Source organism: Xenopus tropicalis, chromosome 5 (assembly GCF_000004195.4).
Source record: "Xenopus tropicalis strain Nigerian chromosome 5, UCB_Xtro_10.0, whole genome shotgun sequence".
Taxonomy (NCBI): Eukaryota; Metazoa; Chordata; class Amphibia; order Anura; family Pipidae; genus Xenopus; species Xenopus tropicalis.
In genome coordinates, this window is record NC_030681.2 from 59,947,843 (window position 1) to 60,181,644 (window position 233,802).

General features: G+C 40.5%; 1 protein-coding gene across 1 annotated transcript; it reads left to right on the forward strand.

The window, feature by feature from the left end:
- Window positions 1–17,991: 17,991 nt before the first annotated feature.
- On the forward strand, window positions 17,992–204,867 carry plg (plasminogen). The gene is made up of 19 exons (XM_002938570.5): window positions 17,992–18,096; window positions 35,980–36,115; window positions 40,844–40,950; window positions 42,608–42,722; window positions 44,934–45,073; window positions 49,338–49,458; window positions 49,540–49,658; window positions 78,296–78,458; window positions 82,647–82,771; window positions 108,406–108,565; window positions 109,057–109,232; window positions 135,056–135,204; window positions 135,814–135,910; window positions 136,395–136,515; window positions 152,049–152,123; window positions 174,359–174,499; window positions 185,572–185,678; window positions 197,303–197,448; window positions 204,646–204,867. The coding sequence occupies exons 1-19, from the start codon at window positions 18,054–18,056 to the stop codon at window positions 204,805–204,807; spliced, it is 2,403 nt and encodes an 800-aa protein (XP_002938616.2). The 5' UTR covers window positions 17,992–18,053; the 3' UTR covers window positions 204,808–204,867.
- Window positions 204,868–233,802: the final 28,935 nt, after the last annotated feature.

Below are 233,802 nucleotides of genomic sequence, written 5' to 3' on the forward strand. Positions count from 1 at the left end.
TTCTGTGCGAATTTTTCGTTACCAATACGATTTTTGCGTAAAAACGCGAGTTTTTCGTATCCATTACGAAAGTTGCGTAAAAAGTTGCGCATTTTGCGTAGCGTTAAAACTTACGCGAAAAATGCGCAACTTTTCGCGTAAGTTTTAACGCTACGCAAAATGCGCAACTTTTTACGCAACTTTCGTAAAGGATAGGAAAACTCGCGTTTTTACGCAAAAATCGTATTGGATCCGAAAAATTCGTAAAGAATCCGAAAAAATCGCAAAACATACGAAAAAATCGCAAAGTACCGATCATTACGAAAAAAACGCAATCGGACTCCATTCGACCCGTTCGTGGGTAAGTAAATCAGCCCCATAGTATTGCATATTATGGTGTGTAATTATGTGCTGGGGCTTGTTGTGCTATCCACAGGGGAGGCATATGGATTTAAGGGTATGTCCTAATATGAAATAATATAATTCTTTCGCAAATGAATGAAGGGTGATATCCCTACACAAACTATTTGGATTTTTGCTGCGCTACCACCATTAATGTGGGATGGTCTTAAAAGTTCTTGTGATAACATGGGTTTGGTTTGAAATGGGTATGATTTAAAAAAGGGGAGCAGTCAAAACTGGCTTCCATTATCGTCCCTCCACCATGTAGGAAAGAAACATTTCGTCCCTTGGTACCACAGAAATTGGACAGCACTGAGTTAGAGTATCTAAAAAAATGAGAATCAGTCTGTTAAAGAATTCAACACAGAGACTGCCAGGCTCAGTCATATGGGAGTACAGACACCTAACCTTTAACCTTTCTTAAAATGTTTGCATTGTGTGATAAATCTGGTTTAAACATGGACTGTTACCTTCATGTTTACTGTTACTTATTAGCTTTGACTGGTTAACTTTCTAATTCAACCTTTGAGTCTAAAACAAAGTAAGGATAAAAATGGCCTAATGTACAAATGCCATAAAGCTTATAAAGCTGTATTTAAACTAAAACCAAAATTCCCCCTTGGTGCAAATTGTGCATGTGATGCATTATTTGTACATACACAAGCACTTTTCAAAGCACTGGGGAAATATAAAATCATTGTAGGCAGTGCACCAGCTTAAAACAAATTTAGGACCCCAGCACTGCAAGGGAGTAATTTGCTGTTCCAACTTGCCAGTGGCACTGTTCCCCCATTGCATTGCCTCTTCTTCAGTGTAAAACAACTCCAACTTGGACAACCTTTCTTCATAACCTGTATTCTAGATAGGGCATAGCACGTAAAGGGGAATGATTACTTTCCTCTCCTATCACTGTTAACCCTTTAAAATTTATGCCCAGCCAGAAAATATGATGGCAGTTTTCCTGCTCTTAAGAAGGGTTTGGTTGTGGCAAAAATTTTGAATTTGAGTTTCCAAAACGTTCAAGTGCAAAACACTGGAAGACCTGAAGTTAAAAATTCAGCATCTAAAAAGTGACAATTTCATGTACAAGCCAGTGGGAGTTTGTCATGAAAACGACACTCTCAGCTGCATGTCACTCTGGGACTTGGCTACAATAGGCTACACACAGGTTAGACTAATATCAGACACCCCAAACATACCAACACCCAGTGCCAGTATACCCAGTATAATATAGTTTAGTAAAGTATAATTTCCACAGCCTTCTGCTGAAATATCTAATTAAGGTCCTCTTTATGGGTGCTTAGCTGGTTGAAGCTCAGTGAGCAATGTTGAATTTTTGGAGCCAAATTAAAATGTTTTTCTCATAATGGAACATTTTTCCAGCATTCAAGCAGCAGCTAAATTACACCCTACTTAATTATGTAACTACTTGTAGGGACAAGAAATTACTTATGTAGAATCTACATACATGCTCACACATACATTATTGGGGCATTGGGGGGCTTTTACACATTCACAGCACTCAGTCATACTTGCACACACACACAAAACGCATTTTGCCAAATGAACACACACTCTTATGCATTGTTCTTTGTTACTTATTTTTGCCCATGGACATTTTGTCTGCTATATATCGATTTGGGTGTCTCTGCATTCCATACAGTTTGCTAAATCTATGCATACCAGGGATCAAACTGTTCAGTAGGCCCACGGAATTTATATTTAGAATGTGTTATGTTGGTACCTTATGAAATGTGGTGTATAGAATGTGGTAAATTGCAAGCTTTGAGACAATTTTTTGAAATTACATGCAAATTAGCTTAACTTAGCGGTTTGGTGCTTTGCTATACAAAGGCATATTTACCTATTTAACATTCATCAGAATGTGTATTTTCTGAAAATATGAGGTTTTATGGAGTCAGCTTATTTTCCAGGCAGTGTATTTTTTGGTAGTAGAAATATATGACATGAACTATGTATGCACTAACTTTATTTTGGGGTTTCTAAATGCCAGATACTTTGGTAATCCTATGCACAATGGGAATTTAACTGTTCAGTTGACCCTTGGTTTTCATATTTAGGATGATTTTTATAGGTATCCATTTTTGATTCTCCTGAATGAGTACTTATGAAACATATATTGTTTTGGGGGTCAATATATTTTTTTTGTGTTTTACCCCACAAAAACACCAGAAATGTGTTGAATTTTCAGTAGCTGAAGTGATCTCCAGGGCAATTTATATGCACTAACTTTATTTTGGGATCTCTAAATGCCAGATACTTTGGTGATCCTATGCACAATGGGAATTAAACTGTTCAGTTGACCCTTGGTTTTTCATATTTGTTTGAAAGTGGAAGCTTTGAGTTGATTTTTTTGAATTCTCATAATTTTTTTTTATAGAAAAACATAACTGGTTGGTACTTATAAATAGAAAGACATGGTTACCCATTTTGGATTTGTACTTTCCAAAAATATATGGTTAAACCTAATGTTCCAGGATTTTCAGCTTTGGAATCTAAAGTATGCCGTATTCTGCTGTAGTTTTTTGAAAATGTAATAATTTGCAGCAGGGAGGTTTTGATCTATAGAAGTCAAGAATCTTCATAAAGCTATACATATCTGGTATTTGTACGCTAGAGAGACATGAGGCTTTCTGAATCCGTTACATTTTTGTCCATAAAATAAAATCATTTTCTGGTATAAATCCTTATAGCACAAAAAGTTTAATTTTTTGGTATTTTGAGCTCTAAATCTTGTTCCAGAAGTGTTAATACAAAAAAACTCAACTTTAGAAAGCTCAGGTTCTCCTGAAAAAAATTGCTGAAAAAACACCCCCCCCAGTAAATGCTCCTAAAATGAGAGAACATAAAATGAACAAAAACATCTGGCACTGAGCTGAAATTCTGCTGGCACTTAAAAGGTTGAAGCACTGTTAAAAAATACATACTTACATGGCAGTAAATAGCTCCAAACAATCACAAGTTTAAAAACATTAAACCCCTCCCCACCAATTAACATCTGGCCAGTCAGCATGTAAGGAGCACTGGGAGACTGGCGCGTGTCCCTACCTTCAGATGCGCCGGTCCCCGGTCTCCTGTAGTGCAGCGAGCTCCTGCGTGCACCCTTCCTCCTGGGTCTAAGTGTGCATGTATGTGCAATGGTGTTGGCCACTCGGCACTGTGCGATGATGTCAGTGGACACGCTGATGTCGCTATTGGCACCAAATTCAGACTTAAAAAGCGCCGTTAAGCTTATTTTCCTTTCCCAAGCTGGTTCTGTGTTCCTAAGATCCTTGCTAAGCTTTGTATTGACTGATTTTCTGGTTTTGACTTCTTGCCTTACTTCCTGACTACGATTCTTCGCTGCCTGCCACTGACCCTTGCCTGTCTCTGACCTTGCTTCTGCCTGATCCCCGCTGTACCATGTTTCCAGATTTAACCTTGGCCGTAAGTAGGATCCCTGTCAGTCCCGCACAGAAAGTCTGGGGCCCCAAAAGGGCTTCAGTAAATACCGGGGTTGGCAGGGCTCTCCTGTTTTGCCCAAAAGGTTATTCCTGGCAGTTACGGGCTCCTATACACTACAGTCCGTAACACAGCATCCATTACATTATCACTAATTCTGCTAACATGTTATACAAAATACAACATAAGAGCTGATAAAGTCCTCCTTTAAATACTGCAGGGCTACTTACCGTATATACTCTGATATATAAGCTGAGGCACCTAATTTTACCTAAGAAAACTGGAAAAACTTATTGACTCGAGTATAAGCCTAGGGTGGGAAACACAACAGCTACTGCTAAGTTTCAATAATCAAATAATTAATAAAGGACACTCAGCGTGACACCCTGTGAACTCTTCATAAATATATAATGTTGGCAGCTGCAGATTAGGGAAAGGTGGATGGAGGACCCCTTGACCCTCCTGCCTTGAAGCTGCCATACTAAGGGGCCGATTCATTAAAACACGAGTTCGAATCCCGAATGGGAAAAATTCGGATTGGATACGATAATTTCTTAGGATCGCAAATATCACGAATATGCTTACGAAAAAATTGTCACAAAATTAGTCACGATAATATTGTATTGGCGATCCGAAAGTCACAAAATTTTCGTACCGAATGATCATAAAATGCATGATTTTGGAAGCCTCCCATAGGAAACAATGGCAGCTCCAACCTGGCCCAAGGAAAGTCACGATAACGAAGTTTGAATGAATCTGAACCTTTCGTACTCATTGCCACAATACGAATTTGTCACGTAATTTTTAACGTAAGTACGAAAAAGTTGCGTAAAATAACGAAAAAATCTGCGAAAATATGCAAGGTACAAAAAAGTAGTGTAAAATACTAACACTCCGATCGAACAAGCGCTCGGAGCGTTCGTGGATTGATAAATCAAGATAAGAATGCTTATATAAAGATACTTTAACATTTATTGTAAAATAATTAATTATAGTCCCACTTTTGTCCAGTTGTTCTTTTGCACCTACCGTAACTGCCTCCTTCTATTTACCCTTTAGTACCTTATTATGCAGTTCCCACTTCACTCCACATTCACTGGGCGCATCTTAGAGGTTTCTGTGATACTTCACTCCATATTTACTGGGCGCATATTCACTGGGCACATCTTAAAGGTTTGTCTGACCTGTGTGTGACCGTGCGCACTTAAGCACACACACGCACGCACATTGGGACGCGACCATGGACACGCACGGGGAGGGTGTTTGTGCGCGACGAATGTCAGTGCAGCGTGGCATATATCGACTCGAGTATAAGCCGAGGCTGAGTTTTCCAGCACATTTTTCGTGCTGAAAAACTCGGCTTATACTCGAGTATATATGATAATCTTTTGCAGCGGTCCCCAAAGTTTCTTACTTGTGAGCCACAGTCAAATGTAAAAAGACTTGGAGAGCAACAACAGCATCATAAAATTTCATGGAGGTGCCAAATAGGGGCTAAGATTGGCTATTAGGTAGCCTCTATGCACACTATCAGCTTACAGGATGCTTTATTTGGTAGTAAATTAAATAAAGTTTTTATTCAACCAAAACTTGCCATCAAGTCAGGAATTCAAAAATAACTACCTGGTGGGGGCACTGAGAGTAACATCAAAGGGGTTGGTGAGCAACATGTTCCTCACAAGCCACTGGTTGGGGATCACTGTTCTATTCTCTCAAATAATTTATTCACATATAATTCAATATAAATAGTCAATAAAAACAGGTAAACATAAAAAATCATAATTTATTCCCAAGTGGCAATAGAAGTTAAAACTATACTCTCATTAACAGCTTTTTATTTTGTATAATATGTAATATCAAATATAGAATTAAAACCCAGTGGTATCCATTTGTGTAAGTGGAAAATCCAAAAGGCTTCTCTCCTTAACAATAAGCTTAAAAGATTCCCTCCTCTCATGCCTAGCTTAAATTTTTCTATACCTATTACTGAGAATTGACTCACTTTTTAGCTTTTATTGCATTCAGCAAAATTCCTAGTTATATTACTTTTATATTTATATTTCTGGTTCTTTATTTGTCCTACATGTTTGCTGTTTCTTTCCTTCAGTATCCTCATTGTACGCCAACATACTGTTTTCTGCACTTTAAATTAGTAATTAAATAAACCACTGCCATGCTGTTACAGTTAATATAGAATTTAATTTGATAACTCTTCCCTGAAATAAAGCTTCTATAGATATCCAAATGATCACAGGTAAAACATTTCTTATTTCCACATTTGTAGGCTGTTGAGATAATGAATCCCCCAAAGAAGGGATCCCCAACTTTTTATACCCATGGGCCACATTCAAATGGAAAAAGTGTTGGGGAGCAACACAAGCATGAAAAAAGTTCCTGGGGTGCAAATAAGAGCTATGATTGGCTATTTGGTAGCCCCTATATGGACTGGCAGCCTGTAGAAGGCTCTTGTAACGATACCTGGTGGTCTAGTGGGATGGCGGGCGTTGCGGGGACGCCCGGTGTTCTCCTCTAGGCGCGCACACGACGCGCTGCCTTATGACACTCTTGTCTCGGTCGCCCGGCGTGTGAAGTAATTTTGTCACTTCCTTGCCCAACGTAGGTTCTGTTGTTCTAAACGTTCCTGGGTGTGTTTTCTGATCTGTATTTCCGTGTTTGACCTTTGCCTGATCCAATTTTCTGACGTTTGCTGCCTGACCTTTGTGCCTGAATTTGACTACGTTTCGGATCCTGAATTTGTACCTCGCTGCTAGTATGGTTTGACCATTTGCCTGTTGTGACTACGCCTCCTCCCTCTGTTTTATACGCCTTGGTTCCCTTGCCTGCCCAGAACATTTGCCCTGGTGCTCTCACATTAAGTCCTGGCGGCACCCGAGTAGCGGAGGGCTCCTCCCGAAACGAAAGGTGGCTGTTATAGGCAGAAGAGTGAGCTCAGACCAGGGACCTTGGCTTTTGTTCTGGGTTTTGGGATACCGTGCGTTACAGCTCTGTTTGGCTTTACAGAAATTCAAAAATAAGCATGTACTTTGAGGCCACTGGGAGCAACATCCAAGGGGTTGGGGAGCAACATGTTGCTCACGGACCACTGGTTGGGGATCACTGCCCCAAAGTATATGTGTCAGGCGATACGCACTGCTCACGCCAAGCTGCCCGTTCTGCACATGCGCGATTATTCACGCGCACCCGTGAGTATCTGCATGCGCGCTTTGACATGGTCACGTTAGCGTGGGCACGCTTTGTATTTTTGATTAAAAGGGTGCTGACTCTCTTCCTCCTCATCGGGTATACGACTGTCCAATAGATCTTTTGCCTGGTGCTTCCATCCCGTTTGGTCGTATTTACCCATTGTCTGAACCTGAACTTGCTGTATTAAAGGAGTACATTGATGAAAATTCGTCCATCTACATCTCCAGCTGGGGCTGGTATTTTCTTTGTTGAAAAGAAAGATCATTCCCTATGGCCTTGCATCGACTACAGACAATTAAATCTAATCACTGTGAAGAACCGCTATCCTCTTCCCCTGATTCCAGAGTTATTTCCGAACTTGCGAGAGGCAAAGATTTTTTCTAAGTTGGATTTACGTGGCGCTTACTAAGAATTCGTGAGGGTGATGAATGGAAGACTTGATCAATTTGATCTCATGTTCTTCCATGGGGGAACATGAGACCCATATGAAGAAAGTTTTCACTAGACTACAAGAGCATTCATTTGCTAAACTTGAAAAATGTGAGTTCCACAAAACTTCTGTTGAATTTCTTGGTTTCATCATTTCTACCTCTGGAATCCTCATGGACCCTAAGAAGGTGTCGGCAGTTCTGAATTAGCCTCTCCCGTATGTTCCATGATGACAATTCTGAAGTTCAACCAGATACCATTCTGCGTTCTCAGAATTTTTTATTATTACAAAGTGATTTAGTTTCTAAGATAATGGAACAGTCTTCTTCTATAACCCCTTCAGATCAGCTTCAAAATAAAGATAGTCTTCTGTTTTTCAACGATAAAATTTTGACAGAATCTCTGCGACTAGATGTTCTTCGTCTGATTCATGATCACCCATTAGCTGGTCATATGGGTGGGGCATAAGACTATTGATTTAGCCAAAAGATCATTTTATTGGCCAGGGATGGTTAAAGACTGTAATCAATATGTTATTTCTTGTGAAGTCTGTGCCCGTTTTAAGAATACACGGTCCAAGCATACACCCATTACCAGTACCTGACAGACCTTGGGGATCAGTTTCCTTGGACTTTATTGTTGAGTTACCTCATTCACATGGATTCAACACTATCTTTGTAGTCGTTGATCGACTGTCCAAGTTGGCACACTTTATTCCTCTCACCAGTATTCCATCCGCAGTAACCACTGCTGAAGTTTTTATCAAGGAGGTGGTTCGTTTACACGGAGTCCCTGATGAAATTATTTCTGACCAAGGTGTTCAATTCACTTCTCGGTTCTGGAGGACCCTTTGTCACGTCTTACAGATTAAACTTGCATTTTCCACTGCCTTTCATCCTGAATCCAATGGACAGACTGAGAGAACAAACCAGACTCTTGAACAGTATTTGCGTTGCTTATCGTCTTTTTTACAAGATAATTTGTATGAGCTTTTACCCTTAGCAGAATTTGCATATAATAATTCCGTGCACTCATCCATTAAACAGACTCCATTTTTTGCTAACTTCGGATTCCATCCACAGGTTCTTCCTAATTTCCCGAAAGAAGTTTCAGTACCAGCAGTTCAAGATAGACTTTCTTTTATTGCTAATAACTCTCAAAAAATTCAAACTGCAATGAGACAGGCTCAAAGAAACTTCAAATTTTTTGCTGATTGCAAACGCAGAAAGGATCCAGAGTTTAAGTTGGGGGATTCTGTATGTTTATCTACCTGTCATATCAAGTTACCATCTCCATCCAAGAAACTGGGTCAGAAGTTTATCAGCCCATTTTTGATTACCAAGCAGGTAAACAAGGTAGAGAGCTTCCTGTTGTCCGGCGTGCTTGGATTTACCCTTCAACGTTTTAGGTAAACAAGGTAGCCTTCAAGCTGAAATTACCCCTTCCTACAAGATGCATCCTGTGTTCCATGGTGCTTTACTAAAACCAGTAATCAAGAATAATTTTGCAGGGAGAGGTGTCAAGCCGCCTGACCCTATTTTCATTGAGGGGGTTGAGGAGTTTGAAGTGGAATCGATTTTGGACTCTAGGGAAAGAAGGGGTCAGTTACAGTATTTAGTTCAATGGAAGGGCTATCCACCAGAAGAGAATTCTTGGGAATCCGCATCTGATGTTCATGCCCCCTTGCTGGTAAAAAAACTTTCACAAGAAACATCCTGAAAAGCCAGCACCAATTCGTGCCCGGAGGTCGCACCTCGGGGGGGGGGTAATGTCAGGCGATCCGCACTGCTCGCACGAATCCGCCCGTTCTGTGCATGCACGATTATTCGCTCGCACCCGTGCGTATGCGCTGTGACACGGTCACGTCAGTGTGCGCACGCTTCGGCGCATTTTCGTGTGAAAACGGACGCATGCACATTGCATTTAAATAGACGCCGCGACCTTCAGTCCAGTGCAAGGTGATCGTTCTCGCTGAGTGACACTAAGCGGTTCCTGTTGAAACTCTGGTTTTTGATCTGTGCTTCTGTTCCTGACTTCGGCTCCCTTCTGACTTCTGATTAAATTCCCGGTTCCTGACCTTTGGCTTGTTCTCGACCATTCCTGATTGCTGCCCGTCCTGACTTTGGCCTGCTTTGTGACTACACTTTTTGCCTGCTCCTTGTAACCTGTCTGCCATCTCAGCAGAGTGCTGTGCTCCAGCTATTAGCACCTCTGCTACTCTGCATCTGAGCTCACCCTGTCTGCATCCTCAGGATCTGAGTACTCAGTGGGAGGCGTAGGGGAGTGCATCTGTCATCCATTTCCAGTGTGACAAGCATCTGGCAGAGGTAAGCCTGACAATATGCTTTTCTAGGTACATTGTCAACCCCATCCATCTTTTACTGGTCAAGTTTTTTCTTGCGTGTTTTCAACATTTTTCTATTGGAGGTTCTGAAAAATATTTTCAAGTATATTCACTATTAACGTGAATTTTGAAAAATCAGTAACTTACTGTATGCAGTAGTATACTGAGTAAGTGCACAGTAGTACACTGTGTGAATGTATCACATTCACTTCATATTAGGTTAGCATGCAAAATATACACAAAACACTGGAAGACTTTTTCTGATGCACAATTGCACGCGTCATGATGCAATATTCTCCAGTTGCACACACACAACTGTATGCTGCCTGCCCTTACCCCTATTGGTACGAAACGCGTAAGGCTTTTCTTTTTGTTTTATATATGGATTAAATAAACTTTCTTTTTTTACTACAATACGGCTGCTTTTTTCTACATTTTTCTACATTTTTATGCCTGCCTATATCGTTCCTATACGTGTTTTGCCCCTACTCCTTGCCTGAACTCAATTTGCTCCATATAGCATAATCCTCCTCATGCACGCCTGACATTTTTACTTTGAGCCAGCCATGTACTCAATCTTAGATTCTGTTCCTCATGTGGGAGGTGTAGAAGAGGCTACCCATCTTTACTGGCTCCAAATTACTCTGGCCAGTATCACTTAGCCAACGTCAAGCCTAAGGACCCTTGCTCAGCCAGTCTGTGAGCTTAATCTCAAGCTGCAGGCATACCTTCAGTTGTCTCAATAGTGCCCTTAAGTCTCCCCATATTTCTCCCGTTCAGATGATCAGAAGCCAAACAGGAAGAAAAAAACGCTGAGCTGTGTAAAGAAAGTTCCCATAATGCCTCACTCCTGCACAGACACCCAGACCCAGTGAACATCCTCTATTAGCTAGACTATTAGTGAGTTCTTAGCATTCTTTAGGGAGGGGGGATCAGGAGAGAGGAGACACAAGAGAGCTGTGTGTCTCTAGCACAGGAATTACAATTTCTCCTTTAAGGAGGGCATCAGCATATGCAAGCTCACCTTCAGGAAATCGCTGAACCAGCCTCTGCCCCTCCGCTGGGTTTTTTTGGCAGTGGCTTCATAATCATCTAGCACTTCACTGCCTGAGCCTAAGGTGTCTCTACCGGAATGTTTTCAGGAAACTGCAAAAGCTTAAGAACTATTGTTAATGGCTGCAGAGTATACTTTACTCTCTAGCGTCAGTCCTTTATATCTAAGAAAATGAAAGTGCCGCTGGTTATCTCTTTACTGACTGGAGACTCTCAATTCTGGACTCCTCACCTTTTGCTGCTTAAAGATTTTCAAGCTTTAGTTTTCTATGCTATGGAAAAATGGTGATCCCAAAGGGATCTGCTAATGCCTTTATGAGGGCTTTTCAACAAGGAAAGTGTCCTGCAAAGGACTATTTTTTACTTGCGTCCCATATTGAGACTAATTCTACATTGAAATATATGTTCTGCATTAGCTCACCGAAACAGTTAAAGGACAAGTTAGCCCGAGTTGGTATTCTGGACTCTATCTTGTTAACCTGTTAATTTAGACTGATTATTAAGAGACAAACCTTTTCATGCCATGAAAATTTCTTCTCTCAATGTCAAACCCTTTTCCTCTGTTCCTGCACACTTAGCTGAGGCTCAAAAATGTATGCAGATTGAGATTCACCGCTCTGACTCCTGAGGAAAGGTTGCATAGAAGATGTCTTCAACCTATAGCCTATACTTTGGGGAACCAGGGCATCTGTTTTGCAATTGTTCCATCAAGCCGTCTAATAAGACATCAGACTCTATGTTTATAAGTGCCACTTCTGTAGGGAGAGTTGGTCATTACTCTTACAGTGGCCGGTAGACTTGCAACTATTCTGGTGCTCGACTATTCTGACACACGACAATTCTTTACCGCGTCTTTAACGCTGAAATCAGCAGAAATGACAACAGGTGTGACGTCACTTGCTTTTTTGTGCGCTTGCAGTACCAAACGAGGTGTGTCTTATGGGTATTTAAACTTGCATAAAATGCCTGCACATCAGAATACCCTTGACAAAGGACTGTGTTCCGAAACGTTGGGGTTTTCTTAATCCACACGTGTCTGCTTTTTCTCCAACTGGTGGTATGTATATTATGCATTGTAATTGTATTTATTGTTTTGTGAATATTTACCATATAAAGAGCATTATATGTTAAACATACCATTTGCTGCCTTTTTGTGGTTAGTAGGTGTGCTTTAGCCTTGGAAATTTCAGCAAGAAGACAGTCGCCATTTTGGCTTTGTGTCTTGCCAAAATCTTGTTTCTGTGCCAGTATGGGGGGACCTGATGCTCATAGCTATGCACTAGTTACACAATTAGTTGGTGAGGAGGGAGGGGGAATGTGAGGAGTGCAGCAACATCTAAAAAGTTCTGAATTGAAAGTGAAGTAACTGTCTGCCCTGCCTCTATGCCATAGGCATTAATGGGCTTATTTATCAATTTCGAGTTTGTGAATTTGAGTTTGTTTTTCTAACTAGAATAAACTTGCATATTGAATACTCTCATTTATTAATAAGGAAAACTCATTGAAATAAAAAACTCAAACACCTCAAATTTTCGAGTTTACAAACTCGAAAACCTTGAAAAATTTAACATTAAACAAGTCAAACCCAGACATAGATAAATCACCCCTAAGAATAGAAGAAGGAGGAGAAGAAGGGTGGGACTGCTTGTGCTGCCATGACAGGACCCTAAGAAAGGGATTTATTGGTGAGCAAAAAAAATGATGCAAGGATAAGAAATTAACAAGGAAAAATGACTGCCAACCAAGAAAGACAAAGTGAAATAAAGCATGAAAATACTGTACATATATGCACTAATATAAGCATCTGAGAAAGCCGCTTTCCTGTGCCACTGTGTCTGTGGAGAAAAAACATGAAACGTGAAGAATTTTGTAAATATATCTAGAGAGGACCATGCTGATGCTTTCAATGTGAACAGAAGTCACATGATAGTGGGCCCAGGAGGTGCTGAGGTCTCTAAGTGGTATCACCTGAGGACAACTTTATCTTCATGATACACACAGAATTGGGCTTGTATCTAGGTTAGTAGCTTTAAGTTGAATTAAGCCAATGGCTCAAACAGAGCGTGCTAGACAAAGGGCAGTACCAATTAAGTCCCACGGAGGTAGTGGGTGCTTGTATGGAGGCCTAATGTGTGCCCCTGCCTGGATAAACATTTTTACTAGTGATGAGCAAATTTGTCCAGTTTCGCTTCGATGAAAAATTAGCAAAACGGCGAAAATGTTGGGTGTCAAAAAAAAAATTGTCTCCCGCAGCTATTCTTTTGTTGCACAGCTATTCTTTTTTCACCCGCGGCTATTCTTTTGTCACCCGCAGCTATTCTTTTGTTGCACAGCTATTCTTTTGTCACCCGCGGCTATTCTTTTGTCGCCCGCGGCTATTCTTTTGTCACCCGTGGCTATTCTTTTGTCGCAGGTGACAATTTTTGGATGTGCTGTGAATTTTTCTGCGGCAGATTTTCTCATCCGTTTCGCGAAACAATCCGCCGATAGCGAATCCATGCTGCGAATCCATGCCTGCCGAAACATTTCACCCATCACTAATTTTTACATCTGGCTGTAGAGCAAGTTGGTATGAAAAACAAATAGTGAGAAAGCTGATATGTGCACTTTTAAATAGGTTGACTCATAAGACTTTATACAGGCAATCCTGTAGTAAGTCCAGCAATGTTGGGAAGTGACACGTGGATGGATCACATTGACTGCCTGAAAACCAGGTAAAGCACATTTTCAAATGTTGTGGTAAGAGGCAGTGGTGACCCATTTATGTGCTTGCAGGATTGTGGCAGTTACTTTGTCAGAAAACTAGATTGCACTTTCAATATTCATGCCATTAGTGCATTTCTCCAAACTGGGGTGGCAAGAGTTTACTCACAATAAGAGGTCTAGTTGTTAGGGGCAGCCTCCATGGTGGGGCTATGGATAAATGAAGGAGGGCAGAAACCTTCGCCAAAAAGGTGCAATTTCTATGCAACAGAAGGTGTCTGGGCAGGATGGGGAGGATCAAGGGAATGGGGAGGGGAAATATGTAGACCAGGTTGAAGTCCCATGGCATGTTCATAGTGTCATGCATTACCTTAGTGCAATGAGATCTGAAGACCCAGTGTGTACTTGATACTTAATGACAGCAACTGCTAATGGAAGCAATATAGCTTGGAACAGTTTAGAAATCATACAGAAAATCAAACCATTTAAAAGTCATTATATACATCTGATTGTTGGCACATATAAATACACAATCTTTAATTTGTGCAGAAAAAGCTGCTGTTCAGAGACATCAGAGTACTCCTGAAAAAATGTGAAACATCAAAACTGGTGAACGGTCACTCCCTCGTTGATTCAATTTGGAAGTGAGAGGCAAAGAAACAGCATATAGTATAATACTGTTACATTATTGAAACGGTATTATACTATATGCTTTCTTTGCCTTTCACTTCTGACTCGAATCAGTGAGGGAGTGATTGTTCATCAGTTTTGATATTAGATGCAATATACTTTGGCTGTTTGTATGTAAACACCTGAAAGGGGGTAGATGATTAGTGTATATACCTTGGTGGATTGCCCTCATTACATCTTGCAGCACTTTCCTATCGGCTCTTTGGGCCTTATCTATATGTTTTCTTTGAATGTTATTGTCCTATATGCACTTCCTTCTTTGTTTTTAGCTTGCTGCAACTGCAGCATATTGACTGAGTGAAGTGGGGTGGTATCTATAAGGAACTGTTCTTATATTAGTTGACTGTACTTTACCCATTCACATACCCTTTATACACTTTTCTTGCATTCCCACACAATACTTTAAGTCAAATAATACTGCTTCCTATAAAATAAAATTGCGATATACCTCTTATCGCCACAATATACTAAACATTAAGTTAATGCCTCACAGCCCATGATAGTATATTCTCAAAATGCATTTCCACCGGCAACAAGTGAGAGAATAATTTAACTTATTACCTTTCTTTTTGGTATAAACATATTTAACCAGCATATCTATGGTGCTATTTTTAAATATGTAGTGCTTTTTAACTATTTCCTGTGTTCCCACTGTCAGAAGGAATCGCTCATGCCTTAAGCGGGGTAGGCAAGTTTCATGTTGAAACTTGGACATGTCCATATCTCACTGCCATCACCTCTATAAGTGACTGGACTGGCAAAGGTCCCAGACCATTGACAAGCAGATTCCTTTCCTCTTGTGCTGGAGGTTCAAGTCCAATAAGACTCCAAGAATAGGCTACCTGCCTTGGTGACCTTTCTGTCAAGTCCTGGGCTATGTTGGTGTACTGTGTGGGACCATACAGGATTGGTTAATACAGATGTTATAAGTAGCAAGCAGCAAACAGTGGAACTAGATGCTTTAGCAAATTAGTGCTTACAGATGTGTTCTCATAGATTATCTCTCAAGCCCGTCTATCCTGTAGTCATGCTAGCTGCTGGCCTTGGAGAAAAATCACTTCTCCCTCAAGTTCCCACATATATGCACTTTTATATCAGACACTTGGTTTGGACAAAACCCAGATACCTAAAGTGATCTCCTGGGTCAGGTTGCTTGGCAGTGACACCCAGTCTGTGAAGGAATTGGGAGAGGGAGGAATTGGGGGGGATTGGGGAATCTGCATCACACAGAACTTTATTTCTCTCTCAGCGGCGAGGGGGATCAAAGATGATTCCAGGCCATCAAAGATTCATAACTTAGTATAAACGTGATAGGGAAATATTGACAAAGAAGGCTCCAAAGCTAGGTTAAATGGTATTGTGAGTCTTGGCCATAATGTTGTCGTGCTGATGTGCATTGAGGTAAAGGGGATCTAGAGATCTAGTACTGTGCAGTATCTTTTGTATGTTGTTTTGGTGCTTATATTACATTTCAATTCTGCATAGGTGTTGTTCACTTGGTTTTGTCCGTAAAACTTTTTTCGCCAAGCCAAAGTATTCAAACTGTTATTCTGACTGCAGATTACACTAGGCGAAAAAAAAAAAAAAAAAGCATTGATTTTAGTGTTTTTATTGGATTTAAGCAATTCTATTTCATTCTGCATTGTACTTTGTTACTTGTTTTTGCCCATGGAAATTTTTCTGCTATGTATCAATATGGGTAAATCTATGCATATCAAACTGGCATTCATATTTAGAATGTTTTATGCTGATACATTATGAAATGTGGAGTATATAATGGAATTAAATTTTATAAAAAACATTATGTTTAGCATAGCTTTGTAGTTTGGTAGTTTGCCGTAAAAAGACATATTTAAATTCAACAGAATGTGTATTTTCTGAAAATATGAGGTTTTCTGGGGTCAACTTTTTTTCCACTATTACCACATATATTTCTACTGCCAAAAAATACACCGCCTGATTTATATGCCATGAAATATGTAAGCACTAACTTCCTTTTGGGGTCTCTAAATGCCAGATACTTTGGTAATCCTATGCACAATTACATAGTTACATAGGGTTGAAAAAAGACCAGAGTCCATCAAGTTCAACCCATCCAAGTAAACCCAGCACACACAAGCTATACTGTACTTACCAATCTATACACTCACATACATAAACTATATATACAACCACTAATACTAAAAACAAAATGATGTTTTCATCCTTTGAGTCAATGCCCTTTTTTATACAAGACAGAACTTTAATTTGCTTTAGTAGCCACAGAATGACACTGCCTTGAATTAGACAACTTGTTATCTACAAAAACCCCTAGATCCTTCTCCATTAAGGATACCCCCAACACACTACCATTCAGTAGATAGTTCGCATTTATATTATTTCTACCAAAGTGCATAACTTTGCACTTGTCAATATTGAACCTCATTTTTCAGTTTGCTGCCCAGTTTTCCAAATTTGTCCAATCGCTCTGCAAAGTGGCAGCATCCTGCATGGAACTTATAGTTTTGCACAATTTAGTGTCATCAGCAAAAATAGATACAGTACTCTCTATGCCAATTGGCATCAAACTTTCAGTGAAACCTTGGATTTCATATTTAGGATATATTTTCTTAGTACATAATGCTTTGTGGGAGATAAGGTGCTTGAAAGTGGAAGCTTTGAGACAATTTTTAGAATTTTCATGATTTTTTTTATAGAAACTGCTTAGTTCAGAAAAGTATTGCTGGTTTGGTTTGGTTTGGTATTTTTGTTTGGAAGACATGGTTACCCATTTCAGTATGTCATATTCTGCTGTAATGCTTTGAAAATGTGGTAATTTACTGCTAGGAGTTTTCGATCTAAAGAAATCTCCATAAAACTATACATATCTGATCACGTACCAGTGACATGAGGCTATTCTTATCAGTTGAATTTTTGTTCTGGGGCTGGGCTTCTGCTTCTGAAGAGGATTTTATAATGGATGAACCTGAGAAAATTGGGTAGCAAACCAAGTTAACCAAGCCTGAAATCTTAAATTAACATTTTTCTCAGATTCCACTGCCAGTTTAAAATCCTCAGGCATTTGCAGGTACAAGGACAATAATGTGTGTGCAATTTCAGTATATGCAGAATGTTTGTAATGATTTCGGGTGCCCTAATAAACTCCCCTCCACACTGTTTGCATTGATCCTTGATATTGAATTACCTCAGACTGATTTCAGTAACAATACTTACTGACAGTCAACAGCTATTGTGAGGTTCATCCTAGTTTACCTCCTCAGTCTAAATAGTGACAGCAGTTCTCTAGCTTTCTTTGGATTCAAAGAAAGGCAGCACTCTGAGTCCACTACTACTTTTCTGTGGAACTTTGGAGTGCTTAGGATTTAAAACCACCCAGCCTGCCTGCCCCACTGACATGAGGCTGAAAATTGGTCAGATATTAGGCAGGTTTGAAATTTACTTCAGGCAAGGCAAACATGCACATTTCTTGATTTTTTTTCAAGTGAATGATTTCAAATCTGATTTTTGTATCAAAGGCCATATATTGTGCCTGTAAGTTCCCTTAAAAATAAATATTTTCTTTCTTTTTTTTGCAATTTATTGTCCTTCTCTGTTGTAAGACCTGTTGCCTTATACTGTAAACAAAATCTTGCAAAACCACTATTCAAGGCTATGTTTGAACACGTTAAAACATATGGTAACAAAGGCCATTTTGACAATAATTGACTAGCAGTTGCTTAACTGATTCTCCCTGTCTACACTTAAAAGTGCATTTAGGTTCTTAGATCATTTTTACACATCTCCTAAAATGGGTAGTAGCAAAATTGTATTTCTTTTTCTGGCACAGACTGGTAAGATTTTTTCTTATGTACTTATTTTCTGCTATGTATAAAACATGAAATTGACATATTGCTATACAGTAATTGCATTTTGTTTGATTTTACTTTGTTATATGAGCAGTAATTGACAAGACCTGTGTTAAGCAGATAAATGGCTTTCCACATGACAAATGCTAGTTAACAGTGTATGCTCATGTTAACAGTGTATGCTCATTTTGTTTAAGAGTATTGCTTTACATTGAATTCATATTATATACATCTACTGTGTGCCATTTGTTTTGTAATTGTAATGATGCATGGCTATGATTCACCACTTTATTTTGTCAGTTAATAACATGCATATATATAATTACTGCATGTAATATCTTAATACACTATGTACTGTCACATGATATTATTCAGGGTTGAACTGGGGGTGCAGGGCCCACCAGTGCTACTGCCTTAGGGGCCCCTGCACCCCCCAATGGGCCCCCACTGCGGGCTTCACACCCCCCCCCAGGGGCCTCCACCATCCATGTGACCCCCCTGAGCTTGCATAAATGAAACTTACCTTTAGCATGTCGGGGGAGGGAGACCAGTGGCTTGGGGGAGCGCCCTGCGGGGATCGAGAATAAATTGCTGGGATTCTGAGCGCAAAATAATAAGTCACTGGGATTCTGAGCATTTCAAGTCTTATGGGATGACAACTTTAGTTAAATTTCAGTAGCTTTTATGGATTTATAAATGTTCTGGGCTAAGAAGATGGCAGAAAGACAACACAGTTGGGGATAAGAGGTCTTGATTGGTCTAAGTTGTTACCTGCAGTAACTCAACTAGCTGAAAAGAAGGTTATCCCATATATTGCAGTATGCTGTGTTACATGTGGGAAGGGACAATTTTGGTAAATATAAAACAATTAATTAGGTCAGTCAAAATGGGCATGTCTTTCACATGGACATGTCTTTCTGATATTGACATTGATATATTCAACATGGGACTTCAAAGTGCCATTGAAAGGGCTTTACACAGATGGGATATTACTAAACGAATGAATTTTAAAGCAGAACTAAAACTTAACTAAAGAAATGTTTTGAGCTCCTGTACCAGCCTACGGCAACCACAGCCCTGCAGCAGTGAAGATCTGTCCAATGTTGCCACTGTAGTTTACCATCTTCTTTTCTGGTGATCACTGCACATGCTCTGTACTGCTGTCAGTTACCTGAGCCACAATATACTGTATACATAAAATATAAATATCACAATTTATGGCTGATTATTAAATTATACAGATTATTAGTACCTGGCAGGTCTGAAACCAGTGAATTTGGCATGAGTTTAATAACCAGCCCTGTAGCATAAACTAGCTCCTCCTTCCTAAGCCCTCTTCTGCATGTTTTAGTACTTTCCATCCTGAAAAGCCTCCGAAGTCTCCCGGCTTCTCTTCCCTTCCACTCTCACAACCTGCTCTCTTGACCCTATGCCCTGGTGCATTTTCTTATACAATAGTGTCAAATTTGTCCCTTTCTTTCACCTGCAACAGCTAAGATGGGCATGCATTCTCTCATGCTAAACTCTCATGTAAAACTATAGGTAAAACTAGACTACTGTAACCTGCTACCAGGTGGTCTCCCTAACTCTCATCTCTTCCTACTACAGTCTGTATTACATACTGCTGTTAGAATTATGTTGGTGTTCTACACAGTGTTGAACTAATGGTGTGGTCTCTTTTTTGCTTTTAGCACACTTTTATTATTTTTCTTATTTTTTAAGAATCTGCCTTTTCATTTTGTATAGTTTTTCCCACGTAGTATAAGTAAATAATCACATAAACAGACATTGATTGGCAAGTTATCTTCTGTGTTATACTAAATCATTAAGAGGAGCATGGAAGTGTAAATGAATACATTTTGCCTTTATTTTTTTGTGTGGTCCTTTACAAATTATACATCATTCACATGAGTCCCTATCACATTTACATTTGCCAGTTTAGTCAGAAGTCGATTAACCTGCCTGTATGTTTTTTGGGGCATAGAAGGAAACCAGAGTACCCAGAGGAAATCCACTTACCGTATATACTCGAGTATAAGCCGAGTTTTTCAGCACTAAAAATGTGCTGAAAAAGTAAACCTCGGCTTATACTCGCGCTTATACTCGCATATATACGGTAAATGGCCGCTGTTGAAACACGAACATTGCGCGCGCATGCGCGACATCGTTGTACCATCATCATGTGTTCATCGCCAGCATCGGAACACGGAACGCGCACAGTAGGGGCACTGATGCGATCGGTGGCGCCATCAGCGGCGGCGGGATCGGTGGCGGCAACGGACGCTGGGACACGGCGCTTCATGGGGTATATACTATTCAGTGACTATTCAGTGACCTGTTTGCTGGTGCTATCCCAGCTGTCTGTGCCAAAACTACAAATGTGTTTCCCACAAGCTGATGGGAGCTGTAGTTCTGAAACAGCAGCAAGAAGATATAAAATATTTGAAAATGTTTCTGACTTCCTTAACAGCTCTTGAAGAATTTCTCAGATGGTAAACTTACGTACACGGGGCACTCTGTTCCCTCCTGGGAGCCCTGCTTCTCCTTGTAATACCCAGTAATGCTTCTCTTTTCTCTTGTGTGGCCTCACATAACAAAGGTATAACATTCCTCCTATATTAAAAATATAATTCCCCAAGCTTAACTCTGTGTCTATGCTCTATGACCTTTGCTCCCTACTTCCCCTTTGTGTAAAAAGTTGTAAATGGAATGTGCACAAGCCCATTGGTATACATTTAGTTCTAAATTTCACTGTTTACATAGCAAATAAAATTGTGTTCTTGAACCAACAAATGTATTTTTTTGGTTGTAATATTGGTGTGTAGGCGCCATCTCAGTGCATTGTGCCTGAGTCTGAGCTTTCAGCCAGCGCTACACATTAGAACTGCTTTCAGGTAACCTATTGTTTCTCCTACTCCCATGTAACTGGAGGAGTCCCAAGCTGGACTTGGATTTCTTACTATTGAGTGCTATTCTGATATCTACTGGGAGCTGCTATCTTGATGCTTTCACATTGTTCTGCTAATTGGCTGCTGGGAGGGGGGTGATATCACTTCAACTTGCAGTAGCTGCTGCATTTCCCTCGGCTTATACTCGAGTCAATAAGTTTTTCCAGTTTTCTTAGGTAAAATTAGGTACCTCGGCTTATATTCGGATCGGCTTATACTCGAGTATATACGGTAGACATGGGGAAAACCTATAAACTCCTTACAGATAGTGCCCTAGCCGGGATTGAACTCAGGACTCCATCGCTGCAAGGCAGAAGTGTTACTCACTTTCCTAACTAGCTGCTACAGGAACTGCCTCTCGGTGCCTTCCCTGGCCAGCAATCAGAGACACTGACATGTAGGAACCTCCTCCTTTTAGTATACCTTGCGGTGCTCATGACATTTATTAAAGGAAAACTGTACCCCCAGAATGAATAATTAACCAACAGATAGTTTGTATTATGTTAAGTGACCAGTTAAAGAATCTCACCCAACTGGAATACATATATCATTAAATTTTACATCCATTCCTTGATCCAACATTTAGTGATGGTTTGTGTGCTCCCTCAGATCACAGAGAAATATTGCAGCTTTAACTGTAACAGGAACTGTAAGAGTGTGGAAGCAATAGGCAGAACTCTGTCCATTAATTGGCTGATGTGACCTAGCATGTATGTGTGCCTTGGCTTGTTTGTGTGCACTGTGAATCCTATGATCCCAGGAGGCAGCCCTTAATTCTTAAAATGGGAATTTTTTATTTAGGAATAACACATACTACTAAAAAGTATATTTTTATGAACATGGTTTATTTAGATGAAGCAGGATTTTACATATAAGCTTGTTTATGCAATATATTTTTATAGAGACCTACACTGTTTGCAGGTATAGTTTTCCTTTCATAGCAACCATGCTGTCACTATAGGTAAAACAGACAGTCATCATTCCACATCAAAAAATTATGTGCAAAATATAAGGGATCGCACAAGTGAGGTGAAGAGGCACATTAGTGACCTGGGGGACACAACTGCTTCCTTGTCTGACAATTATACCAATATGGGGCAAATAATTTGCATTCTTACCTGACAATATCATCAATATGGTGCAAAACAATTGCACAGAGAGAATGGAGAGCAATGCACCTGAACTTTTTGGGGAAAACGGCTCAAAGACAAACTAAGCATAGACATTCTGTTCATCATTTATTGTAGAGTGAGCTCACAGAATCCCCTTTCACCCTCCTAAACCAGGGGCTCCTAAACTACAGATACTGTGATCCTGATGAAAGCATGCAAAAAGCAAAATATTACCCATAAATATGCCAAAGTCTCCATTTTCCCTGATTTTCCAATCAAGCTTCGGAAGCAGAAATTTGATGAAACAAGAAATAACTGCAGTGAAACATGCCATGCTATTTATAGCCAAACTACAAGTTCAGGAAAAAGGTCAGGCACACTTGTTCGAAAACCCAGAGACGGTCATATCGTGGCTGGAATCTAAAGCCTGGAGATCGCCACCTCACTAGATGTTGTGATTCCTGACTATCAGCAGTACCTCAATTGACTGTACTGCTGGTAACTATTAACGGGCCTACAGGTACGGGACACCTGCTCACACTTAATATGTACTTACCTGTGCCTAACAGTCCTATTAGCATAGTGGACAGAGTGTTTCTTTTTACTGTTGTTGGTGTAATTCCACAGTTGGGGTTCATAGTGGATGGTGTTGGGATTGCTTTAAAGGAAAACTATACCCCCAAACAATGAAGGTCTCTATAAAAAAATTTTGCACAAACAAGCTCATATTGTAAACCCTGCTTCATGTAAATAAAAATATACTTTTTTAGTAGTATGTGCTATTGGGTAATCCTGAATAGAAAATTGCCATTTTAAAGTACTAAAGGCCGCCCCCTGGGATCATAGGATTCACAGTGCACACAAACAAGCCAAGGCACACATACATGCTATGTGTTTTCGCACTACTTACAGTTACAGTTAGAGCTGCATTATTTCTGGTCATGTGATCTCTAAGGGAGCCCACAGCCCATCACTAAATGGTCGATCAATGGAAAGGATGTAAAAGGGCAATATTTACTGATATATATATATATATATATATATATACAGCAGGTTTATAGAAAGCACTCACGGCATCAGAATGTAAAGTAAAAAAGTTTTTTCGTTTATCTCGGACCATGTTATTTATTGTATTATGTGCCCGTGTGGCTTATACTATATAGGCAAATGTGTTACATCTTTCCGGATACGAATGAACAACCATAGATCCGTGATTCGTGCTGCTTTGACCTCTGGAGAATCTGATATTCCTTTAGCGAGACACTTTGCACAACAAAAGCACTCATTGCCTATGTTGAGGGCCATTTTAATTGATTATATCCCTCTTCCTGCACGTGGTGGGGATCGTTCTAAATTACTTCTACAAAGGGAGGCTCAGTGGATCCGAAGACTGGATACTATTGCCCCGCGTGGCCTTAATGAAATGTTCTCACTTTCATGCTTTTTATGAATTTATCTGGATGATTATTGACGTAGTGCAATTTATCACTTATATTTAATGTCCAACTATTGTTACATAGCTTGAGACATTTACTCTTCCTATTTGAGACCCCTAATATTGTTGTGATGCTGGACATGTTTAGACAAGGTTAATGTTTTTAATGTTTTTTAATCTTCCCTATATTCATTTGCACTTTTTCACTTTATCTATTTGACCCCTAGAGTGGGCATTTGTTGTTATCAATTTACTCTTATTGAATAATGTGTTTTTTATACTATATGTCATCTCTTGGGTGTGATACCCTTTAGGCTTCACTTTTTAACTATATTTATTTTTAGTCAGCTTCCTTATATATAGAGGCATTACTGAGGCTGATTATATTATTATCAGAGATATTAATTCACATTAGTGATATAGTTCACATTTTTAATGGGTCTGACTTCTATTAATGGTGATTTTTTACTTATGGGGTTATATATACACACAATGTATTTGAAACTAAAATGACTCATGTTTACACTGGGATTAATTATGCAAATTGTTTGGGAGCACTGATTGGTTGATATTTGTATTTATGGTTGCACCTCACTTCCCTTCCCCATCCTGATGACGATCCTGTGAGGATCGAAACGCGTTGATGCGATGATTGAATAAACGAAAAAACTTTTTTACTTTACATTCTGATGCCGTGAGTGCTTTCTATAAACCTGCTGTCTATTTATTTGGTCAGCACCCGGCGAGTGCCTCTGGAGCGGTGAGTGCCGATTTCTGCTTGGATTATATATATATATATATATATATATTCCAAAATGATTTTTTAGTGTGAGTGAAATGTATAACCCACTCCAGATACCTTGTGCTTCGGTTTAAACAAAAAATACTTAACTCTGGAGCGCCCTCCTCTGTCCAGACTTCCCAGATGAGGTCTTATGGGGTAAAAAAAAAATATATATATATAGCGTAATACAGTAATATGATATTAATAATCACCCCTCTAAACATGTTTGTATCTAAAACAAATCTTGTGAACACCACTACAAAATTTAATTTACTTTTCTGTGAAAACACATGAATACAATCCACCGCAAATTGTTTAAAGTTCGTGTCTATTTAAATAGGTGAATTTCCGTATTTCACACTCTTTCGTGACTTCCTTTTATCCTTAACCAATTGTGCATATACTTACAGACCAACACTATGGTCTTGGAGCTTGTAACAAATTCCCTTGTGGTAGAACTATAACTCCCAGCTTCTCTTTTTCCACTTTCTCCTGCTGCTGGCCAAATATACAACGGACATGTGTAAAATCCTAAAGCTTTATTCTAAAACATATTAAAAGTTTAAACTCACAACGCCATAAAAATTGCGCCAATCGGGAGTCCTTTTATAAACAGCGTCGTATCCTTGCTTGCTTATCAGTCTCTTTATGCGATCTGCAGTACTCGCTTGGATCCTGGCTTGCAAATCTCTCCGTTCATGTTCTCCCTTTGGCGTCTCTCTCCACCGCTGACGCATTTCGCCGACTGACTTCCTCTGAGCGATGATGTCATGTCCCTTGGTCCGTGTATTTAAGGGGTTCCACAGTTTAACGTTTTTTTAACTTTATTAGTTCAAATGTCTCTTGATTGCACCCTCCATCTGAGTCCCATTTAGTATTAGATAGTAATGCTACAAACCATGATTGAATAACATAGGTTATATAAAAGAGGAAAAAAATATAAATAAATAAATTGTAAAAACATTATAAAAAAGCTCTAAGATTGTAATCTATATTGAGACAAAAAGGGGTTAGGGCTTTCAATTTATAACTCCACCAACTCTCTCTGCGTAACGTGGTTCTTACTATATCTCCTCCTCTCCAGTCCAAATTAACCTTTTCTATGCCAAAACATTTTAATCCACTAGGGTTGTTATTGTGAACTGACTTGAAATGCTTGGAGACACTATGGGGCTGATTTACTAATCCACGAACAGTCCGAAGGCGTCCGAATGCCTTTTTTTCGTAATGATCGGTAGTTTGCGATATTTTCGTAAATTGTCGCGACTTTTTCGTAGCTGTTACGACTGTTTTGCAAAATGTCGCGACTTTTTCGCAGCGTTACGACTTGCGCAAATTGTCGTGACTTTTTCGGAGCCTTCGCGCCGAGTACGAAAGTTTCGGATTCATTCAAGCTTCAGTATCGGGACTTTTCTTGGGCCAGGTTGGAGCTGCAGAGTGCCATTGAGTCCTATGGGAGGCTTCCAAAATCATGCTAAGTCTGAAAGTTTTGCCCGCAGTTTCCGAGCGCTCAATACGAAAAAGTCACGACAAGATACGAGCAAATCGTAATGGCTACGAAAAAGTCGTGACAATTTGCGCAAGCCGTAATGGTTACAAAAAAGTCGCGACAATTTACGAAAAGTCGTAACGGCGACGAAAAAAAACGCAAAAAATACGAAAAAGATGCAAAATGTTCGTTTTCCAATCGGAATTTTTCCAATTCGGATTAGGTTTCGTGGGTTAGTAAATCAGCCCCTATGTGACTCCAAGCCTTTTTTAATGTTGTTCACATGTTCTCCCAATCTTTCCCTTATAGTACAATTAGTTTTGCCTACATACTGCAAGCCACATGGGCATTCCAGTATATAGATCACATTATTTGTTGTGCATTTTATTTATGTTTCTATTTCAAACTTCTCCTCCGTCACTCTCGATTCAAATGTTTTGACCTTAACACCATATTTGCAGGATTTGCACAAGGAGCACGGATAGTATCCCACTAGATCCCCACAAAGTTTATTCTTTTTTGGGGGGGGGGGGTAATTCTTTGTTTTACATTTATTGCCCTTTTAAATATCACTCCTGGTTCTTTTGGTAATTGGGAAAACAATTCCTTATCTTGCTGTAAAACTCCCCAATGTTTCTTTATTATTTTCTTTATTTCTTTTGATTGGGGGTTATATTGTGTAATAAAATCTATCCTATCTGTTGTTATACTCTCCTTTCCTTTATTTTTATACTCTAATACAGTGCTGTCCAACTTCTGTGGTGCCGAGGGTAGGAATTTCTCTAGCATACATAGTGGAGGGCCACTAATGGAAGCCAGTTTGACCACTCCCCTTTTAAATCACACATACTTTAAACCACACCCATGTTATCGCAAGAGCTTTTAAGACTATGCCCACATTAACGGTAGTAGTGCAGCATAAACCCAAATGGTTGGTGCTCACTGCAGGGATATCATCCATCATTCATATGTGAAAAAATTATATTATGTCATATTAAGACATACCCTTACATCTATATGCCTCCTACTCCCCTGTGCACAGCAACCCCAGCTCATACTTACACACCTTAGGGACCATTTAATGGCTATATCCAACTGCTAACAAACCCCCAGAACAAACCCCTGCCTGGTTCACCTCCCACACACAGCATAGGGCAGGCAGAGTATGGCACACACAGGTAGCATAGGGCAGGCAGAGTATGGCACACACAGGCAGTACTCTTCCTGCACTATGCTACCTGTGTGTGCCATACTCTGCATGCCCTACCCTGCCTGTGTGTGCCATACTCTACATAGTTACATAGTTACATAGGGTTGAAAAAAGACCAGTGTCCATCAAGTTCAACCCATCCAAGTAAACCCAGCACACCTAACCCACACCTACCAATCTATACACTCACATACATAAACTATAAATACAACCACTAGTACTAACTGTAGATATTAGTATCACAATAGCCTTGGATATTCTGATTGTTCAAGAACTCATCTAGGCCCCTCTTAAAGGCATTAACAGAATCTGCCATTACCACATCTCTAGGAAGGGCATTCCACAACCTCACTGCCCTCACCGTGAAAAACCACCTACGCTGCTTCAAATGGAAGCTCCGTTCCTCTAATCTAAAGGGGTGACCTCTGGTGCGTTGATTGTTTTTATGGGAAAAAAGAACATCCCCATCTGCCTATAATCCCCTCTAATGTACTTGTACAGAGTAATCATGTCCCCTCGCAAGCGCCTCTTTTCCAGAGAAAACAACCTCAACCTCGACAGTCTCACCTCATAGTTTAAATCTTCCATCCCCTTAACCAGTTTAGTTGCACGTCTCTGCACTCTCTCCAGCTCATTAATATCCTTCTTATGGACTGGAGCCCAAAACTGCACTGCATACTCAAGGTGAGGCCTTACCAGGGACCTATAAAGGGGCAAAATTATGTTCTCATCCCTTGAGTCAATGCCCTTTTTTATACAAGACAGCACTTTATTTGCTTTAGTAGCCACAGAATGACACTGCCTGGAATTAGACAACTTGTTATCAACAAAAACCCCTAGATCCTTTTCCATTAAGGATACCCCCAACACACTACCATTCAGTAGATAGTTCGCGTTTATATTATTTCTACCAAAATGCATAACTTTGCACTTATCAACATTGAACCTCATTTTCCAGTTTGCTGCCCAGTTTTCCAATTTTGTCAAATCGCTCTGCAAAGTGGCAGCATCCTGCATGGAACTTATAGTTTTGCACAATTTAGTGTCATCAGCAAAAATAGAAACAGTACTCTCTATGCCCCCCTCCAGGTCATTAATAAACAAGTTAAAAAGCAAAGGACCAAGGACTGACCCCTGCGGTACTCCACTAACCACACTGGTCCAATTAGAAAATGTTCCATTTACCACCACTCTTTGTACTCTATCCTTCAGCCAGTTCTCTATCCAATTACAAATATTATGTTCTAGGCCAATATTCCTTAATATGACCATTAACCTTCTGTGAGGTACTGTATCAAACGCTTTAGCAAAGTCCAAGTAGATGACATCAACTGCCATTCCAGCATCAAGGTTCCTGCTCACCTCCTCATAAAAGATGACTAAATTAGTCTGGCAAGATCTGTTACGCATAAAACCATGCTGGCACAAAGTAATAGTATTGAACAGTGAATAGTAGTGAACTGCAATGTATTCAAGTACCCTATCCCTTATTACCCCTTCCAAAAGTTTTCCTACTACTGATGTCAGACTAACAGGCCTATAGTTTTCAGGCTGAGAACGGGATCCCTTTTTAAATAACGGCACCACATTAGCAATTCGCCAGTCTCTCGGCACCATGCCAGACCTCAATGAATCCTGAAAAATTAAGTGAAGAGGTTTGGCAATCACAGCGCTTAGCTCATTTAATACCCTAGGATGAATCCCATCCGGTCCTGGACCTTTGTTTACCTTTACATGTTCAAGTCTCTTTTGAATTTCCTCCCGAGTGACCCATGCGTCAGTAGCTAAATTACTAGAACTGGGCATATTAAAAGGGAAGCCTTCATTAGCTGGCTCCTCAGATGTATAGACAGATGAAAAATAAGAGTTCAAAATTTCTGCTTTTTCCCTGTTCTCATCAACCAACTTACCCCCCCCCCCCCGTGATAATAAGGTTCCCACCCCTTCTTGCTTCATTTTTTTACTATTCACATAATTAAAAAATAATTTTGGATTCTTTTTACTCCTAGCTGCAATATCCCTTTCCATTTCTATTTTTGCTTGCCTGATAGCTTTTTTGCATGCTTTATTTGCTTCCTTGTACCTGATGAAAGTTTCTGCTGTCCCAGCTAACTTGAATGCCCTAAAAGCACGTCTTTTCTTACCAACCTCGACACTAACACCTTTATTCAGCCATAAAGGTTTTGCTTTGCGATGCCTCTCCTTGCTTACAAGGGGGATATACTGTTTTGTATACCTGCAAAGCAATGTTTTAAAGATGTTCCATTTTCCTTCTGTGTCTAACCCCATGAAAAGCCTTTCCCAGTTGACACATTGCAGAGATGCCCTTATACTGGCAAAGTCTGCACGTCTAAAATTGACCATGTTGTGATCACTGTTCCCCAATTGCTCACCCACACAAATGTTAGAGATGAGTTCATTATTATTAGATATCACCAGGTCCAAAATAGAGTCATTCCTAGTAGGTTCTTGAACCGCCTGAAATAAAAAGTTGTCATTCAGCATATTTACAAACCTACTAGCTTTTTCTGACTTAGCCACCCCATTACTCCAGTCAATGTCCAGATAATTAAAGTCCCCCATAATAACAACTTGACCCAGTTTTGAAGCCTCCTCCATTTGCAACAATAGCTGGGCCTCATCCCCCTCATCTATACGGGGTGGTTTATAGCATACACCAATGATCATTTTCTTTGTGACCTTCAGCCCTACTGAAATTTCTACCCAAAGAGATTCGACGTTTTCATTGGTAATGTCTTTATTACATGGCTTTAAATCTGACTTTATATAAAGACAAACCCCTCCACCCTTTTTAATCTCTCTGTCCCTCCTAAAAAGTGTATAACCATTTAAATTCACAGCCCAGTCGCATTTATCATCCCACCAGGTCTCAGTGATACCTAGTAAATCATAATTTTCAATACATGCAATAGCTTGCAGCTCCCCTAATTTACCCGACAAGCTACGCGCATTAGCCAGCATGCAGCGGAGATTACTCTGCCTGCCCTACTCCACCTGTGTGTGCCATACTCTCTGTGCCCTATGCTGCCTGTGTGTGCCATACTCTGCCTGCCCTACTCCACCTGTGTGTGCCATACTCTGCCTGCCCTACTCCACCTGTGTGTGCCATACACTCCCTGCCCTATGCTGCCTGTGTGTGCCATACTCTGCCTGCCATATGATGCCTGTGTGTGCCACAGGGAGAGGTTCGCCTCCCAGCCTTTCAGGGAGTTCTCTTCCCACATCCCCATGAATAAGTTGGCATAGCTGGGGGCGACTCGTGTCCCCATGGCGGTGCCACACGTCTGTAGGTAAAATTCATTATTAAACCAGAAATAATTATGACCCAATATAAACTCTATTCCATCTGCAATAAACTCCTTTAATGTTGGCTCTATATTCCCATCTCTCATTAAATAGTGTTTTACTGCTGTTAGCCCATGGTCGTGTTTGATTGATGTATATAAACTTTTAACATCTAAAGTTGCCAGTAACATGTTCTCCTGCCAGACTTCTTTATTATTATGTTTAAAATCTGTGTTGAGTCCTGTAAATATGAAGGTAGTTATTTCACATAGTTCTGCAACTTAATGTCTAAGAACTGAGATAAATTACTAGTCAGAGAGTTGATCCCTGATATAATTGGTCGCCCTGGGGGATTTTTTAAGTCCTTATGGATTTTTGGGATTATATAGAAGACTGGTAACCTAGGGTATTCTACCATTATAAATTCTTTCTCCTTCTTTGTTATGGCTCCTGCACCCTTTGCTCTATGTACCATTATTTCAAGTTTCCTTTTAAAAACTTGTCCTGGATCCTGATTTAATTTTTTGTATGTATCCTTATCTCCTAATAATTTCTCACATTCCTCTGTATATTTTTCTTTGTCCATTATGACAATCCCTCCCCCTTTGTCTGCTGGTTTGATTACTATATTAGAATCCCTTTCTAGGCTTCTTAGTGCTTCATTTTCAGCTTTTGTACAATTAAATTTTTTTTGTTTTCCCTGAATCAGGTTCTCTAGATCTTGCATTACTAATGTCTCATAACTTTCTATCGCTTTACCCTTTTCTTGACTTAGGATAAAGTTGGACTTTTTTCTCACTTTCCTTTCCCCAATTTTGTTCTCATAATTTCTCACACACCCATCATTCTCTCATATTTTCTCTCTCCCCCTCTTTCTATACTCCTTCGTTCCTCCACCCTATTTCTTTCATCCCTCCTTATAACCTTTCCTTCTTCCCACCTTCTTTCTTCTTTTCCTCTAAAAATCCTTTGTCCTGTATGGGTTCTACCTTTTTGATGCACATTACCTCTTTTATAGTCTTCCTTATCCCTCAAAAACTTTTTACTTTTATTTGTAATAATTTCATTTTCCACCCTAGTTAATATTTCTACCATTTGTTGTTCCATCTCTTTGTGTTCTTTTAGGTCTTTAAACTGCTCCATTTTTTTTATTAACTCCTTCTATTTTTTTTTATCAATAATTTTCAATTGTTCTGTGTGGTGGCCCACTATCAATTTAATGAGAGAGAAACTGCATTCCTCTTGGACTTGATTCCATTCTTCTTCAAATTTTATATTTGGAACTTCAAATGTTGGTTGTTTGTAGATTCTAAGACCACAAGGAATTCATTTACTCTCCAAATATCTCAGCAGTGTTTGTTTATCCCACCCATATATATATATATTCCAGTTTGGTGAGTTTCTTTAACAAGTCACAACATAATATAAACTGTTTGTTGGTTAAGTATTCATTCAGGGGGCATAGTTTTCCTTCAAGTTATGTTTTTCCTAATTTTCTTTACCTAACTACAATGCCTCTGTTACATAGTTACATAGGGTTGAAAAAAGACCAGAGTCAATCAAGTTCAACCCTTTCAAGTAAACCCAGCACACACAAACCTATACTAACCTATCTATACACTCACATACATAAACCATATATACCATATACAGTATATATAACATCAATACTAACTGTAGATTTTAGTATCACAATAGCCTTGGATATAATGCTTGTTCAAGAACTCATCCAAGCCCCTCTTAAAGACATTAACAGAATCTGCCATTACAACATCACTAGGAAGAGCATTCCACAACCTCACTGCCCTCACCGTGAAAAACCACCTACGCTACTTCAAATGAAAGCTACATTCCTCTAATCTGAGGGGGTGGCCTCTGGTGCATGATTGTTTTTATGGGAAAAAAAGAACACCCCCTATCTGTCTATAATCCCCTCTAATGTACTAGTACAGAGTAATCATGTCCCCTTGCAAGCGCCTCTTTTCCAGAGAAAACAACCCCAACCTCGACAGTCTAACCTCATAGCTTAAATCTTCCATCCCCTTTACCAGTTTAGTTGCACATCTCTGCACTCTCTCCAGCTCATTAATATCCTACTTAAAGGAGAATGCAAGTCAAAATTTAAAAAGCATACTGCCCAATAGTCCTCCTATTGTTTAGTAAAAACCCCACACTTTTGGCTCACCTAATCAAATATTTACTCAGTCACACTAACTTCACATTTTCTAGAACAGGCAGCCATCTCTGAAAAGGTATTCTCCCTTCCTTTCCCTCCTTGCTTCATACTGCACATGTGTTTCATTCCCTCCCCTCTGCCAGATCTGCTTCTGATTGGCTGGTGGGCATGTGTAGCTCAGAACAGGAGACAGGTTCAAGTTACACACATGCTCAGAGAATAAGAAGGCTGCCGCTGGCAGCCTACAGGAAGGACAGAGAGATTTCAGTGATGTCACTGTAGTCTTCACACTGCTGTAGGCCAGCCCCATATCTCAGAGAAGCAAGCAGGGATCTGGGAATTTAGATATGCAGTAAATACTTAAAAAGAATGCCTTTAGACTTACTTTTAATTTATATTAACCTTTCATTGTCCTTTAAGGACTAGAGCCCAAAACTGCACTGCATACTCAAGGTGAGGCCTTACCAGAGACTAATAAGAGGCAAAATTATGTTTTCATTGAGTCAATGCCCTTTTTTATACAGTACTTTAGACAGTACTTTATTTGCTTTAGTAGCCACAGAATGACACTGCCTGGAATTAGACAACTTGTTATCTATAAAAAAAACCCAGATCCTTAACATATTATGTATGGCTACTCTGTTACTATTTCAGCTAACCCTGAACAAAGGGATGTCATGTTTTATATTTTATGATGTCTAGATTAAATGTTCTTTCTTGGATTTGTCTTGGCAGTGCCATAAAGTGGGGCCTGTCATTTCAATTTCTCAACGATATAGTCTTCAATTTATACTACTACAGAAGATTCACCTTGACGGTAGTAAACTCCTTGCCCTTAGGAGGAGGTAGATGGCCATAGCCTACCACACCCCCTATTTAACTTAATTGAGAGAGTTGTTGATCCTAATTAAATGAACCCGCTTCTTTTCTATGCAACACCTCATTTCGGATCCTGGGGGCAGATACTTAATAGTACAAGCCCAGGTCATGGGGTCACTATTTACTAGTGTAAAGATTTACACACACCCACCATTCTTAGACCTTTTATGCTGTGATGAACAAAATAACCAGCCTGCCACTGCCCATCTCCTGCTTTTGGGTGACTTCTACACTGTTGTTAACAAATTATTTGACAGACTCCCAGCACTCACTGCCTGATAGCTCTTTCCCTTGGTATTTGGAGGCTTTTGGTCTAATTTGTGGCACTGCAGAAACCCTGGTATAGCTTTACACACATGTTATAACTAAGCACACCTGACTAACCTGTGCTGATATATACCTAGTCCTTTCTAAGATTAACCAGGGAGTGGCTGACATCCAGCACTTAACAAGAGGTATTTCAAACCACTCACCGGTCTTGGTTGGTATTTATATGGGTAGTGGCTCATCCAGTAGGGTGGGGAGAATAAGCCAATACTAGATACATTACACCAACTTGCTCACTCCCATAGGAACTATTATATCTGAATTTCTCCAAACTAACAGTCAGCTTAGTATCCAGTGACCTAGGATGTTTTGAAAGTTTATATACATGGAGAATACTTACTTGTAGCAAGTGTCTTAATGCCCTGCATAAGCTTGAAATAACCACTCTTAGTCAATCAGTGTTAAATTGCATACACGGCAAACCCCAGTGATGCCACTCACTTCTAAATTTCCCAAACTAAACTAATAACAGCCTAAACTGAGCAGGTTAACAAATCACTGCTATACCATTGGTCAATTTACTCAAATCAGTGGGGCCAATCTGGCAAATTACAGGTCCTCCTAACTGGGGACCTCTTCCATACCACAATTTGGTAATAGCCAAATCTGTACACTCCTGCGGGAATCAACATTTTACAAGTACTAAAGGATAAAGATAAATACAGAATACAAGACACTTACAGATTTAAAATCTGCCCCCCATTGTCATTTGTAATGCAGACAAAGGGGATATATTGTCATTCTTGACAAGTTCTACTACATAAGTGAAGCCAACAGACAGGTCTCAGATGGCAATACATATGTTCTTCCTAATTATCCCATATCCCTCCTCTCAGTTTAAAGATCTCCTATTTGAACTTCAATTTGGTGTTTCTAATGATGTGCTTGACCAACAGACCACAGTAACAAACATTTTTCACCATTTAAAGAAAACACACAACAACACAGGACCACCCATTGTGGGAGGGATTGTGTCTTTGGGGGAACTCTTACCTGAGTTTGTTGATTTTCATCTATAACCATTAGTCTTCCGTTTGCCCAACTTTGTTAAATATAGTGGGCATATTCTCCACATAATGAGATATGTTGTTTGGAGAGAGGCTTATAGCTGGGCTACTGTTAATGTTTAATTTTTACACTCGCATATACCCCACAAACTTGGCTTGCAAGCAATACCCTAATGAATACAGTATTTATACTTCTCCTCTTAAAAACTTCTTGTGAAGCTCTATTGAACCTCTCACCCATAAATTTTTCTGCAGTACAACTGCAGTACTATTTGCAATTACTAAAGGCAGTGTTGGACTGGCCCACCAGGATACCAGGAAAACTCCCGGTGGGCCCAGGTGTCAGTGGGCCCTCCTGCTCCTCACCATTTGGCCTGTTTCATGGTCATTCCCTGTTTCTGAATGGGAACAAATATAGGGAAGAATAGATGCTAGCTTGTATATAAAAGAGACTAGGAGAATAAAGAGAGTGAGGAAAGGAGGAAAAATAATTTGGAAAGTGGGCCTAGGGTCTAAGGTTTTCTGGTGGGCCCCTGGGGTCCCCGTCCGAAGCTGACTAAAGGTGGCCATACACGGGCCGATTTTAGCTGCCAATATTGGTCCAGATTCAGCAGCTTATCGGCCCGTTTAGGGGCAAAACGACAGGCCTGCCCGACCAACATCTGGCCTGAAATCGGGCAGATCTCGATTGGGCAGGTTAAAAAATTTAGTTGGATCGGAGACCTCATCGGCTTGCTGATGCGATCCCCAAACAAATTGCGCCTATTACCGGCGTTCTAGTTCGATCGTTTTGCCCCAGGGCCAAACAACCAAATTAGCCTGAATTCACCTGATATCGCCCACCCGTAGGTGGAGACATCAGGAAAAGATCCGCTCGCTTGGTGACCTCAGCAGGCGAGCGGATCTTAACGTGTATGGCCACCTTAAGTCCAGTACATTGATAGATACTAAATTTGCCACTTCCTATGCTGACTTTTACATGGGTTGGTAGGAGTACACACACATTTATCACAAAAAGAAAATGTTCAGTCTTTTATCATGGTAGATTTATTGCTGATCTGCTGTTTATCTGGAAGGATACACAGAATTGTATCTGATTATTGACATGTTTTGATTTATATAATACTAATTTTTTGGAAACAATATTGTAATAAAAAATATTTTTATAGTAATGTTTTAACACTTCCTGTTTTAGTACTAGGTAATCTTTTAGATGACTATATGAAAACTGAAGGAGCTTGGATGGTCAGTGAAAAAAGATCCTTATACACATCAACAAGTGAGTTGGAATGTGCAGAGAAATGTGAAACTGAAACAAAATTTACTTGCAGGTAAGCTCTAAAGTCTCTTAAAATAAGCAATTTTTCATTCATTGAGTATGACTGAATTCCTTCTTTTCAATAGATTTTTATTAAATTTCAACAAATATAGACCTTTTTCTATTAACATGGTTATGTTTACAGCATTGTTACACTTCTAATATTGTTTTAAATACTATATTTTCTTTGCTGTCCTTAATAAGACAAGAAAAAGGGCTAATAAATAAAAAAAAAAGAATAGGCAATATGAAGAAAAAAATATATTGCAATAAACTTCCACTGCTCTAAATTACAATGTGACTAATTAATTTTCCATAGTGATCTTGAATGCCAACTTGGGTTTTGTATTGAGTTTAAATTAACGCCCGGAGAGAGCGACTGGTTAAGTAGTGTGCTGTGAAATCTATATTCAATCCATGGTTGCTATATCTTAAAAAAAGGAGTTAGTCTAAAGAGATGCTAGTCAGCTTCTTGTTGCAAAATATCCAATCCATTTTTAATTTTACTATCTTGGAAAGGATAAAAGGTGATTTGCAGGACTTAACTAGTACTCACAGTGGAGGAGTATCAAAGTCATGGAGTGAAGGGAGTCAAACCTCTTGTGCTGCTATGTAATAGTTCCAACAATTTGGCAGACCTAATCCTTCCTTTTGAAAAGACTGGTATAGTATGGATTTATTAAACCAAGGAGTTCCTCCTTTCCATACAAACTGTAGTAGATGTGTTTCAAAGTTCTTAAAGAACCAGTAACACCAAATTAGCTAAACACTTAATTCCCTCCAAAATGATATAGTAGTAGGTAAGGCTTACTTCCCCTTGGATATAACTGCAGAAAATCTTAGGTGCAAAGCTGATTTCAACGCACAGTATTTCAAGCTGCTGTTGCCTTTCTGTTATGGGGCACTTTGCAAGTCAGATTTAAAAAATTAAAAAAAAAAAAGGGGAGAGTAAGCATTACCAATCATTATAGCTGTTTTGGGGCAAATTAATTATTAAAAAATGTTGGTGTTATTGTTCCTTTATGAGCTTGGCATTGAATTGGGGTAGGCAAAATAGCCTAATTTTTGTAGCCCATATTTGCCCAATCCATGATACATGGTATTTCCCCCAATCCTCCAAAAGTTTGGCTAATTTATGATCATTATGGGCATTTACTAATGATCATATTTTTTTTTTTATCTATGGTGGAAAAATTTGAGGTAAGAATTTTTGGAAAAGTGGGTTACTTGTAAGCGCAGTTTTTATGTTTGTGCAGGGAATTAAACTCCTAAACATGTGGGAAAGGATTGTGGAAGGAAAACTAAAGCTTAACTAAAGAAATAGGCTAGAAATGGTGTACATTTTGTTTTCAACTACTGTACCAACCCAAGGCAACCATAGGCCTTTAGCAGTGATGATCTGTGCTATGATATAGTGATATATATATATATATATATATATATATATATATATCATATAGTGATATGCCCCCAGTTGTTCCCTGTCTTCTTTTCTGCTGATTCACTGCACATGCTCTGTACTGCTATCATATATAGTGTATATACAGAATATAAATGTAACAGTACTGGTATAAGGCAGATTAGAAATTCATTCAGATTCACATAACATGGCAGCTCTGAAACCAGTACCATTAACATCAGAATTTAATAATTGGACCTGTAGCATGAGTTTATATGACAGACCAGCCTCATTTTCTGCTTTATAATTTGCAACAACCCCTAAGCTTAGCTTGTCAACAGCTGCTCAGACCCCACTGATCATGTACACTGTCCTGGACAGTTCTTACAGAATACAAGATGAGGATCTCCTGTGACAACTGTAAACTGTGGCATTTCTAACCATATTGATTCTTAGCGTTTAGTTGTCCTTTAATCCCAAAGTAGCATAAAACAAGTAGATTAAGATCTAGTATGAATCCACAACACAAGAGAGTTATAAGGACTATCTTGTTGAAAAGAGGTGTCAACATTTGACAATAATAAACCATGAAGCAAATAAAATTGTAACATCATCGTTGGCAATGTTAATCTGGGGCTGAGGAACCAGCAGGCTAATCAGCTGCAGGTGACGTTTCTAAGGGAGGTCATGATAACTTCACCTTCCCTTTAAACGTAAAGTGAACAAAGGCCAACATACAAGAAATAAGTGAGACACAGCAGAAACAAGTAAGTGAATTGTATTCATCAATTTATGACTATGTCTATACCTAGTAGTCAGAAGGGCCAAGTAGGCAATTTGTATGGTCCTATACCTTTGCTTATAATTTGTGGGGCTGACAAGTTGGCAATGTAAAATATTAATGTTTTTATTAAAAAACAACAACTCTTGAATACAGGTTATGAATAAGGAAAATCAGGTCAGGTAAGTGATATGTGTTCCTGATCCTCTGAAGAGAGGCTTGTCAGGAAACCTTTATGTCCAGTGAGAAGTTGTCATTCTTGATCAAGTGTTTTGGCTTTGACCGGAAGGGGTTGTTGGTCAGCCAGTACCAGACTTCAACACTTTTTGCCAGATGAGAGATATTGAGCATGGTGAGGTTGCCGTGGGATGTATGGAGGAGAGTGGGTTTGGGAATGTTGAACTTGGGGTTCTATCAGGCCTAAGTGATTTAATTCTTTCATGCCCTTGTCTAAACTTGACAGGAAATATCCTTTTGTTATTATATGTGAAGGCTAAGCGGAGTGGAAAAAGCCATTGGTATTTAAAGTGATACTGACACGAAAAAACAACTTTTTAAAATATGAATCTACATAAAAAGTTGCCTATAGGTCATGTTGATCATTTTTTGCTGATATGGCTGCTTTTGTAAGTAATTGTTACTTGAAATCCCAAAACCTGACTGTTTTGCCAGCCTGACTGTCCTTTCTCAGCCTGTCAGTTATAGGTTCTAATGCTAACAGACATCTGCTGCACAAATATGGGCGCCCCCTCATAGAGGAACATGGGGGATCAGATAGGGAATGTAAAAGCTTGGACAAATACTTTTATGGCAAAATTATAAATAGCATGCAAAGACAATGTTATGCCAGATGTAAAAAAGATTTTATTTCTGGTGTCAGTATGTCTTTAATGTTACAGTACTAAAGAGCTCAAGTGATAGGAGAACTGTGTGGATCAAGACAAATCTTATATAGAATATAAAGTTTATCAACTCACATATAAGGGAATCCAACTCACAAGCATGTGAGCTCCCAAACAAAGCAATAAATATTTATTTAAACCCGGTATGATTATGAAAACAGGTATTTTTACAGTGTGACATGCTGTCAGCATGTACATGTAATTTTTGGAAAAAATTAGCTATGGTATGCAGGTTTGCAGAGGACCTGTAGCATAAAGACAGGGGCACCACGTCTTCGGGCAAAAACACAGGGTATTTTGGCAAACTCTTCCCAACGTAAAGAACACAGTTCATCAGCAGTTTTAACAAACTTATTCAAAACATGCCCCCTTCCTGGTACTCTCACCATCCAGGGTTACTTTCACACTCTGGAACTATTCTGGCTTTTCTCAGCTCTCAATCACTTGGTCACAACTACCACTGCTTCTTGCATTGACAAGCAGTACCCCTGCTCTGTGTAGCACCGGATTTCTGATCCAGGCGCCCCGAGGCCGTCCCCATTCTGCGTCCCCTTCCCCGCTCATGCACGTTTGCAATAACCCCCCCCGAGTGAGCGCAGGCGCACATTTGGACTCATATGGAGCAGTGGGGAGAAGTCCCCATTGCTCCTTATGGCAGCAAAATTTTGGCCGCCCTAGGCCCAGGCCTTTGTGGTCTCGCCACAAATGCGGGCCTGGCTCTGTGCCCCGCTCTGAAAGACTTTCCAATCTGAGTGACCCCTAGGTGTGTGAGCACCCCTTTTTACCTGTACAGACAGCTTCTCTCTCAGCTACAATTACCTGTCTAGGAGGAAATATTAATCCTATTTGCATTAGGTATCCCTCTGCAGCCAACATTATGCACCTTTCTAAACACACTGTCACAACAGTTATTACAATTATTTACGTGGATTAGCAGCAGCATGTTATCGGTTCACAGTAAATGGACGTTAAGCTTTTAAGGCACCTTTGGTATACATTTGGTATACACTTTTGGTATATATTTATTTTGCAAATAATCTGTCAAGGAAACAATTAGGCATGGTTATCTATAACTGCAAAACCAGCTAACCATAATCACTAAAATTAATTCACTTATGCTAAAAAGCTGCTAATAATCGTCATTTAAAATCATACATCCCCATTAAAGTGAATTTGTAGGGTTCCTTAGCATATCTTTTGCTCTATTTTTCCTATTTGTTCCCATACAGATATGGGAAGTTATGGTGGTATAAGCAAGAAAGGCCAAATGGTTAGGTAAACAGAAGAGCCCACTGACACTTGGGAACACCAGGAGGTTTCCTAGTAATCTGGTACAGGCCAGCCAGTAACTATTAACTGTTGTAATGGATTTTAATGTGATGTGCTTGGAAATAATCACCCAAGATATTAGAGAGTAGTCTCTAGGTTGCTTAAGTGATGATTACAAAAACATTTTTATAGCAAGACTTTACTTGCAATATAGAATGACCAAAAATTTTTACAACCATTATGCCAGTATGGTGCATAGCAACCTGTATTAAAAATCACACTATAGAAGGTTTTATAAGGTTGTGTAGATAGACAAAAATCAGGGGAGAGCTTTTCACCTTTTCAACACAGGTACAAATAATTACTAATATTGTTTTATTTTCCTCTAAGGTCATTTGTGTATAACACAAAAAATCAAATCTGTTTTACAATGTTTGATAACCAAAGATCTTCAGCACTACACAGAAGAAATGGCGTGGCTCTATATGAAAAAAGAAGTAAGTATCAATTACTTGAGTTTAGGTTTTATTACTGAAATGATGTCCTGTTGAAGTACGTAATATGGATTGAGAACAAAAGTCTTCAACATATAAAGTCCTTGTATACGAGAATGGTATTAATTTTATGTGTCCAACTAAAGAGAGAATTAATTTGCTTGGTGTGCAACTTAATGTCACTTTTGTAATGGGCAGGATAAGGTTTGCTTCCAACCCAGAAAATCTAGAAAATGGAATGGATCCTTTTCTATGGGTTGCCAGAAGAAATTTTGCACCAATTATTCCATTGCCAATTAAAGTTAGCTCCCAACCTTACGAAGGATATTGTCTAATGCATAATAACAAGAAAAATAAACATTAAAGAATTTGGATTGATTATCTGTAAAGATTATAAATCACAAAAAAGGACTTGTCCAAAGATAGATTATCGTAGGTAGGTTGGTGAAAGGCATGACTGGATTATTATGGAATAATTGTGTAGTTTAATAACATAAAATGCTTAAGGTTGACCAAAAATAAGAATTGAAAGTAGTTTACACATATTATTCCATTACCGCTTAAATCTAAATTCAAATTTTCACATGACATACTGTATGTTACAAGTAGACTTCTGCTCAGAAACAAATGCTTGAGGTGAGGGGCATTTTGGCAGCTGGTGTTTTCTTCTAGATGGTATTGGCTGTAAAATTGTTGCATTTATCATAAGCCTACAGTCATACAGGGGCCAACCAGGTAGGCTCTTCTTCTGATCAGTCCATGGGCCAAATAGCTTGTGAAGGAGCCACACACTATGGCCACCTTACTGTTCCAAACATTCTTGAAAAGAGCATGAATGATTAGGACAACGGAAGGTGATATACATGGATATTGGTTAGGGCCACCATACATGTGGGCTTATGATTCAATGTTTTATTGGTAAGTGAGTGTATCTTAATGTTATTGGTACATAGGAGGCTATGTAAGACAGCATGAAAGTCTTTAATTTTACAAACAATGATTCATGGACCAAATGCCTTCAGTTTGAGATACCAAGTGTCTTTATCTTGAGTTAAAAAATGGCTGTCCTACTGCCTCTGTCAATTTAGCAGTGTTGTATCATATATTTGTGAGGACTGAAACAATACCAGTATTTTGCAAAATAAATCATTGGCGTTTGTACCATTTGGGAGTGCTGCTGTATTGCATCTTTTGCACTGAATACTTTCCCTATAATATCAGCTTGCACCCAACTTGACACTATAAACTTGACACTACAAAAATGCTATTTTGGGCAAGGCTCCTTGATGTGTTGGTTAGGCTTAATCCACAGAGGAGCTAGGGCAATCAAGAGGTGGCCCCACAAAATCACCTTCGAGCAGGAAGGGTGTTTAACTTGTAAGCAAGTAGCATAGGCCACAGATTTACTGTTTGAAATTTCTGTGTGTGTACATTAACCCAGCCCTTGATTTTGCCAAAAAGGTTTTAGGTTGAATTGTGGGACTCCATGACTGCACACGACAGCAAACTTATATGCACTCAATTTGTTATATGACATTATAAAAAACATAGAACTATGTTATAAATATATAAATGAAATAATTTCTATTTTTATATATTATATATAATAATATATTATATATTATATACAAGTGTAAAATTCATATGTATTTTTTTACAGTATACTTGAAAGAATGCATAACAGGAAAGGGCAAAGATTATAGAGGAACAGAGTCCAAAACTCATTCCGGGAAAACATGTCAGAACTGGACAGGATCCTTTCCACATGTACCAAAGTATGTTTCTTTTTGAAGATAATTTAATTTTATTACTTTTCATGGCAATTCTGTTATAAATATTTACGGCAGTAGCCAAAAAATGACAGCCTACACATTTTTACCAGTCCAGTGCAGAGCATTGTGTCAAGCACAAAAATAGGTGGAAACTGCCATGTTTTAAACTATGAGGTTAGGCTGTCAAGGTTGGGGATGTTTTCTCTGGAAAAAAGGCGTTTGAACTCACATTTTCATAAATCTGCCCCTTAATGTTTCATATTTATTTTTTCCAATATTAATTATATGTTCACTAATTCACTCTGTTAGGGTTATATTTATCACAGAGAGCCCGCACAGTCTAGAGTTGTTTTTGAATTTTTTTTGTAATATGATAAGGAAAGGCCATAATGGCCAAGGCTAGATTTGTTCCTAAGGGATTCTATGATTATTTCTACTTTCTCTAATGTGATTTCAGCATTTAGGGGGGGCATTTTCCTCTGAGGATATACAAGGCAAACAAGATCTTTCAACAAATTTTTTGTCTGTTTGGGTTCAGTGCATGCTGTAGACAATTACAAACACTGATAAAACTTGTAGGGCTACATTCATGAAAACACGAGTTCGAATCCCGACTGGGACAAATTCGGATTGGATACGATAATTTCTGAAGATCACAAATATCACAAAATGCCTACGAAAAAATTGTATTAGTCACGATAATATTGTATTGGCGATCCAAAATTTTCGTACCGAACGATTGTAAACAGCAGGAAAACCTTTCCGACTTTGATCTTTCTGTGCATGATTTTGGAAGCCTTCCATAGGACTCAATGGCATTCTGCAGCTCCAACCTGGCCCAAGGAAAGTCACGATAACGAAGCTTGAATGAATCCGGAACATTCGTACTCTGCGCGACAATACGATTTTGTCGCACAAATTTTGTCGCAAAGTACAAAAAAGTTGTGAAAGGTACGAAAAAGTCCCGCAAGTGACGGAAAATATTCACTGAGCATTTGAACGAACGCTCGGAACGTTCGTGGATTAGTAGATCTCCCCACTATAGACCCTTTCATCTTGAATACAGTGAATATGGATAAGCTTGGGTTTTATGAAGTTTATTAACCCAAACCCAGAACCTGATTTGACTTTATATCTAAAATATTGTTGGTGGGTCCACCAAATTAACTTTATTTAATTGTAGAGGTAATGGAGGGTTAGGGGAAAGTTTATAAGAGGTTTAGTTTTTTTTCTTGTGCAGCTGCCTGGATAGTGTATTTTTTCTTTTCTTTATTTTTTTGCATTTTAAAACTTGTATTGAAGGTTTCACAATATATACAGAGATATGGGTTTGTTTAAAAAGAAATTGTTTAACAGCATGGTTTTGTAAAATAAACTGGTATTTGGTAACAGATTTTGTGTCTTGCATCTCTTTATTAATGAGGTATTTAAGGGTAGGCTTTGTTTTATCCTTTTTTGGACTCCAGGCCTATTCTGTGTCTTGTTACTTTTCAGTATGTAAATTACTTACTTAGTTATGTGATGTGTTTAATACTTAGCCATTGTGCACTATTTTCAAGTACATAGGTGATTTAAAATTGTTGAGAGGCAGGACCAGCCCCATTTTATATCTCCAAAATGTCATTGTGGCAATTGCAAATTTAAGTAAGGTCCCAGATCAGCATGGACAATTAGCAGAGCCCACTATTAGTGTATTTCAAGAGGTTATCTGTTAATATTCACATCCAGATCCATTCATGGTTGGCCAAACACATAGGAAAGAATCTTAGCATCCGTTCTTATCATCAGGAACATGGATTTAATTTTTAATAAGCCATAGCTAATGGATTTGAAAAGGTGTAAATGGAGGTAGTAAATTAAATTTGTATTTGTATCAACTGTTATTTATATTTAATTGTATTATTATACTTTGTTTAAATTTTTTCTTAATATTTGTGCAAAAAAGGCAAACCTTTCTCTTATCCTGTTTAGCACTGTATTGTAAACTGGGCTGGAGGCAAGTAGAACACCACTGCAATATATATTAAGGCCCAATAGAACCAGTTCGGCAGACCTCTGTGCAAAATCTCAGACCCGAGCTGTCACAGACACAGGCTGCTCTTACTCTGAAAGTGTTTAAAACTAGAAATATGGTCAAATTTAAAAGTGTTTTATCAAAAATGTGTAGTGTCATTTGGTTTTAATATTTGCTTTTTTTCCTATGTTTGTCTTCAGTTTTACTCCTGAAAAGTTCCCTAATGCTGGCCTAGAGGGAAATTTTTGTAGAAATCCAGATAATGACCTCAATGGACCTTGGTGTTATACTACAGATTTCAGTGTTAGATTTGAATATTGCAACATTCCACAATGTGAAGGTAAACCATTATTATACAGTATATAATAGTTACATAGTTACATAGTTACATAGGGTTGAAAAAAGACCATTGTCCATCAAGTTCAACCCATCCGAGTAAACCCAGCACACAACCTATACTAACCAATCTATACACTCACATACATAAACTATATATATACAACCAGTAATACTAACTGTAGATATTAGTATCACAATAGCCTTGGATATTCTGCTTGTTCAAAAACTCATCCAGGCCCCTCTTAAAGGCATTAACAGAGTCTGCCATTACCACATCACTAGGAAGGGCATTCCACAGCCTCACTGCCCTCACCGTGAAAAACCACCTACGCTGCTTCAAATGGAAGCTCTGTTCCTCTAATCTATAGGGGTGACCTCTGGTGCGCTGATTGTTTTTATGGGAAAAAAGAACATCCCCCAACTGCCTATAATCCCCTCTAATGTACTTGTACAGAGTAATCATGTCCCCTCGCAAGCGATAATGTAGTATTTTACTGCAAAGACAGCAAAAAAAGGCAAAGGCTTTGATATATATTTAAATTTAATGTATTGTTACCCTTCACTGCTAAAACATTGTGTATTAGCTGCAGATGCAGAAGTACAATTATAGGCATATTTATTATAGTGGTGGTGATAGCAACCAAACAGATCTTTACTAACTTGTAGGTAATTGTTCAAATCAAAATGCTGATTGGTTGCTATGTGGCTTACACACACAATAAATATGCCCCTAAATATATGTCTATAAAGGTCATCTAGATCACTAATATACAGTATTAATTTTAGATAATTATGATAAGCAAATCTGTCACATTTAACTTCCACAAAACCACAACTTTTTTGATGTGCCTTTTTTCTTACTCAGCTAATTTTTGCTGCAGCATATTTTTTCTGCAGTTTTTTGGAAAAATTTGCCAATGGCAAATTGCGGAATTTAACAGTGAATCCATGCCTGGTGAAAAAAATTGCTTGTCACTAGAGATAATCCAAAAGTAATTGGACTATCATCACATATATCACATATTGCCACTTATCCAAGTGGCTTCTTCAGTTCAACGTGTGGTAGGGATGACTAATGAAATGTATTCAACGTGCAATTTTTTTTCCCCATTTTAGTTTTGACCCTGGTTTGCCTTCTAATGGCAATGTAAGAAATTTCCCCTGTTTCTTTTTTTTACCCAACCATCTCTATTTTCTTTTGTACATTGTTCCCTTTCCCCTTTCTTTCTTTCTTTTTCCGATGGGTCGCTAAAAAATGATAGAATGTACATTCTCTATTAATATCCACATTGTATGCCTTCTAAAAAAGTTTATAGAGATGACCGAAAAGTCAATAGAAAGTTCAGTTGCTTTATACTTATTCTACTAGAAACTGTACACATAAAAAATGCTGATTTGTAGCCATGGAGAAAGCCATTCAAGTGGAATATGCACTGTACATAATTACATGATTAATTTGAATCAAGCTCAACCCCTCCAAATGATCTTCAGCATACATGGGTGTCCACAGGAAATTTTCAGCGTACATAACTTTGTAAATAGGGGCTGTTTAAAAAAAAAAAAAAAATTAAATTAAATAAATAAAAATATTAATATTTATATCCGTGTGCTTCAGTCACTGCTCAAGCTATTGCAGAGCACTTTAAAAATAAAATTGACACCATTCGAAGTGACATTGCACAACTTAATCCCAATAACCATTCCCCTCCCTCCCTACATGCTACCCAGTCTCTTCTTGGCTCCTTCTCCCCAGTGACTGAAGAGGAAGTCTCAAAACTGTTGTCTTCCTCTCACCTTACTACCTGCCCACTTGATCCCATTCCTACCAAACTTCTACGTAATGTCAACCCCTGTCTTATCAAAGCCTTAACTCATCTATTCAATCTCTCACTCTCTACTGGAATCTTTCCCTCCCAACTGAAACATGCACTTGTAACCCCTATTCTGAAAAAACCCTCCCTCGATCCCTCCAATCCTACTAACCTCCGACCTATCTCTCTGCTCCCATTCATCTCCAAACTGCTCGAGCGCCTAGTCTACAACCGACTGACGCTATTCCTCTTTGACAATAACCTCCTGGATCCCCTACAATCTGGTTTTAGACAGCAACACTCCACCGAAACTGCTCTAACCCGACTAACAAATGACCTCCTTTCGGCTAAAGCCAAAAAACACTACTCGCTACTAATACTTCTCGATCTCTCTGCTGCTTTTGACACTGTGGATCACCCTCTTCTCCTCCAGACTCTCCACTCTCTTGGCTTTCGTGACACTGCCTTATCCTGGTTTTCATCTTATCTCTCAGATCGATCCTTCAGTGGCTCTTACAATGGTGAATTGCCTTCTCCCTTGCCTCTTTCTGTCGGGGTTCCTCAAGGCTCTGTGCTGGGCCCCTTACTATTTTCTCTCTATACCTCCTCACTTGGCAAATTAATCAATTATTTTGGCTTTCAGTACCACCTCTATGCTGATGATACTCAGATCTATCTTTCCTCTTCTTATCTCAACCCAGAGCTTCTAAATCGTGTCTCTTCCTGCCTGTCTGCTATCTCCACTTGGATGTCCCAACGTTACCTTAAATTAAACCTCTCTAAGACTGAACTGGTTCTCTTTCCCCCATCCAACGCCCACATTGTTCCCAAGGTATCTATAACGGTTAACAATTCTACCATCACCCCATCTTCCCAGGCCCGGTGCCTTGGGGTTATCCTTGATTCTGCCCTGTCCTTCACTCCTCATATCCAATCACTTATCAAATCCAAAATACGATCATTTATCACCCAAGATGCTGCCAAAATTCTTATTCACTGTCTTATAATATCTCGCCTGGACTACTGTAACTCCCTATTAATTGGCCTTCCCCTCCAAAGACTGTCCCCACTCCAGTCCATAATGAATACTGCTGCCAGGCTCATACACCTCTCCAACCGCTCCTCCTCTGCCATGCCACTCTGCCAATCCCTGCACTGGCTTCCCCTACCATCCAGGATAAAATTCAAACTAATGACTCTCACATTTAAAGCAATTCATAACTCTGCCCCACCCTACATCTCTGAACTCATCTCTAGGTACTAACCAACCCGCTTTTTACGCTCCTCTACTGACCTGCTCCTCAACTCCTCTCTCATTCCCTCCTCACACGCTCGCATTCAAGACTTTTGCCCCCCTTCTCTGGAATTCGCTCCCACAATCTATCAGACTTTCTCCCAATCTCTCTGCCTTCAAAAGAGCTCTAAAAACGCATTTATTTAGAGAAGCTTACCCTAATCTAGTTTAGCAATACCCTGTGCCACACCTCTTACAATTCTGGTCTTGCCCATTCCCACACCTTGTGTCTCAATCCTTTCTCCTTGTAGATTGTACGCTCTTTTGGGCAGGGCCCTCTTCACCTCTTGTATCGGTTATTGATTGCTTTATATGTTACTCTGTATGTCCAATGTATGAAACCCACTTATTGTACAGCGCTGCGGAATATGTTGGCGCTTTATAAATAAATGTTAATAATAATAATAATAATAATAATATGGTTCACTGTTTATAACACAATTAGAAATCATATCATTTTGGGAAAAAACACTCCATTCTTCTGCCTCAGTGCTGTTATTCATTGCAGCCCAGGTGCAATTCCCACATCAGGCCCTTAGGAATTTATCCAACTTCCCTGTACTTCTGGCACCAACACTTCATACACAAATGAGTACAATAATATAATAGAATTGATAAGAGAAAAGCTGCAGAACTTTCCACTGGTATTTAAGACTGCAGGGAATCAAATAATATAGACAATTGTTTTTGTTGCAGGAAAAATAGTTCCCATTTACAGTTCCACAGCAGACCTAATCTAAGGTTCCTATCACAGTCACACACACAATAGCAATAGCAGTATTGGGGAGCTCAACCCTCTGTTAACTTACCCAAGCGGATATCAGGTGCAAATACTGGAAGAACCTCACCTTGCATGGGGGTCAATATCCAACATCAAAAAAATCCAGTAGCACACTGAAGATGCACACACACAATAGGCAATATAATCATAAGTCAATTAACATGCCTGTATATTTTTGCACTGTGGGAGAAAACCCACGCAAACACAAGAAAAACATACAAACTCCTTGCAGACTGTGCCTGAACTAAGGACCCTAGTTCTGCAAGACTGTCTAATACAGCTGTTCTCAGAAAAAAATTTTCTGTAGTCATAACTAACTTTCTGTGGCTGCATGTGAATTATCATGACTTGACAAATGTTTCATTTTCAAAACCTGCAGAAGACTGCATGCATTGTAGTGGAGAAAATTACAGAGGTCGGATTTCAAAGACGGCTTCAGGCACTGAATGTCAAAACTGGGATTCTCAGACACCTCATTCTCATGGCTACAGTCCATCAAAGTAAATACAGCAACTTTTAACAATAGTTTACAAATTAAACCTATGTGAGATAATACTGAACTTTTTTTATCTTCTCTTTAGCATTCCAGATAAAAATCTTGAAAGAAATTATTGCCGGAATCCAGATGGAGAACCAAGGCCATGGTGTTTTACAACAAACCCAAATAAACGGTGGGAGCATTGTAACATCCCACGTTGCAGTAAGTGATTATTATATATTTGTTTTCTTATTTCATAGTTGCTAAGCAATGTTCTTACCTTTACCCAGCTTAATTATCCTAGAATAAACCCTGTACTTTTGCATTTCTAGATGCAGATTTGATACATGTGGAATATTAGCTCCATTATTTTATTGTACATAAATATTGTTACATAATAGATGTTCTGTTCTCACTACATGTTATCATGAGGTAGTATGTAGCTTGACATGCAGCTAAACCTTACCACACTCCAATAAAACAGACTGACAGTGAAGTCTATAACATTTTTCTGGATGATTATGGCAAAAGATGAAACCAAAACAAATTGAATGAAATTCAATGAGTGAATTGCAATAAACACACAGAAAACAACTGCATTGATCAAACAACATTAAAGACTGCCCTTGTGTCTTCTGGAAGGATCTAATGATGAATAAAGCTAGGAAAGTGAATGTGCCCTTTAATTTAATAATGTCCCTTCTGCTTTCTAAAGAACAAAACTACACTATGTATTCTAGATGGGCCAGCACTTGATACAGGGGAGGAATTACCCTTTGACCCAGTGAATCTATATGATTTTTAATACAGGACAAAAGCTTGTAAGCAATACCTTTTCCATCAAGGATTTGCCTGACTTACGTAGTGAAACAGTAACACCAAGAAATGAAAGTGTTCCAAGCAGTAACCCATGGTAACAAATCAAATGTTTGCTGTAATTGTTCAATCTGCAGCTGGCAATCATTGATTGGTTCTTATGGGCTACTAGCCATGTGAAAATTTGCCCAGTATTTATAAATGAATTTAGTTCCTACACAGGAAGATATACAGGGGAAGGAACAACAGTGTTCATATGGCTTGGAACAGCATTCATAAAAGAGATAAGCCAGGTTGATGCTGTCAAAGAAGAAAAGGATCCAGCAGGCATTTCAGCTGGGAAAGAAATAGAGTAAATCAATAAAGGGTAGGTCTATGAGTCATAACAGGGAAGACAGAAAGAAGCCCATGTGAGATCCAAATAAACTGGAAGGTACTGCAGTGAATACAGGACTCTGTGCTATGATGGGGTGGGCCGTCATGTATAATTATACTATAGGCATTTTTTCACATGTTTTAAGTTGAGTGACGGCTGCTGATTTGCAGCTTCTAGTTCTGTCTGTGTTGGTGGGATTGTTTTCTTCCAGTTCCAAGCTAGTAGTCCTTTAGCTACAGTTGAGTATTAAGATATCTATTTTCTGGACATGATTTTTGAGCTTTGGGAATAGAAGACCAATAAGAATGTTAATAGATCTAACTGTAAATTTCTCCACAGTAATGGTTCTAAAAGTAGTAACAATTTTGTATGCCAATTTTTTTACAGTCCCCTGTAACCAAATTTTTCCATCTTTTAATTGACCTATGAATGTATATATATCACAAAAACAGTATTATGAAGTACATATATACATCAAATAGCCTTTGATCCACACAGATAGTGTTGTATGCCCTCAAAATGTTAGGAGGGGGGGTACTCCAAATGCCACTCCAACTTTTATCCATTACAATCTCAAGGTGATTGTATTAAGAACTTCTATAGGGTAATGGATAGAGATATAACTGAAGGTGGCCATAGAGGGGCAGATTCGGCAGCTTATCTACCCATGCAAGGGGCCTCACTGATGGGCCCCCCAGATCAATATCTGGCCATAAATCAGTCAGGTGTTGATTGGGCAGATTTGATTTTCCTGTCAGATCGGGGACTGCATTGGCCCCAATACCCATTGCTATAGTTCAATTGTTTGGCCCTAGGGCCTATTGGGAGAAGATCCACTTGTTTGGTGACCTTGCATGTAATTATATTTTGCATTTACCAGTTCTTTAACATTGGATAGCTTCTGTTTTGGGCATTTTTTTCTACTTGTTGTAGTAAACATTTATCAAGTCACTACTGCTCTAGCAATGCACTCATAGGGGAGATTTATCAAAGTCTGAATTTTGGACTTTTAAAAGTACGATAATTTCTGATGTGCGTAAATTGTACGAAAATTTTGTATCGTGGTGGTATGAAAATAGCACTCTGCAGCTCCAACCTGGCCAAAGGAAAGTCATGATTAAATGAATTCCGAAACTTTCATACTCGTTGCGGCACATATGATTTTGTTGCACAAATTGTTGCAAAGCACGAAAAAGTTGTGTAATTTAACGAAAATATTGTAGAAAATATGCAAAAGTTCATAACTTTAGAAAAAATTCAAATTTTTTGTAATCGGACCTGTTGTACTTTAATGAATGGGCCCTATAGTGTTTGTTGGGGTAGCTCCCTAGCTACCAATTACACTTTAATAGACCTTTTTGAAGTTTCACAACTGTTGGAGAGCTTTTGCTCTGGGTATATATATTTTTAATTTTATTTTATTTTTCATGTCTTTGTGTCACTATTGCACTAGTAACACATTTATAGAGGTTGCTGGGGCAAGTTCCTAGCAACCACTTGCTCGTGCACTTCTCATGCTCATGCACTTTTTTGTTGTAGCTACATACAGTATATGTCTAGCTCTGACACTCCCTTTCCTTTATGAAGTGGGTCAGTGTCTTCTCCTTTGATATTTTTACTGCTTGTACTTTTATGCATTTTGTGAGTAGACATCTGTTTTATACATCATTATACATCATTAAAAGCTAGGTTAATTTTAATCTAGATAATGTTCAAGCCTACAGTTGCCTCGGTTTTTGAAAGTGTATGAGGACCTGTGGCTTCAAGGCCTTTGCTTCTCACTAGATAATGCATTTGTGGCTAAATTTCCCATTGTTTCTCACTGGGAGTCATTTATTAACTTTGGGCAAATTTGTCAATGGGCAGCAACCAATGACAACCAAATTGTTACATTTACTGTTTGTAGCTGTCTAAGAAAAGCCAAGCATTGATTAGTTATTAGGGATGCACCGAATCCAGAATTCGGTTCAGTATTCGGCCAGGCCTTTTTTGGCAGGGTTTGGTTTCGGACAAATCCACGGTCCTGGCCTAACCGAATCTGAACCCCAATTAGCATAAATTAGCATATACGAATTAGCATTAGGAAGGGTTAAATGTTAGGGGAAAAAATGTTTTTGCCACATGCGTCGATTTTTAACCCTTCCGGATCCTATGGCACGGGAATGTTAATAATGAATGCTTGGGCTGACACGTATACGGCTTCTTCTCCATTCTAGCCGCTGTTACAGTAGGCTGCACTTGGGACTGCTATGTCTCCCAATATGCTGCATTTGCGACTGTCATACCTTCTGAAATGCAGTGAGAGTATTACTGCTTCAGGGGTAGACGTGCCTTCAGCGGCATCAGCATTAATGTGCAGTTTACACTAATCTCCCATGCCTGCTATTCATGTCCCTTGCCTGCCAGCTGACCTTTATATACATTGTGGGTCCACATGTATACCCAATCACTATTCTACCTGTGATAGTGAGCTGTGGTTTTATCCGTGGACTTAACTGTTCTGAAGGTCTGTTTAAGCAGGTCGTTTTGACTATTGCATGCGTATATGTCGTTGGAAGCGCATAAGAAATAAGAACAAAAACAAAAAAACAAAAAACAGAAATATAGTGCAGATCAATGGGATAATGAATGATCTCAACACCACACGTGCTTAGTGATATACTGGTTAGAACGTGTTGACCCAACTCCGTAATGAATGAGATATAATAAGCGCTCACCAGAACAACCTGAACCCGAGCATATAGGTCCAACCCAACGGGGCAACTGATTGGAGGGGGGTCAGATACCTCAATGTATGTGGATCAAAAGAGGAGGCAAAAAATAGCGTAAAAACGTTTAATATAAATATAAAACCCTGCACAATGCAGGCTATTTACAGTGTAGCTGTAATAAAAGGCAAAGTATAAAAGTCTTGAGTAGCTCAAGGCGTTTCGTGTGCTCTCTGCACGCGTTTCGCGTGCTTTCTGCACGCAGAGAGCACGCGAAATGCTCCACACGGATTTCACACCAAGAAGCGCTGGGTTTTGAGTGTTTTTTCACTCTTAGATAACGTTTTGACTATTAGCATGGAACAACTTATTCCCCCGATGTGCCCCTGTTGCGCTCCCAACACCGCTTCGCTCTATGCCCTATATTGGGATGTGTATCCACCTACGGGCTTTGAACTGATCTGCTCTAAGTGGCTTGTTTCTTTTTTTTTAAATAATAATGTGCTGCCACCTATTCCCCTGATGCACCTCTGCCACGTGGTACTCTTTGGCTCCAAATGATGAAATTTTTACTTACTGGTACCATTGGTTACTGTGGGTTCAACACCATGGCAACGGTGGTACTTTTTGGCTCCAAATGATGACGTTTTTACTTACTGGTACCAGTGGTTACTGTAGGCTCCTGGCTTATTTAACTCTGTTTGGTAGTACGGATCAGGTAGGTTTTTTCTTTTGATTTTTGTTTTTTCTGCTGATTCCGTTCCACTCTGGCTGATATCCTGACTTGATACAATTTGTGCCTGAAATGCTACTTGTATTTTTGCTACATTTGTGTGCTCTACTTATGTTTCACTTTATATCAGCAATAAGTGTCTGGAGGATTTGTTACACTCTCTTTTCATGTTTGATCAACCATTTCATTATGCTTTTCCTTTTCTTTTCTTTTGTATACAAGTGGTTTCCATGGTTACGGACACTAGATTTTGGCACCTTTTTTGTAATGGGCTATTTAAGGGGGGTGTTTGTGCACAGTCTTTTCGTTTGTCCCTGAAGAAGAACACATTTGGATTAATAAAGATTTTTTGTTCTTTTTTAAGTCCCTGTGTGTGCAGCACTCTGTTTTTCATTTATATGTATATATACACACACACTCATACTTTACTGTACAAACTAATTCAGGGTAATGGCACAGGCACATAGGGCAGGTTTAGCACTATTGTAAATTGAAACAGCTTGACACACCAGGTACAGTAGCTTTGCACCCCAAAAATGCACCTTAGAGCATTTTAATAACCCCCAGTACTAGCAGTGTTAGCATTTATAGCTGAGGCTCACAGGGCATTTTTCCACTAGTGGTCAGGGCAGATAAAATGCCTTGTTGTCACTCTTAATAACATTAAATGAAAAGTACCTTGAGTGACTTACATAGAACAGGGAAAGTCAGACCTAAACCTGTCACTTCTCTTTGTACATCAGCCACAGAATACTTCATATTATCATAAGCTGGGACAGGCAAACAGGTGAAAGTCCATGCGTTTTTCACTCAGTACATGTCATGGCTCAACAGCTTTAGCGGGAGTCAGGAACAAGGAGGAAGCAGGAGTTCAGACAGACATGAGTAATACAAAAGTGGTATCCAAAATGGTAAGAGAGTATAAGTTGAGATTCAGGCACAAGATCAGGGCAGGCAGCAATCAGCTAAGTCAGAATCAAGTAGAATAGCAATTTAAATGCACCCAGGAACTTACTATGTAAGACCTATATTTGGGTCTTAGGCATCTATTTATTTAGAATTTTCACAAAAAGCTTGGTGTGATGATATAATGCGCCTACACAATGATGATATTATGCCGACACTGTGTCCTTTGTGACAGCCATGCATGGCACCAAAGAGGAGAGAAGCACCATCAGGCTCTCCTTACAGTACCCCCTCTCCCAGGGGGAGCCACCAGACTGCCATGACCAGGTGCATCAGAGTGCTTTACCCAGGAATATACCCAGGAATATTCCTCAGGCCCAAAACCTTTTCACTGGAAAAGATATTGTAAAAAGGCTCTGGAGAATCTTGAGTACACAATTTTTTAACCTCACATTATTGCTGCCCATAAATAATGAGCAGAGTGGGGGAAGATTGTACAGAGGAGAAATGTTTAGAAATCACAGGCTTAATAAGAGACACATAAAACACATTGGGAATGTGAGGAAGTAGGAGTAGGACAGCCAGCGGGTTGATAATTTCCAGAACAGAGAAGGGGCCAGTAAATGTTGGACCCAAATTGGGAGAAGGAATCTTAATATGGATATTCTTGGTGGATAATAAATTTGTGAATATTTGCAAATTGCAAAGAAGATTTACACTTCCTATCAGCATCTTTATTGCGTTTCCAAATTTGCGTTAGTGGAACTCCAAATTGCAGACATGTGGGCAAATGGCCATTGGCTGCTAGAACATAAGAAAGGATGAAGGCCTGGGGAAAGGCTTGGGGGTGTTGACTATAAACACATAGGAAAGGTGCCCTTCTAGTAGAGTCATGAAAAACATTTCAATGAGCGAACTCTGTTCCAGTTATCCTGACAGAGAGACACATCTCTCTGACATCTCAAAAATTGCTCAAGAGCTGGATTATCTTTTTCAGCAGCTTCACTGGACTGAGGGTGATAAGAAGGGGAAATTTGGAGAGTGATGCCAAGAGTTTTACACAAAGATTGACAAAATTTGGAAATCTATTCTCTGCTAGAAATCCATAGAGACAAAAAATGTGGAATGAGAAAGTCCATAGCAGAAGGAAATTTGCATAGAGGAATGAAATGCACCATCTTGTTGAATCAATCAATTACCACCCATATGACAGTTTTTCCTTTGGAAGGTGGCAATTCAACAACACAGTCCTGGCTAAGTGGGTCCATGGATGAGAGGGAACAGGCAGGGGTTGCAGAAGATCACAAGGTAGGGAGTTACTAGGTTTAAAAGAAGCACAGATGGTACAAGAAGCAATAAAGTTTCCGACATCTTTCTACATAGATGCCCACCATATGAGATGATTTAACAGTTCCATGGTCTTTTTTTACTCCTGGATGACAGTTTGGAACAATGGGTCTGCTGTAGAACTGAGAGATGAAGTTCAGGAGGATTATAAGCCATACCAATGGAGGAGCAAAAGATTGAGCACCTGAGAAGTAAATAGTCGAAGCAAAGAAACAATAATCCTGCAGGGGAAATAATTGGATCATTGTCCTCACAGTGACTATCCACAGGGATGAAACTTTAAGAAAGAATGTCCGCCATTTTATTCTTGAATCCTGGATAATAAGTAATAATAAATTTGAACTGTTCAAAGAAGAAGAGTGCCCACACAGCCTGCCTAGGGTTCCAGTTTTTGAGAGCCTGGATTTATTCCAGATTTTTATGGTTGGTAAAGATGGTGATAGGATGTGATGTTCCTTTAAGAAGATGTTGCCACTCTTCTAAGGCTAATTTGATAACAAGTAACTCTTGGTTCCTGATATCATAATTCTGTTCAGAAGAGGACAATTTCCTATAGAAGTTTGCACATTGATGTAACTTTCCATCTGTCACTTGTCTCTGGGACAAAATAGCTCCTGCTCCAATATCGGATGCGTCAACTTCAGTAAAGAAGGGCTGAAAAGGACCAGGATGATGCTTTGGCAGGATCCATTTCAAATCCTGAGAGATAATATAGCTAAGAAAGAAATTTTAGGAACTTCAAAAACTTATTTTTTCCTTTTGGCATAAAGAGAATTTTTCCTTAATCAAAAAGCACTTCACACATACCGGGTCTCTGTGGCTGATTAAGTCTTTCAAAAAACTAGAATATCATCTAAGTAGATGACCATGGATAGACCCAGAAGATCACTGAAAATATAATTGACAAATTATTGAAAGACAGCAGGAGCATTACAGAACCCAAAGGGAATTATCAGATCCTCATAATGTCCCTCTCTGTTGTTTAAAGCTGTCTTCCACCCATCCCCCTCACACATTCATATCAGTTTGTAGGCCCTGCAGAGGCCTAGCTCCTTTCAGTTGGTCAAATAGTTCTGAGGTGAGGTGTATGAGATAGCAGTTTTTTCAAGTTATCTTGTTGAGACCCCTGTAATTAATACAGGGGCAAAGACCCCCATTTTCTTTTCCACAAAGAAGATGAGCATTCCAAATGCGTTTCGTGTGTCTCTTATTAAGCCCGTGATTTCTAACCCTTTCTCCTACGTACAATCTTCCCCCACTCTGCTCATTATTTATTGGCAGCAATAATATGAGGTTTTTTCAAGTTATCTTGTTGAGACCCCTGTAATTAATACAGGGGCAAAGACCCCCATTTTCCTTTTCCATAAAGACGAACCCTGCCCTGTCAGGAGAAGAAGATAGTTGGATAAACCCGCATTGATAATTATCTTGCATATACTTCATTGCTTGGATTTCAGTTGGAGATATAAGGTAAGTATGCCCCATGGAGGCATGGTTCCAGGAAGAAGGTCGATGAGGTAATCATATAGACAATGAGGGGGAACAGTCTCCGCAGATTTCTTGTTAAAAACAGTATGCAGAGGGCAGTGTCTAAAGATCAACAGAGACAAAAGGAATCTGATTAATAACGGTTACAGACAGACGGTTCTTACCACAGTAGCCACCCAAATGAGAGATTTCATTGGTGGACCAGTCAATGGTAGGGTTATCCAGATGGACCCAAGGTCCTTGCAATTCCCTGTGGTTTCAGAATCAAGAAAGGCTTGGGAATCAGTTCTAGAAGCCAGATGAAACTGTACCAGAAGCAGATACAGTATCTGTATTCTTTTGGGGAGAAGGTTCAGTGCCACCCAGATAAGACTCCTTAAGGTGTTGGTTATTGGCAAAATTAGTTTTGCCACCATGGTACATGCACAGGCCAGCAGAATGCTTCTGAAGTTTCTCTTTTTTAGAGAGATGTGCATTTCTGATCTGTACTTCCTGAGGAAGTAGAAGGAAACTGAGAAGCAGAGCTCTGGAATAGAGCTCTTTGAAATTGTGGAGCCAGGATGAGCTGGAATCACTTGGCACACTCTTTATCCACTTGGCATTCCCTATTGTGGGTATCAATCTTGATATTGAGAACAATCACATCCTCCAGATGTTCTGGAGTATCTCCAGAGACTAGAGGATCTTTTAGCTTGCCAAACAACAATCAACCAATAGGCTGCCGCATATGCCTCATTGTTCCAGGAAGTCTCTGCAGGCAGTGTTTGGAATTCAATAGTATACCGCCTTGCACTACGAGTCCCTTGGTGAATCGGCGGTGCGATTTGCCGTAGTTGCCGAAGTTGCCTTGAGAGGAAACTTTAGTGACTTCAGCAAATCGCGCCGCTGTGTATGCCATCCCACGGGCGATTTACATTCTAGCGGGTGGGATGGCATTTCGGGGAGATTAGTCGCTTGCGACAAGGGACAAGGGAGATTTGTCTCGCAGCGACTAATCTCCCCGTGTGACACAGCCCTACAGTAATGGCTAATTAGCCATGCAGGATGTGGATTCAATATGTGGCAGCTATTAAAGAGGTGAGGTGGCAGCGATAGTGCTAGGTAACTAGATGAAAGCATGTCTAGTGCTTTACACAAAAGCAAGACTGAACTGCAGTGAAAATAAGGCTTTAATATGTGATTCCATATAAAAAGTGACAAAGATGAGCCAAAAATGCAGGTTGAACACAAGTTCAAATGAAAGCATAAAATTAGGAAATGGCAGAAAAACAGGCCAAAGGTCATACCCGAAAATTAGCAAACTCACAGGAGCAGGGCAGGATACTTGGAAGCCCAGACAGCATTCCCAGGATAATGTTGACTTGAAAATGCAGGTTAACAGGAATAGGACAGGATTCCTAGGATAACGTTGACTGTCTCACACCAAGGAGTTTAATTTAATGATCCAGCCAGGAGAGCAGAAAGGGGCATACTTAAAAAGCCTTTTAATTAGGAAATTACCTGCAGTTAGATCAGGTGACTAAGGCTAGAAGGCAAAAGCATGATCTGCTCAACATGGTCACTCATCACAATTAGTTGCTATCTTGCTAACTCCTGCTTCCTTTTGTGGCTCAACTTGGAGATGCTGCATCCCATGAACAGGAGACTCTGAGTTCTAGCCTGGGCAAATTCTAACACCAGCATGGAGATGACATATACCACCATAGCACATTTGGAAGCATAATGGCTGGGTTGCAGTTCAAATTGTATGAGGCACTGGTTTACAGACCCATACGGGCATGGGGATCCCTATTGAAGTGTTGAGAAACTGCTGCGGCAGAGGAACACCCAAAAAGCAATAGGCTCAAAGCGTGGCCAATGGGATGACACCAGTTGCTTCGGTGCTGCGCTCCATGTGATGGCCATAGCACCAAAGAGGAGAGGAGTGCCAGTGGGTGCTCCTTACAGTACAATACTACACACATGACCTACAATACTAGAGGCAAATCCACTATGCTACAACTGATTTTTCAATAGAAAAAATGGGCCCGATTCACTAAAGTGCGATTTAACGTGCGCTATTTATAGCGTGCGCTAAAAATTTTATCCCGTCTTAATTTTCGCGACTTTTCGCACGATTCACTATAAGCATACTCGCGCTATTTTACGCGTGGTATTTCATGCGGTATTCTTGTCGCGATAAATAGCGTGTGCGGTATTTTCCGCATGCACACTATTTTTCGCATTCGCTAATTGTCATGACATTACGCACGCGAAAATCGACAGCATAAAACTGCCAACATTTTGCCCTGGGAGAGCACAGAGTGCTAGAGAGTTGCTGTATAAATGTTTATTTGCAAAAAAAACCCCCAAAAAACAATAAAAATATAAGTAAGAAAAAAAAGAAGTGCTAGAGATAATAAAATGGGGGGGGGGGGGGGGGCATTTAAGAATATTTAGCCAAATACTTAGGGGTCCGTTTGCTAAAGTGGCTTAAATTAAGTGGGAGATTTTAGACACAGAATAAATGGCAAATATGTTATGGGCACTTTATTAAACGGGGACAAATATAATATTGCAATTATTCTGGCAACAAAACATTGGATTGGCAGTTATCACACTCGCCAGAACATACGCTATGTACTAATTAACACAAGTTTTACTATTCAGCAAAATGGGCTAAAGACAAAATTGTTGCCAGAATATTTGCAAACATTTAACCCATATAGCATATTGATGCTGTTACTGATAAATGTAAGAGTGTAGGGGAAACTACATGAAAGTATAGAATACCATATCAAGGAAGGAAAAATAAGTAGACATTGCTCAGTTCAAAAGTAGAAAAATATCAAATTTTACTACAATAATAAAATAAAGAAAAAAGGGGGGAAAAAGGGGGGGAAAAAAACTTAGGGCTTGCTGCCCTTGAGTCCTCTCATGTCCCTCTTTAGTTGTTCCACCTTTCCCCGGAGCTGGGCCAGCTCGGCCTTCATGTTGGCCAGGTCCTCCTGCACAGATGGTCCCTCGTGCGCAGGAGAACCTGGCGCCCAGCGCTTGGCCTGGGGGGAGTCCGGGGCCTGGGGGGAAACTGGGGGAGGAATCAAGGGGGGGGGGTGTCTGGGGCCTCGGGGGCATATTCCGCCTCGGGGGCCTCTTCCGGCTCTTGGGCCGATGGTCCTGGGGCCTCTGGGGCCAGTTCTTGGGCCTCTGGGGCCAGTTGTCGGGCCACTGGGGCCACTGGTCGGGCCTCGGGGGCCAGTGGATGGGCCTCGGGGGCCGCAGGGGCCGGAGGAGGTTGGGCCGCGGGGGCAGGAGGAGGTCGGGCCTCGGAGGCCGGTAGAGCCTGCTGGGCCACATGAGCCTGGAGGGCCTGGGGTTGGGCCTGGGGAGGAGGCGCCAGCTGAAGTTCTGTGAAATAGTATTGCAAGATGTTATTTTGTGTAATATATTATATATATAAAAGGTACAAGGAAGCTGCACACCATAAGGTTATGCTGATACCTGGGTGCCTGTGCAAAACATAAGTATAGAGACTGGAATGACGGCACACGCAGGATTTTCATAAAAAGGGTCATCAAGGCAAAAAGTGTTGAAGAAATCAGAGGTTTATTGAGACCATCGAGACCAACGTTTCAGCTCATATATATATATACATTCATAGACCATCATAAATAACGGGGCCCCTCACAACAACATTTTTTGGGCCCCCCTCCTCCCACGCCCCCAATGGCCCCTCCCCCTGTGAACCCTCACATCAATACAAAGGACACACAGACATTGTTAGCCAGGGCCCCCTAAAACATTTGTGGCCCTTCCCCAAATGACTCACAATATGGGCCGCTCCCTGCTGCTTCCCCCCTGCTTTAAACTTATTTATGCATATGTATTTGAAAATAGATGCGTGTATATATATATATATATATATATACAATACGAAGTGCTGGGAAGCTGCACACCATAAGGAACAATAATACCTTGGTGCCTGTGGCAAAACAAAATCTAGACAGGCATAGGGTGACGGCACACACAGGATTTTCACAAGGAGTCACAAAGATGTGAAATAATATTCAGAGGTTTATTGTGACCAACGTTTCAGTTCCTCACTGGCATTATGGTTGAACTTGATGGACGTATGTCTTTTTTCAACCCAACTTACTATGTTACTATGTTACTTTCATCATCCCTGACATTTCTTACATTTGTACCTTTAGTTCAAATTACTTGCTAAATCTTTTACTGAACGTATACTGTAAAAGCATAATAAAGTACAATTACCTTCTGCAATTTCAGCAACCAGTTCTGGACTCCTGCGCTTCAGGTCAGACCACAGACGCCGGAGCTGGCGGGGGTCCACATCAAGGGCAAACCCGGCGAGCAAACCCTCTCTTAGCTCGCCCAGGATTGCCCTCTTCCTCTCGTGGACCCCTAAGTCCCCCAGCGGCGGGTCATCATATCCTGAACGCAGGAGCACGCTGATAATATAGCGCCTCTCCCCTGGTAGCAGATCAGAAACCCCAGGCATGGTCCTCTCTGTAGTGTGGCTGCAGGCTCAATGACACAAAATGGCCCCTAGTCGCACATGTCACGAGATTACAAAATCGCCACAAAATGTCAGCAAATCGCGAGATTACAAAATCACGACAAAAAAAAAATCGCCAAAATATACATAGTAATGTATTTTGCGCAACAAAATATTCACCACTACAGTACAGTATATTATCGCAACAAAATATTCACCGCTATAGTACTGTATATTTTGGCGACAACATATTCACCGCTATAGTACTGTATATTAGTAGCGAAATTCCATACATGCCAAGACTTTAGTGAAATTGAGTAAAAAGACACATACTTGAATAAATAACACTGTAAGTCCATATTTTATTGCCAAAAACTCATTTACTGTACTTTTCTATAATTTTTCGCCTGCCTCTAGTAGGAGTTAATTTTCGCATAGCCGAATGCGATATTTAGCGCGCCTAAGTTATAGTGAATCATGCGATCGTATTCTTTTCAGCACGGAAATTAACGCAAGCGTTACACTAGCGCATGCGGTCACGCGAAAATTTACGTATGCGATATGGCGACTTATCGCATGCGTTAATGCTGTAGTGAATCGTGCACTAATTGTCGCGACTTATTTAACTCAAAAAAGCGTGCAATAATTTTTATCGCACTTTCGTGACGCTGGCCCAAAAGCTCCAATATTGCCATTGTTATTTTCGACAGTGCACCTGGTAATGGCAACTTCTACTAACGCACTAAGGGGCAGATTTAAAAAAATGTGAGATTACAGAAAAATTCACCCACTTTTTATTCATTTTAAGAAGCATATTTATCAAATAATGAACTCTAATGTTCACCCATTGATAAATACACTTCTAAAAATTCCATTGGAATAAATAGAAAGTGATTACATTTTTCTGTGGTGAGCTCTAATCTCACATTTTGATAAATCAAACTCAAACTAGCAGCACCTTAGATCTCTCATATTAACAAACTTTGCTGTCTGAATATGGCAGCTTCTCTCTATAATAATGCTCTTTTGTCAGATCTTGACACCACCTGTCACTTTTGACTAGCTAAACCCCAACCCTGGGACACTAGCTTAACTCGGCACCTCAGAAGATGTAGTAGATCAGCTGAACGCCAGTGGAGGAAGTCACAAACTGATTTTGAATTTATTTGCTTCAAGTTCATGCTGTCCTGCTGCAATCAAGCTATGTCAACAACTGTACTTCTCTTCTTTATTCTCCTTCCTTTCCTATCCTCTAAAACACAGTGACTGTTTGCAACATTTAATTCCCTACTTTCCCCCTCCACATCCTCCACCCATTACTGTAACTGCCCAAGACCATGCTCATTTCTTTAAGGCCCTCATTAGATTCTATTAGACTGAGCATACCATTTGATGACAATCTCAGATTAACCTGCAGTTCCCTTACATCCACTATACAAATGAAGTTAACAAACTTCTAGCTTTCTCAAACCCCACAGCTCTTTGGCACGGTTGACCGCCCGCTCTTTCTAGACATTCTGTACTCTTTCTTGATTTAAAAAGAAAGTAAGGTTAGGGCATATTCGACAATGGTGAATACGACAAGATTTGGCAAGTGTTTGGATGTGAGGTGTAAAAGACAGTTGAGAGTCTACTGTGAGTCTCGAGGTACTGAGGTCCAAATGACTGAATAAGTTTCCCTAGAGAAGCTGTTTAGATTTAGAACAGCAGAGGGTCTAAAACAGATACTTGAGGAACATCAATAGAGAGAAGGAGTGAGGTGGAGCTATAGATAAACAAGGCAACCTTAAAGGAATGGTCAGAAAGATAAGACTAAAACCAATAAAGAGTACAGAATGTCTAGGATGTTGGAAAAGTCACTGTGTTTTAGAGGATAGGGAGGAGAATAAAGAAGAGAAGTACAGTTATATAAATCTGTTCTAAACACTGCTGCTAGACTTATTCATCTACCTCACCATTCACCATCAGCCGCTCCCCAATGCATATCTCTTCACTGGCTCCCAATCTCCTCTAGAATTGAATTCAAATGATTTATGAAGTCCTTATCAATAAAGCCCCTCCCTATATTTTTTGCTCTGATCTCAAAATGCACTTGTAACACTTGTTTGGCTAGGATATGGCAAAACCGAGGCTAATAATTGGTATAGAGCATGTGTTACATGCGACCTTAATACAAAGGAATGGGCCTCCACTAAGTGGGAGATATAAAATGGAGCTGAGGGTGTAGTTGGACTACAACTAGATAGAGCTTGTGTGGTGCAGATAGTAATGGACGCCAGACAGACACAACAAATATTTTGACAGAGATAGTGCAGTGTTTCTGTGAGTGCTTATAGCTGTACTTACATAGACCTTTCTGATAAAGCTTACTTAGTTTTTACCTTTCTTTCTCCTTTAACAGTTATGTACTATTTACAGGGTCAGACTGGGCACCAGGAAAAACCCAGTGGGCTGTAGAGGTCAGATCCTTGTCAGCCCTCCTCCAAAAGTCCATAAATTGATTGCAATTTACATAACTGTGTAACTAGGGGGCACTTAGTAGAGAGTACAAATCATGAGAATGTGCTGCACTGTACATAACACAAACATATATAAAATATTATTTTAAAAACATTTGACCAAAAGCAAACAGTCACTTACAGTATGTGGTATACAAGCTGGGACTAATAATGCCTACTATATGGGCATACCTCCCAACTGTCCCGAACAGCTGAACCTGCAGTCACGGATTCTTACTGAAAAGTCCCTCGATTCACTTTGATCTCCTGCACAGAACACTAAAAAAGATAGAAACGTAATTAAAAAGTAGCTTTTGGCAGAGAGCCCAGAAATCTTAACAAGCTATACCTGCACTTAGATACATTGTTTCTCAGACTTAATTAAATAATTGGGCTTTTGGCAGAGAGCCCAGAAAGTTACCAAGCCACACCTGCACTGAGATAAAATTGTAACTAATAAGCTAAACAGGTCTCTGGGGGGAACTGAGACTTGCAGCTTAAAGGCCAATTTCGCCTGCTTTAGCAAAACTGTAATAACACATAAAAGAAGACCCTAAAACCCCCCAGAAATGTGTTCAAACTTTAAATAACCTGCCAAATTTTGTAAAATGGGAGTGGTATTTAGGGGGTGTGGTCGCAAAAAATGGGTGGGGTCAAAACATTTCGGCACACTACACACAGCATTTCCTTTTGCCCCTCTTTCCATTTTCCAAATGTTGGGAGGTGTGTATATGGGGTATAGGAGAGTGTTTACAAAGGAAGCTGGCCAGCCACTATTATAGTTTATAAATATATATGTATATTGTCAGATTTATTGGGATACTTTAGAAGCAGGGCTGGCAAACAGGAACAGAATGGCCAATCAGTGGGAAGATCAAAATATTTCAGCCAGCACGACAAGTAAAGTGCAAGCAGGGCTTAGCCCTTGCGTGTTTATTCAAAATGCAACGTTTCGGGGGCGTACCCCTTCGTCAGGCAATCAGTGGGAAGAGCCAGAATATAAGAGACTGATTAGGTGCTTCATTGCCCGGCATGAAATTTCTTTTCCTATGGACGATGAAGCACCTACAATACCATCCCCCATGCCTACTTGCCTATAGGGTCTGTCTACTTGCCCCCATAAGGCAAATAACACACTCTAGAGTTGTGCCGACAACTTACCCTATAGCATTTTCTAATGATTAAATCCCCTATTACCACAACTTGGCTTCACAATACTCTTTCCCCTCTCCACAGGCAGAAGAGACCTGTGGGCTGCTCTGAGGGACATTGTATGCCATATATTTATTCAGCTTATGCCATACATCTTTCAAAACAGCAAATCTGTTAGACAATCTGCGGACCAGACAAAACCTGCCTGTTTTTTTACCCCAAATGTCCTATCCCCACCTTCCACTTCACTGGCCCCTGCCAGTGTCTGGTCATTGAGAACCCTAATCTCCACTAGGGTTGCCCTTCGCCCTAAATACAATTCTACTAGATTCTGTTAATCAGATTCCAAAAGTAAAACCTATTTTTGTCTCTAACAAGGGTATATTCCCTGGAACAGCTTTTCCTAGTTTAAATACATGTGTCAAGACACACATTGAGTAGCACCATCAAGCCCACTACTACTCATCCCTAAACCATTTGCTTACTGCAACTTGGGATATGAACTGCTTCATAACACATTTTAGCAGCACCTGGATCACATGTTACACTCTCACTGTGCAGCCTCTAATTTATAGTTGTCTGAAACCAGAGAACACACAGCTGGGTAAGAATTTAACTGATTAACTATACTTCCTTAATATGGTAGGCAGAGGGAAGGTGCCCCACAACCTTTTAACTTAACCAAACACTAAACAAATATTCCATCAGACATGATAAACAGAAACATGTATTTATCTTCAAGTTTATTAAACTATCTTAGCAGAAATGTGGGAAATAAAGTGAATTTGAAATATTTATCTAAAAATACATTTATTTGCCCTCCACCTGTAACTTAAATTAACACCGCCCCCCCTAAAATTAAACATGTCAGATAGTTTCTGTCTATCATCCAGAACACAGATGACATGCCTGTACACTCTCTGTGCAGCCTTTAAATCCTATGTACTATATTATCATTTATTAAATTATTTTATATTATATATTCATATTTTTATATATACTGTTGTCCTACACTGGTAAAAGTTGTGTGTTCAAAAACACTACTATAGTTTTTATAAACAAAGCTGCTAAGTAGCCATTATTTATGTGTGGGCCGGCCCAAAACAAACGGTACTCACCAGTTTTGGCCAACTTTTGCACACTGCTTGCAGGTCCCAGGCAGGTTTGGGCTGAGCACTCACTTCTGCCCTCCCTGTCGATGACCTTTCACTGCGGAACTTCAGCCTCCAGCAGGCTATATAAATGTGAGCCTGCTTGTCCCACCCCCTTCATGATGTCAGAGATGGGGCAAGTCGACAGCCGCTTTCCCAGGTCTGGGTGCAGGTTGGGAATGGGCCTGTTTTTCAAATGGAGTATATTAAAACTGTGGGAAGATTAACTTTTGAAATGGTAGACAAGTGAACTTCTAATGCAAAAAAGAGACAGGACCAAAAATGCAAAATAAGACTTTGCCTTTAATTATTCATAAGGGGGTAGCTATTCAAACTGCATTATGGCTAAATGGCACAAGTAACAGATACACTCTGTATTCTACAGAGCTTATCTGTTTTCTGCTATGTAACCTGTACCTTTTTTCATTTTTTCAACTTAAATGGCTGCCCTCATGGCTACCCAGCATAGCTACTTTTATTTTTTGGTGTGTTTCTTTAAGTAGCAGGCATTGTAGAACTCCTGTCAGTGTACCAACTGCAGTTTTAAACTCCAGGGTTGCTATGGGATACTCCTGCGATTAAGTATCTCTTCATCAGCTCCTCATGCTGGTTGGCTGTCTTGAGGTTTCCTTGGCTCACCTATTTTTGAACTAGGAGGGACCTGAGGTAATCCAGCACTACCCTTTTAATGATTTTAGGTCGGGTCGGGGATTCTGGCTGTAACCACTTTTCATCAGTTGGATCAGGTCAAACATTTGAGAGTTTAAAGACATCTGTCTGATAAGCCTTGGCAGTAACAGGGTCAAAATCAATTACTCTTTGTGTAGTTCATCTGTAGTTCAACCTTCTTTTATTCTCAACCATTTGTTATCCTTCTTTTTAATCTCTCCTCTTGGAGGAAGCAACTTATGTAGATATTGATCAGGTTTCTCTGAGCAACTGCTGGGATCTCTGTGTCAATTTTTGGCACACTTGCCAGCAAGTGTTGCTGAGCAGCATTTGTCTGGCACTGCTTGGCATTTGCTTGCTGAAGTACAGCATTAGACAGCATCACCTGCTTCCCAATTTCATCCATGTTGCAAACATTGTTTGATTAATTGCCCCTTTAATTGGATGTCTCTGCAACACTACATTGCCTTTTATTCAATTATTTTGTGCCAGAGCACCCTCCAGTAAATGCCAGGGGGTAGATAGCTGGGACTTGCTCTCTGGAGGAAAAGTAGCCCAAGGCACAAAACACAGAAAATGAATTTAAGTTTAGGCACCTTAATTTAAAGAATAATTGCACAAAACAAAATCATTGACTCTTAATAGGTTTCTATCTAAAACAATGCAGTTTTTCTGACTAACAAGGAGCAGATGTACTGCCTGTTTTTCAAATGGAGTATATTAAAACTTTGGGAAGATTAGCTTTTGAAATGGTAGACAAGCCGATTTCTAATACAATAAAGAGACAGGACCAGAAAATGCAAAATAAGACTTTGCCTTTAATTATTCACTCAAAACACATTAAGAAGGTGCTTATCTTTACATGGCATCAAAAATAAAGAACTGTCTCTCTAGATTAAATTTTAGTCTTCCTGAGAGCCCCCTGGCCTTCTCCCAGCCTTGGACCACCACTAAGTTAGTCACAGTTCAGAGATAACTTCACATAACTGACACATTCTTCCTCAGATTTAGACAAAATCATAATATTCTGCTGGTGATTAGTAAGAACCATTTCCCACCACCACAGTCTTTCACCCCCTACCTCATCTTGTTCCATCTACCACATGTTGTTCCACTGAAAAGTAATGCTTTATGGCACCTAAAATCCCTTTACTTCTAGTCCAGTTCCACAATGTAAATATGTAAATCCCAGTATCTAAATACAGTATGTTCATACAATATGTTCTGAAGTTGGGAATGAAGGAATTTATCTTGGGGATTGGTTGAGTATCTTTCTTGCTTCGCTTCACTTTCGCTCCGTCAAAAAATTGTCGAACATGTTAAAAAATTCTGTGCGTCCAAAAAAAATGTTTTGCGCAGCATTCTTTTTGACGCGTGCAACAATTTTTTTATGTGCGTCATGGAAATTTCCCGCTGTTTCGCAAATTTTTTCAAAGATTTTTTTGCCTAATTTTTCAGCAAAGCGAAATGGGACAGATTCACTCAACACTACCCTCTACTGCTGAATATGCAATTGCTTTCTGAACCTTGGCCACTGACATTTCCTGGAAAAATTACACATTGGTGGTAGCCTTCTAGAAAGGGCTAAATGAAGACCTGCTACGAGTGCCAGGAGACCAGCGCCCACTCTTACCTGCAGGCACGCCAGTCCCAAGAGATGTATTGTGCGCCACACCTCCAGGCACATTCCAGTATGGTATGCACATGCGCTGTAGTTTTGGTGCATCGTCATGACGTCAGCGGAGGCACTGATGTCACTTTGGAGCCAAATTCAAATTTAAATAGTGCGCTCTTGTTTGTTGCCTAAGCTGGTTCTAGGTATCTAGAACTTAGCTAAGCCTTGTTTACAATTGATCCACTGGTTTTTGACCATTTACCTGGTTTTTAATGCTGAATCTGCACTGCCTGCCCTTGACCCTTTGCCTGACTGACATTGCCTCTGCCTGACCCCTTTTGTACCACGTTTCCATATCAACCTTGGAAGTGTATAGAAAGTCCATGGCCTATTTGAAAACCAGGGTTGCCTATGAGCCTAATGGTGCATATTTTACTTCTGCTCCTGCCCTCTGAGCTGTAAGGAAGATCATGCACTTTAATTTGTGTAACAGTGCACAAGAATATGTGTAATGCTGGGGTCATGGGGTGGGGGAAATTTTGTGCATGCACAAATCATTCAGAGCAAAGCCATCTTAGTGACGTTATGGGGAGGAATATGGCGGATGTGACCGAGCTGTAATTGAAGTTAGTATCAGAGGGCAAACAGGAGAGATTGTAATAATTTTCAAAAAATACTTTATCAATCGTGTACAGCCAGGGGGATATTATTACATACTGGAAACTTGGGGTACATGCTTTCCTTATACTTTAAAGGTTTTTCACAGATCTCACTCCCATTACAGTCCTTACCCACAAAGCTAAAACCTCCTGGTTGCCTAAAGCACAAAAGGCTTTCTTTGAGTTCTGAACCTGTTCTGGTCCACCCTGACACTTTTTGTTCTTTTGTCTTCAAAGTGGACACCTCCGACTCTGGGTACCATTCAATCACAGTGCTACAGTTTCCAGGCTATACACCTGTGTGCCTTTTTCTCTAGGAAACTGTCTCCTGCAGAGAGAAACTACAATATCAGCAACTGTAAACTGTCGCCAATGAAGTTGGCCTTGGAGGAGTGGTGCCATCTTTTGGAGGGTTCCGTGGAACCTATCACTATACCTACTGACCACATGAATCCTAAATACATTTCTTGTGCCAAAAGACTAAATCCACCCTTGGCTTGTTGGGTGCTTTTTTTTCTCCAAATTAAAAGTTTTTTTTATTTCCTACAGGCCTAGCTTTAAACATGTCAAAGCACAATGGTCCCTGTCTTCTGAAGAAGTTTCTGAATTCCTTCCCTAGGTTATTGGTCCTGTGTCTCAGACTTTGTCCTCCTCTGTGCCACCCCCTGAATATCCTCCGGACAAGACATTCACTCTTGCATGGGGTGAATGCCAGCCATCCTGGTTTTAAAGGGATACTGCCATGATTTTTATGGTGTACATTTTATTTCTAGATTACACTGTTTACATAGCAAATAATTCACTCTACCATTTAAAATTGTATTCTTGAACCTAGTTGTAATATTGCTGTGTAGGCAGCCATCTCAGTGCATTGTGTCTGATTCTGAGCTTTCAGAAAGAGCCAGCACTACACTATAAAACTGCTTTCATATAACCTATTTTTTCTCCTACTCCCATGAAACTGGAGGAGTCCCAAGCCGGACTTGTATTTCTTACTGTTGAGTGCTATTTTGATATCTACTTGGAACTGCTATCTTGCTACCATCCCATTGTTCTGCTAATTGGCTGCTGGGGGGGAAAGGGAGGGGGTAATATAACTCCAATTTGCAGTGCAGCAGTAAAGTGGGACTGATGTTAATCAGAGCACAGGTCACATGGCTGTGGTACCCTGGAAAATGAAGAATATGGCTAGCCCCATGTGAAATTTCTAAATTAAATATAAAAAAAGCTGTTAATAAAAAAGCTCTATTAGCTGATGCGTTTTGAAATTCCTTTTTGGCAGTATTCCTTTAAGAAGACAGGTAAACATATTGCCAGGCACTTTTGGTAGCCTTCTTTTGTCCAGGATGTCACAAAGTTTGTTGCTGCTTTTTGTGCACTACTGAAGACGCCTTGCTCCTTTCCTTGTGGTTTACCTCAGGCACTGCCAATTTTAGTGCAGCCTTGGTCTGATATTTCCATAGACTTGTTTGTTGACCTATTTCGCTATCATCTTTGTGGTAGTGAAAAGGAAGCCCCCAGCACTTCCTTCTGAGGGGGGTACTGTAAAGTGCCCTTGGTGACTGGTTCACTCACTACACCTGTAAAACCCCATATAAACCCTGCACACCAGAAAAAACTTCCTTAGGGAGATATTATAGTTAAAAAAGCATTTTATTCATCAAACGCATGATGTTAAAAAGTTTTTATACTTAAACAGTATATATCCATCAAAAAACAAGTACATACATACCTCCCCACAATTTGATAAAAAAAAAGAGAATATGAAGACAGATACTCTGGATGAGAGAATACCCCAACGTTTCGGCTCAAACACCAAGGGAGCTCTAGTGCCCATAGTAAGTTACACAGTTTTTAAACCTTGTTTGGCGCCAAAAATTACTGCATTAATGCATCCTCGGGTACCGTGACATCACTTCCGCATATGTCACTTCCGCGAACGTCACATTGGCTTCCACGATATTGCGCCCCATCTACTACACATGCGTATTTTTGCATGCACGTAATCACGCATGCCCATACGTAAAAGTTCACGCAAACCTCGCGCAAATAAGCATCTATTGTTACCTAGCAACCCGTTTTCAATGCAAATTTCTTCACAATAACACAAAAACACAATAATAATACAATACAATAATAATAATAATAATAATACAATAATAACACAAAAACACTTTCCCCACACAATATGTTCACACTTCAAAATACAATCAGCATATATAAACATTCTCTATAATGAGCCTTCATTTGATATATCACACAAAAAGTGACCATGTGTATAAAGTGCACAAGTGCTATATAAAAAATACAAATATAATAAGTTATCATCTCAAAAAAATATATGCCTATGTAGAGCCATGTGACAGTAATAGAATATCATTTAAACCAAGTTTTAGAACTGTATAATTGCATAATAAACCTAATTTGTTTCATAACAGTGTCAATACCTATATTCATATATGTCAGTGTTAAACATATTAACCCACAATAATATAGTGAAATATAACAAATATACAATACATGTAAGTGCTTGTGCATAAAATAATGGATATAGTCTCATTATTAAAACACAAAAAGTACCCATAGTACACCCCTTAAAAACCCATTCATAATCCCCCAGGACCAAGGAGAAACTGTCTATCAATTTGCTTCAAATTTTCAAAGAAGTTTTAATGATTCAGTATCATCATTCTTACTATGGGCACTAGAGCTCCCTTGACAAAGGCATTTGAGCCGAAACATTGGGGTATTCTCCCATCCAGAGTATCTGCCTTCATATTCTCTTTTTTCGATCAAATTGCGGGGTGGTATGTATGTACTTGTTTCTTGATGGATATATATTGTTAAAGTATAAAAACTTTTTAACATCATGCTTTTGATTAATAAAATGCTTTTTTAACTATAGTACCTCCCTAAGGAGGTTTTTTCTGGTGTGCAGGGTTTATATGGGGTTTTACTGGTATATATAATCCTCCTATGGGGGGATTGCTAAAACCCTAGGACCTGGATATTATATACTTTGTATACATTTTTTTTTTTTTGTGGTTAAAGGGCAAGAGTATTCTAGCCCGGAGTGCCCGCTATTACCCTAAATTCTTCACTCACTACACCTCTCAGTGTGTTGGTCCCCGGGTCCTTCTACACATGCACACGCATTGGTGCATCCTGATTATTCATGCTTCTGAGCATGCATGCTCCATTACATCATGGTATTCATTATAATGCTCAGTGGAGTGCCGTGACAAAGCTGTAGCACCAAATTTGAATCTAAAAGGCGATTTCTTCCTGCAATCTGTGACCAAGCTGGCTCTGTTTGCTATAGTTCCTGCCTAAGCCTTGTTCCTGATTCTGATCCCCTGGTTATTGACTCCTGTCTCTGATTCTACACTGCCTGCCCTGACTCCTTGCCTGCATTTTACTATGGTTCTGTTAAATCCCTATCTGTACTGCATTTTAGATCAAGCTCTGCCATGTTCAAGCTCTTCCTGTCATTCCACAGCAGTAAAGACAGGTCTCAGCAGGGCTCTCCTGCTCACAAAAGAGTGCAATCTCCAGGGTTCCTGCCACACAGATCATGACACTTTTGTTATGATTATAGGTTTTTATTTAAATTAAGACATTTTTAAAAACTGCTATGGCAGTGTTTTGTTCTGATTTTTGGAAATAGCTGTGTCTGACTTTCACCTGCAAATAATTGGTGTCTGTGTAGTCTAATATACATGTAAGGTTCGATTTGTTGGGAGAGTTTTGAGTCTTAAAAACAGTGAGGAGGGAGTAGGGTTCATTTCCACAGTTTCTGATACATGTAACCTGGATACCTAGGTCTATTGGCCTGGATGAGTAGTAACCTCTCTGTGTTCTAGTTTAATATACTCACTGGAAGCCTCTCTTTCTGTTTGGCTTCCACCTGCTGATGAAGGTGTGTGTCTGCTGAAGAGCCTGGGACAGCAAGGCCCTAAAAGTGTTGTGTCCATAGCATAAGAATGAGGAATGAAGGAGAACAGGGAATGAGGTATGTAGATAGTACACTCTAAGGGGCACATTTACTAATCCACAAATGTCCGAAAAGCATCCGAATGCGTTTTTTTCATAATGATCGGTATTTTGTGACTTTTTCGAGCGCTCAATACTAAAAAGTCGTGACAATTAGTGAAAGTCGTAATGGCTATGAAAAAGTCGCAACAATTCACGAAAGTCATAATGGCTATGAAAAAGTCGCGACAAGTCACGAAATTTGTAATGGCTATGAAAAAGTCACGACAATTCACGAAATTTGTAATGGCTATGAAAAAGTCGCGACAATTCGCGCAAGTCGTAACGGCTACGAAAAAGTCGCAAAAAATACGAAAAAGTCGCAAAATGTTCGTTTTCCAATCCAAATTTTTCCCATTCGGATTCGTGGATTAGTAAATCAGCAGGGCAGCAAACCAACGTGCAGAAACTGGCGGAACCCTCCCAAATGTTGAAATCTGCCATCATCCACCTTATCAACTACCATTACATATTTACAGCGCTGCGGAATATGTTGGCGCTTTATAAATAAATGTTAATGTAATGTAATGTAATGAGTGTAGGATAGGCAGAACAGCTATAAAAAGGAGATCTGAGCTCCAACATGGGAGTGATAGATTGAGGGGTATCTCTCCCAGGTGATACTGCCCGTTAATGTAGGGATCATAGTGGAAGGGGAATCAGATAATTCCCTGGAGGTTTCACTGGAGGTAATCCAGGTTCACTAAAAGTTGTCACAGAGGTGAAGTGGGATCCACTCTGTCCAGATTCAAAGAGAAGTTTCAGTGTATGATATGCCCTGAAGTTGTATATTGCTGAGACTACGTTACCTCAGTCGTGAGTTAACGTAGTACATGAGTACATTATTTGTTTGCTAAATAAACATTTGTTGTTGATTTAAGACCTCCTGACATCCAAAAATCATGTTTGTGCAGCTGGGAGGTATAGTTTTGGAGCACCTCTCCCTTTCTCCCATATGAAAGGTCCCACATGAAACTGAGGGTCTAATGTAACAGGTGCATTAATGCAGTAAATCATGGTAGGTGGAAAAATGAAGGCGTTGGGTGGGGCTGCTGTTTTATGTGTGCTTGGATTATTTGGGGGTAGTGCTAAGCAGCTGTGCTATAACTCTTAACTCTAGTAATTCTTTATTTAAAAAAAAACCTCAAGTGGTAAAATAGTATGCTGTGAAATGTTTAAAGGACATGTCAACCCCAAAAATAAATTAGTGTCTAATAAAAGAAAACATAATTCTAAACAACTTTCCAAAATCAATTTATTAAAAAAGAGTCTTGGCTGTAGGAAAGCTGGCTTTTTAAAATATTGTTTCAAGAGTCAGAACCAGCAATGCAGCACGGGGCAGACAAGTCTGGTTTTAGTTTACAAATAACTTTAAATGTTGTTTAATTAATATATGAATAATGCATTTATTACATTAACTATTGATTTATTAAGTTACTCAGAATTAAAAACCATTTATGGTGGAGTTCCTCATTAAGGAACATAGGGTTGATTCACTAAAGGTCGATATTTCGAGCGCTATTTATAGCATGCGCTAAAAATTTTATCGCGTCAAATTTTTTGCGTCTTGACGCACGATTCACTAAAAGTATATTTGCGTTAATTTAGATGCGACGCTGTTTGCGTTATGTAAGTTGCGAAGACTATTTTCGTGTGGTATTCGACGCAATGTGCGCTATTTGTTGCGCGTGCTACTTATCGCACGCACGCCATATTGGCAATACACATCATTACGTTCGTAAAAACTGGAGGATGCATCACTCTAGGGCCAACACATACTTGAATAAATCACACTGCAAAGTCCATATTGTGTTGCCAAAAGCTCATTAACTGTACTTTTCTATAATTACTGTCTGCTCCAAGTAGGTGTTAATTTTCGCATATAGTAATGCAATATTTAGCGCGTCTAAGTGTTTGTGAATCATGCGTTAGTATTATTTCTGCTCGCTAATTAATGCAATGCGGTAAATTAACGCATGCGGTTGCGTGCGAATTAACGCACGCGATATGCGACGTAACACATGCGATAATACTTTAGCAAATTGTGTGTTTTTTTGCATCAATTTTAATGCAAAAAAGCATGCAATATTCGTTATCGCACTTTAGTGAATCAACCCTCATGTGTCTACTGTACAGCACTGCGTACTTAAGTAGTGCTTTATAAATAAAGATATATATATATACATACATACATACATGTGTCACTAACCCTTCTAACATTTACCAAACCCCTAAACTTATGTAAAACAATTACTACATAAATGGGTTAGTAAAAGTAGGTGAATGATATCAAGACATTACAATGAATATATACTATACAACTAGAATATAGTTGCTTTAGAAGCTTTTGTACTATTAAAAAAATGAGCTGTTTTTGAGCTGTAGGGAGTATCATGCAGCCATGTACGGTGAAGGGTTTACACTGCATAGCATATAATAGCTAAGATGTTTTTAATGTTGTTCTAGTACTTAAGTGCTAATGGTAAATCTACATCATTGCCCTGTACATACTATGTGATGACAACATTATACAAAACAGATCAGATTATATTAAGAAATGTTGAATTGACAAAGGTTGTCCATGCAGAAATAATATCTATTATAATATCTACATATCTATCTATTTATTTAGACCTTGCTTGTATTCCTTTAGGAAATGCTTTGGGTTTATAAATAAATAAATAAAAACTTTTTTTTTTGCATACCACCTGCTAAGTGCTGTACTTCGTAATAGGTATTACTATTAAAGGAGAAGGAAATTCATTGTGGGATTTTACTGCCAATAGATTTGCCACATTAGTGCCACCTAGAACAGTATATCTATACTGCAGAAAGAATTACCATACCTGTGTAAACAGCTCTAGAAGCTTTCTCTGTTTGCTTAAGACAGCAGCTGCCATTTTAAATAGCTTCCTGCTTGTACCTAGCTGTTGGTAGGTCTGATCACATATTCCTAAGGGCATACCTCCCAACCGTCCCGATATTTATGGCACTTCCGGCTGTCCCGGATTCACTGTTATATGTCCCGCTTTTCAGCTTTGCCATTTAATTGATTGCTGTGCCTGCTCTGCTCCGGGGAATAAAGCCCGCCCCCTTAACTCTTCAATCTCCCCTGCTACCTCAAGCTCACAGGTTTACCTTGAAGTTTAATTGTCCTGGGAGGAGCATTTGTGACAGGCCAGAGTTAACTATGGGCATTGGCTGCATTCCTCTCCTGCTCAGTGGGTCAGGGGCTGAGGGTGCCTCTGTCTTTTATCAGGCAGAAGAGGCTGCTGCTTTTATTTGTGTGCTGGGCAGTTTCACCTTCCCACCCCTAACATATATCTCTTACTCCTGGGAATCTCTGGCTGAGCACAGCATGCATTCATAAAATATAGCAGACATTTTAAAGGGGCCCTTATAAGTCTGGGAACCTTAGGCCTTGTTAATATGGCAAGAAATTCTAGTGGTACATTAATTCTTTTTTGCGTTCAACTGATTAAGAATGGAAGGAAATAACAAATATATGTACCACTGGAATTGGCCCTGTTTATAAGTTGGAAAATGCACAGAACTGTTGGCATGTCTGAAGTTGATATGCCCTTTATCAGTTTCATTTAGTAATTTTACTGGCATGTCTGGGGTTAATATGCCCTTTATCAATTTAATGTAGTCATACTGGCACCTTTAAAGTTAATATGTCTTTTATTGTTTTTATTTAGCGATTATACTGGCACATCTGGGGCATGTAAAGTGGGTGTGGCATGTGGGGCGTGGTCACAAAGCAGGTGTGGCCAAAACATTTTTGCCGCACTACCAGCGTCATATATTTTTGTCCCTCTTTCTCTTAATGAAATGTTGGGAGGTATGCTAAGGGGGGGGGGTAGTTCTTAGCATTCTTGTGGCAGGGGGAGCAGGAGAGGGGAGAGAGGAGAGAACTGCACAGACTCTGGCCCCAGAAATGAAGGATCTTTCTGAGAGAGGAAGTCAGATACCTGAAGAACATGTTTACATAAAAGGAAACATAGAAGACTTGTGCAGCTTTTCTGTGAGTGCTTATTTACATTTACATAGACCTTTCTGATAAAGTTTACTTTTTTTTTTACTTTTAAATGTCTATTAGGAAAAATAATAATGCAGTTAATTTCCTCTAAAAAGTATTTTTCTAGAGAATCTATTTACACTTCTTTTGTTTTTTAATAAGTTTTTTCTATTCTCTGTCTAAATGAAAGCAACAAATCCACCAACATCTGCTCCAGGGGTGCAATGTTTGTCTGGGAAAGGCGAGAACTATAGTGGAAATATTGCTGTGACTGCATCAGGAAAAACATGTCAAGAATGGAGTTTGCAGGTGCCTCACAAACACATTAGAACCCCAGACAACTATCCATGCAAGTAAGTTTCTATGTTGAAAAGGTAACTGCAATTAATAATAATAATAATAATAATAATAACAATAATACAGATATGAGATCTGTTATCCTCATTGCTTATGAACTGGGGTGTAAACTCAGTATGATGCTTTTGCTATCTATATTGATTTATGCAGCTTAGTTATGTTCAGGTACAAGGGTACAAGGGTGTGGGCCGTCACTTTTGAAAAGGTGTGTCTGAATATATGCAGGAATTTCATCAACCTTACAAGTCATGTTATAGCATACAGTATATCACTTGCGGTTACATTGTGAGTTATTATGGTAGCAAATTTCTTTTTTCATATGTTTGGTAGCATTTTGATCAGCGACATAAGCATATATGGGGTCATGTGTTTCTGTATCAAAATCTTGTACTTCAGAGTTATTGTTTTTAGCATGAAAGATATAAGTGAGAACTGCGGTGGGAGTAGCAACAGCTACAAAACAATCAGTTCAGTTGCACCAGTGAAGTACTTTAAACACATGTGTTCAGAACAACTCGTGCCATGTATTCCCACAAATTATCATTTGTCTAACGCTCTTTTATCTACTATCATGTTCCCATTGGGGCAGTCCGGAGACTGTCCACACAACCAGGACATTTTCTCAGGATAATACACACATGCCGTGCTAAGGAAAACAATGATGTAGACAATTCCTGTTAAAACAAGAATTTGACAGACTCAACAGCTGGTTCACCCGCACAGGGGCCTTCTTGAGGCGCATTGCATGAATCCATTGGTTGCTGTCAGATGTCAAGACAGCTGTTCTGGTGATGGCTATCACAGTGGTGGGACCTCTGTATGGGGTTGTTCCACCTTTCTTTGGATGGAGTCTCCGTACGAGCACGATATCTCCTGGTTGATATGGATGTGTAGGTTCCTGTGAAGGAATAGGAAATGAAAGAGAAACATCACCTTAGTGACCATTCAAAACCTTTGTCAATTCAGTTACATATTGTTCCTGTATCTGATCCTAATTGCCTGGTACATTGACCAAGGGAGTCCTTGTCCACGGAGTGGGAAAAGGTCTACCCATTCAAATTTCAAATGGAGATAATTTGGTGCTAGCATGCGGAGTCATGCGTATCTCAGCTAGCACAGGGGGTAAGTATTGATCCCATTTACCTACTGAACCTGTTCACTATGACAAAAAAGGTATTGATACCCTCCAGTTGTCTTAGGCATGTATACATTGGAATGGCATATGCGGTGGTGGCAGATGCTGATATTTTACAGGACTGGATGTAATGTTGTTTTGTGTGCATATAATACACCTGTCAAGTTGCACGTTGACCATCTGTTTCAGATCTAAAACACAAAAACGTTTCAGTATTTTACTTGCTATGACTTTCCTGTTTACATGACCTACACCGTGAAACTGCATAATGAACAGTGGCACTGCATGCTTCGGGAGACCTATAATCCCTCCTTTTGACCAGAGACCATTGTCGTTGATGGTCAACATCAAGAGTGGTGGACTTTCCATCCTTTACATCATTTTGACATATAAACCAAATAGGTGTCATTGCACTGCCTCAGAAGAAAGTAAATTGAAAAAAATTCACACCCATGATCGCCGACAATTAATTTGCACATAAATGACAATGTTTTGGATTCAAATACTTGTGTTTTGAATCAGCATGACAGCTAAATATCTGAAACTTCAGGAAGGACTGTTCTGCAGATGGACTACAAGGGAACTATGTCTGCAATCAGTGATGAGAGGAGTAACAAAGGTGGAGTGCCAAGTAAGCCTGGTAATGCATGGGGGTTTTACCAAGACTGTGTTTTTTTTTCATTTGAATGAAAGGCCTCTAGAAATCAGATTTTTTTATCTTTTTGGAGTGAAATCCATGAGGCATGCAACCTATCATTTAGACCAACATGTACTCTCAACACAGTTTATAATGCAGATCCAGCAGATTTTGTATCCAGCGCAGGAAGTCTGACCCTTGGATATTTTTTCTATACTCAGTCCCAGACACCAGTAAATCAATAACTATGCAAATTAATAAACTCAAGGATAAGGTTATGAAAGTGCAAGACCTATGTGGTTATATGCCATAATTCTACAAATAATAAACCTCACCTCACTCAGTACAATCAATTATCCCTACAAATAATTTGTTTATCTAACTTTATAACATGATGGAGCCCGTGCTTTAGAAATGTATTTAGACACAAGCAATTTATAGTGTGTGGACAATCAAACAAGTTCTCATGGCACAACTGGGTGACTGCTATCTCAGGTAGACTTGCTTGCATCATATCTCTATTATATACAATATGCGTGTATTTTATGTATACATTGTGACTTTATTTAAAGATGTTGTGTAATTACAACAGAACAAGCTTCTTATTACCCTGGGATGAATACCATTTGGTCCTGAACCTTTGTTTCCCTTTACTTGTTCACATCTCCTTTGAATCTTTTCCTTAGTCACCCATTCATCAATAGTTATATTATTAAAATTGGATCTATTTAAAAGGAAACTTTTATTAGCTGGTGTCTCAGTTGTATAGATAAAAAATGGATCTCTTTTTTTCTCTGATCTTATCAACCAATTGACTTCCCTCTGATCTTACATATTTAAAGAATATTTTTTGATTATATGAACCTTCGCTGCAATACCCTTTTCCATCTCTATTTTAGCTGCTTTTTTGCATGCTTTATTGGCCTGGTAAAAGCTTTAGCTGTCTCTTCTAACCTGAATGCTTAACAGTATGTTTTTTCTTACTAACCTCAACACTGACCAGGGCCGGATTTCTACTTGGGGCGCCCCAAGGCCGCCCCCATTCGGCGCCTCCCCACCCCCGCCGCGTAAACGCGAATGCGCATGCGCCTAACTTGCGCATGCGCGAACAACCCCTATCGCTAATGCGCATGCGCAAGCGCCTAACTTAGAAATCCCATACGGAGCAGTGGGGAGATGTCCCCATTGCTCCGTATGGGAGCAAAATGTTAACATTTGCTTGCGGCGGGGCGGCATGCCGCCCCTGTGTATTTGCCGCCCTAGGCCCGGGCCTTTGTGGCCTCGCCACAAATCCGGGCCTGACACTGACACTTGTATCAGGCCATAGTTTTGCTTCGTGATGTCTTTCCTTGTCTTACAAGGGGAATATACTAACTTGCATCATTTTAAAGACATTCCATTTTCCTTTTGTGTTTATCCTTGTGAAAAGCCCTTTAATATATTGCAGAGATGCCCTTCTATTTCCAAATTTTGCATGTCTAAATTTGGTGTTTTATTTATTCCCTTACGGATTTGTCTCAAAGGAAACCATGTTATGATCACTATTCCCTAAATGCAGACACAGGCAAATACAAGAGATGGATTAATTATTCTTAGTAATTACCATATCCAAAAGATAATCTTTCATTCAGCATTTTTAGCATTTATACCTAAATCATTTCAATATATACCTGCATAAAACATGCAGTTATTTATCACTTTACAATAAAATTGTAATACTGTATGGGGGGTTTACTAACTTTAGATAATGATACCTATCCCACTACATCCATATATTTGTGAAAATTAATGTGGATTTGTTCAGTTCCACATACTGGAATTAGGTACATTTTGGAAGCAAGAGTTTTCTCCCTTAGATACTCCTAATTGTCCAGCTTGCATGAGATTTGAAGTGAGTGCTTATTTGTTTAAATGTAAACCTGCAAGTGATTCCAGAGATGCAGTATGAGCAATTGAAGCTAAAAAATTGGGGGGCACTGATGCAGTTTTTAAAGAAGGAGGCCTCACAAGGGCTGCTACCTTTTATATATAGCTTTCGTTCTACTGAATTAGCCTTATCAGAGCACTTCGATTTTGGCACACACTTCAATCTACTGCAGTCTGCTCGCCCTGTAGATTTTAGCCTTAAAATGCTGAAGTGTTTATTTTTGCCCTGAAATTGGAGCAAATTGTCATTTTTTAAGATGGTTAAGAAAACATTATATGTTACATTAGCTTAAGAGTAAATCAGAGTCTTTGCTTACCTCTTTACTTAACCTTCTTTAGTCTTTTAGGCACAAATGCAAACTTTAAGTTTTATGATAAAACTTTAGGTTTAATGCTAATGCACCTTTAATGTTCATGTTCATGAAATAAAAACATTAGCAAACTAACTGTTTACGTGTGTCCTTCCTGCTTTTTGTTTTTTTTTAGAAATTTAGAAAAGAACTATTGCAGGAATCCAGATGGTGAGTCCATGCCTTGGTGTTATACTACTGATAGTGAAACAAGATGGGAATACTGTAATATACCAAGTTGCGATGCACCAACAGTCAATGGTAAATTTAGAAATTATTATTTAATTTTTATATTCTTCTTTATTTTTAGGAGTGTAGGTAATGAATTCAGTAATTTGCTTTGCCAAAAATGTTTGTAAAAAAAAAACATAGAATCATGGAAAGGTACATTTACATTGATTTTAAGGCATTTTTTAGCCCTGCAAAAACTAATGACCACATCAGATGCACTTAAAGGACATGTAAAGCCTACATTTTTCTACAATGTATATCAGTTGGGCACGTCACCCCCACCCAAAAGGCATCATTTGTAGTTATGGGCGAAATAATTTGGCAGGCATGGATTCGCCACAAATATCCGTGTTTCGCCATTGGTATAATGTTTTGTGAAACGGGCAACAACATTCGGAGTGTAAAAATTTGTCACGTGTGTAAATAAAATGATGCGTCAAAATTTTTTTCCGCGCAAGTCATTTTTTTTAAGAGTTAAAAAGACTTTAAAAAAAATGACACATTCGCTGTCTCACAAAACTTTTAAAAGATTTGCAAACTTTTCGGCAAAGCGAAACAGGACAGATTCGGTCATCACTAATCATTTACATTGCATATATCCCCTCCACTTGCCAGCACCATCACATTTTCCTAAAGCGAATAACAACTTTCACCTAGAGCCCATTTTGCTTTGCTATTCCCAGGGGAGGAGGAGCCATATGTAATTCAGGATATGTCTTAATATGACATAATAAACTTCCTCTTACATAAGAGTAACGGATGATATCCCTCCAGTGAGCACCATTTGTTAGATTTCTTGGTGTGCTACCACCTGCCAGCCATTTTGGTCAAAGCGTAACTTGTATTGCCAGACAGTTTATGAAAATTTTGCACTGTTTCACTTGTGGGGCCTTTCCTCGGGGAGACTTTTAGTTTACCCAGAAAACAATATATCATTTTTTTCAGGACAACCTAAGCTTTCAAAATATGGTAGAGTTTTTGTGTAATTCCAATTCTGTAACAAGATATAGGCTTCTAAATAAAAAAAATTTCCATAATAAAAACACACATACCAGAAACAAAAATTATTTTATGCACGAAAATACAACTGATTTGGAAAGTCCCATGTCTCCTGCAACGTGCCAATACCAAATATATATAGTTGTATGGAAATTTCTCACTTGTATAGGTCAAAAACTCCCAGCAGTACACTACCAAATTTCCAAAGCACTGCTTTATTCCAGAAAATTGTACATTTTTAGAAAGAACAGATTCTGGGGAATCCAGAGTAGGCACAACTGTCTGTCTACTCCAAACTATCAATTCTCAATGCTTTCCTAAAGGTATTGGTTTTAAATTTGTGATATTTTTAAAAAATCGCTTCAAAGCTTCCAGTATCTTATCTCCTAGAGGTCATAAAGTAACCAAATAAAACACCCTAAATATGAATGCCAGGGGTCCACTGAACAGTTTGATGGCCAATATGTATAGGTTTACCTAAGTATGCGGCATGTAGGGGCCCCAATGTGAACATACCCCCATATGATCTATCATTTCAGCTTCTGCAAAATCAACACATTTACATCATTATATGTGGGATAAAGCTAGTAAAAGTATGCTTACCTTAGAAAGTCATATATTTTTTGAAAGTAGACATTCCCCCAAATCTAAAATTGGTACCCATGTCCTTCTACTCCAAAGTACCAAGCTACAAAGCTTTTCTAAAGTTAGCAATTTTGATGACATTTCCAAAAATTCCCTCAAAGCTTCCACCTTGCAGCATCTTATCTCCCACATTAGGTACCAAGATAAATTTGAATGCCAGGGATCCACTGAACAGTTTGATACCAAATATGTATAGGTTTACCTAAATATGTGGCATGCAGGGGCTCCAATGGGAACATACCCCCATATGATCTGTCATTTCAGCTCCTGCGAAATCAACACATTTACATCCTTTATGTGGAATAATGCTACAAAAAAGTACACTCACCCCAGAAAGCCATATGTTTTTGGAGAGTACACCTTCCCCCAAATCTATAATGGGTACACATTTCTTTTTACTCCAAAGTACCAAGCCGCAAAGCTTTACTAAGTTTGCAGATTTTTATGACATTTCAGAAAATTGCATAAAAATGTTGCAATTTGCCGCATTTATCTCTCACAAATTCTTGCAGGCAAATCACCCCAAATAGGATTTCTCGCGTGCGAACTCAGCTTTTGCATATGAAGGGGCTACTGAAGACCCCATTGACATCCCTTGTATATAAAATTAAATATAAAAAAATGTTAGGAAACCCTCAGTGATTGTAAATACTTACCTGATGCCCTGGGCTGGTGCACCTTTTAGCAGAAAACGGCACCAGCCCAGGGTACCTGCGATTGAGTAGTCCTATTCCTTCTTCTTTCTTTGCACTGCTTGCACATGTGCAGTAGAGTGAACAGTCAAATTTTAATAAAAATTTCGCTCTACTGCATCAGCCTTGGGATAATGATGAAAGAAGTTGGAAGGAAGAGGATCACTCGCTCGCAGGTACCCCAAGCTGATGCAGTTTTCTGCTAACAGAAGCTCCAAATCAGGTAGGTGATTACTATCACTGGGGGTACCTAACATTTGGCACATCCTAATGATTATATCTTTCCTTCTCCTTTATTGCAGTTTTTTTATGGAAGTCAGTGCTTCATTTGCTTTAGTAGCTAATGAACGATTCAGCCTAGAGTTACAAATCCCCAACACACTACCTGTCAGGAACACGCCACTCACAGGCGCGTCTGACACCGGGACGGGGAACAAGGGGGTAACATTCAGTCACCTTTCACACAGGTTAGAGTAGCATCAAGCACCCCCAAACACACCACCGCCCCAAATAACTATTCGCTGCACCCATCTATCATTAACAGGCGATAGAAACCTAATTACCCAAATATATCATACACAAACTTGAGGGATAGTTCTACTACTTCCACACACACACACCCCAGCAGCCATGGTTAATTTACATACACACTCTCCTGCTGACAGTCCACTAGCTAATTAGTAGTTACACAGAACTGGCCCCCCCTACTCAACACACACAGCCCAGCAGTTACAATACCTAAGCCTAAGCAGTCATACATGGTTCGTGGAGATCGTTATAGAGCCAAAGGGCAGAACTTATTAAATTTTATATTTAATATTACAAGGGTAAACAGTGCACTTTAAAAAGATGTTACAAAAAGAGACATATACATATACAAACAGCCAATAAAATAAAAGGGGATAAAAACACAGAGAAAACCCCAAGTACATTACCGAGTGATCTGTTGTGTCCTCTGAGGCAAGAGCTTGAAAAATCCTGAGCCCATCCCCCAACGTAAGTTGAGACCTCCAGAATGAGCTATCAGTACCTGGGTCTGTACCCTTTTTAACCTTCCTGCTGGGCCCCTCCCTCATTACCATATGCATGAGGGGGGAGTGCCCAGGAACTTGTCACATGACCACCCCAGGTTACAAAGTTCACGCCCCCCATCCAATGAGAAAGGTGAGGGCGCGTCACCATTTGGTAACTGGCTGTTCTGTTGACATTTTTATTTTCCAGCTATCCTTAAATACTTATAAGTATTCACCAGAATTCTCTTTTCATAGACACCAAAAACACTGGGCCTAACGCATATTATTCTGGTTTTATCAGAATATTGGATGATCCCGCGAGGGATCATCATAACACGGGAGTGTTTGGAGTCTGTTGGGAGCTCTAGCTATAAGCTAATGACTGGGCACCATGATTTTTATCTTTATTAAAAAATATTTATTCTATGGGCCTAAAGAAATATTAGCTAAGAATCTGCTAAGAAGAGACAGACCCCCACTGTAGCACAGGTATGATAATTTGGTTACCCTTGTTGATTTATTCTGGCTCTTCACACTTCGCCAGCCAGCCCGACTTCAGTGTCATTTAGGGGGTATTTGTGAATTACCCCCTACCGTGAGGGGTTTCCTTCCAATGTGGATTCCACGCAGACTTTCTAAATTGAAAATTTAACCTTTTACATGTGGAGCCTTACTGCTACAACATGACACTACCTTTTAGTGTATAACTAGCATTTATGTTATTTCTAGCAAAGTGCATAAACTTGCATTTACCAATACTGAACGTGATTTCCCGTTTAGTCAAGTCTCTCTACATAGTGTCAACATCCTGCATGGAACTTATAAGTAGTGATTAGCGTATCTGTCCCGATTTGACATGAGTAGTGACCAGGAAAAGAAATTTACGGTATGTATGATAGGAAATTTCCCTTTTTCCTGGCCTCCTCATGTCAGCATTACTACGGGATGTACCCAAGCAATAAAACACATGAGGGAGCGAACAAGAATTTAATCAACAGAAATAGACCGCAACACTGCTAAAGCAAAATTAGACTGAGAAGAATTCTTCACATTCAAACGATAGAACTTAAAGAAGGTACCTGTCACAAATCATCGATTCTGGAACATTCGCCTCCACTGCCCAGGAGGTGGCTACAGTCCTTGTCGAATGAGCCTTAAGACCTGCAGGTGCTTGCTTGCCCTAGAGGTTATAAGCTTTTTGGATAAGCATTACAATCCATCTTGCAATAGTAGACTTGGCCGGGGGTTCCCCTTCTCGAGGGCCCCCAAAAAAACGAACAATTTGCCAGTCTTTCTTGAGGACTGCGTCATTGTTAGGTAATGTTTAAGTGTTCTGACTGGGTCTAGATTCCTAAGTTTCCTCAGACACGTCAGGACTCTCCAGCAATACCGGTATTACAGTCTCCTGTGCAAGGTGAAAAGTAGAAACCACCTTTGGCAGAAAGGAATCTACTGGCTTCAGAACTACTTTATCTGGCCAGAAAACAATGTCTTGATCTTTCACAGACAAAGCATGTAGAAGGCTGGCCCTTGCTGCTGACACTATTGCCACCAAAAACAGTGTCTTTAGCGTGACCCTCCACAATGATGCCTCTTGTAAAGGCTCAAAGGGAGGTTCGCAGAGGGCTTTTAGCACCAGAGGGAGATCCCAGACTGGAGATAAAGTCCTCTTTGGAGGCCGAGAAGAAACATTTCACAATCGGATCCTCTGCCCATTTAATTCCTGTCATTGCCGACAGAGCAGCTACATGAACTTTTAGAGTTCTGCTCTGCAAGCCTTTGCTTAACCCCTCCTGCAGAAAATCCAGAATTTGCGACAAAGGAGGAGGAAAAGCACTGATCGCGGACTGCCTCTGCCACACAAGAAATCTTTCCCAGATTTTGTAATAAACATTTGAAGTGGACTGCTTTCGTGCTTTAAGCGCAGACGCTATCCCTGAGTGTGACAGACCCAAATCTAGGAGCCTCTTGCGCTCAGTCGCCATGCCATCAGAGAAAGAGACCCTGGGTCTGGATGAACCACTGGACCTTTAGACAGTAGATTCTCTGTCACTGGAAGAGTCCATGTGTCTGCTATCGCTAATTTCCTCAGCAGCGGAAAACATGGGCGACGAGGCCAATGAGGGGGCTAGCAGGTTTACTTCCGCCCTCTCCTGAATAATCTTCAAAAGAAGTAACTAACAGAAGTAGAGGGATTGGAGGAAAAACATGTCTGAAGGAGAGCGTCCGTTCCTATGGCTAATGGACTGAACCTTCTTGTATAAAAGATTGCCAACTGGGCATTCTCTAGGGTTGGCAAAAGGTCTATCTCCGGAAGACCCTATCTCTCCACCAGCATGTGAAAAACTTCTGGATGCAGTTTCCACTTGTGCTTTGACAAGACTATTTGACTGAGATAGTCCACTTGTTGATTGTGATTCCCCAGAACATGAACCGTAGTCAGATGTTCCAGATTCCCCTCTGCCCAGGACAGGATTGGTTACACCGTCTTCCATAGGGAGCAGCTTTTGGTTCCTCCCTGTCTCTTCACATACGACACTGCTGAGGAATTTTCTATTTTTAGTTTTACTGCCATACCCTTTAAGTCTGGGGCAAATGCCATCAGCGCCTGAAAGACTGCATTCAATTCTAGAATGTTCGATTGCGTGCTCTGCATCGGGAACTCCCATACCCCTTGTGCCACACTGTTCTCTAGGAGAGCTCCCCAGCCTTGGGAGGAAGCATCCGTTGACAGAATTTTCTAATTGAGTTGAGTAAGGGGAAAACTCTTGGACAAGTTCTCTGGGTCTTGCCACCACTGTCTGTCCTTGAGCTGAGGAGACAGGAAGATTAACTGATTCCAGTCTTTTGCCCATCGATCCCAATGGGCTAGAAAATAGAGTTGGGCCTCTGTCATATGGAACCTAGCCCACCTGGTCATCGGAATGGAGGCTGCTAGTAGAACCAGGAGTGACATGAACTGCCTTGCTGACAACGAACTCTGTAGACTGAAGCACTTTACTTCCTGTAAAATGCGAAGCATCTTTAGCTGTGGCAAGTTGACTACATTGTCTACTGTATTGATCTGAGCCAGTAGATTAGGGATTGAGATGGCTGTAAATGACTTTTGTCCCAGTTTATTAGCCATCCGTGAGACTGAAGAAAAGAGATGGCCACATCCCTGTGTGCCAACAAAATTTCTGGGGACTTTGCGGACAGAAGAATGTCGTCCAAGTAATGGCAGCCAAACCTTGCTTTCGTAATTCTGCTATTAATGTGACAAGGACATCGGTGAAAGTCCTGGGAGAGGTTGAGAGGCCAAACAGTAGAGCCTGAAACTGAAAATGTCTTTGACCAACTGCAAAGCTTAAAAAACACTGGTGTTGCTTTGCTATCGGGAGGTGGAGGTAAGCTTCCTTTAAATCGATTGACAAAAGGCAATCTCCTTCCTGCACAGCTGCAATGATGGTGTTGATTGACTCCATTTTGAACTTCTGCACCCGTACAAAGACATTCACTTTCTTCAAATCCAACACTGGTCTCCACCCTCTCGAGGCCTTCCAGACTAAAAAGAGAAGGGAATAAATGCCTCTTCCCCTCTCCTCAACTAGAACTGGGACAACGACTTCCTGATCCAGAAGCATCTGAACATATGTCTCCATAGCCTCCCTTTTCTCCCGGGAACGAAGGATTGGAGACACAAAAAATACGTTCTGAGTTGGCATTGACAAAAACTGCGGTATCCTCTTCTTAACACCACTAAGACCCATTGGTCTGTAATTGAGTGCTCCCAGACTGGATAAAATTTCGAAAGTCTGGCACTGACTCGAGAGTCCCCGGGAGACTGATAGTCAGGAGGACTTCTTTGCTGTCGGGGAAGTCTTGATCATGGACTGACCTCGTCTCCAAGAGGATTGTCTGGCGCTGTCTCTGAAGAAATATCTAGATCTGGAAGAGGGACCTCTTGCCCTACCTGAGCCTCGAAAAAGAAACCCCCTGAACGGTTGTGATTTCATCTTCTTTTTCACTTTTAGGAGAAAGGAGCTTGCCCCCTGTAGCTTTCAAAATGACTTCATTCAACTTTGGACCAAAAAGACGACCTCCCACATAAGGCAAATTGCAGAGGCTCACCTTGGAGGCTGTATCTGCTCCCCAGGCTCTCAACCACAGGGCCCCTCTAGCCGAAACTGACACTGCCATGGATCTGGAGCCAACACTGATATCTGCTGCATCTGTACCATCGGACACCACCATATCTAAGCTGTCAATCCACAAGGAAACAGCTTTAGTGACTGACACAAGCGCTACTGCCAGTTTACATGAGACTCCAGCCACCTGATAGACCTTGCGCAATTCAGTCTCGACTCTTCTGTCCATCGGATCCTTCAAGACAGACGAATCATCGATAGGAAGAGTTGACTTCTTGGACACATGGATAACCCTTGAAGGTGAATCCCAATTTTTGGTCTCCTGTTCCTTAAACTTTGAGAACCTTGTAGCCAAAGTATTATAGGATATTTTCTTTGCCGCCTTGCTCCACTCTGAAAAGATAAACTTAGATACCTCTGGAAAGAGAGGAAAAAAACTCCTTCAGTCTTGAAGAGGAAGGAAGAACTTTTGCCTTTTGTGACTCGATTGTGTCTTCTATTCCAAGAATGTGTTTCACCACCTTAATTAAGGAGTACACCAAAGACAAGTCAAAAGCTGTAGACTCCTCCTCCTCATCCGAAAATAAATCACAAGTTGAACCTTCCCTGAAGCTCTCGACTTCTGAAGAAGATGAAGAAGCTATATCTTCCCTGGACACTGAAGCTCCGGACCCCAAAGGCACTCAACTTGCAAAATTTCTTCCCCCGCAGAGGTGGATCGAAACAGCCAGCAAACACTAGAGGTAAAGCACTGGACTTCCTTCTTTTCCTTTGCGCCGACTCTGCCATGAAGAGGGCAAGCTTAGCTGAAGCAAGAAGCAAAAGAAAAAGAAAACATTACAACTGAGTTCCCAAGCCCCTAAAACAAAAGACAGGAAACTCCCACAACAAAGAGGGACCTATCAAGCAAGAGGGCAGCTGTAAGTTAAGGCTGTAGGACCACAGATCTAAATCCTTCTTTCTCTTGGTGTGCTACAGGGACAAAGGTATATAGGGAATTTAAACATCCCCTAGGCACCCTTCCATGAAAGCAAGCTTTTCCCAAGCTAAAACCAAACAATACCTGAACGCCGCAAGAGCAATGCAACAGCAGAACGGCACTTCAAAAATGGCACCTTTAAAGACTACCAGGAGTGGCCGTGTCAAATAATTTTTTCCGCAAATCCATAGCTGGTGATAAATTTTGCTTATTGCTACTTATAAGGGCTTGTATACATCCACAAGCATAGTTGCGGTCCAGTTTTTCTGCACTCACTTGCATGTAAAACCACTTATATTTAAAGCACTTGCACTCCTTGCATTTCCCTATAGTTTCGCTCAGTGCTTTAAAAAACCTGCAAAGTCACTGAATGAAATCTGATTGGCTGTTGTTGGCTAGATCCAGTTTATTATATGCTACTATTTATATGCACTATTTATATGCGGCTAATATTTATATGCTACTATTTATATGCACTATTTATATGTGGCTACTATTTATATGTGGCTACTATTTATATGCGGCTACTATTTATATGCTACTATTTATATGCACTATTTATATGTGGCTACTATTTAAATGCGTCTACTACTGTATTTATATGCTACTATTTATATGCACTATTTATATGTGGCTACTATTTATATGCTACTATTTATATGCGGCTACTATTTATATGCACTATTTATATGCTACTATTTATATGCGGCTACTACTGTATTTATATGCTACTATTTATATGCTACTATTTATATGCACTATTTATATGTGGCTACTATTTATATGCTACTATTTATATGCTACTATTTATATGCACTATTTATATGCGGCTACTATTTGTATGCCACTATTTATATGCACTATTTATATGTGGCTACTATTTATATGCTACTATTTATATGCACTATTTATATGTGGCTACTATTTATATGCTACTATTTATATGCACTATTTATATGCGGCTACTATTTATATGCGGCAAACTGGAGGCTGCATCACTCTAGGGCCAACACAGACTTGAATAAATAACACTGCAAAGTCCATATTTTATTGCCAAAAGCTCATTAACTGTACTTTTCTATAATTACCGCCTGCCTCAAGTAGGTGTTAATTTTCGCATAGTCTAATGCGATATTTAGCGCGTCTAAGTGTTTGTGAATCATGCGTTAGTATTCTTTTCTGTGCACGAATTAATGCATGCGTTAACATTACCGCATGTGGTTGCGCGCAAATTAACGCATGCACTAATACTGTAGTGAATCGCGAGCTAATTGTCACGTCTTTTTTAACACAAAAAAAGTGCAATAAAAATTAACGCACTTTAGTGAATCAACCCTAATGAGTGAAATCTGGCTGTTGGTGGCTTTGCCCACTTTTACTAACCTTAAACTGCAGTCCACCAATGCTAACTCTGTAAAGGGTGGGGACCCTGCCATTAATGCTGTGAGAGAGGCAGCAGTTTAAATATAAACTAATGAAATTTAATGGGTGAAATCTAATTGGCTGTTGGTTGCTCTGCCCACTTTCACATAAGAAATGTGATTGGTTGTAGGTGGCTCCACCCACTTTAGTTAACCTTGAATACATTGTCACCCAGTGCAAAGTTTTGAATGGAGTTCGGAGTGCCCTTCAAAAGACGTTTCTTTCCTTGTTTTGGTGCCCAAGCTGGTTTAGTGTATTCTGCCCTTGCTAAAGCTCATATTGCACTGATTTCTGCTGGTTTTGACTTTTGCCTTCCACTGGCCTATTGCTTGACTTTACCTGATTCAATTGGTACTGCATATTCAGATTAACTTTGGCCTTGTGTTGGATCCCTGTCAACTCCACCACAGAAAGTTCAGGGGCTCCAAAAGGGTGTCAGTGAAGACTGGGGTTGTCAGGGCTCTCCTGCTACATCTAAGAGGTTAGTTCTGGCAGTTTATGGGCTCCTCTACACTACAGTTCATGACAGATTAGCTTGGGCCAACATGGAGCCGTCTCACACTGCCGCTGCTGGCTCCTTGGAGAATGTCCTGGAAGTGCTCCTCAAGTGTCTAGAGATCCAGGAGGTTCAACAGGCTCATCTAACCCAGTCCCTTCAGCTTTTTGTCTCCTGACTGGATGCCCTCCAAAGTGCTCAAGGGGCTTCTGCTCCGCCTCCTCAATTTCCTGCCCCAGCTACTCCTCCTGCTGTGTTACAATCTTCGGAGCCCAAGATTCCTGCTCTTATTCGTTATGTGGGAGATCCTGTTGTAAATTCCTGAATCAGTGTCTCATTTAGTTTGAGCTCTCCCCTCTGAAGTTCCCCACTGAAAAGTTCAAGGTGGCATACATTATTGCTTTGCTTTATGGTAAAGCACTTGCCTGGGCGTCACCATTTAGGAACGAGATGATCCTCTAATTCACAATTCCTCTGCTTTTATCTTTGTGTTCCTTGAGATTTTTGATGCCCCAGGCCAGCATATCAATGCCTCTGCCGTCTTATAAAGATCATCCAGGGTTCTATGTCTGCTGCAGAATATGCTATTGATTTCCGTACTCTGGGGGCCGAAGTCACCTGAAACAATGATGCCCTGGTCGCAGCTTTTTGGCAAGGTCTGAATGAGAATATCAAGGATGAGTTGGCCACAAGGGATTTGCCTACACAATTTGAGGATTATTGTCCCTTGTTATCTGCATTGACACCAGGATTAAAAAAGGCAATCCCAGAAATCACAATCCTGTAGGCCCCTTGCTCCCTCTGTGCCAGTTTCAGAACCCTCATCTCTCCAGAGTTCTCAAGCCAAAGAGCCCATACAATAAGGGGCCACTCGTCTGTCCCCAGAGGAGAGGACATGTAGAAGGACCTCGGGCCTGTGCTTATATTGTGGACAGAGTGCTCACCTTCTTCAAGCCTGCCCTGTAAAGCCTCAATGTCAGGGAAACGCTCCCACCTATGTCTGAGTGGGAAGTCTCCCCTAGGCAGAATAGTTTCACTCCCAGATAAGCAAGTTACTGGAATTTTTGTACCCGCTGCCCTATCCTATTCCTCTAAGTTATTTTCCTGTCAAGCATTCCTAGAAGCTGGGGCAGCAGGGAATTTTATCAACACTTTCTTTGTCAAGAAGTGTGGCTTTGCCTCAGCTTATCTTAAAGTGCCACTCTCAGCTCAAGCGGTAGACGGTCGACCTGTATCTCCTGGACTGTTAACATTTTTGACAGTGATGTTGCAGTTACGGGTGGGGTGGTTACACACTGAGATTTCCTTCCCAATCAGCGAATGTCCTGCCACTACACTTATTCTTGGTCTTTCTTAGTTAAGAAAACATAATCGAACCACTTATTGCGTCACTGGTGGAGTTTCTCCTACCATTTTAAGTGTATACTTTAGACCTCAGACCATGTATCAACTACCGTGGTCTCAATACAATCACAGTCAAGAATTGCTATCCACTCCCCCTAATTTCAGACCTCTTTGACAGATTAAAAGGAGCCAAGGTTTTTTCCAAACTTGATCTTCAGGGTGCTTACAACCTGATTCACATCCATCAAGGGGATGAGTGGAAAACTACCTGTGATGGCCACTATGAGTATCTTGGAATGGCTGTGCAATGTCTCTGCAGTCTTCATAAATTATATTTTTTACATGTTGCAATCGTGTAATGTAGTATACCTTGATGATATCCTGGTGTTTTCCTCCTTATCTGAACACATCCCTTAAGTCAAGTCAGTTCTACAACTAAAGGGAAAATTATCTGTATGCAAAATTGGAGAAATCTAGGGTACTTTGTTTTGTCTTCCAGCTTTGAGATGGATCCTGCCAAGGTTTCTGCAGTTACTGAGTGGCCTACACCTGTAGGCAGGAAGGCCATACAATGTTTCCTTGGCTTTGCTAATTTTTGCAGAAAATTAATTAAAGGATTTTCTCAAATCGTGGATCTTATCACATTGCACACTCATAATTATGTTGCTGCATGTTCGATCCGTGCACAGAAAAAGATTCCTCGCTGTCTCCCTTGTGGTCTCCTTCATCCTTTGCCTGTTCCAAGTCAACCCTGGTCCAATATATCCATGGACTTTATTGTAGATCTACCAAAGTCAGCAGATTTTACTACGATTATGGTGGTTATTGATTGATTTTCCAAAATGGCTCCCATATGCCCTTCTTGCAAGTAGCTTCATTAAAGAGATTTTCCACCTCCATGGTTTTCCATAGAGAGAACCAATCAAGTCCTGAAACAGTTTATTTGCTGTTTTTTCTATCAAAACCATGACAACTAGTCAGGTCGTCTGGGCTGAATTTGCTCAAAATAACCTCAGGCATGAAGCTTTGGGTTTCTCCCCATTTGTTTGTGTTTTTGGATTGAATCCCCTTTTTCTACCTTCTGCTGTACTCAAAGTAGAGGTTCCTGCTGCTGAAGTTGTTTTTCATGATTTTAAGTCTATTTAGTTCAGTGCTCATCAGGCCCTGGAGAAGGCTTCTGAATACAGAAGTCTTACAGAATACAAAATTACACACGGAGGACAAGTGATATAATAAATAAATACAATAAATATATATATGTATATATATATATAAGTGCCATGTGGTATGAGACACAGTAGGAAGGAGGTCCCTGCCCCATAGAGCTTACAATCTAAGTGGCTGGGTAACATACAGGCACAAACTGGAAGGTAAGAGTGTATCAGGTATGGGCATTTGCCCTTAAGCGCAGGACTGGGCAAAATAATGTTTTAGTGTTCCAGAAGGTAACAGCTGAGCTTTTTCTTAAAGAGAGTGGGTGAGTTTTCCCTACGGAGGGATTCAGGGATAGAGTTCCAGAGGTAAGGAGCAGCGAGATAGAAAGGTTTAAGACGAGAGAGAGCAATGGGTGTGGATGGTGTAAAAAGACGGAGGCTCTGAGAGGAGCGGAGGAGACGACCAGGAACATGCAGGGAGACCAGTGAAGAAATGTAGTGAGGAGCAGAGGAGTGAAGGGCTTTGAATGTCAGCAGAAGGATTTTGTAAGCTATTCTTTGCTTAACAGGTAACCATGCAAGAGAGCTTAATTGAGGCTGAACAAGTTCCCTCTTCGGAGAGAGCAGAGGATCCTGGCAGCAGAGTTTAAAATTGATTGCAGGGGAGAGAGGTGGGAGTCTGGAAGGCTGGTTAACAGGAGATTACAGTAATCTAAGCGGGAAAGGATAAGGGCATGGATTAGTGTTTTAGCTGTCACTTGTGAAAGAAAGGGGCGTATCTTGGCAATATTGCGGAGGAAAAAACGGCAGGTTTTGGCAGTGTTATTAATATGGTTAGAGAAGGAGAGTGACTGGTCAAAGATAACCCCAAGGCAGTGTACAGAATTTACAGGGTTGATGGTCATGCCATCAATAGTAATGGTGAAAGGAGGAGGAGGGCCAGGTTTGGGCGGGAAGACCATGAGCTCTGTTTTAGCTAGGTTAAGTTTGAGCTGGTGTCGGTTCATCCAGGAGGAGATAGCCAGGAGGCAGTTACCAATCTGGGTTTGAACATCAGCAGTTTGTGCAGGGGTGTCTAAATATATCTGGATGTCATCTGCATATAAGTGATATTTAAGACCAAAAGAAGAAATAAGGTCTCCTAAAGAGAGAGTGTACAGGGAGAACAGCAAAGGACCAAGCACAGAGCCCTGAGGCACCCCCACACTAAGCGGAACCGGGGTAGAGGATTTGTTAGCAAGAGCAACAGAGAAGGAGCGGTTAGAGAGATAGCAAGAGAACCAGGATACAGCCTGATCCCGGATACCCAGAGAATAGAGAATTTGCATAAGAATAGAATGGTCGACAGTATCAAAAGCAGAGGAAAGGTCTAGGAGAATGAGGACCGAGTAGCATCCTTTGGCCTTGGCAGTCTGGAGATCATTTGCCACTCTACATAAGGCCATCTCAGTGGAGTGTGCAGGCCGAAAACCAGACTGCATAGGGTCCAGCAAATTATGGGTGCAGAGGAAGTTAGTGACATAAGAAAAGACAAGACGTTCCAGGAGTTTAGAGGCTAGGGGCAGGATAGAGACAGGACGGTAGTTAGAAAGGCAGGATGGGTCCAGCGTAGCCTTTTTAAGAATGGGTTTAACACATGCTTGTTTGAAGAGAGAGGGAAAAGTACCAGAAGCCAAAGAGGAATTGAATATGTGGGTAAGAGCTGGAGTGAGGGCAGGGACACACTGTTTTAGTAGGGATGAGGGCATAGGATCCAGTGAGCAGGTAGTAGGCCTATAATCCCCTCGAATGTACTTGTACAGAGTAATCATATCCCCTTGCATTAATTCCGTTTTCTTTTTTTATATTAAAACCTCAAAAGGGGATTGTCTTTACTCAGTCTATAATATAATTTATCACACACCCTGTAGTTATGGAATCTTGAAGTTTTTAGTATATAGTAGTGTCATTTTCAAGGGAGTAGATCAGTCAAGTCACCTTGGCAACAGGAAACATGGCATCAAGAAATTGTTACAAAGCTTAATTAATGCTTCCTGCAGCTCCATTAGATTGAGGATGGTAAGCAAAAGAAAATTGGAGGTTAACCCCTAGAGATTTGCAAAGTTAGCACCAAAATTTGGAAATTAATTGGAAATCTCTGTCAGAGAAAGTTTCTACCGGGAAGCTGTGAAGACAAACTACTATATATGTGTTGAATAAATAGTTGAAAAAGCTTAATAGCAGAAGGAAGTTTGCATAAAGGGGCAACATGAGCCATCTTGCTGAAGCGGTCTATAACTACCCAAATAACAGTGTTGCCTTGAAAGGGTGGCAATTCAATGATAAATCCATGGCTAAGTGAGTCCTGGGTTGAGAGGGAACAGGTAATGGCTGTACAAGACCAGTGGGGAGAGAATGACCAGCTTTGGAGGAGGCACAGATGTTACAGGAAGAAATAAAATCTTTAACATGGAAGGCCACCAAACCAGAAAATTTTATCTGGTCAGGAAGATCTATGGATATCAGACTTGTCAGACAACTCCTGCCAGTATGCTGCTACTATTTTATTTATCTATAGTTTATATATTACTACTAGCTTACAAACACAGCCACAACTAATAATACAACTGAACAGATAATATCTGAGTGCTTTGTATCCCACATTAAAATGAATAAACCATATATTTATGTGTAAATGTAATGAATCTAAAATGCCATGTAATGTAATGTTACAGGACTGACATCTTGAATAGTCATAGTTGTGTTATATAATCCAAACAACTTCAAGTAACATCTGATTAACATCTGATGATGTAGATGACATGTGGGTTAAAATCAGATCCAACAAAGTGGCGGCCTTTTCAGAACACATTAACTCAGTGGACAACAACATCAAGTTCACAAGGGAGGATGTCCATGAGAACAAACTTGCTTTTTTGGACTGTTTGATATCCATTCAAGAGGAGGGTATCTTGAAAACAGACGTATACAGGAAACCCACTCACACGGATCAATATCTGTTGTTCAATTCCCACCATCCGCTGGAACACAAACTGGGTGTCATTAGAACTCTACACCACAGGGCGGAAAGTGTAACAACTGATACAGAGTCCAAGGACAAGGAATGTAAACATCTCAGAGGAGCACTGAAAGCTTGTGGCTACCCAGACTGGGCCTTTGTCAAAACAAGAGCAACTAAGCCCAACAGGAACACCAAAAGGAATAACTGTCCTGAGGCAGAGAGAAGGCGCAATATAGTCATCCCATATGTAGCAGGAGTGTCGGAGAAACTCAGGAGAATATTCAACAAACACCACACCCAAAGGATCCAACACCTAAGGAAAAAACAAAGCAATGTTGTATACGCAGTCCAGTGTAGCGAGGAGTGCACAGACCTGTACATTGGTGAGACAAAGCAACTGCTCTCCAAGCGAATGGCTCAGCATAGGAGGGTGAACACTACAGGCCAGGACTCTGCTGTATTTCTACACCTAAAAGACAAGGGACACTCCTTTGAAAATAGCAACGTCCAAATTTTGGACAAAGAAGACCGCTGGTTTGAAAGAGGTGTAAAAGAGGCCATTCACGTCAAAGTGGAGAAACCATCCCTAAACAGAGGTGGGGGACTTTGACACCATCTGTCTGCTACATACAATGCTGTTCTAACATCTGTACCCCTGCAGTTTCAGAACTCTTCACACATCCATTCATGCAACTCTAACAAGTAACACCTGCTTTGAAGAGTTGCATGATACTTTGGTAATCCTTTCAAAGTAACTCCACAGCATTCACACCTCTGTGAGTTTCAGATGTCACCTTTCTGAAGAGTTACAAAGTGCCATTGTGATTGGATTAGTGGAAGAGTATATATGCTGAGGACTTCCCATACCAGTCAGTTGAACTGAAGAAGCTGCTCGGATGAGTAGTGAAACGTCTTCAATGATTACTTAACAAGTCCAGTTGCTTTAAATTTATTTATATTAGATATATCTGATTAGTAGATAAATGGAAAAAAATCCAGAAGACAGAAAAACAATTTTAATATAAAAATAAGAAACCGGACAATGGTGCTAATCATAACAACAATTTATATACAAGGAGGAGGAGGGTTGTCCCTCAAACAAAATGTCTTATATTTCCTGCAGCTTCTGCCTTATTTGATTGACCTGCTGGATGAGCCCAAACAGCAGGTCAGTGTGGTGGTCGTGCCCCCCAGTTTGGGTAGCACCATGTCGTGCACATGCTGCTGCCACTGCTTCCTCCTCTACTGGGGAACTTTTGCAGGTTCCATACAGAGACCTGCAGGAGATGGTGGTCCTGCTGTCTCCAATGTTGCTGCCTCTTCAGGTGATGCGCCGGATCTACTTGAAACCATTCAGCTGGCAATGAAAGAATTTCAGTCTGTGTAATACAGCACTTGCATTGAGGTGTGTCATGTAACTACAGGAGAACCACCATCTATAAGCATGGCAGGGATGGGGTGGGGACATCTATAAGGATGGCAGGGATGGGGTGGGCAACACCATTAAGATATTTTTTTGCAGCAGATAATCTCTGCAATTATATGACAGTCAACTGTTTCAATCCTGATGTAAAAGTATTCACCTAAACACATTTTTGCTCAAAAACAGCAAAATACATAGGAAACAAGTGACTTTATTGTAATTAAATTGTAAATCAATTTATAATTAAAAAAAAAATCTACCATCTGCCTGTATCTAATCAACTAAATCTGGGTGTCGTCTCTTCACATCACTCCTGATATGTTGAATCCTGGGGATCCCTATTATGATATTGTCATACCCCCCCTGTTGTAGGAACTTTATAAAGTATTGCAGCTGCTGCTCAGTCAGATTGCCAGGTCCTGCTATCCTGTCACTTCAAAGTTTTCCACTCCTACATTTGTAAGTGCAGGGCACTAGGTATTTATACTAGTGATGGGCATTTTTCATGCACATGTCAGGTTTGACGCTCAAGCTCCTAGTTTGATGTGCAATCTCCTAGTTTATTAGGAGCCTTAACAGAACCCAAACCAAAAGAAATTTGATGATATTTTAGCATCTGGAGGAAAATTATTAGAAAACGACAGACTCCACACCAGAAGAAATTTGACAATATATTAGCAGGAATAGCAACAACATTATAAAGAGCATTAACAGATTCAAAACCAGAAGAAATTTGATGATATGGCAGCAGCAGGAAGTTTATTAGAAACCAACAGACCCCAAACCATAAGAAATTTTATATTTTAGTATCAGCAGGAAGTTAATTACAAAATGACAGACTCTAAACCATAAGAAATTTGATGATATTACAGCAGCAGCAGCAGGAAGTTTATTAGAAAACAACAGACCCCACACCAAAAGAAATTTGAAAATATTTTAGCAGGAATAGCAACAACATTATAAGGAACAGACTTCCAAACCAGAAGAAATTTGATGATATTGCGGCAGCAGCAGGAAGTTTATTAGAAACCATCAGACCCCAAACCAAAAGAAATTTGATATTTTAGTAGCAGCGGGAAGTTTATTAGAAAACGACAGACCCCAAACCATAAGAAATTTGATGATATTTTAGCATCAGCAGGATGATTATTAGAAAACAACAGACCCCACACCAGACGAAATTTGACAATATTTTAGCAGGAGTAGCAAAAACATTATTAGGAGCCTTAACAGACCCCGAACAAGAAGAAATGGGATTATATTTTAGCAGGAGTAGCAACAACTTTATTAGGACCCTTAGCAGACCCCAAACAAGAAGAAATTTGATGATATTGTGGCAGCAGCAGAAAGATTATTAGAACAAAAGACCCCACAGCAGAAGACATTTGATAGAGCACAGAACCCTCTTCAAGTGACCCACCCTCTTCTCTCTCTGGCTAGGTACAAGAAACCCCCCCACCTTTTCCTTATACTGTGGGTCAAGTATAGTGGTCACCCAGTAATCCCTCCATTTTTTTATGCAGCAGATCACTCTGGAGGCATGTCTGCATATGGGCAGCCATGTAGAACATCTTCTTCTAAATTTCAACAGTAATAGAGACCAGTATAGATGCTGGTGAAGGTGGAAAGGCGGTAGCAGAGATTTATTGTCGGTGACTAATCTCTCTGTGGGACATTATACTAAGTAGACGCAATATCATCTTTCCACAGTACAAAAACATTATGCATATATCTCCAACCACAGTGCTGCAAAGACCCTTAACTGGGCCCAGTAGAGTTGGAACAAGGCTAAATCCAAGTATCTTCTGAACACAGTTGGACAGCCTGGAGGCTAAACAAATTAATAGTAGCATATACAGAATATGTGTGTGTGTGTGAGGACTGGGAACAATGAGATTCCTGACTCCAAAAAAAATTCCTGGAATGTTGACATGTCTGAGAAATAATACCTTGTTCAACTTGTACAGGTAATGTTTAGCAACCAAACCATTTAAAATAGATGAGTGATTCAATTTTCTTTATTCTATACCCCTTAATAAATATTGCAACTTGTGTCTGTTTTTGTAGATATTTTAGGTGTTTTAATAAAAATATAGGTTCCACAATCTAGTTACCTACTATTCATCAAAACTTATTGTAAGACAATTTACATTATATTGGGGTGACTGATTTGGTATGTTTTTTTGGCTACTAAAACTCAAAAAAAGTACCAAAAGTAGTCATTGCTCTAAGGATAATGGACTCATAAGGACTTGGAGTTTTTGTTGTCCTGTTTTTTTGTAATTCTGTGGAAGGGGAGCAAAATGATCAATATTGGGACATTTACTTTTAACACTTCTGCTGCCAACGACGTATGGCATACGTGATTGCAGAAATATGCGTTATCTACCAACCATGTATGTCATACGTTGTTTGGCAGATCAAGGTTTCTCTCTGCAGAAGCGGCATGTGCCACTTCAGCAGAGAGTTCTGAGCGATGACAGCCCCCTGGGCAATGAGCCTGAGGGGCTGTCATGTAGGTCCTGTGATGTGATCATCGCAGGATGGATCCCCAAGCAGCAGATGCAATCACATCTGCTGCTTTCTCCTGCTCTTTTCCCCCCCGCTTCCTCCCCCCTCCAGCGATGGCCACTCATTTCCTGCTGCCTGATGAGCTCTGCACACGGACCCTGTCCCTCTACCTCCAGGACAGGTAAGTAGCTTTTATTTGCCTTACTACACACACTTCCTTACAATTACATGCATTTACACACACATACAGCACACAATTTAGAACAGTTTGTTTTTGCACACTTTAGCACACTTATATTCACCCATATACAAATTTGCACACTGTCACACAACTTTTAGATGTGTACACACATGATACACAAACACACAGAAACACTTTTTTCTTACTTATTTATTTTACCCCTTTGTCTTTAGTTTTTCCCTAAAAACTGTTTATTTTGACAGTGTGATTATTGGATCAGATTTTCTGACCGCTAGTTAGACTGTTGTGTGACTTATTTTGTTGTTTCACTGATTTGCACAATTTTTGTGGTTTTATTGCATTTTGTATCCCTGTATAGGTGTTTCTGATCTGTTTTTAGCATAGCATTGCCATGTGGTACTCTGGTGTAGAAAATAACTTTAACTCAGAATGTGTACTTTCCAAAAATATATGGTTTTCTGGGGGGTCTCTGTATAGTTAGGTAGTGTTATTGCACATTGTTGTCAGGGGGCTCTGTATGAAAAAGCTGAGTTGGCAGGCGAGAAATCCATATGCGCTATTTTCATTTTGGGGTCAGTACATACCACAGACTTTGGTATATCTATGTATATTGGGCATCAAACTGTTCAGTAGACCTTAGGTGTTCCTATTTGGGGTGATTTGCCTTTGTAAGCAAGAAATTGTGTGAGATAAAAGCGGCAAATTGCAACATTTTTAGGCGATTTTCTGAAATGTCATAAAAACCCCTCATTTTAGGAAAGCTTTGCAGATTGGTACTTTGGTGTAGAAATGACTCTTTACCCATGTTGATTTTGTCAGAACATGTACTTTCCAAAAATGTATGGTTTTCTGGGGGTCTCTGTATAGTTTGGGGGTCTTATGGCACATAATTATGCTGTCAGGGGGCTCTGTGTGCAAAACCTGAGTTGGCAGGCGAGAAATCCATATGCAATATTTTCCATTTTGGGGTGAGTACATACCACAGACTTTGGTATATCTATGCATATTGGACATCAAATTGTTCAATAGGCCTTAGGTGTTCCTATTTGGCATGATTTGCCTTTGTATGTAAGAAATTTCATAAGATAAAAGTGGCAAATTGCAACATTTTTAGGCACTTTTTAAAATGTCATAGAAACCACTAACTTTAGGAAAGCTTTGCAGATTGGTATTTTGGTGTAGAAATGACTCTTTACCCATGTTGGATGTGTCAGAATGTGTACTTTCCAAAAATATATGGTTTTCTGGGGGTCTCTGTATAGTTAGGGGGTCTTACGGCACATAATACACGGTCATTGGCCTTTTTTTGCAGAAACTTAGTTGACAGCTGAGAAAATTCATATGCAATATTTTCATTTGGGTGCCTCTGTACACCACATAGCTTTGCATATTGGGCATCAAACTGTTCAGTAGACCTCTAGCATTCATATTTAGGGTGATGTGTCATTGTATGTAAGAAATGTTGTAAGATAAATGTGGCAAATTGTAAAATTTTTAGGCGTTTTCAGAGAAGTCATAGAAACCACTAATTTTAGGAAAGCTTTCCAGATTGGTACTTTGGTGTAGAAAGACGTCTTTACCCATGTTGGATTTGTAACAATGTGTACTTTCCAAAAATATATGGCTTTCTGGGGTGAGTGTACTTTGGTTTATCCCACATAAAATGATGTAAATGTGTGGATTTTGCAGGAGCTGAAATGATAGATCATATGGGGGTATGTTCACATTGGGGCCCCTACATGCCACATAATTAGAGAAACCTATACATATTGGGCATCAAATTATTCAGTGGACCCTTGGCGTTCAAATTTGGGGTGTTTTATCGTGGTACCTAATGCTATGTGGGAGATAAGATGCTGCAAAGTGGAAGCTTTGAGGGGATTTTTGGAAATGTCATCAAAATTGCCAACTTTAGAAAAGCTTTGCGGCTTGGTACTTTGGAGTATCACAAACAAGCTAAGAGGGTTGAGGAGACTGCCTCATACATATGCAAATAAGTCAAAGGGATTCTGGGAACAAATTCCTTAAGGCTCTTAGAAAAGGTTTATCCTATCGGCTAAAGCTACTTTGGAGTAGAAAGACATGGGTACCCATTTTAGATTCGAGGGAATGTGTACATAAATACTTTTTACTAGCTTTAGAATGATGTAAATGTGTTGATTTTGCTGGAGCTGAAATGACAGAAATTATAGATTGCATGGGGTATTTTCACATTGGGGCTCCTACATGCCACATACTTAGGTAAACCTATACATTGGGTCTCAAACTGTTCAGTGAACCCCTGGTGTTCAAATTTAGGGTGTTTTATTTGGTTACTTTATGACGTGTACGAGATAAGATACAATAAACTGGAAGCTTAGATGCAATTTTTAAAAAAAAATCAAAAATTTTGATTAAAACCAGTAACTTTAGGAAAGTATTGCAACTTAGTGGTTTGGGATAAACCTTCTGTTAGTGGAATTTTTGGCCTTGAAAGCTAAAGTATGCAGCTTTTTGAAGCAGTGCTTTGGAAATATTGTAGTGTACTGCTCGGAGTTTTTGACCTATACAAGTGAGAAATCAACTATATATATTTGGTATAGGCATGTTCAGAAGACATGGTACTTTCCAAACTTACGCGAAAAATGCGCAACTTTTCACGTAAGTTTTAACGCTACGCAAAATGCGCAACTTTTTACGCAACTTTCGTAATGGATACGAAAAACTCGCGTTTTTACGCAAAAATCGTATTGGATCCGAAAAATTCGTACAGAATCCGAAAAAATCGCAAAACATACGAAAAAGTCGCAAAATATTCGTTTTCAAGTCGGAACTTTTCCAATTCGGGTCGGATTCGTGGGTTAGTAAATCAGCCCCTAAAGGTCCATAAATAATAGCTGAAAGTTTGATATTTTATTTTAATAATAAAGAGGATGAAAGCCAATTCAAGTCTTAGGGGCACATTTACTAACCCACGAACGGGCCGAATGCGTCCGATTGCGTTTTTTTCGTAATGATCGGTAATTTTGCGATTTTTTTCGTCGTCTTTATGATTTTGCGTAAAAACGCGAGTTTTTCGTAGCCATTACGAAAGTTGCGCAAAGTCGCGATTTTTTCGTAGCGTTAAAACTTGCGCGAAACGTCGCGCCTTTTAAGTTTTAACGCTACGAAAAAGGCGTGACTTTGCGCGCAAGTGTTAACGCTACGAAAAAATCGTGACTTTGCCCAACTTTCGTAATGGCTACGAAAAACTCGCGTTTTTACGCAAAAATCGTAAAGACGCCGAAAAACTCGCGATTTTACGCAAAAATCGTAAAGACGCCGAAAAAATCGCAAAAAATACGCAAAAGTTGCAAAATGTTCGTTTCCAATCGGAATTTTTCCAATTCGGATTCGAAATCGTGTCTTAGTAAATCAGCCCCTTAGTAGATGTTTCTGATATTTAGAGTAAGGTAAGGTAGGCGTGTCAGTTTAAAGTGTAGAGGTTTTCTACAATTCTGGTAGCTGTCAACAAGGCCCCCTTGGACGTTACCAATAGGCATGATTATAATCTTCTCTACAATGACAACCTTTAAAACATGGAGATGAAGAGAGTTTAATGTTTTATGTACTGGAGAGACAGACATATTAGGACAAATTTTCCTTAGGCCAGACCAAACCTTAGATTATTGAACAGGAGACCAAAAGAGTGTCTTTTCACATAGCCATTGTATATGGGCATTGGGTCTCCAGAGTGCCTCCAGCAATTGAGCATATATTTAAAGGCTACAGCATGTTTTCTGAAATTAAAAACAAACAGAAAAGTGCTTTATTTGTGTGTATCAAAAGTGATCCTTTTTTGAAATTTTGAGGGATTCCTCTAGTAAAGAAAAGGTTATTTAACTCCAAGGAGTCAGAAGTTTATATCTACAGTATAAAGTTAAAGGTATGTGAGGTCCACCAATAAAATGATTGGGTTTGTAATTTATATTGTTTGAAGAAGGCCATAAGCAAGAGGAAAGATTTATGGGGAAAGTGAGAGTATTTTCAAGGTCTACCCATACAAGAAAACCTAAGGCAGCATGCCATTGAATTAATTGCAGTAGTCTTACTGGCTTAAGCAGTTAAGCAAGGCTCCAGTGGACATACGGTAGAGGGAAGTTTTGTTTACTTTTTTGTTCCAAATATATTGTAATATTTTTCAGTGGATGGAGAGTTGTCACTAGTCCTCAAAAATAATTATTTTTTTTAGATTAGTATTTTTTAAACAGAGCAGCAATCCATACTGGGTACTAATTATTGGGTTTATTTGAAATTTTTATTGGACTTATTGTAGAGTGATTTAAATAATGGAAAAACCCCATAAGGCATTACAGAATATAAATGATATACCTGCATATGTTAAGTTGCCATAGTCAACAGCGCTCCTATATTAAGTAAAATGAACATCTTAGTAGGGATGCCGAACTCCGAATCCTTTATAAAAGATTTGTCTGAATACTGAATCAAATCCTAATTTGCATATGCTCATTTGGCTACAGAAGGGTTAAAGGTAGCTGTGAAAAATGTTCAACTTCCGTGTTTATGTGACAAAAAATCACGCGATATTAAGGATTTGGTTCGGCCAGGAGTATGGATTCGACGCATCCCTACATCTAAGTATCCACAATGGTAATATTTAATAAGGTCAGATAACACTAACATCATTAGGAGGCTACATAGAGATATACTGTACTTAGGTGTGAACCAAAAGGTTTGTCCCCAAAAATAAACATTGACTAAAGCACTCATCTTTTTCAACTGTCTTCTTGCTGTCATACACTTACAGGGAGTCAACACCTAGAGACATCTGGGAGGCTTTTGACCACCTTCCATTCCTGCCCAGCGATATTGCAGTGCTTCTTGAGGTTAAAAAGTAAATATAGGAGACTCAGAATATGGGAGGTTTTTTTTTCAACGGGAAAGTTAGAAAAGAAGAAACTTTCCTGCTACTGCAGGTGTCCTGGGCAGTCGGGAGCAAAACCACCCAATTATGCCTCAATATGCCCCTCTTCTGCCAAATATTCTGCCTGTCTATTTTCCTGCTCACTTTTGGATCCACAGTTCGGATTTGTTCTGTGAAAAAGACTAAAATGAATTTGGGAAAAAAAATAAATCAAATTTTAATCGGTGACTATTTGTAGAAATGAAGAGTTTTTTATTTGGTTATTGAGCAGCATCTACCGATTTGCAGGTGAGCAATAATCTGTATATGACTCTGGGAAGTTTTTACTTATTACTTCCGGCATACACTGGTTTCTAAATGTGCCAGCCATGCAGAGCTACTTATATATTGTTAATATAACTCCAAGGGTCAACTCACAACAGAAAAACTCACCAAATTTCTATTAATTTCTATGGGCTTTTTAGAAGTGTATTTATCAGTGGGTGAAGAGTTCTAATTTCACACTTTCATAAATCTGCCCCATATTGTCACCTTTAAGTGATGCAGGGTATAAAAGTATTTAGTTCTGATCATTTTTATGTCATGCTTTCATTGAAAATGAATTGGGAACCTTAAACTCTAGTAATATTTTACTGTAATACTAGAATGGTCGATTACATTTTTTATTTTTGGTATATGGAGGCAGGATATATATTTGGTCTAATACAGATTTACAGCGTAATAACACACCCTTGATTTGATTTGCATTTCAAGCTGCTCCTACAAATCCTTCAACAATTTTGGAATGCTATGATGGAAATGGCAGCAAATATCGTGGTACTGCATACATAACTGTCTCAGGAAAAAAATGCCAACCCTGGAATTCCCAGACACCTCACAAACACACAAAAATGCCTGATAATTTCCCAAATGCGTAAGTGCAACTTTAATATGTTCTTAGATAAAAATGTAATATGAATGTTATGATTTATGGTGCTCTCTCAGGATACCTGTAAAAAAACGTATCAGATAATGGCAACAGCCCCCATTAACCATGTGTAGTGATGAGCAAATTTTTAATCATGCATGGATTTACAGTAAAATTCCTGTTTTCACCATTGGTGGGGTTTTTTTTCCTAAATTTTGCCGCAAAAAAAAAAACCGCTGTGAACAGACACAGAGAAAAAATCCCATTGATTTTAATGTATTTTGTGTGGCAAAACCATAATAAAAAACATCCATTGACTTCAATGAATTTTACGTGAAATAAGGCCCATCGACTTCAATGTGTTTTGCAAATTTTTTGCCGTTTCGCAGCAGATTTGCTCAATACTAATTCCATGTAAACTTTGCTAAATAAATGTCCCACTTACATTGTATTTGAAAAAATATTAACACAAAGTTTTTATTGTGCTTGGTTTTTAGAGGTTTGGAACAAAATTACTGCAGGAATCCAGATGAGGATAAAGGCCCATGGTGTTATACCACAGATGCCAGTGTAAGATGGGAATATTGCAGTCTGAAAAAATGCTCTGAATTACCATCCACAGAACAAAGGCCAGTCCAGACAACAAAGATTACTACAATCACCACTAGCCCAGGTAACATCTAAGTACCTTACTTTAAACAGTGTTGGGAAATTGAATGTTTTTATTTTGAACTAGTTCTGTAAACACTAGGGCATCATAAGTTTACATATATATATATATATCACAATCACACGATCTGGAAGCACTCATGGAGAGAAGAAAATATGTTTATCAACAGTTTAACAGTTCACAGCATTTCGGTTCCCTTAGAAACATCATCAGGATGTCACCAGAAGACATAACAACAAATAAATATTCAGAGGAACCAATCAGTGACAAGTGCAAAAGTGCATCTAAACAATGCTAAATCCACACACATATATAAATGCATATCACCTGTACAATATTTTTTAAATTTTTTTATTTTTATTATTTATTTATTATTCGTGAAAAGGTGACCACATTTTATTTTAATTTGAGTTGAAGTTAAATTATTTGCCCCGTCAAAGTTACATAGGATTGAAAAAAGACCATCAAGTTCAAACCTTCCAAGTAAACCCAGCACCCACAAATCTATACTGAACTATCTGTACACTTGCATAAATAAACCATATCTACTAACATCAAAACTAACTGTAGATTTTAGTATCACAATAGCCTTAGATACTATGCTTGTTCAAAAACTCATCCAAGCCCCTCTTTAAGACATTAACAGGGCATTCCACAACCTCACTGCCCTTACCGTAAAAAAACACCTAAGCTGGTTCAAATGAAAGTTGCGTTCCTCTAATCTAAAGAGGTGGCCTCTGGTGTGCAGAACATCCCCTATCTGCCTATAATCCCCTCTAATGTACTTGTACAGAGTAATCATGTTCCCTCACAAGCGCCTTTTTTCCAGAGAAAACAACTCCAACCTTGACAGTCTAACCTCATAGTTTAAATCTTTCAACTACTTTATCAGTTTAGTTGCATGTTTCTGCACCCACTCCAGCTCATTAATATCCTTCTCAAGGGCTGGAGCCCAAAACTGCACTGCATATTCAAGGTGAAGTATCACCAAAGACCTATAAATAGGCAAAACTATGTTTTCATCCCTTAACTCAAGGGCAGTGGCAGACGGGGAGATCAGTTGCCCCGCAACAAATCTTCATTGGTGCGGGCGACTAATGCAATGCCATCCCACCGGCAAGAGTGGTGGGATGGCATACGCGTTGCTATGATTTGCCGAAGTTGCCTGAAGTTTCCTCCCAATGCAACGTGTATGCCATCCCACCGACGATTTACATTCTTGGGTTGGCATTGCAGGGAGATTAGTCGCCCGCAGCAATGAAGATTTGTTGCGGGGTGACTTAACTCCCCATCTGCCACTGCCCTTATACAAGACAGCTTTTTATTTGCTTTAGTAGCCACAGAATGACACTGCCTGGAATTAGACAACTTGTCATCAACAAAAATCCCCAGATCCTTTTCAAGAAAGGATCCCCCCAACACACTGCCATTCAGTGTATTACTCACGATTATATTATTTCTACCAAAGTACCTAAGTACTTCTACCTAGTATTTCTACCTAAGTAGCAGCATCCTGCATGGAACTTGTAGTTTTGAACAATTTAGTATCGTCAGCAAAAATAGAAACAGTACTTTCTATGACCACCTCCAGGTCATTAATAAACAAGTAAAAAAGCAGAAGACCAAGGACAGACCCCTGTGGTACTCCACTAACAACACCCAATTGCAAAACGTTCCATTTACCACCACTTTCTGTAATCTATCCTTCAGCCAATTTTCTATCCAATTACAAATATTATGTTCTAGGCCAATATTCCTCAATTTTAGCAATAACTTTCTGTGAGCTACTGTATCAAATGCTTTAGAAAAGTTCAAGTAGATGACATACACTGCCATTTCAGCATCGAGATTCACCTTCTCATAAAAGGCAACCAAATTAATCTGGCAAGATCTGTTATGCGTAAACCATGTTGGCACAAACTTATAGTATTGTGATTTGCAATGTATTCAAGTACCCTATCCCTTATTGCTGCTTCCAAAAGCTTTTCTACCTCTGATGTCAGACTAACAGGCCTATAGTTCTCAGGCTGAGAATGGGATCCCTTTTTGAATAACTACATTAGCAATTTGCTAGTCCTTCGGCACCATGCTAGACTTCAATGAATCTTTAGAAATAAGTGAAGAGGTTTGGCAATCACTGACCTAAGCGCGTTTAATACCCTGGGATGAATAACATCCGGTCCTGGACCTTTGTTTACCTTCTTACACATTCAAGTTTCTTTTGAATTTCCTCCTGAGTGACCCATGCATCAGTAGTTATATTACTAGAATTTGGTCTATTAAAATGGAAGCCTTGATTAGCTGGCTCCTCAGTTGTGTAGACTAATGAAAAATAAGAGTTCAATATTTCTGCTTTTTCACTGTTCTCATCAACAAAGTGACCCCCCCTGCAAAAATAAGGGTCCCATCCCTTCTTGCTTCAGTTTTTTTTTATACTATTTACATATTTCAAAAATATATATATATATATATTTTGCTCCTTGCCCCTTTGCTTCTTTATTTTAAAATGCCTGATAGCTTTTTTTTGCATGCTTTATTGGCTTCCTTGTACCTGATGACATTTTATGCTGTCCCAGCTAACTTGAATGCTTTAAAGGAGACATTTTATATAAAGTTCATAATCAGTTATAATATTAATCTTCCCTCAAAATGTGAAATGATGCAGAAAGAAAGATGTTTTGAAAGCATTTTACCTCCTAAAACTGTCATTATATGAGAGCTGCATACACAACCTCACAAGTCAGAAGCCAGAGCAAAATGAAAGATGGGAGTGTCGCTTCAGTCTCCTACAGGAAGTGGTCACAGCACTGATTGACAGGCTTTTCTCAACAGTAGCAGGGAAAAACCCTCCCAGTTTCTTCCTTCTGTGTCTCTCTGCTTGTGCCGGGGGGGGGGGGGGCGGAGAGAGTAGCGAGCAGAGCAGGAACGGACTTCCTATGACATTGCAAAGCCACGGCCACCCTATGCATGTTCACTGCACTTTAAGTTGCTCTGTTACTGAAGTCTATCAGGGTGGCAGCCCCAGCTACATACTGAAGAGTCTAAACCAGAAGCTTGTAAAAGGGCTGGAAAGAGCACAGTTTTCAAGCAGTTATGGACATATTTGAACCCAAAGGTATTAAAATAAAAGCAATTACTTTTATTTTACATTATTTTACATGGTTTAGTGCTTTGTAAAAATATATGGTATATGTCCCCTTTAAAATCAGTTTTTTTCTTACCAACCCCAACACTAAGGCCCCAATTCACTAAAGGGCGTTAATGCGTAATGCATACTTTTTGCGTAAAAAGGGCACGATAATTAAGTACCTATTCATCAAAGTCATTTTGCATGCGCTAATATGCATATTGCATGCTCAAAAAAACGCAAAGCGTTATTTCAATCAATCAATCGCACTGCGTTAGCAAATATTAACACATAAAAAAAATACTAACGCATGATTCACAAACACATATGAAGCATTAAACACGTGAAATATCGCTTTAATCTGTGCGAATATTAACACCTACTTGGGGTAGGCGGTACTTAAAGAACATTGTGGTGTGTGAGCGTTTGGCAACACAACATGGACTTTGCAGTGGAATTTTTTCAAGAATGTGTTCGCACTAGAGTGATGCATCCTCCAGTTTTAGGGGAAATGGTAATTTTCAGCACGTTAGTTTTCAGAAAGTAATGGTTATGTGCGGAAAAGCGTGCGCTAATATCATGTGCTGCGTAATATATAGCGTGCTGCGTCATATATCTCGCACGCTGCAAAATATTGCTTGAAAAGCTGTCATCACCAGATAAATACCACCAAGAACATCGCTTCTTAATTATGACAAGTGTCCTTTTAGTGAATTGTGCGTTAACGCATGCTATAAATAGCACTCGTTTTTGCACCCTTTAGTGAATCGACCCCTAAGACTTTTATTCAACCATAAAGGTTTGGCTCTGCAATGTCTTTCTTTGCTTTCAAGGGGAATGTACTGACATGTATACTTGTTAAGAAATATTTTAAAGATATACCATTTTCCTTCTGTGCTTAATCCTGTGAAAAGCCTTTGCCAGTTGATACATTGCAGAGATGTTCTTATACTGGCAAAGTCTGCACGTATAAAATTTAGTGTTTAGTTAATCCCTAATAGAGCTGTCTTTGCAACATTATGTCAAAGGAGACGATGTTATGATCACTATTCCCTAAATGCTTATCCACACAAATGTTAAAGATGAGTTCAGTATTATTAGATATTATCAGGTCCAAAAGTTAATCATTCCTAGTAGGTTCTTGAACTGCCTGAAATAAAAAGTTGTCATTTAGCATATTTACAAAGCTCTTTAGCAGGTAAACTGTATGCCCCCTCTCTCCTCCCCCATGACCCCTTGCTAATCCCACTGACAGGTGTACATTATCTTTTCCATAAAATTTTAGCTCACCCACCCCGCCCCTCTTGCCTAGTTTAAACACTCTTCCAGCCTTGAGCCATTCCTTACTCCAGCACAGTGGACCCCCTTCCATTGAGGTGCAATCTGTCACAACTATATAGATTGTACCCAAAAGAAAAGTCAGCCCAGCGCTCTAGGAACCCAAACTCTTCCTTCCTACACCAAGACGTTAGCCATGCATTTAGCTCCCTACGCTCCGGTAGTCTTCCTGAACTTGCACATGGCACAGGCAAAACTTCAGAAGAAATTACATTGGAGGACCTTTCCATAATCTTAGAGCCTAGATCCCTGAACTCACTCTTTAAGGTCCTCCACCTACCGTAAATGTTGTCATTAGTACTAATATGTACCAAGGCAATTGGGTCATACCCAGCCCTACAGAATAATTTGTCAACCCTAGCAACCACATGCCGAACCCTGGCACCAGGAAGACAGCAAACTGTTTAGTTGTAATGATCCAGTCAACAGATTACCCTGTCAAATTTCCTAATAATTGAATCCCCTATAACCACAATTTGTTAAGGCCTAGCTTTGCTCTCCTCCCCACCACTACTAGAAAAACTGATCTCCTGGCTCTTAGAGAGATCAGCCCCATCTAGAACTGACAGTCCAGAGTTCATGCCAGAGTTCTTCCTCCCTTTTTCTTTTTCCGCATTAGATTTTTTAACTGTCACCCACCTTACTGCCTCATCATCCTGCCGGTGTTCTCTTCCCCCAAACTATCTAAACCCCGCTCAGTGAGCAAGAGACTCCTATTAAGATTGTCAATCAAGCACAGTGTTGCAAATTGTTCCTCTAGTTCCTTGAGTCAAATCTTCAATATTGCTGCCACTCATTCTTCCAGTTACAGAAAACAGTTAAGCAAAATTAGGGAAAAAGACTTAGAATAAATAACAAACTTTGTACCTTGTTTTAAGCTCCTGTAGTTTGTAAGTCCTGCCTTTATAAATTCACATACAGAGCACCCACTTAAAGAGCAGCATCCACCAGAGCAAACTCCATTGTGCAACTAATCAAACCCCACCCACCTCAAACTGAGGGCAACTACAAAGTAATGCAACTTCCGGCAAACTTGCCTTATAGCCTTATAGTTCACCAAACTTTGTAATTTAACACCAAAAACAGCAAAAACTTTGACAAATTAAATCACAACAGTGAAATAAACACCAATTACTTTAAATAAAAGTTAATAAAATATACTTATCCTTTTTTTGGTTGATTTGAAAAAAGTTGCTTTAACCAGCCATTGTTAGGTTTTTTTTGCTTGAAATTATTGTTTTATTGCCATTGAGAATAGCATATTCGCTAAAAGCACTGTACAATACCTTTTGTATGTTATTTTAGTTATTATATTACATTTTTGGTGACTTTATTGTATCTTTAGCCATTTTAGCCATTTTTCAGTTCTGCATAGGTGGTGTTGGGCAGGAGCCAGCATGAGTATTTCTTTTGATTTTGTTTGCTTATTAATAATTTAACTACCCAGCACCCAAACAAGTGTTGCACTGCAAATCACTGCATATGTGGGTGGTGCACTCAAACTTTGCCTGCAAATTGAAATTACAAGTAAGATGGCAAGCAGCTGTTCTAAGGTTACCAGAGCTTGCAAGTGAAATCCACGGACAAAAAGTTTTTTGTGTAACGCTAAAATGTTCTTAAGCCACGCCACTGTTTGACCACTCCCACTCTAACCACACCCACATACAGCCACAATTTTTTTCTTCTTTTATGCTCTGACAACATATACCAGAATAAATAGAATGCCATCTTTACACTAAATGCCCACAAAACACACAAACAACACAGAATACTTAAATGCAGTTCCAACCTCATAATGAATCCCCCAAAATGCGTAGCTGTATAAATGCAATGCTAACTTCAAATTCAATGCCCACAGACTATTTACAAGCTCAAATGTTGATTAAGAAACCAGCAGTGGATGTGATGTGAAATACATAGCAGTTTGAAGAGGCAGAGGTTAACCCTTTCACTGCCAGCTGTTTTGGTCAAAGTGGAACTTGTATTGCCACACAGTTTTTTAACATTTTGCACTGTATCACTTTAGGGGCCTTTCCTTGGGGGGACTTTTAGTTTACCCAGGAAAACAATATATCGTTTTTTTCAGAACAACCTGAGCTTTCAAAATATGGTAGAATTTTTGTGTAATTCCAATTCCGTAACAAGATATATGCTTCTATGGGCCCTTGTCGCGATAAATAGCGTGCGCGTTATTCTCCGCATGCACGCTATTTATCGCATGCGCTAATTGTCGCGACATTATGCACGCGACAATCGTCAGCATAAAAATGGTGACATTTTGCCCTGGGAGAGCACAGAGTGCTAGAGAGTTGTTGTATAAATGTTTATTTGCAAAAAAACCCCCCAAAAAACTATAAAAATATAAGTAAGAAAAAAAAAGAAGTGTTAGAGATAATAAAATGGGGGGGGGGCATTTAAGAATATTTAGCCAAATACTTAGGGGTCCATTAGCTAAAGTGGCTTAAATTAAGTTAGAGATTTTAGACACAGAATAAATGGCAAATATGTTATGGGCACTTTATTAAACGGGGACAAATATAATATTGCAATTATTCTGGCAACAAAACATTGGATTGGCAGTTATCACACTCGCCAGAAAATACGCTACGTACTAATTAACGCAAGTTTTACTATTCAGCAAAATGGGCTAAAGACAAAATTGTTGCCAGAATATTTGCAAACATTTAAACCATATAGCATATTGATGCTGTTACTGATAAATGTAAGAGTGTAGGGGAAACTACATGAAAGTATAGAATACCATATCAAGGAAGGATAAATAATGACACATTACTCAGTTCAAAAGTAGAAAAATAATTTTTTTTACTTAAAATAAAAAATGGGGGGGGGGGGGAAACTTAGGGCTTGCTGCCCTTGAGTTCCTCAAAGTCACTCCTGAGTTCAGCAACTTCCCCCCGGAGCTGGGCCAGCTCAGCCTTCAGGTTGTCCAGGTCCTCCTGCATGGATGTTGTGGGCCTTCCTCGGCAGGAGAACCTGGTGGCTGGCATCCGGGGGGCTGGGGGGGGAACCCAAGGGCCGGGGAAAGTGGGCTCAAACTGGGGGAGGAGTAAAGGGGGGGGTGTCCGGGGCCTCCATGGCCTCCTCGGCCTCGGGGGTCTCCTCTGCCTCCTCAGCCTCTGGGGCCTCGGGGGCCTTGCTGGGTCCTGGGGCCTGGCTTGGTCCTGGGGCCTTGCTGGGTCCTGGGGCCTGGCTTGGTCCTCGGGCCTTGCTGGGTCCTGGGGCCTGGCTTGGTCCTGGGGCCTCGGGGGCCTGGGCAGGTCCCGGGGCCTGTTGAGCCTGGTCTGCCTGGGGTTGTGCTGCCTCCGGAGGGAGGAGAGGCGCAATGTCGATGTTGAGTTCTGTGAGACAGTATTGCAAGATGTTAGTTAAATCTATTATACATATATATATTCATACACAGAGGGCCACCATCCTAAATAACGGGGCCCCTCACAACAACATTTTTCTGTCTATGGGGGGTACTGTGTATGAGGCAATTGGGGGTACTGTTTATGGGGGCAATTGGGGGTACTTCATATGGGGGCACTGTGTGTGGGAGCTACTGTCTATGGGGGGTACTGTGTATGAGGCAATTGGGGGCACTTTGTGTGGAGGCTACTGTCTATGGGGGGTACTGTGTATGAGGCAATTGGGGGCACTGTGTGTGGGGGCTACTGTCTATGGGGGGTACTGTGTATGTGGCAATTGGGGGCACTGTGTGTGGGGGCTACTGTCTATAGGGGGTACTGTGTATGAGGCAATTGGGGGCACTTTGTGTGGGGGCTACTGTCTATAGGGGGTACTGTGTATGAGGCAATTGGGGGCACTTTGTGTGGGGGCTACTGTCTATGGGGGGTACTGTGTATGAGGCAATTGGGGGCACTTTGTGTGGGGGCTACTGTCTATGGGGGGTACTGTGTATGAGGCAATTGGGGGCACTTTGTGTGGGGACTACTGTTTATGGGGGGTACTGTGTATGAGGCAATTGGGGGCACTTTGTGTGGGGGCTACTGTTTATGGGGGGTACTGTGTATGAGGCAATTGGGGGCACTTTGTGTGGGGACTACTGTTTATGGGGGGTACTGTTTATGGGGGCAATTGGTTCTATTTTGGCCCCTATAGTAGGTGTTTTTTTTTAAATTATTTTATTTTTATGTCCGTAATATTTGGGGGAGGGGGCACCAAAGTGAATTTCTGCTTAGGGCACCCATTTGGCCAGCAGCGGCCCTGCCTCCTCCCACGCCCCCACTGGCCCCTCCCCCTGTGAACCCTCACATCAATCCAAAGGACACACAAACATTGTTAGCCAGGGCCCCCTAAAACATTTGTGGCCCTTCCCCCAAATGAGCCGCTCCCTGCTGCTTCCCCCCTGCTTTAAACTCATGTATGCATATGTATTTGAAAATGTGTGTGTATATATAAATATATATATACACAGGTATGGGATCCCTTATCCGGAAACCCGTTATCCAGAAAGCCCCAAACTACGGAAAGCCCGTCTCCCATAGACTCCATTTGAATCAAGTAATTCATAATTTAAAAACTGATTTCCTTTTTCTCTGTAGTAATTAAACAGCAACTTCCTTTATTGTGTATTTTATAAAAAACATGCATATATATACACACATATATATATATATATATATATATAGAGAGAGAGAGAGAGAGAGAGAGAGAGAGAGAGAGAGAGAGAGAGAGAGAGAGAGAGAGGAGAGAGAGAAAATACATTTCAAGTTCAAATTACTTGCTAAATCTTTTAAGAAACGTATTTTGTGTAAAACCATATTAAAGTAGAATAACTACCTCCAGCTATGTCAGCTATCTCCTGAAAGCTCCTGCACTTCAGGTCTGACCAAATCCGCTGGAGCTGGCGGAGGTCCATTATGAGGCAAAGGTCCCTGCGCAACCCAGCTATTAGGTTGCGCAGGATAGCCCTCTTCCTCTCATGGACCCCTATTGGCCCCAGCGGCAGCCTGTCATACCCTAAGCGCAGGAGGAACGCTATAATATAGCGCCTCTCCTCATTTAGCAGCTCTGACACCCCAGGCATGATGCTCTCAGTGTGGTGACAGCAGGCTCAATGACACAAAATGGCCACAAGTCGCACATGTCACGAGATTCCAAAATCGCCACAAAATGGCCGCAAATCGCGCGTGATTACGAAGTCGCGACAAATCGCCAACATATTCCTAGTAATGTATTTTGTGCGACTAAATATTTACCGCTATATAGTACTGTATAATATCGCGACTAAATTTTTACCGCTATAGTACTATATATTAGTAGCGAAATTCCATACATGCCAAGACTTTAGTAAAATTGAGTAAAAAGACACATACTTGAATAAATAACACTGTAAGTCCATATTTTATTGCAAAAAACTAATTTACTGTACTTTTCTATAATTTTTCGCCTGCCTGTAGTAGGTGTTATTTTTCGCATAGCCGAATGCGATATTTAGCGCGCCAAAGTTATAGTGAATCATGCGATCGTATTCTTTTCAGCGCGGAAATTAGCGCATGCGGTAAAACTAGCGCGAGAAATACCGCATGTGAAAATGACGACTTATCGCATGCGGTAATGCTGTAGTGAATCGCGCGCTAATTATCGCATCTTTTTTACCGCAAAAAAGCGTGCGATAATTTTTATCGAACTTTAGTGAATCAGGCCCTAAATGTCAATAAATGAAAATAACAACACATTTTTCATAATATAAACACACATACTAGAAACAAAAATTATTTTATGCACAAATATACAACTGATTTGGAAAGTCCCGTGTCTCCTGAACGTGTCAATACCAAATATATATAGTTTTCTATAGTGAGATTTCTCACTTGTATAGGTCAAAAACTCTCAGCAGTACACTACTAAATTTCCAAAGCACTGCCTCAGAAAGCTGCATACTTTAGATTTCAAGGCCAAAAATTCCACTAACATAAGGTTACAGATTCTGGGGAATCCAGAATAGGCACAACTGTCTGTCTACTCCAAACTATAAAGTTGCAATGCTTTCCTAAATTTATTGGTTTTTATCAAAATTTGTGAAATTTTTAAAAAATAGCTTCAAAGCTTCCAGGCTTTAGTATCTTATGTCCTACAGGTCATAAAGTAACCAAATAAAACACCCTAAATATGAATGCCAGGGGTCCACTGAACAGTTTGATGCCCAATATGTATAGGTTTACCTAAGTATGTGGCATGTAGGGGCCCCAATGTGAACATACCCCCATATGATCATTCATTTCTGTCATTTCAGCTCCAGCAAAATCAACACATTTACATCATTATATGTGGGATAAAGGTAGTAAAAAGTACACTCACCCCAGAAAGTCATATATTTTTGGAAAGTACACATTCCCCCGAATCTAAAATGTGTACCCATGTCTTTCTACTCCAAAGTACCAAGCCGCAAAGCTTTTCTAAAGTTAGCAACATTTCCAAAAATCCCATCAAAGCTTCCACTTTGCAGCATCTTATCTCCTACATAGTGATAGGTACCAAGATAAAACACCCTAAATTTGAATGCCAGGGGTCCACTGAACAGTTTGATGCCTAATATGTATAGGTTTACCTAAGTATGTGGCAGGTAGGGGCCCCAATGGGAACATACCCCTGTATGATCTATCATTTCAGCTCCTGCAAAATCAACACATTTACACCCTTTATGTGGGATAATGCTACAAAAAAGTACACTCACCCCAGAAAGCCATATATTTTTGGAAAGTACACATTCCCCCGAATCTATAATGGGTACACATTTCTTTTTGCTCCAAAGTACCAAGCCGTAAAGCTTTCCTAAGTTTGCAGATTTGTATGACATTTCAGGAAATCGCATAAAAATGTTGCACTTTGCCGCATTTATCTCTCACAATTTCTTGATAAGGATCAGATAAAGGCAAATTACCCCAAATAGGAACACCTAAGATCTACTGAACAGTTTGATGTCCAATATACATAGATATACCAAAGTCTGCGGTATGTAATGAACCCAAAATGAAAATAGCGCATATGGATTTCTCGCCTGCCAACTTAGCTTTTACATACAGAGCCCCCTGTCAGCGTATTATATGCCTTAACACCCCCCCTAACTATACAGTGACCCCCATAAAACCATATAGTTTTGGAAAGTACATATTCTGACAAATCCAACATGGGTAAAGGGTCCTTTCTACACCACAGTAACAATCTGCAAAGCTTTCCAAAAGTTATTGGTTTTTATGACATTTCAGAAAATCGCCTAAAAATGTTGCAATTTGCCGCATTTATCTCACACAATTTCTTGTGTACAAAGGCAAATTATCCCAAATAGGAACACCTGAGGTCTACTGAACAGTTTGATGCCCAATATGCATAGATATACGAAAGTCTATGGTAGGTACTGACCCCAAAATTAAAATAGCGCATATGGATTTCTCGCCTGCCAACTCAGCTTTTGCACACAGAGCCCCCTGTCAGCGTATTATGTGCCATAACACTCCCCTAACTATACAGAGACACCCAGAAAACCATATATTTTTGGAAAGTACACATTCTGATGAATTCAAAATTGGTATATTTTTGTATACCAAAGTTACACACGACAAAGCTATGCTAAAAACAGATCCGGTACACTTATACAGGGATAAAAATGCAATAAAACCACAAAAATTGTGCAAATCAGTGAAACAACAAAATAAGTCACATGACAGTGTAATTAGTGCTCAGAATATCTGATCCAATAGTCACACTGTCAAAATAAACAGGTTTTATGGAAAAGAAACTAAAAACAAAGTGGTAAAAAAAAAAGTGTTTGTGTATACATGTGTGTACATATGTAAAAGTTGTGTGACAGTGTGTAAGTGTGTATATGAGTGTATATGAGTGTATATAAGTGTGCAAAATGAAAAAAAAAACAAAAAAAATGAAAACGGCTAAATTGTGTGCTGTAAGTGTGTGTAAATGTATGTAAGTGTGTATAAATGTATATAAATGTGTGTGTAAGTGTGTAACTGCAAAAAACCCCCCAAAAAAACCCACCTTACCTGTCCTGAAGCACCGATTGCTTGGCTCTGTCCTCCACACTGCAGTCCGGCAGGAACTCAGTAGGCGGCGGCGCTAGGGGGAAGGAGGAAGCAGGAATATGCAATCGCGTCTGCTGCGTCCTGCGACCGACATGACAGCCCCTCTGGCTCCTTGCCCAGGGGGCTGTCATCGCTAGATACTCTCTGCAGTGGCGGCACATGCCGCCGCTGCAGAGAGTAGCCTTTATTTGCCAATGACGTATGAGACACGCCGTTGGCAGTTAAAGCCTTTTTCTGCCACAATGTATCTCATACGTTGTTGGCAGAAAAAAAGGTAAAAGGAGAAGAAAAGTCAGTAGGGGTTACCAAAATGTTAGGCACACCCCAGTGATTTAATCACTTACTTGAAACTCCCGACCAGGGCTGATGTAAGAAAAAACTGCACAGGCCGGAGTGTATGCGACAAAGCAATCCTCTTCCTTCTTCTGTCTTCACACTTGCGCAGTTGGTTGAAAAGCCAAACTTGAAAAGCTGGAGAAGGAAGAGGATCGCTCCTCTGCACTAACAGGGGGCAGGGTTTCAGGTAAGTGATTACAGTCACTGTGGGGTGCCTAACATCGCCCCCCCCCCCCAGTGATTTAGCCTTTTTTCTGCTACAGACTGATAAACCCAGTGTCCAGTTACACATCACTTCTCAAAACCATTGTTCCTGAGCAATCGTTGCTGCCAGTATATTTTTTTGCTGAAGTACTGTATTTTTCCGGTATACAAGACGACTGGGCGTATAAGATGACCCCTAACTTTTGAAGTTAAAATATCCTCAATCTCCCCCCCCGCAGCGTCCTAAAGCTCGTCCTCCCCCAACATCATCCAGCTACCCCTAGCATCCTCCCCAACATCATCCAGCTCCCCTAGCATCCTCCCCAACATCATCCAGCTCCCCCCAACATCCTCCCCCACATACTTCAGCTCCTCCAGCATCCTCCACCACCCCTACCGCTCGCCTGCTGCGTCCGACTGCTTCATCTGGCTTTAAAGGTAATGGCTTCATCCACCACCCCTCCCGCTCGCCTGCTGCTTCCTCCGGCTGCTTAGGTTGCGCCCCGTGCGTGCTGATGTCACGGGGCGCAACCAATAAAATTAACCGCTGACCACCTTTAAAGCGTTACAGGCTCATTGGTGGTCAGCGGTTAATTTTATTGGTTGCGCCCCGTGCGTACGCATGACGTCATCACGCACGGGGCGCAACCTAAGCAGCCGGAGGAAGCAGCAGGCGAGCAGGAGGGGTGGTGGATGAAGCCATTACCTTTAAAGCTGGATGAAGCAGCCGGAGGAAACAGCCGGACGCAGCAGGGGAGCGGGAGGGGTGGTGGAGGACGATGGGGGGGCCATTCGATTCGGAGTACCCGGCGTATAAGACGACCCCCGACTTTGGCACAGATTTTTCAGGGTTAAAATGTTGTCTTGATGCTCTGCATCAATTTGTGATGCTTCCTCTGCACAGGGCTACGTATGTGTCCAAACTGAATTCCAAGAGGTCCACGGTCCCCATCCCCTGAAGAAGTCACATTTACTGACTAAACGCATATAAACACATAGGGTGGAGGTATGAGTCTACACACACCAAGGGGCAGATTTATCAAAATGTGAGTTTAGAGCTTAATACATAAAAAGTTAAACTCACCCACATTCGATTAATTTTTATGGGATTTTTAGATACATATTTATCAATGGGTGAAAATAAAAGTTCACTACTTGATAAATGCTCTTCTTAAAATCCCATAGGAATGAAAAGAACATGGGTGAGTTTTTATGTATTAAAGGAACAGTAACACCAAAAAAACAAAAGCATATAAAAGTAATTACAATAAAATGTACTGTTAAAAGTTGTGTGCTTGCCTCAGAAACACTACTATAGTTTATATAAACAAAGCTACTGTGTAGTCACGGGGACAGCCATTTAAGGGAGAAAAGGCACACAGGCCCGGATTTGTGGCGGCACAAACACAGGGGCGGCATGCCGCCCTGCCGCAGTCAAATTTTCAAATTTTTCTCCCATAGGACATCTTGACATCTCAAGTCTTTGAGAAAGGCTGCTGAAGCAGCTGAAACGTTAGATGTTTGAATAAACTCCTTTGTTCACCTAACACCTGAGAGTGCGAGACATTTTCTCTAGCTATATTATATATATATATATTTATAAACTGCAATAGTTCAGCACTCCTTAGCAAATAACTACCTGACCCAAGTGCTACCGATTCAGGCAATTTAAATAAAGTCCAAAGGTATAGCAGTGCACACCGGGAATCCTTTAAAAATTAACTTTTATTGAAGTATATAAAACTTAGTACATGTAAAGATAGGTCAACCTTTCGGGCCCCCATGTTGGGCCTTTGTCAAGACCTTAAACAATAGCAGAGCGATGGCCATCCATACGCAGCCTCAAGGTTTGATCTGTCTTTCCTATATATGACAAACCACAAGGACAGGTGATCAGGTAAATCACAAAAGATGTAGTACAGGTATTGTGATGTCTTATAGTGAGACGCTTACCTGTTTGTGGGTGTAAAAAAGTCGCATCTGGGGTCATATACCTACAAGAACTGCAATTAGGGCATTAAAAACATCCAGGTTTGTTACTTCGTAACCAAGAGTCAGACCTCTTCTGATAACATGCAATCGGGTCACTCTGCACTAGGAGGTCCCATAGATTTGTACCCCTCATATACCTGACAAGTGGGGCATTGGGCAAAACTTTCTTAAATTCATGATCGGCCTGGAGAATATTCCAATTTTTGCTGATAGTGTTTCTAATGTAGCCGGATCTAGAATTAAAAGTGGTACTGAACACAATACCCGCGTGTGCCTTGGGTGCCCTATTAGTAAGGCTACAGCATGAACAAGCCGTTGATAAGGCCTGTGATAGAACTGAGACTGGGTAACCCCTTTCTTCAAAGCGCCCCCATATCTCAAGGATTTGGGTTTCTACTATACGCTCATCAGAGTTATTCCTCAAAATTATACCGTACAAAATTGTGAAATGGGTAAGGATTTTTTAAGGGCTGGAGGATGGCTGCTGCCAAAGTGAAGAAGCACATTCTTGTCAGTGGGCTTACGGAACAGAGAGTAACCCAATTGGTTACCTGTGATCCATAGCTCAATGTCCAAAAAATGTAACCGCTCACCCTGGATCTCAGCTGTAAATTTTACAGGACTGTCAAGTGCATTAAGGTTAGTCACCATATTGTGAAATTCATCCTCCGTTCCACTCCAGAGCATCATCATATCATCTATAGTGCCGAAAAAACAAAAGATTACATTACATTACATTAACATTTATTTATAAAGCGCCAACATATTCCGCAGCGCTGTACAATAAGTGGGTTACATACATTGGACATACAGAGTAACATATAAAGCAATCCATGACCGATACAAGAGGTGAAGAGGGCCCTGCCCAAAAGAGCTTACAATCTACAAGGAGAAAGGGTTGAGACACAAGGTGTGGGAATGGGCATGACCAGAGTTGTGAGAGGTGGGGCACAGGGTATTGCTAAACTAGATTAGGGTAAGCCTCTCTAAATAAATGTGTTTTTAGAGATTTCTTGAAGGCAGAGAGATTGGTAGAAAGTCTGACAGTTTGTGGGAGCGAATTCCAGAGAAGGGGGGCAGCCCTTGCAAAGTCTTGAATGCGAGCGTGTGAGGAGGGAATGAGAGAGGAGTTGAGGAGCAGGTCAGTAGAGGAGCGTAACAAGCGGGTTGGATGGTACCTAGAGATGAGTTCAGAGATGTAGGGTGGGGCAGAGTTATGGACTGCTTTAAATGTGAGGGTCAATAGCTTGAATTTTATCCTGGATGGTAGGGGAAGCCAGTGCAGGGATTGGCAGAGCGGCATGGCAGAGGAGGAGCGGTTGGAGAGGTGTATGAGCCTGGCAGCAGTATTCATTATGGACTGGAGAGGGGACAGTCTTTGGAGGGGAAGGCCAATTAATAGGGAGTTACAGTAGTCCAGGCGAGATATTATAAGAGAGTGAATAAGAATTTTGGCAGCATCTTGGGTGATAAATGATCGGATTTTGGAGATATTTCTTAGGTGAAAGTGACATGATTTGATAAGTGATTGGATATGAGGGGTGAAGGACAGGGCAGAATCAAGGATAACCCCAAGGCACTGGGCCTGGGAAGATGGGGTGATGGTAGAATTGTTAACCGTTATAGATACCTCGGGAACAATGTGGGCGTTGGATGGGGGAAAGAGAACCAGTTCAGTTTTAGAGAGGTTTAATTTGAGGTAACGTTGGGACATCCAAGTGGATATAGCGGACAGGCAGGAAGAGATGCGAGTTAGAAGCTCTGGGTTGAGATCAGGAGAGGAAAGATAGATCTGAGTATCGTCAGCATAGAGGTGGTACTGAAAGCCAAAAGAACTGATTAGTTTGCCAAGTGAGGAGGTATAGAGAGTGTTTCTAATGTAGCCGAAAAAACAAAAGTTTATTCCCATAATTTGGCAAAATATACAGTTGTTCAAGCAATGCATAAATAAATTAGCGTATGATGGAGCCATGGCCGCACCCATCGTGGTGCCAGAAACCTGTAGCTAATTTTTTTATGCATTGCTTTGAACAACTGTATATTTTGCCAAATTATGGGAATAAACTTTTGTTTTTTCGGCTACATTAGAAACACTATCGGCAAAAATTGGAATATTCTCCAGGCCGATCATGAATTTAAGAAAGTTTTGCCCAATGCCCCACTTGTCAGCTATAGGAGGGGTACAAATCTACGGGACCTCCTAGTGCAGAGTAACCCGATTGCATGTTATCATAAGAGGTCTGACTCTTGGTTACGAAGTAACAAACCTGGATGTTTTAAATGCCCTAATTGCACTTCTTGTAGGTATATGATCCCAGGTGCGACTTTTTTACACCCACAAACGGGTAAGCGTCTCACTATAAGACATCACATTTCCTGTACTACATCTTTTGTGATTTACCTGATCACCTGTCCTTGTGGTATGGTATATGATTCAGAACATGTGTTAGGCTTTATAGCTAAGGCTTTATTTCCACTGCTATTGGTTTGATTATTGTATTGTTCTCCCTATGGCGCTTGAGTTTGTTTTCTCCTTGGTACAGGGTTCTTTCTGGGGTTTTAATATGTCACATGACTGGAATGACTTGTGTCATTGGTTGTGGGTTTGTGCTTTTAACTATTTATATCTCTGATGGTTTTTACATGTTTAAGGTCTTAACAAAGGCCCAAGATGGGGGCCAAAACGTTGACCTATCTTTCCATGTACTAAGCTTTATATACTTCAATAAAAGTAAATTTTTAAAGGATTCCCGGTGTGCACCGCTATACCTTTGGACTTATTTCCACACTCTGGAACCCTCAGGCTTCACATTAAGCCCTGCTGACTCCTCTCAGCACTCATCCATCTGGTCATAACTCCCTCTGCTTCTTACAGTAGCAGGAGGCACCCCCAGCTCCTCTGGGAGTTCCTTACACAGGCAGCCCTCCTGCCCTGTGCCCTACTCTGAAAGTGACCTTCTCTGAGTCAAGAACCAACTTCAACTCCCTCTCTGTGTAAATCACACAGCCCTTTTATTGGCTGCTCACCTGCAGCCCAATCAGGCAGCTCCCTACAGCTGGCCAAATGAAAACATTAAAGGGAGTTTGGAATGGAGGACCTAACCAATTAACTCATTAATTCATTTGGCTTTTCCTAAGCCCTAAACATAAACACAGCATTACCTGGTGCTACTTGTACCCCACCTTTAACACTGGTGAAAAACACACCAAATAATGATATTTTCCATTGCATCTCTCACAATATATATTTATAAATATATATAATAAATATAAAGATAGTATAAAAAATTAGTTATAAAGAAACACTAATGATAAGTGCCAAACTTCCCTATACAGTGGTATTTAATTTACTGAAGCAACCTGTTTGCACTGAATTATTGAACTGCCTATATAACACCCTGCATGTCTGATGTCTGAATTGTTTGAATTCAGTTGTTTTAGTTGGTTTTATTGGTCATCCCTCTGTGGCCTGACTTTTTAAACATTGGACTGAATAAAAATTAAATTTTATTTTAAGTGCGCTAAATTCTTCTATTGTGATTAAAATTAAGCTGGAATTCCTAATTCATGTGAGTCTCTAAAATTGCAGCAGAGAAGCAGTCACACTAATATTTAATGGAAATGGTGAAGATAAAACTAAGACCATAAAACTAATCTGCATGAAATCACAAAGGGCAGGGAAGGAATCGGGCAATCTAAGTGGCTGAGATCCGAAGGAAAAAGTAGGGGAGGGATAAGTTCAGTGCACCCAAGGGATCCGATGCATTGTACCAGGCAGGGGAAGGAAGGGGGGCATTCAGTGTACAGTAAAATTAGTAGAACGGATCTAAACATATATTAGTACAGTAGTTGAAATATAAGCTGCTTACAAAGCATAGGACCATTCAAGTATAGAGTCAAACTAAGCTAAGACCGAATAATGCCAGTTTTGAAAAGTTACTGTTAGTCTCCACACCCAAAAAGCATGTGTATCTATTGCTTAGCTCCCAACTATCCCTTTTTCGACAGCTCAACCCGCAGTCCCGGATTCTTACTGAAAAGTCCCTCAATTCCCTTTGATCTCCTGCACTAAAAAAAGATACAAATTTAATTAAAATTAGCTTTTGGCTAAGAGCCCAGAAATGTTAACAAGCTTCACCTGCCCTTAGATACATTGTTTCTCCCATTTAATTTAAAGGGGATATATAGCATAAATTTTTAAATTGTACTAAACCATGTAAAAAACTGTAAAATATTTTAATTTTATTATTTTAATACCTTTGGTTTCAAATATGTCCATAACAGCTTGAAAACTGTGCTCTACCCAGACCTTATGCCAGCTTCCTATTTTTAGACTCTTCAGCATGTGGTGGGGCCGAGGGCCCTGCAGAGCTACTTAAAGTGAATATGCATAGGGTAGACGGGGCTTAGCGATGTCACAGGCAGTGGTTCCTGTTCTACTTGCTTCTCTCTCTCCAAGTGCCCCCCCCCCCCCCCGGCAGCAGCACAAGCAGAGAGACACAGAAGGAGGGAGGGGTTTTATCTCTTTCTTCTCCATAGAACCCTGGTTATTGTAGTCCCTTAAAGGAGAAGGAAAGGTAAAAACTAAGTAAGCTATATCAGTCTATGTAAATACAGCCATAAGCACTCACAGAAATGCTGCAGAGTTCTCTTTCAAAAGAAACAGGATTTCTTGTCTCTTTGTTTTCCTGTACCAAATTTTGCACAGCTCTCTCCTATCCTGCTCCCCCCTCCCTCAAGAATGCTAAGAACACCCTCCCCCCTTAGGAATGTGTGATCTGAGCCAATCAGGAGAAGGCTTCCTTACCTTATAGTCTTACTAACTGCGCATGTACACCGGCCTTGGTCTTGAGTGCAGGGGCGTGGCATTATGGGAATTTTCTTTACACAGCTCAGTGTTTTTTTTTATTATGAGGCTTCTGATCATCTGAATGGGAGAAATATGGGGAGAAAACTGAAGGTATGCCTGCAGCTTGAGATTAACTCTGTATTAGCCTTTCCTTTTCCTTCAATGTTTTCAGTTTGTTAATATTGTGAAGAATATACAGGTACATGGCCCTAAGAATGCAGATGGAGATGCTTCACGAGGACAATTTCTCACAACATATCTGATGCAATAATCTAGCACAAAACAGGAAAAAAGGTTACTTCACTTAGAATATCTCATAGAGGCTATGTATAAATAACACCCAGCCTGTAGAATGCAATGACAATTACTCCAAATGCTCCAAAGTTCTCTCTGACTATGTTAGCCCTAAGCCAAATGTCAGATATAAAGATACAAATATAAAATTGCTTAAATATCCTAAAAGACTATGGGGGCCGATTCACTAAAGGTTGATAAAACGCTAATTTATAGCATGTGTTCAAAATGTTATCACTTCTTATTTTTTGCAACTTAACGCTGGATTCACTAATAGGACACTTGTCATAATTAAGAAGCGATGTTCTTTGTGTTATTTATCTCGCGATGAGCGATTTTCTTGTGTTATTTTCCGCCGCGTGCATTATTTCCCTCTGCGTGCAATATTAGTGCACTATATTACACACGTAACCATTACTTTCTGAAAATTACTGTTCTTAAAATTACCATTTCCCTGAAAACTGGAGGATACATCACTCTAGGATGATCACATTCTTGGAAAAATCCGACTGCAAACACCATGTTGTGTTGCCAAACACTCACAAATCGCAATGTTCTTTAAGTACCGCCTACCCCAAGTAGGTGTTAATATTCACACAGATTAAAGTGATATTTTGCGCGTTTAACGCTTCATATGAGTTTGTGAATCATGCGTTAGTACTAGTATAGTATTTCTATTTGCTAATTAACGCAATGCAATAGAAATAACGCTTTGCGATAGTCAGTTTTTTTGTGCATGCAATATGCGTCTTAACACATGCAAAATGACTTTGATGAATCGGTACTTATTTATCGCAGGCTTTTTAACGCAAAAAAGCATGCGATAAGCGTTATCGACCTTTAGTGAATCGGCCCCTATGGGTGCATTTGCCACATGATTAAGAGAATAAGATGAAAGCTGTTCTTTTACTGACCTAATGAAATCACAACACAAGTTATTGTATCATTCACTTCATTAACACATGAAGTGATGAACACATAATAAGCAAAGCACTACAATGTGATTTCCCCGTGTTAATACCTGTTCAAAATGGCACTTTAACTTGAAATCTATATATGGGTGGATTTTCATTAAGGCTCCCCAATAGTGTGTAACTTTGTTGCATATGATATTGGGTGTGTATATGGTAGAAGAAAAGGGGACCTATATCGGCAAAGCCCTTGGATATCGGGCGTCTGTCGGGCAGTACAGGTGCCTTGAAAACGTTTATGCAGAATCATCAGATGGGGATAGAATTCTTTTGTTTCTACCTGCATATCGATTCAGCTCTGAGCGTTAGTGGAAGGTACAAATGATCTTTTCTGCAACCAATGATTGTAACAAGAATGATCATAACTGTAATGTGAATGGCTACCATAAGAATAGCTGCAGGGAATCAGATTGGTTGGAGAGTAAACTTTATGTTGTCGAGTGGGAGGCACATCGGCACCAGCAAAGCTAAATTTCTGTTTAAAAAATAGAAATTAGGCTCTTAAAGTTACCAGTGGGGGCTTTTTGCCACCCCTGGTAACTGGCTGCTCCTTGCTTGCCTCTTGGCAGGAGCAGTCTTGGGAAAGGGGAGGAAAGCAGGAGGGAAGACAAGGAAATAGAAGGCAAATAATGGAAAAGCAGGAATCATTGAGCAATAAAGACAATGTGAGTATGGTGTTCAATATTTTATTATACATCTATCAAGTTATATGGTTATTTTTCACCTGTGATTCCTGTTGCTTCATGTGTAGCAGTGCCCATGTTGGTGGTCAAATTTTACAATGCAAATTTCTGTATTTAATGCAAATCGTCGCAAATCGTACTTGTAATTTGTACTTTAATGAATCGGCCCCTTGGTGTGCTAGTACTCAGTAACTATTATTATTATATTTAATGTGCTTGGAACTGCACAAGAAAATAATTCCATGATTGCCACAGGCTAATGGAGTTGTTGAAAGATTCATGAACAATTTAGGTAATAGAGTTAAAATTGCCCATCTGGAACAAAGCCCCCTAAAGCAATCATTATACAAATTTGTGTGCAACTACAGACACACCCCAATCAACAACTAATAATTCTCCTGCACAACTTATTTTTAATAGACCAATACATATCTTCCCGACCTTGCTGCTACAACTATTTAACCACAAAGAGATACAAGAGATAAAAAACACAACACTATGCACACTAAAGATGCCATGCTCAATACTCCTTTGCATGAAAGGATGATACTTGCTCCTTATACGCATGTGTGTGCCCCAACTTGGAGGCCCACACCATTTGGTGTGGGTGGCATAGTGCTTTTCAGGAGAGCTGCTGACATATATTTATTGTTTCCCCTAATCAGGCCCAGATTTGTAGTAAGGGCACAAAGTCCCTGGCCTAGGGCAGCTGCTGCTTTGTGAGTAGTGACAGGGGCCTAGGGATACCTGCTATATAAATTCGGGCCTGCCCCTAATTGGAGTATGGGCTAAATTAGCCCTATAATGCACTGACCACAGTGGTGTACTTGGAATATTTTATGGATGCTTTAGCCAGAATGTCCCTGCTCTTTTCACTTCATATTTTACATGAGAGGAACACCCAAGCAAGGTTTCTTGGGCAATGTAACCAGCAGGGCGTTTCCCCGCTGCTTTCAACTGGATGTGATAAAAGGCAATTAAGGGGGTTTTGACAGGTCAGTGTCACCCTAAATATGTGCCATAGCCCTAAAATATGTTTGTATTTAGGCTGACTGTGTTTTTATACAAATGGCCTGCAGATGTCACTGTTATGCTATCTTTGGGTTATGCTATGTCTACATAGTACTTTCTATATTGTTATGAGTAGTGATGAGTGAATCTGTCCCGTTTCTCTTTGGCATAAAATTCGAGAAACGTCGAACAATTTTCCAAAAAGCATTTTGTCGCCCATGCTTTTTTTGACGTGACCGTGCCCACTTTTGATGCGGCAGCTCCCAATTTGACCTGACCGCGCTCTTTTTTTAAGTGACTGCAGCCAATTCGACTTGTGCCCAAAAAAATTTCCGTGCGACAAATTTTTTCACGAGAATTTACACAGAACTTTCGCAAAACAATTGGCGAAATCCGGAAATTTGCTGCGAATCCATGCCTGGTGAAAAAAATTGCTTTTTATGAGTGTAAAGAATCAAAGTTCTTGTTACAAGTTTTAATGGCTGACTGAAGCTGTTAATAAAATACTGTCCCACTATACAGATTCCTGACACCAAAACAAAATTTGCCATAGGGATGTCTCTTCTGTCTCTGCTGCAGCCTTAACATTTTCTTCCAAACCCTGGTAAACCTCCCATGCCTTTTATTGTTTGATTTTGTATATTTGAAAATGGCATACATGCTTCTACCAAGTAAAGCAACTTGCTAATTAAAAAGTGTGCTTTCACTGCCTGGAACCGGATGGTCAGCATACTTTCTATACATTACCATTAACAGCAACACCATAAAACTGTGTTGTTGAACTATATAGCTGGTTGTTTGTTACCTGTGGGTTTGAAATGTTTAGAGACCAGATGCTAGAAAGGCACATAAAAGGCAAATAAAACTTGTTACATAGTTACATATTTAAGTTGGGTTGAAAAAAGAGCAAGGTCCATCAAGTTCCACCCTTCCAAGTGAACCCCAGTGCACAGACATAGGCGCATACCAACCTACTTTACACTCACATACAACAACTTCAATACTAATTGTAGATTTTAGTATCAAATAATCTTGGCTATTATGCTTCTTCAAGAAATCATCCAAGCCTGCCGTGGCAGAGACGTTGTGGCCAGACCTATTTGGGGGGTTGATACCTAGACTAGCTAGCAGCAGTGGCATGTGAGTTCACTCCAGGAGTAAAAGGTAGCGAGGGAAAGTTAGCAAGGACTGTTGTCCAAATGAGGGGTGCTTAGAGAGGGGTAGAGCTCCTGAGGAAGGGGTAACAATCCCTAGTGAGCAGGGAGCCCCTGAAATGGCTAATGGCACTCTATTGTTGCATCCAGATGGGACAGCGGTCCTGGAGGCTTTGGTGAGAAATGTTGGATGTGTGTGAAAAGTAGATTAAGAGGGAGAGAATCTGCAGAAGTATTGTACATTATTATCATCCTTTGTTGGCAACTAGAGCTCTGTCTTATGTCTGCCTCTCTGTGAGAAATGCCTGTTATTAAAGTGTGTTTGAGTTCACTGCAATTGTGTGAAGATGCCTGCTTCTTTCAGCAAAAGGCCCTGCACCTGCTGGTGAGAATAGTAAGTGTCTGACAGCCACGGGTAGCAACTTTACACATGGTTTAGACAAGCTATATGACACTGTTTATGTCAGTACTGTTTCTGCTGACAAGGGATACTCCATTAACCTGATGCATGACACAGGATCAGCTGTTTCTTTTCTACTAGAATATATTTACTGCAAATACTTTGCAAAGGCCCAGAATTTTTTACCTATGTGGTGGTGGGCTGATAATAGAATCCAATTTTGACCACTCCCTTTTAAACCACACCTACTTTAAGCCACACCCATGTTATCACAAGAACTTTTAAGACCATACCCACATTAATGGTAGTAGCACCAGTCCCGGATTTGTGGTGAGGCCACAAAGGCCCGGGCCTAGGGCGGCACAAATTTAGGGGCATGCCGCCCCGCCGCAATAAAATGTGTAAGTTTGGCTCCCTTACAGAGCAATGGGGACCTCTCCCCACTGCTCTGTATTGGACTTTAAATTCTTGCGCATGCGCCCCCGGGGTGGGGGCTTAGGGGAGACCAACGGGGGTGGCCTAGGGGCGCCGGAAGGAAAAATCCGGCGCTGAGTAGCACACCAGAAAACCAAATAATTGGTGCGCATTGCAGGGATATTACCATTTACTCATATGTGAAAGAATTATATTATATCATATTAAAACATACCCTTAAATCCATATGGCTCCTTGACCCTGTGGGTAGCACAGAACCCCCCGGCACATATTTAAACAACCCCCTTACAAACAAATTCTGGCATGTGTTAGTATGTGTGTTAGTATTTTAAATCCTATTGGGAACTCAAATAGAGGAAAAAAAACAGGGAAAGTGGCAGAGTATGGCACACACATGCAGAGTGGGGCAGCCAGGCACACAGACAGGGCAGGGCATACAGTTAAACAACTGATCAGTGCTAAAACGTGATCTTCAACAAACAAATGTGCTATATCCAATTAATGAATTGCAGCTTTCTGAATCATCCCATCTGTGCAGGAGTCCATAGTCTGATATAAAAGTAATAGCACTACAAGGAATTGCACATTAAATAAAAACTATATAGTATATTAAGTTAATACAGATTGTGTGTTAAAAAGTAACCAATAAAATCCACTTACTGTATAGTGACTTGTGCACTTGTATGATCTCTCCTTTACCACACACCCAATGAGTCATTGCTGACTAAAATACACAGTTGTCAGAGAATCACACAATTAGGGCATTCAGTTTATTATATAGTTTTATGGAAGCTGACTTCTTAGTGCTGTTTGCTTACTATTTCTATATTACATTATTTTTTAAACTTTTTTTTTTAACGTTCATGAAAACGTTTCAAAACGTCCAAATGACTTCTTCATTTCAACTACCTGTATTGTTAGGTAATAGACATCATAAATAATGCCACAAACAATGTCTCTTTTTTCCAGATTGTATTGTAAGCAAAGGTGAAGATTATCGTGGCATAAAGTCAACCACACTTAATGGACATATATGCCAAGCATGGAGTTCCCAATCACCACAAGAACATGCAAGTTTTACTCCAATTACTCATCCACAATCTGGATTAGAAAGCAATGTAAGATATTTATTTGCATTTAAAAGCAATTTTTTTATCTCCTTAATAGCTTATTATCTCAGAATAACAATATCATCATTTATACATTATGTCTTTAGGCCTCTGCACGCCATTGTGCACCTGTGGACTGAGCTTTGAATCAAATATGGCCTGCATTAGGCCTTGCCCCAATCAAAGAGGGTGGGCAGGGGGAGCATGTAGGCATGTGTTATTATGTGTGTTAGTATTTTATATCCTAGCGGGAACTCAAATAGAGGAAAAATACCAGGGAAAGTGTAGTAGTTTAAAACTTCTTAGACACTTTATTTTTGTAATTTATATTGTTCAAGACTTCCTTGCCGGATTCCCCTTACCTTATAACAATGTTACAGATTTAGAAAGATACTGGTATATCAGACATTTACCCATAGTGCTAGGAAAATCTAGGACAGTATACTTGTTTTCCACCCCAACCCACCCCAGCATAATTACATCCCATAGGTACTGTATTACAGAGGGATGGATAACCACTAAATACTTAAGACTACTTTGGGGAGCATGATATAAAGAATGAGACCTAATGTATACCAGCAATATTAATCACTAACTAATGTGTTTTCTTTTACATAGTACTGCAGAAATCCTGATGGAGATATTAACGGACCATGGTGCTTTGTAACGACTCCTGGTACAGTTAAGTGGGAATACTGTGACATCCCTCGCTGTGGTAATTGAATTATTCTATACTAACTTGTTTTAAAAAATGAAAAATCAAATATATCTATTACCTAATTTGCTTTAATTCTGAAGATTTGTATTGACATACAATGAAGCAGCTTTTATAACAGTATTTAGGTTGTGCTATATTAAGGTCTCATTCTTACCCAATTAATTGCCCTTTGTGTAGCATATTTAAAGTCACCAGACATTTATTTTGCAGATTAACCATGCCTTCTGATTAATGTTCAGGGTCGGAATGGGCCGAAAAAACCTGGTGGGCCCTGGCGGTCCAGACTCAGTTGTTGTTACCAGTCCCCCAGCCACCAGTGTCCTCTCCTGATGTGTTTTACTTACACGCGTTCAGGGGAGGATGTTGGGCGGGTGATGGGGGCCCCTGCATGGGGTTAGAGGGGCGCGGCCAGCAGGGCACCTTGGAGGGTACCGTCCGGACATTTCTTTGTAATGCTTTAGTGACCTTTTTGTCATTTCAGCGACAACTGGGATTGAATGTGGAAAACCAAAGAAAAAGCAAAGGAAGTGCTTTGGGAGAATTGTTGGTGGATGTGAAGCCATTCCATTTTCTTGGCCATGGCAAATAAGTCTTCGTACAAGGTACACTACATGTGTATGTAATGCAATGTCGTACTTATGTATGCAGCACTGTACAGCAGAACAATAAATTAATAGAACAAAGAGGGGCCAGAATAATAATTATACAGATAAATACAAAAAGCATTTACATTAGATATTAAGTGTTAAAGAGACAAGAGGTAGAAGGACCCTGTCTTGTAGATCTTACAATTCAAGTGTTTGGTTAACTTACATACTTTAATAGAAAGAAATTCAGTGCTGCAATTTACAGTGGTTGTCACTGCACTATAAGTGCCAGAACTGGGTCAAATGTGATATGAGTGCTCCAGGAAGTAGACATTGAGTTTATTTTTTAAGAAACTGAGGACCACAGAAGGATTCTGTGTAAAAATCAATTGTCTGTGGCTGTCCTTACTTCCTGCACTTTCCTGGACCATCCAGAACTATCCACTACTGGATATAGTGGAATCAAGCCCTGGATCCTAATCCTGCGTCCCTCCAGTGTTTCCTGCCTGCCCCAGGCATGTGTCAACATGCTCACAAACACTACAGAATTTGGTAAATCTCTGCATATTGGCTATCAAACGGTTTGGAAGAATAAAATCAGTTGGGGCCAGTGGTTCTTTAACAATAATTATTTGTCAGATTGTACTACAGTCTAACCTGTACTTGATGCCTGATGCCTGCAAAGATTCCACTTAAAGGCACAGGAGTAGAACAGACATGCAGGGACAGAGAGGGTTAAACCTCCACTATTCATACAGGATTTAGCATCTCTCAGGAATTGGATTCTTACTTTCCAATTACTGGAGCTGTCCAACTGGTGACTCGTGCCCTCTCTTATGTGGCCCCCCCATTAAAGTCTGGCTGATGTGATTACTTACCTTTGTGTAAGCTATATATGGTATTAGTACTGAGATTACCTGGCCCCTGTACTGCTTAGAACAGTAGTACACAGGGAAGTTGGCAACTGAGAAAGTAGGGCTTCCAGGACTTGCCCTATGCGCTTCATAGGCCTCTATACCAGTCACCATGTTGGGCAAAGTCTTTTTCAGATCATAGGGTGCTTCCACTGAACGAACAGCAGCGCCATTGGGTGCTCCTTAGAGTTTGAGACCACTATTTACAGAAAGAGCAAATCCGATTTTACATTATTCCAGCTATAATCCACATGATTTTAAAAAAGGGCTGCCAGCTCCCAGCTTTTGATTCTGCTTTTGTTCTCAGGCACCCTGACCATCTTCAACCTTTTGAAGATGCATCCAATATTGGCACAGGAGCTCCCAGAAACAAGTTTAGATGGGAAGTTACATCCATGTGCCTACTTTTTTAAGAAATGTTCTCCTTCAGAAAAGAATTATGACATTGGAAATTGCAATCAGACTGAAGGAGCTCTTGAAGGAGCACCCTATCCTATTACTATCTCCAATGACCATAAGAATTTGGAATATATCCAGTCACTCAAGAGATTAAGTCCTTAGCAGGCAGGTTGGGTGACCCTCTTTGTATGGTTCAATTTTATTATTACCTACCATCCTGTTAATGGTTTGCGGGCAGGTTTAGGCTGACATGCACAGCCAAATGGAATTCATATTAGTGGCAACTGACCGCTTCAGCAAGATGGCACATTTCATTCATCTATGCAAACTTCCATCAGCTGTGGAACTCACTGAACTCTTTTTTCTTCATATTTTTTGTGTCTGATAGAGGTTCTCAATTTATTTCAAAATTTTGGTGATTTTTATGTAAAGTTCTTGGCATCACTCTTCAATTTTTGTCTGTCTATTTCTTTCAGTCCAGTGGAGCTGCTAAACAGATTAACCAAGCTGTAGAGCAATTTTTGAGATGCCATGTGTCTATCTGTCAGGATGACAGATCTCCTTCCTTGGGCAGAGTTCGCTCATAAAAAAGCTTCTCATGCCTCTACTGGAAGGTCACCTTTCCTGTGTGTCTATGGTTAGAATTCCCAAGCCTTTCCCCAGGATTTCCTTCTTTCTTATGTCCCAGCTGCCGATGACCATGTTGCTCATATGCAGGAGCATTTCTTGCCATGAGGCGAACTAATTAACAGGGGGTAGTGGCATCAGCTTGGCCACCTCAGGTGGCTAGGATCCCTATGGTGGTGCTGCTCATATATATGGAATCTGGAGCAAATTTGGAGAAGAGTTCCTTGGCATGCAAAAGTTTTGCAGATCAGAAGCGTAAATCTTCTCCTCAATATTCTGTTGGGGACAGAGACTGGTTATCTACCAAGAATATCCACCTAAAGATTCCTTCCCCCAAGCTTGGTTTTAAGTTAATTGGTCCCTTCTAAATTCTGGAAGTTATCAATCCAGTGGCTGTTCGACTCCAACTTTCCCCTAATGTGCATTCCCAATATGTTTCATGTGTCTCTAATAAAGCCTACCATCTCTGTCTAGCGATGAGCAAAATTTTTTGCCAGGCATGGATTTGCTGCAAAATTCATTTCAACACTGGCAATTTTTTTGAGTGAAATGGGCTCAAAAATGTTCTTGAAACAAATTAGTTGAGTAAGGAAACTATTGCTATTGAGTAAAAAAGTTGTGACAAAAAAACACTGCAGGTTTGATCCCCTGGTTCCTGACTTGATTCTGACTACATTCTTTGCTGCCTGCCTCAGCCCCTTGATACCACAAATCTGAATTCAGCTTCTGCCTTGGTCCAGACTTCATCTCTGATAATGGTAGTTGGGCCTTGACACAAGTTGTCCCTTAATTACCATCACTATTACATCCAGAAAGGAGTTACTCTGCATGTGGCATTCAATATTAAACACCAATTTTGGAGCCAACGTGTTACGAAATTTATTTCCTGGTGGAAGCCCATCTCATTAATTGTCCAGACACTCCTGTGATCCTTGGCCTCCCATGGTTACAAGGGCATAATTCCCATATTGACTGACTTACCAGTAAGGTTCTTCATTGGGGGCTGGGCTGTAGTGAATCATGTCACCTGCCACCCCTCTTGAAGGTTTACCCTCCTGTTATTCGGCCTTCTCAGATATCTTCTCTAATAAGGCAGCTGAGACTCTACCTTAATACCTTCTCCTTCTTGGGGCAGATGGTATCCACTATCTTCATGAGGCAAAACCCATGGAAGAATACATTAAGAAATATCTAGAGAGAGGGTTTATAAGGCCTTCTACCTCTCCCACTGGTACAAGCTTCTTTTTTGTAAATAAGAAGGAAAATGTCATTAAGAAATTCTTGAAAGACAGACGGTGAATTACATAAACCAAAAGGACTTGGCCGATTTCCTAACCTATTCTTCAAATTTAAATGATCATTGTGCTCATGTCCAAAAAGTCTTATGTAGACTGAGGCATTACCAACTATATGCTAAGCAAATGTATCTTTGAAATGCCCTACGTTCATTTTCTGGGGTATTTTACTTTACAAAAAGCATTAGAGATGGATCCAGCATAGGTGGAGGCTATTCTAAATTAGGCACAACTACTTTCTTTACACGCTATTCAAAGATTTTTAGGGTTTGCTAATTATTATAGGCGATTCATCAAGATTTTTTCTACCATGCAATTATTACCCTTACCAAAAAAGGGGGATATGTTTGTATATATAACTGCTTTTGAAAACAGTGTTTGTCTGTCCTTTTCTTTTCTTTGCCTGGTGGCTCTGAATGCTAAGCAGATTGAAGTTTTGCTCAGGGGTCTGCAAACTTTATATGCAGCCCCCCCCCGCTCCCTGCTGTGAGGTCAAACTACGGCCCTCTCCTGCGTCGTCCTCCCTCTCCCTGCTCCCTGCTCCATCTGTCTTCTCTCTCCCCGTTCCATTCTTCCTCTCCCTGCTCCGTCTGTCCTCCCTCTCCCCGCTCCGTCCTCCCTCTCCCTGCTCCATCTGCCCTCCCTCTCCCAGCTCCCCCCCTCCGCTTCCCGCTGCCAGGGGTGAGGATGCAGCGGGGGCCGGGTCCAGCCCACGGGCCATAGTTTGAGGATCCCTGGTCTTGCTGAAGGAGACAAAGCAGAGTGCAGTTGAGTAAGCAGGCCAAGATAGATAACCAAACTATTAGCACAGTACAGAATCAGAATCCAGTGTGGTCAATAATAGGCAATAAGTTGGTAATAGCAATTGTAAATGAACAGGCAAGGGTGAGGAACACAAGATCAGACAGGAAGCACACACAGAATAGACCACGTTGGGCAATGGTAACAAAGTAAAGGTATTCTTATTCCATGCGCACAATGATGTCATGACGCAGCATGTCAAAACCTTTCACCCTTTGCAGTGTCCTACTGTAAAAACATGTGAACCCACTGTCAATTCCTGTTATATGTTGGAAATAACTGAGTGCATCAAACATCCAGAGCTCCAGTGCAAATATATCCAACGCTTGTGTGATTCAGTTTTTTGGTTGTTGTGGTATATGCAATTGCAAATCAAACAGAACACTCCAAACACTAATCCTAGGCAGATCTATTTACCAAGCCCAATTTTAACATGATTACTGACAAAATCCAATGGGTGCCTGGCAGTCTCCCTTATTAGGTAATAGTCAGATTTAGTCACCAATCAGTCACCAATTCCTTTATAGTGGTTTATGGGCCAGTAACAAAGAATAATTAGGCTCTATACATGGAGCCGCATATATCTTACCATCAATAGTGAATCATTTAAAATCCAACAGTTATGAGTATACTTGCTGCATGCTCAAATAGCTCCCATATAATAGCCATAATTTACATTAATTACCTTACCTTAACATTTGGTGTTCCATATGACAATGACACTATTAGCATTAGAAATGATTGCCCTGGGAGAGGGAAAATGCCCAAATTTTATCTAAGTTAGATTCAGAGGGTTAGGAATAAATTGTAAAAATTATAAAAAAAATGCCTAAAAACTAAATTAAACATTTCCCCAGGTTGTGCTTATTCAGTCAGTATATTTCCACTGCATCTCATATTACAGCAGTCTGGTATCAAAATCCTCCTCCCAACCATATATATGCATCTGATTAATACCTTTGAATGTGGTGTGGATATAGTAGCCATGATGTACACTACATAAATTTCAAAGCATTTTACCATTTTCTTTCTTAAAGAATGTTTCATGTCTTAACATGCTTTCTATCTAACCTTGCCATTGTCAATAATTTTCTAGCAAACATGTGGATATCATTTACTATTTATGATCTATATGTTGTGTTAGAACAAATGACAAACCTTTTCACCTGGGTGTTCATCAGTATGTTGGAGAGAACCAAAGCTGTACTTGGTCAATATCTTTGTTATTATTGAGATCAGTTGTGCTTGGTGTGCTATCAGTTCAGCCTTTTTAGAAAGTGATTCCTTTATAGCGTTACCAAACAGTTGACAAAGCCCTTTCATTCTGTTCATGAATTACTCTTCCTCTCTATGTGTAACACTGACTATTTCCTCTGTTTTTTCTCCTAAAAAAGTGTGATGTGCTCTCCAATTAGTTTATCATCTGAGACCTGACTCCTCAGTTGAACTACACCCATTAGTGCCATAAAGTAAAAGTGCTACATCCCATATTTTAATTTCTTTACTCATCATATTTTGCTTTATCACCTTTCTAAGTCACTAAATTTATCTTTCTTTTAAAGCATTATTATTTTTACTGAACGTTTATTAAGGGTATCACTGTGTCTTAAAATCACTAGTGACTTCCTCAAAAGAGAGAAAAATGTTTCTTTTTCTTAAACTATGTGGAATGAATTTCTGTACTCAGTACCTTTTTTACATACTTACACACATACACATTTACACAACACACATTTTAATAAAGATAGCTTCTTTTGCTTATTATTTTACACACAGCACCAAACACACACTGTCACACAACTTTTAGAAGTGTAAATATACACATACACTAACAAACAGGTTACCCTTTTGTCTGTTTATTGAACTGTTTATTTGGCAGCATGACCATTGGATAAGACATTTTGACAGTTATTTGTTTTGTTTTTTTTTACTTTGAGTTTTGTGATTTTATTGTATTTTTATTACTCCATTATTGTTCACCACATGTTTTTAACATAGTTTGGTATTTTGGACTAAAAAAACATACTGTATTGTTGTCCTCAACCATCTTCTTCCAAAGAAGTGGCCCTGCTTGACCGGTTTGGGCTCTAACTACACCGGACCTAGGACATACGTCAATCGGTATCCCTCTTCATCTGGGCCCCAGAAGGGTTTGCAGCCCCTCCAAGCCACAATATCCCGCTGGAGTAAGGAGTCCATCCGCAGAGCATACATTACCAGAGGGAAGTCACTGCCTCTCAGCATTACAGCTTGTTCCTCTAGGGGTATTGCACCCCTTGGGCCTTCTGGAACAAGGCCTAAGCCAAACAAGTCTGCAGGGCCGCTACGTGGTCCTCTATCCACTCCTTATCAAATTTCGCAAATTGAGTTTTGCAGCATATCATAGCCACAGTTGCATAAAATCGCTTCTCCCACCCTTCTCTAAACGGGACAGCTTTGGTATGTCCCCATGGTCCCTGTATCCCACAGACACCTGTAAGAGAAAAGGAGATTTTGTGATAACTCACCGTTAAATCCTTTTCTCTTAGGACGTCTCTGGGACACAGGGCTTCCTCCCCAGAAGCGATCCCTTTTGGAAAGATTTCCTACTATATCTATATATCTCTGTTCTATTGTCTGGCTCACTCAATAAGTGACTTGTGGTATAGAAGCAGGGAGGAGGGGCTTCTTCCTCTTCTTCTTATTTTAGTGTCCTGCCTCCTGCTGGTACATACTATACACCAGGGGTCCCCAACCTTTCTTACTCGTGAGGCACAGTCAAATGTAAAAAGACTTGGAGAGCAACAGAAGCATCATAAAAGTTCATGGAGGTGCCAAAAAGGGCTAAGATTGGCTATTAGGCAGCCTCTATGCACACTATCAGCTTACAGGAGGCTTTATTTGGAAGTAAATCTAGTTTTTATTCAACCAAAAACTTGCCACCAAGTCAGGAATTCAAAAATAACTAACTGGTTTGGGGGCACTGAGAGCAACATCCAAGGGGCTGGTGAGCAACATGTTGCTCGCGAGGCACTGATTGGGGAACACTGCTATACACCATGGTCCCTGTGCCCCACAGACGTCCTAAGAGAAAAGGATTTAATGGTGAGTTATCACAAAATTTCCTTTTTTACCTAAACTACTGTATCTATTTGAAACTGTACCTGTCACAGTCCCCAGAACCAGTTTAGAAGGTATTCAAAGAGAAATCTTAAGATATATCTGGAAAGCTATAAGAGATAGGATCCCTATATCAGTCTTACTTACAAGCAAATATCAAGGAGGATTAGCTGTACCAGATATTTCTAAGTATTACGATGCAGCCCACCTAAGGCAAGTTCTAACATGAATCCAACCATCACCGCCCACAAGGTGGGCACAAATAGAAGCCTCTTATACCCACCCCTACCATATTAGCAAACTTTTATTCACACAAAAGGTCAGAATTATATGTTATACCTGCCTCAATAAGATTCACTGTGACAACTTGGAATAGATGTAAACAGAAATACAAAATATGCGGACCCTCCTCTTCTCTCACCCCAATATTGGGAAACCCTGAGTTCCCACCAGATCTACTTTGGAACCATAAAAGACCTGGGCACCAATCAATATGACTAAGATCAATAACTTTATAGACCCAAGGAATCATAAGCTTTACCATTATATAAGACTTAAAGAGAAATACAAATGGACTATAGATAAGTCTATGGAATATCTGCAAGTCCAACACTTCATAATCTCCAAACTGGGCAAAACATCAGCTAATCCTCTGACCCCATACGAAAACATTCTGAGCTCCCCATTTTCCTATAGAGGCTTGATCTCTCACCTTTATAAAATGATGGGAACCTTACCTGAAGACCCCTTTCCCAAATACAGCTATATGCGATACTGGGAAGAGGTTCTTGGGGAAGAGATTACTGACTCAATTTGGTCATAAATTTGGGATAATGCTAACAGTGCTATGCTAAAATGCTAAATAGTTACTTGCAGACAGCAAAAAGAAAGTGTTTATAAAGTAATAATGAGATGGTATATGACACCAGACAGGCTATCAAAAATAGCCAATAAATAACAGTTACCCATATTGCTGGAGGGGATGCACAGCTAGGGGTACCCTGAGCTATATATTATGGCAATGCCATTTGTAAAGCTATAGAGATTTTGTTTGCTTTGAATTGAGAGTGAAAAATAAAAATATAAATTTTAGAAAAGGAGGACTGCTTCCTAAGCAGTCCATTCACTCTGTAGAGATCTCCTTCCAGCCGCAGGTGCCTAGCTCAGAAGGGTAATGTCAACCAGCTGCTTTGCCACGCTGCTTCCTTAGCAGTCCATCCACTCTGTACACAAAACCCCCCAGCTCAGAGGGAAAGCTTACCTGACCTTTCTGACATGCTGCTATCACCATAGCCATTAAGGTAATGTTGCGGCCACCTGCCTTGGGGTTAGACCACCACACTGTGGCCACCCACCTTGGGGTTAGACCACCACACTGCGGCCACCCACCTTGGGGTTAGACCACCACACTGTGGACAATCACCTTAGGGTTAGACCACCACACTGCGGCCAACCACCTTAGGGTTAGATCGCCAAACTGTAGCCATCCCCTTGGGATTAGGCCACCACACAGCACCCAACCACTTTAGGGTTAGACCACCACACTGTGACCACCCACCTTGGGGTTAGACCACCACACTGCGCCCACTCACCTTGGGGGTCAGACCACCACACTGCAACTGCCCACTTCGGGTCAGAACAACTCAGTTTTCCTGAGGTTAATTAAACACGCTCCTGCTAAAATAATTAGTGTTAGGCTTTGATATTATGGCCACTGTAGTGACAACTAGCCACAGAAAGAAATATTGTAACTGATAGCCTTGTCATGACTGGGATGGGGGCTATTAGTTTCTAGGTTGCTTGCACCTGTAGTCCTTGTTTGCCCCCCATGTAACCCAAGCTTTCTAACTAAGCACTAAAAATCTATCTAGGGTTTCAATACACAGACAAGCACTAACCTTAAAAGTTTAAAAGGATTCATGCACATTTTGTGATAACTTTAAAGGAGAAGGCTAAGTCACTTGGGGGTACCAAAATGTTAGGCATCCCCAAGTGATTTTAATCGCTTACCTTGTACCCTGGGCTGGTGCCCCTGTTAGGAGAAAATGGCACCAGGCCGGGGTACCTGTAGTGAGCACTTCCTTTTGACTTTGTTGTTAAAGTTCGACTTTTCACTCTAATGCGCATGCGCAAGCGCGCCAACGCGGAAGAAGGAAGCGCTCGCAGCTACCCCGGGCTGGTGCTGTTCTCTCTTAACAGGGGCACCAGCCCGGGGTACAAGGTAAGCGATTAAAGTCACTTGGTGGTGCCTAACATTTTGGCACACTCAAGTGACTTAGGATTTCCTCCTCCTTTAACAAGTTATCTGCTATGCATTAGCTTTGCTTTCGATGCAGTCTCTTAAGGTGTTAGCTGCCATCCTATGTTATTTTATTCTATTAAGGGTAACATCGTAATATGCAGGGTACACAAAACGCACAGATAATAAACCAATTCTTATGCATAAAATTTGCCAATATTGGCAAACAGTACTTAGCGAAAAAAAACCCCAAAAAAACGCATACATTTCAAGCTAAATAATTAAATTAGCAGTACAACAGACTGACCATATAGCACTGAGAAGGTACGAAAGGTATAATCAAAAGGAGGCTGCTAGATGTTTACCAAACTTTATAAACTGCTTTTTTGCCAATACAACCAAAAACGGAGGTCTATAGAAGTGAAGGCTAACATTGCACAGGCACTATATGATATAGTCCATGGGGTGCTAAATATCAACCTAAATTTATATAAATATAGTAAACCTTTCTCTTCCCCTGGCACACAAAGGTAAGCAGGTCTTGTATTATATAATCTCTGGGGCTGCCAAAATTCATTATATATGCACAAATATGGTAAAATTGCAATTTACCCCAAGTGCTGTGAAACTGAAACCAACTTTTTGCAGGGGCTTAATGATATTTTCACTAGTGCTGCTTTGGGACTGCTGCTGCTGTGTGAAATATATTCACACACATGCGTATATATATATATATATATATATATATATATCCATCCATCAATACAGTAAACTACCTTACTGTTCTGTTCCAAGCTACAATAAGCAGGCTCTGTATTGCATAATTTATTGCATAAAATCAAGGAAAAGCTACATTTGCCCCAAATAGAATATGAGCCAAGTCTACTGCTGTTAAAGTTGAAGCTACTGTGTGCAGGCTCTCCATGATACATTCACAGGGCCAACTGTACTGTAATCCCTCTATATACTTATATATAAACACAGAAAAACTACTTCTGCCCTAGGCACAAATTGTAACGCTTGTTTGGCTATATTTGGACAAAACCCAGGCTAGTGTTAAGGTTAGAACATGGGTTACATTGCGACTCTCTTAAACAGGATGGGCCTTCACTAGGTGGAAGAGACAAGACGGAGCAAGGGTGTATTATAACTACAACTCACTGAGCTGTGTAGTGCAAATTAGTAAAGATAGATGCCAGAAGGTTTTTGCAGTTGAACTATAGTACAGTTTATTGTCCAAGACAATTGACATGCAGGGTTAGATCAAATATTCACATACAAGCAGATATAGAGGTTAAATGATAATACCCCTTGAGGACAACAAAGGAGGGTACACACCATTTTATCCCACCTCTTGGTAGAGTCTGGGCAGGGTAAATGCACCTGTCAGCTTGATACCCCTTTGGAGATAGTCTGGATAGATACCTTATTCCTCAGGTTGATAACCCCAAGCTTGAGAGTCCTCCGTGTGTGTAGGGATCAGGGTTTATTCTAGCCTGTCTCCTATCTCTACTCCATGGCCCTACACTGAGGCAACATTGCCGGATGGAAGGGTACTTCCAGAACTAATTCTCCTTGGTGGAGCTATTAAACTGTCCTTGCTTGCTAAAGCTTACAAAATCTGCTGATCTTACTTAACCTCGTTCATGGGGCTTTTCCCCCAACTTCACCAGAGTGGATGGCTTAACTGGGGTCTAATTCTGCTCCCAAACTCAGTGGTCCTTCACATGAGAAGCAGAGGCAGCTAAAGAGGAAGCCACACCTCCTTGCTAGACACTATATGAGTCTGCAAGGAGTATGAACAGCCAGACTAAACCAATAGGGCATAGTGACATAACTGAAAACTGATACATGGAACTTTGCCCAGTAACAGTAATAAGAGGAAGTTGTAGGGTTTATATTTGCTGGAGTGGATCATATTATGATCTTTTGACCTATCTTGAGTGTTCACTGTTATTCAAGATCTTCACAGTTTGGAATAAACTTCTCAATGATCTCCAAGGTGCCATTCTGGTTCAACTGTCTGCCAACACTACTGAGATTGTAAGTTGCAGCTATCTCAAGACAACTTGATAAGTTATAGAGATCACACTTGCAATGCTTAGAATGGAGAGGTAGAACAGTCAAAAGATCTATTGATAGCTCTGGAATATAATGTGAGATGTGACACTAGGAATACAGCAACTTAAATACAGTGCAGCACCACAGCCATTGTCACGCAATGTCACACACATCTGTATATGCTAGCATAGCACATAGCAGCTATCATCAACTTTTCAGCTTTTCATCATTGGAAGTGTATAATATATGCTTGATATAGCTGTTTGCATCAGCACATGGTATTGCCTCCTGCCTGCAGTCCTGTAAAGTAAGTGACAGTGAATCCTGTTTGCATTGCCTCACAAACACATGCCCTGCAAAACCTCAGCTAAATCAGCTAAATTGATACATTTCTCTGCTGCTGAAGGACTTTAGCATTAACTCCTTCTCTACCAGCACAATGTCTCAGCACAGCACTACACATTCTGTGGAAGCTGATCCACAGCAACAATTAGAAGTCCTCTCAAATCAGGAATTAAACCCTGCACAAACCAAAGCACAAAACCAAATTGACTTGGAAAGCTCAACAAACTTTTGAGAGTGATAAAGAAGCTTTGCTTTCTAGTATTAACCACTCATGGTCTAAGACTGTTAACTGTATGTCTGCTGTTCCTCAACCTTCCTTTGATCCACTGCAACTCAAAGGCACTCTTAAACAATTAATTGCTACCTATGAGAGTTACCAGCAATTGTGTTTTAAAAATACCAACTTCTAAAGCGGCACAACAGTTCAGAGTCACAGAAAGAAGTAAAGGAATTTGATGAGTTGAATCTAAACAGAGACTGCTTAGTATCTCAAAAAAAGACAAAGGCAGAAGTGAGAATCACACATCGTTCTGTATCTGTATCTGGGAGACAATTCTCCAAATCCCTACAATCAAGATCTTCCATTCTCAGCCAACAGCTTATTAAGGCATGTGCAGACGCAGAAGCCGCTAAGGTTCAGGCAGTTTTTGCCCAAAAGAAAAGTCTACTTGAAAATATAGAGATAACAATCACAGTAAACCAGGACAGTAGCTGTCTGCTTATATACTGTAGAGCACAGATATAAGAGACTGCATTAAAATCTGCACGTTACTGGTTCAATTCCATGCAGAATGTTACCTCTGTACTCTCTCCAGCTCATTAATATACTTCTTAAAAGGGACCTGTTTCCCACACATAAAAAGCTGTATAAAAAAGTCCTTTGCAAATTAAATTCTTCCCAAATTCTTTTTTTTATTAAATCCATCCATACTTGTTAGAAATGTATTTAAAAATCTGAGCTGTCAATCGTATATTACCTGCCCCACATCTATGCCTGCCCTCGCACCCCTCCCCTTACTGATTGGCTGCACTTGGGACTGGGCGGGCGGGCGGGCAGGAGATTCAAACAGCTGTAAAAATTTCCCTCAATTTCCCTTAATTCTGCAGACATAAGAATAGCCATATAAACAAAACCACACACACAACAATCATATAATACCTTCTTTATATACATCTCAATAGGAGCATAAGAAGTAGGAGGACAACATTTACTTTTGTTTTGTAAGTTGTTGGATAAAGACCCTCTCACTGACATAAAGGGGAGACTTGATGTCTTTATTAAACAAGCCTATGATTCAGCAATGATTGATTAAAATATGGCAACATATTTGAGGGTACCTTCTCCTCAAACAAAGTTGGCCTTTGTTTCCAATTATAATGGTGCTAGTCATGCTATACCCAGGTCTATTAGGAAACATTGGCATTTAATTCAGAGGGCATATCCACAAATTCCAGAATTCCAGTCTTTTCGATTTGTTTCATATAAAATACCTTGTACATTAAGAAATAAACTGGTGAGAGTGGCTGTTCCATTACCTAAACAAGTGAGATTTACATTTTTCAGACGTCCAAAATTGGGCATGTTTAAATGTGGATCTTGTACCCAATGCAAATTTGTTTTACAAGTATCGAATATCAGAGTTAATGGGGTCAATGTTGATTTGCGTAAACACTTCACATGCAGCACAGATTTTTGTGTTTATCTCTTACAGTGCCCCTATGTCCTTTGGTATGTAGGAGAGACAACACAAAATATCCGTGACTGAATTTCCCAACATAGAGCTAATATAAATGTAAATATTCCACCCTACCTATACCAAGACATTACTCTGACTGTGAACACAGTCATGATGATGTATGATTTTTAGTTTTCGATCAAGTGATGAATCCAGCTCAGGGCGGAAATCGTGTTAACAGACTCAAATGTAGAGAGGTATATTGGATTCAAAAATTGAAAACTTTGCAACCTAATGGACTCAAAAAGAAATATGATTTGTATGTATTTCTTTGGGTTATTTTGATTTAATTTTGTTTATTTTCTACTTTGATATATGGAATTCCTGGCATGTGCTATATCTTCTATTTTTCAGCTATACTGTGTTTTTGGACCTATTGTATATTTGCTAAGAGGGTGTTCATTAAAGGAGAAGGAAAGTCATTTTGGCAATTAACTGCCAATAGATTCGCCACATTAGTGTCACCTAGAACATTATATTTATTCTGCGCAGAAAGCTTTACCATACCTGAGTAAAGAGCCCTAGAAGCTTTCTCTGTTTGTTTAAAGTGATACTGACACCAAAAAATGTATTTTACAATATAAACCTACTTCCAAACCTACCTATAGGTCATGTTGACTGTTTTTTCCTAAAAGTCCTGTTTCTCTACATAAATCCTACTGAAGATCCTGAACCCAACTGTCTGACAACCCGTTTGCTTTTAAGAGTTCCCCATCCCTCCCTCTCTCCCTCCCTCGCTCCTTGCATCACATTGTGAACTATATAGCAGGCAGGCTTGATCTTTCCATTGCCTGCCTGCTTCAAAGGGCTGCTCCCCCCCTCTGCTCTTCGCACGAAGAATTTAAATAGCAGGCCAGCTTAAGCTTTCCCGTGCCTGCCTGCTTCTAAGGGCTCTTCCTCCCCCCTCCCCATTACACACAGACAACAGAGCTGAGCTTGTCACACACCGGCTGAAAGCAGAAGGGGCGTTGCAGGTTTATGATTGGGCATATTTATTCATGTGGGAGGCATTTAAATTAAAACCCAGAAGAGGGTAACAAACATGTCTGCTCTGTGTGTCTGTAATTTGTGCTACCATAATTATGAAGCGAAAAAACTACAGATTTAGTTTATAAGGAATTTAAAGCTGATACAAATTAAAACACAACTGCAGGTGTAAAAAAAAAATAATTAATTGGCTGTCAGTATCGCTTTAAAATGGCAGATGCCATTTTAAGTAGCTTTCTGCTACAGGTCTAGCCATTATAGTTCAGATCACACATTCCTAAGGGAGGGGGAAGGGGGTTCTTAGCATTCTTGTGGGAAGGGGGAGCAGGATTGGGGAGAGAACTGCGCAGACTCTGGCCCCAGGAATGAAGGATTGTTCTGAAAGAGAAAGTCAGATACCCTAAGAACATGTTTACAAAAAGGATACAAGAAATCATGTGTTTCTTTTGATAGAGAACTCAGTGCAGCTTTTCTGAGAGTGCTTATGGCTGTATTTACATAGACCTTTTTGATAAAGCTTTCTTAGTTTTTACCTTTCCTTCTCCTTTAATGTGCCTTGTTCCATAGATTATAGTGAAATATATATTTTTGTCCTATTGGATAGGACTTGTGATAAGATCATGTGACCTATGATGTTTTATTAAAACCCAGGTGGATTAATCAGGCACTCTATACTTGGCAAAGGGAATGGATGTTTCTGAAACGTTAATGTTTCTGTCTGTTGCTACATTAAAGAGCAATGCAAGTGATGATGGGAGTGCTGTGATTCATTGATAATAATCATGTTCCATTAGCTTCTATCCTTTAGTTTTAATATGCAATTCTGTTTATTATACATGCTTAGGCATATATTAGGGATAATATTGTACCTTATTTATATACTAGTTTCTGGTGAAATTAAATATACTATCATCTTCTGGGTTGCAAAAAACTTTGTAACATGACTGCTGTTAAAGAAAATATTTTCAACTAATAAAAAATACTATTGTAGAACATATGGCATAGGTACCATAATAATCATGTTGCATTTCCCTTTTTTCTTTAGTTTTAATCTGCATTTCTGTGGTGGAACCTTGATAGATCGCCAGTGGGTTATAACAGCAGCACACTGCTTGGAACGGTAAGTCTCCTGCATGATTAATGCTATAGATCAAAAGATAGTGGATTAAAAGTGAGATCAGTGGACTTCTTTCACATAATGCAATAATGCAGATATGGCCAAAATGAGGAAATATAAGGACAGAGAGCCACACACACAAGGACTTAACAATAAAGTGAAAAAATTTATTGAAAAAAATCCAACGTTTCGAGTACTGACTGTACTCTTCTTCAGGGTCAAACCACTTTATATATATATATATATATATATATGTAGCCCACTTTAGAGAATGTGCTGCTACCTGCTGAGATCTTGTGGCGCTTACAGGGATCCTGAGCCCCGCTTACTATGGGGAACAGATGTTGCTGTACTATTTGGCGTGCCTCCACCCAGGATAGGGATAGCTTGAACTATAACTCCCCTCCTGAGAACTTGATATTATACTTCTGCTTTGGGGACTCCCAGCACTCCTGGCACCTTGCCCCCTCCCTGGGGTAGTTGCTTACCCGGCAGTGTGGATCCTCCAGATAGTAAGACAATGCACTCTGGTATTATGCCGAACCAAGTGATTTCTTTATTTGCAGAATGACTGACAGATAGGCTTTGCAGGAGTTACAGAACACGTCAGGGAACACTCTTTTCCTTAGGGGACCCTCTCTCCTGGGATACCGTCAATACTCCAGCCAGATGACCCTCTTTTGGGATTCCCTCCGGTACTTCACGCCAGAAGCCCCTCTCTAGGGCACTTCCCGGTACTCCCCCAAGCGGACACCCCCTTGAGACCTCACCCCGGAAATATCACCCGGCTATCCCCCGGATTAGGCAAATCACCTATTACTACCACTTGGTTCCCTGACTCCAGCAATCAGTGCTGGGAGATCTTAATCTCATTAAATCTCCTGTAGGGGCCAAGCTGCCCAGCTAAATAGCCTATCTACCACTCCTAGAGCGGTCTATAACCTTAAGCTCACTAACTACTCCTGGCCTGTAGCTGGCCTCTTGCCAGAGGGTCCCAGGCAGGAAGACCTGGCTGCACAAGGCTGCACAGCCTTATATACTGTGTGCACCACCCTGTGGCCATAACCCTGAACTGCAGGGATACTCCCTTTCTTAACACAAAAACAACTAGGACCACCCTTAGGTGTCCAATTCCCTAAGGCCACCCTCTAGTGCCTGTCAAAGGAGAACCCATTCTAGGGGCCCAATCTTGGAGATCCCTACATATATATATATATATATATAAAGTCCGTAGAAACAGGCACAGGTGCAGTGCAAAATATCATAGAATACAAAAGAAAGTATACCGCACTTGCAGGTCTTAAGATGAAAAAAGGTTATTTATTAAACAAGTGACTTGTTTCGGCTGTCTAAGCAGCCTTTCTCAAAGTGCAAATGTGACTCACAAACCCCCCCAAATAAACCCAACAGTGGCGCCAAATGTTTGGTGACGTCATAAAGTGGCAGTGTTAAAGTACATAAAAAGGTAAATAGTAATCAAATTATAAAACAAATAACAGAAATAACAAACAAAGTGTTGTGAAACCACAGGTAAAACAAAGTAAAGAAAAGGTAAATATATAAAAGTTAAGATCAGTGTAAGTGAAAGTGTGGGTACCCATGTAAACTGAACTGCACCTCCCACAGTCCACAATGTGTTCGGAATGTTTCAAAAATATATAGAATGGGCGCAACATTAAAGAATTAAGTGTACCTATGAAAAAATAGACAATTTAATGTCCCCTGGTTTGTGGTGCAACATTAGCAAATAAGTTGCTATAGAAGAATGACTCAGTCGGTCCACAGCATGTCAGACCGGGTGCGGTGGTTGTATTGTGAGCCTCGACATGGAAAATAACAGGCGCTATTACCTGCAGCGCCAAATCAGACGGCTGGTAACCATCTGAGTTGGCGCTGCAGGTAATAGCGCCTGATATGCCCCACTCAGGGGTGCGTAGCACTTCCACCGATCACTGCCTATTATGCGGAGCGGGCATTTGTGACAACCAGCTCATGCGATCAAGTTGGGGTTGATCACTCCAAAAGGTAGTCTTTAAGTTTAGTTTTACAAACAAATAAATTAGGTTGAGGAGACTGCCTCATACAGACAAAAGCAAACAAAAGGAATTCTGGGAGTGAATTCCAAACTCTTAAAAAAATCCCATTTACATGGGTTTATCCTATAGGCTACAGCTCACCCACTGGGTTTGAAGCTGAAGCCAGGACAATAGCTGATCTGGGAATCTGATCAGCTATTGTCCTGGCTTCAGCCTCTCTCCGGAGGTAATCAGGGCACTGTATCTAAAGCTTTGTGAAAATGCAAGTAGATTGCATCTTCTGCAACTGCACTCTCCAAGTTTCTACTTACTACTGTACATCATAAACATGCATGTAGAGTTGTTTGATATTATGTTATTCACAAAGCCATGCTAATAATGCCATTCATTCCATTAGGCACAAAAGCCTTGTTCTCATTAACTTTGCTCAAGTATATCATGCCATATCTGTGCCACTGACAATATGTTTGAACTGAGTGTTATGTACCCCTACAGAGTTAGTCCTATAACTAACTCCTCTATTGTATATACTGAAGCAAAAAAAATCATTAAGCAGATTTGATTTTACAGTTCCCTGTAACTAAAATATCTCAATTTTGTTATAGATCTACACTCTTACCCCACATAATTTTACTTTTGGTGTCACACATTATATGTAAATTTTTTGGGATTTGCTTTTGCAACTGAAGGAATCACTTCTTCATTTCTGTTTTGTTGTTTTACAATACTTGCATATTATTTATGCAAGTGTTTGTCCTCTCTGACTTTTAAAATTTTTTCTTCTTTTAAATTTTCTTCTTCTTTGAAATGTTTTCTTCCTTCCTATCTTCCTTTTAAACCACATATGGTTATAAATATGGTAATTAAACGTCATATTTAACTAGAAAGAGAAGTTTCAGAACGAACTTCGTGTTGGTTTGAAAAACATTTGAATTTACTGAATGAAACCTTATTGGTGGCTCCACCCACTTTTACTAAATTTGAGCTGCAGTCCACTAGTGACTAACTCTGTAAATTGTGTGGATCACAGTTATATAGTAAAAACCACAGTGCAAAGTTTAGGGACCCTGGTTTTAATAGTCTGAATGTCAGCAACTTAAATGAAAGTTAATGAGTGACATCTGATTGGCGGTCAGTGGCTCTGCCCACTTTTTCTAACCTGGAACTGCAATTACCCAGTGACTAACTCTGCAAAGTTTAGGGATCATAGGATTAAGAACGGCAGCAATTTAAATTTAAACCAATAAAAGTCAATAGGTGAATTGTGGTCCCACCCACTTTTTCTAAACTTGAGCCACCCAGTGACAAACAGTTGGCACCCTGGCATAAATGGTGTGAGGATTACAGCATTTTATATTTAAGCCAATGAAATTGAATGGATGAAATCTGATTGGCTGTTATTAGCCCAACCCACTTTTCCTATTTTTAAACTGCAGTTTCCCAGTGACCAACTCTGCAAAGTTTGGGACTTAGGCGTAAAAATTGTGGGACTGACAGCCAGGCCCGGATTTGTGGCGAGGCCACAAAGGTCCAGGCCTAAAGCGGCACATATTTAGGGGCGGCATGCCGCCCCGCCGCAAAAATTTTTTGACACTTCGCTCCCATACGGAGCAATGGGGACTGCTCCCCACAGCTCCGTATTGGAGTATTAATGCCTCCACATGCGCATTTGCAGCAGTGCGGGGGGGGGGGAAGAGATGTTCGCACATGCGCGATTGGGGAGATTGTTTGTCCGGGGGGGGCGCGAATGGTGGGGGGGCAGCCTCAGGGTGCCTGGATTTGAAATTCTGCGCTGCTGACAGCATTTTACATTTCAAACTGTTTTTGCAACAGAGCCGCACACACAAGCATATGCAGTCGGGGAGTTTACCCCATTTATTGTGACAAACGTAATCAACGTTTAGGGGGGGATACACCCTCCCTTCGTCAGGAAGTGTGTGCGGCTCAGTTGCAAAAAAAAAGTTCAATTGAGGATAAGGACCTGCCAGTCCTACGGAAGGCTTGCACCACTAGTGCAGTGAGTATAACATTAACAGGTGTGCGTATTTAACAAGTGTGTTAGCATTTAACATTTCACCATTGAAATGGTAAATAGGTAAATTGCGATTGGCTCTTGGTGGCTCCGCTCACTATTTCTCACTATTCAGTGACTAACTTTGCAAAGTTTAACAACATTAGGGTTAATACTTAAATAATGGCATCAGTTTAAATATAAACCAATGAAATTTAATGGGTGTAAATGGATTGGCTGTTGGTGGCTCCACCCACTTTTCCTAACCTTTACCCTTTGTCCCCCAGTGACCAGCTGTGAAAAGTTTGGGAACACTGGCATTAAATGTGTGAGAATGGCAGAAGTTAAAATTTCCCCACTGAAATCAAATCAAATCACTTTTATTGCCACATCATATTACTGGTACACTGGTACAGTACATGTGAGTGAGATTCTTGTGTGCAAGCAGGGTCGGACTGGGCCGCGGGGACACCGGGGAAAATCCCGGTGGGCCCCGGCACTAGTGGACCCCAGCGGCCCAGTCCGACCTTTGCCGGCGCTCCCTCTACTGACTGTTCCTCCCCGATGCGTTCAATTTATACGCGCTCGGGGAGGACGTCAAGCGGGGGCCCTGTGGGGGGGGTTAGGGGGGCCCCTGGGGGGGGCCCTGGGGGGGTTAGGGGACGCGGCTGGGGCACCTGCAGGGCCCCTGGGGCGGGAGCCCCGTTGGGCCCTGCACCCCCCAGTCCGACCCTGTGTGCAAGCTTCACAAGCAGCAGTGGAGTACAAATATAGAATAAATATGCACATGAGTGGGCATATATAAGAATATAAGTATGAGTGCACATAAATAGTGTCGTAGTGTTGCTGAAGTGTCTATGAAGTGTTAGTGGTCAGTGTTCAGCAGTCTGATGGCCTGATGGAAAAAGCTGTCACTCAGCCTGCTGGTTTCGGGACCAGATGCTACTATATCTCCTGCCTGACGGAAGGAGTTTGAACAGTCCGTGGCTAGGGTGACTGGAGTCTTTAATGATCCTCTCCGCTTTCCTCAGGCACTTCTTCCTATAGATGAATCTCACCTCCAATTATCCTTTCGGAACACTGCACCACTCTCTGCAGAGCTTTGCAGTTGTAGGTAGTTTTAAATCAATTAAAGAAAATTGACTGCACTGGCTGTTGCTCCATGCTTGGGACTAGCACTTTTGGGCATCCGACAAATATCACATTTTTATTCAGGGTGACCCCATGATTATGTTATTCAAGTTTGGGGAGTGTAGTTTCAAAGCTGTAGTGGCAGCAGTTTGAAAATGTTCCTGTCAAAGTCAATAGAAAAATTGGCACCACAAAAAGTGGTGGGATTGATTAGAAAAGCACAAGCAACCTGAAGTGTGGAGAATCTGGATGTTGTACCCCTAAACTGTAGGAGGAGTAGAAAATGGGGGGTGCTAAAAATACTAAAAAGAAGATTAAGAAGTGGAAATGTAAAGGACATGTCAACCCCCCAACCAAAAATTTTAGCAGAGAAAAGCCTCACAGCACTGTTTAAATAACTGCCACTCCTGTCCCTCAGAAGCAAACACTGAAGCTGCAGCGATTCCTCAGAAGTGCAATCCCACCGGGATTTCTCCAGTCCGGGCCAGTCCGACCCTGAATATCATTTAAGTAACACATGTTGCATGTAGTGGTAGCAATAAAATTGCTAATAGCATTGCAACGGAATTAACAACAAAGTACCTTGTGCTAAGACATCACACATCAATAAATGAGCTGCATCAACCCCCAATAAATTATGTGTACTGCTAAAATCAGCCTCCTTTAAAAGAGATTAGAGCTCAGCATTAGGAGATAATCATTAAATTTTCCTTTTCATAATGTCTTTATAGAGTTTAGTAAAAATTATAGAGAAGTAACATAGCCATTTACTAGCTGGCAAGATGTGCATAATGAGGGTGCTGTGTTTTAAAATGGTGAAAAACGTTTCAATTTTGTAATGTCTTCTAGGTAACATAGTAAGTTAGGTTGAAAAAAAGACATACATACATCAAGTTCAGCCTTAATGCCTATATACTGTATAACCTGCCTAACTGCTAGCTGATCCAGAGAAAGGCAAAAAATCCCATCTGATGCCTGTCTAATTTGCCCCAGAGGGGGGAAAAATTCCAGGATGGCAATCAGACCAGTCCCTGGATCAACTTGTACTAGCGATGGCCCATAACCCTGTATTGCCTCACTTCCTAAAAAGCCATCCAACCCCTGCGACTGATTTAGGGGGAGAATTCCACAACTTCACCGTTCACAGTAAAAAATCCTTTACGGATATTTAAATGGAACCTCCTTTCTTCTAATCTGAATGGCTGCCCTTGTTTCTGCAGAAATTATGAAAACAGCAGCACTCCGGTTGTTTTGAAAAATGTGAATCTTTACTCAAGTGCCAAAGGCAACATTTCGGGCTTCAATCCAGCCCTTTATCAAGCCTATTAGTACAAATACAAACAAGTGTTTAAATACCCACAGGAAGAGGAGGATCAGTCCATATTCACCTCCATTTAACCCATAATATTCTGTGAATATATTTAGTGCACACAATGAAATGCAAACTAAGTGCCTATGTATACAATATAACAAGTGCCCTGTGGAATGTATCACATATAACATATATAACAAATTAAACAGATCTTGAAATGGACAGCATCCTACTGCAGTATATTTCATCCATCAAATATCTCTCTAGCTCCAATGCCGAATTCAGGGGACAATTAACCCCATATTCACCTCCATTTAACCCATAATATTCCATGAAGATAAATGCCTGTGCATGCAATACACTAAGTGCCCTGTGACATGTATCACATATAACAAATTGAACAGATCTTGAAAAGGACAGTATCTTACTGCAGTGTATTTCATCCATCAAATATCTCTCTGGCTCCAATGCCAAATTCAGGGGACAATTAACCCCAGAACTAATATGGATCATGAGCTCCCACATCTTTAAATCTTACTGTCCTAGAGAAAAATGAAACAAAACATATAATAAGCAAAAAATTGAGACATAAAACACAAGTATTTGTTAAAAACAAGCACTTGACATCACCTTACTCATATAAATGTCATAGGGGTATATTCCCTATTGAGACTGCCAGGTGACAGGGTACCTAATGTATTAATCCAACGCATTTTCAATTTTTTAGTAATCGCTGTCTATCTGCTCCCCATCTAAGTGGATCGACATTATCTATTACTTGATATTTTAACTGTGAAATAGAATGTTTCATTTGATGAAAATGTGCAGGTATAGGTAATTGCAATTGTTTGCAATTTATATTGGATTTATTTTGCTTAATTCTATCCTTTACCTTCTGTGTAGTTTCCCCTTTGTATGCAAGGCCACAAGGACGCTTAATGAGATAAACTACATACCTGGAGTCACATGTAATTGGAATAGTTCTGCCTGTATGTGGGTGTGTAAAGAACTCACCCTTTGTAATGTTATTACAGTGTGTAAGCACATGTTAACTGATTCTACTTGTTTCTGCAGAAAGCACCTAATGTTAAATAAAGCATTATAGAGATTATTATATGACTTCCCCTATATATTTATATATAGTTATTATATCACCCCCCCAAGCACCTCTTCTCAGGTGTAAACAAGCCCAACTTGGCCAGTCCTTCTTTATAATTTACTTTTCATAAATTTTACCAGCTTAGTTGACCTTCTCTGGACCCTTTTTAACTCAATAATATCCCATCTGTGCACAGGAGACCTGTAGCCAGCTTCCTATCCATATGCAAACGACGTCACTAAGACCAACAGAGCTTAGTTTAGAAAGCAAACGATTGTGGGGCACAGTATCAAATGCTTTGGCAAAATCCAAATAGGTCACATCTGCGGCAACCACTACTAACCTCATCATAAAAATCTATTAAATTTGTCTGACATCACCTGTCCTACATAAAGCCATGCTAATTACTGCTCATAATGTCCCTTCAAGCCTTTAAATAACTTGCACACCACGGATGTCAAACTTTCTGGCTCAACCTGCGTCTTTTTACTATTAATATAGTTTAAAAACTTTTGGGGGTTAGTTTTAGCCTCAGCAACAATCAGGGCCGGATTTAACTTCTTGGCGCCCCGAGGCCGCCCCCCCACGAATGCGCATGCCCAATCGCGCGGCGCCCTCTCCCCCCCGAGTGCGCATGCGTGATCAATGCGCATGCGCAATCGCACATTTAAACTCCCATACGGAGCAGTGGGGAGAGGTCCCGACTGCTCCGTATGGGAGCCAAATTTAAAAATTCTGTTGCGGCGGGGCGGCATGCCGCCCCTAAACTTGTGCCACCCTAGGCCCGGGCCTTTGTGGCCTTTCCACAAATCCGGGCCTGGCAACAATGCGCTATCTTTGCCTTCCGAATTGCTGTTTTACAACACTTATTAGTGTTTATATTCATTAAATGTAGGTTCTGTCCCCTCTGACTTGTATTTCTTAAATGCTTTCCCCCTATTAAATTCTTTATCTCCAAATTAAGCCACATTCTTAACAATTCTACATTTACTTCTTAATGGAATAAATTGAGAACAGTAATGATTTAATATCATTTGAAATGACAACCATTTCTGTTCTGTGATTTTAGCAGAAAACATAATGCTCCAATCTATGCCCTGAAGCACTGCCCTTAAGGAGCTAAAATTTGCTTTCTAAAATTCAGGGTCTGTTGCCCCAGAGTATTTGTTTTTAGCACCAAACATCAAATGAAATAACATTATGGTCACCATTACCCAGGGGTTCAACCATATTTGCTATACATTCTGGGTCATTAGAGATCACTAGATCCAGTATATCAAGGTTTCTAGTTGGCTTCTCAACAACCTGTGACATAAAGTTGCCATGCCAAGTTTATACAATTGTTCTCATTTACTGTCCTGGCAGTACTATAGATCCAGTCAATATAAGGGTAATTAAAATCCCCCATTATTATCACTTGCCCCAGAATAGCAACCTTTTCTATTTGCAACAGTAGCTTAGCCTCTTCTTCTTCACTTACATTAGTGAGTCCGTTTTGCATGTCATCCGGCGGCCATTTTGCCGGGTGACGTCATTGAGAGCGTGCGACTGACCTCTTCAAGGATTTTTTTTTTTCAAGCTTCTGCTTTTTTAAACAAAGCTGTACAGACAGCTTTTTCCTTAAAATGAAACTGTTAGGGCATTAAACAACAATAAAATTAAACAGGAATGAAGTGTACATTGCTTAAGTATTTCAGCAAACACTGTTTATGCTTGCAAGACTCACTTATAAAATGCCTGCAGATCAGATTCAGCGGTGAAAAGGTTAAACATTCCTGCCTGCAGTCAGAAGAACATGTTCCAAGAGAGGGAGCAGAGAGCTCTTGTTTACAAAGGCAGAGTTAGTGTAGCAACTGCCTATTAGATCGGCTCATTGGAGGATTGACCGTGGGCGTGGTTAAAGAGTGCAATCGTCTGCTGTGTAGAGAAGAGATTCATCTCAAGTGAGCATGCTCATTAAAATGGCTTGGAACTGGGCATGTGCACCACGCCAGGCAGACAAGGAGATTCTGAAGGGAGGAGGGAGAGGGAGTTACACAGCTCTGCAGTGAGAGAAACTCCAAGGGACTGCTGCAGCTTCAGTGTTTGCCTCTGAGGGACAGGAGTGGCAGGTATTTAAACAGTGCTGTGAGGCTTTTCTCTGCTAAAATTTTTGGTTGGGGGTTGACATGTCCTTTAATATTTGCTTTTAATTCCTGCTTAACAAACAGACACACCCTTCTCCTTTTCTATTGCCTCTGTCCCTCTGAAACAAAGTATAGCTTCCAATATTAACTGCCTAGTCATGTGACTCATTTAATCATGTTTCAGCAATGCCAATCACATCATATTTACTCTCCAGTGCCAGCACCTCCAGCTCTCCTATTTTACCAGTTAGACTCCTTGCATTTGTGCAATTTATTACTGGCACCAGCTTGAGAATTATGCATATACAACTTATGGCCCTCCCTGGCATTATCTGTATTCCCAAGCAAGTCTCCTTCCCCTTTTTCCCTTACTATGCCCACTACCTCGTCTAACCTGTCTACCACAGAATTACTGAACCCTCTCCCCCCCCCCACCAAATGTAAAATCTTCTCCAACCCTCTAGCCATCTTCTAACCCAAAGCAGCTACACTGTCATCATTAAGGGACAGGCAATATTTTTGAGAAAATTACGTTGGAAGTTCTCTCTCAATTTATCAGCTAGTTTTTTTAAAATCGCTCTTGAGGATCACCCCCCTCCTCTAACATTGTCATTGCTACCTATGTGTACCAAGACTGCCGGGTCATCCCCAGCCCCTCCCAATAATTTCTCTACTTGTTCCACCACATGCCGAACCCTAGCACCAGGCAAGCAACATATGGTTTGGCATGTAGGATCCTTGCAACAAATTACCTTATCCATCTTTCTAATAATTGATTCCCCCTATAACTATAGCTTGTCTTCCTTCCTAGCCATACTCCCCCCACCTGTGCTGGTGCTGCCCCCCTGGGTGCTCAGAGAGTCAGCCTGCTCCATACATGCCAGTTCAGAGCTGTCCTCCCCAGCTTCTTCACCTAAAATAGCACATCTGTTGGTTTGGACAAGCTGTTGACCCTGTTAATAATACAAAAAGATATCAGCCATCATTCATACGTGAAAGAATTAAATTATGCCATATTAAGACACACCCTTAAATCCATATGCCTCCTCCTCCCTTTTAAATAGCACAGCAACCCCACACATAATTTCATACCTTAGGGACCATTTAATGGCTATTTCCAACTGCTAACAAACTCATAGAACAAACCCCTGCCAGGTTCACCACCCACAGGCAGCATAGGGCAGGCAGAGTATAGCACACACAGGCAGCATAGGGCAGCCAGAGTATGGCACACACAGGCAGCATAGGGCAGACAGAGTATGGCACACACAGGCAGCATAGGACAGGCAGAATATGGCACACACAGGCAGTACTCTGCCTGCTCTATGCTGCCTGCATGTGCCATACTCTGCCTGCCCTATGCTGCTCTTGTGTGCCATAATCTACCTGCTCTACCCTGCCTGTGTGTGCCATACTCAGCCTGCCCTGTGCTGCTGTGTGTGCCATACTGTGCCTGGCCTATGCTGCCTGTGTGTGCCATACTCTGCCTGCCCTGTGCTGCTGTGTGTGCCATACTGTGCCTGCCCTATGCTGCCTGTATGTTCCATACTCTTCCTGCCCTACGCCACCTGTGTGTGCCATACCTCAGCCTACCCTGTGTTGCTGTTGGTGCCATACTTTGCCTGCCCTTTGATGCCTGTGTGTCCCATATTCTGCCTGCCCTATGATGCCTGTGTGTGCCATACTCTGCCTGCCCTATGATGCTGTATATGCCATACTCTGCCTGGCCTATGCTGCCTATGTGTGCCATACTCTGCCTGCCCTGTGCTGCTGTGTGTGCCATACTGTGCCTGCCCTATGCTGCCTGTATGTTCCATACTCTTCCTGCCCTACGCCACCTGTGTGTGCCATACTCTGCCTGCCCTTAACTGCCTGTGTGCCATTCACACAGGCAGCATAGGGCAGGCAGTGCATACAGTGATACAATACTGGCACTGTTCCTACAGTCTGAGGTGTTTTATATGTCACATATACAGTTATACAAGTACAACATGTAGTGAAATGTACCCAAGACTATTAAAAGAAAAATATGAAAGAAAATAAGAAAAAATAAATATTAACGGCTAATAATGCATTGTAATTAAACAGTGCATACTAACATAGTGATTATATTATTTTTATATTATTATTTTACCATTGTAACAGAGCATAGCTGCCTACTATAGTAAGCAGCTAAGTGCATTGTGCTAACAATATTAAGGGGCTGATTCACTAAAGGTCGTTAAAACGAGCACTATTTATAGCATGCGTTAAAAATTGTATTGCTTCGTATTTTTTGCGACTTAATGCTCGATTCACTAAAAGGACGTGTCATAATTAAGAAGCGATGTTCTTTGTGTTATTTAACTCGCCATGAGTGATTTTCTTGTTATTTCTTGCCACATGCGTTATTTCCTGCAGCGCATGATATATTTTGCCAAGTGCGATATTAGCGCACGATATTACGCACATAACCATTACTTTCTGGAAACTACTGTTCAGACAATTACCATTTCCCTATAAACTGGAGGATGCCTCACTCTAGGGCCAACACATACTTGCAAAATATACGACTGCAATTTTCTTAAAGTACAACCTACTCCAAGTAGGTGTACTATTTCTATTCACTAATTAACGAAATGCGTTAGAAATAACGCTTTGGGATGATGTGTTTTTTTGGCCATATGATACGCAGATTAACACATACAAAATGACTTTGATGAATCGGTACTTATTTATTGCGAGCTTTTTAACTCAAAAAAAGCATGCAATAAGCGTTATCGACCTTTAGTGAATCGGTCCCTAAATGTGCGAAATTCCTACCAAAAAAATCCTACTATAACAAGCAGCTAAGACATTGTACAAACAATATTAAATGTGCAAATATTCCCTGTTAATAAGCAGCTGAAATGTGCATTGTGCTAATGTGCAAAAATGACCATCCAAATCAGAAATAAACCAGCTATATTCCAGAAAACTAGTAATGAGTGTCTTTTTTCACCAGGAATGGATTTGTTGCAAAATTCTGCATTTTGCCATTGACAAATTTTTCATGAAACTGCAGCAAAAATTTGCAGTTACGTCAAAAAAGTCATGTGTTAGATGCGTTTAGTGCCGTTTTGAGAATTTTTCAGCAGTTTCGTGAATTTTTCGGGGAAGCGCATGTGTATATTATGTGAAACAATACATATTACTAAGCAGTAAGCAACTAACATATAACATAATACATAATTTATCACTATCAAATATTGAAAACGAGGGCATATCCTGATTTAAAAACCTTATAGCCTGGGGATAAAAACTTGTCATAAAATGTCTTCCTGACTTCAGCAACTTAAACAGATTATTACAAGAATGAGTTATATCTTTAATAATTCTAATTGCTCTGACGGTAATGCAATGGTAATCTTATACATCGTTGTGCAGCACGTACCACTCTATGTAAGACATTACGATCTTGTACACAGCTATTTCCAAACCACTGCTCCAAAATAAAAAGACCTTAAAATCTCAGAAGTGCCATGTGGTGTGAGACACAGTAGGAAGGAGGATCCTGCCCCATAGAGCTTACAATCTAAGTGCTAAATGATAGAGACACTGCCTGGCCTTCTTTGGCTAAATACAAATATGTTCAGACAATGATGAGTGGAATAGTAATTTGTAGTGATGAGCGAATCTGTTCCGTTTCGCCGAAAAATTCGCAAATCTTTCAAAAGATCCGCAAACGGTTAAAAATTTGCGAAACAGCGAAAAAGTTGTGCAGCAAAAAAAATTGTCGCCCACGGCTATTCTTTTGTCGCCCGCGGCTATTCTTTTGTTGCGTGGCTATTTTTTGTCACCTGCGGCTATTGTTTTGTTGCACGGCTATTCTTTTGTCGCCCGCGGCTATTATTTTGTTGCATGGCTATTCTTTTGATGCCCGCGACTATTCTTTTTTGACGCCGGTGAAAATTTTTGGACGTGAGTCAAATTTTTCCGCTGTGAACTTTTTCATCCATTTCGCGAAACAATCCGCCCATGGCGAAACGCGGAAATTCTCAGCGAATCCATGCCTGGTGAAACATTTCGCCCATCACTAGTAGTTAGTCTACCACTAGCTCCTTAGTTTTATTGACATTCAGATAAAGACCATTCTTATTAAACAACAATGCTAGGTTCTCCACCTCCTTCATATAAGCTGATTCATTATTATTGGAAATGAAGCCCATCACCACTGTGTCATCAACAAATTTTACAATGATGTTAGAATCAGATATACAGTAGCCACACAATTGTGGGTGTAGAGAGTGTTAAGCAGGGGACTGAGTACACATCCGGAGCTCCAAAAGGCATGTCAACCCCAAAAATAATGTTTTGCATAATGAAATAAAAAATAATTCTAAGCAACTTTCCAATATGAAATAATTAAAAATTTGTAGCGCTTTAAACGTTATTTGTAAATGTAATTGCTATTGAAAGCAGCATTTGCTGAACTCCTGTTCTGTCTGCTGGCTAGTGTTACATTGTTTCAACAGTCTGAGCCACCAGGGCAGAGGATAGAAAAGGACAGGCAAGCACTGCTTCTAATAGCAATTATAAATACAAATAACTCAAAAACCATTACAAACTTGTAATAAATGTATATTGCAAAGCTGCTTAGAATTTTAGTTTCTTTTATTAGGCAAAAAATTATATTTTGAGTTGCCTTGTCCTTTAATATAAAAGTATTAGAAACACAGTTACTGACCCTCAGCACCTGTGATCTATCCATTAAAATATTAAAACTGCAGGCACGTTATTGTTAAAACCTAGCAAGCCCCTAACATAATTACATAGTTAACTTGGGTTGAAAAAGACCAAAGTTCTTTAAGTTAAACACCTTCAAATGAACCTCAGTGCACATATATGCATATTCTTATACTCTGTATTTATACACTCTATTTATACACTATTATATTATACACTATTTATACACTCTAATACTGGGATGCCCAGCCTTTTTTACTCCTGAGCCACACAGATGTAAAAAGTGTTGATGAGTGACACGTCACACTTCGCACACTTGTGAATGCTAAATAAGGGGTGTGATTGTCTATTTGGTAGCCCCCATGTGGACTGCTGGCCTGCAGGAGGCTCCACTTGGAAAACTGTTTCTTTGTGCTTCCAAAAATTGCCAAGAGGTTTAAAAATGGGCACCTTCTTTGAGGCCACTGGGAACAATGTCAAAGGGACTGGTGAGCAACATATTGCTCATAAGCCACTGGTTGGGGATCACTGCTCTAATACATAAATTATATATCTGGTTTCAAAAACTGGTATGGAGCCTAATGGAAATGTATGCCTATATACACAAATATATCTCAGTAAGTGTCTGCTGTCACATACATTCATTTATTTATATTCTGCTGTTTATATAGTGGCAACACATTTTCACAGTGTTTTTCAGAGATTATAAATTATTTACATCAATTTGTGTCCCAGTGGAGCTTTCAGTCTAAGGTCCCTATCAAAACCCTGGAAACAAATGATTGTAAAATTGCTCAGAGCGCTGTTCTAAGCTCTTCTGCAATTTATAGTAGACATTTTAAAACTGCTAAATATAGTCAGGATATAGTCAGGAATAAAACTATAACTCTAAGAAAAGTGTTATGTTGTTCTGCTTAATGCTAACTAGAGAAACTAAGGACTATAATATCTACTATATATATTATATATTATAATACTATAATATAATGTACTATAATATCTAAGGACTATAATATCAAACAAGCTATTAATTGTAGAACTATGGGTACTGTGTACACTTGAATTGTGCAACCTGAATCAACCTGACCACTTCTAGTACATTGAAGTGGACTATCCGCATCCAAAGAAATTGTCAGATGCTTGAAAAAATAACGTGCACGACAATTTTTTTGGACATGTGCTCCAAATTTTTTTGATGTGTGTCATTTTCACCATTTCGCAAATCTTTTCAAAGATTCGCAAATTTTTCGCCGAAGCAAAATGGGACAGATTCGCTCATTACTACTCTACACCATAGAAATTCAGTTTAACTAGAGAAACATCAGATAACTCTTCTAATTTCAGTGTGTGCCCTTCTTTTCAGAACACAGACCTGTCACAGTCATACCAAGCAGAATTTGACGCAAAACTTCTCATATGCTTGCATCCGGCACCCAGGCTGTCACAATCAGTACTAGGCCATGTTGCCCTAGTCAACCCAGCCAGCCTCCTTGCCGCCGCCCCCACCCCCTCTCGGGCGTGCATGCATGCCTGTCTTCGGCTGCGTTGAAGACAGGTAGGAGGGAAGTAACAGAGAAGCAGGCAGCGGGGGGACAAGGGCACGGACTAGGGGAGTAGGATAAATTAGTACATGTCTAGCGCCTTCCGACCATTGCTTGTCAGAGGCCAAGAGTCATGGTAGCTCAGAGGAATGGCTGCCTGATGTATTGGAATAAACATCACTCACACTATTGTAGGGACCCCAAAGAATTGGGCCCCTCCAGGATTAGTTCCCCTTTAGACAGGCACCATGAGGGTGGCCTTATGAGATTTGGACACCTAAAGGTGGTCCTGGGTGTTTATGTGTGAAAAGGGAGTTTCCCTGCAAGTTAACAGCCACCACTAGATGTCGCTGTGCTAAAAGTTTAAAAGGGAATGACTCCCAGTTTCAGCAGGTCTTCGTCCTGGGACTGCTTCTTGTAAAGAAGCGTATAACAGGCTTGTGTTCTAGTACAGGAGGTACTGTAACAGGTCACTCTAGGAGTGACAGGCAGGCTAGAGAGAACGGGCAGTGATAGCCCCAACAGGAGAGAGAGGGGTTAAGACCTCCCAGCACTCATGGCTGGAGTTAAGGGCCTGTAGTGTGTAGTAAGAGGAGCCAAGTCAGCACCTGGGAGTGTTCCCAGTGAAGGGGCCCTGCGCGTGGACCGGGGTGAGTTCCTAGGTGGAAGCATCCGGCGGGAGTACCGGGTGTAGCCCAAAGAGAGAGTGTGTGACTTGAGCCGTCTGTGTGACAACCTCTGAAGTGTTCTGCCTGCATCAATAAACAAGTTCATCTGGTTCACCATTTTAACCAGTGTCTTGGTGGTTCATATACTGAGGATCCTCAACTGCCTGGTAAGCAGCTACCCCAAGGGAGGGGCAAGGTACCGGGAGTTGCTGGGAGTCCGGGTCCAAGGAGGACCTCATAGAGTTTTCCCAGGGAGGAGACATATAGTTTTACCTATACCTACCCTGGGTGGAGGCACGCCATTCATTTATATTACACCTGTCCCCCATAATAAGCGGGGGCTCAGGGCTCCTGTAGCACCACACGCAGGTGATTGCGTGTTAAAAGTACAACCGTAGCCAAAATAGGGTTACATTTGGAGGCACTGCTGAGATGAGAGCAGGAATCATTAAGCAGAAAGGGCCCTAAGGGAACTGAGGCCGTGTGTGAGTGCTACACCCTTCCTTCCGTCCGTGTTAAAGTTTGGGCCACCCTGATCCACATCCAAGAGGGATTTTGGCGCGAGAGGAGTGAGGAAAGGCTCCTAGCCAATTGGGTTGCAGGGCTGTTGGCGCCAAAGGGACCGGGAAGGCACGCAAGAAGAAGCGTGAGAGAGAGGGGTGTAACCAGTGTTTGTATTGGTGCCGCCCAATTTGCGTGGAGCGACCGACTGGATCAGTGAGAAAGTGCGCCAAGAGGCCTGGGCGTGACTTAAGGAGTGACGTCGCAGCGGCCATTTTGGAGCAGTGTGAGTCAGTGTGAGAGAAAGCGTGTGCACTGTTACTGGTAGCTTTTGCCAGCAAAGATGACAGCTGCATCAGACAGCAGGGAGATCCTGTGTTGGCCAGAGGAGGATGCCCGGCCGCAAGGTGACCCAGGAGGGTTCGTCAGTCGGAGTGTGGACTGACCAGAGTGCCCAACCCGTTGGGAATCAAATATGAAGATAGGCAGGCACTCCGAATTATTTGTTGCAAAAAGTAGATAAATGCAGCCAGTAGAAAATAGTTAAATTAAAAAAGTATAAATTTTATTTTATCCATATGTAAAAGCAAATAGCCTTACGCGTTTCATACCAATAGGGTACTTAATCATAGGCTGGATACTATATATTATATACTATATATATACTATGGATATTAAACACAATACACAATATGCCCAACCCGTTGGTTGGAGGTATCCCAGCTACCCCAAGGGAGGGGCAAGGTACCGGGAGTTGCTGGGAGTCCAGGTCCAAGGAGGACCTCATAGAGTTTTCCCAGGGAGGAGACATATAGTTCTACCTATACCTACCCTGGGTGGAGGCACGCCATTCATTTATATTACACCTGTCCCCCATAATAAGCGGGGGCTCAGGGCTCCTGTAGCGCCACACGCAGGTGATTGCGTGTTAAAAGTACAACCGTAGCCAAAATAGGGTTACACTATATAAATTATTTCCCATCATTCTTTTGGCATCCACCATTACAGTGTGCAGGCAGTTCCCATTTTGTGGAAACAGCAACATCCCAAAATCAAGTGTATGCGCTAGAAAGGAGGATTTGATGCACATGTACAGGCCACACAGTTATAGACAGTGAAGAGGGAGGGGCATGTGAGTGTGTCATGAAGGAAATGCAAAAATGAATGCTAAAGTGCTGTGCCTTAGGCATAGAGGTGGGAAAGGCAATATATGATTGACAACTAAGAAATACATGTTTTTCTTAAAAAAAAAAAAAAGGGTTTGAAAAGGTCTTTATTATACAACTTTTTATGCCTGGACAACAGGTCCCCTTTAATACTTAACAGTGACATTGGTACTTAACTTCCTTAACTTAAACCTGCATTAAATTGGTCTGAATCCATTACTACTGATATTCTCAAAGAAACTTACTTTGCAGCCACTTCTCATCAAATTTTACATTCTACCACCATATGTAGTAAAAGGCACTAAGTTCACCCAGGAGCAGAAACCCATAGCAACCAATAAGATGTTTGCTTTGAAACAGGTGACCAGTAAATGCTTCCTGCTGAATGGTTGCTATGGGTTACTGCTCCCGGGCAAACTAAGGGGGCCATTTACTAACTGTCAGATTTTTTTTCCGATTTGTTTTTTTAGCACTAAAAGTTGTGTAAAAAAAAGTTGTGACTTTTCCAAGATTTACTATATGTCCAAACAGCTAAAAATCCTAATCCAACAATTTGCCAGCTAAAGGTGGCCATACACGCACCGATAATATCCTACGAAACCTCGTTTCGTACTATATTCGGTGCGTGTATGGTATGTCGGCGAGTCGACCGATATCGCAGGAAGCTGCTGATATCGGCCGACTCGCTGATCGGACCAGTTTGAAAATTTTGATCGGGCGCCATAGAAGGCGCCTGACCAAAATCTCCCTTCAACGCTGAATCGGCAGAAGGAGGTAGAAATCCTATTGTTTCTACCTCCTTACCTGCCGATTCAGCCCTGAATGGTGTGTGTGGCGGATCTGACGATGTTTCGTGCGACCGATGGTCGCACGAAACATCGTCAGATCGCCACGTGTATGGCCAGCTTAAGACTTACCAAGATCCTTCCCTGGAGGATCCATCTTTCCTTCAAAACTTTAGATGGTTTTGTTTTTTTGTGCGACAATTCAAAAAAGTTTTCATGCAACAAGTTTAAAAATACAGGATTTTCCTGACTTCTATGCAACTTTTCCACGCAGACTTTTTTAGTTCAGACTTTTTAGTAAGACTTTGGTGGAAATTAGTTTATTCGAACTTTAAAATTAAAAATGAGAAATGTTAGTTTTAGTAAATCTGCCTCGTAGTTTCTTTTATTACATAACCCCCTAAGCATTACACTAAACAATATAAAATTTTATGTCCCCAACTCCAGGTTAACCAGGTTAAATTTGTTAATAAGGCTATTTAGAAATGTAATTTCAACAACAACAAAAAAAAAAAGGCAATGCTATAATTCTTGGAGTTTAAATACGGTTATAGACTGCTATCAGCCTATCATTTCCTAGATACTAACACTTCATCTTGGTTATAAAAATAAAATTAAAAAAACAACAACTATTCTTTCACTTTCAACCCCTTTGACTTGTCTTTTTTGATCTCTTTGAAGTCTTAAAGAATGTTCAATCATCTCATATTATAAAACGAATAGCTCTAAAAAGCCCTTCCTTCCTTATGGATTACTAAACACACCTAAAATAACCTAAAAGCTTTTTTTCACATTTGAATCTTATATTAAATATTTCCTCTGTACTTCCTCAAAAAATCTCTACAACTATAATTTTGTACCCATAATTTTGAAATTAGAGAAGCTTTTTTCTCTGTTTTAATAAAACAGAACCTTGTACTAAACTAGCATACAATGTAAATCCATACTAGTGACAGAAGCCTATTGGGTTTATTATGTTAGGTTTAAAAACCCAACATCATTAATTACAATACTAATAATCTTCTTAATCTTCTTCTTCGCGCCTCCTACAGTTTTAGGGGTACAACACCCAGACTCGCCCTATTGCAGGTTGCTTGTGCTTTGCTAAGCGATAACGACCCCCGTCTTTTTGTGGCGCCGCTCTGAACACCCCAATTTGACAGGGAAGATTTTCAAACTGCTGCCACTCTTACAACTTTAAAGCTGCACCCCCCAAACTTGAATAACATAATCATGGAGTCACCTGGAATAAAACAACAACATTTGTTGAATGACCCAAAGTGGGAGGGGCCAACAACAGCCAATCAAATTTCACCCATTAGGGTTGATTCACTAAAGGTCGCTAAGCGTTATCGCATGCTTTTTTGCATTAAAATTGAAGCGAAGAAAACACGCGATTCGCTAAAGTATTGTCGCATGCATTGTTGCATATTGCGTGTGTTAAATAGCCGCACGAAAATAGTCTTCGCGACATAAATAACGCAAACAGCATCGCATCTAAATTAACGCAAGTGAATCGTGCGTTAAGTTGTGAAAAATAAGACACAATAACATTTTTAACGCATGCTATAAATAGCACTTGTTTTAACGCACTTTAGTGAATCAACCCCATTGATTTTTATGGGTAAATCGAAACTGCTGCCAATCTTACAGCTTGGAGGCTACACTCCCCAAACTTGAATCACATAGTCATGGGGTCAGTCTGAATGAAAATATGATGATTGTTGGATGCCCAAAAGTGGGTGGAGCTATGAACAGCCAATCAGATTTTACCTTTTGACTTGGTGGAAATTCAACCTGCTACCATTCTTACAGTAATATCACCAGGGTCCCCAAACTTTGCAGAGTTAGGCACCAGGTAACAGTAATTCAAGGTTAGAAAAATTGGGCGGAGCCACCAACAGCCAATCAAATTTCACCTATTGAATTTTATTAGTTTGTTGCCAGTGTTCCCAACCTGCTGCCATTCTAACACTATTAACACCAGGGTCACTAGGGGACTGAATTTTTAGGTTTTAAAAAGAGGGTAGAGACACCAACAGACAATCAGACTTAACCTATTGAATTTTTTAGCTTAAATTTAAAATACTTTCTCACACTATTTATGTCAGGGTTCCCAAACTTTGCACAGTCAGTCACTGGCTAACTATGTATTCAGGGTTAGAAAAAGAGGACGGAGCCACCAACAACCAATCCATTTCCACCAATTAAATTTCATTGGTTTATATTTAAATTGATGCCATTATTTAAGTATTAATTCCAGGGTTGTTAAGCTTTCCAAAGTTAGTCACTGGGTATTTGCTGTTCAAAGTTGGAAAAAGTGGGTGGAGACATCAACAGTCACTCACATTAAACCTATTTTCTTTCAATGGTGAAGTGTAAAATGCTGTCAGTCCCACAATTTTTATACCTGAGTCCCCAAATTTTGCAGTTCAAAAAAGTTCAAAGTATGGGTTGGGCCACTAACAGCCAATCAGATTTTATCCATTGAATTTTATAATTTTAAATGTAAAATGCTGTCATTCTCACACTATTTATGCCAGGGTGCCCACTGTTTGTCACTGGGTGACTTCAACTCAAGGTTAGAAAAAGTGGGCACACCAACCAACCACCATTCACAATTTACCTATTGACTTTTATTGGTTTAAATTTAAACTGCTGCTGTTCTTTAACTATTAATCCTAGGGTCCCTAAACTTTGCAGAGTTAGTCACTGAGTAACTGCAGTTCCAGGTTTTAAAAAGTGGGCGGGGGCACCAACAGCCAATCAGATGTCACTCATTCACTTTCAGTGGAGAAATTTAAATTGCTGCCATTCAGACACTATTAAAACCAGGGTCCCTAAACTTTGCACAGTGGTTTTTACTATATAACTGTGATCCAAGGTTAGAAAAAGTGGGCGGAGCCAACAACAGATCAGATTTCATTCAGTGACTTCACGTTTTTAAATCAACATGAAGTTTGTTATCAAACTTCCCTTTCTAGTTTTATAATTACATTTTTTTAGACTTAGGGTATGTGATCCAAATTACAGAAAGATCCCTTATCTAGCAAACCCCAGGTCCCAAGTTGTAAGTTTTGAATGAACATTGCAAATTGAACAGTGTTTGCTATACATATTATTATCCGTTTAGATCTCTTTACCCTTTTCTTTACCAGATCAAATAGACCATCTGCGTACAGAGTACATTTTGGAATCCATAAGGAAAGTGGCAATGAGGCATCTAAGCAAGTGAGACAAATTGAGAAATTTTTCAAGGAGCCTTCAAATGCAGATATTGCTTTGTTGAAACTAACAAGGTACCATTTAACTCATTTCATATTTGTCTGTGTTGCAACAACAATATGGTAATATTGGTAATGAACAATCAACAATAATGGTAATCAACTAATTGTACATGTTAAGGGCATAGTGTTTCCTTTTGTCTTTTCCAATAGCATAACCTACTACTCTACAGAGGGTGTGCATTTTTTTCAACCTTTTCAAGGAAAAAATACAGGTCTTTCAATATCCATTGTAAATACGCAAAAACGAGGGGAAAGAAAACGTGTGCTTAATCAATAAAGTTATTTCCCAGGTTTGGCATACACAAGGTGTTTTCCACCTAATTTCCTGAAATCGCAACACATAGAAAGGTTTTGTGTTTCTGCCATTAAGATGTAACTTTTATTTTAATACCATTAAAAATAGCCATCATAAACACTCAAAATATCAATTAATTTGGTTAAAAAACCACTTGACCAACACAGGTCATAGTAGAAATTATTTCATAATATGTACACTGTAACAATCGGACTAATCAGCAAGTGTATCCAATTTCCTATAGGTTTTTATGCTATCAGAATAATTAATTATTACTTTAGTAAGCGCTAATTAGTCCTAAAGAAGAAGGTGCAAATATGCGGAGAATGGGGGAAAACGAGAGAATCACCCAGGGGAGATAAAGACGTCATAAACACTCACCCACAAAATTATCCCAACCTATGAACTCGTTCTTAGTGGGAATGGAGAGAGTTAAAAACTATATACTTTATTAGTAATATTCAGATACTGGGTAGCGGTTCTCATAAGTACAACACATATGCACAGAGTATGTATAGCGCGCTCACTGTCGGTACCCTCGCTAGTTGTACTCAGCTCCCAAAGCTATGTCCACAATAAGTATTTGGTAACCGCCGCCATCATTGGCTGACATGCTCGAGTACCTCACGTTATCACATTTACAGCGTTTAGAACAAGTGCGCCCGAACCATTAGCCCCGCAGACCCAACAGCGTTCTTCATGTAAGGCCCGTACTGGCGCCCACCCGCTCATATGCAAAGCCCTGTGCATAGGCTGAGCGCTCCCTTTAATTACGGGACAGTCGCTCCTTGCCTCGCACTCCCGCCACCCAATCTGTTAAATGAACAGACCTCCCCCAGGACCTGAAGCGGCTATCGTAACCGCATACCTCTCAGACAGGAAAAGCCTGTACTTGAGGACAAACTCTCTCCGTGTCCCCCACCTCCCCTGCAACCTTCAATGCCCGCCCAACGCGTTTCGTCACGATCACGTGACTTCTTCAGGGGATATCTATGGTTCAACTACTTTGCTATTAGCTGTATATATATACTCTATGTCCGAGATCGCCATCTATTGGCCAAAATCCAGATTTATTGTCTAAATTCTACAACAGAGTTTTTATATATAATACTCTAAAATTCTATCTATATTAGCGGGGGGAAAATAGAGCAGGGGGAAAATAGAGCAGGGGAAAAAGAAAAGGAAAAGAAGAAAAAAGGAAAAAACATACATACTCGGATGGTGAATGGTCCCAATAGGGAGATCATAGTCATACAGGCTATTATCTTTTCCGTATGAAGGGGGTAAATGTAAAGCCCTCATTCAAACCTAGCGGAGCTCTTGATTTTAATCTATGAATCCACTCACATTCTTTTTTCAGCAACAGATTATTGATGTCTCCCTTCCTTGGTCCCAATTTCACCTTTTCAATGCCAAAGAAAGATATGGCAGTCACATCCGAGCGATGGAAATCCCTTATGTGTCTGGCAAGTGGAGTTTCCTTCTTATTATTGATAGTGCCAATATGCTCTAAGACCCTCTTACGCAATTCCCTAAAGGTCTTTCCCACGTATAACATGGGACAGCTACACATGCCCACATATATTACTCCCGCAGTGCGGCAGTTAATAAACTGCCTAATTTCAAATTTAATCTGGGAGCCAGGTCTCTGGAAATATTTCATTGATACCATATACTGGCATGCTTCGCATCTGTGGCACTTATATGATCCCACCGTCGGGGTAAGGAAATGTGATGGTGATTCCCGCCGCTCACTGTAATGACTATGTACCAGGATATCTCCCAAACTAGTAGATCTTCTTGCTACTAAGGATGGTAGGTGGGGTAATATTGGTCCTAAGTCTCGGTCCCCTTTCAAAACACTCCAATGTCTCTGCATAATAGATTTGATACTTTGCCACTGGTTATTATATGTGCCAACGCACCTAATATCAGATTGTTTTGTTTCCATATTTGGAGCCTTATTGACGAAAATAAGAGTTTGACGATCCGATTCAAGTGCCCTCTTATATGCCCTCTTGAGCCAGCGTTTTGGGTAACCTCTTTGGATGAATCTATTCCGTAGATCAATTGCTTTGATCTTAAAATCATCCAGATCCGAGCAATTTCTGAGTAATCTTAAATATTGTCCCACTGGTATCCCTCTTTTCAATGGTATAGGGTGAAAGCTGGAGAAGTGTAAGAGACTATTAGTGGAAGTTGGTTTGCAATAAATTGTAGTAGAGATTAATCCTTGTGAGGTTACTGCTAAACTAAGATCCAAGAAAGGTAAACATTTACTGCCAAAATCACTGGTGAAAAATAGGCCAAAATCATTCTTGTTAAACTGAGAAAGCATACTGTCAAACTCATTTTTATTTCCCTGCCAAACAATCAAAATATCGTCCATATATCTTTTCCATAACAAAATCTTATGGAGAAAGGGGTTTTCTGCAGAATTAAGGGTACATATTTCCTCCCACCAACCTAAGTACACATTCGCATAGCTGGGGGCACAAGAACTCCCCATTGCGGTTCCCGTAATCTGATGGTAGTATCTCCCATCGAAAAGGAAGTAATTATGCGTGAGAACAAAATGTAGAAGGTCAATAAGGAAATTCGTTTTCTCTCTATCATATTTGTTTGTAAGGAAATATTTACTCCCTACTAGACCCAGGTTGTGTGGGATACTTGTGTATAACGCCTCTACGTCAATACTTATCAAATGACAGGACGAATCTACTTTAACCCCTTGTAATTTTTGAATAATGTCCTTGGTATGCTTCAAGTAGGAAGGCAACTCCAGGACACATGGTGCCAAATACAGATCAATGAATTTACTCGCATTCTCTGTTAATGAACCATTTCCTGAGACAATTGGACGTCCCTTAGGTTTAACGGTTTGTTTATGAACTTTAGGCAAACAATAAAACGTCGCGATCGATGTTCATGAAACATAAAAAGAAAATCCTTCTTAGAGATAACTCCTGCATATTTGCCTTTTTCAAGCAGCAGCTTCAAACTGGCCAGGTAAGTGGTCGTGGGATCAGTGCTCAGAACTTCATAACTGTTTCGATCCATAAGTAAATCAGACACCATTGCTTTATACTCCAATTTCTCCATCAAAACCACATTTCCCCCTTTATCGGCCGGTTTAATCACTATATGTTCACAGTTTTTTAACTCCTCTAAGGCCGTGGTCAAACCTGGTGAGAGGTTGCCGGTGCCTCTTGTAATTTTTAAATTCTCAATTTCTGAGGTGACCAAATTAACAAATGCGTCTATATGTGAATAGGATGCAATGTTAGGTGTAAAATCACTTTGCTTTTTATATGGGCTCAACACCCCTCTCAGGTCGACATCATTGTCATTTTGTAATGCCTCAAGTACCCTCAATGTCGGTAAATCATCTCGAGTTAGGCCCAATTTCCGCATTTCCTTATCCTCTTTATTCTTAAAGAACTTAAACAATGCTAATTTCCTGGCAAAAAGGTTAATATCTTTTATCCACTCAAATTTATTCATGTCCTTATTCGGGACAAAATTGAGGCCTCTCTGTAAAAGTTCGATATGGTTATTGTTCAGTTTAAAAGAGGATAAGTTAACCACCTGTGTTTGTTGAGATGAGTGTATACCAGGGGCACTATGCAAGGGTGGGGATCTTAGTTTAGCAGTAACCTCACAAGGATTAATCTCTACTACAATTTATCGCAAACCAACTTCCACTAATAGTCTCTTACACTTCTCCAGCTTTCACCCTATACCATTGAAAAGAGGGATACCAGTGGGACAATATTTAAGATTACTCAGAAATTGCTCGGATCTGGATGATTTTAAGATCAAAGCAATTGATCTACGGAATAGATTCATCCAAAGAGGTTACCCAAAACGCTGGCTCAAGAGGGCATATAAGAGGGCACTTGAATCGGATCGTCAAACTCTTATTTTCGCCAATAAGGCTCCAAATATGGAAACAAAACAATCTGATATTAGGTGCGTTGGCACATATAATAACCAGTGGCAAAGTATCAAATCTATTATGCAGAGACATTGGAGTGTTTTGAAAGGGGACCAAGACTTAGGACCAATATTACCCCACCTACCATCCTTAGTAGCAAGAAGATCTACTAGTTTGGGAGATATCCTGGTACATAGTCATTACAGTGAGCGGCGGGAATCACCATCACATTTCCTTACCCCGACGGTGGGATCATATAAGTGCCACAGATGCGAAGCATGCCAGTATATGGTATCAATGAAATATTTCCAGAGACCTGGCTCCCAGATTAAATTTGAAATTAGGCAGTTTATTAACTGCCGCACTGCGGAAGTAATATATGTGGGCATGTGTAGCTGTCCCATGTTATACGTGGGAAAGACCTTTAGGGAATTGCGTAAGAGGGTCTTAGAGCATATTGGCACTATCAATAATAAGATGGAAACTCCACTTGCCAGACACATAAGGGATTTCCATCGCTCGGATGTGACTGCCATATCTTTCTTTGGCATTGAAAAGGTGAAATTGGGACCAAGGAAGGGAGACATCAATAATCTGTTGCTGAAAAAAGAATGTGAGTGGATTCAAAGATTAAAATCAAGAGCTCCGCTAGGTTTGAATGAGGGCTTTACATTTACCCCCTTCATACGGAAAAGATAATAGCCTGTATGACTATGATCTCCCTATTGGGACCATTCACCATCCGAGTATGTATGTTTTTTCCTTTTTTCCTCTTTTCCTTTTCTTTTTCCCCTGCTCTATTTTCCCCCTGCTAATATAGATAGAATTTTAGAGTATTATATATAAAAACTCCGTTGTAGAATTTAGACAATAAATCTGGATTTTGGCCAATAGATGGCGATCTCGGACATAGAGTATATATACAGCTAATAGCAAAGTAGTTGAACCATAGATATCCCCTGAAGAAGTCACGTGATCGTGACGAAACGCGTTGGGCGGGCATTGAAGGTTGCAGGGGAGGTGGGGGACACGGAGAGAGGTTGTCCTCAAGTACAGGCTTTTCCTGTCTGAGAGGTATGCGGTTACGATAGCCGCTTCAGGTCCTGGGGGAGGTCTGTTCATTTAACAGATTGGGTGGCGGGAGTGCGAGGCAAGGAGCGACTGTCCCGTAATTTAACGGAGCGCTCAGCCTATGCACAGGGCTTTGCATATGAGCGGGTGGGCGCCGGTACGGGCCTTACATGAAGAACGCTGTTGGGTCTGCGGGGCTAATGGTTCGGGCGCACTTGTTCTTAACACTGTAAATGTGATAACTTGAGGTACTCGAGCATGTCAGCCAATGATGGCGGCGGTTACCAAATACTTATTGTGGACATAGCTTTGGGAGCTGAGTACAACTAGCGAGGGTACCGACAGTGAGCGCGCTATACATACTCTGTGCATATGTGTTGTACTTATGAGAACCGCTACCCAGTATCTGAATATTACTAATAAAGTATATAGTTTTTAACTCTCTCCATTCCCACTAAGAACGAGTTAATAGGTTGGGATAATTTTGTGGGTGAGTGTTTATGACGTCTTTATCTCCCCTGGGTGATTCTCTCGTTTTCCCCCATTCTCCCCATATTTGCACCTTCTTCTTTAGGACTAATTAGCGCTTACTAAAGTAATAATTCATGATTCTGATAGCATAAAAACCTATAGGAAATTGGATACACTTGCTGATTAGTCCGATTGTTACAGTGTACATATTATGAAATCATTTCTATTATGACCTGTGTTGGTCAAGTGGTTTTTTAACCAATTTATAATTAATTGATATTTTGAGTATTTATGATGGCTATTTTTAATGGTATTAAAATAAAAGTTAAATCTTAATGGCAGAAACACAAAACCTTTCTTTCAATATCCATATTTCTTCTTCAATGTTAATACCATTGGCATTGTCCATTGTCATGGACATGCAGATTTTCTGGTTTCTGTGGATAATTTATGTGAAAGTACGATTCCAAGAACCCAGAGAGTACACTTATTTGTAGTGAAGCAGTGTAAATTTTATTGAGACATCTTTGAGCACTACATGTTTCGGCTAAACAGCCTTCCTCGGGTGCAGGATGAACCTGAGGAAGGCTGTTTAGCCGAAACATGTAGTGCTCAAAGATGTCTCAATAAAATTTACACTGCTTCACTACAAATAAGTGTACTCTCCGGGTTCTTGGAATCGTATTTGTAAGGTATACAGCCAGCACGGGGACTGCTACCTGTTGAGGAGTACTTACTGAACACACTGGAAGCTACGTCAGGACGTCTACCTATATTTGCAGATAATTTATGTGAAAGAGTCTTGAAAATTCTTTCTAACAAAAGAAGATTCTGGACAGCTAGTAATGATATTTCTTTGGGGGAGCTTAAGGAAAATATGCTTTTTAGAGGAATGCAGAAAGTGTGTGCATACAAACTGACCTGGAGATCACTTCAGCTATTGAAAATTCAACGTATTTGAATTGAACACAGTAAGTAACATAGGTATAAAGAGGACACATGTTTATCAAGTTTAACCATTTGTGCCTATATAACCTGCCTAACTGCTTGGAAAAAACCCTTCTAAAGCTTCTCCCCAGAGACACTTGATCCATGATCCTATATTTCAGCCTCTCTGTCTTATCAAGAACCTTTCCCAAAATGGGATCCTGTAATAAGACCCTCCAATACGTCCAAACACATTGTAGGCCTCCTGACTGTATGTGATGCAAAAATGTATCTTAGGTTGGATTACCAATCCCCAGTTTTCCCGATTTACTGTAGGATGATCTAACAGAAAATATTTATTACATATGAGGTGCCATTTGTCCCAAGCACATTTTGTTTACAAAAATACATTCTGCATACAAAAAACAATCCAGAGTACACAGAATAAATGTGTGGCCATATACACTGGTAAAAAATATACAAAAGACATATTTCTGAGAACAAAATCAATTTTGTACAAAAAAGTATATAATTATATTACAAAATATTACAAATTTTAACAAGCATTCTGTCTCACAAATGTATAATATCCATAAAGCAGAACCAGTTATGAGTAACGTTATTTTCAGAATGAATTATGTAAAACAAAACTTACAATAAAATAACAAAATATATAATGGTGTAACTGACTAGCATATTCCAAGCTAGATTTTCACTATAAAATAGATGCTTGTGACAAAAGGGAAGATTCTACAGCACAGAATTTATTCTATCAACAAAATTAATACTCTGTTACACAAAACTGATAAAATATCCATTCTGGGAAACAACACAGTTAGTCAAATTACCAAACCAATAAGAAGCAAGTATATTCATTACCCAATAACATGCAGGTTTTCATTGAAGTCCATTTACTGGCCTTTCTTTCCACTGTTTGAATTGGTTCTATAAATTGCTAATCCCCACCCCACACACAGAGATGGATTTTATTTGTAGGATTTATTTAACAAGATAAAAAGATGAAAAGCTGCCAGCTCTGCTCCACATGGCTGCATCATCCGTAGTGCATAGATAATGTGTGGCCTGCTATAGAGGGCACCCCCTTATGTCTGCTGTGCTGCATAGCAATAACCATTAACAAAGAACGAACAAACACTCTTAAAAGGGCAACTGTTAAAGACTACAGTTTCTTAAATGGAATATCTTACAGATGGAAGAGAAATGTAATGCTGTACTGATTTGGTGGCACAGAACCGATCTAATGATGTTTATGTGGATTGTGTAAATCCACAAAATACTGGCCAGGTAGCAACCCTACCCCTAACAAGTCAATAAAACACAAGACATTAATTGCAATATTTAAAAAAAAAAAAAACCAAAAACCCTAATATAGCAGAATAACCACTGTGAGGGCCCCTTGGTATAGTATAATATACCAAGCAGATATTTATGGTAGTAATGTAACCCAGTATATGTAAGACACTTATATATACACCAGTGAACAAAGACCCATATAACACAAGCTCCTCCACCAAGGCTACCAGCTGAGTCACATCTTTACCTTCAATATTAAGTTGCACAAGTTTACATAATTCCCCCACTGTAGTAGTGACCTTAATAAGCTTTGGAGATGGTTGTAAGACTCCAATGTCTGTTCTCCTAATATTGCACCAGTTAGCTGATAGCACTCTCTTAATAATGTGCTTAGCTATTGTTCAACTACATAATACGTGTAGCCATGTGTTTCAAACCACTTCATACAAGCTGTTTGTATAGTGATATGATGTGTAGCAGTATCCTAGTTAGTTGTTGTTCAACTACAACATAAATAATGTAGCAACACAATTCAGCAATCCTGAGTACTATGTGCAAACAAAAGGGGTCATTTATATATTGGTACTTCAGAGGGATCAGCATTTATTTATATGATGTATTATATGTCTATGTGGTGTTGGACTGGGGTGTCCAGGGTCCACCAGGGCTGCAACCCCAGGAGCCCCTCACCTCAGTTGCCAACTTCTCCACAGCTGCCAGCCTCCACCCCCACCCTGTGGACAATGCACACTGCATACCCCCTTGTTCCTCCTTGCAGCTGCTATTGGGGGTAGGGGTGGAGCGCCCAAAGTTCCTGTGGCTTGGTGGGGCACATTGGGTTTTTTCCCTTTGGCTTTGTAATGTAGTAGTTGAACTATAGATAAACAAAATATTAAGAGACTGCTATAAGGTAACCATTAAGATATTACATAATAATATTAGGAAACCAAATATTAGAGTCTAACTACGGTAGGGAAATTATGTACAGTTATGCAATTTCATGTTGTAGTGTAATGATGTGAATCAGCCGGTATCCTTGGAGGGAGGAGCTTATGTTAGATGATTTGTACTGTACACATGTATGTATTTCTAAGTGTCTCACATATACATTATTTGAGACACATTGCTACTATAAATATCTGTTTGGTATATTGTACCGAGGGGCTCCTTACCCATAAGTAGCTGCTAACATTACAGGGGGTTTAATATGATGCAATTAAGATATTGTATTTTATTAACGTGTTGTATGTTAATGATGGGATATTAGGCCTATTATAATGATAGGTTAGGCTGGGAGATAATAGAAATAGCAAGTCACCTAAGTTATCATATTAATGCTTTTTGTTTTGTTTCTTTTAAAGCTCATTATCAGACACAAAATCCCTAGAAACATCATTATATCAGTGTTGTGCCACAGCATCAGTACAGCAATATATTTCTCATCCATTTGTAAGACCTTCTGGTTAAAAACCTGCACACATTAGAGGGTGCCCTCTATAGCAGGCCAGACAGTATCCTCAGCACTAGGGATAATGCAGCCATGTGGGTCAGAGCTGGCAGTTTTTCATCTTCTTAAATAAATCCTACAAACAAATCCTTCTGTGTTTGTCAACACTTTATAGACCAATTAAAACAGTGGAAAGACCAGTAAATAGACTCCAATTAAAATCTGCAAATTATTGGATAATTAATATGCTTGCTTTTTATTGGTTCAGGAATTTGACTGACAGTGTTGTTTCACAGAATGGATTTCTATCAGTTTTGTGGAACCGAGCATTCATTTTGTTTATAGAATGAATTCTGTGCAATAGACTCTTGCTTTTTGTCACAAGCATCTATCTTGGGATATGCTAGTCAGTTACACCATTATATATTTTGTCAAAGTTATGTTTTACATAACACATAACTGGTTCTGTTATATGGATGTTATGCATTTGTGGGACAGAATGCTTGTTAAAATTTACAGAATGGAGTTTATAATATAATGATATCCTTTTGTGCACAAATTGATTTTGTTCTCATTCTTCAATAGAAATATGTTGTTTATTTTTTTACCAGTGTATATTACCACACATTCATTCTGTGTACTGGGGATTGTTTTTTTGTATACAGAATGGATTTTTTTAGACAAAATGTACAAACGGCACCTGTTACATGCATTTCCTAGGTATTCTTTGTGCCTTTACTAGACTCACTAAACTTGCAAACTCTCAGTTTAGAAAATTAGTATCAAGGGAACCCTGGAAAAACAGAGGTAATTATTCCTGCAAGCTGGAGAAAAACTTACTTTATTGTGGATTTCAATTTCTTAGGTTTTGGCTCTCTTTGACTCTTATTTGTATAGATTATTTTGGGCTTGGTCTTAGCTTTTAAAACAGAAATGTCCTTTTTTTTCTTCCTCAGACTTTATTGGTATATACTGTAAGATGATATAAGTACCTGCAGTGCATAACTATGAGGTTAGACTGTCGAGGTTGGGGTTGTTTTCTCTGGAAAAGAGGCGCTTGCGAGGGGACATGATTACTCTGTACAAGTACATTAGAGGGGATTATAGGCAGATGGGGGATGTTCTTTTTTCCCATAAAAACAATCAACGCACCAGAGGTCACCCCTTTAGATTAGAGGAACGGAGCTTCCATTTGAAGCAGCGTAGGTGGTTTTTCACGGTGAGGGCAGTGAGGTTGTGGAATGCCCTTCCTAGAGATGTGGTAATGGCAGATTCTGTTAATGCCTTTAAGAGGGGCCTAGATGAGTTCTTGAACAATCAGAATATCCAAGGCTATTGTGATACTAATATCTACAGTTACATCTACATATCTACAGTGGTTGTATGTGTGGTTTGTGTATGTGGGTGTATGGATTGGTGGGTGTGGGTTGTGTGTGCTGGGTTTACTTGGATGGGTTGAACTTGATGGACTCTGGTCTTTTTTCAACCCTTGGTAACTATGTAACTATGTAACTATGAACTACAGGTTTTTGCTAAAAGAAATGTATCATATTCCTCTCATATGAAATCTATTCAATGTAAATTTCTGATGCAAAAATAATTGTATTTTGTGTTTATTTCAGTCCAGCGTTGATATCAGATGAAGTTCTTCCAGTTTGTTTACCACCGGTTAACTATGTTGTACCCGACAGATCAGAATGTTATGTAACTGGATGGGGTGAAACACAAGGTATGAGAAGAGAAACTAACTGGTAATTAAATAATAAAGAACAATAGCAGAAACTATATATTGCTATTGACTAAATAATATATATAGTCTATATTTGCAAAACGTGTATATATATATATATATAAAGCAAGACAGTGAGCCGCACACACAGGGACTTAGTTTTCATTAATGAAAAAAATCCAACGTTTCGAGCACCAACTGTGCTCTTCCTCAGGGACAAACCAAAAGACAGTGTAAACCTCACCCCCCATATATACCCCACCACAACAAAAAGGGCGCCAAAAAGAGTATCAGTAACCATGGTAACCAATGTAAATACACTGTGCCGGTACATGTAGTAAAACACAAATGGTGAGTAGAGAAAAAGAGAATTCAGAATAACAGAGCATGGTGAAACAGAAATAAACACGACTTATACGATGTACATATGGCTGGGAGACATGCTCATGATCAAAGACTTGAAACCTACGGCGCCACCCACCACTTGGTTGCGTCGCATGCAAAAACCAGGATGTTTCAAATGCACGGGTTGTCAAACCTGCAGTGGAATGGTCCAGGGTACCACATTTAGACATCCTCATACTGGCCAACCTTTCAGGATTCGACACAGGCTGACTTGTACCAGTGACTACGTGGTATACATGGCATGGTGCCCTTGTGGCTTGGCATATGTAGGGAAGGCCATTACACCCTACAGAGATAGAATGAACAATAACCGCTGTGCTATTCGATCAGCTTTAGCGTCTGGAAAAGCCGAACAACCCATTGCAAAACATTTTTTGTCTGCCAAACATTCTTTACCCCAGTTTAGGCATATGCTCATTGACCATATTCCGAATCCCAGAAGAGGGGGGAATAGAGACTTGGGCCTGCTGAAACTTGAATCCAGATGGATTTACAAACTTGACACTGTTAATCCAAGACGACTTAACGAGATGCTTCCGTTATCAATTTGTATCTGATTGTTCTCTGGTTACTTTCTACCTACAGTATGTTATGTTAGGTTCTTTTCCGTTTGCACTATGTCTCCTATATATGTGTGATTATCCTTGACCCTAACAACTATTAGCTTACAACCATTTGGTCTTTGTACGCTTTGCATGTTTCGTATCTTTAACCTCTTGATTTGCTGCTTTTTCTCCGCTCCTACGGCTGGTTCATATTTTTACCTTAGTGTACTTTCCTGGTCATACTTAGGTATGTCCAGATTGAACCTTTTTACATTTATTAATTTGTCCTGTTTTTCCTCTCCTTTCTTTAGTTTGCTTTTGGTTTCTTTGCATTCTTTAGTCACACCACTATATACTTTTTACGTTTACTATTTACCATTGAGTTTTGTTTGTTAATTTTGCCTGTAAATCTGTCACTGCAGTCCACACACCCCTGTCTGTGTAGGCTTTGCCACGCTTCTTTTGTCTCGTACTACTAATACAGCTTATGGTAAAGCTAGTCCCTTGGGAGAGAGCTGCTTTTGTCATATATTCAATCTGATCACATAGCCTCAAAACTGAAGATTGATATAATTTATCCATTACCATATGCCTAATGGATCCGTACCTTCCTGTATGTCCTATTAATGCCATGGACATTCTTTTGTCCCTAGTGTGTCAGGTTTCTTGCGCTTCATTTATTACCTGTAGTATTCTTTACTCTACATCTTTTACTTTCTATTTGTTTGTCCTCTAGTTTATTCTATATGGCCATTTATATTGTTACAGCCTTGCCGTTTTTGAAACATAGGTCCTTCGGGCCCCAACTACAGAATGTTATGAATGCTGGTGTGAGACTGATAATATCGACAGTGCTTGGAACAGTGTCCGTAGGGCTGCAGGGGGCTCCCACAGTGGTGTTATCCAAGACCTGAAATGGTTTGGAAGCCGTAAAGCAGCGCCGGTGGTGACACTTGTGGCGTCTCGGAGAGCTCTCTGAGTGCCTGCATTGTTGCTGAATTTATACACTCTTTTAATATTGGGCACATACAACAGTACGGGTATTGCTGTTTTTGGCACTATACATGCCTGACACAGCATAACTTGTTACTCAATGTGGGGCAAACAATACCCCTGGTGCCAGTCAATATGTTATACAGCACTCTATAGGGTGCTAATCCAGCTGATGCCTTTACCTTGAGCTCCCTGCGGGGGCTTTTTCCGTATTCATGCACTCCTTTAGTGTCCCTACACAGCATGTCTCTTGAGCTGACAATTGGCCCTGTCTATTTTCCATTTTCCCTACTACTGCCTTAATTTTCTGTGACTCCTGTATCTTTTCTGTAACCCTTTGCCTAGCTTCACTCATTGGTCTAATTTTTTTGTCTTACTTTATTTCCAATTTTTTCATTTCTGTTATAATTTTTTCATTCTTATTTTCACTTTATTATTTGTTACGTTTGTCTCGTGCTCTTAGCCTCATTTTCTGCATTCCACTGGTAACATTTTGTATTACCCCAGTGGAACGACATCATTAGTATAATCTGCTACCTCTCTGGTAGCTGTGCAGGCTCCTATAACTTTTTCAGCTACTGGGCGTTTCTATGGCAACGGAGTTACACTAGGCTCTGTATGATGACATCACCCTCTGCCCGTTCGTTACACTATGAGCTCCAGCGCTTCTGCTCTGGATGTAACTCGATCTGACAAACACTCTCTCTCCCTTGTAAGTATTGCTAAGCTTAGTTACTTTCGGCTGTATTCCCTTTTACTGCAGTTGCCCGATTTGCTTCCTTTTTCTTTCATTTTTGTACTTTTGTTTGTCTTTGTTTCTCTCCATTTTTTTATTTGGTAGACTAGCGATCCGCACTATATGCATATTTCCCTGACCACTGATATTGCTGTTAGCCATATGTACATCGTACAAGTCATGTTTATTTCTGTTTCACCATGCTCTGTTATTCTGAATTCTCTTTTTCTCTACTTACCATTTGTGTTTTACTACATGTACCGGCACAGTTTATTTACATTGGTTACCATGGTTACTGATACTCTTTTTGGCGCCCTTTTTGTTGTGGTGGGGTATATATGGGGGGTGATGTTTACACTGTCTTTTGGTTTGTCCCGGAGGAAGAGCACAGTTAGTGCTTGAAACGTTGGATTTTTTTCATTAATAAAAAAATTTTTTGTCTTCTAACTAAGTCCCTGTGTGTGCGGCTCACTGTCTTGCTTTATACATGTTTTTTGCAAGCACCCGGGGCAGTTGATTATTATTAGGGTGTGCTCTGTCTTTCTCTGTATATATATATATATATATATATATATATATATATATATATATATATATATATATATATGTATAACTCAACAGTAGAAAGCACTCACAGCTATAGGAAGTCAGTGATTTATTTCAGCATAACATCTACTCGTTTCGATCACCACAGGATCGTCATCAGGATGATAGACAGGAAGTGAAGTGTCAGGTTAAAAACCAGCAGTATCCAATCAGTGTTTCTACAACATTAACCCATTCAATAACATGTGCAAAGTGTAATCAAATATCAGGCTGTTAAAAATCCCCATATAATCAAAAATAGAATAATTATCAAACATCTAGACTCATGATAATACATAAACTAGGACATATCCCATATATATCAATATAGTAAGCCACATGGCACATGGCATAGTGAAATATAATTTTAAAACACATATAAGTCAATCTATCAGGACACATGACCAAGTCACATGTCATGTCTAAAAATTGAGTTTAGAAATATCACCATTAGCTTCAATGCTCATCTAAACTCATGATAATAGATAAACTAAAACATATCCCATACATATCAATGTAGTAAGCCACATGGCAAAACTCATAGTGAAATATAATTTTAAAACACATATAAGTCAATCTATCAAGACACATGACAAAGTCACATGTCATGTCTAAAAATTGAGTTTATAAATATCACCATTAACTCTCTTCACCTCTTGTATCGGTTATTGATTGCTTTATATGTTACTCTGTATGTCCAATGTATGTAACCCACTTATTGTACAGCGCTGCGGAATATGTTGGCGCTTTATAAATAAATGTTAATGTAATGTAATGTAACTTCAATACTCATCTAAACTCATGATAATGCATAAACTAGAATATATCCCATATATATCAGTGCAGTAAGCCACATGGCAAATCTCATAGTGAAATATAATTTTAAAACACATATGAGTCAATCTATCAAGACACATGACAAAAGTTACATGTCATGTCTAAAAATTGAGATTATAAATATCACCATTAACTTCAATACTCATAAAGATTACCTATTACATACTAATAGGGAAAATAAGTTACCCACCCAAAATTATAATGTGATAAAAACTAACGTGTTGTAAAAAAATAATTTCAATTTCATAGTGAGATTTAGAAAATGTGAACAAATAAATGGACAAGAATTGTCCAATACTAATAAAAAAACATTTCTTACAATCTTTATAAAGTAAAAAACAGTCACACAAAAAATATTTAAGGAAGTCACTACATAAAGACCAAGAAACATCACCTAGGATAGTGGATGATCAAAATAGCATCAAATATCTTAAATTAGGAACTAACTTCAAATTACATAAACCAATCCTATCTAAAAGAATTGGTCATAAGGCCATCATATAGGAAATACCCAGGGACACAACAGTCAATTTATATGAAACAAGAGAGTGATAGCATCTCATTTAATCCCCTAGGGGCAATTGTGTCAAGTCTCCAGATCCATTGGGCCTCCCTCTGCAGCAATCACTTAGATCTGTCTCCACCCCGTGCAAGGGGGGGGAATATGATCAATCAATATTGCTCTCAACGTAGGCAGTGAATGTTTGCACTGTACAAAGTGTCAGGCCAATGGAATATCCGATTTCCCAGATGCCAGGGCCAGACAAATCACCGACCTGTGATTATTCATTCTTACAGTATATCACATATTCCGAAATACATGTCAATCTATGGGGCACATTTACTAATCCACAAATCTGAATCCGAATGGGAAAAATTCGGATTGGAAACGAACATTTTGCGTATTTTTCGTTTTTTTTGTGATTTTTTCGTCGCTGGTAAGACTTTTTCGTAAATTGTTGCGACATTTTCGTAGCCGTTACGACTTGCGCGAATTGTCGCAACTTTTTTGTAGCCGTTACGATTTGCTCGTATATTGTCGCGACTTTTTCGTATTGAGCGCTCGTAAACAACGGGCAAACCTTTCAGACTTTGCATGATTTTGGAAGCCTCCCATAGGACTCAATGGCACTCTGCAGCTCCAACCTGGCCCAAGGAAAGTCACGATACTGAAGCTTGAATGAATCTGAAACTTTCATACTCTGCGCGACAGGCTACAAAAAAGTTGCAACAATTCGCTCAAATCGTAACGCTACGAAAAAGTCGCAACAATTTACGAAAAAGTCGTAACGGCTACGAAAAAGTCGCGACAGTTTACGAAAAAAATCGCAAAATACCGATCATTACGAAAAAAACGCATTCGGATGCTTTTCGGACGTTCGTGGTTTTGTAAATGTGCCCCTATGTCTAATCAGATACTTTTTCCCGGAGTGTGGATGAACAAATGTCACTCCGGTGATCAGACAACCACAAGTTTTGCAATTACCACATCGATAGCAACCAGGTTTACTCTTCCTTAGCCATGTGTCTGGTACCTCCGGTTTTAAATCTGTCACCATAAGTATGTCACGAAATGAACGTCCACGTCGGTATGCACACACTGGAGGTGGCATGTTAGTAAAGGGCAAACCCAAATCCAATTGTAAAATTGGCCAATGTTTTTTAATAGCCATTTCAACATCATGGCTTCCCGGTGTGAAGTCAGTCACAAATAACATCCGATCCGATTGGTCTCCTGGCCGTGTGCCCCTAGGTTCATCTTTAAGTGCAATTACGGGATCCGTATTAATCCTGAATACTCTCAAGAATTGAGTGTAAGGAATAGATTTAATCACCATAGGTCAGGGGTCGGGAACCTTTTTGCCTGAGAGAGCCATAAACACCAAATATTTTAAAATGTAATTCCGTGAGAGCCATACAATATGTTTGGCCGCGGATGCTGCGGGGCAAGGTAGGGTGGGTCCCGAGGATGCAGATGCGATGCAGAGGAGGGCGTAGCCTGCGCTCGGCGGATAGAAGACGTGTTCTAAGGCTTAGAACATGTCTTCTATCCGCCAAGCGCAGGGGCAGGGTAGGGTGGGTGCCAAGGATGCCAGATGCGATGCTGAGGAGAGCGTGGTCTGCGCTTGGCGGATATAAGACGTGTTAAGGCTTAGAACACGTCTTCTATCCGCCGAGCACAGGCCACCCCTCGTTATTTTTTTATTAAAGATTTGGCAGCGAGCCAGATGCAGCCATAAAAAGAGCCTCATCTGGCTCTTGAGCCATAGGTTCCCTACCCCTGCCATAGGTGGATGGAAACTATGGGCATGCAAAACAGTGTTCCGATCCGTGTTCTTACAGAACAGTGTAGTCCCCACCCCCATAGGTGTACGGAAAATCCTAACATCAAGAAAATCAATCACATCTTTTGACTGATTTAAAGTAAACCTTACTGGAGTAGGTAAATCATTCAGGGTGGCCACGAACGATTCGACCCCAATCTGGTCCCCACGCCAAATAATGAAGATATTGTCAATGTACCTACGGTATAGCAACAAATTGTCTGCATATATAGGATAGATATATTTACATTCAAAGGAGTTCATATATAGATTGGCATATGAGGGGGCCACATTGGAGCCCATCGCCGTGCCAGTCCGCTGTAGATAAAAACTCTGCTCAAATCTGAAATAGTTACATGTCAAGACCAACTATGTTACTATGTTACTATGTAACTGCAACAGAGAGCACAAAAATTCAATTGGTGGAGCCCCCTTGCGTCCATCAATAAGAGCCTCCCTGCATGCTGTAATCCCCTCATCCAGAGGGATAATGGTGTACAAATTACACACATCAAGTGTCACAAATAGTGTATCATCAGGCAGTGTATCACATTGCCTTAAAATCTCCAACAGGGCTGATGTATCAGTCAAATAGGATTTCATACGGGCACATTGTGGTTATAAAAAGCTATCTAGATATCTAGCCACATTTGAAAAGAGAGAATCTCTAGCAGATATAATAGGCCAGCCCGGAGGGGCAGAAGGATCTTTGTGCAGCTTAGGGAAGGTATATATGATTGGGCATTTGGGATATGGTGTTGTTAAAAATGCACCACATTTTTCACTAATCCATCCGGCTGACATAGCATCAGTCACCTCAGCATCCAATTTAGCTTTAAATTTTAAAGTGGGGTCACCCGGGAGTTTCACATACACCTCCAAATTAGAAAGCTGCTGCAATAGCTCCTGTCTATAATACTTAAGATCTAAAAGTACTATTGCTCCTCCTTTATCGGCAGGACGTATAACAAGCTGTCTATCATCACGTAGTGAACTAATAGCCCGCCTCTCTGTCTCAGTTAGATTAGAAAAAAATTTTTTGGATTTCTCCAGGGATTCATAACTTTCCCTTTGTACTATCTTAGAATATGTCCTGATGGATGTGGCTGTATTGGGAGGTTCAAATGTGCTCACCGGGCGAAACCTCTCTATCTGGGTTTCAGCTTGATCCTTACGTTGAAATCTAAAGAGATCAACCTCCAAATTAAAGGGATTATTCTTAGTTACCAGTACAAACGACAAACCACATGTAAGGAGAGAGAATTCCCCCGGTGTTAGCACATGTTGACTCAAATTAAAAATTACGGTGTCGGTTTCTTGGGGGATCTGCCTCTTCGATTTACCACCACCCCGCCGGGTATGTTTTTTTTTCCTTTGTTTACTCCTAAAAAATGACCCTGACTGCGAGTAAGAGATCCAATCCCCTCCTGTACAGCACATGTTGTAGCCGGGTGGGTATTCTCAGAATCGGATGAGGGGGAATCTCCCGAACTGTCTACTGTAGAGAAATCCCTTCCCCTCTTAATATAATGTCTAGTTTTCCTTAGCCCTTCCCCCCGGCCAATTAGCCAACCATATACCCTACGATTATTATAATCTTGGTCTACTTTAGCAATTTAATTTTGTTTAAAGGCTATACTGCTGTACTCCTGTTTCCAATTTATGTAACCAATTAACAGAGTGGTCATTAGTAAGTAGTGTTAACGACTTATTCTCTAGCTCAGCAATTTCAGCACGTATTTTAGTTAATTCCCTAGCAGACTCCTCAATGACAAGTAACATTAGATCTAAAGAACACTTATTTAGAATGCCACACCAGCGGCTACAAAACTCAGCATTAGATTGCCCAATTGTAGGTACATTACACACCCGGAACCCCCTAGGGATCTAAAATAGTCAGACAAATATAACCCATGCAAATAGAAATCAACCTCACGTTTTTTGAGAGTATTCAGCTCTGCGTGTTCAATCTCTCCTGGCACGGCGATGGACTGGCACGGCAATGGGCTCCAATGTGGCCCCCTCATATGCCAATCTATATATGAACTCCTTTGAATGTAAATATATCTATCCTATATATGCAGACAATTTGTTGCTATACCATAGGTACATTGACGATATCTTCATTATTTGGCGTGGGGTCCAGATTGGGGTTAAATCGTTCGTGGCCACCCAACTACTCCAGTAAGGTTTACTTTAAATCAGTCAAAAGATGTGATTGATTTTCTTGATGTTAGGATTTTCCGTACACCTATGGGGGTGGGGACTACACTGTTCCGTAAGAACACGGATCGGAACACTGTTTTGCATGCCCATAGTTTCCATCCACCTATGGTGATTAAATCTATTCCTTACACTCAATTCTTGAGAGTATTCAGGATTAATAAGGATCCCGTAATTGCACTTCAACAAGCTAATAAGATGCGGGACAGATTTCTTGAGAGGGGATACTCTATCGATTTTTTGAATGTTGAATTGAATAAGGCAAAAGAAAATCTACTTAAAGATGAACCTAGGGGCACACGGCCAGGAGACCAATTAGATCGGATGGTATTTGTGAGTGACCACACCGGGAAGCCATGATATTGAAACGGCTATTAAAAAACATTGGCCAATTTTACAATTGGATTTGGGTTTGCCCTTTACTTACATGCCACCTCCAGTGTGCGCATACTGACGTGGACATTCACTTCATGACATACTTATGGTGACAGATTTAAAACCGGAGGTACCAGACACATGGCTAAGGAAGAGTAAACCTGGTTGCTATCGATGTGGTAATTGCAAAACTTGTGGTTGTCTGATCACCAGAGTGACATTTGTTCATCCACACTCCGGGAAAAATTATCTGATTAGACATAGACTGACATGTATTTCGGAATATGTGATATACTGTATTATGTGCCCTTGTGTCCTTTACTATATCGGTAAATGCATCACAGCTTTTCGTACAAGAATGAATAATCACAGGTCGTGATTCGTCTGGCCCTGGCCTCTGGGAAATCGGATATTCCATTGGCCTGACACTTTGTACAGTGCAAACATTCACTGCCTATGTTGAGAGCAATATTGATTGATCATATTCCCCCCCTTGCACGGGGTGGAGACAGATCTAAGCGATTGCTGCAGAGGGAGGCCCAATGGATCCGGAGACTTGACACAATTGCCCCTAGGGGATTAAATGAGATGCTATCACTCTCTTGTTTCATATAAATTGACTGTTGTGTCCCTAGGTATTTCCTATATGACGGCCTTATGACCAATTCTTTTAGATAGGATTGGTTTATGTAATTTGAAGTTAGTTAATTAGCGCGATCCTAATTTAAGATATTTGATGATATTTTGATCATCCACTATCCTAGGTGATGTTTCTTGGTCTTTATGTAGTGACTTCCTTAAATGTTTTTTAAGTGTGACTGTTTTTAACTTTATAAAGATTGTAAGAAATGTTTTTTTATTAAATATTGGACAATTCTTGTCCATTTATTTGTTCACATTTTCTAAATCTCACTATGAAATTTAAATTATTTTTTTACAACACGTTAGTTTTTATCACATTATAATTTTGGGTGGGTAACTTATTTTCCCTATTAGTATGTAATAGTTAATCTTTATGAGTATTGAAGTTAATGGTGATATTTATAATCTCAATTTTTAGACATGACACGTAACTTTTGTCATGTGTCTTGATAGATTGACTCACATGTGTTTTAAAATTATATTTCACTATGAGCTTTGCCATGTGGCTTACTGCATTGATATATATGGGATATATTCTAGTTTATGCATTATCATGAGTTTAAATGAGTATTGAAGTTAATGGTGATATTTATAAACTCAATGTTTAGACATGACATGTGACTTTGTCATGTGTCTTGATAGATTGACTTATATGTGTTTTAAAATTATATTTCACTATGAGTTTTGCCATGTGGCTTACTACATTGATATATATGGGATATGGTTTAGTTTATCTATTATCATGAGTTTAGATGAGCATTGAAGCTAATGGTGATATTTATAAACTGAATTTTTAGACATGACATGTGACCTGGTCATGTGTCCTGATAGATTGACTTATATGTATTTTAAAATTTTATTTCACTATGAGCTTTGCCATGTGGCTTACTACATTGATATATATGGGATATGTCCTAGTTTATGTATTATCATGAGTCTAGATGTTTGATAATTATTCTATTTTTGATTATATGGGGATTTTTAAGTGCCTGATATTTGATTACACTTTGCACATGTTATTGAATGGGTTAATGTTGTATAAACACTGATTGGATACACTTCACTTCCTGTCTATCATCCTGATGACGATCCTGTGGTGATCGAAACGCGTAGATGGTATGCTGAAATAAATCACTGACTTGATTGATCCTATAGCTGTGAGTGCTTTCTGATTGTTGAGTTTGATGCATTATTTTTGTCAGCACCCAGCCGTTGCCCCGATATTGGTGAGTGCCGATTCTTTACAAGACTATATATATATATATATATATATATATATATAAATAAATAAATTAATATGTGCCAAAACAAACATTAAAGTCACATGTGCACATGTGCAGAGGTGGCTACTTTTGTGCCCCTGCCCAAAGGTGCATCACCTGGTTGAAAAAACATTAGTAATATGCAACAAGTTTAAAAAAATAATTATCTTTTTTGCAGAAATCCAAAAAGACATTTCTGTTTTTCAAAACAACTGTAAAGTAAACTCTTGGCTAAAGTATAGGTATGGGATCCATTATCTGGAAAACTGGTTTCCAGAAAGTTCTGAATTACGGGAAGGCCATACTGATTTTTAAAAATGATTTCCTTTTTTTCTGTAATAATAAAATATTACAGAATGCCAACTAATGATGCCAACTAAGATACAAGTAATCCTTATTGGATGCAAAATACTTCTATTGGGTTTATTTGATTTTTAAATTATTTTTTAGTAGACTTAAGGAAAGACCCCTTATCTGGAAAACCCCAGGTCCCGAGCATTCTGGATAATGGGTCCCATACCTATAAAACATCTTAAATGGTATGTAATTTTTTAAAGCAACTAAAAATGATAAGCATAATTTGTATCTCTTACATTCTGAAGACTAGTATTACAAAAACCCAAATGAAGCAAAAAACCTAGCAAAAATCTAGCTAAATGTTCTAGCTTGTAAACATTGCCATTTGGTCCTACTTCAGGTACTGGGAAAGAAGGTGTCCTGAAAGAGGCTGGCATTCCAGTGATTGAAAACAAGCTATGCAACAGTCCTGAATATCTTAATGGTAGAGTTACAGATCGAGAGCTCTGTGCTGGTGTTATTCAAGGTGGTGTTGATAGCTGTCAGGTGAGAAATATTTTGTTTTGAAGAATGCCAAAATCATGCAACTATAAAGGGGAACTATAATAAGGTGACCAGATTTTGAAAATGAAATCTGGGGACAGCACTGAAAATTTAGGACATGCCCATTTTGACCACGCCCCCATAAGCCACTCCCAATTTCCCTGTTTGTTTCCCTGCATTTGTTCAGCCTTGATCAGTTTGACAAACAGTATAAGTATGTATACAGGCGGGTTACTAAGCCAGGACACCCCCTGGTTAATAAATATAAATATATTTTTTTTCCCAGTGCCTACAACTCCAGTGCAGAAGCTATATGTACACACAGGTAGCTCACTGGCTATATTACGATATGTACTGGAATCTCTACATTCAGATAAGGCAATAAATTGTAAGACAGACAGATTTTTTTTAGGTGGAGTCCCAAATCATTATTACTTCCCCCCAGCACATTGAGTACGGACCCCGGTGAAGTTGCACTGCTGCAACCGCTTCTCTGCTGTGAAGTAAGCAGTTATACTTTTTGTAGCTCCATACTTTGTAGTACGGAGCTCAGTGAAGTTGCGCTGCTGCTACCGCTTCTCTACCATAAAGTAGAGAAGCTCCTCTGCCCTTTGAAGAAAGCAGTAGTTAAGTCACTACCGCTTACTTCACAGGGCAGAGAAGCGGTAAGAGCAGCAGGACAACTTACTTAACAGCGGAGAAGCAGTAGCAGCAGAGCAACTTCATTGAGTTCCATACTGACGGAGCTCAATGAAGTTGTGGTTCTGCTCTTAACTATCATTTCTAGTCTGCCCTGTGTGAAGTAAGTTGCACTGCTGCTCTTTTGGAAAGTTGGATTTGAAACAGTCACAGGACAAAGTCTGTCCTGCGATTGATTTGAATACAACATTCCATTTTAATTCTTGCCCTGCCCTGCCACTCAAGCTCACCTGGCTGCACAACAACGGCCTACTATCCATCTACTGCACACTTGCAGGGGACAGGACAACTATATATAAATAATCTCTACCCAGCTCCATTCTCCTTGGCGACAAAATTTAGCCAATGGGAAGGCAGAAACAATCTTGAATGGCATTTTATGAGCCCAATGAGATTTATTTTTACATGGGGATGTTGCTAGCGTCGGGTTCCCAAATGACACTAGGGTCCCCAAACTTTTTACAGTTGGTCACTAAGGGAACTGCAGGTTTAGTTTTGAAAAGTAGGCCACCAACAGCCAACCAGCTACCAACAGCCAATCAGATATCACCTATTGAATTTTATTAGTTTGATGCCAGAGTTCCCAAACTGGGTGACCATGTACTCAAGGTTAGAAAAAGTGGGTGGGGCCGCCAAAAGCCAATCACATTTCTTTCATTGTTTTCAGTGGGGAAATTTTAACTGCTGCCATTCTCACATGTTTAATGTTAGGGTCCCCAAACTTTACACAGTTTGTCACAGGGTAACTACGTTCCAAGCTTAGAAAAGTAGGCGGGGCCAACAACAGCCAATCAGATTTCACCTATAGACGTCATAGGTTTAAATTTAAACTGCTGCCTTCATAACACTATTTATGTCAGGTTTCCCAAACTTTGCACAGTCAGTCACTGGCTGTTTATATTTAATCAGATGCCATTATTTAAGTATTAATTCCAGGGTTGTTAAATTTTCCAAATTTAGTTACTGGGTATTTGTTTAAAGTTAGAAAAAGTGGGTGGAGCCACCAACAGTCAATCACATTTCACCTATTTACTTTCAAGGGTGAAGTGTAAAATGCTGTCAGTCCCACAATTTTTATGCCCAAACTTTGCAGAGTTGGTCACTAGGGGGCTGCAGTTCAAAAATAGGAAAAGTGGGTCAATGGGTGACTTGACTCAAGGTTAGATAAAGTGAGCACACCCACCAACCACCAATCACAATTTACCTATTGACTTTTATTGGTTTAAATTTAAACTGCTGCCATTCTTTAACTATTAATCGTAGGGTCCCTAAACTTTAGCCACTGGGTAATTGCAGTTCCAGGTTAGAAAAAGTGCGCAGAGCCACCAACCACCAATCAGATGTCACTCATTAACTTTCAGTGGGGAAATTTAAATTGCTGCCATTCAGACACTATTAAAAACAGGATCCCCACACTTTTTACAGTGATTTTTCATTCAGTGACTTCAAGTTTATCAACCCAACATGAAGTTTGTTCTCAAACTTCCCTTTCTAGTTCAATTTATATATCCATCTGTAGATATCTTTCTGTATGAGAGATTTATTCAGACTCCCAGGCATACTTTACTAAGGGTTCTTAACAACATATTGCCGAGGACATCTACATTTGTAACTCCCAAACACATATTCCTTCTGATTATAACTAAAGGTTTTTCACTTGTTGAGGTTTGCAACCAAAATAGGTTACAAACTGGACAATAAGGGGTCCATTTACTTTGAGATATATTAGTATTTTTTTAAATTATAGAACATTTTGTAATGTATGCGAAAAGTTTGTTAAAATTCCAAATTTGTGGTTTTCGGTAAATTCCATGAAAAAAAACATACTTTTCACAAAGAATACGAACATTTCGGAATTCATTAACACTTTCATTACACTTTCATTGGGACTATATTTTTGCCAGGTTTGATCTGTCAAGTGCCATTGAGTCCTATTGAAGGCTTCCAAAGCCAGAACTGTTTTTGTGGCGTTTCTGAACTTTACAGTCCGAAAATTTTGTGACTTTCAGAACGCAATTGCGATATTTTCGCACTAACGATAAAAGCATTGTCGAGACATTTTAGAACTACAGAAATTATTGTGGTTGCTTCGAAATTGTACCATATCACTTTTCAAGCCCAGAAAAAAACGCATTTTAGTAAATGTGCCCCTAAGTGTGCAAGCTTCTCAGTGAGTGTTAAATGTGATCTAAGCATTGTATGCAAATAAGTGTTTGTGAAATCAAAAAGAGATCAAAAGTCAAGGAAAACAGGTTTGTCACAGTTAAAAGGGGGAGTTAAAAGTTAAAAGGCCAGGAGTGCTGAATCACAACTTATCCAAAAAACAATGCCATTTTTGGTAAAGTTTCTTGGTAGGAAAGCTCTGATTAATCACATTTGCCCCCTTTTGTACTATTAATATAATTAAAGCAAAGGGGTTAGTCAAATCACGAGTTTGAATCCCGAAATCGTATTGGATATAATAATTTCTGATGATCGCAAATATCACGAAAATGCTTACAAAGAAATCGGAAAAGTCACGATAATATTGTATTGGCGCTCTGAAAGTCACAAAATTTTTGTACCGAACGATTGTAAACAGTGGGAAAACCTTTCTGACTTTGATCCTTCTGTGCATGATTTTGGAAGCCTCCCATAGGAATCAATGGCACTCTGCAGCTTCAACCTGGCCCAAGGAAAGTCACAATAACGAAGCTTTAATGAATCCGAAACTGTTGTACTCGGCGCAACAATATGATTTTATGGCAAGGTACGAAATTGTCGCGCAAGGTACAAAATTTTTGCAGAAAATACGATCGGAGCATTCGTACATTAATAAATGTCCCCCTTAGTCTTTACGGCAATCTGTTCCTCATCTCCATCTTTGCCTTCAACACTTGTTATAGTACTTATATTCATTAAACACAGCTTCTGTCCCCTCTGTTATTTTTAAATGTTTTCCTCGTCTTTACTTCTGAATTTAGCCATATAGGGTGGAGCTTAACCCTCTTACTTTAACTTCTTAAAGTGATACTGACACTGAAAAATAACTCTTCAAAATATTAATGTACATTAGAAGTTACCTATAGGTAAGATAATGTTGATTGTTTTTCTCACATAGGACAGCTTTTTTAAGTAATTGTTACTTGAAGTTCCTAAACCTGACTATTTTGCCAACCTGACTGTCCCTTCTCAGTTATAGCTTTTTATGCTAACGGACTACTTCTGCACAAATATGACAACCCCCCCATGGGGGATCAAATAAGTAAGGTAAAAGCATTGGGCAAATACTTTTATGGCAAAACTATTATTAATAGCATGCAAAGACAATGTTATAATAGATGTAAAAAAGACAGTTTTGCATACAGGGTCCTTGCAACAGATTTTCTTATCCATCTTCCTAATAACTGAATCCCCTATAACTATAACCTGCCTTTCTTTCCTAGCAATCCTCCCCACACCTGCATTAAAGGGTTCATTTATAAAGGTCACGCAGCACAGAATTATTCAGACTGGTGCATTTAATGTGCAATCATGATTGTGAATCCTTATTCTCAGTGCAAATGTCCCTAAGGGGTATATTTATCATGCTGTGTAAAAAGTGGAGTAAAACATCACCGGTGATGTTGCTCATAGCAGCCAATCAGATGTGTTGCTTTGATTTTCTAACTGTTCTAATTGCTGATTGTTTGCCCTGGGCAACATCACCGGTAATGCTGCACTCCACTTTTTACACAGCATGATAAATATACCCCTAGAGTTTTTAAATATCGCAAAATGGCAATTTGCAAATATTTATGCACACACTCTGTGTCTGAATTATGCAACAACAAAACAGATTTTGCAAATTGCAAATTTATAGTCACAAAATGAAAACTGCTGCTATATTCACGCACAACAAACCCGCACCTCAGTCTTATTTGTGAGCCTTTTATGTGCAATATGCATTTCACTGTGATTAGCAAAAAAAGAAAGATGGGCACAACAGTGCAAAATTTAACCACTGGTTGGAACCCCCACTGCCTCCCAGGGTGCTTTAAAAGTCAGCCTGCTTCATACATGCTAGTTCAACCACTGGCTAGATTGAGCTAGTGAGACACAGGATATGGTACATAAATGTTTACCCAAAATTCATGTGAACAAGGTACCCTGGCCATAAGGAATACACCCTTGAGCGCTTAAAAACCTGCCTAAAACTGAACTAAGCTTTCTATTTCTGATTATCTGAGACTAGCTTTTATCTGGATTTACGTAATTATAATATTCAAGGATTAGGATATTAGCCTGGTAATTATAGTTTGGCATCTGTGGTAGGCAACTTACATAGTTACATATGGTTGAAAAAAGAGTCCACCAAGTTCAACCCTTCCAAGTAAACCCAGCACACTCACATACATAACCTATATACTGTATACCAACATCAATACTAACTGTAGATTTTAGCATCACAATAGCCTTGGATATTATGCTTGTTCAAGAAATCATCCAAGCCCCTATTAAAGGCATTAACAGAATCTGCCATCACAACATCACTAGGAAGTACATTCCACAACCTCACTGTGAAAAACCACCTATGATGCTTCAAATGAAAGTTCCGTTCCTCCAATCTAAAGGGGTGGCCTGTGGTGTGCTGGTCATTTTTATGGGAAAAAAGAACATCCCCCATCTGCCTATAATCCCCTGTAATATACTTGTACAGAGTAATCATGTCCCCTCGCAAGCATTTTTTTTCCAGAAAAAACAATCCCAACCATGACAGTCTGACCTCAATAGTTTAAATCTTCCATTCCCTTTACCAGTTTAGATTAACGTCTCTGCACTCTCTCCATCACTCCACCACTCCCTGTCTCACCATAGCTCCCCTCTCCCCCCTAGCAGAACAAACACCAGAAAGGAAAGAAAAGGAACCAAGAAAAGAGATGGCGAATGAATGGTATCAATAAGCGCAACATTTGCGTCCATTATAGCATGACCACACTTGCAGCTGTGTCCATAAGTGTCAAAACACAGATTAAATGCTGGTAGTAGTGCCCACCCTGGAATCAGACAGAAAGGAATTAAATCAGTTGGCTCATGTACTTAAAAGAGAAAAAATTCTATATTTTATATACTGAACATATTAAACCAGCCTTCAGTTTCAGCATCTTAATAGCTGCAATGATCCAGAACTTCAAACTTGTCACAGGGGGTCCCCATCTGTGACACTTCTCAGTGAGCTCTAAGCAGCTGCTGAAAAGGAAAGCTTAGGGTTTATTGCAATTTATCAAGCAGAAAATTAGACTGGCCTGTAATATAAGCTGATGCTACAAAGCTGATAATTACATTTAGATGCTAATTTTAAATTTAGATGTAAATTATGCTACTGGGGCATATTCAGAGGCACAGATCTTTATTGCTAAAGGGCTGTGATGACTGTGGGCTGCTACAGAAGCCAAAAACATAATGCATAACATTTCTAGCCTACTCCTTAATTCTCCTTCAGGTGCACCGAAAGCTACATCTCTAACACGTCAAACACACATACATACACAAAAACACCCATTTGAGAGGTCCTAGCAGGGCTGGAACTAGGGGTAGGCAGAAGAGGAACCTGTTTAAGGTGCAACGGTGGGGTGGTGCCAGGCAGGTATCTCTTCTTTCACCTACCACTAGTTCTAGGCCCTTTCCCCCCACTGCAGTACCTCCCGCCAGCGGCCCCAGCAACCCATATGCCCTGTGTGTGCGCACGGGGGGGAGGGTCCTAGTGATGGTAGCAATAGTACAGATGCAGCCAAGTGCCATTACCAAGTACCATGTTATCGCGTTATGTCTCTTTCAGTTAACACAATAGAAAATGATGGTCTATGGCATTTTATATTGTGTTTTGCTGGCAAGTTTTGGGCGCTCTAGTACCATCTATAGGCATGATTTAACACTCAAAAAATGATGTCTGGACATGGTAAATAGTGATGGGTGAAATAATTTACCAGGCATGGATTTGCAACGAATTTCTGTGTTTCGCCATTAGTGGATTGTTTCGTGAAACAGGCGGAAAAATTCACCGCAGAAAAATTTGCTGTGCAACAAAAAATTGCCATACGTGTCAACAAAAAAATGGTCGAAAAAAAAAGTTTTTTTGATGCGCAACATTTTCAATGTTTCACAATTTTTTCACAATTTTGAAGCAAAACGGGACAACTTTCTGGAATCTTTTGAGCTAGCCTTGTGGCTGTTCCATGCTTCTAGCTCGGGGTTGAGTTCCGTACCTTTCTAGACTGCTATATGGTTTGGTTGGCTCAAGTAAAAGATATGGTATTTTTAAAAATAAGGCTTTGCTGGGCTTTAGTTAATCTTTAAAACCTACAATTACTAGCTCTAGAAGTGGCTTTGAATGTATTCTTTCCATTTTTTTGCCTGTAACATTCACTATAATTAAAGAGATTATGAATACAACCAATACATTGTGTATATCCATGTGTTTTTTATTCTTTCATGCATGGTATTCAAAAGAGTTTTACAATGATTGTATTTGTATTCATATAGGGTGACAGTGGAGGACCCCTTTCTTGCTTTGACGGAGAAAAATATGTTCTTCAAGGAGTTACATCCTGGGGTTTAGGATGTGCTCAACCTATGAAACCAGGAGTGTATGTACGTGTCTCTAAATTTATTCCATGGATTCAAAAGACAATGAATCAAAATTAATAAATAAAATACCTTACTGATAAATATGTAACAATTAAAAATAAAAAATGCTTAATGTAATTTCTCTGTTTTTTATTTCAACAGCTTTTTGTTATAGCAAGCTAAACATAAATACATTTGGCTTAAAATGCACTACAATTGAAGAACAATAGGAAAAATAAATGCAGGTTCCTGGGCTGCAAACTTTTAAAATTCTTGAAATAAATGTAACCTTCGCTAAGTGGAAGGATGAAGGGGGCGGTGTAGTGCAACTCACTTATGCTGTGCTATGCTAAAATAATAATATAAAGGATGCAAGAAAGTTCTTGAAACAAACTCAAACAAAACTGGTTTATTTTCCAAGACAATTGATCCACAGGGATACTCACAATGCAGAGGTTTCAAGTTTCAAGTTTATTGTCATATACAAATAACAATGAAGCATCATTACTGTAATGAATTTTTTTTGACCCATGTTCCTCCCAACTTTACATAGACAAAAAAAAAAATACAAATATTAAATATAATAAAAGTGTGCAATAAAAGTACAAGTATTTACAATAAAAAAATGCAATGAAATATTTGAAATTGTGTAGTGAGGATTTAAAGTGGCTTTGCTTAAAGTGACACTGCGAAGAGTCCAGTAGTTATGGGGAGTGTGTGTTAGGCAGAATGTCAGCAGTTCATAAGCCTGATGGCTTGTGGGTAGAAACTGTCTCTGTATCTGCTGGTGTGGGTCTGGATGCTCCTGTACCACCTGCCTGTTGGTAGGAGAGTGAAAAGTCTGTGGCTGGGGTGGCTGGGGTCAGAGAGGATCCGCTGCATCTTCCTCCTACAGCGCTGTCTGTAGAGGTCCTGCATGGCTGGCAGTTCAGTCCTGGTGATGCGCTGTGCTGATCTCACCACCCTGCAGAGCTTTGCGGTCCAAAGCATTACAGCTGCCAAACCAGGTGGTGATACAGCCAGACAGAATACTCTCAACGGTGCATCGATAGAAGTTTGTGAGTATTCTGGAGTCCATGCCGAACCTCCTCAGGCGCCGCAGAAAGAAGAGCCGCTGTCTTGCAGCATTTGTGATCACACCAACGTGGTGAGACCAACTCAGATCCTCACTGATATTGATGCCCAGGATTCTGAAGCAGCTGACTCTCTCCACCTCTGCTCCCTCAATGTGAATGTGGGTATGGCCTCCTCCCTGCAGTCTCCTGTAATCCACAATGAGCTCCTTAGTTTTGCTGACGTTGAGCAGCAGGTTGTTGTCCCAGCACCATGATGTCAGGGCTCTCACCTCTGCCCTGTATGCCAACTCATCTCCATTAGAAATGCAGCCGATGATGGTGGTGTCGTCTGCAAATTTGATGATAGTATTGGAGCTGTGTGTTGCTGTACAGTCGTGGGTGAACAGGGTGTACAGCAGGGGGCTGAGCACACATCCCTGGGGGGCACTGGTGCTAAGTGTCAGTGTGGATGAGGTGAAGTTGCCGATCTGAACCACCTGAGGTCTGTTTGTCAGGAAGTCCAGGATCCAGCTGCACAGGGAGGAACCGATGTTCAGGTCACGGAGTTTCATGATAAGTCTGGATGGTACGATGGTGTTGAAAGCGGAGCTGTAGTCAATGAACAGCATCCGCACGTATGTGTTTCTCTGGTCCAGGTGGTAGAGGGCAGTGTGAAGTGCAATTGCTATGGCATCGTCTGTAGATCTATTTGACCTGTAGGCAAACTGGAGTGGATCAAGTGAAGCAGGGAGTAAAGATGTGATGTGAGCCTTGACTATACGCTCAAAGCACTTCATGGCAATGGAGGTGAGTGCTACTGGGCGATAGTCATTTAGGCAGCTCACATTCATTTTCTTAGGGACAGGGATGATGGTGGTCCTCTTAAAACATGTTGGGACAGGAGACTGGAGCAGGGAAAGGTTAAAAATGTCTGTGAAGACATCTGCTAGCTCATGGGCACATGCTTTGAAAACACGACCTGGGATGTTATCTGGTCCAGGAGCTTTCCATGTGTTTACTTTTCTGAAGTGTTTACACATGTCTGCCTGAGATATCTGAAGAGGGCGACTGGCCTCTTCCAACAAAAGCTCCTGAGATAGGTGTTTAGCAAAGCGTGCATAGAAGGTGTTCAGCTCATCAGGTAGAGAAGCAGTTACCTCCCCCACTCTGCAGCTCTTTCCTTTGTAGTCTGTGATGGTCTTCAGTCCGCTCCACATGTTCCTGATGTTAGAGTTGCTATAGCAGGACTCCACCTTTTCTCTGTACTGTCCCTTAGCTGTTTTTATTGCTTTCCTGAGTGCATACCGGGATGATTTGTACTCACTTGGATCTCCGGATTCAAAGGCTGCAGTCCGCGTTCTGAGTGCTGCGCGGACCTCTCTGTTAACCCATGGCTTCTGGTTGGGGTAAGTCCGTACATTAACCCGCAGTATAACGTCACTGATGCATTTGTGAATAAAGTCCGTTACGTACTCAGCGTAGTTGTTGATGTTGTTGTCAGCGGCAGTCTGGAAGACTTCCCAGTCCGTGATGTTGAAGCAGTGACGCAGGGTGCTGTCTGACTGGTCGGTCCAGCGCTGAACTGAACGCGTCATAGTCTGCTCGCGTTTCAGCTTCTGTCTATAGGATGGCAGCAGCAGGACTGAGGAGTGATCTGATTTGGCGAAGGCTGGTCGAGGGCGGGCTTTATAGTCATGTGCGTACAGAGTGTAAACAGGGTCCAGGATGTTCTCACCACGCGTTGGAAAGTTTACATGCTGGTAAAACTTCGGCAGAACTTTCTTCATGTTGGCTTTATTAAAATCGCCAGCCAAGATAAAAGCAACCTCCGGGTGTACTGTTTCCTGCCGGTAGATAGCATCAAATAGTTCATCCAGTGCCTGTGTGGTGTCGGCGTGGGGAGGAATATAAACAGTGGTACAAAATATCACTGTAAACTCCCTGGGCAGATAAAAAGGTCATCTGATCATAAGATGTTCAAGATCAGGAGAGCACCCAGAAGAAACTGTCACACACGCCACCTTCCCGGCATTTACTTGAGTCCATTGTTCTGTCCCGCTGGTGAATGGAGAGTCCCTCAGGAACAATGGCCAAGTCAGGGATGGAAGGGACAAGCCATGTCTCTGTAAAAACAAAGACATTGCAGTTCTTAATGTCCCTATGAAAAGTTATCCTGGCTCTTAGTTCATCCAGTTTGTTTTCCAAAGACTAAACATTCGCTAGAAGAATGCTGGGAAGTGGGGCGCGGTGTTGTCTGTCCCTCAGCCTGACCAGGATCCCAGCTCTTTTCCCCCTTTTCCTCCTGCCCAGGTAGCCAAGGAAAGTCACCTCCGTTCACAAAAAAGTCAGTCTGTGAAGGTCCGGGTTGTGAATTTTGTCGAATGTCCAGGAGAGTTTGTCTGTCATAGGAGATGAGAGCATTGCAGGTTGCAAAAAAACTAAAAAATAGCACGACAAACATAAGAAAAAAGCAAAGTTGAGGAGGACACTGAGCAACGGCTGCCATCCTCACCAGCGCCATCTTGGTTATGATCAATAAGTTGGCAGGGTTGAATGGTATCAAAGACAATGCACTGATGTATCACTTTGTAGTGTACCTTAGGTGGCCTGGATTTCAAACAGTAGACCTGGATCAGGGAGAACAAATTCCTTTGTCACTACTCCCTTCACTAAGGCAGCAGAGCCTTTCATAAGAACTACTCCCTGCAATCTCTGCTGGATGGAGCACAAAAAAACTGCACTTGGTATCTATTACTATTCTGACTCATGTCTTAGAATGTGCTACTACAAGTACTGATCTGCTCTAAATAATCCTCTTTCATCGGGTCCCTGCTCTCCAACCTCACTGGAGATGATGGTCTCCTCTAGCGTTAAACACTTCTGGGCCACTTCCCAGGCTTCCTGGAGCATATCCACAATGATCAACTGCGGGAGGCCAAGCAGGAAGATCCACCCCTTGCAGTGTCCAGAAAGTGGTGATCAAACCCAGAAACTAAGGAAACTAGGAAGTGCAAAGTTTAAAGCCCTAGGGGACAATGGTGCAAAAATTAGTACACATTATCAAACAATAATTGATATTGCATGAACTAGTGAAAAAATAAACAGTACCATCACATCCACTTCTGGTATCCTCTCTTGATGAATACCAGTAGAGATGTAGCGAACCTCACAAAAAAAGTTCGCAAACCCGTTCGCGAACTTCCGCCAAAAAGTGCGAACTTTTGCGAACTTTGCGAACCCCATAGACTTCAATGGGAAGGCGAACTTTAAAACCTAGAAAAGCCATTTCTGGCCAGAAAACTGATTTTAAATTTGTTTAAAGGGTGCCACGACCTGGACAGTGGCATGCAGGAGGGGGATCAAGGGCAAAAATTTCTCTGAAAAATACGTTGTTGACACAGCGTTGCGTTTTGTGCTGTAAAGGGCACAAATCATACTACATCTCTAAACTTGTGTAATAAACTGCTTTAAAACGTCCGGCATCTACATGCCAATAAAAAAAAAATTATTTGAATGTGTGGTTGGTGCTGGTGCACTACTATGAGCAGCACACCTGTCTCCAACACACACAGACGGAGCTGCAGTACACAATGAAAAGAAGAGTAACAGTAATCAGAAAATAAAAGCAGTCCTTACAAGGACTATTGGGTTACAGCAGATGAGATCAGCAGGACAGCTGCCCACAGCAGCTACATACAGAGCAGTAGAAAGTAGATTACTAGTCAGCAAAGCTACCTAAACTGTCCCTCAAACCCCTGCACAGCTATCTCCCTATGCTAACTCATCAAGCACACACAGGCAGAATGTAAAATGGCTGCTGGATATACCATGACCTGGATGAATGAAAATCTTCATAGTCAATACTAATGTGATGTTGCATAACTCATTTCTGTAACTGCTGAAGCTCATGGCTAACTAACTTAATAATGTGTGATGTCAAGCAACAGTGCATGATCTGTCTCCCTGAGGAGACGCTGTGGAGTACCAGGAAGGTGGGAGCCTGAAGACTGGGTAACCCGGAGTGTAACCATAAGTCACAAAACTGGTGTCGGGGGCCATGTTGAAAGTGAAGAACTTTAATAAACTTAGTGATGTAACCGAACACACACCGAATATACAAACTGAATGTAGAACGGCAGGCAGAGGCAGAATCCAAAAACAGGCAAAAGGTCAGGGCAAGCGGCAGTCAAGCGAAGTCAAGGACAGGCCAAGGTCAAAACCGGAAAATCAAGGCAGGACTAGAAAGGACTCAGGAACAAGGCAGAAGGCAGGATCAGAAGGGGAATGTAAACCAAACGAACAAACCCCAAAGGGATTCCCAGACTTAAGTTTATATAAAGTAAATAAATATATATATAATACCCAGTGTCTAGTTGGGCCCGGGTGTTCAAACCCCGAACCTGGCGCTATGACTCAAAGAGTCAAACAATGTTCATCGCTTAAATAGTGTAAAAACTGAGGAATCAAAGAATAGCTCACCACAAGCCGATGGTGGTCCGGGTGCTCAAGGCCCCGAACCCGCAGCTGAAGGGGAAAATCTCCAAAGTTAGCGTATGGAACATCAAGCACTCCGGACACGTGAAGTTGGGGTTCTGTTGTTTTGATGTACTAGGTAGTAGAGAGTGATCTCAGAATCATTCACCCACCTTAGAACCCACTGGCTTTTTTTCCACAAACATAAGAACAAAGGAAAAGGTAAAATGTTACCTCTCTTGGGTAACATAGGACTGCCAAAATATGCTTGTAACAAGCATTATCATTTGGCTTGGCTAAGTTTGCATATAATATTTTTACTGTCAAGCACATATGTGATGCGTGCTTTCAGAAAAAGCTCCGCTTGCCAAGCATGTTTCACATACATGTACGTACTTCATATTTCATTGTCCTCTCTCTGCACTGGGTGGCTTCTGCTGCTGGAGCAGAGGGTCCAGTCCCTCAACCCCATAGGCAACGAGCCAAGAGGGCTGACAAGTCGCTCCTGCGACTCGATTGTCACAAGGGGTGACTTCTAACAGCAGACACGATTGCACTCATGCCCACGCACCCTGCTGCTCACTAAAAAGGTAAATGGCCTTTTTTTTTTTACACATTTACACACACATTCATGCATTTATACACTTATACAATACACATTTTACAAAAGTTAGCTTTTTTTGCTTTGCTTTTTTTCTTTTGCACACTTTTGCACATATTTACACACCTCCATACACATACTGTAGTATATTTATCTGTGTGTTTACTACTGGGAGTAATAGAGAGGGCGCTGTGCTATGCCTGCAGTAGTTCTATTTTCAGTGCTTGTTTTGCTAAAGGTCCCCATACATGGGCCGATTCTAGCTAATCAGCCCGTGTATGGGCACTACTGATGGGCCTGCCCGAGAAACAGGCCAGATATCGATCGGGCAGGTTAAAAAATCTAGTTGGATCAGGGACCACATCGGCTTGTTGATGCGGTCCCCGAACCGACTTTGCCTATACCCGTCATTATATATACCAGTTAGCCGTAGGTGGGGGATATCGGGAGAAGATCCGCCGATTTGGCGACATCGCCAAGCGGGCGGATCTGAAGGTGTATGGGGACCTTAAGACTTAAGTTGCTGATAATGTGCTGCCTATTTCTGGAGCCTTTATATGATCTGCAGAAGCTGAAAAGCTGAACACAACATGGTGTCAGAAGATTTTACTAGCACAGCAACCAGGATCTGTGCTCTGCTTGAGAGGTAGTTGTATCAAACATCTCTTTAGCCTTTAAGTAAATATTTCAAAGAACCACAACAGTCTCCAGTAATAGCGAGTACCAGACACTGATTCTGCAAAAAAAAAAAAAAATCTGTTTATACACTGCATAGCCATGGATCATTTCAAACCTTCACAGCCCATGTGTCTGAGTGGCAATCTGTCTAAAAACTGGCGCAGATGGGCCCAGAAATTTACAGTGCCCAGATGGGCAGATGCGCTCGTGTGCACGATCTGCTGAGCGCATTTGGAGGAAATCTTGTGTGAAAGCGGATTTCCTCCACTATAAATTTCTTTTGGTGTGTCTCAATACTGCCCTATGTGAGGCCAAGCAAGTATAGTATAACATACTTAGAAATAATAATAAATCAAACCCACCACGATTATTTTCCATATTTAACGCACTACTTCATCCTTCGCCTAATGAATCAATCGTATCTGAACATACACCCCAGGACTTTGATGACTTTTTTAAAAGCAAAGTTGATTTCATCCGCAAACAGTAATCTCAGCCTTCCAGAATCTCCTCTTTCCGTATTCAGCTCCTTTGATCTCGTAATAGAGTCTGAAGTTTCTCAGCTTCTCCGTTCCTCTCCACCTACTACCTGCTCACTGGATCCTATGCCCTCATCCCTACTAAAACAGTGTGCCCCTGCCCTTACTCCAACTCTTACCCACTTATTCAATTCCTCTCTGGCTTCTTTTCCCTCTCTATTCAAACAAGCGTGTCAAACCCATTCTTAAAAAGGCTACGCTGGACCCATCCTGCCTTTCTAACTACCGTCCCGTCTCTCTCCTGCCCCTAGCCTCTAAACTCCTGGACCGTCTTGTCTTTTCTCGTGTCACTAACTTCCTCTGCACCCAATCTGCTGGACCCTATGCAGTCTGGTTTTCGGCCTGCACACTCCACTGAGACGGCCTTATGTAGAGTGGCAAATGATCTCCAGACTGCCAAGGCCAAGGGACGCTACTCGGTCCTCATTCTCCTTGACCTTTCCTCTGCTTTTGATACTGTCGACCATTCTATCCTTATGCAAATTCTCTATTCTCTGGGTATCCGGGATCAAGCTGTATCCTGGTTTTCTTCCTACCTTTCTAACCGCTCCTTCTCTGTTGCTCTTGCTAACAAATCCTCTACCCTGGTTCTTAGTGTGGGAGTGCCTTAGGGCTCTGTGCTTGGTCCTTGTTCTCCCTGTACACTCTCTCATTAGGAAACCTTATTTCTTCTTTTGGTCTTAAATATCACTTATATGCAGATGACATCCAGATATATTTAGACACCCCTGCATTAACCACTGATGTTCAAACCCAGATTGCTAACTGCCTCCTGGCTATTTCCTCCTGGATGAACCAACGCCACCTCAATCTTACCCTAGCTAACCCAGAGCTCATGGTCTTCCCGCCCAAACCTAGCCCTTCTCCTCCTTTCACTATGACTATTGACGGCATGTCCATTAACCCTGTTAATTCAGCCCGCTGCCTTGTGGTCGTCTTTGACCACTCCCTCTCCTTCTTTAACCATATTAATAACACTGCCAAAACCTGCTGCTTTTTCCTCCGCAATATTGCAAAGATACGCCCCTTTCTTTCACAAGTAACAGCTAAAACACTAATCCATGCCCTTATCCTTTCCCGCTTAGATTACTGCAAACTCCTACTAACCAGCCTCCCAGACTCCCACCTCTCTCCCCTGCAATCAATCTTAAAATCTTCTGCCAGAATCCTCCTGCTCTCTCCTAAGAGGGAAACAACTCAGCCTCACTTAAGCTCTCTAGCATGGCTGCCTGTTAAGCAAAGGATAGCTTACAAAATCCTTCTGCTAACATTCAAAGCCCTTCACTCCTCTGCTCCTCACTACATCTCTTCACTGGTCTCTCTGCACGTTCCTGTTTGTCTCCTGCGCTCCTCTCAGAGCCTCCGTCTTTTTACACCATCCACACCCACTGCACTCTCTCGTCTTAAACCTTTCTATCTTGCTGCTCCTTACCTCTGGAACTCTATCCCTGAATCCCTCCGTAGGGAACACTCACCCACTCTCTTTAAGAAAAAGCTCAGCTGTTACCTTCTGGAGCACTAAAATATTATTTTGCCCAGTGCGCTTAAGGGCAAATGCCCATACCTGATGCACTCTTACCTTCCAGTTTGTGCCTGTATGTTACCCAGCCACTTAGATTGTAAGCTCTATGGGGCAGGGCGGTTGTGCTATCCAAAATAGAGTCTATAGTAAAGTTAACTTGGAGTGCATATTCCTAAAAGCCATGGCTTCCACTATAGACATATTAAGTGCAAAATACGAAAAAGGAAGTCACTCGCGATTCAGTAGGTGCAAAAAACTGCCTCCATGAAGGTTTATTGGAGTAATCAGTGAGAAGGATACAGACTGTATCCTTCTCACTGATTACTCCAATAAACCTGCATGGAGGCAGTTTTTTGCACCTACTGAATCGTGAGTGACTTCCTTTTTTGAGTCTTCAGAATTACAGATTGTCGTTTAAAAGAGAAGGTGCTAGAATGCAGAGAGTTAACTGTAGAAAGAGCAATTGAAATATGCAAAGCTAAAGAAACCATATCAGCTCAGACCACTGCAATGGCAATTGCCCCTGCAGATAGCAGTGTTCATACTATACAAATCACAACCAGAGAGACACAACAAGCCCTTAAATACTTTAAAGGTACCTCCTCTGCTAGTGCACAGCCTGAATCAAGCACCCAGACAAAGCCATGCAGAAGATGTGGCAGAGAGCACCCTCCTTAGCAGTGTCCTGCAAATGGAGTAGAGTGCAATAAATGCAAAAAGAGAAATAATTTTGCCAAAAATTGCAGGGCCAGAATTCCTCATACAAATACAGATGTCAGCACTTTATTCATTGCTGCTCTCAAAAAACACAGAGTAGCCAGAGACAGCTCATGGTACACAACACTTACTTTCAAGTTTCAAGTTTTATTGTCATATACAAATAACAATGAAGCATCATTACCGTTAATAAAATTCTTTTGGCCTGTGTTCCCCCCAACTTTACATAGACAAAAAAAAAATACAAATATTAAATATAATAAAAGTGTGCAATAAAGGTACAAGTATTTTCATTGAAAAATGCAATTAAGTATTTGAAATTGTGCAGTGAGGATTTAAAGTGGCATTGCTTAAAGTGACATTGTGAAGAGTCCAGTAGCTGTGGTGAGTGTGTGTTGGTGTGTGCATAATATCAGTAGTTCAGAAGCCTGATGGCTTGTGGGTAGAAACTGTCTCTGTATCTGCTGGTGCGGGTCTGGATGCTTCTGTATCGCATGCCTGATGGTAGGAGCATGAAAAGTCTGGCTGGGGTCAGAGAGGATCCGCTGCATCTTCCTCCTACAGTGCTGTCTGTAGAGGTCCTGCATGGCCGGCAGTTCAGTCATGGTGATGCACTGTGCTGATCTCACCACCCTCTGCCGAGCTTTGCGGTCCAAAGCATTACAGATGCCATACCAGGTGGTGATACAGCCAGACAGAATACTCTCGATGGTGTGTAAATGGCACAGATACTGAATTTAAACTGGATACTTGGGCTGAAGCATATAACATGCCAGTTCCAGTCCTTTCCAAAATGTCAGGTGTTTGTGTAAAGCCTACAGACACAATACTTGTTGCATATGGGGAGAACACATTAAACCAGAAGGGGTTGTAATTCTCACTGCACAAGCCCCACTCGATAAAGCTGAGTTAACCTTTTTTGCAACAAATATGTCAGATGTCCCTCTCTTAGGAAAGCAAGCCTGTGTTCAACTGGATCTGCTAAGAAAAGTCTGTCAGCTTTCCAAGTCTGCACCTACAACTAAAGATCAGCTACTGGGCCAATATGCAGATGTTTTTGAGGGGCTGGGAGAATTTCCTGGTACACACCACATTTTTACAGACCCCATGGTTCCCCCTGTGATACATGGCTGTCGCAAAATACCATATACTATTACAGAAAAGCTAAAGTGTTCTATTGACAGTCTTGAACAGCAAGGTGTGGTCAGCAAAGTAACTAAGCCCACTGCTTGGGTGACCAGTCTTATCACAGAAAAGAAAAAAGGATCACCGAGGGCGTGTTTGGACCCCAGGGACCTAAATAAAACTATATTAAGACAGCACTTCTCCATCCCAACACCTAAAGATGTAATAACCAATTTAGGTGGGAAAAAGCTGTTCACCATCTTAGATGAAAAAGATGGATACTTGAGAGTGAATCTGCTGACTTGTGTACCTTTAACACTTCATGGGGACCATACAAATTCCATCGGCTCCCATTTGGCATCAGATCTGCAAGTGAAGTGTTTCAGCAAAAGAATTTTGAACACTTTGGGGATATTGACAGTGTCCATATTATTGCTGATGATATGATCATTGCTAACTCTAAAGAGGAACATCATGCCATCTTACAAAGAGTCATGGACAGAGCGTGCAAGCTGCATGTAAAATTCAACAAAGAAAAACTTCAGTATCAAGTAAGCAAAGTGCACTACATGGGGCATATTATTTCAAGTGAGGGAGTAATGCCTGACCCTTACAAAGTGAAGGCCAAAACAGAAATGCGAAGCCGACATAACAGACTTACTTTAGTAAATCAGCCCCCCAATGTAGCGATTTTATGAAATTTCTGAGAATCGAACATTTCTAACATATCAACATCAAACATTCTAAATATTAATGACAGGGGACATCTGACGCTCTGGCCACTGCAATATACGCACCCGGTATGTGTATTATGTGCCATAAGGCCCTCTAACAGTGTGGAGACCCAAGAAAACCATACATTTTCCAAAAGTACACATTCTGATGAAACAAAAATGGGTAAATACATCTTTCTACTGCAAACTAACAAACTAAAAAGCTAAGCTAAACATAATGATTTTTTATGAAATTTCTAAAAATTGTTACAAAGTTTGCATTTTACCCTATTATATACCCCCCATTTCATATCGTATCGACATAAAACATCCTAAATATGAACACCTTGGGGTCTACTAAACAGTTTGATGCCAAATATGCATAGATTTACCAAACTATGTGGTATACAAAGGCACCTAAATCAATATATAGCAGACAACATTTCCATGAGCAAAAACAAAGAACAATGTGGAATGCAATACAATTGCTAAAATGCAATAAAACCACTAACCTATTTTTTCGCTTATTGTAATCTGCAGTTAGAACCATAGTTTTAAAGACAAAATCTTTTGAGAGCAAGTCAGGCGACCCAGCCACCTCACCCCCACCTCTGCCGTGCAGGGAGGGAGCGCCGGGAAATCAAATGTAGGGGTGAGAGATCCCAGACTAGGGGTGGCAACAGAGGTACCTGCCTAACACCCCTTCACTGTTTTGTCCTAGGCAGGTGCTTCTTCTGCCTACCCCTAGTTCCGCCCCAGATTCAACCTGTGGGTGAATCTGCACATACAGAATTTATTCTGTATGTCAGAACAGTACAGTACAGAACCCTCAGTGTTCTGTACTGTGTAGATTAATGTTAATGAATAGGGATGTAGCGAACTGTTCGCCGGCGAACTAATTCGCGCGAACATCGGGTGTTCGCAAGTCCGCAAATTCGCGAACTTTTGGCGATGTTCGCCATTTGGGTTCGCCTTAGCTGGCGCCAAATTTTGACCCCTCACCCCAGACCAGCAGATACATGTCAGGCAATCAGGCAGCTCTCCCTCCTGGGCCACCCCCCCCCCCTTGGACCACTCCCTTCCATATATAAACCGAAGCCCAGCAGCCATTTTACATTCTGCCTGTGTGTGCTTGAAGAGATAGTGTAGGGAGAGAAGCTGTGATTGATTTCAGGGAGAGTTTAAGTAGGATTTCTGGCTAGTAATCTACTACTGCTCTGTATTTGTGTGGGGATAGGAGCTGTGCATTCATTTCAGGGAGAGTTTAAGTAGGATTTCTGGCAAGTAATCTACTTTCTACTGCTCTGTATTTGTGTGGGGATAGGAGCTGTGCATTCATTTCAGGGAGAGTTTAAGTAGGATTTCTGGCTAGTAATCTACTTTCTACTGCTCTGTATTTGTGTGGGGATAGGAGCTGTGCATTCATTTCAGGGAGAGTTTAAGTAGGATTTCTGGCTAGTAATCTACTTTCTACTGCTCTGTATTTGTGTGGGGATAGGAGCTGTGCATTCATTTCAGGGAGAGTTTAAGTAGGATTTCTGGCAAGTAATCTACTTTCTACTGCTCTGTATTTGTGTGGGGATAGGAGCTGTGCATTCATTTCAGGGAGAGTTTAAGTAGGATTTCTGGCTAGTAATCTACTTTCTACTGCTCTGTATTTGTGTGGGGATAGGAGCTGTGCATTCATTTCAGGGAGAGTTTAAGTAGGATTTCTGGCTAGTAATCTACTTTCTACTGCTCTGTATTTGTGTGGGGATAGGAGCTGTGCATTCATTTCAGGGAGAGTTTAAGTAGGATTTCTGGCAAGTAATCTACTTTCTACTGCTCTGTATTTTTGTCTAAATAACAATTTGTCTAAATAACAATAATAATTCCGTGTCCAGAAACATCACTTGAGTGACGGTTTTCCACCAGCAATAAAATATTCCGTATCCACTACTGTATACGTTGCCCTTGCAGGCCTTGTTGCCCGGTGTCTGCAACCAAGTGCCACCTAGCTGTGTGATCTTTTTCACAATTTGTCTAAATAACAATAATAATTCCGTGTCCAGAAACATCACTTGAGTGACGGTTTTCCACCAGCAATAAAATATTCCGTATCCACTACTGTATACGTTGCCCTTGCAGGTCTTGTTGCCCGGTGTCTGCAACCAAGTGCCACCTAGCTGTGTGATCTTTTTCACAATTTGTCTAAATAACAATAATAATTCCGTGTCCAGAAACATCACTTGAGTGACGGTTTTCCACCAGCAATAAAATATTCCGTATCCACTACTGTATACGTTGCCCTTGCAGGCCTTGTTGCCCGGTGTCTGCAACCAAGTGCCACCTCGCTGTGTGATCTTTTTCACAATTTGTCTAAATAACAATAATAATTCCGTGTCCAGAAACATCACCCAAGTTGTTGTTGTTTTGTAAAAATAAAAAAAATGCCAGGCAAAGGCAGGCCGCCACGCAGAGGCACTAGGGGCCGTGCTGCTATGATATCCTGTGGCCCTAGGAAATTGCCCAGTTTTCCGAAGGCACTTACCCTGAACTCCCAAAATGCTGAAGAGGTAGTTGACTGGCTTACACAGCACACCCCATCCTCTACTGTTTCTAACTTTGCCACAACATCCTCATCCTCCTTTGCTATGGGCACCCCACGTACCACTTCCTCCACCACCGCCGCCCCTTCTTCACTGGAGTCAGAGGAGTTATTTACTCATGAGTTTGTTGAACTGAGTGATGCGCAACCATTATTGCCAGAAGAAGATGAAGGAGATGCGGACGTTACACCAGATATCATAATTCAGGCAGGCAACACAACAGAGATGGACATAAGGTGTGATGAGGTCCCCGCTGCTGCTGTCTTCTGTGAGCTGTCAGAAGAAATTGATGCATCTGAGGAGAATGATGATGAGGAGAGTGATATTTTGTGGGTGCCCACAAGAAGAGAGCAAGAGGAGGATAGTTCAGATGGAGAGACGGAGAGTCAGAGAGGCAGGAGGAGATTAAGACTTAGAAGAAGCAGGGACAGCTCCCAGGGAACAGTAGGGCAACAACATGAATCGGCACCTGTGGTCAGCCAGCCAACGCACCCGCCAACTTCTACTGTTACTGCTAGAAAGCCCACATCAAAAGGCTCAGCAGTGTGGCATTTTTTTAATGTGTGTGCCTCTGACAAAAGCGCTGTAATTTGCAATGAGTGCAGTCAGAAACTGAGTCTTGGGAAGCCCAACACCCACTTAGGTACAACTGCTATGCGAAGGCACATGAACGCCAAACACAAAGCACTATGGGAGCAACACCTCAAAGGCAGCAGCCAAACGCTAAGCCACCCTCCTTCTGCTCCAGCATCTTACTGCTCTACCTCTGCTGTCCTTGACCCGTCTCAACCACCCTCCACTCCGCCTTCCAGTTCCTGCTCATCTGCCCCCAGCCAAGTTTCTGTGAGGGCCATGTTTGAGCGTAAGAAACCAATGCCTCCGAGTCATCCCCTTGCCCGGCGTCTGACAGCTGGATTGTCTGCACTCTTAGCCCGCCAGCTTTTACCATACCAGCTGGTGGACTCTGAGGCTTTCCACCAATTTGTAGCAATTGGGACACCGCAGTGGAAGGTACCCAGCCGCAATTTTTTTTCACAGAAGGGAATACCACACCTGTACCAGCATGTGCAGAGCCAAATCACCGCATCTCTGTCATTTAGTGTTGGGGCAAAGGTCCATATGACTACTGACACATGGTCCTCCAAGCATGGTCAGGGCAGGTATGTCACCTACACTGCCCACTGGGTGAACCTGGTGATGGCTGGGAAGCAGGGAATGCGTGGTTCAACAACAGTGGAGTTGGTGTCACCGCCACGGGTTGCATGCGGGTCTGCCACCACCTCTACTCCTCCTTTGCTCTCTAACTCGTCTTCTAAGTCGTCTTCTAAGTCGTCTTCTAAGTCGTCTTCTAACTTGGCTTCTTCCTCGGCTTCTTCCTCCTCTGCTGCTGTGTCCTCCTCCACACCTGTGCACCCCCAGCTCCACATAGGCTATTCGACGTGCCAGGTACGCCGTTGTCATGCTGTCTTGGGCATGACGTGCCTGGAAAGTAGAAACCATACCGGATCTGTACTCCTGTCATCTCTGCACTCACAGGCCGATCGGTGGCTGACCCCACACCAACTGAAAATTGGAAAAGTGGTGTGTGACAACGGAAGCAATCTGTTGGCAGCACTGAGACTGGGCAATTTAACACATGTGCCCTGCATGGCACATGTTTTAAATTTGATAGTCCAACGGTTTGTCTCGAAGTACCCAGGATTGCAGGACATTCTCAGGCAGTCCAGGAAGGTGTCTGGCCATTTCAGACGTTCCTACACAGCCATGGCACGCCTTGCTGACATTCAGCGGCGGCACAACTTGCCAGTCAGGCGTTTAATTTGCGACAGCCAGACTCGCTGGAATTCAACGCTCCTCATGTTTGAACGTCTGCTGCAACAACAAAGAGCCATCAATGAATACCTATTTGAACTGGGTGGTAGGACTGGATCTGCAGAGCTGGGGATTTTTTTCCCCCGTTACTGGGTGCTTATGCGCGACGCCTGCAGGCTGATGCGCCCTTTTGACGAGGTCACAAATATGGTTAGTCGCACTGAAGGCACCATCAGCGACCTAATACCCTTTGCTTTTTTTCTTGAGCGTGCCGTGCGACGAGTGACAGATGACGCTGTAGACCAGCGTGACCAAGAGCCTGATTTCTGGGCGGAATCACCAGAACGTTCCCAGGCACCTGCTGCAACGCAGGGAGAGGTGTCAGAAGCGGAGTCAGAGGAGGAAGGTGGCTTTGTGGAGGCAGAAGACCAACAGGAGCAGGCTTCCCAGGGGGCTTGTGGTCACCTTTTGTGGAGCCCTGGTCTTGTACGTGGCTGGGGGGAGGAGACGGTGGTGGATGAGGACGTAGTCCTTGATAACGAGGAAGGGGAGATGGATACCTCTGCATCCAACCTTGTGAGAATGGGGTCTTTCATTCTGTCATGCCTGTTGAAGGACCCCCGTATCAAGAGGCTTAAGGAGAAGGACCTGTACTGGGTGGCAACGCTACTAGACCCTCGTTACAAGCATAAAGTGGCAGAAATGTTACCAACGTACCACAAGTCCGAAAGGATGCTGCATTTCCAAACCAGCCTGCAAAACATGTTGTACAATTCTTTTAAGGGTGATGTCACTCCACATTCCAGGGGCAGAGGTGCCGGTAATCCTCCCACGAGCACACCTGCAAGGACAATGCACTTTGGCCACTCTGTAACGTCAGACATGCAAAGTTTTTTCAGTCCAAGGCAGCGCCAGGACCCTTCTGGATCCACCCTCAGAGAACGCCTCGACCGGCAGGTAGCGGACTACCTGGCATTAACTGCAGATATTGACACTCTGAGGAGCGATGAACCCTTGGACTACTGGGTGCGCAGGCTTGATCTGTGGCCAGAGCTGTCACAATTTGCCATAAATCTGTTGTCTTGCCCTGCCTCAAGTGTCCTCTCAGAAAGGACCTTTAGTGCAGCAGGAGGGATTGTAACTGAGAAGAGAACTCGCCTAGGTCACAAAAGTGTTGATTACCTGACCTTTATTAAAATGAATGAGGCATGGATCTCGGAGGGTTACTGCACGCCGGAAGACTTGTTCTGACTGCCCATGCAGCTGTCCTTCTCTGCGCGCCGCTTGACACCACACACAGCTGTCCTTTAGCGTCCTCCTCCACCACTGTACAAACTAGGGTGCAAATCCTACTGGCTTTTTGGACAGGTAAATCCTGAATTTTTCTCTCTTCTACTCTTCTGTGCTTGTCACCCTATCTGAGTTCTTTGAAAGGGTTTGGCTGGGGCATGGTTATGATACCATCTAGCTTTGATGTTTTTAATGTCTTCTGTGCTTGTCACCCTATATGAGTTCTTTGAAAGGGTTTGGCTGGGGCATGGTTATGATACCATCTAGCTTTGATGTTTTTAATGTCTTCTGTGCTTGTCACCCTATATGAGTTCTTTGAAAGGGTTTGGCTGGGGCATGGTTATGATACCATCTAGCTTTGATGTTTTTAATGTCTTCTGTGCTTGTCACCCTATATGAGTTCTTTGAAAGGGTTTGGCTGGGGCATGGCTATGATACCATCTAGCTTTGATGTTTTTAATGTCTTCTGTGCTTGTCACCCTATATGAGTTCTTTGAAAGGGTTTGGCTGGGGCATGGTTATGATACCATCTAGCTTTGATGTTTTTAATGTCTTCTGTGCTTCTCACCCTATATGAGTTCTTTGAAAGGGTTTGGCTGGGGCATGGTTATGATACCATCTAGCTTTGATGTTTTTAATGTCTTCTGTGCTTGTCACCCTATATGAGTTCTTTGAAAGGGTTTGGCTGGGGCATGGTTATGATACCATCTAGCTTTGATGTTTTTAATGTCTTCTGTGCTTGTCACCCTATATGAGTTCTTTGAAAGGGTTTGGCTGGGGCATGGTTATGATACCATCTAGCTTTGATGTTTTTAATGTCTTCTGTGCTTGTTGTCACCCTATCTGAGTTCTTTGAAAGGGTTTGGCTGGGGCATGGTTATTATACCATCTAGCTTTGATGTTTTTAATGTCTTCTGTGCTTGTTGTCACCCTATCTTAGTTCTTTGAAAGGGTTTGCCTGGGGCATGGTTATGATACCATCTATCTGAGATATTTTTTCTGTCCTCTGTGCTTCAGTGGCTGCAACAAAAAAACCATAATTTTTTAGGAATGTACACATTCCTGATTTTTCAGGGTTCTGCAACTGCGGCAAAATCGTATCTTTTATGGTCACCACAGGTGATCGAAAAGGTAGGACAAACCTGGGCCCACACTGCAGAATCAGTGTTTTTTGGTTCACGTTACTCTACATTGAATTACCTCTGCCTGACCATGCACGTGCGCACAAGCACGGTGACTGCTAAACACACCACTACAGAAATATTCCCACCGACGGGACGAACGTCCTGGAGGTGACAAGCAACTAGTAAAAACTAATATTCGCACACTTGACAGTATCATTAAAGCTTTTTGCGTTTTTTTTCGTTGCAGTAAACGCGGCGTTTTGTCTTTGCGTGTGAACCGCCCGTAACCTTTACACGACTTGATTGGAATGTAGATGCCGGACTTTTTAAAGCAGTTTATTACATAAGTTTAGGAATGTAGTGTGATTTCTGCCCTTTACAGCACAAAACGCAACGCTGTGTCAACAACGTATTTTTCAGAGAAATTTTTGCCATTGATGCCCCTCCTGCATGCCACTGTCCAGGTCATGGCACCCTTTAAACAACTTTAAAATCAGTTTTCTGGCCAGAGATGGCTTTTCTAGGTTTTAAAGTTCGCCTTCCCATTGAAGTCTATGGGGTTCGCAAAGTTCGCGAACGTTCGCACTTTCTGACGAAAGTTCGCGAACGGGTTCGCGAACATTTTTTTTTAGGTTCGCTACATCCCTATTAATGAAGGACGTAGGGGAAGGTATGGTAGGTAAAGTATCAGTGTTTGCAGGTGACACAAAACTTTGCAGCCCAATTAATTCCATCCAGGATGTGGCAACCTTGCAGCAGGATCTTGACAAACTGCCAATCTGGGTGGCTATGTGGCAGATGAGATTTAATGTTGCTAAATATAAGGTCATACACCTGGGAAGTAAAAAATATGCAAGCCACTTAATGCACACCCTTAATGGGACTGCACTAGACAAATCCATAATGAAAAAGGACCTTGGAGTCCTTGTAGATAATAAACTTGGCTGTAGAAAACAATGCCATTCAGCAGCTGCAAGGACAAACAAGGTTTTGAGCACTGGTAAGGCCCCATCTAGAAAATGCCATGCAGTTTTGTTCTCCAGTGCTCAAACTGGACAATATTAGTTAGAGAGGGTCCAGAGAAGAGCAACTAAGGTAAAGGGTATATAGTAAAGGGTGTGGACTTTTCTTCGGACTCATGCCGAAAAAAAGGGAATTTTTTTTTTTAAAAAGGTCTAAAAATTTGGAAATGTTTTTTTACAGTTAGAGCTGGGGAGTTGTGAAATTCTCTCCCTGAATCAGCTGTACTCACTAATACATAATACATTACAAAGTTTAAAGAGGGGGTTAGATGGCTTTTTAGCAAGTGAGGGAATACAGGGTTATGGGAGATAGCTCTTAGTACAAGTTGATCCAGGGACTGGTCCACTTGCCATCTTGGAGTCAGGAAGGATTTTTTCCCCTATGCAGCAAATTAGAGAGGCTTCAGAAGGTTTTTTTTTGCCTTCCTCTGGATCAACTGGCAGTTAGGCAGGTTAGGCCGGGTTCCAGACACCAAAGGAAAATAGGTAGGGTTTATAGAGGTTCAAAAATAAGAGAAAAAAGGGGAGAAGAGGATAAAATAATGGAGAGAGAAAAACCCTATGGGAGATCAAAACATAGGAAATACTTTAACAATAAAGTAGAACAAATAGAGGTTCTACAATCCACCGTCAATGAGCCATCCATTGAGTATGGCGAGTTAGCCTACAATGATATCTCACCAACAAGGCCAAGAGAAATATTGATTATACTTGAAAAGTATTGGCCAATACTATTAAATGACCCCTTTCTAAAAAATATTCTACCGAAGAAATTAACATTTTATTTTTCTTATAAATCAATGGTAAAGGATATCTTACCACCGACTGTCTTAAAACAACATAGGAAGAATCACGAGAATAATAGGGGATCAATTCTGGACTTCTTTGGTTACAGTAAGAACAGAGTAGGTAAAGAGACTCGAGGGGTGTCTGGGGGTTGGCATGTTTGTGGTAGGTGCTCTCAGTGTAATTACTGCCCAAAGAAAATTGTGGAAATGGAGTCAATAAGGAATGGTATAAAGCATACCATTAGGAACCACATTTCCTGCTGGTCACAGTATGTAGTGTATGTGATTGAATGTAGTTGTAGCAGAAGGTATGTTGGACGAACTATCAGATCCTTTCGCACCAGATTGTATCATACATATCAGGAACATATCAGGAAGATAAAAATAGGATATACCGAAACACCATTATATAGACACTTTTATGATACACATGTGTCATCTGAAAGCTTGGGCAATAGAACAAATAGAGGTGGCTTATAGGGGAGGTGATAGATCACCACATAAATCCTTTTGGATGTTCACTTTAAATACATTCAATTTAATTTAATTTAATGAAAATTGGAATATCAAATCTTTTTTGGTATAAGTAGGTACCAATTCTGATAATACTACCTGGCTATGGAATTATTAGGTGAAACTTGATTCTTTATTCTTTACTCTGCTATTCCCCGTTTTTGTTGGTATATGGTGGGGTTAGATAATGAATAGTGAGTGTATAGTAATAACATAATAGGAAGTGCTATTCAGCCTGGTATGATGTGATGTGAATACTTTTTAGCCATTGAGTCGTTTAGTCCTCTTCCCTTTTTCCTTTTTTTTTTGTTATAAAATATAGAAAACTATAAGTGTCTTTAATAATTGTGTTGGAGAGGAGTGAAGGTAGTTTGTTGGTTTATATATATATATATATATATATAATAGGTGAAAATGGATCGCATCACACAGGACTTATAGAAAAAATATAAATTTTATTTGGGTGAACAGCAAAAAACTGACGTTTCGGCTACAGCAGTAGCCTTTCTCAAAGTTACACGTAAGCAAACCAAACAGAACTTAAATACACAGTGTGGCGGGAAACTACATCGTGACGTGCAAACGTGACGTATACAATACAGTGTAAACCATCAGATCCCTTTACTTTTGTGCAAACATATATGGACATTATTTACATCAAAGTAAAAATAAAAATAAAATCATTTGCATGAATAAGAATAAAAAGATTTGTGTACTCAAAATATGGTGTGTCATGATTATTTCAACGCCAATGTTTATCTGATCGACTCATATACATAGGACCGCGGGGCTGAGAAGCCCTTTTCACAAATCGAGCATTAGGTAATTAATCAATCTTAATTCACGGGGATCGTTTTATAACATATCGCTAGTTAATTCATTATAGAAAACCCATTGATAGACTGTGCCATAAGGAAAGGCAGTCAAGGAATAAAGTAAAAGTGTTATCATAGAGAAGGTATAGCTAGCGTACATATATTATGCCCATATCCTATTTTAGCTGTAGAGAGTAGAAGTGATAGGAAAACAGTCCATATATCACCCAGTGGCAAAACCCTCCAGTGCTTCACTTATATGTTGGGAGGTAAGGTATCCGTCCCGCCGTGAATGAGTTAAGTTCACTCAGACCAAATGTGTCTCCGAGGACTGCGGGGGAATGAGTTAAGTTCACTCAGACAAAGTAATGTATAATTTACGAGGTAGGCTTACCATACTCCCGATGACCCGGTGTCAGGCATATTCAGAACTGTGCAATAGTTGCTGTTAATCACGCCTGATCACTTGCATACCGCAAGTTTCAACAACGCTCGCATAATATTACTAGCGAGTGTCAGAATGTGGAGGTTATCTCTGAGCAGGACCCGTATTATAGTCAGCCCCACGGCTGTTCTGGGTGGACCCGTGCTCCCTTCATTCCAGCTCTGTGGTAGTCATGGTGAGCAGTTGGAGTCCGGCATCGTCCTTTTACAGCGGCTGCGGCTGCTAGAGTCAGGAACATAATGCCTCCCAGCAAGGAACAAATAATGAATAAAACTATGCGGACCATGTTGTGTGGTGGTTGTCTCAGTGCAGCCCTACGGCTGTTCGGGTGGGACCCGTATTCCCTTCTTTCAGCACTGTGGCCGTCAAGGTGAGTAGTAGGAGTCCGGCATCGTCCTTTTACAGCGGCTGCGGCTGCTAGAGTCAGGAACGAACTGCCTGCCGACAAGCGTCTAGTACAGAATAAAAATGTACGGACCATATTGGGTTGCTCATTTGTGACATGGCTAACATTTTGCAAAAACCGGGTTTTAATGTGAGGATTCACTTATGGTATTGCCTCTAATTTCGTAATTTGTTTGGAATTTAGATTTGGGTTATTAATGTGAAGTCTACTGAGGGGGTCTAGGCAGTGGGTTGAATATAATCATGAGAGTGAGAGAGGAGAAAAGAGAGAAAGAAGAACAAATCAAGTGTTGTGTGCAGTATATGGTGAAGGCGAGGTGAAACATATCCAATGCAGTGTTGGAAACCCTCAGATAAGAAAAGATAAAATGATAATCAAAAAACAAAAAATAAAACCGCGGACTTAAGCATATCACTCACTCAAGTACGGGAATCTCCTGAATATTACAATGAGAGAAGTCATGTTGGCAATAAATAGGTAACAGTGTACCAAAATGTACCTATTAACAATTACGAGCAGTCAAAATCTTTGTTCATGTAGAGATACGATACAAATAAGTTACTTCATTGTAAGAGTTATTCATTGGAGTATCAAAATTGTTTCGCAGAGAATGTGGGTAAGGAAACCAAATCAGGTAGAGCCCTCTAGTGTATCACCAGAGAAAATATTGTTACTTAATGTTAAATGTATTATCAAAACTAAGGCACTATGTTGCTACAATAGAGATATTATTCAATGCTGGGCTCAAACGATGAAGTCCAAAGTTCAATTATTTAGCGGCAGTCATGGCAGATAGAAGGATGAATAGGAGACCACCTCGTTCAGGCCCATAGGGTTCAATGTGTTCAATCTGTGGATCCAACGAAGTTCAAGTTGTAGTAGTAGTTTCTCCCGGTTACCACCTCGTATTGGGAGGGGAACTTAGTCTATGATCATACTTCTTAGGCTAGCCAAAGAGTGATGTTGTGTCATGAAGTGGTAAGCCAAAGGAGTGTCAGCCTTCCCACTGTCCAGGGCTAATCTGATTGCCAATCTGTGGTTGGCCATTCGGTCCCGAAAGGTCGTAATGGTCTTACCAACGTAAAATAATCCACATGGGCACTTGATAAAGTATATTATAAATCTGGAAGTACATGAAAGTCTATGTTTGATATAAAGTGTTTTCCCTGTATGGGGATGGTTAAAACTGGGTCCAGTTATTAGGCTGCTACATGTGGTGCAGGAGGGACACCTATAACATCCTAGTTTCGTGTTGTTAAGCCATGTGGTTGGTTGTTCAGATTGGTAGCAGTGTGTTGGGTCCGTTTTAACCAATAAGTCTCTTAGGCTTTTTCCACGTTTGTATGCGACTCTTGGCGGGGTCCTGAAGATGGGGGGTAAAGTCTTGTCCTTGGCTAATACAGACCAGTGGTCAAAGATGGATCGTATATATGTTTCTTTGTCAGGTGTATAAGTAGTTAAAAAGGTCAGCCGGTCTGATGTGGAATTCTGTGGCCTTGCTGTCCCTTGGAGTAAATCCTTCTGATTAAGATTTAGGGCTCTTATTTTGCATTCAATTAGATCCTGTTGTTTATAGCCTCTCTCACAAAAGCGATTAATCAGTTCATCAAGTTGGTGTACAAGTTGTACTGGGTTTGAGTTATTTCTGACCATACGCACCATTTGTGAATATGGTATACTTCTCAGTAAGTGTGGGGGATGACAGGAGGTATGATGTAAGAGTGTGTTCCTGTCTGTTTCCTTTCTGTAGGTGGTCGTTATGATAGTGGAATTACTGAGTGTCAATGAAAGGTCTAAAAAGGTAATCTGTTGTGAGCTAGTTTCAAATGTAAATCTAATTGTTGTAGGCAATGAATTTAAGTCCCCAATCATTTGTGCAAATTGTTCAACAGTCCCCGTCCAGATTAGAAACAAATCATCAATGAAACGGTACAATGTGTAAATATGTTTTCCATATGTAGGGAGTATGTGGGTATTTTCGTAGTGAGTCATATATAAATTGGCAAAGGAGGGGGCCACATTTGACCCCATACTGGTGCCACTGGTTTGTAGAAAAAAGGATTTTTCAAATTTGAAGTAGTTAAATGTTAAGCAAAAAGTGAGTAGTTGCATAAGAAATTCTACGGGAGGTCTCAGAGGGTCTGGATGTTGGTTTAGTACCTCTCTCACTGTGTTGAGTCCCTCAAGGGTAGGTATGACCGTATAGAGTGAGGACACATCCATAGTGGCAAGGATGGCGTTAGGGGGTAAAGGTGTGACTTGGAAGATTTTTTTAAGAAAATCACCTGAGTCTTTTATGTATGATTGTGAACTTTGTACCAGGGGTTGCAGATAGTAATCCACATAAATAGCTAGTGGCTGTAGGATAGAGCCTCTAGCACTCACAATTGGTCGGCCAGGAGGGTTTGTCAGATTCTTATGAATTTTTGGCAATGTGTAAAGGATTGGACAAATAGGAAAATCCTGTCGCAAGTAGTTGAATGTGTCATCAGTTAGGATACCCATCGTCAGTGCCATCCGTAGAAAGGAGTCGATCTGTTTTTTAAATTCTAGAGTGGGGTCCTTAGGGAGTTGGCGATAAGTGTCTGTATCACTTAGCTGGCGTAAGATCTCAGCCCTATAGTTGGTGTAGTCCTGTATCACAATAGAGCCACCTTTGTCTGCTGGTCTAATAACAATATTAGGGTTATTGGCCAGACTCTCCATTGCTTCCCTTTCACTTCTACTTAAATTTGGAAAGAACTTTGGTTGGGTGTCTATCTTCCTAGTTTCATCAATCATTAGTCTGGTGAATGCCTCTATAGATTTCGGGGTATTGGTGGGTTCAAAGGAGCTGGGGGCCTTGAACCTAGTGGGTTTCTGTTCAGGGACACGAAAGTGTTCCTTTAGTTTTAAAGTACGTTGAAATCTATGGATATCTATCAGAATGTCAAGAGGTTGTGTTGCATTGGAAGGGACAAAAGATAGTCCTTTAGATAAAAGGCACATCTCTTTATCAGAAAGTATGTGGGTACTTAGATTAAAGATTACTTTTTCTGAGGTCTGGGTCCCCTTGTGGCTCTTGTGTTTACTCCCACCCCTTCTCTTATGGGGGCGCCCCTGTCTCTGGAGGAAGTGGGGAGTCCTAAAAAAGTATGTGTGGGTTCAAGGGAGGATGGAGTGCCCGTGTCGCTTATAGGGGGGGGTGGGTCAGTGATCCGATTGTAGAAGGACCTTCCTCTACCTCTCCCCCTTCCCCTCCCTTTTCTCGGAGTATCACTATCTGAGGAGTTAGACGTGTATGGGGATGAGTCAAATTGGTATCGATGTGTGGATCTTTGGGGTCTTAGGGGGCCAGTGCGAGTACCCGTTTCCCCCCCCCGTGAGCCACCTATACACCCTCCTACTTTGATAGTCCGTGGCAACAGTCAGTACCTTTTGTTTCTTGAATTTATGAAGTTCAGCTGTGTAGTGTGAGAGTTGTAGTTGCAGTTTTTCTAGCCACTTAGTTTCCTTATCAGCAGAGAGTGGTTGCAGGTGTGCCAATTCGAAGGCAGAAATTTCTGTGCGTACCTTGTTCAAATTCTTTGAGACTTCATCGATGACCAGCAGCATCAGATCCATGGAGCATTTATTCAAGATTTGGCACCATCGTTTGCAGAACTCGATGTTATTTCTACCGATCGTAGGGATGTTTCGAATCCTAAAGCCTCTAGGGATGTGCTGCTTCTTATAAAAATCAGACAAGTAAATTCCATGTAATTTGAAATCAATCTCTTTTTCTTTTAGCCTGAGTAGTTCATGATATAAATCAGTGTTAGAAGCAGTGGGGGAAATTTCTTCCGCTGTTTCAGTGAACAAAATCTCTGCTGCCTCTGCGTCGGAAAATTGATAGCCCGTCAACGGTACATCAAAAACATCACTATCGATGATAGTTGCCATACCATCAGTGCTTAAGTAACAATCAGAGTAATTAAATAAGTTTATAGACACGGGTGCCGTTTCCAGTACATAGGCATACACAGTTCAAAATGTACAGCACTCACGAAATAGAAGGTTACTGATCGCCTGGGTGCAGTCCTTGTTAGCGTAGATAATAGGTGAAAATGGATCGCATCACACAGGACTTATAGAAAAAATATAAATTTTATTTGGGTGAACAGCAAAAAACTGACGTTTCGGCTACAGCAGTAGCCTTTCTCAAAGTTACACGTAAGCAAACCAAACAGAACTTAAATACACAGTGTGGCGGGAAACTACATCGTGACGTGCAAACGTGACGTATACAATACAGTGTAAACCATCAGATCCCTTTACTTTTGTGCAAACATATATGGACATTATTTACATCAAAGTAAAAATAAAAATAAAATCATTTGCATGAATAAGAATAAAAAGATTTGTGTACTCAAAATATGGTGTGTCATGATTATTTCAACGCCAATGTTTATCTGATCGACTCATATACATAGGACCGAATTTCGGGACCGAATGGCCAACCACAGATCGGCAATCAGATTAGCCCTGGACAGTGGGAAGGCTGACACTCCTTTGGCTTACCACTTCATGACACAACATCACTCTTTGGCTAGCCTAAGAAGTATGATCATAGACCACGTTCCCCTCCCAATACGAGGTGGTAACCGGGAGAAACTACTACTACAACTTGAACTTCGTTGGATCCACAGATTGAACACATTGAACCCTATGGGCCTGAACGAGGTGGTCTCCTATTCATCCTTCTATCTGCCATGACTGCCGCTAAATAATTGAACTTTGGACTTCATCGTTTGAGCCCAGCATTGAATAATATCTCTATTGTAGCAACATAGTGCCTTAGTTTTGATAATACATTTAACATTAAGTAACAATATTTTCTCTGGTGATACACTAGAGGGCTCTACCTGATTTGGTTTCCTTACCCACATTCTCTGCGAAACAATTTTGATACTCCAATGAATAACTCTTACAATGAAGTAACTTATTTGTATCGTATCTCTACATGAACAAAGATTTTGACTGCTCGTAATTGTTAATAGGTACATTTTGGTACACTGTTACCTATTTATTGCCAACATGACTTCTCTCATTGTAATATTCAGGAGATTCCCGTACTTGAGTGAGTGATATGCTTAAGTCCGCGGTTTTATTTTTTGTTTTTTGATTATCATTTTATCTTTTCTTATCTGAGGGTTTCCAACACTGCATTGGATATGTTTCACCTCGCCTTCACCATATACTGCACACAACACTTGATTTGTTCTTCTTTCTCTCTTTTCTCCTCTCTCACTCTCATGATTATATTCAACCCACTGCCTAGACCCCCTCAGTAGACTTCACATTAATAACCCAAATCTAAATTCCAAACAAATTACGAAATTAGAGGCAATACCATAAGTGAATCCTCACATTAAAACCCGGTTTTTGCAAAATGTTAGCCATGTCACAAATGAGCAACCCAATATGGTCCGTACATTTTTATTCTGTACTAGACGCTTGTCGGCAGGCAGTTCGTTCCTGACTCTAGCAGCCGCAGCCGCTGTAAAAGGACGATGCCGGACTCCTACTACTCACCTTGACGGCCACAGTGCTGAAAGAAGGGAATACGGGTCCCACCCGAACAGCCGTAGGGCTGCACTGAGACAACCACCACACAACATGGTCCGCATAGTTTTATTCATTATTTGTTCCTTGCTGGGAGGCATTATGTTCCTGACTCTAGCAGCCGCAGCCGCTGTAAAAGGACGATGCCGGACTCCAACTGCTCACCATGACTACCACAGAGCTGGAATGAAGGGAGCACGGGTCCACCCAGAACAGCCGTGGGGCTGACTATAATACGGGTCCTGCTCAGAGATAACCTCCACATTCTGACACTCGCTAGTAATATTATGCGAGCGTTGTTGAAACTTGCGGTATGCAAGTGATCAGGCATGATTAACAGCAACTATTGCACAGTTCTGAATATGCCTGACACCGGGTCATCGGGAGTATGGTAAGCCTACCTCGTAAATTATACATTACTTTGTCTGAGTGAACTTAACTCATTCCCCCGCAGTCCTCGGAGACACATTTGGTCTGAGTGAACTTAACTCATTCACGGCGGGACGGATACCTTACCTCCCAACATATAAGTGAAGCACTGGAGGGTTTTGCCACTGGGTGATATATGGACTGTTTTCCTATCACTTCTACTCTCTACAGCTAAAATAGGATATGGGCATAATATATGTACGCTAGCTATACCTTCTCTATGATAACACTTTTACTTTATTCCTTGACTGCCTTTCCTTATGGCACAGTCTATCAATGGGTTTTCTATAATGAATTAACTAGCGATATGTTATAAAACGATCCCCGTGAATTAAGATTGATTAATTACCTAATGCTCGATTTGTGAAAAGGGCTTCTCAGCCCCGCGGTCCTATGTATATGAGTCGATCAGATAAACATTGGCGTTGAAATAATCATGACACACCATATTTTGAGTACACAAATCTTTTTATTCTTATTCATGCAAATGATTTTATTTTTATTTTTACTTTGATGTAAATAATGTCCATATATGTTTGCACAAAAGTAAAGGGATCTGATGGTTTACACTGTATTGTATACGTCACGTTTGCACGTCACGATGTAGTTTCCCGCCACACTGTGTATTTAAGTTCTGTTTGGTTTGCTTACGTGTAACTTTGAGAAAGGCTACTGCTGTAGCCGAAACGTCAGTTTTTTGCTGTTCACCCAAATAAAATTTATATTTTTTCTATAAGTCCTGTGTGATGCGATCCATTTTCACCTATTATCTACGCTAACGAGGACTGCACCCAGGCGATCAGTAACCTTCTATTTCGTGAGTGCTGTACATTTT

Coding starts and splice junctions, on each gene's coding strand:
- plg (XM_002938570.5), top strand. CDS start 18,054: ATGGGTAGTAGCAAAATTGTATTTCTTTTTCTGGCACAGACTG. Junction 40,951..42,607: donor GGCTCTATATGAAAAAAGAA/GTAAGTATCAAT, acceptor ATTTTTTTACAG/TATACTTGAAAGAATGCATA. Junction 42,723..44,933: donor TCCTTTCCACATGTACCAAA/GTATGTTTCTTT, acceptor GTTTGTCTTCAG/TTTTACTCCTGAAAAGTTCC.